The 214,562-nt window shown below is 43.9% G+C and overlaps 4 protein-coding genes and 1 pseudogene across 7 annotated transcripts; 3 read left to right on the top strand and 2 right to left on the bottom strand.

Moving 5' to 3' along the window:
- Positions 1-36,963: 36,963 nt before the first annotated feature.
- On the top strand, positions 36,964-37,899 carry LOC311144475 (forkhead box protein B2-like; the record flags this gene model as incomplete). The annotated part of the gene is made up of 1 exon (XM_084180499.1): positions 36,964-37,899. One exon carries the CDS (start codon positions 36,964-36,966, stop codon positions 37,897-37,899), a length of 936 nt encoding a protein of 311 aa, XP_084036625.1.
- Positions 37,900-55,284: 17,385 nt separating this feature from the next.
- On the top strand, positions 55,285-127,291 carry LOC311144983 (intermembrane lipid transfer protein VPS13A-like). 3 transcript variants are annotated; one of them, XM_084181183.1, is made up of 69 exons: positions 55,285-55,442; positions 64,445-64,488; positions 64,601-64,643; positions 64,794-64,889; positions 64,963-65,064; positions 65,231-65,340; positions 65,437-65,496; positions 65,699-65,758; positions 65,878-65,958; positions 66,079-66,133; positions 66,363-66,490; positions 66,894-67,000; positions 67,254-67,425; positions 68,153-68,215; positions 68,486-68,621; positions 77,012-77,106; positions 77,234-77,376; positions 77,758-77,959; positions 78,130-78,244; positions 78,528-78,664; positions 79,017-79,149; positions 79,358-79,475; positions 79,595-79,739; positions 79,880-79,964; positions 80,097-80,275; positions 80,423-80,579; positions 82,725-82,804; positions 82,921-82,980; positions 83,126-83,321; positions 83,646-83,762; positions 84,124-84,227; positions 84,590-84,757; positions 84,995-85,302; positions 85,552-85,699; positions 85,849-85,999; positions 86,147-86,271; positions 86,390-86,559; positions 87,079-87,320; positions 87,469-87,791; positions 87,994-88,356; positions 88,601-88,702; positions 88,827-88,979; positions 89,189-89,450; positions 89,764-89,924; positions 90,165-90,268; positions 90,364-90,658; positions 90,851-91,285; positions 91,446-91,550; positions 91,709-91,855; positions 92,115-92,246; positions 92,401-92,534; positions 95,808-95,934; positions 96,642-96,871; positions 97,012-97,165; positions 97,347-97,493; positions 97,688-97,769; positions 98,970-99,039; positions 100,646-100,760; positions 114,529-114,642; positions 114,885-115,030; positions 117,408-117,489; positions 117,718-117,831; positions 117,991-118,066; positions 118,242-118,405; positions 118,663-118,947; positions 122,166-122,251; positions 122,373-122,496; positions 125,013-125,087; positions 125,210-127,291. In XM_084181183.1, the coding sequence occupies exons 1-69, from the start codon at positions 55,343-55,345 to the stop codon at positions 125,258-125,260; spliced, it is 9,693 nt and encodes a 3,230-aa protein (XP_084037309.1). In that variant the 5' UTR covers positions 55,285-55,342; the 3' UTR covers positions 125,261-127,291. The 3 variants fall into 3 exon arrangements, with proteins under 3 accessions (XP_084037309.1, XP_084037307.1, XP_084037308.1); XM_084181181.1 differs by lacking the exons at positions 55,285-55,442; positions 64,445-64,488; positions 64,601-64,643; ... (7 more) ...; positions 66,363-66,490; positions 66,894-67,000 and adding an exon at positions 94,679-94,756 and having other exon boundaries at positions 67,259-67,425; positions 85,849-86,023; XM_084181182.1 differs by lacking the exons at positions 55,285-55,442; positions 64,445-64,488; positions 64,601-64,643; ... (7 more) ...; positions 66,363-66,490; positions 66,894-67,000 and having other exon boundaries at positions 67,259-67,425; positions 85,849-86,023.
- LOC311144984 (inositol polyphosphate multikinase-like) lies at positions 106,549-107,945 on the top strand (annotated as a pseudogene). The gene has a single exon. The product of its transcript is annotated as an inositol polyphosphate multikinase-like (transcript).
- Positions 127,292-127,414: 123 nt separating the features above from the next.
- Positions 127,415-143,382, bottom strand: LOC311144982 (guanine nucleotide-binding protein subunit alpha-14-like). The gene is made up of 7 exons (XM_084181180.1): positions 143,006-143,382; positions 131,387-131,571; positions 131,070-131,224; positions 130,037-130,165; positions 129,398-129,527; positions 129,025-129,178; positions 127,415-128,707 (listed from the first exon to the last, which is right to left on the bottom strand). The coding sequence occupies exons 1-7, from the start codon at positions 143,127-143,129 to the stop codon at positions 128,517-128,519; spliced, it is 1,068 nt and encodes a 355-aa protein (XP_084037306.1). The 5' UTR covers positions 143,130-143,382; the 3' UTR covers positions 127,415-128,516.
- A 14,924-nt stretch (positions 143,383-158,306) lies between these two features.
- On the bottom strand, positions 158,307-188,135 carry LOC311144981 (guanine nucleotide-binding protein G(q) subunit alpha; the record flags this gene model as incomplete). The annotated part of the gene is made up of 7 exons (XM_084181179.1): positions 158,307-158,497; positions 158,668-158,821; positions 171,704-171,833; positions 172,665-172,793; positions 172,896-173,050; positions 174,479-174,663; positions 188,000-188,135. The coding sequence occupies 7 exons, from the start codon at positions 188,133-188,135 to the stop codon at positions 158,307-158,309; spliced, it is 1,080 nt and encodes a 359-aa protein (XP_084037305.1).
- Between the last annotated feature and the right edge of the window lie 26,427 nt (positions 188,136-214,562).

Below are 214,562 nucleotides of genomic sequence, written 5' to 3'. Positions count from 1 at the left end.
GTTTGGACAGGTAGGGGTTTAAATGCAGAGCCCAGTGTGGTGCACCTGGCTGTGACACATGTATTTAGGCTCCTATTACCATAACATCTCAATGCAAAAGAACATATAGGGTCCCATAAAAATGCAAAAGTCTGTGTCATTAAAAGTTGTCATAAAAAGTTTAGGATTAAGTCAATGGGGGAAGAAATGCTGAAATGTTCTACCTGATACCAAATGAAAGTTTTGACTTCTTTCTTGTGTCATCAGTTCTATTTTAAAGCACTATATATAGCTACAACTCGTTTCTTCTGACTCCTTCGATTGGCCAGTCAAGTTGGATTAGAGCATTGTTTGCATTACATTTATTACACAATTTACTGTGAACCCAAAATAACTATATCAGTCTAACCAAAGGGGAAAATGAGTTGATTTTCCATTTCTAGTTTTGTTTTGCTAATGACCTTTGATCTTACCTCCAGATCTACTGGCACAGTGGTGAAAGACATTGTCAGCTCCTCATCAGAGAACTCCTTCAGCTCCTTCAGAAACATCTGCTCTATATCCATACCTGTCACACACACACACACACACACACACACAGACAAACACACACACACACACACACACACACACACACACATACACACACATACAAATAATGTATAGATTGCAGGGTTCGGGGTAAATTCCACAAATTCCAACAAACATCTGCTCCCTGTAATACCACTAATTTAATTTAATTCAATATTATCCTGCAATGAGGACACACACACACACACAATTCACCAATGGGAGTACACGTTTGGAAGAGGTAAATAGTAATTGAAGCCACCTAATATTAATTAGAACTATACTGTACGTGTAATGTCACTGTTTAAGCACAGGCAGTCCAGCTATAATATAGATACAATGGACTCTACATGGTGTTGAAAGCGTTCCACAGGGATGCTGGCCCATGTTGACTCCAATGCTTCCCACAGTTGTGTCAAGTTGGCTGGATGTCCTTTGGGTGGTGGACCATTCTTGATACACAGGGGAAACTGTTGAGCGTGTAAAACCCAGTAGCGTTGCAGTTCTTGACACACTCAAACCGGTGTGCCTGGCACCTACTACCATACCCTGTTTAACGGCACTTAAATATTTTGTCTTGCCAATTCACCCTCTGAATGGCACACATAAACAATCCATGACTCAAATGTCTCAAGGCTTAAAAATCCTTCTTTAAAATCAGTCTCCTCCCCTTCATCTACACTGATTGAAGTGGCTTTAACAAGGGACATCAATAAGGGATCATAGCTTGCACCTGGATTCACCTGGTCAGTCTATGTCATTGTCACGGATGCCGCCGAGGCTGCTCCTCCTCCTTGCTCGGGCAGGCTTCGGCGTTCGTCGTCCCCGGAGTACTAGCTACTGCCGCTCGATGTTTCGATGTTTGTCTTGTATTGTCTAGTTGGTACACCTGTTTCGTATTCTGTATTGATTATGTACCATATAAGTTCCCTTGTTTTATGTTTGCCTTTGTGTGTTATTGTCCGCGTCTCTTGTATGTATGTTCGGCATTGACCATCTTGTTTATTACGCACTCCGCGTACATTTCTCCTCTTGTGTTTGGAGGCTTTTGTTTTGTGCGTATTTTACTTTGGAAAGTAAAGTAGTCGTTACTGATCCTCTGTGTCCTGCGCCTGACTTCACCGCCGCATACACCTCAGCACTGACAGAATAACACACCACCCATGGAGTCAGTAGGAGCAGCGGCGGTGACCGAGTCACTGGAGGATCGGGTCAGCAGCCAGGACGCCATGATCCATAGACTCGGCTCCGCCATGCAAGACGTGATGGACACCCTGCGCCGATGGGATAGAGGAGGCTTGCCCACACCTCCTCCTACATTACCACCACCATCGGCCAGCCCCATCGTACCATCTCCGGAGTCCAGTGGGATTCGGCTCTCGCTCCCGAGGGCATATGATGGCACCGCAGCCGGGTGTCAGGGTTTCCTACTTCAAGTGGAACTCTACCTGGCAACCATACACCCGGCGCCCTCGGGATACGAGAGCGTTTCCGCCCTCATCTCCTGTCTATCCGGCAAGGCTTTGGAGTGGGCCAATGCCGAATGGAGGGGAATAGACGCCGCCACCATCAGCTACGCGGAGTTCTCCCGCCGCTTCAGGGCTGTTTTCGATCATCCCCCAGAGGGTAAAGCGGCGGGGGAGCGTCTGTTCCACCTCCGACAGGGGAAGAGGAGCGCACAAGAGTTCGCCCTGGACTTCCGGACTCTAGCGGCGGAGGCGGGGTGGAATGAGAGGGCCCTTATCGACCACTATCGGTGCAGCCTGCGAGAGGACGTTCGACGAGAGTTGGCCTGCAGGGACACCAATCTAAACTTCGATCAGTTGGTGGACATGTCGATCCGTCTGGATACCCTGCTGGCTACCCGCGGATGTCCGGAGTTGGGGCCGTCCATTCCATCCCCCAGCACCTCCGAGCCGAGCCCTATGGAGCTCGGGGGTGCTGGCGCTAGAGAGAGGAGGAGAGAGATCCGGAGGGAGGCCATCCTCTGCACCAACTGTGGTTCGGTGCTGGGGAGGGTCTCCAGGGGATCGAGGCAACAGGTCACGCACTGGGGAGTCATTCCAGGTGAGTATGCGCCCAACTCACCCAGAGCTCTCTGTTGTTCACCTGTGTATACAAGTAGTATTTCCCCAGGTTGCATCTCATTCCCAGCATAAGGCGCTAGTCGATTCAGGCGCAGCTGGGAATTTTATTGATCGTAATTTTTGTGTAAAGTTAGGGATTCCCCTCCTACCAGTAGATGTGCCCTTTCCTATTCATGCCCTAGATAGCCGTCCGTTGGGATCTGGGTTGATTAGGGAGGTCACAGCGCCACTAAAGATGAGGACGCAGTGGGGTCATGAGGAGATCATTCAGTTGTATCTGATCGACTCTCCTGCGTATCCCGTGGTGCTGGGACTTCCTTGGTTAATCTCCCATGACCCCACCATTTCGTGGCAACAGAGGGCTCTCAAGGAGTGGTCTGACCAGTGTGTCGGGCGGTGTCTAGGTGTTTCCGTAGGGGCGACCACGGTGGAAAGTCCGAACCAAATGCCCGCACTGCACATTCCTCCTGAGTATGATGATTTGGCACTCGTGTTCAGTAAGACGAGGGCGACGCGATTGCCACCTCATAGACAGGGGGATTGTGCGATAGACCTCCAGGCAGGTGCTGCACTTCCGCGTAGTCATGTGTATCCTCTGTCTCAAGAGGAGACGGCGGCTATGGAGACATACATAGCCGAGTCTTCGAGACAGGGATACATACGGCCCTCCACTTCTCCTGCGTCCTCGAGTTTCTTTTTTGTGAAGAAGAAGGATGGAGGGTTGCGCCCGTGTATTGATTACCGTAGTCTCAATCAGATCACTGTGAAATACAGTTATCCTCTCCCTCTGATTGTGAGTATGACAGAATCATTACACGGAGCGCGTTTCTTCACAAAACTGGATCTCAGGAGCGCCTACAACTTGGTGCGCATTAGGGAGGGAGATGAATGGAAGACAGCATTTAGTACCACCTCGGGTCACTATGAGTATCTCGTCATGCCATACGGGTTAATGAATGCTCCTTCAGTCTTCCAATCCTTTGTGGACGAGATCTTCCGGGATTTGCATGGGCAGGGTGTAGTGGTATATATTGACGACATTCTAGTTTACTCTTCTACACGAGCCGAGCATGTAGCCCTGGTGCGTCGAGTGTTGGGTAGGCTGTTGGAGCATGACTTGTATGTCAAGGCAGAGAAATGTCTGTTTTTCCAGGAGTCCATCTCCTTCCTGGGCCATCGGTTGTCCGCGTCAGGGGTGGAGATGGAGATTGACCGCGTTTCAGCCGTGCGTAATTGGCAGACTCCAACCACGGTTAAGGAGGTGCAGCGGTTTTTTGGTTTAGCCAATTACTACCGGAGGTTTATCCGGGGTTTTGGACAGGTAGCAGCTCCCATCACCTCCCTGCTGAAGGGGGGCCCGGTGCGTTTGCAGTGGTCGGCTGAGGTGGACAGGGCGTTTGGACAACTGAAGGACCTGTTCACCTCGGTTCCGGTGCTGGCGCATCCGGACCCCGCTTTAGCGTTCCAGGTGGAGGTGGACGCGTCAGAGGCCGGTATTGGGGCTGTACTGTCACAACGCTCAGGCACGCCTCCTAAACTCCGGCCCTGCGCTTTTTACTCGAAGAAGCTCAGCCCGGCGGAACGTAATTATGACGTGGGGGACAGGGAGCTGCTAGCCGTGGTTCAAGCCCTAAAGGTGTGGAGGCATTGGCTTGAGGGGGCTCAACACCCTTTTCTCATTCTGACTGACCATCGTAACCTGGAGTACATCCGGGCAGCTAGGAGACTGAACCCTCGTCAGGCTAGGTGGGCCATGTTTCTGGCCCGGTTTGTTTTTAAGCTCACTTACATCCCAGGGTCCCAGAATGTTAAGGCAGACGCCATGTCCCGGCGATATGACACAGAGGAGAGGTCCATTGAGCCCACTCCCATACTGCCGGAGTCTTGTCTGGTGGCACCGGTGGTGTGGGAGGTCGATGCGGAAATCGAGCGGGCGTTACGTACCGACCCTACTCCTCCAGAGTGTCCAGCGGGGCGGACGTACGTTCCGCTCGAGAGTCGTGATCGTCTCATTTATTGGGCTCATACGTCACCCTCCTCTGGACATCCTGGTATTGGCCGGACAGTGCACTGCCTTAGTGAAAAGTACTGGTGGCCAACATTGGCTAAGGACGTGAGGGTTTATGTCTCCTCCTGCTCGGTGTGCGCTCAGTGTAAGGCGCCTAGACACCTGCCCAGGGGGAAGTTACAACCCCTACCCGTTCCACAACGGCCGTGGTCTCACCTATCGGTAGACTTTGTCACGGACCTTCCCCCTTCCCAGGGGAATACCACTATTCTGGTCGTTGTGGATCGGTTCTCTAAGGCCTGTCGCCTCATCCCAATGCCGGGTCTCCCTACTGCCCTACAGACTGCTGAGGCTTTGTTTACCCACGTCTTCCGGCACTACGGGGTACCCGAGGATATAGTGTCTGATCGGGGTCCCCAATTCACCTCTAGAGTCTGGAGGGCGTTCATGGAACGCTTGGGGGTCTCGGTTAACCTTACCTCGGGTTTCCACCCTGAGAGTAATGGGCAGGTGGAGAGAGTGAACCAGGATGTGGGTAGGTTTCTGAGATCTTATTGCCAGGACCAGCAGGAGGAGTGGTCGGGGTATATCCCCTGGGCAGAGATCGCCCAGAACTCCCTTCGCCATTCCTCTACGAATCTGACCCCTTTCCAGTGTGTGTTGGGGTATCAGCCGGTTCTGGCACCATGGCATCAGAGCCAGATTGAGGCTCCTGCGGTGGATGAGTGGTTTCGGCGCTCGGAGGAGACATGGAACGCTGCGCATGTACATCTGCAGCGGGCTATCCGTAGGCAGAAGGCGAGCGCTGATCTCCACCGCATTGAGGGTCCTGTGTACGCACCTGGAGATCGAGTCTGGCTCTCGACTCGAAACCTGCCCCTTCGCCTGCCCTGCCGGAAGCTGGGTCGGCGGTTTGTGGGGCCATTTAAAGTCCTGAGGAGATTGAACGAGGTATGTTACAGGTTACAACTGCCTAATGATTATCACATTAACCCCTCGTTCCATGTGTCTCTCCTCAGGCCGGTGGTAGCTGGTCCACTCCAGGACAATGAGATACGGGAGACTCCTCCGCCCCCACTGGACATCGAGGGGGCTCCGGCGTACTCAGTCCGGTCCATCGTGGATTCGAGACGTCGGATGGGGGGTCTGCAGTATCTCGTGGAGTGGGAGGGGTACGGTCCGGAGGAACGGTGCTGGGTGCCTAGGAGGGACATTTTAGATCCTTCCCTCCTGACGGAGTTCCACCGGAGTCATCCCACGCGCCCTGCTCCGCGTCCTCCTGGCCGTCCCCGAGGCTGGGGTCGGCGCACGGCTGGAGCCGCGCGTCAAGGGGGGGGGGGTACTGTCACGGATGCCGCCGAGGCTGCTCCTCCTCCTTGCTCGGGCAGGCTTCGGCGTTCGTCGTCCCCGGAGTACTAGCTACTGCCGCTCAATGTTTCGATGTTTGTCTTGTATTGTCTAGTTGGTACACCTGTTTCGTATTCTGTATTGATTATGTACCATATAAGTTCCCTTGTTTTATGTTTGCCTTTGTGTGTTATTGTCCGCGTCTCTTGTATGTATGTTCGGCATTGACCATCTTGTTTATTACGCACTCCGCGTACTTTTCTCCTCTTGTGTTTGGAGGCTTTTGTTTTGTGCGTATTTTACTTTGGAAAGTAAAGTAGTCGTTACTGATCCTCTGTGTCCTGCACCTGACTTCAGCGCCGCATAAACCTCAGCATTGACAGTCATGGAAAGAGCAGGTGTTCCTAATGTTTAGTACACTCAGTGTATACAAAGTACATGTCATTGAATTCAAGTTTAATTCAATTCTGAATTCTAATTCAATTTCAACTAAATATTTTACAATTTCCCAAACAGCCTAATTCCAATTAAATTCTCCACTTCATGAGTTACATCGCCTCACACAGACAGACATACGGACGGACGGACGGACAGACAGACACACAGACAGACACATTACACTATGTAATGTAGATTACATTACACTACTCGAATAGCCACAATCCAGCCAGCTGTAAACACAAACCTTGAAGCTGGGCCTCGCCAGCGTTAGGACCGGTTGTGACATCATAGGGTGAGATGCTGCTCCTCTCTTCCAATGCCCTCAGCAGCTCCTCCAGGTCCACCGAGCGGTGGCCATCTTTGATCCACATCCTCTCTGACTGCAGCCGCAGGGCCTCTGAGAAAACAAAAACCGGCTACATCAAAAACAAACTGATATTCAGTCATTGGTGTAATATTAGACCATTCCATCCTATTATGTTTGTAAATGGCCCTGAAACGACCTGGAGGAAAAATGTACAGGCTGCAAATATCTCAGGGACACTGCATCAAGACCATCATATCATACAGAGGTACTCTCACAAAGTGATGTCAGTGACATCAGTTCAATTAATCACGCTCAGGAGCTGTTGGGTGGTACTGTGCTCCATAAACACAGCACCATTGACTGTATATGAATGGACAAAGCCATCGATGACGTCACACCATTCATTCCTATGTGAAGACTCAATGGCACATTTGAAGCACAGGAAGTCGGTTTTAGCTTGCTAAGATGGCGTCTCATGCGAGGGATTCTCAAGACATAACATGCGCAGTTTGAGCTACTCGGGGAAGTGACGTTGCAGACTAGCTCAGTACTGCCTCTTCTCATTGAGTATCTCAAGTTGAAGGCTGACCGGGATACTCCAGGCTGCCGGTAGCAACTAAATTATCCTAATAACTTATTCTGTGTGCGATTTTAAAAGAATCGGTTCAAGGACATACATTTTTATTTATTTAAACAAATATTGCCCTAGAAGAATGCCATTTTCCCATTCACTATAATTGGGGATCCTGCTTTCTGAAAACAACAGCCTGCAGTACCCCGTTCGGCCTTGAACTTCATGGCTTCAATGAGAAGGGGCAGTTGTTCTCCTCTCCACAGCACACATACACACACACACACACACACACACACACATACATACACACACTATCCGGTAAATCACAGCTAAGACATAGGGCCCTGCAATGCATATAAGCAGGATATGCAATGGAGAACAAAAATCGGTCATTAACCTCTCTAACAAGATTGCTTGCTTGGTTGCTTGTTTGACTGATTTATTGGCAGGGGGAATAACACACACACACACATGCACTTACACAGTCACATACACACCATGCACTCACGCATGCACGCACGCACACACCTGCCATGTCAGAGGTAGTGAATCATAAAGCTGTGTTTAAAGTGTCAAACACAAAAAACCCAGAGGGGACGGAAAAAACACACACACGGGCAGACGCACATTTACACATTCTGAAACTCTTTCTTCTATTCTCTTTCTGTCTAGATGTCATGACTTGTTACTCTTCAGTCCCATCCCTCCTCCATGCACACACACTCACACACCCTCTCTCCTGGTGGGTGTTAACCGAGTCATATCGGGGGTCTTTGTGTGTGTCCTGCATCGGCCCATTACCCCCAGGAGGGCGCCATCGGCCCTCACCTCCTAAGAGCTCCCCCAGCGGCGCACAGATCTGCTCCGCTGCCTCTTGAAGAATCTCCCTGGCGACCACCATCACCATGGACAACACCCCCTCTTCTCCTGCCCGTTGCTCGTGGTGATGGACCACTCGGAGGATGCTGGACTCCAGAGCTTCATAGTCGGAGCTGGATCAGACAGGGGGATGGGATCATTACACTACATCTGCACAAAGCCCTCAGGGCCTGTCTGAAACAATAAATACACACTTTCATAGTATACCATCTAAATACACACATCAGACAATACAGACACCCAAATGTACAAACACACGCAAAATATCAACCAAATGATTTATCCCATCAATTCTGTGTGTGTGCGCGTGTGTGTGTATGTGTGTGTGTATGTGCATTTGCGTGTACCTGTTGAGCACATCGTCCCTCATCAAAGTGAGGGAGAGTTTTCCTCTGTGGTGGAGCTGCAGTAGGTTGATGTCGTCTCTCCACAGCAGAGCAGACTCACACACCCTCACCCTCTTAAGGTACCGCACTGTCTCCCCCGGCAACCCCACATCACATCCCTGACCACACAGGACTGGGACACACACACAGTCTGATCGCTCCTTCTGAGAGACACACACACACACACACACACACACACACACACACACACACACACACACACACACACACACACACACACACACACACACACACACACACACACACACACACACACACACACAGAGAAAGTACAAATACAAGACACAAAGATACACTGTAGCTCAGCTGGTAGAGCACGGCGCTTGTAACGCCAAGGTAGTGGGTTCGATCCACGGGACCACCCATACACAAAAAAAATAATAATATGCACGCATGACTGTAAATCGCTTTGGATAAAAGCATCTGCTAACTGGCATATTATTATTATTACTTAAACTTAAACTCAACCTCAAACACATAAACAAGTACACAAAGACTACAATACACACACACGCAAAAACACACACAAATCACATACAGTTGAAGTCGGAAGTTTACATACACCTTAGCCAAATACATTTAAACTCAGTTTTTCACAATTCCTGACATTTAATGAAGTTTACATACACTCCATTATTATTTGGTAGCATTTCCTTTAAATTGTTTAACTTGGGTCAAATGTTTCGGGTAGCCTTCCACAAGCTTCCCACAATAAGTTGGGTGAATTTTTGCCCATTCCTCCTGACAGAGCTGGTGTAACTGAGTCAGGTTTGTAGGCCTCCTTGCTCACACACGCTTTTTCAGTTCTGCCCACACATTTTCTATAGGATTGAGGTCAGGGCTTTGTGATGGCAACTCCAATATCTTGACTTTGTTGTCCTTAAGCCATTTTGGCACAACTTTGGAAGTATGCTTGGGGTCATTGTCCATTTGGAAGACCCATTTGCGACCAAGCTTTAACTTCCTGACTGATGTCTTGAGATGTTGCTTCAATATATCCATATAATTTTCCTTCCTCATGATGCCATCTATTTTGTGAAGTACACCAGTCCCTCCTGCAGCAAAGCACCCCCACAGCATGATGCTACCACCCCCGTGCTTCACGGTTGGGATGGTGTTCTTCTGCTTGCAAGCTACCCCTTTTTCCCTCCAAACATAACAATGGTCATTATGGCCAAACAATTCTATTTTTGTTTCATCAGATCAGAGGACATTTCTCCAAAAAGTACAATCTTTGTCCCCATGTGCAGTTGCAAACCGTATTCTGGCTTTTTCATTGGCGGTTTTGGAGCAGTGGCTTCTTCCTTGCTGAGTGGCCTTTCAGGTTATGTTGATATAATCAAATCAAATCAAATTGGCTACATGCGCCGAATACAACAGGTGTAGACATTACAGTGAAATGCTTACTTACAGCCCTTAACCAACAATGCATTAATGTTTTTAATAAAAAAGTAAAATAAAACAACAACAACAAAAAAGTGTTGAGAAAAAAAGAGAAGAAGTAAAATAAAATAACAGTAGGGAGGCTATATATACAGGGGGGTACCGGTGCAGAGTCAATGTGCGGGGGCACCGGCTAGTTGAGGTAGTTGAGGTAATATGTACATGTGGGTAGAGTTAAAGTGACTATGCATAAATAATTAACAGAGTAGCAGCAGCGTAAAAAGATGGGGTGGGAGGGCAGTGCAAATAGTCCGGTTAGCCATGATTAGCTGTTCAGGAGTCTTGTGGCTTGGGGGTAGCATCTGTTGAGAAGTCTTTTGGACCTAGACTTGGCACTCCGATACCGCTTGCCGTGCGGTAGCAGAGAGAACAGTCTATGACTAGGGTGGCTGGAGTCTTTGACAATTTTGAGGGCCTTCCTCTGACACCGCCTGGTATAGACGTCTTGGATGGCAGGAAGCTTGGCCCCAGTGATGTACTGGGCCGTACGCACTACCCTCTGTAGTGCCTTGCGGTCGGAGGCCGAGCAGTTGCCATACCAGGCGGTGATGCAACCAGTCAGGATGCTCTCGCTGGTGCAGCTGTAGAATTTTTTGAGGATCTGAGGACCCATGCCAAATCTTTTCAGTCTCCTGAGGGGGAATAGGCTTTGTCGTGCCCTCTTCACGACTGTCTTGGTGTGTTTGGACCATGATAGTTTGTTGGTGATGTGGACACCAAGGAACTTGAAGCTCTCAACCTGTACCACTACAGCCCCGTCGATGGGAATGGGGGCGTGCTCAGTCCTCTTTTTTTCCTGTAGTCCACAATCATCTCCTTTGTCTTGGTCACGTTGAGGGAGAGGTTGTTATCCTGGCACCACACGGCCAGGTCTCTGACCTCCTCTCTATAGGCTGTCGCATCGTTGTCGGTGATCAGGCCTACCACTGTTGTGTCGTCGGCAAACTTAATGATGGTGTTGGAGTCGTGCTTGACCACGCAGTCGTGGGTGAACAGGGAGTACAGGAGGGGACTGAGCACGCACCCCTGAGGGGCCCCTGTGTTGAGGATCAGTGTGGCAGATGTGTTGTTACCTACCCTTAACACCTGGGGGCGGCCCATCAGGAAGTCCAGGATCCAGTTGCAGAGGGAGGTGTTTAGTCCCAGGATCCTTATCTTAGTGATGAGCTTTGAGGGCACTATGGTGTTGAATGCTGAGCTGTAGTCAATGAATCTCACGTAGGTGTTCCTCTTGTCCAGGTGGGAAAGGGCAGTGTGGAGTGCAATAGAGATTTCATCATCTGTGGATCTGTTGGGGCGGTATGCAAATTGGAGTGGGTCTAGGGTTTCTGAGATAATGGTGTTGATGTGAGCCATGACCAGCCTTTCAAAGCACTTCATGGCTACAGACATCAGTGCTACGGGTAGGTAGTCATTTAGGCAGGTTATCTTAGTGTCCTTGGGCACGGGGACTATGGTGGTCTGCTTGAAACATGTTGGTATTACAGACTCAGTCAGGGACATGTTGAAAATGTCAGTGAAGACACTTGCCAGTTGGTCAGCACATGCTCGGAGTACACGTCCTGGTAATCCGTCTGGCCCTGCGGCCTTGTGAATGTTGAACGGCTTAAAAGTCTTACTCACATTGGCTACGGAGAGCGTGATCACATAGTCATCCGGAACAGCTGGTGCTCTCATGCATGCTTCAGTGTTGCTTGCCTCGAAGCGAGCATAGAAGTGGTTTAGGTCGTCTGGAAGTCTTGTGTCACTGGGCAGCTCGCGGCTGTGCTTCCCTTTGTAGTCTGTAATAGTTTTCAAGCCCTGCCACATCCGACGAGCGTCACAACCGGTGTAGTACGATTCAATCTTAGTCCTGTATTGACTCTTTGCATGTTTGATGGTTCGTCTGAGGGCATAGCGGGATTTCTTATAAGCGTCCGGATTAGAGTCCCGCTCCTTGAAAGCTGCAGCTCTACACTTTAGCTCAGTGCGGATGTTGCCTGTAATCCATGGCTTCTGGTTGGGGTATGTACGTACGGTCACTGTGGGGACGACGTCATCGATGCACTTATTGATGAAGCCAGTGACTGATGTGGTGTACTCCTCAATGCTATCTGAAGAATCGCGGAACATGTTCCAGTCTACTTTTGTACCCGTTTCCTCCATCATCTTCACAAGGTCCTTTGCTGTTGTTTTGGGATTGATTTGCACTTTTCGCACCAAAGTACGTTAATCTCTAGGAGACAGAACGCGTCTCCTTCCTGAGCGGTATGACGGCTGCGTGGTCCCATGGTGTTTATACTTGCGTACTATTGTTTGTACAGATGAACGTGGTACCTTCAGGCTTTTGGAAATTGCTCCCAAGGATGAACCAGACTTGTGGAGGTCTACACATTTTTTTCTGAGGTCTTGGCTGATTTCTTTTGATTTTCCTATGATGTCAAGCAAAGAGGGACTGAGTTTGAAGTTAGGCCTTGAAATACATCCATAGGTACACCTCCAATTGACTCAAATGATGTCACTTAGCCTATCAGAAGCTTCTAATGCCATGACATCATTTTCTGGAATTTTCCAAGCTGTTTAAAGGCTCAGTCAACTTCTGTAAAGTATGTAAACTTCTGACTCACTGGAATTGTGATACAGTGAATTATAAGTGAAATAATTGTCTGTAAACAATTGTTGGAAAAATTACTTGTGTCATGCACAAAGTAGATGTCCTAACCGACTTGCCAAAACTATAGTTTGTTAACAAGAAATTAGTGGAGTGGTTGAAAAACTAGTTTTAATGACTCCAACCTAAGTGTATGTAAACTTCCAACTTCAACTGTACATAAATACCATGCACACGTGAACATGTCCCCACACATTACCTGGTTGAGGAAGTAGGCGTAACTCAGTGTTGAAGCCACAGAATCTACACCTGGGTCCACCCCTCCTAGAACAGCGTGGACTTTAGGATGGTCAGGTCCTGATGCCTGGAACAAACAAAAATACAAACAAACACTGACAACATTTACATTTCGGTTTGTTTTTCTATTCTGTGGATTAGCAAGCATTTTAAAGTAACTGTGCAGTGTTTCTATGAAATATGACCTATAATTAATTACAATATGAGTGAAATAGTTTTCCTTCCAAAAAGTGGTAATTAAGTATGTTAAAAATGTGCTTTTCTGAGTTGGAATGGTGTTGGCATATACACTTGTAGAAAAAAATGGTTATTTGAGGTTCTCTATTGAAACGTTTGGTTCTTTGGATGAGATTAAAAAACCCTTTCCTAAAAAAAAGTGTTATATATACTTTCAGAAAGTATTCATACCCCTTGACGTATTCCACATTTTGTTGTGTTACAGCCTGAATTCAAAAATGTATTAGCTAGATTTTTTGATCACCCATCTACACACAATACCCTGTAATGACAAAGTGAAATCATGTTTTAAACATTTTTGCAAATGTATTGCAAATAAAATACAGAAATATCTAATTTCAATGAGTATTCACACCACATGTTAGAATCACCTTTGGCAGTGATTACAGCTGTGAGTCTTTCTGGGTAAGTCTCTAAGAGCTTTGCACACCTGGATGTACAATATTTGCACATTATTCTTTTTTAAATTCTTCAAGCTCTGTCAAGTCGGTTGTTGATCATTGTTAGACAGCCATTTTCAAGTCTTGCCATATATTTTTAAGCCGATTTAAGTCAAAACTGTAACTAGGCCACTCAGGATTGTCGTCTTGGTAAGCAACTCCAGTGTATATTTGGCCTTGTGTTTTAGGTTATTGTCCTGCTGAAAGGTGAATTTGTCTCCCAGTGTGTCTGTTGGAAAGCAGACTGACCTAGGTTTTCCTCTAGGATTTTGCCTGTGCTTAGCTCTATTCCATTTATTTTTATACCCAAAAAAACTCACTAGTCCTTGCCGATGACAGGCATTCCCATAACATGATGCAGCCACCAACATGCTTGAAAATATGAAGAGTGGTACTTTGTGATGTGTTGTCTTGGATTTGCCCCAAACATTTTATTTAGCGCCTTATTGCAAACAGGATGTATGTTTTGGAATATTTTTATTCTGTACAGGCTTCCTTCTTTTCATTCTGTCATTTAGGTTAGTATTGTGGAGTAACTACAATGTTGTTGATCCATCCTCAGTTTTCTCATATCACAGCCATTCAACTCTGTAACTGTTTTAAAGTCACCATTGGCCTCATGGTGAAAACTCTGAGCGGTTTCCTTCCTCTCCGGCAACTGAGTTAGGGGGGAGGCCTGTATCTTTCTAGTGACTGGGTGTATTGATACACCACCCAAAGTGTAATTAATAACTTCACCATGCTCAAAATCATATTAAATGTCAGTTGTTGTTTTTTACCCATCTACCAATAGGTGCCATTCTTTGCGAGGCATTGGAAAACCTCCCTGGTCATTGTGGTTAAATCTGTTTGAAATTCACTGCTCGACTGAGGGACCTTACAGTTATGTTACCTACTAATGTGTGGGGTACAGAGATGAGGTAGTCATTAAAAAATCATGTTAAACACTATTATTGCACACAGAGTGAGTCCATTCAACTTATTATGGGACTTGTTAAGCACATTTTTACTCCTGAACTTATTTAGGATTGCCATAACAAAGGGGTTGAATACTTATTGACATATGACATTTCAGCTTTTCATTTTTAATAAAATATCTAAACATTTCTAAAAACATAGTTCTACTTTGACATTATGGGGTATTTTGTGTAGGCCAGTGACACAAAATCTCAATTTAATCAATTTTAATTCAGGCTGTAACACAACAAAATGTGGGAAAAGTCAAGGGGTGTGAAAACTTTCTGAAGGCACTGTATACCCAGTGAAGGAAAAATAACTTTGAGGGTTCTATCCCTACCCCAGAGTGTAATGGGGATTTTAGAAATCAACAGTTAACAAAAGCTAACCCAGTCACATCAAACTCTGAAATGACAGCTAACAATCCCTTTTAATTTGTTTTAGATGTTTTCCATTGTCATTTATATCCATATTAATGATGATGCTGCATGATTTCGAGAGGTCATAAAAATGGCTAGCTGACGTCCGACACCGTTAGCTCACTATGGCATGAGGAAGATCTAATTCATATTTTGAAACATTGTTTCCGAGGTCTGAGTGGCAAACCACAAGGTTCATACAAACTTGTGCTGTTGCAAACTAAATGCTATCTAGAAGCAAGAGGAAATAATGTGTTTAATAAAAGCATACACTCTTAGATAAAGAAGGGGTTCTATATGGACTTTTTTGGTCAATTCAAAATGTAACTGCCATTCTGATTCAAAAACCAACTGCCAATTCATTCCAGCATGACGACGCAATAGGATGGTGGTTGAACCAACTTGGAAGTAGCCTACAAATAAGCACGTTATTTTCAATAATTGATTATTTAATTCAAATATATGAAGCCAAAGTCATATGATATAAACTATAGGCTAGATAAATAAAGTTGAAACATTATTAGAATTTGAGCACATTTGTTAGCTAGCTACCTAGCTAACTTAGCTAGCTAAATAGAAAAAGTTAGGCTACTTTAATTCACCACTTTACAAGCTAGCCAGCTAACTCTTTCAAATAAACATTATTTTTTTATTATGGGATATGCCATTCAGAGGTTATCTCCTTCTTCATTCTGCCTTCTCCCCATGTTCCTCTGGTGCTTGGATACCCCTGGCTGAGAGAACACAATCCCACATTCGATTGGGTGACTGGCAAGGTAACTAGTTGGAGCATTGAATGTTCCCAGTCAGGTCATTGATTCTACCCCTCCAGATTTGTCCCTGGTTCCTGAAACATCTCACGATTTGGGGGAAGTGTTCAGTAAGCAGAAGGCTCTGTCACTTCCTCCCCACCGACCATATGATTGTGCCATTAACCTGTTCCCTGGAGCTGCCTATCCCAAGTGACGGTTATACAGTATCTCCCGACCTGAACATGAAGCTTTGGAGACCTACATAAAGGAGTCTCTAGCTGCTGGTCTCATTTGTCCCTCGTCATCACCCCTGGGGGCAGGATTCTTTTTTGTGAGTAAGAAGGATGGCGCTCTTCGACCTTGTATTGATTATCGGGGGTTGAATGATATTACAGTCGAGAACAAGTATCCCCTGCCCTTGATGAGCTCTGCTTTCGACTCCTTACAGGGTGCTACTGTGTTCACTAAGCTGGATCTACGCAATGCGTATCATCTGGTCCGGATCAGAGAGGGGGACGAGTGGTTGACTGGTTTCAATACACCGATGGGTCATTTCGAGTATCAGGTGATGCCGTTTGGACTGACCAATGCTCCAGCAGTGTTCCAGAGTATGGTGAATGACGTCCTGAGAGATATGATCAGTCTTTTTGTGTTTGTGTATCTGGATGACATTCTTATCTTCTCTAAGGAGCTTTCCAGCCACGTCCAGCATGTCAAGCAGGTTCTGCAGCGATTGTTGGAGAACCGCCTGTTTGTGAAGTCCGAGAAGTGTTAATTTCACGCCCACACTACATCCTTCCTCGGGTACATCATCTCCAGGGGAGAGATTAGGATGGATCAAGAGAAGGTTAGAGTGGTTCTGGATTGGGCCCAGCCCGGTACGAGATTGCAGCTCCAGAGGTTTCTAGGGTTTGCGAATTTCTATCGTAGATTTATCCGTGATTACAGCCGTGTGGCCGCTCCATTAACTGCCCTGACTTCTAGTACCAGAACCTTCAGTTGGAATCCTGAGGCAGACCGATCATTTCGATTCACCAACGCCCCGATTCTCTCTCAACCTGACGCTGCCCGTCAGTTTGTCATTGAAGTGGACGCGTCTGATGTGGGGGTTGGCGCCATCCTGTCCCAGCGAAGCTCCACTGACGGTAAACTCCATCCCTGCGCCTTCTACTGTCGTCGTCTTTCGTCTGCGGAGAGGAACTACGATGTGGGTAACCGGGAGCTTCTCGCGGTGAAACTTGCCTTGGAGGAGTTGTGCCAGAGTCGGTCCGTTCTGCTGTCCTCCAATGGTCCCACGCCAGCAAGATGGCTTGTCACCCTGGCGTGGCTCGGACGATGGCGTTACTACGCAGACGATTTTGGTGGCCTGCCATGGGAGAAGATACCCGGAGGTTTGTTGCTGCCTGTCCAGTTTGTGCGCAGAATAAGAGTGCCAATCGGCCCAGCTCTGGACTTCTTCACCCCCTACCTATTCCCCGGCGACCATGGTCGCATCTGGCCCTGGATTTTGTCACTGGGTTGCCCTCTTTTGAGGGGAACACGGTCATTCTGACTATTGTGGACAGATTCAGCAAGTTCGCCCACTTTGTGCCCATCTCCAAGCTTCCCCCTGCCTCTGAGACATCCGAGATCCTGGTTAGGGAGGTTTTCAGGGTCCACTTGTTGCCCAGTGACATAGTTTCCGACCGTGGTCCTCAGTTTACCTCTGCTGTCTGGAAATCCTTCTGTTTGGCCATTGGAGCTACAGTCAGTCTCACATCTGGATTTCACCCCCAATCTAATGGTCAGGCGGAGAGAGCCAACCAGAAGATGGAATCCACGCTGCGCTGCCTTGTCTCCTCCAACCCCACCTCTTGGGTCTCTCAGTTGCCATGGGTCGAGTATGCCCACAATACTCTCCCTACATCCCCCACTGGGATGTCTCCCTTCCAGTGCCTGTACGGCTACCAACCTCCCTCGTTTCCTTCTCAGGAGAAGGATCTCTCGGTTCCCCCTGTCCAGGCCCACATTCGTCGTTGCCACCGGACCTGGCATCGGGCCAGAAAGGCCCTCCTTAGAGTTTCTGACCGGTATCAGCTCCAGGCGAATCATCGCCGTATTCCAGCCCCCGCTTATGCCATCGGAGATAAGGTCTGGTAAGCTACACGGGATCTTCCTCTGCGGACTGAGTCGAAGAAACTGTCACCGAAGTTCATTGGTCCGTTTGTGGTGGAGAGAGTGATTAATCCTGTTTTGGTTCGACTCAAGTTGCCTAGAACGCTCAGAGTCCATCCCACCTTTCATGTCTCCTGCCTCAAGCCTGTTCTCCTCAGTCCTCTGTTGCCCCCTCCGCCTCCTCCTCCTCCTCCTCGGATGATCGGAGGTGGTCCTGTCTACACGGTGCGCCGCATCATGTATTCCAGACGGCGGGGTCGGGGTTTCCAGTATCTCGTGGACTGGGAGGGGTATGGTCCTGAGGAGAGGAGTTGGATTCCTCGGCGTCAGATCCTTGATGCTGACCTCCTTCGTGACTTCTACCGCCTCCATCCTGGCGCTCCGGGTAGTCCGCCCGGTGGTGTTCGTCGGAGGAGGGGTACTGTCATGAATCCTCTGCCTGTGTTGCCTGTTTTCTGTTCTGGAGTCTGTTTCCTGAGGTTCCTGAACGCACCCTGTCTGGTTGCCAGGCGACGAAGCTAGGCGGGAGATCTCTCTATTACCCGCACCTGCATCTCATCAGCTATCTGCACACCTGGTCCTGATCATCACCTCTCCACTTCATAAGCTCTGACCTGACATCCATTCCCTGCCGGATCGTTAGCCATGAACAGTATGTTGTGTCAGCGTATCAGCCTCAAGTTTACTAGAGTTAGTTTTGTTGTTCTGTACTTTTTGCTTGCCGTGTACTCACCTCCGTTTACTCTGTCTACAGTCATTCTCCCGGAACATTCACCCCACACCTGCCTGGTCGTCGGTGGCTTCTGTGACACCATTGGCTCTGCCTATTCACTCCCACCAACTCACATCCGCTGCCCGCTCCGTCTCCTGGATTATTCTGCTTCCACATTTGAGTCTGTAAATAAATACTCACCTTCGTTCTACTCACCTTGTCCTGGTCTGCTTCTGGGTTCTGCTTTAGAGAATCGTGACAGTTCATTGTAACTAATGGACAAAGTACAGTATAATGTAGTGTACTGTATTGTAAAGAAGTCAACCAGAGTTGATAGGGGCCATCATTCAAACACCAGTGCATATTTCCAAACTATGTTTGCATACAGTGCTGTGAAGTATTTGCCTCCTTTCTAATTTTCTCTACTTTTGCATATTTTTGATACTGAATATTATCGGATCTTCAACCAAAACCTAATATTAGATAAAGGGAACCTGAATGAACAAATAACAACAATTAAATACTTATTTCATAAACAAAGTTATGCAACACCCAATGCCCCTGTGTGAAAAAGTAATTGCCCCCTTACACTCAATAACTGGTTGTGCCACCATTAGCTGCAATGACTCGAAACCAAACGCAACCTGTAGTTGTTGATCAGTCTCTCACGTCACTGTGGAGGTATTTTGGCCCACTCTTCCATACAGAACTGCTTTAACTCAGGAACATTTGTGGGTTTTCAAGCATGAACTGCTCGTTTCAAGTACTGCCACAACATCTCAATTGGGATTAGGTCTGGACATTGACTAGGCCATTCCAAAACTTCACATTTGTTGCTTTTTGGACATTCTCATGTAAACTTGATTGTGTGTTTTGGATCATTGTCTTGCTGCATGACCCATCTGCGCTTCAGCTTCAGCTCACAGACGGATGGCCTGACATTCTCCTGTAGAATTGTCTGATACAGAGCAGAATTCATGGTTCCTTCTGTTAAGGCAAGTCGTCCATGTCCTGAGGCAGCAAAGCATCCCCAAACCATCACACTACCACGACCATGCTTGACCGTTGCTATAAGGTTCTTACTGTGGAATGCAGTGTTTGGTTTTCGCTAGGCATAATGGGACCCATGTCGTGTAATGTCAGTTTATGTGAGAAAACAAGCAATGTATAGTGTAGAGAATCATTGTACAATCTAAACCGCTGTGAAATAACTTTTCAATAACCAAAAATATTGTATTTTCAGCTTGTTTGAAGCTGGTGTACAAAACCGAAAGTGAAAGCAATAGGGTGCAACTGCAGCCTGCAATTCGGGGAGTTCCTGCATGTGGGCATTTCTGCATCTGCAGGTTGCCCCTCCCCCCCTCCCCCCGAGCACCCCATTGGCTCCTGCATGAATGCTTCCCCCCTCGAGGACGACATAAAATCAAATGCGACGAATACAACAGGTGTAGACCTAACTGTGAAATACTTACTTACAAGCCCTTAACCAACATTATAGATTTTTTTTAAGTAACTAAAGTAAGAAAAATAAGTAACACAATAAAATAACAATAACGAGGCTATATACAGGGGGTACCGGTACCGTATTTTCCATATTTCATGGGAAATATTTTATAATCAGGCCGATGTGGAGTCTGCTTACCTGACTTTTCTCACATCTTTCAATTCTGTATTTCACCACTGCTTTCCCTTAGTTAAATCACATAAGAGAGCAGCAGATGGGTTCTGGAAACCTTGGTTTACAACCGGTCTCAACAAATCCTCAGTAAAAAACAACAAGTTGTGGTCTCCCGAGTGGCACAGCGGTCACAGTGTTAGAGGCGTCACTACAGACCTGGGTTCGATCCCAGGCTGTGTCACAACCGGGAGTCCCATAGGGACAATTGGAAAATCATCAATCAACTGTTGAATAAGAAAAAGGCATCTACAACTATCTCAACTTATTGTTGGAAATAAGAACTATAGTGATCCTGATGTTATTATATGTGAATTTAATTACTTTTTTGTGTATGTGGGTTCCTCTCTGTCAAAGGAAATAGAGAAAACTGATGGAATCCCTTGGATTACATTAAGGGACATTTCCCTTCTCTGCTTCAGTTTGATCCTCCTGATGTAATGGAGGTGACGGAGGTAATTGGTAACTTAAAGATATCAGCAGCAGGCCATGATGAGATTGGTGCCTCTTTGGTGAAATCAGTGTCTTCCTCGATTCCTGAGCCTCTAACGTACACTACCGGTCGTAGGTTTTAGAACACCTACTCATTCAAGGGCTTTTCTTTATTTTTACTATTTTCTACATTGTAGAATAATAGTGAAGACATCGAAACTGTGAAATAACACATATATATATATATATATCATGTAGTAACCAAAAAGGTGTTAAACAAATCAAAATATATTTGAGATTTGAGATTCTTCAAATAGCCACCCTTTGCCTTGATGACAGCTTTGCACACGCTTGGCATTCTCTCAACCAGCTTCATGAGGTAGTCACCTGGAATGCATTTCATAGAACAGGTGTGCCTTCTTAAAAGTTAATTTGTGGAATTTATTTCCTTCTTAATGCATTTGAGCCAATCAGTTGTGTTGTGACAAGGTAGGGGTGGTATACAGAAGATAGCCCTATTTGGTAAAAGACCAAGTCCATTTTATGGCAAGAACAGCTCAAATAAGCAAAGAGAAACGACAGTCCATCATTACTTTAAGACATGAAGGTCAGTCAATACGGAACATTTCAAGAACTTTTAAAGTTTCTTCAAGTGCAGTCGCAAAAACCATCAAGCGCTATGATGAAACTGGCTCTCATGCGGACCGCCACACGAAAGGAAGACCCAGAGTTACCTCTGCTGCAGAGGATAAGTTCATTAGAGTTACCAGCCTCAGAAATTGCAGCCCAAATAAATGCTTCACAGAGTTCAAGTAACAGACACATCTCAACATCTACTGTTCAGAGGAGACTGTGTGAATCAGGCCTTCATGATTGAATTGCTGCGAAGAAACCACTACTAAAGGACACCAATAATAAGAAGAGACTTGCTTGGGCCAAGAAACACGAGCAATGGACATTAGACTGGTGGAAATTTGTCCTTTGGTCTGAAGTCCAAATTGGAGATTTTTGGTTCCAACCACTGTGTCTTTGTGAGACGCGGTGTGGGTGAACGGATGATCTCTGCATGTGTATTTCCCACCGTAAAGCATGGAGAAGGTGGTGTTATGGTGTGGGGGTGCTTTGCTGGTGACACCGTCTGTAATTTATTTAGAATTCAAGGCACACTTAACCAGCATGACTACCACAGCATTCTGTAGCGATACGCCATCCCATCTGGTTTGGGCTTAGTGGGACTATCATTTGCTTTTCAACAGTACAATGACTCAACACACCTCCAGGCTGTGTAAGGGCTATTTGACCAAGAAGGAGAGTGATGGAGTGCTGCATCAGATGACCTGGCCTCCACAATCCCCCGACCTCAACCAATTTCAGATGGTTTGGGATGAGTCGGACCGCAGAGTGAAGGAAAAGCAGCCAACAATTGCTCAGTGTACAGTATCTCACAAAAGTGAGTACACCCCTCACATTTTTGTAAATTTTGAGTATATATTTTCATGTGACCACACTGAAGAAATGACACTTTGCTACAATGTAAAGTAGTGAGTGTACAGCTTGTATAACAGTGTCAATTTGCTGTCCCCTCAAAATAACTCAACACACAGCCATTCATGTCTAAACCGCTGGTAACAAAAGTGAGTACACCCCTAAGTGAAAATGTCCAAATTGGGCCCAATTAGCCATTTTCCCTCCCCGGTGTCATGTGACTCGTTAGTGTTACAAGGTCTCAGGTGTGAATGGGGAGCAGGTGTGTTAAATTTGGTGTCATCGCTCTCACACTCCCTCATACTGGTCACTGGAAGTTCAACATGGCACCTCATGGCAAAGAACTCTCTGAGGATCTGAAAAAAATAATTGTTGCTCTACATAAAGATGGCCTGGGCTATAAGAAGATTGCCAAGACCCTGAAACTGAGCTGCAGCACGGTGGCCAAGACCATACAGCGGTTTAACAGGACAGGTTCCACTCAGAACAGGCCTCGCCATGGTCGACCAAAGAAGTTGAGTGCACGTGCTCAGCGTCATATCCAGAGGTTGTCTTTGGGAAATAGACGTATGAGTGCTGCTAGCATTGCTGCAGAGGTTGAAGGGGTGGGGGGGTCATCCTGTCAGTGCTCAGGCCATACGCAGCACACTGCATCAAATTGGTCTGCATGGCTGTTGTCCCAGAAGGAAGCCTCTTCTAAAGATGATGCACAAGAAAGCCCGCAAACAGTTTGCTGAAGACAAGCAGACTAAGGACATGGATTACTGGAACCATGTCATGTGGTCTGATGAGACCAAGATAAACGTATTTGGTTCAGATGGTGTCAAGCGTGTGTGGCGGCAACCAGGTGAGGAGTACAAAGACAAGTGTGTCTTGCCTACAGTCAAGCATGGTGGTGGGAGTGTCATGGTCTGGGGCTGCATGAGTGCTGCCGGCACTGGGGAGCTACAGTTCATTGAGGGAACCATGAATGCCAACATGTACTGTGACATACTGAAGCATAGCATGATCCCCTCCCTTCGGAGACTGGGCCGCAGGGCAGTATTCCAACATGATAACGACCCCAAACACACCTCCAAGACGACCACTGCCTTGCTAAAGAAGCTGAAGGTAAAGGTGATGGACTGGCCAAGCATGTCTCCAGACCTAAACCCTATTGAGCATCTGTGGGGCATCCTCAAACGGAAGGTGGAGGAGTGCAAGGTCTCTAACATCCACCAGCTCCGTGATGTCGTCATGGAGGAGTGGAAGAGGACTCCAGTGGCAACCTGTGAAGCTCTGGTGAACTCCATGCCCAAGAGGGTTAAGGCAGTGCTGGAAAATGATGGTGGCCACACAAAATATTGACACTTTGGCCCAATTTGGACATTTTCACTTAGGGGTGTACTCACTTTTGTTGCCAGCGGTTTAGACATTAATGGCTGTGTGTTGTGTTATTTTGAGGGGACAGCAAATTTACACTGTTATATAAGCTGTACACTCACTACTTTACATTGTAGCAAAGTGTCATTTCTTCAGTGTTGTCACATGAAAAGATATACTCAATATTTACAAAAATGTGAGGGGTGTACTCACTTTTGTGAGATACTGTATGTGGGAACTCCTTCAAGACTGTTGGAAAAGCATTCCAGGTGAAGCTGGTTGAGAGAATGCCAAGAGTGTGCAAAGCTGTCATCAAGGCAAAGGGTGGCTATTTGAATAATCTCAAATATAAAATATATTTTGATTTGTTTAACACTTTTTTGGTTACTTCATGATTCCATATGTGTTATTTCATAGTTTTGATGTCTTCACTATTATTCTACAATGTAGAAAATAGTAAAAAAAATTAAGAAAAAACCTTGAATCAGTAGGTTCTAAAACCTTTGACCGGTAGTGTATATCTTTACCAAATCAATGCAAACTGGTATTGTTACTAAAGATGTTAAATTTGCCAACGTTATCCCCCTCTATAAATCTGGGGATCCAAGATCTTTTACAAATTATCGCCCAATATCTGTACTACCATGTTTTATATCTGTACTACCATGTTTTATATCTGTACTACCATGGGGTTTTTTCATCCTAGAAAAATTGGTGCATAAGAGAATGTTGAAACATTTAAATCAACACTGTATTCTATATGAGCACCAATATGGTTTCAACACTGTATTCTATATGAGCACCAATATGGTTTCAACACTGTATTCTATATGAGCACCAATATGGTTTCAACACTGTATTCTATATGAGCACCAATATGGTTTCAACACTGTATTCTATATGAGCACCAATATGGTTTCAACACTGTATTCTATATGAGCACCAATATGGTTTTCATAAAAACTACAGCACAGATATGGCTCTTTTGCAACAATGAATCCGCTCTTGGCATCTTTTTAGATTTATCCAAAGCGTTTGACATGGTTGATCATGAAATATTACTTTCTAAATTGCATTATTACGGTTTTCATGATTATACATATAATTGGCTATATAGTTATGTTTATGATACAGAACAATTTGTTAATGCAAATGGTTGTGCATCTACCAGGGCCAAGATATCCTGTGGCGTGCCACAGGGTTCGATAATTGGACCTTTGTTATTCCTAATCTATATCAATGACCTTCCTGCTGTGTCTTCTACCATACTTCCCATTCTCTTTGCTGATGATATCAATTAGATTTTATCACACAAAAATGTTGATTCACTAATTAATGAAGCCAACTCAGGTATGGCCAAATTTTCAGAATTGTTCCAGATCATTTGTTTATCTTTAAATGTAAAAAAAATCCAACATTATTGTATTCGCTAGTAAGAATAAGAAATCATGTAAAAAATTAAAAATAAATAAAAAAGTCACATCCACTAGATTCCTCTGAGTTCAAATTAATGAAAAGTTATCCTGGAAAGATCATATTCAATTTGTCTGCAGCAAAGTGATGAAATCTGTTGGTATCATCAGAACGATTAGTGGTTTGGTTCATCAGGCTTGCTTCCTGACTCTATACTATAGCTTAATTTACCCATATCTAATTTACTGTAATATTGTCTCCTACCTACCCAAATTAGTCATCATACAAAATACATTTGCAAGACTAGCCACCTCCTCTAAATATTTTACGCCAATTATGCACTTTCATCTACAAATACTAATACCTCCCAGACACTTTACCTAAACCCTTCAATGGATTCTTCCAAGTTAATTCTGAAATCCATCTATATAACACAAGACACTGTGATAACCTTCACCCTCCCCACTGCCGCACCTCACATAGTCAATTATCTATCAGATATAGAGATACCATCCTCTGGAATTCTTATCTTCACATTGCCAAAACATTATCATCCCTCAATAACTTCAAGTGAAGACTGGGGGTCAGTCAGCCTGATGAACCAAACTATTCAGTAATCTCCTCCATATTGCCTAACTCTCACACACTCACACAATTTTTTTTCGTGATTACTGGTCAATTCATTTATACATTTGTAATTAGTAGGTTTTATTATCTGTTTTAACAAACCTTTTTTTTTTTTGTACTTATGTATTGTGTGTTGTGTTTTTGTGGTGTGGTTTTCATATAAGCCCTTGGGCTTTCAACCACACCTGCACACCGTTTTTTATTTTGTTATTTTTTATCTGTATTGTTGTCTATCACTTGTTTTCTTTGGTGCAAATGAATACATAAATAAAATAAATAAATAAAATGTATTCTTCTGTGTGGTTTATCGGCGGTTGGCATCCAACGTTATGGTGCATTACCACAATCTAATGTACTGGAGCGCCCCTGCCTCCCGCCTATGTACTGGAGTCATAGCTTAAAAATAGACCAATAGAAGTATAAAGAGGGGTTCCTGCAAATGCAGGAATGCCCACATGCAGGAACGCCCCGAATTGCGGGCTGCAGTTGCACCCTTCTCAGTAAAAGTTGCAAAAATGAAACTTAAGAACGGGAAGTATAGAAATAGTACACATAGAACAGATCTACACTTCTTAGACTTGCTTTCAATGAGAATGCCAGATCTATGTGAAGTTGGTCAGGTCGCCCAAAAAGTTACATACTGTAGCTTTAACTTCTTCTGCCACTGCAGCCTGTGAAATGAAAGAAAGATAAGCTGTGAGAAGTGTTGTAGGCAGAGCAGAAATAACTGATATCATCTCATCCCTAAAGCAGGTATGACTGTGCTGGAATGCGGTACTCAGAAAAATCCAGGCATAATGCAAAATATGATTTGTGGTGTGTGTGATCAGTGGTGTGTGTGTGTGTGTGTGTGTGTGTGTGTGTGTGTGTGTGTGTATCCTAGTCACTACTACCAGTACTAGTACTACACCAATGAGAATAACATGGGTGCCATCTGCTTGAATGAAGAGTACTACGTCATACACAGTTGTGACCGGATGGGATAGTAAGTATCTGGGGCGGTTGTTACATTGAGTTAGTCAGCATATTAAGGCAGTATTGGGTATACACGCCACCTGCAGCATACTGTGCCACACTGGCCTGCTGAAATCTCTCCTGGATACAACCATAGGTCAAGTAGGGAAATTTGCAATGAATACCCATCCATATCTCGGTCTCATATTACTGTGCATATCCATGATTAGAGCGGATGAGGAGGGGAACGGGGGGTGGGATGGGCAGTGGGCAGGGATATCTGTTTGAGATGCTAATATCTGGTCTCATGTTTCTTTAGGCGGATGGATGGGGGAGGTGGGAGAAGGGGGTGGAAGCGGGTCGGTCGATACTCTGATGGCTACGGGAGGAAGAGACGCATTAGTGGAGAAAGGAAAGGCCACTCACTGTCTATTCCACTGCAGCAGCAGCAGAGCACACAGACAACAAAACACACACCCGGTACCGCTCTCTCATCTCCATTTCACTGTGTGCTCCTTATCTAAAATTCCCCCCATTCATCTCAAGGAGGCTCGGGGTGGACGGACACAGTGCTGCTGCTGCTTTCTCTGCCTTCCTTAGCTGTCTTATTGCTTTCCCTCTATCTCTCTTACCCTCCATTATCTCTTTCATTCCGTCATCCCCTCTCTTTCACCACTGTCTTCTGTTATGAGTCCCTCGTACTCCCCCCTTCTCTATAGCTCAGTGGTAATATCGTGATTCCTTCTCCAGTGATGTGGTTAATTTAGCAGGGCTGCCTGCGCATAAAGCCTTCCGTACTAAACACTCAAAGGACTAACAGCTGACTGCTGCCTGAGCATCAGTGATTTACAGTGCGTCATGAATAAAAGGAAAGCTTTTTATACAAATGTATACACACACACGTACATGTCAAAACACAGACACACATATACACACACGTATTTCCTCATTTAAGAAACAACATAGTCTGTGTCAGTCCCATGCTGTTTGTTTCTGTCAGTCACACTCACTGTCCAAGTCAAAGACTGTCCAAGTCTAAATGTTTTAGGTCTACTATGGCAATATATCTCTATATCTGTATATATGTATCTCTGTATATGTCTCCAATCTCCACAAAGTGTGCAGACACTGGGCAGGGTTCTGCCATGGGGTGAAGGACAGGGTGATCTACTGCCCAAATCACCCTGCCAAAGCCTAGATCAATGTGTTCCTCAAAAACGTGTATGCACTGTGCATGCATGCGTGCGTATGTGCATGTGTGTGTCCACTAAGCACATTGCCTTAGTGTCATGCCAGAGAGCGAGCAAGAAAGAGAGAGAGTGAAAGAGAAAGAGCCATAGACAGAAAGAGAAAGGAAGATAGATCCAGTAAGCACTTATACAGGAAAGCCAATTAGAGGTATGGATGTTCTGGATGGTTGCCATGCAGGAGGAGAGAAAAAGGAGGAAGAGAGACCATTCACACACTGCAGTGTTAAAGGAAGGAAGGTGAAAATAGATGGAGAGAATGAGAGAGAGACAGAGGGGGGAACAGTCCTCAAGTCGATAAACATGTATCGTATTACACGTTATCTCCAACCTCCATGACACTCATCAGCTAGCATCCTTATCGTCCAATTGCACACACGAGCACGAGCCTTGGCTTGTGTGAGTCGGAACGCCTATCTCCTGTTTCTGTAGCGTGAGGCAGCTTGATGTACAAGTACACCCCCTGGACAGGACGCTATAGTCCATCGCAGGGCCTTAACCCCAATCTGTCTCCTTAATGTGCCAAGTGCCGAGGATCAAATTCCAACCTTCCAATCTCAGGGCGGACACTAACCACAAGGCCACTGAGTTGGGCCTTATCGTCCAATTACTCTTTCTCTTTCAGTTGGCCCAATTTATCCCAATCTCCATCTTGGATCCCATGCTCCCATGTGTACTTCCTGCTTTCTGTTATGACATCATCTTTGTCTTCTCCTTCTATGTCATCCTAGTAGGATCCCATGGGCTCATCACACAAAGGGAACTCTGTAGCCAATGGATGGACTAGCAAAAAAGCAACCATTACACACACTCCAACACAACTATCTACAACTATAGGCATACTGACACTATTAGGCTTACAACAGCCATGCATAAACTGTAATGCAGGGGTCTAGACATACACAGAAAACGACAGTCTTCACTGGGGTCTGTCTATTCAGGGAGATGAAGATACAACATAACTTTGTGGAGAATGACCAATCAAAATCAAGCAACTTCAGACCTCACCTGCATGTTTATTGTAGCTACAGGCCTACACTCATATATATTCTTGTGATGTAGCCTAAGCCTACCTAAAACGAACAGTTAGTATCCTTTCGCCTACCTGTCAAGTAAGTGAATAGTCATCATGAGGTGTTTACAACTTTTTACTGGAAACTACTTGCATGAGCGCTGCCGAGACAGTAGGCCTATGTGGCTATTTTTTTTAAATAAAATGCAAATAGTCTGCCTGATGACAGATTAGGCATAAGTAAAATGCAAATAGTCTGCTTGATGACAGATTAGGCGTTGTCTGCAGCACCGGCTTGTGCGTGCCTCTGATGAACTTGCTGTTGCCATGCATTCCCTGATAAAAAATTCATTAACAAAATGTGTGGCAGGAGAACCTTATGGTTTGGACCACTCGTTTTTATTCATCATTCTGGCCTTGCGCCGTAGCCTACTAAAGGTGCTGCTTGTGGGGTAAAGAAACGAGAGACTGTACAGTTTCAGCAACAGGAATACAGCCTGTAGCATGTCGTCATCATCCCAATCAGTAAAACCCTTATTAACCACGGGCTGTGTAGGCTAAAACTCACCAGTATGGTCTTGGCCCGCCACAAATAATCTTCCATGTTGGAGTCTGTCGTTGCGGGGGACGCTGCAGCCTCCATATACAAGTTTACAACGCTGGTTGTCTTTGCGCTGTTGCGCCGCCGAATCCCCCGCTGCGCTCACTGCAGCACTAGCTCAGCTAGCGGTCCTCCCTCTCCGGGCTGGCCCGATGTGAAGTAGGTGTGACGAGAAGCTATCCAGCGGGGGCGCGCTCGCTGAATTCAACGCGCACCCAGCGTTTGGGAATCCCCGCCAATGGCAAAAATGTATCCGGGTAGATTAAAGCAGTTTGTAACAGGAAAGCAACCATTGACAGAGCGCCCGGCCGCTTCAGAAATGCAGAATGCTGCAGCACCGAGGATACGGTTAGACGTGTTGGCAGTAGCCTACTGTTGAGACTGTCCGACCATGGAGGCCAAGGACTGTGTGTGTGTGTGTGTGTGTGTGTGTGTGTGTGTTTATGCGCGTGAGCGTTTCGTGCGTGTGCTCGCGTGCGCGTCCCGTTGGCGCACAAATTGACAATATGCACTGCATGACAAATGAAAGGCCAAAGACGTTGTTTTTCAAGAACCGACAATAAAATGTTGAATGCTCATACAATTGCCTTGGCACACATTTTATTTCCTTTTATAACTGTGAAATCCACCTCAATTGAATTCAAACGCAATGTGAAAATGTTATAGGATAACATCAAGAACACATCTTTGGCAAGATCTCTCCCCCGCTCTCTCTCTTTCACACACACGCACACACACATAAACACACAGACACCATGTTCTGGGAAACAGGCCAGTTCTGAAACGTTAATATTTATAATGGACAGAGCATTTATCATGAGGTCACTGTGCCATCAGATTGGGACCTCTCAGGTGACATTGCATTTTTAGGGGTGACTTGCAGCAACTTATGATTGAACATATGCAAAAGGCGTTTGGCGTTACTTACATTGTCCTCATGTCACATAGGCCTACCGAACAATTGCATAATACCAGTAGGCCATATGTAAAGTGGAGCAACACACACCTCAGCAGCCTGCCTCTCACCCCTCTTCAAGCTCACTCCTGTCCTCTGTAAATAGGAAGCCTACTAAATGGGGTCATGACTGTAACTGACTGGCTAGCACTTGGTAATAATCAATTGTTATTCCTCAACAAAATACAATTCTATAATTAAGCAATAAGGCCAGAGGAGGTGTGGTATATGGCCAATATACTATGGCTAAGGGCTGTTCTTACGCACAAAGAAACGCTGAGTGCCTGGACACAGCCCTTAGCCGTGGTATATTGGCAATATACCACAAACCCCAGAGGTGCCTTATTGCTATTATAAACTGGTTACCAACGTAATTAGAGCAGTAAAAATAAATGTTTTGTCATACCCGGGGTATACGTTCTGATATACCATGGCTGTCAGCCAATCAGCATTCAGTGCTTGAACCACCCAGTTTATAATTGTTATTATAATTGTTATTATAAACTGGGTGGTTTGAGCCCAGAATGCTGATTGGCTGACAGCCGTGGTATATCACAACATATACCCCAGGTATGACAAAACATTTATTTTTACTGCTCTAATTACATTGGTAAACAGTTTATAATAGCAATAAGGCACATATATGGCCAATACACCTTGGCTAAGGGCTGTGTCCAGGCACTCTGCGTTGCGTCGTGCTTAAGAACAGCCCTTAGCCTTGGTATATTGGCCAAACACCATACCCCTCGGGCCTTATTGCTTAACTATAATATAGTCAAAATTGTTGTTCCTTGTTTGAAACCAAAATTAACAATTTTCTGAAGCCTACTTTGTTGAAACCACACAGAAGTTGTGGTGGAACATCCAATATATGAGCAACAAATAGCTTACCAGCGATATGAGGTTTCAGCATGGACAGCGGCGAAACATGGGTCTCGTCCCGACTCCCGAGAACTGACCTTCAGCACCACACAACGGTGTACAGCGGCCGTTAGGTAGGCGGGACAACCCGTAGCCTAAATCTCACTGGCCACTAAGGAAAAAAACATTTAATGGAAGAGGCCTGCACAATAATCCTGAAAGGTAAAGCTCCCAGTGTTGTTGTTCAGCCATATTTCAAACGTTCAATTTTTACAATTGTAAATAATAGGGAATACATAACTGAATTAGACTTCTTCAGTGATTCAGATCCTAACCAGGCTAGTCAACTCCACAACCCTAATATTCTTGCAAATAAACTGGCCTTGCATGGCCAGGGCAGGTGCATAACCAATGGTGTGGCACGTGCAGAACATTATAGCTGAGAGGCGGGGAGGGGAGGTAGAAAGAGGGAAATGATGGAGAGAGCTGACCACTGCCGCCCAGTGTCCATTGCCCGGTAGAGCATCAACGGTCTTGCCCGCTTACCAGCCACTGCGCTACAACTGTCCCGTGCCAAATGATCTTCACCTTGTAATTTCTCTGAAAAACTGTTTCCGAGGTGAATGTGTAATTCAATTACTCGACATGGGCTGCGTTCACACAGGCACCCCAATTCTGATTTTATTTTCCACTAATTGGTCTTTTGACCAATCATATAAGATATTTTCCCATCAGATCTTTTCCAGTGCTGATCTGATTGGTCAAAAGACCAATTAGTGAAAAAAAAGATCAGAATTGGGTTGCCTGTGTAAATGCAGCCACGGAGACAAATTGGCTGAGTTCACACAGACAGCCCATTTCTGATCTTTTTCCACTAATTGGTCTTTTGACCAATCACATCAGATCATTTCACATAGATGTAGTCTCCTGAGTGGCGCAGTGGTCTAAGGCACTGCATCGCAGTGCTAACTGTGCCACTAGAGATCCAGGCTCTGTCGGAGCTGGCCGCGACCGGGAGACTCATGGGCGGCGCACAATTGGCCCAGCGTCGTCCAGGGTAGGGGAGGGAATGGCCGGCAGGGATGTAGCTCAGTTGATAGAGCATGGCGTTTGCAACGCCAGGGTTGTGGGTTCGATTCCCACGGGGGGCCAGTATAAAAAAATATGTATTCACTAACTGTAAGTCGCTCTGTATAAGAGCGTCTGCTAAATGACTAAAATGTAAAAATGTAGATCTTTTTCAGAGCTGATCTGATTGGTCAAAATACCAATGAGTGAAACAAATATAGGCCGGCCTTAATAACTAGCCCACTTAAATTACTAAATGAGGACCACATTTATGTTGTGATGGCACCAACCAAAAAGCCACTTTTTTGTTATGAAGCATATTATATAGGTTCGCCAGAACTTGACTGAGTTTCCAATAACTTTTAACGACAACAAGGAGACGCCATCACCACCACCCCACCCGCTGTTTTATGGGGAAATAGAGCAATCATGGAGCATTATGCGTCACCACTAAATCATTTCCCATTACTCCAACGGTAGGGCCTAAGCCTTACCACTCCCAAACCGGCTAATTTTCCCGTTGAAACAATAGGGCTAATTGATTTAAATGTCTCGCTCTGCCGCTATGGCCCTGATGACTTCGTGAGGGGTCTTTAAAGATTATTATCATAATTGCCATTATCCACATCTCTTCTAAAATGGGAGACAGAGGAATAACATCCTGCCCTAAGCTGAACAAATAATTATTAGACTCTCGAAACAAACAGACGACCCCTTTCCCCGCACCCCCAACACATGTGTGGGCCCCCTCCCTGCGCCTTCATCCCCTACCTCCTTCTTCAGCGGTGTGCCGCCTTAATTTATGCAAAATTAATTGATATATATTTTATAATTGATGTGCTGTAAAAAATTAATGAGTAATTTATGTAATTAGTCAATTAAGGATAATTTCAGCATATGTTCAGTATGCCCAGAAGGTGTGCTTTAGAAGTAGTTATTTGTCCAGGAGTTGGATGCTGCGAACACTACCTAATTAATTTTGTTATGCATATCAGCGCGATGTCTAGGCCTACTTAACGGCCCCCTTTGTGAAAACAGATTTAATATTTATCTTTCCCGCATGTTTAAAGAGGATGTATACACCCGCATTAGCCTCTGTGGGCCTCGAAGGGCACCAACACATTTTTAGGCACCGAAAACAATGCATTTTTAATGAAACATATAGGCCTAAATGAGTTTTTAAAAGTGCTTTATTTTAAAGGTGCTTATATGAGGACTCATAGGCTATGTATAAAATATGCTCTTCTTTGGCGCTGGTGACTCTGTAGTGCTTGAAGGCGGCAGACATAATGGGAGAGATTTGTTGGCTAATTAATTGACATGTTTTGCAGGGCCAGCCCTGGGCATAAACCACATAGGCATTTGCCTAGGGCCCCTGGACACGTTTCTTTATTTTTTACTCAGTCGGGGTCTCAACTTACTGTTGAGTGCTAGAATACACAAGGTGCAATTTCGAAATTTGGTTGTGCATCAGCTAACATTTTTTTGATTGGTAAATTAGTCTAGTGCTGGCTGCTGAGGGGAGGACGTCTCATAATAATGACTGGAATGGAGCAAATGGAATGGCATCAAACACATGGAAACCATGTTTTATGTATTTGATACCATTCCACCGATGCCGCTCCAGCCATTACCACGAGCCCGTCCACCCCAATTAAGGTGCCACCAACCTCCTGTGAAGCTGACATATGGAATTGTTTCATACAAAGGATCATTTAGCTATTTGATTTTGAATTTTAGGACCCCTTTAGATATCCCCAAAATAATTGATGAAACATTGAATTTGGCCTTACTGCTATTAGCCCATAAAAACGCATTGAAAAACAATAGATTCATACATGGAAAAACAGATAGTCAAAAAATTTAATTAAAAAAAAAAGTGTTTTAAAGTGTCAGAGCTATAAGAAAGATCTGGATTATTTGGATTATTTTTTTTACCCATATATATAAAGAAAGAAAATGGCACTAAACTACTTCCATATATACTTTCATAAATGTTTTAAACTGGTACCGGGCTACCTTCAGAAGAGGCTTGTGAGGCTTGTGGGTGTCCTAGAGCAAAAAACAACAACATCTAAGTGTTCGTGAGAGTCTCACCTTTCCATATTAGTGTGTGGCCCAAACTGTTCGGACACTACATACAGGAGTTGGCAGATTGGCGGTATCGACTTCAGACGAGTCCCGTGACGCTTGTATGGGTCGTAGAGCAAAACGGAGAACACCATCGCGAGAGTCTCATCTTTCGATAGAGTGGTAATTAGTTTGTAGGCCAAACCGTTCGGACGCTACAGTCGTTTTCGTGAGAAGACTGATTTTTGGGATGTCTCATGGTCTGACAAAAACCACTGTAGCTCAGTCTCCTTCCACCTCAGATGCAGAAGGCCGCCATTGGCGGATGTGGATTGAGACGCAGCACATGCAAAAAAAATAAAAAACATATCTCTAGCTTAAACAGACAGATTTCTATGGGGATTTTTGTATTATGCTGATTATATTTATGCGGGGACGTGGACATCGACTCTATGTTAACATGAATAAGGCTGTAAAACTGCACATTTCTTCTCTCCGCCCCATGCCAAAACAAGTAGAATTGCATGAAATTAGTGGCATGTGTGTCGAATTGCAGAAAACTTGCTTTAAAACTGCTATATTTTCTCTATCCCCATGGAAAAAAATTGTAGAATTGCAGGAACCTGATTTTAAAACATGGCCACCATGTTTTGCCCTCGAGGTGGGGGGCCCCCCAACCAAATATTGCCTAGGGCCCCCAAAAGGTTAGGGCCGGCCCTGCTGTTTTGAATATTCAAATCTAAAATAGCAAGCTCACGCTTAATTACATTGTTGGACCTCTCTCCAAGGAAGGTAAATCACAGAAGGCTTAATTATTGTAATGTATTCGGGTCCCTCTGGGGCGCACGAGAAGACGGGCGCCGTCGAGGGCCGAGCCTTGACACCTGGCCGTGCAAAATCAGTAGCAGCTTTTGTTATTTCGTTTATCGGAACTTAGAGGAGGGAGCAAGTTTGTTTACATCCTTGTAGTATACGCGGGAGGGTGTTTAAACAGACAGACAGCAGGTTGGCTGCAAGGAGTCCCCTCACCGCAATTAATCTCCAACAACATGAGTGTGTGTGTGCGTGTGTATGTGTGTGTGTGTGTGTGTGTGTGTGTTCATAGCTTACATGATTGATTGTTATCTTAAACTGCAGTTTCAACAATTTGAAAAATAATGGAATGAAAAGAGATCTTTCCCGATTTACACTCATAGGCTTACCATTGGCATATGTGATATCCTTCTGAACAGCGTGCATAAAGTTAAATTGCATAACGTTGTATTTTGAAGCATCAACATTTATGTGGTTAATAGCTTAGACTAGATTGGAATCGGTCATATTTCGTCACATAAACGAAGAATAAATTCAGGGTCCCCTGTAGCTCAGTTGGTAGAGCATGGCGCTTGCAACGCCAGGGTTGTGGGTTCGTTTCCCACAGGGGGCCAGTATGAAAAATGTATGCACTCACTAAACTGTAAGTCGCTCTGGATAAGAGCGACTGCTAAATGACTAAAATGTTAAATGTAAATTAAGATAGAAAACGAAGATAAATATAGCCATAACGAATTTTACAAGGAAATTGCTTCTTACAATGACAATCACACAAAAAGCTATTGAAGAAATGAAAAGCAACGTTAAGAATTCAGAGATCTGTAGTTCTATCCAAGAAGGCATTAAAAAGTCCCAGTGTTTCAACTTGACCTTATTAACATAACACGCAGACAAGTGGCTAATTTTCATGGACGATTTACGATAAGAAATCGGACTAAAATTAACAAAATTGGTGAAAGATAAATTACATTCAAACGTATTCGAATAAAGACCGTAAAAAAACTGTAAGAACATTTTGTTCTGTTTTAATTATCCCTTTATAGTTATCGTATTCTTCCCTTAACATTAGTATTATTAGACTAGGCTACTATTATGGGGTTGTATATGCCCCATCACTAATATTTACTGTTATGTCCACCCTTTATCCTCTTGGAGCGCGCGAGGGTCCTGATTGGCACCGGCTAAGGTCACGCGGATGATTTTAGATTTCCCCTTCCCCTCCTCTTTATTCCTCACCATCCATCCCTCCCCTTTCGCCCGACGTGTCCTTAAGTGCCTGGATGCCAGCCTTACAAAAACGGCGCGGGGTGGCCAGAAGAGCGCACTAAGAGCGCTCGGCCCCACGCGAGGAGCATCACCAACCCATCGCCCTGTGCAGTCGCAGAAACTGGCCTCGTATCTCCTCCTGTGTAGCGGGGAAAGAAACAGCAAGAGACGGACTTGTTATTTTACGCGCGAGATGAACTTCTGAATTTGTGTGCGCCGGTTGAGAAATGAGAAACATTTTTGGACTTTTTGTGATACACATCTTTGAGGAATTCATCTGGAGAAAGCATGACCAAAATGTGTGTCTGTGTTTCCCTGAATGACTCACACATGATCCTCCGTGTAGACCACTAAAATACGAGCACACAATGCCAGGAAATAAATGATTTTGGAGTCTCCAAACTTTGGAACACCTTGCGCAAAGTCACCGATACTGACCAAAGCCTTGCAACAACATTCAGGCGCCCTCACCAGAAAATAGACAGCATAGATAAATCATAAATAGGCGTAGTAAACAAAAGCATGCCTCGTCCGGGGAAGAACTCGTACAGTGACCAGAAGCCGCCTTACTCCTATATCTCTCTGACAGCCATGGCCATCCAGAACTCCACGGAGAAGATGCTCCCACTGAGCGACATCTATAAGTTCATTATGGACCGCTTCCCTTACTACCGGGAGAACACACAGCGGTGGCAGAACTCTCTGCGACACAACCTGTCCTTCAATGATTGCTTCATCAAAATCCCCCGGCGGCCCGACCAGCCGGGGAAGGGCAGCTTTTGGGCCCTGCACCCAGACTGTGGGGACATGTTCGAAAACGGCAGCTTTCTACGCAGACGGAAGCGCTTTAAACTGCTGCGCGATGAGCACATGGCCTGCAAGAGCTCCCCAATGATGCACTACTTCCACCACCAGGGCAAACTAAGTGGAGGGCATCATGAGCATCCAGGCCCCGCCGCGGCAGTGGGAAGGCTCCCCCACTTCCAGAGCTACGGCAGCATCAACTGCGGACAGTCCGGCGGCTTCAAGCACCCGTTTGCCATTGAGAACATCATAGGTCGGGACTACAAGGGCGTGATGACGAGCGGGCTGCCCATCACTTCGGTGATGCACCACCTGGGCTACCCTATGCCCGCGCAGATCAGCAGTGTGGTCAACTCAATGTGGCCGCACGTCGGCATGCTGTCAGATTCCATGAGCGCCATACCCGTCTCCTCAGAGTATGCACCCTTTGGCGTGTCCATGAAGAGTCTCTACCATCACGCCAGTGGACAGACGCTACCCGCCGTTCCCGTGCCCATCAAACCCACCCCGTCTATGGGTCCGATGCCCGGTCTTTCGGGCCTTCCGTCCGGCCCAGCGCAGCTCTGCTCCCCTTCATCCATGCTGGAGAAGAATGGTTCCGACCCTTTGGAGGGCAAGGGCAATGCGATACACCCGGCTCTCCTGCTGTCTTAACCGGGTTAAACGTCAACAACTCGATTCTGTATCGACGAGGGAGCGAGAGCAGTATCTAAAATGTTAATCATGTATAGTTGCCTAAATGTTGAGCAGGTATGGAGAGCTGTAAAGGAATTCAGACTGTATCTTTCTAGTGATGAGTTGTAGGCTACCACGCATTTCAACATTTCTTCTTTAATTCATTATTAGCATATTTCGTGAAGGTATTTATGACATTAAATGTGGCACTAAAATACAATGAGGAATTGACCCAAAGAGAGTTTTAATTTAATAATAATTTAGTCAATCAGAATAAAGACGAAACCTCAGTTTTTAAATGTTTGAGTGGATAATATAAATTATTTCAAAGTTTTTGTTCATTAGATTTAATTGAAGAATGGAATGTGTTGTCTAATAATAACACACTTTTATTACGGCCTGTTCTTATTAGCACGCTAAATTAATATAACATGTAAGATAAATGTTATGACTGTAAAATAACATTATTTATCTTAAGAGATTTATAAAGAACTTTAAACGAAATTCATCATCTGTCTGAGTTATTTTGTTAATTTTTTATTGGATTGTTTCGTTTTGAATTATCGAGATGTTGTTTCTGATGTTTGTTTGCTGGTTTTTCTCAATTGTGTGACACCTCGTCTGAAAGGCATGAGAGCAAGTCACACTATTTTGCACTTATTATACACGATATTTCAGGTGTCCATTTATGTGGTTAAATTCAAGATTAGAGAATCATTCACGCACTTGAACATGTTGTAATACAAATATGGTCTCATTGCCTATTGTAGGCCAATGTTTGCTTTAAGGGGTATCGTTATATTCACAGAGCTCGTCACCAAGCTAAAGAGTAGATGAGTTTATGCCTTTATGATTATTATGATTATTATGGTTAATATTATGTTTGAATCAAATTAACATAATCAGGCACATAGACGAGCGCAGTAAAGCGCCAAACTCTGGGAGAAAAACGGCCTGACGAGCGGGGCACCTGTTGCGCGTTATCCAATTGAGACAGTTTATTAACCAGGGATTTCACAGTTTTTGTATACAATAAAGCAGAAAACAAGCGTCCCACATATTTAACTATATTGAGATATATATCTGGTATTAAACTGTTAGGCTATGCTATAACAACATCAAATATACTTTTTCCAAAATTGTTGTAACATTTAGCTTATAGGCCTAATAGGTCATTAAAACTATGTCAATTAACTTCAGTTTTTGCAAGGACTCCAGAGGTAGCACTGAACCTTATATTACTGTGTGTGTGTGTGTGTGTGTGTCTAGGAGACCTGGCTGCTATGAGCGTGCACACTCAATGCATGAGTGTGAGTGTGCCACAAAAGATGGATTGAGGGGGGTGTATTATATGTCTCCATAACTTCAAAAGCGGGCATTAGATGAAGTTTTCTTTTGTTTCTCTCTTTCCAACATAATCCCACCTTTGAAGTCCAGGGAGCAGGTCCCCTCCAGAACACAAAGAGCTTGGTACTGCCCACTGACAGTGACTTACATTCAGGCTTCCTGTTTAGCATTCCAAAGGCAACCATAACCCATTCCATTGTCACACCAGCCTCTGAACAAATAATTGAGACATACAAGTGGAGGAAAGATGTGGGAGTTAGGATTGAAATGGGTCTGTGTCATTATTAAAGAGATATCTGTCACACACACACACATGCATACACAAACACACGCACTGTCGCTCAAATCCTTTTCTTTTTGTATAATTCCCCATGACTTTCTCTACATAACAGCCCAGTGGTGAACTGAAAAAGCATCTAAGAGGCCATTCTCTCTCTCTCTCTCTCTCTCTCTCTCTCTCTCTCTCTCTCTCTCTCTCTCTCTCTCTCTCTCTCTCTCTCTCTCTCTCTCTCGGTTAACCTACAGTATATCAGTTATACAGAGTGATATTGTTATGAGGAGGTAATACCCTAATCTGTGTTGTCTCTCTAATGATTCTCCCAGTGTTACTGTATAATTAAACACCTCTAATTACCAGCTAATAAGAGGCGTAATAATGTCTCAATTATCCTCACTGATCCACTGGCTTCAGAATATCACAGCTTCTGGAATCAGAATATCACATGACCATCTAACACGTGTATGTTTGCACATTCAATTTTCCTGGCTATTCTAAGTGGGTCCCTGTGTGTGTGTGTGTGTGTGTTTCTGTGTGTGTTTGTGTGTGTGTCCCATGATATAGCTACTTGGTACAATAGCACAGTAATAAACCTATCATATCCAGTTGTACCTAATCAAGAGACCACAGACAAAGAGGTAAAATGAATGTGAATGGGGCTGAAAGTGAGATGACAATATTTCGTTTGCGCAAGGCAAATACGTCATTATATCTTATAAAAACTGATACCATTAACTAAACTGTATGACATAAATATGAATCAAACTTTTGTTCTTTGAAAATCTGTTAATCACGAATAATATGACTGTTAAGATGAATAAAACATGAGGTCAGGGGGTTGTTGCTGCACGACCCTCCTAAGCATAACGCTCCAGCCTTGAATAGGCGATGAGACATTAACCATAATTACCCAGACTCCATCGGGGCCAGGGTGACAAATTCTACATGCGTTTTTTTAATGACCAACAAGAGCAGACCATCATAATGAGCAGCTTAATTCATTAATGCTCTCATTCATCGCCACACACACACACACACACACACACACACACACACACACACACACACACACACACACACACACACACACACACACACACACACACACACACACACACACACACACACACACATTAAGCAGAGCAGAGATTTAACATTCTCTGAAACGGCTAGTACATTTTATTATGTTGATACCATTGTATGAGAGAAATTGTGGTAATAGGTAAAAACATATAATTGCATTGATAGGTTCATCGTTTAATCCAGCAGCATTTAGGGTGAACAATTACATTTCTCTGTGCGAACCCTGCAGTTATCTATACTCGAGTTAAACCATCAGTGTGTACATAAACCTAGGTCTATCCATCCGCACAGGGTAAACGATAGAGAAAAGGGGTGTGTTTGGGATCGACTACATTGCAGTTGGCGTCTGCAGACTAGCTGATCTACAAATCACAACGAGCTGTCATTTAGGATGTGATGTGATTTGTAGATCATCAGTCAGTCTGCAGTTGTCAACAGCGATGTAGTCGATCTCAAGCACACATTCTTCTCCATCTCTGCACAAACTCGTGGCTTTACAAGACAGCAGACAGTAGAGAACAAGACCCCCACAAGGGCACAAGGACTTCACCATGTTGCAGCACTAATGAAATTATAATATTCTTAAGAGGTTTCTTTATCAACTAGAATTTCCAGTGCCAGGAAAAGTGTGACCTCAGAGGATATGCATCTTAGGACCTTGAGAGAGTAACTCCACTGTGCAACTGAGAAACTTTACACACTCGATCTGCAACACTAGAATATATCAAAATAGTGACATTTAACCATTGTAATTATATTATATGTCACCTGCTGACATAGTTACTGTATGTCACCTATGCTGACGTTTTACTTATATGTCACTCCTGACAAACTTCTGCAAGCCTTCGATTAGAGGGCTAGCACACTACCCCCTGTGCCATAAAGGTCCACACATCTCTTGGCAGAGGCCGTTAAAGTACACCCACACACAAGGAGGCGACTCTTTTGTTGATAAGGCAGTATTGCACTCCAACAGCCTACATCTGTACACAGCTGCCTTCAAAGCCAGCCTCGCAGATTGCCTGGATGAGTTACCCTCATCATGCTAACATGCTAACGTACAGTGAGGGAAAAAAGTATTTGATCCCCTGCTGATTTTGTACATTTGCCCACTGACAAACAAATGATCAGTCTATAATTTTAATGGTAGGTTTATTTGAACACTGAGGGACAGAATAACAACAAAAAAATCCAGAAAAACGCATGTCAAAAATGTTATAAATTGATTTGCATTTTAATGAGGGAAATAAGTATTTGACCCCCTCTCATTCAGAAAGATTTCTGGCTCCAAGGTGTCTTTTATACAGGTAACGAGCTGAGATTAGGAGCACACTCCTAAAGGGAGTGCTCCTAATCTCAGCTTGTTACCTGTATAAAAGACACCTGTCCACAGAAGCAATCAATCAATCAGATTCCAAACTCTCTACCATGGCCAAGACCAAAGAGCTCTCCAAGGATGTCAAGGACAAGATTGTAGACCTACACAAGGCTGGAATGGGCTACAAGACCATTGCCAAGCAGCTTGGTGAGAAGGTGACAACAGTTGGTGCGATTATTCGCAAATGGAAGAAACACAAAAGAACTGTCAATCTCCCTCGGCCTGGGGCTCCATGCAAGATCTCACCTCGTGGAGTTGCAATGATCATGAGAACGGCGAGGAATCAGCCCAGAACTACACTGGAGGATCTTGTCAATGATCTCAAGGCAGCTGGGACCATAGTCACCAAGAAAACAATTGGTAACACACTACGCCGAGAAGGACTGAAATCCTGCAGCGCCCGCATGGTCCCCCTGCTCAAGAAAGCACCTATACAGGCCCGTCTGAAGTTTGCCAATGAACATCTGAATGATTCAGAGGAGAACTGGGTGAAAGTGTTGTGGTCAGATGAGACCAAAATCAAGCTCTTTGGCATCAACTCAACTCGCCGTGTTTGGAGGAGGAGGAATGCTGCCTATGACCCCAAGAACACCATCCCCACCGTCAAACATGGAGGTGGAAACATTATGCTTTGGGGGTGTTTTTCTGCTAAGGGGACAGGACAACTTCACCGCATCAAAGGGACGATGGACGGGGCCATGTACCGTCAAATCTTGGGTGAGAACCTACTTCCCTCAGCCAGGGCATTGAAAATGGGTCGTGGATGGGTATTCCAGCATGACAATGACCCAAAACACACGGCCAAGGCAACAAAGGAGTGGCTCAAGAAGAAGCACATTAAGGTCCTGGAGTGGCCTAGCCAGTCTCCAGACCAGGGGTGTCAAACGTCCGGCCCGCGGGCCGGATCAGGCCCGCAAACGGGTTTAATCCGGCCCGCGAGATGATTTTGTTAAGTATAAAAATGAGCTGCAATTTTTCAATAAAATAAGCTGCTGTTCCAATTGTGTCCACTGGATGGCGCAATAGCAATTGTGTTAAGCAAGCAAACTGTTTATACCGGGGCATAGCAAATAGGTCAAGCAAGTGCAGCCAGTCCGGATGAGCTACTTTGTTTTGCCCGCGATATTTATTACGGCTTCTACTTTTAACATTATGTGCTTTGGCACCCTCATTGCCCCAATATGTCTCTGTCAAAAAAGAGAAAAGTGGACGCAGAGTGCTCCAAGAAAAATTGTCATCCTTCTATTTATTCACGGAATTGAATGGGAAAGCTGTATGTTTGGTGTGTTCACAGCATGTTGCAGTGCTGAAAGAATATAACCTTCGTCGCCACTATGTGAGTCTTCATGCCAACAAATATGACAACTTTCAAGGACAGCGGAGAAGAGAGAAGGTGAATGAACTGTTGGTGGGTCTGAAGAAACAGCAGTCTGTGTTTACTCACAGCCGAGACATCAGTGACGCTGCAGTGAAAGCTAGCTACCTCATTGCTAATGAAATCGCAGTGGCTTCAAAACCATTTAGTGAGGGTGAATTTGTAAAAACATGCATGATGAAGGCAGCAGAGATTGTGTGCCCTGAAAAGCACCAGGCTTTTGCAAATATCAGCCTGACAAGAAACACAGTTGCAGACAGGATTTCTGATCTTTCAGTGGATTTGGACAGCCAGTTGAAGCAAAAAGTAAAGTCAGTCATTTATTGCGTTTTCGGTTGCAATTGATGAAAGCATGGACATTACAGATGTTGCACAACTGGCCATTTTCATCCGCGGAGTTGATGACACATTGACCGTCACCGAGGAGTTTGTGGAGTTGGTGCCGATGACAGATACAACGACAGCAGCTGATATTTTCACTGCACTCGTCAGCGCGCTGGACAGGGTCGGAGTGGACTGGTCCCGCACTGTCAGCCTGGCTACAGATGGTGCGCCCTCAATGATCGGGAAAAAAGCAGGCGTTGTGACAAAGTTCAGAGAGAAAGTGCAATCTGCAAATGGAGGATGTGATTTTTGGACTTTTCACTGTATTTTGCACCAGGAGGCTTTGTGTTGCAAGTCATTAAAGATGGATAACGTCATGAAGGTGGTCATCCAAACTGTTAATTTCATCCGATCCAGAAGCCTGAATCACTGTCAGTTTGACAGCCTTCTCAGAGAGAAAGACCACATCTATGGCCTGCCATACCACACTGAGGTAAGATGGTTAAGCCGAGGTGCTGTGCTGAGGCGTTTCTTTGATTTACGAGAAGAAATTGAACAGTTCATGGAAGAAAAGGGCAAACCAGTGTTAGAATTTCATTCCGCAGAATGGATGCAGGACCTTGCATTTATGGTGGATGTTACAGAGCACCTGAATAACTTGAACAAACAGCTGGAAGGGCGCAACAAAGTTGCCACGCAGTATTATGACAGCATACGTTCTTTCAAGTTGAAGCTGTCATTGTGGGAGACGCAACTCGCCGGTGGTGATGCAGCTCACTTCCCCTGTCTGAAAAATGTGTGCGCGACCCAACATGTGGCAGACATGAAGCGGTTCAAAGATAAAATAACGGGACTGTTAAGGGAGTTTGAGCAACGCTTTCAGATTTTTGGTGAACTGGAGAAAGACTTCAAAGTTTTTTGTTCGCCATTCACCGTGAATCCCTCTGATCTGCCCGTCAGCATCCAACTTGAAATAATAGACTTGCAGTGTGACTCGGATTTGAAGGGCAAATTTGCCGCAGCTGGCTTGGACACATTTAATCAGAATCTCTTGCCAGGTTACCCCAACTTGACAGCCCTTGCTGCAAAACTGTTGTGCATGTTTGGAACCACATATCTTTGTGAGCAAGTTCTCTGTAATGAGCATACATAAAACAAAGCTGCGCTCAAGGCTCACGCACAAGCACTTTAATCACATCCTGAAGTTGGCTGCCACTCAGGATGTGACGCCTGATATTGATGCGCTGGTGAAAGCTAAAAGATGCCAGGTATCAGGAGTCAAATAAACTATGCAACCCCACTTAAAGTGCTGCATGAGACACCCTGATATAGTTATGTGATATACTTCTGTGAATCACTGAGGCATTGTGTGTTTGTGTGTTGTTTGTCCTCAGAATCTCAAATAACTTGAGGTGTTTTATGATTAATAGTGATGTTGTGCTTTTGGACACACTGTCCTCAGGCTCCAGCTTTATGTTTATATGTTTTTATGTTGATGTGCTATTGTTTTTAATTTATTTTATTTGTATATTTAACCTATTCTTGACTCTGTGGTTCTTGCACTTGTTTGGGGAACAGGATTTCATTATTTGTATCTACATTTCTGCCTGAGAAATGACACCCTGATATAGTTCTGTGATCTGTGAAACAGTTCTGTGAATCACTGAGGCATTGTGTGTTTGTGTTCTTTTTCTTTAGAATTTTCAAATAAACTTGAGGTGTTTTATGATTAATAGTGATGTTGTGCTTGTACTATTTTGGACACACTGTCCTCAGGCTCCAGCTTTATGTTTTATGTTGATAGTATTAAAACAAAGAAAACAATCTGAAGTTGTTGTTTTTAAGTTATATATACCATGATTTTACCGGTCCGGCCCACTTGGGAATAGATTTTCTTCCATGTGGCCCCTGAGCTAAAATGAGTTTGACACCCCTGCTCCAGACCTTAATCCCATAGAAAATCTGTGGAGGGACCTGAAGGTTCGAGTTGCCAAACATCAGCCTCGAAGCCTTAATGACTTGGAGAAGATCTGCAAAGAGGAGTGGGACAAAATCCCTCTTGAGATGTGTGCAAAACTGGTGGCCAACTACAAGAAACGTCTGACCTCTGTGATTGCCAACAAGGGTTTTGCCACCAAGTACTAAGTCATGTTTTGCAGAGGGGTCAAATACTTATTTCCCTCATTAAAATTCAAATCAATTTATAACATTTTTGACATGCGTTTTTCTGGATTTTTTTGTTGTTATTCTGTCTCTCACTGTTCAAATAAACCTACCATTAAAATTATAGACTGATCATGTCTTTGTCAGTGGGCAAACGTACAAAATCAGCAGGAGATCAAATACTTTTTTCCCTCAAGGTATATGATTCACTGCTAGCGGGCGCTGGCAGTACGGACCACAGCTGCTGCCACTCGGTAATGGCTGCCTCACCGTCTGTACCACGCCAGCCCATCGACGGTGGGGATAGTTGGCACATGACGTGTCTGCTGCCCGTCGAGCCAGTAAAGCCCGGCTAATGAAAAACTCACCTAGGCAGCATTAACCATCGGCCCCAGCGACAGAGAGAAGCTGTCAGCGCCGGCACTCTAAACGGCAGGTCGCCCAGAGAAGACCGCAGATGACAATAACTCTCTCTTTTCATTGTCGTTCACTTTTTGCACTGCCTCTTATCTTGCTTTCTCTTTCTCCAATCCTTTCTTTCTCTCTCTCCCTTACATCCCCCCTTTCCTCTCTCGAACCTCCTCTCCCTTATGTTCTCTCTCTCTCTCTCTCTCTCTCTCTCTGATTCAGGGTGATTCAGTGCTCAGAGGTGAGGGTCTAGATGCCCTCCTGGCTGAAGTAAGCAGTTTCTGGTTGTCCTTTGAACAAGGTCCTCTGACGCAACTCATCCAATCTCCATTCTGCTGTCTGCGTTAATGGTTCACATTATTCTACCTGATTAGACATTATTACACTTTATTATGGATTACAAAAAGGGGTCAGGGGGCATTCTTGTTGGCCTCCGTCCCATGCTTTCTCCTTTTTCAATCCTTTCTTCTCTTTCATCTCTCACTTTCTCACATGGGGACAGTCTAGTTGGAGAAGAGATCCATTTAGCCTCCCAAAAACATTCCAACCTTTTGAGGAGGGTAAGGGTAAGTGCTCATATTCTTATTCATGGCCTCAACAATAGAAATAGAGGGTAAAGTACTCAAAAAGTGCTGAAAAGAGAAAGTCAAACGTTTGGCTTTTCTCAGTACCCTAAGCATGAACAGTTACAAATAAAACAGTTACAAATAAATCTACTGCAGCCTACTAGACTTTCACACATGGGTCGTATACGTTAGACACCAAACGGAAAAAATCAGACTGAAACCGGGAGGGATAACCTGAACTTGAGGTCCTCTGTAGCTCAGCTGGTAGAGCACGGCGCTTGTAACGCCAAGGTAGTGGGTTCGATCCCCGGGACCACCCCTACACAAAAATGTATGCACGCATGACTGTAAGTCGCTTTGGATAAAAGCGTCTGCTAAATGGCATATTATTTATTATTATAACCTGTCCAATCAACAACAACAAAAAATGTATCGCTACGGTGTGTCCTAATGAATACATCCACGGCCTGATTAGGCTCTACACTCAGACCCATTCCAGCCATTTCCCTTCCCATCCCTGTCTCTTTACCCACCTCAGGGGACGTTAAGGATCTATAGGTGGATGTCTGACCGTCCGACTGCACCACAGCCTCTTTGTCCAGTAAGAGAGTACAGACAACAGGACCCTGCCCAAGGCCACAGGGATGGAGTTACCGGGCCTACAGGGAAGGAGGAAAGAGAGAAACAGAGAGAGGAACCAGTATGTGTATTTCTATGATGTCAGCTTTACATGTTTATATTATGTGTGTCTGTGCGATATGAGTGTGTGTGTATGTGCATGGGAGCATGTCTGTGTGTGTAGTTATTGGTTTGGGAGAGAAACGCAAAAAAGGGAAAGAGAGAGAAGGAGAATGTGAGTGTGTTAGTACTGTTTGGCAGCAAAGGGCCATTAGACCTGGGTATGAACTCTTAGATAAAACACACAGACAAAGGAATGGATAATTATGGGATAGCTTGAGCAGGTTTAATTCTGAAGCTCACATCAATCACATGAGCCCTGAGGGTGTGTGTGTGTGTGTGTTTGTGTGTGTGTGTGTGTGTGTGTGCTCGTATGTAATGTATGAGTGAATGTGTCTAAGAGCAGAGAGTGAGAGAAAGAGTGGAGGGAGGATATAGGTACTCAAGAGAGATAGGATCTCACATTACAGGTAGGTGTAGATTTCTTCATCACAAGGGTGACCATCTGTCTTCTGCAGTTTGACATTGACGTAGACATTAGGGTGCTTGCTTTCACATTATTCTGTAGGTACGCTTCCTATGCCACAGGGTCCGTAATCATAAAGTGTCTCAGAGTAGGAGTGCTGCAGATCTAGGATCAGTTTTTCCTTTTAGAATATAATCAATCGACAGGCGGGACCTGGTCCTAGATCAGCCCTCCTACTCTGAGATGGTTTATGAATACTGACCCAGACCTTGCAGTAGAGGCTACCGGTACGGTAGCTACACAAGAACGTTGGGGTCTAGCTACGACCCACTGTTCTAGTCTCTCGTTAGTGTTAATTGCGGCTGTGGCAGCGGTTAAAGGAAAGGTCCTCCACTGACTCCCGGATCATTTATCTCTCCATTAGAGGAAGCACTTGGGTTTTTATTGGCGCAATAAAGTATATCTTAACTCACCTGACCCCTGAGCGCGGTGGGGCCCCCGACTCCCTCTGCATATTCATCATCTCACTCGGAGCGTGAGGGGACACGGGCATGTTGTTCCTCCCAATCACTTAATTACAGTTATCTTTAATTAGGCAAACAAGGGGAACTGGATTAATAGCACAGACAAAGACCCCGGCGCGTAGTGTGTGTGTGTGTTTGTGTGTGTGTGTGTGTTTGAGCATGCATGTGTGTGTGTCAAGGCATGTTCTCTCTCTGTAACTGCACACGTTTGTGTCACTTTGTTATTCAATGTCTGACTTTTAATTTTACACAATGTTTCATTTTCATAATAAACAAATTGTTGCCGTGCTTAACTGGACCCATAATCAAAAACCATCCATTGAAAGACACTTAAGATACGAGATGCTGTGAATTTTTACTTTGATATCTATCCATTGAAAAAAAAGAAAAGTATTTGGCAAAATGTTCAAAACCCCAAAGATCTGCCCTATAGGAATAAACATCAATAGTAAAATCAACCTGGTTCTAGACATGTTGGCATTAAAGGTTCAATTCAGTCTGCTTGCACCCTCTAGTGGCCACTAGGGTTCATGTTTTCATGGACAAAATCCATCTCAAATGAAACATTGGTCCGATCACAAATCAACTTCTAAACCCTACCTACAGCCTATGCACTTGAGGAGATCTAAAGGGATTGTGTGGCGATGTGAAGTCTGCCGCACCATCCATCCCCACTTCCGTTCCTTTTCCACCGCGCCAAACACAAATAGAATTCTGACAGTCTGCAACTTTGTAGAGCTTGCTTATGAGTGCACACAGTTTGTGCTACAAGTTATATTGCAACATTTAATTTACAACCAGTGTGTGTGTTTGCCATCTCCAGTTGTGCCGCATAGTATAAAGGGTGCACGTACACAACACTTCGGTCTCGACCCCCTGCTCGGGAAGGGATTTCCACATAACACGATAATTTGGATAGCCACTCTAGCGTCGCCCTCATGTGGGGGCTAGAATGCTCCCGAGTGGCGCAGTGGTCTAAGGCACTGCATCACAGTGCTAGCTGTGCCACTAGAGATCCTGGTTCGAATCCAGGCTCTGTCGTAGCCGGCCGCGACAGGGAGACCCATGGGGCGGCGCGCAATTGGCCCAGCATCGTCCAGGGTAGGGGAGGGAATGGCCGGCAGGGATGTAGCTCAGTTGATAGAGCATGGTGTTTGCAACGCCAGGGTTGTGGGTTCGATTCCCACAGGGGGTATGAAAAAAATAATGTATGCACTAACTGTAAGTCGCTCTGGATAAGAGCGTCTGCTAAATGTAAAATGTAAATGCTAGCAAGTAGGCTAGGTATTAACAGGCAATCCAGTAGGGGCTGGAAACTATAGTTAGCTTCGATTGGTCACTAGCATTTGCATAAAGTTCAGCTTTACCCAACTTTGGTCCCGCTCTGTTCACGCTCCCTCGCCCATGTTGGCATTGTACAATGGTCCCCCCGCCCGCTTCACTTCCCTCCATTGAAAATGAATTGGGCTCCCTTGTTTAATCACACCCATAGTATTTTGTGGAAATGCAACGTCACAGAGCGTTCACACTATAAAAGCGGCACTCGCCTAGCCACGCTAGCCTCGCACTCATGTGGGTGTTAACAAGCTAGCAAGCAAGCAAGGTAGTGCTACATCTCAACCATAGAGAATGAAATAGGCATCTACTGGCAAAAAGGCTGTTTAAGCATGGTCAGCGCCATTGAGGGCTTCCACCATACTTTTTTTAAGTAGTCAAAATAGGTAACTGGGTGGGAATTCCTATGGGTTGTAGCCCCAATGGCGCTGCCCATGATGTCACAGACGCTAAAATGGTAGAGATATAAAGATGAGTCCTCTATCTATCTCTATGGTATTAACAGCCATTGTCAGCCAGTCCAGTAGGGGTTGGAAGCTATGGTGAGCTTCGGTTGGTCACTCTCGTAGCGATATCGCGGAGGATTTGTATCCCCAACATTAGTCCTGTCCTGTTCAGCTCCCTCGCCCATGCTCACATCGCTCAGCGGTCCCCCCGCCCACTCTGCTTCTCTCGCTTTCCTTCCATTGAAAGTAAATGGGTGTGTTCAAGCAGTAAGCCTAACGAAACCGACAGTAGACGAAGTCAGCAAATTAAGTCGGGGGAGGTGCATCTGCGACAGCCGAATGTCGTACACTGTATTGGTTTTCCAACAGCAAGGCTCAGATCAACATGGCAGTGTCAACATAGCTGCTATTGTTTATAAAAGTTTGTCTGTATAAATGTTGAAATAAACGTTTCTATACCCCCATATCACACACTCACAAACTGGAAACATAACATGTATACAACTCATTGGTTAGAGCAGGGGTGTCAAACTCATTCCACAGAGGGCGCCGTGTCTGCAGGGTTTCATTTTATCCTTTCAATTAAGACCTAGACAAACAGGTGAGGCGAATTCCTTACTCATCAATCAAGTACAAGGGCGAAAACCGGTAGACACTCGGCCCTCCGTGGAATGAGTTTGAGTTCATGCAGTCGACATGTAGTCGCAAGTCAGTCAATTTTTATAACCATATTGCAACAGACTTTGAAAGGCGGTGACCAACTATGGTCAACCACTTGACAAAAGTGATCCGCTCGAAGGCGCCCAATGACTTCTATGTTTCACTGCGTGATGTGGATGTATAGTGTGAACGCATGCATCAACCAATGGTAGCATGCCTAGTCATCGACTGTGCCGTCAGGCACCAGATTGCTATAACATGATGTGGTTAGCTGATTTTAAGTGCTTCTAAAATCCCCTATGGGAAAAATGAATGGTGGAAAAACTATTGGAACCATTTCCCTTTATGGGCATTATGACTCATACTGTGGTACTCTATTGCATTGGTTTATTTCGTTTGGGGTATATTTGATATGGTCAGTGATATAGTCAGTGACTGCAGTTATCATTAATTATGTTGTCTATAGTGTTTTGTGTCTATATGTTTTTGATATGCACATTTTGACCGGTCATGTAAAAACCTACCTGTTTGATTATGTGTGAATGGTTTAGCCCGTTTTGGGAGTGTCAAGTTCAGGTAGCCTTTATGCTTGATTGTTGTGGATAACTGGTTGTGAAACAACATGTGTTGTATCTCTCTTGTATGTTTTAGGCTATTTAGGTATTTTGCCCTGTGTCCAAGTTCGACTATCACTTTTGCACTGTTGTCATTGGACTGCACTGTAAATAAAACCTATATTTTCACCATATTTTTATTCTCAGGTTTACTCTGTGTGCTCAAACCCTCCTAATTAGACTGTTGGCTCCCACTATATTTTAACAGACTGGAAAGGTATAAGCAACATGGTACTTGATTCACCTTTGGATTCTGACGAATGTATGCTATTTTAGCTTAATGCTTATACCTAGGGATGTGGCGGTCATTACATTTAGTCATCAGGTGATTGTCATGCAAATAACTGCCAGTATCACGTAATTGACCGTTAATTAACATAAACATGTTTTGCATGTCCGGCTTCCACTGCATAGCCTACAAGCCACTGATGCAGACTTTTGGAACATCTACATTACTTTTTTTTTTAAATAAATCCATTTAATACATCCTACACCATCACAATAAATCCGTTATTTAGGTCTAAAGGAACATTATGAAGAAAATGTAGCCATTTTCAGAAGAACGGAATAGCATATTCTGAGTTGTCTTTATGTTAGGCCCTGATCTGGCTATGCCATATGGCTGTGGGCTACACTACTTCATTTAGAAGGCAATATTTGCTTATAATTTCCTTGGCATTATTTTGTATTATTTTATAGTAAGAACAATACAATTGAACATAGCTGAATGAAACAGAAATGATATTTTCCACAAAGGATTTCTGCGGGAGTGAGCACATGCGGCTATTATCTATTGACGCACCCGTGCGTCAATCTAAGTAACATAATAAACAAATCCCCATCAAATTCCGTCAGTTTAAGCCCACGTTAATTCTCCTAACCTGCCATGTTGATTCTCCTAACCTGCCATGTTAATTCTCCTAACCTGCCATGTTGATTCTCCTAACCTGCCACGTTAATTCTCCTAACCTGCCATGTTAATTCTCCTAACCTGCCACGTTAATTATCCTAACCTGCCACGTTAATTCTCCTAACCTGCCATGTTAATTCTCCTAACCTGACACGTTAATTCTCCTAACCTGCCATGTTAATTCTCCTAACCTGCCACGTTAATTCTCCTAACCTGCCATGTTAATTCTCCTAACCTGACACGTTAATTATCCTAACCTGACACGTTAATTCTCCTGTCCTGCTATGTTAGTTCTCCTAACCTGCCACGTTAATTTTCCTAATCTGCTAAATTAGTTCTCCTAACCTACCATGTTAATTATACTAACCAGCTACGTTTATTCTCCTAACCTGCCATGTTAATTATCTTAACCTGCCTAACCGGTTCAGCTAAAACGCTACAAGGAAGCAGGAAGCAGCCAAGCAAAACAGTCTTGAGTGGCAACCAATCTCCCCAATTAGCTGTTAGGTTTCGACTTTCGAGACACCCACTGGTGTTGATCCTCCCACTTGTTTCGCAACGCCCACTTTCAGACACACTCCACATACGCAGTTACCCCATAGAGAATGATGGAAGCCTCTAGTGGCCACCATGTTTCCACCATTTTAAAGTGGTCAAAGTATTCAACTGGTTCGGGATTCCTATGGGTTGTAGCCACTGAGGTAGAATAAGAACTGGAGACTGCATCCAAGATGTCCAACAGTTGTTTTTAAGGTTATCTATTCACGTTTGCAGACGCCGATTCATGGACCGTCTATGTCCGGGTTGCATCCGATTTATATGGACCAACATCACATGCGCACTAGCACTCATTGCGCACCGGGAGCAGTGCAAACAGCAATGACATCATCACGTCATCCAAAAACATGGTAGACGTTGGATGAATATAAATGGTATATCTTCGGCTGTGAGTGATGAAAAACAAAAATCGGCCTCAGCGACAATTATTTTAGTAATTCAATGGATGTTTTGTGCACAATGGTGATGACTAAAACGTCTTAGTAGGAATTTCTAGTCTGATTTCTCTATGTGGCCATCTATGGAAATTGTCTTTCTGGGCCGGGCGTCAGTTAAACTGCACTACCGAAGCAAACCTGTAGGATCAGTGGAAACCATGCTTCTAGACCGGAACCTTGGGCCCTTGGTTGTAGCCTCACGCCTCAATCACACAACGCAGAGCTACAGCGGTGCAGCACAGCACTGGTTACACATACATTGGATTTATCAAAAGTATGTGTCAAACTGTATGCGTAGACGGCTTGACAGAAATGGTAGCAGAAGGTGAATGTTGAACTTTTGTTGCACACATATCCTTCCAGATCCATATCCAGGCCTCCTGTAGCTCAGCTGGTAGAGCATGGCGCTTGCAATGCCAGTGTTGTGGGTTCGATTCCCACGGGTATGAAAAATGTATGCACTCACTAACTGTAAGTCGCTCTGGATAAGAGTGTCTGCTAAATTACTAAAATGTAAATGATGCTGCGTACCATTTTGCACAATAACACTGTAGGTGTGATCAAGGCATCAATGGCGCTGCTGATGCAGTCACAGACGTTATAATGGAACATATATAAAGATGAGACCTCTATCTTTCTCTATGAGTTACCCATACTTTAGTATTTTCAGGGTCATGGCTAGAAGGGATCCATCTTTTGTCCAATTATCTTCAAAAGTTTAAATGTTTTGCATTTTAGCTAACCCTAACCCTTTACCTTACCTAATTCTCCTAACCTGCTACGTTAATTCTCATAACCTGCTATGAACCGCCAACTCTTGACTCCTCAATCAATCCTACAACGTTTTTCTGCTAGGTATGCAGCGTCATCTGTATATGTGTGCAACAAAAGTTCAACATTCACCTTCTGCTACAGCTTGACAGAAATCGTAGCAGGTGAATGTTGAACCTTTGTTGCACACATGTCCAGATGATGCTGCCTGAGTACCATTTTGCACAAAGATGCTGTAGGTGTGACCTAGGTGTGACGTAAATTTTACAAAAGCTGGATCCTTTCAAGCCATGACCGCTTTTTTCAGCGTTTTTATAAATGTATACCTGTTCACCACTAATTAGGGTCAATGGCAAACATCTCTGAAGCTGGAGACTCTTATCTCCCTCACTAACTTTAAGCATTAGTTGTCAGAGCACCTTACCGATCACTGCACCTGCCCATCTGAAATTAGCCCACCCAACTACCTCATCCCCATATTGTTATTTATTTTGCTCATTTGCACCCCAGTATCTCTATTTGCACATCATCTCTTGCACATCTATCATTCCAGTGTTATTACTAATTGTAATTATTTTGCACTATAGCCTATTTATTGCCTTACCTCCATAACTTGCTACATTTGCACACACTGTATATATATTTTCTGTTGTATTTTTGACTTTATGTTTTGTTTTACCCCATATGTAACTCTGTGTTGTTGTTATCTTGGCCAGGTCTCAGTTGTAGCAGACAAAAAAAAAAAAAAAAAAAAAAAAATTGTAAATGAGAACTTGTTCTCAACTGGTTTACCTGGTTAAATAAAGGTGAAATAATCGTGGACCATAACTATGGTTCCTATTCTGTCATGGATAGTAACGTAAATCTACTATATTTGGCAAGAGGAAGAGGACAATTAATATGGGATCTCGAGAGCCTTGCATCAGCTACTCCAAAGAGAATAATCTACTGACGCAACCGCATGGCGTCAGGACCGTCCACGTGACCGGGCGCCGTTGGATATTTCAGGAAACTGGACCAGCCAGCTGTCATTATTAGCGACAGGCGAGCGAGTTCAAACTGATTGTAAACATGGTGACCAAGAGGTGAACGAGACAGCAACATGGTCTTCGAAAGCGTGGTAGTAGATGTCCTAAACAGGTTTTTAGGGGATTACGTTGTAAACCTTGACAGCTCACAACTCAAGCTCGGGATTTGGGGAGGTAACGATTCTGTGTTACGGTTAGCTTGCTTGCTAACCACCCTTTGCTAGTTAGCTTAATGTCAATTCAGAATCCTGCAGCTGTCATGATTGTCGTCTCGGATGATAGCGTAAGACAAGGCTGCTGTGCTTGTTTGCTGGGGGCAAGTTTACTAGCTAGCTAGCTACTACAGTACTTGCTTGTTTGTTAGCAAGGGTGTGTAGCCATCTGGCTAGCTAGCTACAGGATATTACAGTTTTTTCTAGCTAGCTATTAAATCGGCTAGCTAGCTAAATTGGCTAACGTTAGCTTGAATTTACCAGCTAATCTAGTTAGATAGCTACACTATATATACAGAAGTATGTGGACACCCCTTCAAATTAGTGGATTCGGCTATTTCAGCCACACTCGTTGCTGACAGGTGTATAAAATGAAGCACACAGCCATAGACAAACATTGGCATTAGAATGGCTTTACTGAAGAGCTCAGTGACGTTCAACGTGGCACCTTTATAGGATGTTACAGTTCGTCAAATTTCTGCCCTGCTAGAGCTGCCCCGGTCAACTGTAAGTGCTTTTATTGTGAAGTGGAAACGTCTAGGAGCAACAATGGCTCAGCCATAAAGTGGTAGGCCACACAAGCTCACAGAACGAGACCGCTGAAGCGAGTAAAAATCGTCTGTCCTCGGTTGCAACACTCATTGCAGAGTTCCAAACTGCCTCTGGAAGCAAATTCAGCACAATAACTGTTTGTCTGGAGCTTCATGAAATGGGTTTCCATGGCGGAGCAGCCGCACACAAGCTTAAGATCACCATGCTTAATGCCAAGCGTCAGCTGGAGTGGTGTAAAGCTCGCCACCATTGGACTCTGGAGCAGTGGAAACGCATTCTCTGGAGTGATGAATCACGCTTCACGATCTGGCAGTCCGACGGGTGAATCTGGGTTTGGCGGATGCCAGGAGAACACTACCTGCCCGACTGCATAGTGCCAACTGTAAAGTTTGGTGGAGGAGGAATAGTGGGCTGTTTTTCTGTGGTTCAGGCTAGGTCCCTTAGTACCAGTGGCGGTAGATCTTAACGCTACAGCATACAATTACATTCTATACGATTCTGTGCTTCCAACTTTGTGGCAATAGTTTAGGGAAGGCCCTTTCCTGTTTCAGCATGACAATGCCCCCGTGCACAAAGTGAGGTCCATACAGAAATGGTTTGTCGAGATTGGTGTGGAAGAACATGACTGACCTGCACAGAGCCCTGACCTCAACCCCATCGAACACCTTTGGGATGAATTGGAACGCCGACTGCGAGCCAGGCCTAATCGCGCAACATCAGTGCCCGACCTCACTAATTCTCTTGTGGCGGAATGGAAACAAGTCTCCGCAGCAATGTTCCAACATCCAGCCTTCCCTGAGGAGTGGAGGCTGAAATTGCAGCAAAGGGGGGACCAACTCCATATTAATGGCCATAATTTTGGAATGAGATGTTTGACCAGCAGGTGTCCACATACTTTTGGTCATGTAGTGTATCTTTCCAGGTTTGCTTTCAAGCCCAACCTAAAAAATAAAATGTCCAAAAGTCCCAGTGGTCACTCCCGTTTAGAGCTAAATTAGGCTAACGGTACATTAGCTCAGTGGTTCCCAAACTGTGAGCTGGGCGCGAGGTGTGTGTGTGTGTGTGTGTGTGTGTGTGTTTATATACATATTTATTTTACAGGAACTCAGTCCGGCTTTAAACGTACTCTTGAAAGTTGTAATAGTAGAATGAATCATCCGTTCCTCTTGTCATGTTAGTCATTGCATACCTTAGAGCGCTATTTATAACTTTATAACAGAACATCTAGCCCATGTCAGCTACATTTTTTTTATTTAGGTTTTTTAGCCCATAGATATTGTTGTAATTTGTCACTCAAATATCACATTAGACATGGCAAAATGTATAGAATTGCAAGAAAATTAGCTTTAAAACTGCTTAATGTTCTTTGCAACCATGACCTACATGGTCCCGTGTAGCTCAGTTGGTAGAGCATGGCGCTTGCAACACCAGGGTTGTGGGTTCGTTTCTCACGGGGGGCCAGTATGAATGTATGCACTCACTAACTGTAAGTCGCTCTGGATAAGAGCGTCTGCTAAATGACTAAAATGTTAATGACAAAATGTGTGGAATTTCAGGAAATAAGCTTTAAACCTGCAAAATTCTCTCCACCAACAAGAGGGGTGTGAACAGGCTTGTGAACATGAACAGTGCTTGTGCCCATAAAAATAGACGTGTTGCGCGCGGGATGTTAGCCAATGCTGGAATGGGGGCCCTGAGTGAAAAGGTTTGGGAACCCCTGCATTAGCTAATGTCAAGTGCTTAGACGACACACTGGCCTAGCTACTTTATTGACCTACTAGCTAGTACTACTAGCTGTATGACATATATATTCACACGTACACTATGGCTTAAATTGAAGATTATTCAGTGCCTTCTTGCTGATTACATGTCAATCTCTCATAGCATAGGCTATACCAGTGGTCACCAACCGTTTCTGAGTCAAGATCACTTTCACAGTCAAAGCAAGCCGAGATCTCAGCGCAGGGAGGGAGAGAGCAGCAGAGGGTCTGCCTCTCACGGTCCCTGCTCTCTCCTTCCTTTCCTCCGGTGAGACTGACCAGAGAGAGGGGACACAGTATTCCACCTGATGGCGAAACTCGAGTCGCTCCGCATCTGCCTCATGCACAATTTAATGTTGTTCCTATTACCAGAGAAAGTGAAATATTCCTCAATATTAAAATAGACACAATGAGCTGCTAATAATAATAAATACGCAGGGCTATCAATACACTTGGCTACTCATTCATTTCAGCTGCAGCGCGAGTGGAAGTTGGGAGAAGCGCGTTTTATGTTTTGTAATAGTGTTGAATAAAAACGACTAAAGTCCAGAGAGGACATATGAATAAATAAAATAGTTCCCTTGTTATGTCGATCACAACTTATTTCTCTCATGATCACAACATAACAAACGTTTTTTGTCGAGATCATGAGATAATCAAAAGTACCATGCATCATCCATTCATTTGTTCAGATGTGCAATGACCACTTCATCAAGGAGTCCTGTGGCTGCATTGATGGCGATGTGGGGCCTTTAAGCCCTGAACGATGCCTGAAAGGCAGCACTGTATCAAATCAAATTGTATTGTTCACATACATATTTAGCAGATGTTATTGCGGGTTTAGCCAAATGCTTGTGTTCCTAGCTCCAACAGTGCTGTAGTATCTAACAATTCTCAACAATAAACAATCTAAAATAATGGAATTAAGAAATATATAAATATTAGGAGGAGCAATGTCTGAGTGGCATTGACTAAAATACTGTAGAATACAGTATATGAATATGAAATGAGTAAAACAGTATGTAAACCTTATTAAAGTGACTAGTGTTCCATGTCTATGTACTTAGGGCAGCAGGTTCTAAAGGTGCAGGATTGAGTAACCGGGTGGTAGCCGGCTAGTGATGGGTATTTAACAGTCGGATGGCCTTGAGATAGAAGCTGTTTTTCAGTCTCTTGGTCCCAGCTTTGATGCACCTGTACTGACCTCGCCTTCTGGATGATAGCGGGGTGAACAGGCCGTGGCTTGGGTGGTTGATGTCCTTGATGATCTCAAATGTACATCTGTAAAAGTTTGTGAGGGTCTTATGGGCCAAGCCGAATTTCTTCAGCCTCCTGATGTTGAAGAGGTGCTGTTGCGCCTTCACCACACTCTCTGTGTGGGTGGACCATTTCAGATTGTCAGTGATCCTCAGGGATGTAGCTCAGTTGGTAGAGCATGGCGTTTGCAACGCCAGGGTTGTGGGTTCAATTCCCACGGGGGGCCAGTATGTAAAAAATAATAATAATGTATGCACTCACTAACTGTAAGTCGCTCTGGATAAGAGCGTCTGCTAAATGACAAAAAAAGAAAAAAGCTTTTCACCTTCTCCACTGCGGTCCCGTCAATGTGAATAGGGGCGTGCTCTCTCTGTTGTCTCCTGAAGTCCATAATCAGCTCCTTTGTTTTGTTGACGTTGAGGGAGAGTTTATTTTCCTGGCACCACTCCGCCATGGCCCTCACCTCCTCCCTGTAGGCTGTCTTGTCATTGTTGGTAATCGGGCCTACTACTGTTGTCGTCTGCAAACTTGATGATTTGAGATGGAGGCGTGCGTGGCCATGCAGTCATGGGTGAACAGGGAGTACAGGAGGGGCCTGAGCACACAACACCCCTGTGTTGAGGATCAGCGTAATGGAGGTGTTGTTCCCTACCTTCACCACCTGGGGGCGGCCCGTCCGGAAGTCCAGGACTCAGTTGCACAGGGCGGGGTTCAGACCCAGGGACCCAAGCTTAATGATTAGCTTGGAGGGTACTATGGTGTTGAAGGCTGAGCTATAGTCAATGAACAGCATTCTTACATAGGTATTCCTCTTGTCCAGATGGGATAGGGCAGTGTGCAGTGCAATGGTGATTGCATAATCTGTGGATCTATTGGGGTGGTTTGCAAATTGAAGTTGGTCTAGGGTGTCAGGTAAGGTAGAGGTGATATGATCCTTAACTAGCCTCTCAAAGCACTTCATGATGACAGAAGTGAGTGCTACAGGGCGATAGTCATTTAGTTCAGTTACCTTTTGCTTTCTTAGGTACAGGAACAATGGTGGACATCTTGAAGCAAGTTGGGACAGCAGACTAGGATAGGGAGAGATTGAATATGTCCGTAAACACTCCAGTCAGCTGGTCTGCGCATGCTCTGAGAATGCGGCTAGGGATGCCGTCTGGGCCGGCAGCCTTGCGAGGGTTAACATGCTTAAATGTCTTACTCACGTCGGCCACGGAGAACGAGAGCCCACAGTCCTTGGGAGCGGACCGCATCGGTGGCACTGTGTTATCCTCAAAGCGGGCGAAGAAGGTGTTTAGCTTGTCCGGGAGCAAGATGTCTGTGTCCACGACGTGGCTGGTTTTCCCTTTTGTAATCCGTGATTGTCTGTAGACCCTGCCAAAATTGCAACTACACTTTCTCTGTACTGACGTTTTGCCTGTTCTATTGCCTTACAGAGGGAATAATTACACTGTTTGTATTCAACCATATTCCCAGTCACCATGCCGTGGTTGAATGCGGAGCTTCGCACTTTCAGTTTTGCAAGAATGCTGCCATCTATCCACGGTTTTTGGTTTGGGTAGGTTTTAATAGGCACAGTGGGAACAACATCCCCTATACACTTCCTGATGAACTCAGTCACCGTGTCCGTGTATACCTCAATGTTATTCTGAGGCAACCTGGAACATATCCCAGTCCGCGTGATCAAAACAATATTGAAGCATGGATTCTGATTGGTCAGACCAGTGTTGAATAGACCTTAGCATGGGTACTTCCTGTTTGAGTTTCTGCCTATAGGAAGGGAGGAGCAGAATGGAGTCGTGATCTGATTTGCCGAAGGGAGTGCGGGGGAGGGCCTTGTAGCCATCCCGGAAGGGAGAGTAACAGTGGTCGAGAGTTTTTGTAGCGCGAGTACTACAAGGCAATGTGTTGATACAACTTCAGTAGCGTGTTCCTCAAATTTGCTTTGTAAAAATCCTCAGCTACAAAAAATGCGGCCTCAGGATATGTGGTTTCCAGGATGCTGCCTTGTAAGCTGTTTCATATGTACATCTCCTTGCAGACAGCCTACAAGGCAGCATCCTAACTTATCAGCCTCTGAGGCTTCTATTGAATCTCATCAGCATGCCAGGAATAGAGCAAACCCAGTCTTGATCATATACATAGTGCACTGACTGCTAATCTGCCTGCAGGGAGCTTTACCTATGAAACAGCCTACAAGGCAGAATCCTGACTTATCAGCCTCTGAGGCTGAAATTAAATCTGATCAGCCTGTTAGGAACGGAGGTCACACACTCTGTACATTTAAACATTACCCATAAATCATGAAGTGTCCCTTAAAATTATACACATATCAGTTATGCAAGCTAACAAACAGCATAGATAACAAGCTAGCTAGATAGCTAACAAGACTAGCTAGCTCGCTCACTCGCTCACTGACAAGACTAGCCAAGTTAGCTGCGTTGTTGCTTGCATGCGATTGTTTGTGGTCTTGGGAGTGACACAGCCTGGGAGACAGGGCTGCCTGTCAGGCATTGTTCAGGGCTTAAATGCCACACGAGGGCTTAGATGCCCCAGTGGGTCTTAGCTCAAGGTAGGGGACATTTAGCTTGCTAACATTCTAACTTAAACTGATAATGAGCTCCAAACACAAATGAAAGCATGATGTTAGCATGAAATGTACCATCCCTTAGTTTAGCAATCAATAAAAACATATGCGCCTATCCACGGTGGGCTCTGCCGCCTCAGCCATACTGTCAATCTATTACCAATACGTCCACTCCTATTTATAGAGTTTATCTCGTGATCTCGACAAAACAACTTTTGTTATGTCATGATCATTAGATAAATATATTGTGATCTTGACATAACGAGGGATTTTTTCATATGTCCTTTGGACTGCTGAATAAAACTTAAACATGAACTCACTCATAAAAACAGCAGCTCTTTGCTGTATTCTTTGACAGTCTCTCTCTGGTCATGATTTTAAAAGTTATGAAATCTAACGTAGGCTAGTATCAAACTTTGCTGTGGCCGGGGTCGTGGAAGCTGTAGGCACAGTGATTTTGAGCTATCCGATTGGCCATCGCAGTAGGCGCACTTGATTTAGTCACATATCTCCCGTTCCGCCGGGTAGGCGTAGTTTGTCTAATGGGAACACTTTGCTTACCTGGTGCTCAGGGCTTCTGAATCAACTACTCCTACCGCCAACAGCGCAACACAAAACAAATGTAAACACGAAAAGGAGCGCAGGCCTTTATCATTGGCTTTTGGTGATCAACTAGGAATGCCTTGAAGATCAACCGGTTGGTGACCACTGGTCTAAACAGTATCTAGGCATATTTCATTTTAGAAATATATGATCATTTATTCTAAGTCCAAGGCCTGACACCTTACCAACAGACAAAGCACAAAATTGTCTACTGAAATGCGGGCTCTGTGAAGAATATCTGGGCACCTGATAACATACGTTGCCGCTTGCCAATATATGCTTTGAATGAAAATGTACAGTGGAATTAGGCGAAGTGATTTGTCAGCTTAGGCTTGGCCGTATGCTTCTAACCTCATGGTACTATGCATTTATTAGTGATGTACACTGAGTGTACAAAACATTAAACACCTTCCTAATATTGAGTTGCACCCCCTCCCCTTTTTTCCCTCAGAACAGCCTCAATTCGTCGGGTCATGGACTCTACAAGGTGTCGAAAGCGTTCCACAGGGATGCTGGCCCATGTTGATTCCAATGCTTCCCACAGTTGTGTCAAGTCAGCTGGATGTCCTTTAGGTGGTGGACAATTCTTGATACACACGTGAAACTGTTGAGCGTAAATAAACACAGCAGCGTTGCAGTTCTTGACACAAATCGGTGCGCCTGGCACCTACTACCATACCCTGTTCAACGGCAATTAAATATTTTGTCTTGCCCATTCGCCCTCTGAATGGCACACATGCGCAATCCATATCTCAATTGTCTCGGGGCTTAAAAATCCTTCTTTAACCTGTCTCATTCCCTTCATGTACACTGATTTGAAGTGGATTTAACAAGTAACCTCAATAAGGGATCACCTGGCCAGTCTGTCATGGAAAGAGCAGGTGTTTATAATGTTTTGTACACTCAGTGTATATTCATGTGTCAGTGCTTATTGAATCATTTTAAAGGTCAACTGCCCCTTAGAACCAACTTATCTGGTTTTAAGCGGCCAATGTGGCATCGGTATGAGTCAGAAACATTAATTATAGTGTCAAAATTGACTACAAAGTGTAAATAGGATAATTTTGGTCAGTCAGTCACTTCCAAAACTGAGTTACTGGAGGGTTAGGTATGGATTACGATGATGCCAACGTGCCCAGTGCCCACTAACATGAGAGAAGCAGCTGTGCTGATTGCGCTCAATCAACTGTGCGTGCTCTATCCAATCGTACGAGTCAGAACCTCCAGACAGTGAGACAGATCTGACCATTATGCAGTGCCTCAGACTTGTTTCCATAAGACAACGCGTCGCCCATGTTAAAATAACACTTGGCCCTGAGCCCTTAATGGAGTGGCCACTTACTGATGTGTTTGATAGTGTCAGTCACTTTTTGGGGCAAAATTTGAATTGAGACGATCAGAGCGCACTTCTGTCCCAACTGCAACTACCTGTTTTGTAACATGATTCCCTATGAAACACTGCCAGACAGACGCGCACTCTGGTAATAGTGAGAAAGTTGTACAAAACAACACTGAAGTACACATGTCGCCACTCGCCAGTGACTTGATAAGCTGATTGTGGCCTGACTGCTCAATGTGCCTGCTAGCTACTACTTGCTAGCTTCATTGACAAACACCAAGTTGGAACTTACCTAGCTAGCAAGTGATTTGGGGCACTGATAAAGAACGTGTAGCTTGTGCTTTATTTACGATAGTTTGACAGCTTGCAGATGATGAAGTTGTAGACATGTTATTGTTCTCAGAAATCAGTCCTGAGCGTGCAGCCAGACTTTCCACACTCAATAGACTGTATGCAGTGCACTGACTAGTTTTTCTAGTTTTTCATGGAAATGTTTCAACTTGAGAATGACTGCACCAAGTACCTTACCTAGATGTAAAATTGCGCGACTAAGACGTCCTCGGCAAAAATGTCTAAATGTAATTACGTATTTCTTGATTTATCTTGACTATTTTAAAGAAGTTACTTTTTTGAGGAAGTGGCTGTTGTTGCTACGGTGACTAAGGAGGGGCAAACAACAGTACTTGCCAGGGTACGACATGCCAACATAACACACCTACATCAAACCACACCCCCAAGAGTAAGACAACTCTCATTTGGCTTCAGTCATGGCTGCTAGCATTTCTTAGTGAGTAATCTTCAAAACGAGGCCAAATAAGGAAGTGCAGTCGCCCTTTAAACAAATATGCTTGCTTTCTTTTTTCTAGGTGATGCCGTGCTCAGAAATCTTGAAATAAAAGAAAATGCCTTGGTATGTTTTACATGAATGGCTAGGCCTACGACTAAACGTATCAGTGGTTAAATGTTAATTATGTAGGTACATTCACATTGGATTGTGCTGAGTATTTTTGTTCTTGTTTCAGAGCCAACTTGACATTCCTTTTAAAGTAAGAGCAGGGCATATAGGTAAGATTTGTCCGATGACTCTCAACCCAACACCTCCTACCATTACCATACAACATTTACTGTTATCGTCCTTCTCTGTCTTTCTCACTCTTCAATCTTTTTCCTATTTGTTCTCTCTCTACTATGTGTGTGTGTGTGTGGTTCTGTCAGGACGCTTGGAGTTGAAGATTCCATGGAAGAATCTGTACACACAGTCAGTGGAAGCCACACTGGATGGAGTCTACCTACTCATCGTGCCCACAGCCAGTAAGAAACCTAGCTGTTGTGTGTGTGTGTGTGTGTGTGTGTGTGTGTGTGTCTTAATGTTTGCGTGTTTCAGGTATAAAGTATGATGCAGAGAAGGAGGAGAAACAGCTCCAGGAGGCTCGTCAGAGGGAGCTCCAGAGGATCGAAGAGACCAAACAGAAAGCAGCAGAACAAGGTCAGAGTTCATGTGTCTGTCTGTGAGTCACGCTTTCATTACATCTTCAAACCTCTCTTAAGTAAATGTCATAATTTCATTAAGTTGCAGGGCTAGCATTGGGCTGAAACAGACTCAGGACTGTGGCTTGAATGCGTGTACTGTAATATGTTAATTAATTCCACAGAAAACCCTGCACTTGAGAAGCAGGACACCTTTGTGGAGAAACTTGTGACGCAGGTGATCAAGAACCTTCAAGTGAAGATCTCCAACATCCACGTCCGCTATGAGGATGATGTGTGTATTCTGCCCAGTGTACTACAGTTGTACTACAACATTTAAATGTGTATATTATTACTGTATTTCATGACTGTACCTTTCTCTCACTCTCAGGTCACGAACCCCAATTGCCCATTTTCATTTGGAGTGTCACTGCAGAACCTCAGCCTTCAGGTAACGTGTGTATTCACCCCTCCTCGTGAAATCTGTCATTCATTGTAGATATACAAGCTCAATTACAGTGGTTCGATTTAGTTAACGTCTGGATGTGAGATATGAGATGTCTTGGTTGTGGTCAGGTTTATGGTCTATTTCTGATCTGACCCTGAAACCATATCACGTAACCTCTCAACCCCAAAACTATGTGACCCCACAGACTGCAGATGGGAACTGGATGCCTTGTCTCCTGGATGAGAAAGCCAAGCTGTTTTTCAAGGTAGTCAGTCCACAGCATTTGCTATACTGTACATGAGTTTTACATACATACATTATTACACTGTTATACTGTCAACAGCATTCTAAGCTGTTTTCTGTTATGCTTTTTCCTCTCCTCAGCTCGTCCAGTTGGACAATCTCTTTGCTTACTGGAACGTGAACTCGATGCTGTACTCCAATCACATGCCAGATGAGGCCCTGGTAAGTCACTGTGCCATCATTCAGTGGCGTCACGGAGCGGTGGGTCCCTTAAGTGAGAGTGATTATGTCTATCTGTGACGTCTAACGAAGCATCTCTTCCTGTCTGTCGCATTTCCACAGCGATGCCTCCAGGACAGCATCCCGGGGGGTTCCACCCCCATGAACCATGATTTCAGTAAGTGTCACCCAGTCGATATAGGGGTGTGACGACATTCACGTCTGGATCAGAGTCTTGATAGTCATGTTGTCACCCACCTGATACATGGAATTAAATCTCACTCAGTGTAGTCATTGGAGTTTTTATTGTAATTCAAGATATCTTCTCATTATGAAGGCCCACGGTGGAATTGTTGTTTAATTCGGTATCTTATTAATAACCTTATTTTCCTGTTCATTGCTGGCAGTTTTTCGTCCGATAACGGCTGATGCGAAGCTGCGCATGAACCCCCGGTCAGATGTGGACTTCTCCTCTCCCAAGGTGGACCTGGTGGTCAACCTAAGAGAGGTGGCTGTGGAGCTCAACAGACCACAGGTGATGGAGGGAGATATGAGAGCGAGAAAGATACAACATTTTAATCGAGCAAAAGAGCACCAATATGTACCATAAAAATCATTTAAATCTGCAGCCGGATTTAATTTGAAACATTTCTTCAACAATGTGCATAGTAAGGAGGGTGACTATTATTTAACTACAGTGAAGTAAACTGATGCATGCCATTCACACAATCGGAACTCGCATTGGATTATATACCATCCCGTCTATTTGAAATGTTACAGTACGCTCATTACAACGCTCATTTTTTTGCGTGATGGGCGTTGCCCAGAGTTAGAATTTCTACACATTTAAATTATTGTTTCCCTCTCTGTGCTTCTCTGTTGCCATCTTCGTTGTCCCTTCGTTGACCCCTGAACTCTCACCCCTTCCTTCTCTCCAGTACATCAGCATTCTGGAGCTCCTGGGCTCAGTGGATATGATGTCACGCAACCTGCCCTACAGGAAATACCGTCCGCATGTCCATGTACACACCAACGCCTATCTATGGTCAGAGCTCACACTTTTCTTTTATTTACTTTTCTTTCTTCTACAAAAAATTATTTTGTCACAATGACAAAAATGTTGTTTATTGTTGATGTTTAGATGGTGAATGAGTGAATGCATTTAATTGATCATTGTGTTATGTTTTATGCCATCCAGTATAAGATTACTAGATACATTTTCCCAATCAATTGAGTTACCTTGATGTACACATACTGGTTCCGTAGTGACTGTGTCACTGCTTGTGTATGTCATCCAGGTGGCAGTATGTGATCACAGGCATCATGGAGGTGGACGTGAAGCCGCGGCTGCACATGTGGTCGTGGCAGCACATCCGCTGCCACCGGCAGACAGTCAAGCATTACAGAGAGCTCTACAAGGCCAAGATCACCAGCAAGAAGCCCACTGAGAAGCAGCTCAGGGAACTGGAGGTGTGTAGAGATCAGGGTGATTATTCATTAGGCACCAAATGGACTGAAACAGGCAGGGACTACCTGGACTTGTCCAATAAGAAACACTCATTAACATTTTCCGTTTTTGAAACTTTTTCTGTGGCGTTCCCTAATGAGTGCGACCCAGACCTGAGTTCAAATAGTATTTGTTTTATTTTGAGCAGTGCTTGATTGAGCCTGCCTGTCTGTAATGGGACCAATGGCATAGTCCTCAAAGTGCAAACCCTGCCCATCTGGCACACCGGGCAAAGTATTTGAAAGAAAACAAAATGCTATTTGAACCCAGGTGTGGTGGAAATTGAGAAGGGCCTACTCCTCTCATGATCTGAGTTGCATCCCCAGTCTTTGTATCTACTCTGCTGCATTGATTGATGATGGACATTAAAGGTAGACTCAGCGATATGATGTAGATGCAGAAAGTAAACCGCATAGTGGGTCAATTTCCGTAACAACTAAGAGCGTTGAAGCGCGAAGCTCTTCTTCTCCACTGTTTTGGTCCTCTAGCTACCAAGCTGTAACATCGTGAAGCGAACCCGTGCACACAGATATTGTGTGTGACTGTGAGAGCGAAGTCTTGCATCGCTCTCATCTCAATATCTGCTGTGCTGTTCGTGGCAACGTCATTTTGCTGAGTCTACCTTTAAGTAATTGATGAAGTAATTGATGTATTTCCATAACGGTCCGGGAACTGTTTTAATGTGCCCAGGAGCCTGAGCGGACTCTGGATATTTTTAACATCACACTGGCCAGGCAGCAAGCTGAGATGGAGGTACGGATTGAGCAATCTGTTGAATTATCCCTAACAAACTATCCATCTTCTCTGTATGTACTGTACTCTGTTTTGTCTGTCTACCAACTAATTTGTTCAAAGTGGCAGAAAAGCATGACTGAAATGATCCTACTCAGTCACACTGCCATAGCGTAACCACCAGTGCATCACCTGGTCAGTGGTCACAGTCTAACTAACAGTGGTTCTAGCTAGTGGTTGTGGCTGAGGCGTTATGTGTAGACTGTGACTGGCACTGGTTGGTTGTTCCAGGCGAGCAAAGCGGGTCTGCGTATCTTCCGTCCGGGGGTGAAGGTGGAGGAGGAGGAATCTCAGGGCTGGTTGGGCTGGATGTGGTCCGGCTGGTCAGGAGATGGTGGCGCCGAGGCCAAGGAGGTCAAGACCGGAGGTGAGACCGCCCGCAAAGCCAATCACCATGCTCAATTTTGTACATACAGTGCCTTGAGAAAGTATTAACACCCCTTGACTTTTTCCACATTTTGTTACAGCCTGAATTTAAAATTGAATAAATGTAGATTTCTTTGGGTCACTGGCCTACACACACTACCTCATAATGTCAAAGTGGAATTATGTTTTAATTTTTTTTTACAAAATGAAAAGCTTGAATGTCTTGGGTCAATATGTATTCATCCACTTTGTTATGGCAAGCCTAAATAAGTTCAGGAGTAAAATTGTGCTTAACAAGTCACATAAGTTGCATGGCGACACTCTGTGTGCAACAATAGTGTTTAACATGATTTTTGAATGACTACCTCATCTCTGTACTCCACACATACAATTATCTGTAAGGTTCCTCAGTCGAGCAGTGAATTTCAAACACACATTCTACCACAAAGACCAGGGAGGTTTTCCAATGCCTCACAAAAAGGGCAAATATTGGTAGATGGGTAAAAAAAAAAAGCAGACTTTGAATATCCCTTTGAGCATGGTGAAGTTATTAATTACACTTTGGATGGTGTATCAATACACCCAGTCACTACAAAGATAGAGGCGTCCTTCCTAACTCAGTTGCCGGAGAGGAAGGAAACCGCTCAGGGATTTCACCATGAGGCCAATGGTAACTTTAAAACAGTTACAGAGTTGAATGGCTGTGATAGGAGAAAACTGAGGATGGATCAACAACATTGTTGGTACTCCACGATACTAACCTAATTGACAGAGTGAAAATAAGGAAGCCTGTACAGAATACAAATATTCCAAAACATGCATCCTGTTTGCAACAAGGCACTAAAGTAATACTGCAAAAAATGTGGCAAAGCAATTTACTTTTTGTCCTGAATACAAAGTGTTATGTTTGGGGCAAATCCAATGCAACATACTACTGAGTACCACTCTCCATATTTTCAAGCATAGTGGTGGTTGCATCATGTTATAGGTATGCTTGTAATTGTTAAGGACTGGGGAGTTTTTCAGGATAAAAAAGAAACTGAATGGGGCTAAGCACGGGCAAAATCCTAGAGAAAAACCTGGTTCAGTCTGCTTTCCATCAAACACTGGGAGATTAATTCACCTTTCAGCAGGACAATAACCTTAAACACAAGGCCAAATCTACACTGGAGTTGCTTACCAAGAAGACAGTGAATGTTCTGGAGTGGCCGAGTTACAGTTTTGACTTAAATCTACTTGAAAAGCTATGACATGACCTGAAAATGGTTGTCTAGCTAACATTTTGAAAATAATAATGGGCAAATGTTGCACAATCCAGGTGTGGAAAGCGCTTAGAGACTTACCCAGACAGACTCACAGCTGTAATCGCTGCTAAAGGTGCTTCTACAAAGTATTGACTCAGGGGTGTGAATACAGTACTTATGTAAATTAGGTATTTTTGTATTTCATGTTCATACAATATTCCAAAAGTATGTTTTCATTTTGTCATTATGGGGTATTGTGTGTAGTTGGGTGAGAGAAAACAAATCAATTGAATCCATTTTGAATTCAGGCTGAAACAAAACAATGTGGAATAAGTCAATGGGTATAAATACTTTTTGACGGCACTGTACCTTCATATTAAATTAGACATTACACATTTAATACAGGGTCACACTGTGACTAATCAAAAATATGCGAAATATCTATTATTGCCAGCATTCTGCCACAGCTGCAGTCTTTGTGGCTTGGCGCTTGCAAGCTTGAAGTAGGCCTTGGCTAGCTAAATGCCATTGTAGGCCTACCAAGTACAAACCTAGCTACAAAAGTAGTCAATGGCAAAACTAAGCTCTAGAAAAGACCCCATACTGATATTGAGGTGGGGAAGTCTCGAGGTTTATACTAAGGAAGTCTCGAGGTTTTGCTCGCCTGAGGTAGAGTATCTTATGATAAGCTGTAGACCACACTATTTACCAAGAGAGTTTTCATCTATATTTTTCATAGCTGTCTATTTACCACCACAAACCAATGCTGGCATTAAGATTGCACTGAATGTGTTGTACAAGGCCATTAATCAACAGGAAAACGCTCATCCAGATGCAGCGCTCCTAGTAGCCGGGGACTTTAATGCAGGGAAACTTAAATCCGTTCTACCTAATTTCTACCAGCATGTTAAATGTGCAACCAGAGGGGAAAAAACTCTAGACCACCTTTACTCCACACACAGAGACGCATACAAAGCTCTCCCTCGCCCTCCATTTGGCAAATCTGACCATAACTCTATCCTCCTGATTCCTGCTTATAAGCAAAAACTGAAGCAGGAAGCACCAGTGATTCGGTTAATAAAAAAGTGGTCAGATGACGCAGATGCTAAGCTACAGGACTGTTTTGCTAGCACAGACTGGAACATGTTCCGGGATTCTTCAGACAGCATTGAGGAGTACACCACATCAGTCACTGGCTTCATCAATAAGTGCATCGATGATGTCGTCCCCACAGTGACCGTACGTACATACCCCAACCAGAAGCCATGGATTACAGGAAACATCCGCACTGAGCTAAAGGGTAGAGCTGCCGCTTTCAAGGAACGGGACTCTAACCCGGACGCTTATAAGAAATCCCGCTATGACCTCCGACGAACCATCAAACAGGCAAAGAGTCAATACAGGTCTAAGATTGAATCATACTACACTGGCTCTGACGCTCGTCGGATGTGGCAGGGCTTGAAAACTATTACAGACTACAAAGGGAAGCACAGCCGCGAGCTGCCCAGTGACACAAGCCTACCAGACGAGCTAAACCACTTCTATGCTCGCTTCGAGGCAAGCAACACTGAAGCATGCATGAGAGCACCAGCTGCTCCGGACGACTATGTGATCACGCTCTCCGTAGCCGATGTGAGTAAGACTTTTAAGCAGGTCAACATTCACAAGGCCGCAGGGCCAGACGGATTACCAGGACGTGTACTCCGAGCATGTGCTGACCAACTGGCAAGTGTCTTCACTGACATTTTCAACATGTCCCTGACTGAGTCTGTAATACCAACATGTTTCAAGCAGACCACCATAGTCCCCGTGCCCAAGAACTCTAAGATAACCTGCCTAAATGACTACCGACCCGTAGCACTGACGTCTGTAGCCATGAAGTGCTTTGAAAGACTGGTCATGGCTCACATCAACAGCATAATCCCAGAAACCCTAGACCCACTCCAATTTGCATACCGCCCCAACAGATCCACAGATGATGCAATCTCTATCGCACTCCACACTGCCCTTTCCCACCTGGACAAGAGGAACACCTACGTGAGAATGCTATTCATTGACTACAGCTCAGCATTCAACACCATAGTGCCCTCTAAGCTCATCACTAAGCTAAGGATCCTAGGACTAAACACCTCCCTCTGCAACTGGATCCTGGACTTCCTGACGGGCCGCCCCCAGGTGGTAAGGGTAGGTAACAACACATCTGCCACACTGATCCTCAACACGGGGGCCCCTCAGGGGTGCGTGCTCAGTCCCCTCCTGTACTCTCTGTTCACCCATGACTGCATGGCCAGGCACGACTCCAACACCATCATTAAGTTTGCCGACGACACAACAGTGGTAGGCCTGATCACCGACAACGATGAGACAGCCTATAGGGAGGAGGTCAGAGATCTGGCCGTGTGGTGCCAGGACAACAACCTCTCCCTCAACGTGACCAAGACAAAGGAGATGATTGTGGACTACAGGAAAAAAAAGAGGACTGAGCACGCCCCCATTCTCATCGACGGGGCTGTAGTGGAACAGGTTGAGAGCTTCAAGTTCCTTGGTGTCCACATCACCAACGAACTATCATGGTCCAAACACACCAAGACAGTCGTGAAGAGGGCACGACAAAGCCTATTCCCCCTCAGGAGACTAAAAAGATTTGGCATGGGTCCTCAGATCCTCAAAAAATTCTACAGCTGCACCATCGAGAGCATCCTGACTGGTTGCATCACCGCCTGGTATGGCAACTGCTTGGCCTCTGACCGCAAGGCACTACAGAGGGTAGTGCGTACGGCCCAGTACATCACTGGGGCAAAGCTCCCTGCCATCCAGGACCTCTATACCAGGCGGTGTCAGAGGAAGGCCCTCAAAATTGTCAAAGACTCCAGCCACCCTAGTCATAGACTGTTCTCTCTGCTACCGCACGGCAAGCGGTACCGGAGTGCCAAGTCTAGGTCCAAAAGACTTCTCAACAGCTTCTACCCCCAAGCCATAAGACTCCTGAACAGCTAATCATGGCTACCCGGAATATTTGCACTGCCCCCCCACCCCATCCTTTTTACGCTGCTGCTACTCTGTTAAGTATTTATGCATAGTCACTTTAACTCTACCCACATGTACATATTACCTCAACTACCTCAACTAGCCGGTGCCCCCGCACATTGACTATGCAACGGTACCCCCCTGTATATATAGCCTCCCTACTGTCACTTTATTTTACTGTATATATAGCCTCCCTACTGTCACTTTATTTTACTTCTGCTCTTTTTTTTCTCAACACTTTTTTGTTGTTGTTTTATTCTTACTTTTTTTGTTTAAAATAAATGCACTGTTGGTTAAGGGCTGTAAGTAAGCATTTCACTGTAATGTCTGCACCTGTTGTATTCGGCGCATGTGACCAATACAATTTGATTTGATTTGATTTGAATTCCTGTAAATCTTCTGGGCTTAGACCTGGGCCTAGACCTTCAACGTCCATTGTCTAGGAGGCTGTCGCTCCTTACCGGGGAATCATCTGACACAGATGAAGCACGGTTGGAGTTTGGGCTGCATTAGCATATGCATTCTGAACCAACTGAACATTTATTTTTATTGGGAGAAATCCCCATGGGAGGAGAGTGTCAACAAATGAGATCAAACAAGTAGGCTACGAGGGCGTCAATGCTTAGTCATCTACAGCTCGCCTCTCTTTTTTTTTTTGCAATCTACACACAATATCCCAAAATTACAGTGAAAATAGTTTTTTTTAAGTTTTTGCAAATGTATTAAAAATTAAAAACAGAAATACCTTATTTACGTAAGTGTAAAATACCCTTTGCTAGGAGACTTGAAATTGAGCTCCGGTGCATCCTGTTTCCATTGATCGTCCTTGATGTTTCTACAACCTGATTGGAGTCCACCTGTGGTAAATTCAATTGATTGGACATGATCTGGGAAAGGACACACCTGTCTATATACAGTGAGGGAAAAAAGTATTTGATCCCCTGCTGATTTTGTACGTTTGCCAACTGACAAAGAAATGATCATTCTATAATTTTAATGGTAGGTTTATTTGAACAGTGAGAGAAAAAACGTATGTCAAAAATGTTATAAATTGATTTGCATTTTAATTAGGGAAGTAAGTATTTGACCCCCTCTCAATCAGAAAGATTTCTGGCTCCCAGGTGTCTTTTATACAGGTAACGAGCTGAGATTAGGAGCACAGTCTTAAAGGGAGTGCTCCTAATCTCAGTTTGTTTCCTGTATAAAAGACACCTGTCCACAGAAGCAATCAATCAATCAGATTCCAAACTCTCCACCATGGCCAAGACCAAAGAGCTCTCCAAGGATGTCAGGGACAAGATTGTAGACCTACACAAGGCTGGAATGGGCTACAAGACCATCGCCAAGCAGCTTGGTGAGAAGGTGACAACAGTTGGTGCGATTATTCGCAAATGGAAAAAACACAAAATAACTGTCAATCTCCTTCGGCCTGGGGCTCCATGCAAGATCTCATCTCGTGGAGTTGCAATGATCATTAGAACGGTGAGGAATCAGCCCAGAACTACACGGGAGGATCTTGTCAATGATCTCAAGGCAGCTGGGACCATAGTCACCAAGAAAACAATTGGTAACACACTACACCGTGAAGGACTGAAATCCTGCAGCGCCCGCAAGGTCCCCCTGCTCAAGAAAGCACATATACAGGCCCGTCTGAAGTTTGCCAATGAACATCTGAATGATTCAGAGGAGAACTGGGTGAAAGTGTTGTGGTCAGATGAGACCAAAATCGAGCTCTTTGGCATCAACTCAACTCGCCGTGTTTGGAGGAGGAGGAATGCTGCCTATGACCCCAAGAACACCATCCCCACTGTCAAACATGGAGGTGGAAACATTATGCTTTGGGGGGTTTTTTCTGCTAAGGGGACAAGACAACTTCACCGCGTCAAAGGGACGATGGACGGGGCCATGTACCGTCAAATCTTTGGTGAGAACCTCCTTCCCTCAGCCAGGGCATTGAAAATGGGTCGTGGGTGGGTATTCCAGCATGACAATGACCCAAAACACACAGCCAAGTCAACAAAGGAGTGTCTCAAGAAGAAGCACATTAAGGTCCTGGAGTGGCCTAGCCAGTCTCCAGACCTTAATCCCATAGACAATCTGTGGAGGGAGCTGAAGGTTCGAGTTGCCAAACGTCAGCCTCAACCTTAATGATCTGCAAAGAGGAGTGGGACAAAATCCCTCCTGAGATGTGTGCAAAACCCAACTACAAGAAACGTCTGACCTCTGTGATTGCCAACAAGGGTTTTGCCACCAAGTACTAAGTCATGTTTTGCAGAGGGGTCAAATACTTATTTCCCTCATTAAAATGCAAATCAATTTATAACATTTTTGACATGCGTTTTTCTGGATTTTTGTTGTTGTTATTCTGTCTCTCACTGTTCAAATAAACCTACCATTTAAAATTATAGACTGATCATGTCTTTGTCAGTGGGCAAACGTACAAAATCAGCAGGGGATCAAATACTTTTTTCCCTCACTGTAAGGTCCCACAGTTGACAGTGCATGTCAGCGCAAAAACCAAACCATGAGGTCAAAGGAATTGTCCGTAGAGCTCTGAGACAGGATTGTGTCGAGGCACAAATCTGGGGAAGGGTACCAAAACATTTATGCAGCATTGAAGGTCCCCAAGAACACAGTGGCCTCCATCATTCTTAAATGGCAGAAATTTGGAACCACCAAGACTCTTTCTAGAGCTGGCCACCCGGCCAAACTGAGCAATCGAGGGAGAAGGGCCGGAGCAAAGTACAGATGAACGGAGCAAAGCACAGAGAGATCCTTGATGAAAACCTACTCCAGAGCGCTCAGGACCTCAGACTGGGGCGACTGTTCACCTTACAACAGGACAACGACCCTAAGCACACAGCCAAGACAATGCAGGAGTGGCTTCGGAACATGTTTCTGAATGTCCTTGAGTGGCCCAGCCAGAGCCCGGACTTGAACCTGATTGAACATCTCTGGAGAGACCTGAAAATAGCTGTGCAGCGACGCTCCCCATCCAACCTGACAGAGCTTGAGAGGATCTGCAGAGAAGAATAGGAGAAACTCCCCAAATACAGGTGTGCCAAGCTTGTAGCGTCATACTCAAGGAGACTTGAGGTTGTAATCGCTGCCAAAGGTGCTTCAACAAAGTACTGAGTAAAGGGTCTGAATACTTATGTAAATGTGATATTTAAGTAAAGCAACATTTCTAAACCTGTTTTTGCTTTGTCATTATGGGGTATTGTGTGTAGATCGATGAGGAAATGTTTTATTTAATACATTTTAGAATAAGGCTGTAACGTAAGAAAATGTGGATAAAGTCAAGGGGTCTGAATACTTTTCGAATGCACTGTATACCCTCTATGATAATGCAAAGGCCACCGTGCCAATCATTCAGCTGGTTTACTGTGTGTCATGAGCATGCCAATGCGCCGCAGTTGACATGTTGATTGTTGGCTCTGCACTCTTACTATTTCGATGAACAGTGTTCTTCAATCCTGGTCCTGGGGAACCATGGGGTGTGTAACTAGGGCTGACACAATTACTGTGTAACCGACAGTTATGGATGAAGACCGTCATGAAAATAAAATAACCGTTAAACTAAATTAGTTGAGTCAATGGTGTTAATGCTGGGCTGGAGATAAAAACCTGCACACCCTGTGGGTCTCCAGGACCAGGATTAAAGAACACTGGACAAAATTATTTCCAAATGGGCATTAAACCTGTCCTGTCCCACCCTATGAATTATGAAGTATTGAATCATGTTGATGACAAGGTGCTCATGATGATGGTTTTAGACCAATGATGTTCATGTATATCTGTAGCGTTTCCACCGCCATTTCTCAAATAATGTATTTTACAGACACAAAAAGAACCCACCCACCATGTCGCACGAACAAATTATCTGTCGGCATTTATAAACTTGTACCGAAACGTCCTGTTTCCATCACAGCTGCCGTGATTTTTATTTTTTTTATACGGATTTAACTGTGCACTTGGAACTGCATTTTGCACTCTGTACTACCTTTTGTAAAGTTAATTTGAAATGATCTTGATAAGGTGCACCTGATGTTTTAATGTTATTGTTAATCATGTTGTAAAGCATAATGCCGTTTTTTTTTGGTCTTCTAATTCTCCTCAGCTTTTGACGAGTTTATGACTTCTGCTGAGAAGGCCAAACTCTACACTGCCATCGGCTACAGTGAGATTGCTGTCAATCATAATCTGCCAAAGAACGTGAGTTGCTACTGCATATTCCCACACACTGTAGTGCAGTACCACAGTCCCTGGCGTCTTCCAAACGAGATAAAGATAATCTAGGACACTGTTCAGTCTCCCTTTCTCTCTGATCTTGTTTGTGCAGTTTGAGGACATGAAGATTAATTTCCACATGGAGAGGATGTCTGTCTCAATGAAAGACAACAAGGACCAGAATGAAATCCTCAAACTAACAGTTGAAGATCTGAAATCCATGCTGACCCAGAGGCCTGGAGCACAAGCAATTAAGTAAGTACAATATGGGGTGTGTTCCCTAAGGTGAAACGTTCAGAACGTTGCAGATAGAAATGAATAGAACTGACATGATGCCCAATTCTACATGACAGAATATCATATCTGCCGTAGCGGTAAACCTGTACGCTTCCGAACAGACCCTGCATTTAAATACTTCCCCTTCCTTCCCTGCTCTGTTTTAGTGCTTTATCAATGGGATGCACTATAGTTGCCTTTTTTTTTTGTGCCACCATTTTGCGATTCTCGGTTTGCCAGTATCTCTTTTTCTTTCTCTCTCTCTGCTTTTCCCTCCTCTCTCTCTTCCTCTGCCTCCTCCACTCTCACCCCCCTTCTTTCTGCCCTTGGTTCTGATGCTCTTGTTGCTGCTGCTCTCAGGCTGTCGGCCCAGCTCAGTCTGTTTGAGGTGACAGGGCTGGCCAATAACCGCCCAGCACCCACGTTGCTGTCGTCAAGGAAGGCTGCCACGGTAACGGGGACCCCCCTGTTGGACATCCTGTTTGAGACCAACCCTCTAGACGAGAGCGCTGACCAGCGGCTCCGCGTCGAATCCCAGCCTCTGGAGATAATCTATGATGCTGTGAGTGTGTGTTTGTTTGTGCATTTTTGTGCGCGTGTGTCCTGTGTACATAATTGTATTCCAGTCGTTCCTCGGTTCAATCAGGCATGTAGTTGTTAGAACGAAAGTCCGCACCACCTGTTTTTGTGCGTGTGTGTAACAACATGGGTACCTGTCTCTCTCTCCGGCAGGTGACGGTGAACAGCATGAGTGCGTTCTTCTCGCCACCTGATGACCTCCAGCTAGACGATCTGACCAACGCCACTCTCATGAAGCTGGAGCAGTTCAGAGACCGCACCTCCACAGGTCAGAGCCCCGCCTCTAGCTCTGACTGACAGGCCACACTCACGTTCCTGGCTTTTCACAAGAAACACAGTACTGATAGATTTTTGACATGTGCTGCAGACCCAAACATCTATTCTAATTTACCTTCTATGGACATTTACTCTGATTCATCAGACAGGATACAAGCCGTTGACCTCAATCTCCACTCCATACTTCCTTCTGGCACACACACACACCTTCCCTTTCATATCCATATGGAAGAACATGTTGAAGTATAACAACCATTCTATGTTGTTGTCTGAAGGGCTGATGTACGTGATTGAGACCCAGAAGGTTCTGGATCTGAACATCAACCTCATGGCCTCCTACGTGATCGTGCCCCAAACCGGCTTCTACGACTCCACCCAGAACCTCATGCTATTGGACCTGGGTCACTTCAAGGTAAGTCACTTCAATGTGCGCAGCATGCGCGTTTGTGTAGAGAGAGAGGTCGGATCGGACTTGAGTGAGTGAGAGACGGAGGAAAGAGACGATATATGGAGTAGTTGATAATTATGATTGATCACACCACACTTGGCTGGGTTTTTGTTTTGAATCACTAAAGTCAAATGAAAAATGGAACAGTAGAGGTAACACATTAACAAAATTTGACTTGCCAAATAGGGCAACCACAGTGAAGGATCCACTTGCCTGACTGTTTTAATTTACTTGCCCCAGGCAACCGTTTAATGTAAATCCCTGCCTAATGAACAGGACCTCACCCAGGTGTTATGGCATCGTCTTGTGTTATCAGGTGTCTAGTCTGAGCAGAGAAGGGCTGCCACAGCTCTCTGTAGGGAGAAGTACTATAGAGGACATTATGTCCCGAGCCTACGACCGCTTTGACGTCCAGCTCAGCAGCCTACAGTTCCTCTACAGCAAACCAGGTACACACACAGATGGACGAAGGCACACACACGCAAACTCGCGTATGGAGACACACACACAATTATCTAAACGTTTATTGCCCAAAATGTCATGAGACGCAACTACGCAGGGAATACATTTTGTGTAGCTTATTGTGTTCTTGCGTTGCGTACTTAGGTAGACTATACATGAGGCTTAACCGTGCCAGTGGTTGTTGTGTTGTGTTAGACGGGGACTGGAAGAAAGCCCGTAAGCTGAGGCAGTCGGCCCTCCACATCCTGGAGCCTGTCGACGTCAAGGTGGTGTTCAGCCGAGCCATGGTGGTCACAGATTCACGCATGCCCAAGTAAGAGGGAAAAGGGGTGTGTGGGTTGGTGTGTGGGTGTGATGGACAGTCAGCCACTGTGTAATGATGTTTGTCAAATAGCTGGTCAGATGAATAAAGTGTGTGTGTGTGTGTGTCAGGTTTAAAATCTCCGGGGAGCTGCCTCTACTGTCTCTGAGGATCTCTGATGATAAGGTACGGGGTGTGCTGGAGCTGATCGACAGCATCCCGCTGCCGGAGAGCAGGCCGGCCCCGCGCAGCACCAACATGCACTCTACATCGAAGGTACTAACTCTACTGGACCTCTATCTCTGCCTGTCTGTAGGTTGACTCTGTCTGAAATGTCTGTTGTTTTTGTGTGTAGATAGACAACCCAACAGAAATCTATGTGCAGCGTGTAATCTCTGCTTGTGTTTATGGTGCAGGCTCCAAAGCAGTCATACACCCCTCAGCTAACCCCCAGGAAACCAACCATGGCTGAACTGCGCAACTCCCTGATATGGGAATCAGGTGAGACATGTACGCACACACATACAGCCCTGTGTACACATTACAAATGGACGTCTGTACTTTATTACGCATACACACGACCGTGATCATGACAGACGTTGGTGTGGCATTTACGTTTGTGTGTGTGTGCAGGCTCAGAGGAGGATCTGTTCTACGATGCTCCCAGCTCTCCTATAGGAGACCGTCCGTTCTTCCCCGACAACATGCCCAGCCCTCTGCAGCGCTCCGACTCGGTCAAGAGGAGAGGTCTGGTCAAGAAAGACCCCAAGAAGAACATGACAGAGTTCCTCATGACGTTTGAGATCAGCAAAGTATGCTTAATCTCATCTACGTCTGTGTGCGTGTGAGAGAGTACCTAAACACTTCATTTAGTTGCGTTCACTCTGATTGATAGTATAGGAGCGTGTGTGTGCATGCGTGAACTTGAACCCCATATCCCTTCTTTTTCTGCTGTCTAGCTGTCTGTTCAGCTGTGTCGTCTGTCTGGAGGCCAGGAGGTCACAGTGTTACACCTGGACATCGAGGGGCTGGGCACCGAGCTGAAGCTACGTACCTTCGACATGACATCCTACACATTCCTACGAGAGATCTGCCTAGAGTGCCCCGAGTACATGGGTAAGTGAGGAAATGGCTGTTAGAGCTGTCAACTGAGGCAGAAATTCACAATCGAAAGTATTTAAATCTAATTTGTATACATTTACATAATGTCGAAATGAGTGATATGCACCTTCACTACAGCCGTAGATATCCACACCAGCTCTGACATTAGGGGAGATGCCAGAAAAGGTAGCCAAACTTGAATGTGTCTGTTTTATGAAGATGTTCTTATATGCCATTGAAACCAGCATTTCTCTCCTGTTCTATTGGTTTTCAAATGAACTTTATTTCGTTGTCCACTGCATTCAAAGGCACTATTCTAGTAATGTTTGTTAGCAAACCATTGTAGTTGTTGCATCTTTAGATCACCCCTCTTTCTACGCTTTTACCATATATTTTCATCTCTTTCACCTGAAATCACTCTCATCTAGTTTGCTTTCAGAACTGTTTTTCCTGCGATTGCATTTTCTGAGTACTAGCAGAACGGCAGTGTGCGCCTTGCTGCGCTTGGACTGTGAAGACATTTGTGTATATACAGTGAGGGAAAAAAGTATTTGATCCCCTGCTGATTTTGTACGTTTTCCCACTGACAAAGAAATGATCAGTCTATAATTTTAATGGTAGGTTTATTTGAACAGTGAGATACAGAATAACAACAACAAAATCCAGAAAAACGCATGTCAAAAATGTTATAAATTGATTTGCATTTTAATGAGGGAAATAAGTATTTGACCCCCTCTCAATCAGAAAGATTTCTGGCTCCCAGGTGTCTTTTATACAGGTAACGAGCTGAGATTAGGAGCACACTCCTTAAAGGGAGTGCTCCTAATCTCAGCTTGTTACCTGTATAAAAGACACCTGTCCACAGAAGCAATCAATCAATCAGATTCCAAACTCTCCACCATGGCCAAGACCAAAGAGCTCTCCAAGGATGTCAGGGACAAGATTGTAGACCTACACAAGGCTGGAATGGGCTACAAGACCATCGCCAAGCAGCTTGGTGAGAAGGTGACAACAGTTGGTGCGATTATTCGCAAATGGAAGAAACACAAAATAACTGTCAATCTCCCTCGGCCTGGGGCTCCATGCAAGATCTCACCTCGTGGAGTTGCAATGATCATGAGAACGGTGAGGAATCAGCCCAGAACTACATGGGAGGATCTTGTCAATGATCTCAAGGCAGCTGGGACCATAGTCACCAAGAAAACAATTGGTAACACACTATGCCGTGAAGGACTGAAATCCTGCAGCGCCCGCAAGGTCCCCCTGCTCAAGAAAGCACATATACAGGCCCGTCTGAAGTTTGCCAATGAACATCTGAATGATTCAGCCTATGACCCCAAGAACACCATCCCCACCGTCAAACATGGAGGTGGAAACATTATGCTTTGGGGGTGTTTTTCTGCTAAGGGGACAGGACAACTTCACCGCATCAAAGGGACGATGGACGAGGCCATGTACCGTAAAATCTTGGGTGAGAACCTCCTTCCCTCAACCAGGGCATTGAAAATGGGTCGTGGATGGGTATTCCAGCATGACAATGACCCAAAACACACGGCCAAGGCAACAAAGGAGTGGCTCAAGAAGAAGCACATTAAGGTCTGGAGTGGCCTAGCCAGTCTCCAGACCTTAATCCCATAGACAATCTGTGGAGGGAGCTGAAGGTTCGAGTTGCCAAACGTCAGCCTCGAAACCTTAATGACTTGGAGAAGATCTGCAAAGAGGAGTGGGACAAAATCCCTCCTGAGATGTGTGCAAACCTGGTGGCCAACTATAAGAAACGTCTGACCTCTGTGATTGCCAACAAGGGTTTTGCCACCAAGTACTAAGTCATGTTTTGCAGAGGGGTCAAGTACTTATTTCCCTCATTAAAATGCAAATCAATTTATAACATTTTTGACATGCGTTTTTCTGGATTTCTTTGTTGTTATTCTGTCTCTCACTGTTCAAATAAACCTACCATTAAAATTATAGACTGATCATGTCTTTGTTAGTGGGCAAACGTACAAAATCAGCAGGGGATCAAATACTTTTTTCCCTCACTGTATATCATAAGATAAATGTTGTTATATGTTGCATGGTTGTAGGTAGTTGTATGTGTGTGGCATGTCTGCAGACGTGTGTATGTGTGATATGATTTTCTGGTTTTGTATACTTGTCCAGATTCAGAGGAGAAGAAAGTGCACCTGATCACCACACTAGACAACACAGAGGATGATCTCCTCACATTGGAGTACACTAAGGTACACGCACACACACACACAGTGAACACTTCAACAGTCAACACTGTCTTCTTGCATTCTTCATCCAATGTAGATTAACAGTAGAGCAGGTCTAATAGCGCCAATGTCTCTTTCAGGCTGATAAGAATGGGCCAGAATTCAAGTCTGAGTACAAGAACACTGAACAATCAGTTAAGGTAATGTCTTGCAATACAGTACAATACAACTGTGTTAACCCACAGTTGGACCTTCAACATGATGTTGATTTGAGCTCACTACTCTGCTTAGGTGTATTAGTGTGTGTTCATAGTGGAAGTGGTATGTTTGTGTGTGATGTCTCAGGTGAACTTCTCGTCTCTGGACATACACCTGCACACGGAGGCCCTGCTCAATGCCATGAACTTCCTGATTAGTCTCCTCCCCCCGACCAAGGAGGCGGCGCCCAGCCAGGAGGAGCTGCCCACCATCCCCGAGGAGGACGAGGGAGAGGGGGAGGAAGGCGAGAAGAAGGAGGAATCGGCCGTGGCAAAAAAAACATGTAACTATCCGTTTCATGGAATCAATTCTGCTTACTGGAACTAAGACTTTTCCAATGTTGATATTGATTTACAATTTCATGATTCAAGGTAGTCGAAAGTGGAAGAGACATTGGTTAGGTAATATACCTTCTGTATATTTGTTGCATGTGGAGATATTTAGTAGACACGTATTCTCCTAATACGTAGTACATTTCCATGCCATTGTATGGACCACTTGATGTATTATGATGCACGAACAAAGTCATCTTCACATCAAAGGTTCTTTTAAGTTTTGACGACAGAACAACTCTTTCATAAATGTCTCTCTGCTCCCTTCTCCTTAGCTTCTAAGAAGTCAAAGTTTGAGGACGTGGTGAATTTGCACATCAGAGCCGATCTCAACTGTCTGAAGGTTTTCATCCGAGGCCAGAGCCACAGGATAGCAGAGATCAGCATCGAGGGTAAGGGCCGCCTCACAGAAGACAATTCCCCACCTGCAACACACGTCCACAACAGAAGTCAACAGCTGCATGCATGAGTTATGATGACATTGCATCAAATATCAACATTTGGTGTGTTTGTGTGATGTGTTGACAGGACACTCCCACACCCATGAGCGCGCGCGCACACACACACACACACACACACACGATAATGATCCTAGTGCCACCTTGTGGTACACATAATGAAGCAGATAGGCCACTGATGATCATGTCCAATTGGCTCTGGTACTGAAACACACCCGTCTATTTTCTAGAATTGTTCTACCCCTCCTCCTTCTGATATTCTACCTGTTCTCTCTACCTCTGTTCTACGTTCCAGGCCTGGTGTCGGAGGTGCTGATGAGGAAAAAGGCGGTGGAGGTTCTGGCCAACCTGAAGAACATAGTCATCCTGGACTGTGATAAGGAGGCTTTGTACAAGCAGGTAGCCTCCAATACAGGGCGCTTACACACACCAAGACAGGGTCATGTTCATTAGGCAATAAATGGTGAAAAACAACACTAACAAACAGGGAGGGACTACCTGGACTTTTTCATGTTCGGTTTGAAATTGTTTAAAATCATTTTCCATTGCGTGCCCTCATGAATATCCAGCTGTCATTGACTAGCCATACCTGGGAAATACAAATCCAATATATCCTTAGATTTATTGTCTTTTTATTATTACTTTTTTTGTTATTTTCCCAGTCGAGGGACAACATTCCCGAGAAGTTACGATTGTTGTTCCTTTTCGCTTTCTGCTGGTGTGCTTCTAATGTGTATTTCTGTATGGATTCTGCGTTCTAGTGTGTGTCCATAGCCGATAAGGAGGTGTTTGCTTTCCGCATGGTGAACCACACGGAAGCCACGGAGGGCGACGCCTATCTAGACATGCGTAAAGTGGACACCAGCATCACCCTGACGGTGGGCTGCATCCAGGTCATCTTCCTCAACAAGTTTGTCTCCTCCATCCTGGTAAGAGACACGCTGCCATCTTTCTTAACTCCACCTATCTATCTTTCACCTATACTCTCCTGTGTTTCAAAAAATGAAGTTTTCCAGGGTATCGAGAACCAGTGCCTTTACTAATAACGGTACCAAAAATGCCCCAGAACCTACTGATCAGGATTGTCTTAAGTGCTATGACGATCCATGAGCACTTTGTAATATGACCTGACCACTCTCCTCCTCTTCCCCCTCCTCCTCCCCCAGGCCTTCATCAACAACTTCCAGGTGGCCAAGGAGGCCCTGGCTGAGGTGACTGTGCAGGCAGCGGAGAAGGCGGCCACGGGGGTGATGGAGCTGGCTGAGCGCAGCACGCGCATCTCTCTGGACGTGGACTTCAACGCTCCTGTTGTCTTCCTGCCGCAGTCCTCCTCCTCCACCAACGTCATTGTGGCCGACCTTGGTATGGTCACGGTCAACAACCGCTTCGCCATGGTCCCCTCCCAGATGCATGTCAAGATCCCTCCCATCATCGACACCATGACTGTGGGCCTCAGCGAACTCAAGATGTACAGGTGAGAGACAGTACAGCGTCGCTAGTAAGATACACTGGTAGTCAGGCCATTCTGTAGATGTACAAGGATGGGAATTAAACGTCATAGATGCAGTTGTTTAAAATGAAAGGACTACTTCATTTGTGCACAGGGATGGGACAATTGACATGTCTCTGTGTATTTCAGTTACTTTTGCATATTTGGTCCATCCCCGGATGTGCAGCAAATCAGAACCTGTAAAGCTGTGTTTGTTTGTGTTTGATTGTCCAGAACCACCTTTGAGGAGGGGAGGTTTCAGGGGGAGATCCAGCTTCTGAAGCCGGTCAACCTGGACCTGTCCATCCAAAGGAACCTGTCAGCCTCCTGGTACCACAGCATTCCCGACATAGAGATCACTGCTCACCTCAAACCAATGAACGTGAGTGTTTGTTTCGGAGTTTTTGTGTCGGAGTATCTGTGTTAGTTAAAGCCAACTCTCAATTAACAAATGTTAGTCTGTGAAATTAAATGTTAGAATGAAATGTTGGTTGTTGATGCATCAGTGTAACGGTGTGTGTGTCTTACCAGCTGATCCTGAGTCAGGATGATATGACGGTGGTGTTGCGGACTCTGAGTGAGAACCTGTCAGAGACGTCAGACGCTGCTTCCCCCCCTCCTCCTCCACGTGTAGTGGACCGCTCCGACACGGCCTCTACCAAAGGCTCACAGGCGTCAGGAGGTACTGGTACTAACCCCACTAGCGGTGAGGACAGCAGTGTGTGTCAGTCTGGGTTGAATGTGTGTGTGTGTGTGTGTGTGTGTTGTGGTCGTGCGCGTGTTGTTGTGATTGTGATATTATTATAATTGTGTTGAACCCTGTCTGTAGGCAACACGGTGGTAACTGCTGCAGTGGTGGAGACCCAGAAGAGCACTAAGCTGAAGAGCACACTCAAACTTGACTTCAAGTTTGACTCCATGACCCTGGTCCTGTACAGCCCCAATTGGACTGAGGTGACTTCTGCACTACTACAGGCCTTCACAAACACTGTCATTGACCACATAAAACGCCATTCACTTGGATATTCTTACGCCCACAGACAGAGACTTTTTGGTGTGTGTGTGTGTCCAGGTGCAGGTGTTGGACTCGAGGGATGAGCAGCTGAAGCTGGCTGAGTTCACCTTGGGGACCATCTCTACATCTGTCCACATGTTCTCAGACGGATCTATGAAGGCCTCCGTCAAACTCACAGACTGCCTGCTAGACGACAAGAGATGCAGAGTCAAGAAGATCACTGCCAGGTAGAACACACACTCAGTTACCTCGGTACTGAGCCTACTTACACATTCACAAAAACTGGGAGAGATACCAGAGTTGTTTGTGTGTGTACTGTGAACATATGAGCGTGTGCCTCGGTGCTGGCGTTGATGTACGAGGCTCAGTATGTGTTCTTCAGCGTGGCATCATGTTCATCACGTCTTCACCATCTGCCTACTCACATAGGACTGTCACACAGCTAAGATGAATGGCTTTGGTTAGCAGCCCCATTATAGTCAAAGCAACTAAGTTCATCTCTCACTCCCAGTTCATCAAAACCCATGAGTATTGCCATCTGGGTAAGGATAAAGTATATGTCAATTGTTTTGAGAGAATGGAATCTTTAATCTGTAGAGTAGAACAGAAAGTTAGTCTCACTCTTCAATGTAACATCATTTGACAAACAAATTACAAGGTATTTAGTGCACTTATGTTAGGGTTTGTTATTAGTGCCCTTGCTGTAGGGTTCATGTCCACCTGCCCCTCTGGCTCCTGTCTGTCAGGATGATGGCGATGCGTCCGGGTGCTGAGAGGAACGTGATGGTGGAGGTGAACTACAAGCAGGGGCGCGAGGGCACCTCTTTGGACACGGTGGTGCAGGATGTGTACCTCTGTGCCAGCATGGAGTTCCTGCTCACTGTGGCCGACATCTTCCTCAAAGCCAGCCAGCAGGGATTCTCCTCTGCCGCCCCCAAGAACAGCAGTAGCACTAAACCCACTGCTGCCGCAGCCTCCAAGGAGCCTGGTATGACACATTCACAATATTCACCACAAATGTCATGTTCTTACAACGTGAAATTTTGGATTGGAGGAGTTCAGGTAGTTTCTGACGCTTTTCTACCATTTGATACCTAATGAACACGCCCCTGCTTTCCTCTGTGTCTGTAACATAGCTCCAGTGGGGGGGGTGGCCAAGTCAGAGATTAATGTTCTGGTGAAGAACCCCCAGATTGTGTTTGTGGCCGACCTGACACGTGCCGACGCCCCGGCCCTTGTCATGACCACGGAGTGCGAGCTGGTGATGAAGAGCGATCCGGACGGTCAGCTGATGACAGCGGTGGTCAAGGACCTGAAGGTGGTGGCCTGCCCCTTCCTGAAGGAGAAAAGGAACAAAGAGACCACTGTGCTGCAGCCCTGCCAGGTGTTCTTCAAGAGCACACAGTCCTCCACCTCCCCGCAGGCTATGGAGGTCTGCATCAACGCACTCACGCTCAAGGTAGGCCACGGCCAAAAACAAAACTTTTAAGACAGGAAGCAGCGTCTCACTAATAAAATACCTGTTAGGAGCATATCAGTTTGGTCGTAGACCTTATTGTCACTTTTTCCTATGTTTTTTTATTTCTAGCCCAGCTACCAAAACCAGAGTGATGTGCCTGACGTTCAATTCTTCTCTGTGCCCCCCCCCCCCCCCTCCCCAGGTGTCGCCCATCATTATCAACACAGTGATTACCATTCAGTCTGTGCTGAGCCCGGCCGGGGCCGAGACACCCCAGTCTGAGCTGGAGAGCCCCGTGCCCCCAGATCTGTGGGAGCGCCGGTCCTGGCGGGACCTCAAGCTGTGGTTCCTGGAGGAGGAGGGTAAAGATGAGGATGCCCAGTCCCTGGTCCCGTTGATTCCCCAGGGCGAGTCCCTGCAGGTGGCCATCAACTCCATCTGCCTGACCCTGGAGGCTGGGGTGGGCCACCGCACCATCCCCATGCTGCTGGCCAAGTCTTCCTTGCACGGTGACGTCAAGAACTGGAGCACCCTCATCAACCTGCACAGCCAGCTCAACCTGGAGGTCAGACACTGCACATCTCTATACAATATCTGCACAACCACTACACATCCCTTTACACAACCCTCTACACAACATCTACATGACCTTTACAGAACCCTTTACACAACATCTACATGACCTTTACACAACCTTTACACAACATCTACACAGCCTTTACACAACAACTACAAAACCTCAATTCAACCAAAACATGGGTTTAGTCAGACTGCATTTAGTGTACGGTAACATAGTGTTGTGTGTTTAGGTTCACTACTTCAACGAGGTGATGGGGGTGTGGGAGCCTTTGCTGGAGCCCCTAGAAGACGAGACCCGAGACGGCTTCAGACCCTGGACCCTGGGATTAAAGGTGACCCTTATAAAATATCTTATACACACACTGTCCCATGTTCCACAGACATCCCTCATACATATAGTGTAAATACACTAACCACCACACACACGTAACGGCTATGCGTTCCCCTGAACTACAGATGAAGAAGAAGCCAGTGAAGTACACAGGTATATCAGAAGAAGTGGACTACAGCATCCCTGACTACAAGACCGTCATCAGCATCAGCAGCAAGGACCAGCTTAACATCACCCTCTCCAAGTGTGGACTGGGCATGCTCAGTAACCTGGGCACGGTAAGTCAATGACGTCACACACCAGCACTCTTGTACATGCTGTTCTATTGTCTAGCTGAAAAGATGGCTACCTTTTTATTTAAGTGGGTTGTTTTGAATAATGTGAAGGAATAGCTTGCCTTGTTGTATTGAAAAGCGCTCTATAAAAGGCCTTTTTGGGGGGGGAACGTGTGTGTGTGTTTTTGTGTCTGTGTTTGTGTGTGTGACAGGCCTTTGCAGAGGCGGCCAAGCAGGCATCGGATAGTTTCCAGAAGGACGAGGCTCCGTTCGTGGTGAAGAACCGTCTGGGTCTGACGGTGTCGGTGGTGCACAGTGAGCTGTTCTGCCCCCTGGGTCGCGAGGCCACAGAGCGCCGGGTAGAGCTGCAGAATGGAGAGAGCCTCAACATGGACTACCTCCGCACCACCACCCACTCAGACCAGTTCTCTGCCATGACCTCACTGGTCGCCAAGGACTACTACATACAACCCAGTAAGCAACACAGTTCCAACCGTTACACCAGTGCAGACCAGCGTCTGTATTCATTGGACTGCTGATCTAGTTTTGCTTTTCATATCCTAATGAATAAGATGATATGGACAGGATGGATCTGAACCTCGATCAGCACTCCTGCTCGGAGACGCTTCATACATACGACGTCAGATATCAAACCCTAGGTCCAAGACCGTGTTAGGGTTCTGACCTAATACCCAGGCGTTAGTTTGGGGAGCTAACAGAAGTCAGTAGTCGTGGCTCGGGTTACTTTAGTCATTGATCGCTCAGTTTTCTATGTTCTTGTCCTCAGCTCCGGTCGGCCACACTTCAACAGGCGTGATTCCGTTGATCAAAGTGGGGCGTGGCATGTACAGTGTCATGCACAAAGACTCTGGGGTCACCCGTTTCCTGGTCTGTCAGATCTACTCTGTGGAGGGAAGCAAGTACATCAAGATCCGCTCTCCCTTCCAGGCAAGTTAGTCACCCACCCACCTCTACTCCAACTCACACCCAAGAAGGCTGACTGTTCTCAGACTGACTAAAACAGATGTCACCCAAATACTCATTTACTCCCGTCATTCATCTCTATCTCCATTCTCTCTCCACCTTTACTTTCTCTTGTCTGTACTTAACTTGACCCCAGAATGTGTTAAATTATCTGACCAGAGAATGTATTTTCTATCTGAAGAATTTCTCATGTCTCCCCTACAGATCATAAACCACTTCTCCATCCCGTTCAGAGTGATGGAGGGCACCACATGTCTGGGGATCTCACTGCCTACAGAGGAGTTCTGTGTGCCTCTGGACTCTTACAGGTGACATGCACACAAACGGACACGTGCGTGCACACACACACACACACCCACAGATACAGACACTGACTGTGCTGAACCCCCCCCCCCCCCCGTAGGTCAGAGCTAAGACTGCAGCCGGTAACCGAGGGAGACGATCAGTACGACTGCTCCGAGGGTTTCAGCTACGAGTTGGTGAGCCAGCAGCCCGGTGCACGTGTGCAGCAGACCTGTCATTGCCATGGCGACAGCACTGGCGTGCTCATGGTCAACATAGTCCCTCTGAAAGACACGGTGACATCACAACACACGGGAGTGGCCGGGGAGCACTTTGACGAGCCCTACATCCTGCACCTGTGGCCCTCCGTCCTGCTCCGGAACCTTCTGCCTTACCCCATCACCTATCGACTACAGGTACACACACACACACACACACACACACACACACACAGAGATCAGTGGCTATTACACACATTACTCCATCCCTACGCACCAGCATAGAAATGGACCTACAGCTCATCTATTATATTTCCTCAGAACTTCCCCATCACATGACATGCCTATTATTGATCACTGATTTGGTATTGTGTGTTGATTGGCTGACAGGACAGTGAAGATCCCTCCCCCATCACCCTGATGGACGGCCACTCGGCCCAGCTGCACACCGCCATCATGGACCGGTCCAGCCTGGAACTCCGCCTCCTCGACTACCTGGGGCAGGATTGGCAGGCCCACTACGGTCTTCGTGGCGACCTGGACGAGATCACTTTCATTGTGTTCAGCTCCCTACGCGATGAAGAGGAGGCGGTCAGGTTAGGAGAGGGGGGAGAAGGGAAGAGAGCAGAGCTGGACATTGCGGTGCATGTGAAGTACGACGCGGGCCAGACTGAGGTGGCCATCCATTCTCCCTACTGGATGGTGAACAAGACGGGCCGCCTGCTGCAATACAAGGCCGACGACATCCACCGCAAACACGCCATGGACTACGACATGCCCCTGCTCTTCTCCTTCAAGCCACACAACTTTCTGCAGAACAACAAGGTAGTGGGGTGGGGATCAACTTTGGTCCAAGCTCAAACCAAGTAGCGGGGCTGCTATTTTGTTTGGAGGGTTTAAAAAAAGGAGTGGGCTTTTAAGTGATAACTCCTAACCCCTACTGTTTGTCTCCCTGTCATCTGACCTTATTCTCTCCCCGGGTCAGGTGCGGCTGATGATCTCGGACAGCGAGCTGTCGGATGATTTCTCCCTGGACACCGTGGGTAGTTATGGTGAAGTGAAGTGTAAAGGGAGGCTCAAAGATTACGTGGTGAGTGGTGGATCAAACACTCCTGCAGAATAATACTGTCAGTTGATGTTTACCTTTCAGATTGGTCATTGAGTGTCATTTGCTGGACATTGAATAGTCAATAGATAGATGGGTGGATTGATTCAGGTTGATTGTGGCTTTCTATGGTTTGATTGAAGATCGGCGTGAAGATCGACGCCAGCAGTTTCAGCCTGACCCGTATCGTAAGCTTTGTGCCGTACTACCTGTTAGTGAACAGGACCAAACATGTGATCTGGGTGGGAGAGGAGGGCCAGGACGACTGGACCGAGGCCAGACCACAACAGGTACCACAACTAGAGCTACTTACAACCCCCAGTGCAATTCAGTCCATTCAGGAAGTGCAATGAAAAGTGCTGATAGTAAAAATGTGTTAAAATCATGGATTGAATATCGGTTAATTTACTGATTTGACTGAATTTTGAAATGGGAATAATGGAGCCCTACCCTGCATAGAGTAGCACATGCATGTAGTGAAACTGACCCCTCTCTGTCTTTGTCTGTCTGTCTCTCTTCTTCTCCTCTCTCCTTTTCTGTGCTACTCAGGCAGCCATCCCGTTTTGGCCCGAGAGGGACTCCAAGAAGCTCAAAGTCAAAGTAGAAGGCAGTCGGTCAACCCCTCAAACCATGGACTTCACCAAACCGGAAAACTGCCTGCTGCTGCACCTGGACAACACTGTGAGTAGTTTACAGACATACGTGAGTACCGCCTGAGTTTGCAATACTACTGTATAAGCTGATGCTTTGTGGTGATAAATCAATTTCTCACATTGGGTTCAATAAAGTACTAGTACTTCTGTTTTTCATTTGGCTTTACTCTTGTATATTCCAGCTGGGCGGGGTCATTGTGGATGTGAACCTATCAGACCACTCGATTGTCATCCGTTTTTCTGACTACCACGACGGGGCCGCCCCCTTCCTCATCATCAACCACACCCAGGAGCAGACGGTGGAGTTCTACCAGAGGTAAAGGAGAGATGGGAGGAGGGGAAGGATGGGGAGGGAGAAAGGTAATGGGGCAATAAGCAGAAAAGTGTTTTAATTATATAGGTCACATTTTACTATTCTCAAAACAGGCGCAATGCTATAAAATAAAACCTGTATTCGTCGCGTCTTAAATTTGGGATGTCTCAAATCTTTCCTTTTAGAAATGTCCATGAGATGGTGGCAATTCTTTATGGGGATATAAGGAAACAGTACAAAATTAGTGTTACACGCTGTACTATTCCACATTAGTTTTTGAATGAAACCTGCATGTTATACACTGCTCCAAAAAATAAAGGGAACACTTAAACAACACAATGTAACTCCAAGTCAATCACACTTCTGTGAAATCAAACTGTCCACTTAGGAAGCAACACTGATTGACAATACATTTCACATGCTGTTGTGCAAATGGAATAGACAACAGGTGGAAATTATAGGCAATTAGCAAGACACCCCCAATAAAGAAGTGGTTCTGCAGGTGGTGACCACAGACCACTTCTCAGTTCCTATGCTTCCTGGCTGATGTTTTGGTCACTTTTGAAAATCTGGCGGTGCTTTCACTCTAGTGGTAGCATGAGACGGAGTCTACAACCCACACAAGTGGCTCAGGTAGTGCAGCTCATCCAGGATGGCACATCAATGCGAGCTGTGGCAAGAAGGTTTGCTGTGTCTGTCAGCGTAGTGTCCAGAGCATGGAGGCGCTACCAGGAGACAGGCCAGTACATCAGGAGACGTGGAGGAGGCCGTAGGAGGGCAACAACCCAGCAGCAGGACCGCTACGCCTTTGTGCAAGGAGGAGCAGGAGGAGCACTGCCAGAGCCCTGCAAAATGACCTCCAGCAAGCCACAAATGTGCATGTGTCTGCTCAAACGGTCAGAAACAGACTCCATGAGGGTGGTATGAGGGCCCGACGTCCACAGGTGGGGGTTGTGCTTACAGCCCAACACCGTGCAGGACGTTTGGCATTTGCAAATTCGCCACTGGCGCCCTGTGCTCTTCACAGATGAAAGCAGGTTCACACTGAGCACATGTGACAGACGTGACAGAGTCTGGAGACGCCGTGGAGAACGTTCTGCTGCCTGCAACATCCTCCAGCATGACCGGTTTGGCGGTGGGTCAGTCATGGTGTGGGGTGGCATTTCTTTGGGGGGCCGCACAGCCCTCCATGTGCTCGCCAGAGGTAGCCTGACTGCCATTAGGTACCGAGATGAGATCCTCAGACCCCTTGTGAGACCATATGCTGCTGCGGTTGGCCCTGGGTTCCTCCTAATGCAAGACAATGCTAGACCTCATGTGGCTGGAATGTGTCAGCAGTTCCTGCAAGAGGAAGGCATTGATGCTATGGACTGGCCCGTCCGTTCCCCAGACCTGAATCCAATTGAGCACATCTGGGACATCATGTCTCGCTCCATCCACCAATGCCACGTTGCACCACAGACTGTCCAGGAGTTGGCGGATGCTTTATTCCAGGTCTGGGAGGAGATCCCTCAGGAGACCATCCGCCACCTCATCAGGAGCATGCCCAGGCGTTGTAGGGAGGTCATACAGGCACATGGAGGCCACACACACTACTGAGCCTCATTTTGACTTGTTTTAAGGACATTACATCAGAGTTGGATCAGCCTGTAGTGTGGTTTTCCACTTTAATTTTGAGGGTGACTCCAAATCCAGACCTCCATGGGTTGATAAATTTGATTTCCATTGATAATTCTTGTGTGATTTTGTTGTCAGAACATTCAACTATGTAAAGAAAAAAGTATTTAATAAGATTATTTAATTCATTCAGATCTAGGATGTGTTGTTTAAGTGTTCCCTTTATTTTTTTGAGCATTGTATATTAATTTTTTTGCAAACTTCCCAGGATGTGCTGCATGTATTTGTTTTGATACAGGGTATTCGTATTCTTGGCTTTTATGTTGATGTAGGTTTGTCTGTGTTTGCCCACTTTGCATGGATTAATTTCCTTTTGTTTGTGACTTGTTGTGATGGACACTTCTTTTTTTCGATTTGTTTTTCAGTCAGAATTTTTTGTTAGTGACATGTTTTTTCTCTGACAGTTTGTGTTGGTTTGTTTAGATTTTTGTTTGGTTGAATATTTTCCCCCACACCTCTTGGCCGGGCAGATTTCGGAGAGATTCATCAGAATGGGTGGCAGACGAGCTGCTCGACCTCTCCTTCTCAGTAGAGGAGACCCAGCGCAGGTAGCAGGACCTGGCCCCACGAGGGCTCTTGCTCTCACCCACTCTGACCCTGACACAGAAAGGGTGGACATATTGGGGAACTTCAAATGCCTTCCCTAGCATACAATCACAATGACTAATGCAAAAGGCATGGTCCGTAGATCTCTATTTAAACATGCACACCTTCAGTGGTGTTTGGTCTCTGTGTTCCCGTTTCATAGTTCAGTTGTGGTCAGAGTGTGGTCAGAGCTGGACCCCCAGGTAACAAAGGTGTAGGGGAAGAGCTTTTTTTCCATTTTGGTGTTGGAGACGGATCTGCTCCTTACATGCCATTCCACAAGGAAATGGATAATGTGCGTTTTATAAAAGCAGAAAAATATTGCATTACATTAATATCACTGTATACTTCAACAACCACGAGTCATCTGATTGATATTGACCAAACTACAGAAAGTAGCGTGATCAAGGAGGATCTCCGGCTTCAGTGTCATGACCGTTTGCCCTTTGACCTCCCCCTTAATTCCAGGTTGATTTGCTTTATAGTGGGAGTTAGTTTTGGCTGCTGCTGTTTGGATGGGACTCTGCCAATGGGATCTGACCTCTGCTTCCATATGCCTTCCATTTTCCCCATGCCTCCATTTCCATCGCACCCCATTCCCCCCCACCCCAACAGTCCTGCCAATCATTCTTCGTCTTCCTTTTTCCCTGTGTCTTCTGAAATAATGATGATTTTAATAATTCTTTATTTCTCTTTGATCGGGGGGGGGTTGATTTTATTTTGTTGGAGGAAGAACGACAACATGATCTCATGGGATAGTAGCCTCGACATCTCCATTAATGGGTCAGATTTCTTCTCTCCATTGTGTTGATTTGCAAATAGGCTCTTGGGTATCCGCGTTTCTTTCCATGGTGCCTGGGCTGTGTAACGGGGCTACGTTGTCATGACCATGGCTTTCTTTCTGACCGTCATCTATCTTGCTCTTGGTGGGGTTCTCGGGGTCTTGTGTGTGCGCTTTCTAACTCTGTGTGTGTGTGTGTGTGTGTGTGTGTGTGTGTGTGTGTGTGTGAGTAGTAGTCAGAAGGAGAAGGACAAGCTAAATCCCGGGATGGCAATGTACTACACCTGGGCTGAGCCCACTGGGTCACGCTGCCTGGCCTGGCAGTGTGGCAGCTACAGCGGCGAGCTGAAGAGCGAAGAGGTACTGTACCACAGCTTTCTATTTACTCCCACGCACCATTTCCACCACCGCTAGAGCAATGTTACATTCTCAAACATTTTGATTGATACTATGGATAAGTCTTTTTTATACCAGTGTTTCTTATTAGTTTGATGCACACTTGTATCGAGTACTTTAGACCAATATGACACACAGGTGTCAGGCTCAACCATAGTATCTCCTCAGACTAATATGTAGGCTTATATTTAGACGTAGTTTACATCAGACTAATATGAAACACTGGTGTCAGACTTAACCATAGATTAGGATCTTCTGCTTAGTGTTTTAACAGAGCTGCTTAATATGGCTTAGTCCATCATTAAACACACACAAAGCTTTAATAAGATCATTATTAAGGCTCCGATCCTCCAAAGTCCGCCAGTGTATTTTCTTCCCCTTTATACTGGCTTGATGACCTGAGCAGTTAAAATATTAGAAGACTGGGTGCTTTGGCATGTTAGCCACAGTGGTGAGACAAAACACAAACAGTAGGATAACCAGAGATGTATATATTGTTGAAATCAAATAAACTGTGAAATGATAGCAACTGTTGTTGCCTGGACTCATTAGTTACCAAAAATCTAAATTAAAAGCTGATATGGTATATCATTTTGGTGTTGCAAAAGAGCAACTTAAAAGTGAAACGCTCCTTACTTCGCATCTCATGTGCACTTGATCCGTGTGTTTAGGACCTGCGGTTGGACGTGAACGAGGAGGGTAAGCTGTACCTCATCTCGTTCTACGAGGGCCTCCAGCGGGTGGCGCTGTTCACTGAGGACAGACGCATATACAAGCTGCTGTGTGAGAGTGAGAAGGCCGAGCTGGCCGAACAGGAGATCATCCTCTCCCTGCAAGACGTGGGCGTCTCCCTGGTCAACAACAGCAGCCGCCAGGAGGTGTCCTTCATCGGCATTACCAGGTATATACACACATACCAACACAGTATATACAGTCACTCAAAATGGTATGATTGTGCTACAGTTGACTGTACTTTGAGTGGGAACATGCTTTTCAAATTCAGTGCAGCATGTTCAGTGTGCTTTCCTCCTGTGTGTGTAGTTCAGATGTGGTGTGGGAGTCCAAGCCAAAGAAGAAGTCTCGCTGGAAACCCCTGAGTGGGAAAGATGCCGAGCTGCTGGAGACCCACTTCAAAGAGTACACAGAGAGTGGACCAGTGGACAACGCCATCTTAGACCTGGAGAACAACTTCCAGGTCAGACAGCAACTGGATATGCCTCTGTATGGTACCATGTATACCATACCACCCTCTTGATTACCAACCCCTTGAAAGCTGTACAAATTGTAGAGGTAGATGTTGTTCCCAGTTTTGCACAGCTCCAGTACAACCATTGTGTGTGTGTGCGCGTGTGTGCTAAGTCTAACTGTGTTATCAGGTGTCTCTGACGCCAAATGGGCAAGACATGAGGATGATACAGCCATATGACGCCCCAATCAGGAGGAGCTTCCTGCCAGGGGTGAAGGTGGAGTACAGCGTATCGGCCCGCCAGAGTGCCTACCGTGTCCAGATCAACCGCATACAGGTGGGTCCCAGAGAGTTGGAAGGTGTGCATTCTATCCAACTCTATGGTGGGTCCCCACCCGACCACCAACCATACGACATATTTTTACATTGACTGTTTAGTCATTTTGCCAACCATTCAATTAAAATGATTTCATGCTGACCTATTGGAGACATGGTTGGAATGAATTATTTGAGTCCTTTGTTTTTCCACAGATCCAGAATCAGCTACCTGGAGCAATCTTCCCATATGTCTTCTACCCTATAAAACTACCCAAGTCTGTTACCATGGACTCAGGTCAGTCCCAAACTCTGTCCAAGTCTCTCTGTGTTGTGCATTTACACTTGGGGTTTGAAATTATTGACACCCTTGATAAAGATGAGCAAAAATAAAATAATAATAATTCAAATACTTAACTATATTGTATGAGCCCAAACACTACTACAATTGCTCAGTTGACCTTAACAAAGGCCCCAGGACCAGTAGAAGCAAAACAGCCCCATAACATCAAAGATCCACCCCCATATCTTACCGTAGGTATTGGGTTCTTAACTGCTTATGCATCCACTGGTGTGCATGGCTAAAGAGTGCTATTTTCATGTCATCCATCAAATTTAAATGTCTGGAGTTTGCTAAACGGCATTGGCACCTGGATTGAAACCGGAGCTATGGTCAGATTACATGAAAATAGAGCTCTTTGGCCGTTCACACCAGTAGGGAGTTTAGCGTCTATAAGAATGCATAAAAATAAAATAACCCCATAACTACTGTAAAATATGGTGGTGGATCTTTGATGTTATGGGGCTATTTTGCTTCCACTGGTCCTGGGGCACATGTTAAGGTCAACGGCAGTATGAACTTTACCCAGTACCAGGACATTTTAGCCAAAAACCTGGTGTCCTCTGCCAGGAAGCTGAAACTTGGCCGCAAGTGGATCTTCCAGCAAGACGATAACCCCAAACACAAAATCCACAAAGAAATGGTTAATTGACCACAAAGTCAACATTTTGCAACAGCCAGCTCAGTCTCCGGACTTGAATCCCATTGAGAAACTGTGGTTTGAATTAAAGAGGGCAGTCCAGAAGCGCAGATGAAGGATATCAAGGATCTGGAAAGATTCTGTAAAACATTTTAGGCTCAGTGCCATTAACCTCGCAAGGTGAGGTATTGAAAACAGGCTGTCAATCATTTTGACCCATATCTTTTTAGTATTTTTTTTTTTTGTATTACTTGTTAAACAAAATCTATTTCTCTGAGCAATTGTATTAGTATAAAATAATATACTTTTTTTTTGGAGCATACAATACATGCTCAGCATTTGAATTATTTTAGTCATTTTTGCTCATCTTTATCAAGGGTGTCAATAATTTCAGACCCCACTGTATATAGCTACATAGGCAAAAGGGGCAATTTGGGACGCACCCATAGGCATTGTTAGACTGGAGTACTCTGGATTAACATATCGTGACGGGTATTCTGCTCCTCTCTCTCCTGTAGAGCCCAAACCTCTGACCGACATCAGCGTTGTTACCAGGGCAGCCGGGCACTCTGATATCTCACGCATCAAGTGAGTCCATCGCTATAGTTCACGTTCTTTCCATATCTCTCTCTCTCACACACACATACACTACCGGTCAAAGTTTTAGAACACCTACTCATTCAAAGGTGTTTCTTTTATTTTTTACTATTTTCTACATTGTAGAATAATAGTGAAGACATCAAAACTACGAAATAACACATATGGAATCATGTAGTAACCAAAAAAGTGTTAAACAAATCAAAATATATTTTATATTTGAGATTCTTCAAATAGCCACCCTTTGCCTTGATGACCGCTTTGCACACTCTTGGCATTCTCTCAACCAGCTTCACCTGGAATGCTTTTCCAACAGTCTTGAAGGAGTTCCCACATATGCTGAGCACTTGTTGGCTGCTTTTCCTTCACTCTGCGGTCCGACTCATCTCAAACCATCTCAATTTGGTTGAGGTCGGGAGATTGTGGAGTCCAGGTCATCTGATGCAGCACTCCATCACTCTCCTTCTTGGTAAAGTAGCCCTTACACAGCCTGGAGGTGTGTTGGGTCATTGTCCTGTTGAAAAACAAATGATAGTCCCGCTAAGCCCAAACCAGATGGGATGGCGTATCGCTGCAGAATGCTGTGGTAACCATGCTGGTTAAGTGTGCCTTGAATTCTAAATAAATCAGAGTGTCACCAGTGAAGCAGCCCCACACCATAACACCTCCTCCTCAATGCTTTACGGTGGGAGATACAAATGCAGAGATCATCTGTTCACCCACAACGCGTCTCACAAAGACACGGTTGGAACCAAAAATCTCAAATTTGGACTCCAGAACAACGGGCAAATTTCCACTGGTCTAATGTCCATTGCTCGCGTTTCTTGGCCCAAGCAGGTCTCTTTTTAGTAGTGGTTTCTTTGCAGCAATTCGACCATGAAGGCCTGATTCACACAGTCTCCTCTGAACAGTTGATGTTGAGATGTGTCTGTTACTTGAACTCTGAAGCATTTATTTGGGCTGCAATTTCTGAGGCTGGTAAGTCTAATGAACTTATCCTCTGCAGCAGAGGTAACTCTGGGTCTTCCATTCCTGTGGCGGTCCTCATGAGAGCTAGTTTCATCATAGTGCTTGATGGTTTTTGCGACTGCACTTGAAGAAACTTTCAAAGTTCTTGAAATGTTCTGTATTGACTGACCTTCATGTCTTAAAGTAATGATGGACTGTCGTTTCTCTTTGCTTTCTTCTGTATACCCCCCCCCCCCGCCTTGTCACAACACAACTGATTGGCTCAAACGCATTAAGAAGGAAAGACATTCCACAATTTAACTTTTATGAAGGCACACCTGTTAATTGAAATGGATTCCAGGTGACTACCTCATGAAGCTGGTTGAGAGAATGCCAAGAGTGTGCAAAGCTGTCAAGGCAAAGGGTGGCTATTTAAAGAATCTCAAATATAAAATATATTTTGATTTGTTTAACACATTTTTGGTTACTACATGATTCCATATGTGTTATTTCATAGTTTTGATGTCTTCACTATTATTCTACAATGTAGAAAATAGTAAAAATTAAGAAAAACCCTTGAATGAGTAGGTGTTCTAAAACTTTTGGTCGGTAGTGTACAAACATCCCTTTCTTGGCGTGTTGTGGTCAGGTATTTCAAGGTGCTAATCCAGGAGATGGATCTGAAGTTGGACCTGGGCTTCCTCTATGCCATCTTGGATTTGTTCACTCCGGAGAACGCCAGCGTGATGACATCAGAGCAGCAGGTTTTTATTTGTTTTATTTATTCAGGGGAAAAACCCATTGAGATCAGGGTCTCATTCTCAAGGGTTCCCTGATCACAGTAATGCAACAATCAAATACAATGTAAAATAAAACGGCACAACACAAAATGTAAGAAAAACGGTTCCATTCCTCAGCTACTAGGTCCTCAGTTAACACTTTAAATTGCCTCAGCGGCACCAGAACATCCAATTGTAATGAGTTTTGTAAATTGTTCCAGTAGTGAGGTGCATTAAAACTAAAATATTTACCTGATTCGGTGGAGACCCGAGGAACCTCGAGTTAACCAACCCTGTGAACGGGTTTGGTGACTCATGTTTTTATACTTCAACAACAAAGTTAGGTAAATTGGAAGCTTGTGTAGTAGAGCTTTGTAAAAAAAACTGTCACCTGTGATTAGAGCTGTCCCCGACAAAAAAAAATATTGGTCGTCCGAAAGTCGTCTGTTCTTTCGACCAATCGGTTGCTCGAGATTTTTAAACGTATCTTTCCATTTATATACACACCGTATGTGTTTTCATAAAATCAACTATGTGCATTGAGCTTGTCTGATGCTTTAAACTTACTGTTTGATGCCTCGAGGGCGCCAGAGATCCAGATAACCAGAAGAAAAAAAACTTAACCTGACCCAACTACAGTATATTCTCTTCCCGCTGCTGCTTGCTTTCGCAGATTCTGCCATTACTCTCCTGAAGTTGCCGGTAACAGGCTACACGAGGAGTCGGCAACCTTTCTCAAGTGGAATGCCAATTTATATTACAATTTCTACCGATCTGCGTGCCAGTTAGGGTTTTCATATGCACATATTCGTGAAATAGTTTAATTTAATTTATAATTACGTCTTCATATCTCAATCATTGTCATGTGGTTATTCATATCTAAATGAAAATAATACAAACCTAAAAGTAACTTCTATTGCCAACAATGTAAAAATAGCCTACATAAAGCCAACAAATAAAAACATTTCAACCTGCAGGTAGAAAATATCCTGATAAATATCCTATAAATCACAATGGCTACACATGGCCTGTCTGCAACAAATTTGAAACATTGCATTAACTTGGGTCCGGCCCGAAGCTTGTGCTAGCGAACTTGCAACATTGTGTAAAATATTCTGGGTCATCAGAGTTTCCTGCACCAGTGAGCTCGGGACAGACACAGCTGTAGGCTATTTGCGCAAGGGATAAGAAGCCGTGATGACTTGGGCAGGAGTTCACCGGAGCCGAGTACCGGCACCTCAAATGTTCTACTGCTTGAGCTCCTGTTCCTCTTATAGAATATTAGCTCAAAGGTATTGTGGAGCTCCTGCACCTAAATAGAAACAGTACCAGCACCCACATTGAGTACAGGAACCTATTTCAGTCCAAGTCAAGCACTGATAAGAAGCCTATGTTATGACATTTCTACTGGATCAGAGAGTGACATTTTTCCCTTTCACGCAGAGTGGTTAACGAAAGGGAGAGAGCTGGAAAGATTTTTCAAATACATTGAAGAACTATTGTAATTCTCAATGGATTTAATAACCAACTTTGTTTGCTTGCTGTTTGAGGTGAAGACAACATTACTTTGAGAAGCTCCACAGGTCATTAGTGGTGGTGCATTAAAGCCAATCAGATCCCCTAATGGGCATATTTATATGCCTACATTTGCGCGCAGGCCAGGTAGCCTATAGGCCTACTTCTATGCGTGCGCGTCCTTACTCAACATTCACAGGAGCGCCCCAAACAAAAGACAATGACTAAATTGACAGAACTCGTAAATGGAATTAAATAATCCTAAACTTATTTCTCACAAGTGAAGCATAGGTTGTGCACTCTGAAAACAAAGTGTCCAGTCCGACAATGAGAACAGGAAAACTGGAATAATAATATTGAATGCATTAAAAGAAATGACCGTAACCAAAGTAACCAACATTGTAGATTAAAAAATTATAGGAATTAACGGTAAATGTACTACTGGTGATATATGTAATTGGGAATTGATATACACTAACAATCAGATTCAAACAATTCGCTCAATAAAGTTATGAAACAATGAATTGGCGCAAATTGGCGGGAGAACGCATTCTGGAGAGAGAAGTGCATTGTGCATCTGGGCACATGGTCAATCTGACGTCTGCATTGGCCATGCAGCATTTACAGTGAAATGGCCTCAGCAGAAGTCAGGACATTCATACTTCTTGTGCTTCGCGGAGCAGTGCAGAGCTGTTGTCAAGGGAGTGAGTTTGTGTTTATACAGGATGTACCGCCCCCACCTACCGTCAACCAATCATGTCAATGCGGAGCTATACAGAGCCCTCCGCATTGTTTAACATTTTTGGAGGTGCATTGCGATGCGGTACAGAGCTCGATTTGGCCTCTGCATGCCTCTGGAGGCTCCGCAATTGCATCACACCGTCCATATGGAGCCTCCGACCACATTTTCGAATCAAGCATAAATTGCCTTTGTCTAGGCCTCCGCAATGGATTAGTTCACTGAGATGGCTCTGTCGTAGCCGGCCGCGACCGGGAGACCCATGGGGCGGCGCACAATTGGCCCAGCGTCGTCCAGGGTATGGGAGGGAATGGCCGGCAGGGATGTAGCTCAGTTGGTAGAGCATGGCGTTTGCAACGCCAGGGTTGTGGGTTCGATTCCCAAGGGGGGCCAGTATGAAAATTTTTTATAAACAAAATAATGTATGCACTCACTAACTGTAAGTCGCTCTGGATAAGAGCGTCTGCTAAATGACTAAAATGTAAATGTAAAAAATGAGATGGGCGCATATATACAGTGCCTTCGGAAAGTATTCAGACCTCTTGACTTTTTCCACATTTTGTTACGTTACAGCCTTAGTCTAAAATTGATTAAATAAAATAACAAATCCTCAGCAATCTACACACAATACCCCATAATGACAAAAGGAAAACAGGTTTTTAGAAATGTTTGCTAATTTATTAGAAATTAAAAGCAAAAATACCTTATTTGCATAAGTATTCAGACCCTTTGCTATGAGACTCGAAATTGAGCTCAGTTGCATCCTGTTTCCATTGATCATCCTTGAGATGTTTCGACGACTTGATTGGAGTCCAGTTGTGGTAAATTTAAATTGATTGGACATGATTTGGAAAGGCACACACCTGTCTATATAATGTCCCACAGTTGACAGTGCATGTCAGAGCAAAAACCAAGCAATGAGGTCGAAGGAATTGTCCGTAGAGCGTCAAGACAGGATTTTGTCGAGGCACAGATCTGGGGAATGGTACCAAAAAATGTCTGCAGCATTGAAGGTCCCAAAGGACACAGTGGCCTCCATCATTCTTAAATGGAAGAAGTTTTGAACCACGAAGACTCTTCCTAGAGCTGGCCGCCCAGCCAAACTGAGCAATCGGGGGAGAAGGGCCTTGGTCAGGGAGGTGACCAAGAACCCGATGGTCACTCTGCCAGAGCTCCAGAGTTCTTCTGTGGAGATGGGAGAACCTTCCAGAAGGACAACCATCTCTGCAACACTCCACCATTCAGGCCTTTATGGTAGAGTGGCCAGATGGAAGCCACTCTTCAGTAAAAGGCACATGACAGCCCGTTTGGAGTTTGCCAAAAGACTCTCAGACCATGAGAAACAAGATTCTCTGGTTTGATGAAACCAAGATTTAACTCTTTGGCCTGAATGCCAAGCGTCACATCTGGAGGAAACCTGGCACCATCCCTACGGTGAAGCATGGTGGTGGCGGAATCATGCTTTGGGGATGTTTTTCAGCGGCAGCGACTGGGAGACTAGTCAGGATTGAGGCAAAGATGAACAGAGCAAAGTACAGAGAGATCCTTGATGAAAACCTGAACCAGAGCTCTCAGGACCTCAGACTGGGGCGAAGGTTCACCTTCCATCAGGACAACGACCCTAAGCACACAGCCAAGACAACGCAGGAGTGGCTTCGGGAAAAGTCTCTGAATGTCCCTGAGTGGCCCAGCCAGCGCCCAGACTTAAACCTGATCGAACATCTCTGGAGAGACCTGAAAATAGCTGTGCAGCAACGCTCCCCATCCAACCTGACAGAGCTTGAGAGGATCTGTAGAGAAGAATAGGAGAAACTCCCCAAAAAGAGGTGTGCCAAGCTTGTAGCGTCATACGCAAGAAGAATCAAGGCTGTAGACTTATGTAAATGTAATATTTCAGTTTTTTGTTCTTAATAAATTAGCAAACATTTCTGAAAACCTGTTTTTGCTTTGTCATTATGGTGTATTGCGTGTAGATTGATGAGGGGAAAAAAAAACAATTTAATCCATTTTAGAATAAGGCTGTAACCTAACAAAAATTGGAAAAGGTCAAGGGGTTTGAATACTTTTCGAAGGCACTGTGTGTGTGTGTGTGTGTATATATATATATATATATATATACACACACACACTCATTCAAGGTTTGTTCTTCATTTTTACTATTTTCTACATTGTGGTATAATAGTGAAGACATCAAAACTATGAAATGACACATATGGAATCATGTAGTAACCAAAAAAGTGTTAAAGAAATCAAAATATATTCATATTTGAGATTCTTCAAAGTAGTCACCCTTTGCCTTGATGACAGCTTTGCACACTCTTGGGATTCTCTCAACCAGCTTCACCTGGAATGCTTTTCCAACAGTCTTGAAGGAGTTCCCACATGCTGAGCACTTGTTGGCTGCTTTTCCTTCACTCTGCCGTCCGACTCATCCCAAACCATCCCAATTGGGTTGAGGTCGGGGGATTGTGGAAGCCAGGTCATCTGGTGCAGCACTCCATCACTCTCCTTTTTGGTCAAATAGCCCTTACACAGCCTGCAGGTGTGTTGGGTCATTGTCCTGTTGAAAAACAAATGATAGTCCCACTAAGCCCAAACCAGATGGGATGGCGTATCGCTGTAGAATGCTGTGGTAGCCATGCTGGTTAATTGTGCCTTGAATTCTAAATAAATCACAGATAGTGTCACCAGCAAAGCACCATAACACCACCATCTCTATGCTTTACGGTGGGAACTACACATGCAGAGATCATCCGTTCACCCACACTGCATCTCACGAAGACGCGGCAGTTGGAACCAGAAATCTCAAATTTAGACTCCAGACCAAAGGACACATTTCTACCGGTCTAATGTCCATTGCTCGTGTTTCTTAGCCCAAGCAGGTCTCTTCTTTTTATTGGTGTCCTTTAGTAGTGGTTTCTTTGCAGCAATTCGACCATGAAGTGTAGGTAGGTAACGTTAGCTAGCAAGATGAGATGGGATAGCCGCACAGCCACACACATTGGATAATGTTTGAATGTGAAGATCCTTGCAATTCTTCAAAAGACATCGATAGCGTGTCCGACATTATATTGTTTCCCGTGCTTATTTTTTTATTGATAAACAATTTCGCGTCAAGGAGCCTGTACGTCAGATATGATGTCACGGTTAGCAGCCTGTCTTTTACCATTGCGGGACGTGTAATGTAAGCAGCAAACAACAGGGCTTGTTTGTAATGTATGTGTTTTCCAAATAGCAAACAAAACGGGTTGCGCTATAAGTAGTTTAGAAGAAACTCTTCACTTTTCGACATTGCACGCAAATATTGGTCTTGTGTCGTCAGAACAGTTCCTTGAGGAAGTGGAATGTGGCCAGACTGTATTAATGTTGCCGACCAAGATATTAAACTCATTGTAGCGGTGCTTTTGGAGCCTTGCTACATTGTAAATACTAGGTTAGACTTGGTGCTGAACGCGCACCCATTTGACAAATTCGATGAAATTGTGCGGGGGTTGCGCTGATTACCTAACTAATATCAACATGTGAATTATAGATTGCGTATTTCATTTTATTGAAAGCCATTGAATTGCGAATGTCGACTCAACATCAGATAATGGACTCCTCTTTAGCTTTGGGAAGACTGGAAATCAATAGACCCATGGTGAACCTGGGGACTTGTCTCTCCGGCTCTGTGAAGGAGAAGAACGCCCAGGGAGGATCGCAGGCGGTCCACCTGAACAGATGTGTGCCGCTCTCCCATCAGGTGGCCGGTCATAAGTATGGCGTTGATAAAGTAGGCATATTGCAACATCCTGATGGCACAGTACTCAAACAGCTCCAGCCCCCTCCCCGAGGTCCTAGAGATGCAGTTCTACAGCAAGGTCTACGCTGAGGACTGCGGCGACCCGTGTCTGTTGGACCTCCAGCATCACCGCCCTAAATACTTTGGCACCTGGTCCTCGCCTGAATATCCTAACGAGCTGTACCTGAAACTGGAGGACGTGACTCGGCGGTTCCAGAAGCCTTGTATTATGGATGTGAAGATCGGCCAGAAGAGCTACAACCCCTATGTCTCCCACGAGAAGCGGGACCAGCAGATCAAGAAGTACCCTCTCATGGAGGAAGTTGGCTTCCTGCTTCTTGGAATGAGGGTGTACAAGGTCAACTCTGACGAATATCACTCGTATGATCAACATTATGGGCGAGGCCTTCTCAAGGACACCATCAAAGATGGTTTATCCAAATTCTTCTCTAATGGGAGGAGTCTGAGAAAAGATGCCATCGCTACCAGTATCCTGAAGGTCCAGAACATCCTGCGATGGTTCGAGGGCCAGAGCCAGTTAACCTTCTACGCTAGCTCTCTGTTGTTTGTATATGAGGGCCTGCCCCCTCCCAGCCCTGAGGGCCATGTCTTCAGGGGCCCCCCAGAGAAGACTACGTCTGCCGCTGACGCCTGCTGCGAGCCCAATGAAGAAGTACTGGAATACAACAACAACATCCGGGTTGCCGTGCCGCTCGTCTACAGCCTGTACACCATGTACAAGAAGGGCTGCACCCGGGGTCACCATGGCAAAGTCACCGCCACCGGCGACACCACGACAGGCCCAAACCCCCAGGAGGACAACAGCACGTGGAAGTGCCCAGGTCTGGTGCCAGCAGAGCAACCCAACGGCAACGGTATCAAAGCCCAACTGGAAGAAGAGTCTGGGGTGGGGGAGGGAGGCCGTGGGGAGCCACATCCAGAGCAGAGGGCCAGCGAAGTGGAGGTGAGGATGATTGACTTTGCCCATTTCTTCCCCAGCGAGAGCCAGGACCAAGGCTACATCTATGGCCTGAAACATTTGCTGGAGGTGCTGCAGCAGATCCTCCACCAATAACCTTCTCTCTCCAGTGGTTTGTCTCTGCCTGTCCATTGGTCAAGTCAAGTGTACCCATCTGTGTTTTACTGTGTGACTGGAGGAGTTGTAGCGCCCCCAGTCCCTCATCCCCCTCTCCTTGTAATTCTCTGCACTATGATGAAGTCAGTTCTCCATAACTCTTTGTCCGATGTATTGTCGTAGAAATATTTGACTCAAAAGTAGTCAACTCAAATATATCTCTCAAGAGACTGGAGCTTGTGAATCCAAAAATTAGACTTTATTATTTGCATAATAAAGCCGAGCTTGCTCCATGGAGCAACTGTCTCTCTTTGGCTCAGAGATCTTTTATACACACACAAATGCACAGTCATGTTTACATAGCATACAAAGCTACTCCCCTTAAGATAACTGATTAACATCTTTAACTGTCACGCCACTATTATCTTTCAAAGTCCAATAACACATGTTGTTTACTCTAAAAGGCCATGGGCGCTTATCCATATGAGGCCTCTTTTCCTTATCTCATTATATTGGTGGCGTGGCTCCAGACACTTTTAAAATAATATACAAACATTAATTAAAGCATGTTTACACACTGTATTGGCTATATTCCTTATTTAGACATGCATCTGGATTATAAAATGTCAATCATGTTTACTGTATTTTACCTTTGACATTTCCCAACATTTTCCTTAATGATACATAATATATTACCGTATAATCCCCCCTCTGGACATTCCAACAATTTCCCAATAATACAAAGATTTACTTTAAAATGAATGTAAGCCTGTGCATTTACTTATTCTTAGCCTTGCCATATGTGGTTACTTTTTATATACATATATTTAAACCAATATATATTCCTCATTGTTTGACCCATCCTGATGAGGACCCAGAGCCCAGTCAGGTATTGGTTACAAGTCTGGAAGGTTTTCCTCTAAATTAACCTCCAAATTGTTCTATTAGGCTTTGTAACCATGGCAGGCCCATCCACCCCCAGGAACAACTTAATACAAACATTCAGAATTCCCAAATGGACAGTACCTTGGTCCTCCTTTAACATTTACAAAATGTCCCATATTCATTTACATATTGTCCTGGAGCTCCCTGATCTGAATGTATTTATTTGTAAACATTGCTCCCCACTTTTGTTTAGTTATAGCATTTCCCATATATGTGTTAGTATCCTATAAAATATTCAACTTTGTCTTAACAATAATATCTAGGACATGTTAAGAATGGTGTCAATATCTTTAGCTTACATAACCTTTTTCACCCATATCACAAGTATTATAACAATCAAAATAATCAATATCGATATCTAATCCATTAATTGCAATGTCAACATCACTAGGCATTAATATTAATAACTTACTCAGATCAATCAGCCCACTTATAATTTATAATCATAATCAAATTAATTACCCAAAACAACTTTAGGATGACAATTCTTAGTTAGTCACCTTGGTTCCATCATTCAAAATTAAAACTCTCACCCTGGCACATATTGACACTGGCAGAATGCATATTTACATTATAATAATTCTAGCATTAACTTCCTCATAACGAGAATTACAACAGATCAGTATCTTAATTCATTCCTAGTCATTCCTAGCAGTGTATAATACCTCCTCAATCAACATATTACCTCAACTAACACTCCCCTCCTCTACCGGCACTCAAACTTCTGGCGTCTTCATTATGTTCTTCAGATAGCTTCATAGTTCATCTTGGATTGCCCATGGCAATGTCCCAATTCCAATGTCACACCTGAACCACCTCACCTCTACCCCCATTCTGTTTTGTCCATTTGCCAACCAGTATACCAGCACCATCAGAGATGTTATATTTGAATAAATCTCCATTCATGCCGACTCCAAATGGACTCCTGTCACACTCTTGAGAGAAAAGGCACAAAAGAGAAGGCAATTGATAGCTTTGATTTGATGCTGGATTCAGGTCTCCTGGCAGAGGTGGTGTCGGACAGGAATGTCTTCACCTCCTTTGTTGTTCCTCTTCAGCCGGGTAGAGAGTTTTTGGTTTTTATTGAGGTTTACACCATTCTGGACTGAATTATCTCTGCTATGCATTACGACACCATCCGTAGTAACATCTTGAATGTCTGGACTCTCTCTGTGGTCTGGATGGTCTTGAAAGTCTCGGTGGTCTCCTAGTCATCAGTTCCCTCACTCTGGTACAATGGTTTAGATGATACCCGATCGCGCTCCCCTCTATCCGTACCACTGTTGGTGTAACCTGGACGACGATGTATGGTCACTTTAGCTGTTAACCTTCTTCCGTCACTAGGGTCTCCGGATCAGCCAGAGTCCCTCTCAATCTATCAACATCGGTCTGCGAAGAGTGTCCTTCTATCAGCCTACCCATAGGGAAGCTCGGAGTTACTGCTGCAAAGACACAAGCACAGACAAACACAAAAGACAACAATACTACCCAATGGCTGAGGTTGGAACACTCCTATAGTGGGAAACATGGATCTAAGTATCTGTCTCCACCACTTTTACCATCATTGAGGTAGCCAACAACACCTGGGACGGGCCCCTCCACATAGGGTCTTTCCAGCTCTTTCTTCTGTAATCTTTTGCCATCACATAGTCTCCAGGGCACAGAAAATACTCAGATTCTCCCACTCAGTTGGGCACAGTTATCTTCACCCATGAAAATAAAATCTTAAGAACATTGTTAGGTGAGACACGGTATGCTACTTATGTCCTCTCATCCGTCAAGAGAAGCCTTGAGATTATGAAGCACACGCTCTTCCAGCTTGTTGTAGTCCACGTATTTCATAGACAGACCCCCTCTACACCATGCCTCCTATCACAAAAACAAAAAAGATTTAACCTAACACATTATTACTACTGCTCATATCCTTAATACACCTTGCATATTTCCCCACAAAACCATTATAAAACATTAAAACCTCTGTAAGCCCAACTTCCCCCCTTGGACACATGCATCACATTGTGATTCATGTGTTCAAAAAAACAAAACAACAACAATGTTGCCTATCAAACCAAAAATAATAACTAAACTTAAAATGACAACCCTTGAGCTTATCTTTACTTAACTGTATCCCATAACACTATTCAAGGAATACCTCTCCTTCAGGACTAACTCTCTCACTTCATCCTTGTCCTGTTTGGACTAATATATATATATATATATATATATATATATATATATATATATATATATATATATATATATAGGATTTTTTCCAAATTATAAACTTCTTCACAATTATCCTTATTATATCTAACCCCCTAATTCAGCATGCCTCTAGAATTTACAGTGCGGGTGATCAGGTCACACTATAAAGCCAGGACAGATTTCAGAGGTCATTGAAATCATTCATTATTATTATATTATTATATTCAATTAATTGTTTCATCCAATAGTATACTCATTAACAACCATCAAGACATTTCATAAATGTTGTATCCCGAGTGTACAGTAAGTCCTTAGTACATCTCTTTTCAAAATAAATCACACATATTTACTTATCCCTCAGTAAATAAAAACCCAAATTACATGTGTATGCCCCTTTAAGATATTTCACTTCCATCCTGTCAAAAAACCCAAAATAGAAATAAAAATCCTATACAGCTAACATTTCATACTAAGTAGTTTGTTTGTGGTTATTCGAACACCATATAGTAAAACAATAAACAAACAGTAGTCTCAGAAAATATTTAAAAGAAAAGAGAATCAGTTAGGTAGTCAGTTAGGTGTCAACCACTCAGGTGTTTTTCCCTAGCCTGGCGTACAGTACAGTATGAAAAATGTATGCACTCACTAACTGTAAGTCGCTCTGGATAAGAGCGTCTGCTAAATGACTAAAATGTCAAAAAAAAAAAAAAATGACTCCCCCCTTTTTCCTGGAAGAAAAAGTACACATTTAGTTAGTTTCCATTTTGATACCTCTTAATCAGTCCACACAATCTAAATGTGAAATTCTCACTCTCTTGCCACATCTCCTGATCCCTCCTTTCAGACAACCCTCAAAAACATCACTTGTGACTACTCCCTTCTCCGGTGAATTCTACAATTCAGCGCACATAAAACGAAATAAAATCCCATAAGACTTAAACCCCGAGGCTTTTCCGTAACCACAAATACAGTCAATTTCTCTGTGTAAGGAATCAGTATTTGATCCCAAGTATCTATTAAAATATTGTTTGAGACGTGGGTCTCCTACATCTCCTTCATCATTCATTCTGTAGGGTATTTCCATCAATCCCAGAAAAGACTCCCAACCAAGACACATCAGACATTTATCATGTTTCATTAAGTGGAATATACACCTATAACATAACAAACCCATAACCACTTTCCGGTAATCTAATAATTTCAACCTGTTGCATTATTCTTAGTAAAAATATAAATTGTTGTGTAACCAATCCAGAACCCACAATAAGTTAGTGCTGTCCCCTGTCCCCTAGTCCAAAATAAATGCTTCTCTAGCTATCCTGTTTTGGTCCTTCCCACAAGTTCTAAGACTGCTGCCATTCATCTTAGCTGGTGCCATTTCTTTGCCAATTTTCCTGTTGTGGTTGCCTAGGCAGCCATGGGTTGGTAGGACAATCCCTTCTCATATGTACTAATTGATTGCACCCCCAGCAGACACCTGGTCTTCTTGGTCCACCACTCTGGTGTGCTTGATGCTGTGGTTGGTACCATTGATTCTTGGGTCCATTTTCATTATTCTTGTTTTGCCACAGCCCAGGGGAGTGGTGTGTATACACATTCACTACTGGTAAGGTAGTAGATCTTTGGCATTGCTGCTGAAGCGGTATCTGTTGACTTTCTTGGAGAACAGGTGTAGTTTGTTTTCTTTTTGTCTTTTCTTGTCAGCTCTTCCAGCTGCAACTGTCCCAGTTTTCTCAGAATCTCACTCCACTGCTTCGCCAATTTCCGTTCATCCCTCCTGTATTTCTCCGTTGCGTGGATAATATGGTTACAATACAATTCCTTGCGTGATTCTGACGTTAGTCCCTCTGTCTCACTCTGTCCTTGATTAGAGTCAGCATACTGTCTAAATTCTTCACCTTCCTCATCATTTGTATTCCCCCCCTCTTTGCCCATCAAAATATTGCCATAGTATGTGCTTCTTGATTTTTAACCACTGTTAACCGGTATCTAACTCAGGTAAACTACTGTAATCAATACTCACAGGATTATCTCTAAAGAGTACCGTTGTGTTGTTGGCTTGCTGTTCATATGTTGTAAGTTTTATATCATTTTGTCTTTTCAGATTTCACATCCTTTTGTCCTAAATGTAGACAGAATGATTTTATTTTTATCCAGGTTATTATACTCATACAGTGCAGGTTAAGTCATTTTAGAATTGTTGTTCTCGATTTCTTTTGCTGCCAAATTGTCTTCTTAAAACCTGTGTCCTTGCAGTGTTACTTGTACATGGGGCGGCAGGTAGCTTAGTGGTTAAGAGCGTTGTGCCAGTAACCGAAAGGTCGCTGGTTCTAATCCCCGAGCCGACTAGGTGAAAAACCGGTCGATGTGCCCTTGAGCAAGGCACTTAACCCTAATTGCTCCTGTAAGTCGCTCTGGATAAGAGCGTCTGCTAAATTACTAAAATGTTAATGTAAAATGAAGGCCTGATTCACACAGTCTCCTCTGAACAGTTGATGTTGAGATGTGTCTGTGACTTGAACTCTGAAGCATTTATTTGGGCTGCAATTTCTGAGGCTGATAACTCTAATGAACTTATCCTCTGCAGCAGAGGTAACTCTGGGTCTTCCATTCCTGTGGCGGTCCTCATGAGAGCCAGTTTCATCATAGCGCTTGATGGTTTTTGCGACTGCACTTGAAGAAACTTTCAAAGTTCTTAATGTTCCGTATTGACTGACCTTCATGTCTTAAAGTAATGATGGACTGTCGTTTTTCTTTGCTTATTTGAGCTTTTACCAAATAGGGCTATCTTCGGTATTACAAAAAACCCTTGAATGAGTGGGTGTGTCCAAACTTTTGACTGATAGTGTATATTTAGTCTTACCCCACATTTAAGTACAAGTTTTAAACCAACCAGGACTTTTTGTAAGGCAACAAAGTCAGATTGCAGCTCTAACAATGCCTGGTCTACGGTTGGGGAAATGGCATACATAACAGTATTGTCTGCATACAGATTCATATTTACAAGTTTTAACAGACTAAAATTATTTATATAAATAGTAAAGAGAACCGGTCCCAATATCGACCCCTGCGGTACACCTTTCGAAATACCCAAGAAACTAAACTGAATACCATCAGAAATCACGCATTGTGTCCTGTCTGACAGATCATTCTCAAACCACTTGCAAGAAGCCTGGTCCAGGCCTAATTCAGGTAACCTTTCGAATGAGAATGTGATGGTCAACCGTGTCTAAGGCCTTGGAAAGGTCTAAATAAGGCAGCACAATGTTGAGTGAGACCCCCATCTCTTTTCCCCACATTACTCCCACTACCTACCTCAATTACAGTAGCCTCAGTAATCTCTAGTGGTGCTCTTTGCATATGCTAGTTGAATTAACTTCTGAGTTCGTAACGAACCAGAAAGCTAAATTGAACTAGCATGTGCAAAGAGCCAATCAGGATTAAAACTCCATTGTATCTCTCTCTCTCCTCTGTCTCTGTGTGTGGTGTTCAGGTGGAGTTGTTTGAGAAGGACATAGAGTATCTGAAGACAGAGCTCAACCACGTCTCGGCCACTGACACATCCCCTATCAGTCTCTATGAGTACTTCCACATCTCTCCTATCAAGGTAAGCTTCGGTGTCACCACAGTGCATTTACTGTGTGTTATATTGCGTTAGGACGCCATGGTCTGACCATTAAAATCTCTAGGCCCTTTAGTCATGAAGTGTTATTGACCAGTTATGTACCATAGCAAGGGCTTCTGACCAGTAAAAACGTATGGGCTTGGACTTTTTCCTGGTCACATCATAGGGTCAGTAAATCTGCCCTAGGGATGATCTATCTATAAAAATGCATGTTTGTTTGGCAGCTGCACCTGAGTTTCTCTCTAAGTTCTGGAGGAGAGGATGGTAACAAGGAGAAGAGGGAGACCGAGATCATCCCTGTCCAGTCCCTCAATCTGCTGCTGAAAAGCATTGGCGCAACCCTCACTGACGTGCAGGATGTCGTCTTCAAGTATGTACACATACAATTGTATTTTATTTAACCTGTTATCAGGGAGTCATACTGAGACCAAGGGCTATTTTACAGATGAGCCCTGAATTACAGAAAATACACACATCAATATTAATACAAAATGCAAGCAGAAAGAACAACACGGTCATAAAAAATAAATAAAACATTAATCAGTAATAAGGTCCTCAATCAGCTTTATGAATTGCCCTAGAGGCACCAAAACATCACATTTTAAGAAAATTTAGAAAATTGTTCCACAAATAAGGTGCAAGAAAACTAAAAGCTGATTTACCGAACTCAGTAGAGACCAAAGGAATTTCCAGAGTTAACCGTCCCTGACACCGGGTGTGGTAACTCGTATGTCTAAAGTTTAGTAAAGATGTTAGGTACAGTGGGACTTTTTGTAAAAGGACTTTATAAATGAAAACATAGCAATGTATCAACCTACTGTACGTGACATCAAAGAGAGCCAACATTTTCGCCCGTAATAAAGCGCAGTGTGCGATGATAAACTGCATCTAACGGCTGTAATGAAATGGCATCTGCGTTCATATAGATGATGTCGCCATAGTCTAGGACTGATAGGAACGTCGACTGAATAATCAGATTTCTACTATTTAGCGAGAGGCAGGACCTATTTCTATAGAAGAAGCCCATTTGTATTCTCAGCTTCTTAACTAACTCATCAATATGCTTTTTAAAGGACAGCTTTTCATCTATCCAGATGCCCAGATATTTGTAATAAGGGACATGATCAATGTAGACACCATCCAGAGTACATATGCTTAAATCATCAGTTATTTTTGTGCTCTAGAAAACAATGTATACTTAGTTTTACCTGCATTCAATACTAATTTCAGGTCAGTCAAGTTTTAATGTAATAGAATGAAGGCAGACTGTAGTTCAGATGGAGCCTGGTCAACCGCGGGGGCAATAGCATACAAAACAGTATCATTGGCATACAAGTGCAGGTTAAAAATTGATATTGTTAGTGTAAAAAGTACAGGACCCAGAATTTACCCCTTCTGGACACCTTTCGTAATATCCTGGAAACCTGATTTAACACCATTGAGTTCTATCTGTCAAGTAATTTTAAAGCAGTTACATGTATCCTGGTCTAGGCCAATTTGAGGAAAGCCTTTAAATTAGCAGTGAGTGATCAACAGTATCGAAAGCCTTTGACAGGTCAGCACATTGTTGCCTTTTTTCCATCCAGTTAACCACATAATTTACAACTACGGATGCAGCAGAGGTAGTGCTATGGTCTAAAACCCCACTGATGTACATTTTAGAATACATTTCAAAGATAAGAAAGATCTTAGCTGAAAATTAATTAAGGATTCTAATATTTTAGCTAGGCAAGGAAGTTTGGAAATAGGGCGATTTTAATTATTTAGGACACAAGGGTCATCACCTTTGTGAAGGAGGAGTACATGGGCTGCCTTCCATACCTTGGGGATAGTACCAGATATAATTGTCAGGTTAGAAATATGGGTTAATGATTCAACAATAAGGGGGGCAGACAGCTGCGGCAAAAATGGATCTTAACAATCTTAAGTAAGTCACCTAGCACATCACAGATAGTAAATTGTTGAAATGAAAACAGATTCACTAGAAGTTGAATCAGCTAGAGGCTGGCCGAGGGAAGAGCAGTCGATTGACCGACCAGGGTCAATTAAACCACAGTTTCTTACAAATAAAAAGCCTGCCATGATGATGATGATGAAGAAGAATAAAAGCATGACTTATTCCATTCTTCTCAGTGATGCCAGAGTCAGACAAAACTTGCTTAGGCAGGGAAGAAGAGGAATTTGTACGCTTCCGTGCATTTATTGTTTTCCAACATTTTTAAGAATCACCAGCAGAGTCAGAGAGAGAGCTTAAAAAGTAGCTTGATTTAGCTTTCTTAATCGAGATTGTCAGTCCAATACAGAGTCAGTTTTCCTTGCTTTGGCCCCGGCCTGATACCTCATCTGAATGAGCTCAGATAGCCCCGAAGATCTAACCCTTGGTTTTCTATCTTTGACTCTGAATTGTTTAAAGGGGTGTGTTTATCTGCCAGAGGAATAAATATGGAGGATATATTTTCTAGAGCCAACTCAGGGTCAACTCAGAGTTGGGAATATAGGAGATAGTGGCTTAACCGGAGTAGAACATATCATGTAAAATGATAATGGCTCGCTCGCTCTCTCACACACACACACACACACACACACACACACACACACACACACACACACACACACCATACAGAGACTGTACAAAACCACTTAATGCTATTTATTTGCTTATGGCAAGGCTTTATTCGACCATGTCCTTGTTTTGTATACATTTACACTAGTGTCTGACCCAAAGTCATTTTCTGTAACTTCCTTAGATTGGCCTTCTTCGAGCTGACCTTCCAGTTTCGCACTCGCCAGCAACTACAATGGGAGGTCATCAGACACTACTCGAAACAGGTAACATCTCACACACATTCCACTCCAAGTGGGCACTAATGGCCAAATCCTAATTGGAAATGTGCACATCCAACGCAAATGTTCCCACAAGTCTCCCATTTACTTCAATTAATGATTTATGCGAAAAATTGAGTTCAATACAGGTTCCTCATGTTAGGATTCCCCTTTCTAACAAGTAATTTAGTTACTATGATACACAACTGAGCCATGTTCTCATCTGTGTCCCAGGCGATAAAGCAGATGTATGTGCTGGTGTTGGGCTTGGACGTGCTGGGAAACCCCTTTGGACTGATCCGAGGTCTGTCGGAGGGAGTGGAGGCTTTCTTCTACGAGCCCTATCAGGTGAGACTACAGTACAACCAATATGAACCACACCAGGTAGGAGCTAAATCACTTGTAGCACTGAACACTGCCAGTATGGATGTGTAATACTTGACACAGTGCGGTAGTTATCTGTATAGGTGGTATGTATCTGAGTAATTCTGTTTTGGGGTTCCTCAGGGAGCTATCCAGGGGCCAGAGGAGTTTGTGGAGGGTATGGCGCTGGGGGTGAAAGCGCTGGTTGGAGGAGCAGTAGGTAAGTAATGCTCTCGCTCATCTCTTTTCTTCTAACCTTGATTCTCTTTAGTTCCCTCTGCCATCCCTCCACTTCTGACTTAACTGTATTTCCCCCCTGACATATCTCTCTCTCCTCTCTACTTGGTCCCTCTCTCTTCTTCTCCACTGTGTGTTCACTCTGTCCCCTCTCCCAGGTGGCATTGCGGGCGCTGCCTCCAGGATCACAGGCGCCATGGCGAAGGGTGTGGCTGCCATGACGATGGACGAGGAGTACCAGCAGAAGAGACGGGAGGCCATGAACAAGCAGCCTAGCGGCCTGAGAGAGGGCCTGACCCGCGGAGGCAAAGGACTGGTGTCTGTGAGTCTGACCCACTATAGTACACTAATCCCAATACAGCCTAACTGGTGTCTGATAATCTAACCCAGCAACACCAGCACAACCGGGACCTGTTCAGTAGGACCCAATGTAGCAAAACATTTTGCAGGGGTAATTGAAGATAAGCATTGTTGTCAATTGAACACAACCAGTATAGCTGAGCAGTAGAAACAGTTTCTTAGACCGGTTCTCTCTCAGACCTGCTGCTGTCTGTAACACTCTCCCTTTCTCCATCTCAGGGCTTTGTCAGTGGGATCACAGGGATCGTCACCAAGCCCATTAAAGGTGCTCAGAAGGAGGGCGCGGCGGGCTTCTTTAAGGGTGTGGGCAAGGGGCTAGTGGGTGCTGTGGCCAGACCCACTGGAGGCATCATCGACATGGCCAGCAGCACCTTCCAGGGCATCAAGAGGGCAGCTGAGACGTCCCAGGATGTGGAGAGTCTGCGTCCGCCTCGCTTCATCCACGAGGACGGGGTCATCCGACCATACAAGGAAAGAGAGGGCATCGGCAGCCAGATGCTACAGGTAACAGGAATTCTCGGGAAAACGAAACTAACCCTTATTTCCTCTGTAAACAGATGGCTCCCCTGACCTGGGTGGTGTTCATTAGGCACCAAATTGAAGAAAACAAACTGACATTGGGAAGGGACTACATGAACCTGTCCAATATGAAATGCTCATCTTCGTTTTCTGTTGCAAAACTTGTTTAAACATTTTCCCTCTCGTGTCCTAATGAACACGACCCTGAGGTATTCCTCATCACAAGGTCAAGGTTCATGTTAACATAGAAACATCCCCTTTCTCTCCATCTCTCACTCCACTTCTCAACCCCTTATTACATCTCAGTCCAGATAGATTTTCATCGTCATTATCTCTTTCATCCTCACCTCCGATAATGTGCGTTCACCCACCTGCTCTAAAGTTCTCCTATAGAGCATGGCTGTTGTAGCTCTCTGTGTGTGTAGTCCGACTTAGTGATGGAAGTGGCAGAGGTCAAGTTCCTGCCCGACTAGATGCTCATGCGTTGCATTGCATCAACCAATGGTTGCATTCCACGTCATGGACTGTGCAGTCGGGCATCAGATTGCTGTATCATATGATGTGGTTAGCTAATATGTTAAATACCTATCCAGGCGTTGTAAAATCTGGCATGCGTCTGCAATGTAGTCGAGCAGGAACATGACCAGAGTTGGGGCCGATTCCATTTCAATTCAGTCAATTCAATTTGACTCTGAATTGAAATGGAATTGACCCAACCCTCGTCAGTGGCCTGTAGGGCTGTAGTGGAATGGGACCGTCATGAGCAGAAGCTGTAGTGAGCCAAGGCATTGATGTGTTGGCTGTAATTTTGTTTTGTGTAGTTGTGGTGTCACTATACTTGTGGTTTCTAGCTGTAGCTTGTGTACAAACAGTTTATCTTGAAGCTGTACTGTACTTCTGTATTGATGTTTCATTGAGAATGCTGAAGTGTTGTGATCATTTTATTCAAAAACAAGATTTCCATAGAGCTAGAGATTAATAGTAGCGTCAGAGACTGCCTGCCTGTCTGCCTGCCTGTATGTCTGCCTGTATGTCTGCCTGTATGTCTGCCTGTATGTCTGTATGTATGTCTGTCTGTCTGCCTGTATGTCTGCCTGTATGTCTGCCTGCCTGTATGTCTGCCTGTATGTCTGCCTGTATGTCTGCCTGTATGTCTGCCTGTATGTCTGCCTGTATGTCTGCCTGTATGTCTGTCTGTATGTCTGTCTGTCCTGACGTTGGCTTTGTCTTCTCTTGTCATGTCCACAGAATACCGTGGTCTCCACTGAATGGAGTAGAACTGTCAGTGATGATGATGCTGATGATGACGAAAAAGCACTGTATACATCAAATGTGTTATTGTTACTATTATTGATGTGGATGATAAGTAGAATGGAATTGATAAGCACTGGTTAATGCTTTGGTCTTTCATAGTTTATCTTGAAGCTGCACTGTACCACTGTACTGGCGTTTTGAGTCGTGAAATGTGATCATTTACTTCAATGGAAACGAGATGGTTTTGTAGAGCTAAAGATTATTAGAGACGGGCTTGTCTGTTCTGACTTTGGCTTTGCCTTCTCTCTTGTCATGTCCACAGAAAAGGGTGGCCTTCACTGAATGGAGTAGGACTGGCAATGATGATGATGATGATGATGATGATGACAGCTAGAATGGAATTGCTAAGTCCTAGTTGATGCTTTGGTCTTCCATAGCTTTTAATGTGTCCTGTCTGTTTGTGTCGGTCAATGTGGAGTAGCCTGCTCCAGCAGGATATTTTAACATTCAATGCCTCCTGAATAACACGAATAACCAGCTGCCAGCCCATTTGTCATTCTCGGCTGTTCTTATTTTTTGGTAACTCTAGATATGCACTGTATTTGAATTGTTTTAATAAAACACCCATGTATTCTCAGGATTCTGCTGCTGCAGGACCCCTTGCAATTTGTCATGTAAAACCATAATTCTACTTATTTTAACAGTCATCTGTCATTTAACCTTCTACCCTATCATGTAAGGGGGAGGAGTCAGAAAACCAAGAGACTCGTCAATGATAATATTTGATCAGAAAATAATTCATAATATTCTATCTTAGAGCAAGGGGAACATTTTAGTTTATATTATTCATATTAAAGCTGGAATCCTTAATGGGATTTTTGTATCTACTTCCCCAGAGTCTGATGAACTAATGGATACTATTTTTATGTCTCTGTGTCCAGTATGAAGGAAGTTAGAGGTAGTTTTGCATGCCAATGCTAACTACCGTTAGCACAATGACTGGAAGTCTATGGGTATCTGCTAGCATGCTCACCTCTGACCACAAAACAAAAACAATAACAAATGTGCTGGGGGCGGACAGTGGTGCTGTTTCCCCTAATGCAGATTCCATCTTAAGTTAATATGAAATATATTGTATTGGTCTGGACAGGAGTTATGTAATAGTCAGTCAGCAGTCCTCCCTCTTGGCATTTTGGTCCCTCCCTCTTTCATAAGAGTCCTTGCTATGCGCTCAGTCATTTACTCATAGCCAGCACCACTTCCCTTCCTCCTGAATAAAGTGCATTTTGAAACATCTATTTCATGTCTTCTCATCCCTACCTTTTCCTATCACTTCATCAACACTCATTACCATGCTGTTATGAAGAGATTATAAACGGTCTATAACAGGTATGCATTGGACTCAATGAAGGATCAGTGTACCGCAGTGGAACATTTAGATGTTGTTTGACATATCTCCAGTCAAAGATGAAAGATGATGGCCCTGTTTTGAATACATTAAAAGCAACCTTCCTTCCCTTGAAGTTATCACTGGTCTTACGCAAATTGATGTGTAAGCACTGTTGTAGCACAGCTTTCTCCAAGCCAGCCATGTCAGATCAGGAATTCCTTCAAAGAGGGGAGAAAGGAAGGATGCATTCATCAAGTAATCAAACAGGGCCTAGGAAGTGTCCAGTATACAAGTTATTGTCAGATCAGTAGGGAAAGTCGATGTAGGTCAGTAACAATACTCGTCAGATCATCTGCCAGAGCCAGTGAAATGGTGACCATTCCGAAGCCATTTTAATCTAACTTTGAAAAAGGTACCATATTACTCATTTATGTATCATATCAACAGTAGACTTAGTATATAGCATAGCATGTGTTTACATACCCAATTTGAAAAATGTGTGCATATTTTCTAGAAAATGTGTTTAAACAAACCTGATAAGTTAATTTTTCTCTTTTAGAAAATTGAAAATGGAAGGTTCGCCAAGTACAGATACTTTGCGCACGCCAAAGTGAACGAGTCCGATTTCCTGATGATCACCAAAAGGTAGGAGGCTGGCTCGGGTTTGTTTTAAGTGGACTGCAGTGGCCTACAGAGTGCTGTTGTTTCAGTTCCTGTGTCACTGTCTTGAATGTTCTGAGGCTCTCTCTCTCTTGCGTTTCGCCAGGGGAATCTTTTTCGTGACCAAAGGTACATTTGGGCAGCTGACCTGCGAGTGGCAGTATCTGTTTGACGAGTTCACCAAGGAGCCCATGATCGTGGAGGGGAGGAGGCTTCGGATCGAGGCCAAGGTATCCTCATCTGCTCATTGTGATCCATACACACTAATAACTACCACATGAAACTCTTTTACTAAACTGCTTATCATATCCATCTGAATAAACCGCTCCCGTTTCCAACCTGCATGATACTCACCAAAGAAGTAGCTTTCACTAGCTGGAAATGCCTGCATAAGAAATACCCCTTCACTCATTTGCATCCAAACTGTTTGTTCCTCTGTATTAACACTAGAACCACTGGGCCTCGAGGGAAACCCCTTCAAGCTAATGAGCAGTCATTCTGACTGCAACTTTCTAACATTGTAATTAATACATGTCATATATGCTATTGGTAAAATAATAATTTGGTTGTGTTCATGAAGGTGGTAAGTAACATAATAATAAAATAGCATTTATTAGTTTGTTACTGTAGGCTATATGTAAAAACACAAACACAAATTCAACTGTTCAATCATTTTTATTCATGGTATTTTGTTACAACAATGAAACAGAAACCATGTGTTGGAACAGATTTTTTTATTTATTACAAAATACCCCAACCACACAGACGCATTGGTCAGCCTAACGCGCGGTCAAATTATTAAAAGAGTAGCCTAAACATAATTATAAGCGCCAAGTGTGCTTGATAATTAGTGAAAATCTGCACAAAAGCAATTATAATGAATGTGTTGATATGATAGCAGTCAATTGTCAATTATTTTCAGCTGGTGCTTACATGGTGTGCATTTTCACACAATGGCATCAGTTGGATTTCATTTAGCGCTTATCCCTTTTCTTAAATCTTCGCCACTTTCACTTGATTGACACACTTCCCACAAACACGTCACTTGCAGGTGATACAGGTGTCTAGGGTCCTGGGAGCTGTGCGCAATTTGGCTCGTGGGGAATCTTTGCTGCTGCCTTGGCCCTCATATGTCTCTCACGTAGCCCGTATGCCAGACTCATGATGATTCTCTCTTGGGCATGGTGTTGTCGATGCACTGCTTGAACAACACTTGTGCGTTGATGGCAGCCAAGTCACGCTTGTTGTAGAACACAGCAACAGGCCAGCGGTGGGTGCCTCCTTTCAGAGTACAGCCGTGCCTTCTAATCCAAAACAGCCACACCAACCTATGGAACAGAATTGAGTAGAAAACATTAGCATTATTTTCCCATAGGAAAAACAACACGTGTTATACAGAAGAGCATAATGCATTGCATAAGTTTGTCTATATATGGCAATGGATATTATGTAATATTGACATGCCTTTGCTTGGTTGTAGTGCGTAATAGTATCCGTTTTTCTCTTATTGTGTCCCTGTCGATGGCAACTGTCTGATGCATGGTGCTCATGACAGAAATGGTATTTCTTGCCTTGCATTAGTAAAGTGTGAGTTGTCTTGTCATTCTTCAGCACCAACGCCTGTGCAGGTGCCTTATTTTGCACAGAGGGAGGGAGCTCCCGTCTCGCTTTGTTCATGGTGCCGACTAGGCTTGTTTTATTTGCAAGCAACTTGTTCGCCAATGACAGTGAAGTGAATAAATTGTCCTTCCCAATGTAAGGTTCCACAAGCCTCATCACCACATTCTCCGACACTCACTGATCTGCTGCCCGATGTGAATCTTTTCCCAAACGGTGCCGTCCCTTTCTCGCTCCTGTCTCACGGTTTCATTTGGTGGTGGCGCAGGCACCTGCTCAGTGCGTACCGTTCTGGCTTTTTTGCGCTTAGGCCTCGGAGGTGTAGGTTCAGGCTGAGGCTCAGAATCAGAAGAATAATCATCAGATGTCATGATTCATTTCTTCCCCACCATCTGAGTCGTTTTCATTCAGATCTTGTAGCAGTGCTAACGCAGCATGAAGCATGTAAATTGCGCACGCTTTCACTGTGTACTCCAAGTAGACCTTAGTAGACTGATAAGACTGCTTGGATTTGGTGCTGATATAGGGTACATAACATTTTGAGATTATAATTAGAATATACCAATAGAATGGCCCGCCCTGTTCTTCATTCACAATTGGTGATTTACATAATTATGCATTGTTTGCTTCCCCTCCCTCATCAACTTACCCATTCTCCCTCTTTTTCCCCCATCCTATTTTACTTCAGTTATTTCATCTGTTATATGTAAAATTAGTTTTGGTATATTTTAGGCTCCGTTTCGAGGCAATTATTGGGGTGATTATCAACTGGGCACTACACATTCTAATGTCGGGAGAAGGAGCAGAGCAGGCCCTACTGTCAGGAGGAGGGAGGGGGCAACGGGGGAAAACCCATTCAATAATGCCCTCTTAAAACTGGTTATAACTTCAGTTCTGTTTGTGATATTAAGATTCTAACACTGATAGTGTGTTCTATAGACTTATTTAGGGAAAGTCAAGGACAGAGGTGGACATGACTTTTAAAAAATATAGTAATAAAATAAATACATTCATAACCAGTCAAAATGACTGCTTTAGCAGTTCTAGTGCTAACAGTATCTCACAGTACATCCCCCTATTTCTCAGAACTCGTGTGGAACTAAAAACCTCTTTCCTGTATGTGTTTCAGGAGAGAGTAAAGTCTGTGTTTCATGCCAAAGAGTTTGGGAAGATTATAAACTTCAGAAGTCCAGAAATAGCCAAGGTGGGTTAACACAAAACTCACACAATAGTTTATTTAGGATGTGGTTCAAGTTGTAATGTGACTTTTGATGGTGAAGTTCTATGGTGTAGTATTGAAATGTGTGTGGTTTTGTTCATCTGCAGTGGGTTCTTACCAAGCTTGAAGACGCCAGGGAGAGTCTACACAAATACTGATTGGCCATTCCAATAGGGCCACCAACCAGCACTGAGACATGACAAAAGTACAACGTTAGTGTGTGTGCGCACATGTGTGCATGCATGCTAGGCGAGTAGGGTGTGCCTACAGCAGTATACTACTAACTCTCAGGTTAGACTTGCTCTTTCATTCACACACACACAAGGACTGTCTGGACATCTTGCAGACACAACACACACAGACTCCACTATCACAAACACTATCACTGTTTCGGTTGTACACAGCCATATGGCAGGAATATCGCCTAACTCCTTGCACTTCCGTAAGCCAGCTTGGTCTGCATGAGGTTGTATCTGAAGAGGGCGCGATGGGAGTATTCGAAGGCGGCAAACCTCTTGCGGATGTTCTCTGTCGGTGTCACAGGTGAAGTGGGAGTAGATGGTATTTTCTCAGTCTGGGTTCTGCTTCTAGTACATCTTCAGGATGAATTCCCTGGCTGCTTTAGGGTCATTCTGCAGCCCTGGAAACAAGAGCTTTAGTTATGGCATATGTGCGAGCGAGAATGGAGTGTGCCACTCTCTATATCAGCTTGCAGTCTGTGTTTGTCTGTAAAACAATGTGTTGTGAATGTCGAACACAAAATCCTACACTGTCACCGCTCTGATTGTACACAACTATGTGATAGAAATGTCATTTTCCCAAATAAATGTTTGTTTTTATATTTTCTTTGAAAAGGTAGGGTACCTGAATGACTTTCCAAACTGCCACTGTTGACGTAGCCCTGTCCATCACATTTCAATCCGTTTAACAGTTACTGAGTGACGGGCTTGAAAAAATATTGTGGCCAAATTGAAGTATTATTGTGGGACTCTGAGCACTGTTTAACTGCCTTGATGTGGATATGTTACACACAATGTTATTTTACTGGTTGATGTAGGATGGGGAAAAAAACTTTATTATACTGTTTATCTGCTTGTAAGCAGAGTCAAGTCCAAGATGCAAATTATTCTGTCCCAATATTCCCCCTACTCCCCCATGTTTTTCTAGACATTTCTGCAAGCTTTGACTTTGCACGTGATCGAAAAAAGCATGCTATTTTTATACGGTACTTGTCAATCTGCTTTACAATGATTTCAATAGAGTGTCCTGTGTGTATATACAGGTAACTTCCAAAATAAAGGCAACCCCAACATAGTGTCTTTAATAGGGCATTGGGCCAGCAGAACAGCTTCAATGCACCTTGGAATAGATTCTACAAGGGTCTGGAACTCTATTGGAGGGATGCCACACCATTCTTCCACAAGAAATGTAATTGTTTTGTTGATGGTGATGGAAAATGCTTGGGATCTGGTGACTGAGACACCCACACCATCCTTTAAAGCCCCTATGCTTCTTTGAGACCCTTCATGGGCAACTTGGCATTTTTATAGATGACCCTAAGCACGATGGGATGTTATATGGTCAGGAACCACACCTGTGTGGAAGCACCTGACTTCAATATACTTTGTATCCCTCGTTTACTCAAGTGTTTCCTTTATTTTGGCAGTTACGTGTGTATATAGATATATATCTGACACAGGCGGCTGGTGGCACCTTAATTGGGGAGGACAGGCTCAAAGTAATGGCTGGAATGGAATAAATGGAATGGTATCAAACTCATGGAAACAATGTGTTTGTGTTTGATACCAATCCATTCACTCCATTCCAGCCATTGTTATGAGCCGTCCTCCCCTCAGCAGCCTCCTGTGATTTAAGATCATCTATAGAGGGGTTGCATCTCATCATTGCTGATTTTCATGTTTTTATACAGCAGGTATGCAATGCCATTAACGACGAAGAGTTATGCAATGGAGAGACATATATTTAAAAGAACTGATAAATTGTCAGCTGCTACATTCATACTTAAATGTTTTAAAGGTTTCTTTTGGTTTGGGGTCACTAATTAATGTAACTAAAGAATTTCTCTCTTTTGCCTTTGTCAGCAAGTGCTCTCATTGTGAGGCAGTATAAAATCACTGGTGCAGATAATTATTCTGCTGTTAAAAAAATAAATAAAAGGGTCAATTTAATTTGTTTGGTATTGGGTCTTTCTGTCCTGATAGGATCTACAAAGACATACAATCAGCACATATTTCTCCCAGTTCTGCTTGACATTTTTTTAACTGAGACGCACCAATAGAAATTGTACATTTGACTACTAACAATTTATTGAAATGTAACATATCTTAATTATTTTTTAAAGAAACAATGTAGAAATTACTTGATGCACATATTGAATAAGTAAACAGTCACAATCTATGAATGGAGAATTCTTTCATGACCAGAAATCGGTTGTTTGGAATACGTATTCATATTTATGCACTTAGGGGTGAATCCTAACTCCCACTTCAAGTTGAATTTTCACTTAGTTTCCCATTGACACCAACTGAAAATTTGAATCAAGTGGAAGTAAGGATTTGCTCCTAAATGAAGGTCTCAGGTAAATGTCCCTATAGTTCACTGGAATTATTCTGTTATTCCTCTCTCAAACAAGGCACTTTAGACTGATTACTTGGCTAAAATATGCATGTCTTCACTGTTTAGATATAAGGTGGAGTATATAAATACAGTATCTGTATGAAAACAAATTGCATTTTTACGGCCAAGTGTTGCTCACATTTAAACAACAAGTAAAAGACTTGGACAAGAACTCAATTTCACTTGCACTCATCACTATCACACTACTGCTCACTAAGGAAAGATATCATGAGGAGTGTTGTACATAATTGCTAGATAGATCATAGTTTTACAAAGGTTATTTTTAAATAAATCAAAAGGTGCTATACTTTAACTCCTTCCTCTGTACTAACTCCACAAGATAAATAAATTTAAGTCGTCCATTTCAAAGAAAAAACATTTGTTTTGGTACGACGACCATACAATAAAAATATATTTTACTTAAAAAAACGTAACTTTGGCATCCCGGTCACTATACAAATGAGTAGAATTTTCATTCTTTTTTTTGAAAAGTTATGTAGAGGAGCTTTTCTCTTGGTATAGATGCTTAACCTAAAAAGCACCTTGGACAGAAAAGCAGCACTATAAATCTGGCAGTCAGAGAAATATTCTTCTAGCACATCAATCTGACCTTCCAACCTAACCCTCTACATCTACTCTCAAAGTCTCCTAGCCAGATCCCAGATCTGTATGTGCTTTAACCAACTCATGTCAACGATAGTCAGAGGAGTTGGCTGAAGCACATCATCTCGGACCAGTCTAGATGTCTCCTAAACCTGCAGGAGCCCTAGCTCTCCTCTAAACCAGGTTGAACTCCTTCAGGTTGTGTCTGAGGATGGTGTCTTTAACAGCAACAAAGACGAAGCGGATGTTCTCTGTGTCCGTGGCACAGGTGAAGTGGGAGTAGACAGTCTTCTCTCTGTCTGGGTTCTGCTCCTGGTACATCTTCAGGATGAACTCCCTGGCTGCTTTAGGGTCATTCTGTGGCCCTGGAAACAAGAGCTTTAGTTATGGCGTGTGTGCCTAGCGGAGGTTGTTATGGGAACTACACTCGTGATGAGTAACCTTGCCTGAGACCTGAAAATGTGTGAGCTTCAAGAATGAATGCCTAGGCTTTAGCTCAGTGGGCTAATGTGTTCTTGAGTCATATGGCAGCATGGGCTTGATACCAGGTTGGTCACGTGTGAGTGCGTGTATGTAAAGTAATGTGTTCACTTACTAAACACAAGAATAGCGGTCACACACACACACACACAACCTCCTACACTCACATATTGAATGCAACACAAACACTACTAGAGTTTACCGATGTATTCTGGGAAGTAGTTGACAAGGTGGGAGTGTGTGATCTTCTCCTCTAGGATGTCAGTTTTGTTGAGGAAAAGGATGACAGAAGATCGCTGGAACCAGGGGTATGTGATGATGGTCTTGAAGAGGGCTTTGCTCTCTTCCATACGGTTCTAGGGGAAGTGAACGCACGTACAGTAAGTGGATATGATAGCCCATTCTCATCTAATTTGTGAGATACATCTAACTTATACATTTTAATGTGTGATACATTTGACTTAATAGCTTATTTTACTAATCAATTTTACACAACAGCTTGTTAGCTCAACAAATGCGGCCTGCAAGTGTATCAGTAAAAGGTCCAGTGACTGCTCTGACTGACGGGAGCTCACCTCGTTGTCACACTCAGCCAGCACCTGGTCGTACTCACTAAGCGCCACCAAGAAGATGATGGATGTGACGTTCTCAAAGCAGTGGATCCACTTTCTCCTCTCTGACCTCTGACCCCCCACGTCCACCATCCTATCACAACAAGCCAATGTTAGGTGCGCTGCTTATTGCATACCAATAGACATTTTTGGTTTACAAGCAAACGTCTCGTTCGAGTGATCCGCGCGCATCCTCACAACAAAAAGCTCTGTAGCAGGATAGCTAACACTGATGTCGGGATCTTGCTAAACTTAACAGTGAATGAGTGATGACCATGAAACTGCACAAGACTGATTGCTATAGCTATGTTCAACAATTACATTATTCTTCTGGCTTCATCTAGCTCTATTTGTGATATTTCTACCTTGCCTAGCTGGCTTGCTAACTTGCTAGGTTATCAATCTTCCTTGCACAAGCTGCATTTGAAGTCGGAGGATTCTGTATCCACTCATGTAAACAAACCCCTTTCTGATTTGGAACCGCGCACCAAACTTTTCATGACGCGGACAGGAAATGGGTCTATAGTGTTTCTCTTACATAGGACTTGCGCTCAGTGGAGATTGGAGAAGGTACATCATTGGCAGAACCAAAGTGTCCCTCACCTGAAGATGACGTTTTCCATGTCGAAGGGGTACTCGATGATGCCCGTTGTGGGTACTCGGACCCTCAGGATGTCCTGCTGGGTGGGCAGGTAGGAGGGCTCTGCGATCCTGTCCAGGTCACTCAGATAACTGAAAACCCATGAAGAAAAAGTTGAAGGGAATAATGTGTGCTCACCCAGAGAAAATAACAACAGAAACACTTTACATTGGTATATGCTGATGAAAACCCAGTTAGTTCAAATATTGTCCATGTAATTAAACAGGCCATGTTGGCAGCATATTCACATTCCAGTGTGAATATTGATCTCTTCTAGGGCATACTGTGCACCTGTCTGGTCAAGGTTGTCACACACACACACACACACACAGTCGACACAGCTAAACGCCACTATGCGTATCATTACTGGCACACTACGATCCACCCGCTTCCCTGGCTCCCTGTCCTGGCAAACATCACCCCCCCCCCCCCACACACACACATCTGGAGACTCGAAACTACAGACAAAATTATTTAAATAGTCTGCAATGCCCCACACCTGACGTGCCAATTTGTAAAGACCCACCCACTGATGAATTCAACACAAATCTCACCTGGACACAAGAATGGGAGTCACTGGACCTGACAAATAAGCACCTCATCACTAGTGGTCCACCTTCAATAGGTTAAAGACTGGCCATGGCCCGTGCCTCGCCAACTTCCACAAATAGGGCATAAAAGCAAGCCCCCTATGTGCCTGTGGGGTGGAGCAAACCATGCACTATATTCTTGAAGTCTGTCCAATCCACAAACTCAGTGGAGGCTCAGTGGAGGCCTAACCCTCAACCCAGCAGGACTGGAAGCAACTGCTTGGCTCAGGGACTTTGCATTAGCAAAATAACATTTTACGGCTTTGCAGTCTTACGTTATAGTGTCATTACTTTTTGTCAATAGATATGTCGTCTTTGTCTAAGGCCTAGTTACCTGACCTGTGGTTTATCCTGATCATGACCAGTTCAAGAAAAACTCCTGGCCCTATGACTTAAGTCTACTCACTATTTGGCGGAGTCAGATAGCTGGTACTCCCTGCGGCGGTCGTAGCACTCCTGCACTCCACTGTCCATCCACAGGCTCCTGATGGCGTCCACATGGCCTCTCTCCAGATCATTCACCATGTCCACCTCCACCTCAATCAACATGCTGCCATAGCCCTGGGAGGGAGGGAGCAAACAACAACATGGTTGGGGTGTGTTCCATAGGGCACGCAACGGAAAATGCTTTAAAACACTTCACAAAGGAAAACGAAAGTCCTTGGCTCCGTGATCAGCCAGTGCTGAGGTAGGGCTGAAGTGTAATGTTGCTGGGATTCTTGCCTTATTCTGGGCCTCAGAGAAGGGGATGTTGAGGGTCTCCATGGCGCGGATCATGGACTGCATGGCAGTGAAGATGTTCTGGTACACCAGCTTGGTGAAGCCGCGCTTGTCCTCCTCTGAGTAGCCGGCGCCATGGATGATTCTCATCTGTTTAATGAAGGTGCTCTTCCCACTCTCTCCAGTACCTGACAGAGCGGAGGGAGGAAAGAGACAGGGTTGATCACAATACAGCCCCTTACATGTGGTGTTCCCCAAGGCACTCTATTTGGCCCAGCCCTACTCTTTGCCCTGCACAAGAGGCTGCAAACCCTGTGTGGAAATATGTCAGTGACTTGAAACAAGGAATCTGCAGCAGCCATCATCAATGCAGAGGCAACTAAATACGCTCAGCATCTGGTCCACCAACAACAACATGCTCCTTAATGAGAAGACGTGTGGTGACGCAACCACTTCCAGCGCCATCTTTCTCCATCAACAATGTCCCCTGTCAATGATATCAAAAGCCAAAGTACTCTATCTCATTATCCAGCAGGACCTGCACTAGAGCAGTGCAGAGCCCGTGGTCTAGCAGAAACACTCCCAGCTCTAGATAGTGTATACCTCTCCCCACCGGAGACAGGGGTTTGATCTGTGTCCCCCCTTCCCAATGGCCTGTCTCCCTTTCTTATTCATTCATCATAACTGTCTCAAAGTCTACAAAATATGTAAGAATTCCAGGTCTGCTGAAGTCACAGGGTAACACTTAATGTGGTCTTCAGTTTATGACTGTGAGTTGCCAATAAATGCTACTACTGTGGCAGAGGGAATGAGTAGGGCCCAGGGAAGAGGAGAGAGCCAGGAGAGCAATGAGTGTCCAGCAGATGGAGAAGCAGAGTCTGTGACAGTATAACCCCACCTCCACTGCTCTATGAATCACCCATGGTTCACTCTGTCACGAACAACCACACCAGGATGTAAACTAACAAGACCCACACTGAAAAACCATCCATCCACCCTGCTACTGTAAGAACAATGAGTGTTTGTTTGACAAGTAGACCTTAGGGCCTGTCCTTTTTATGTATCCCAGCAGTAGTGCTCCAGAGGCACGGCAGCCTTCACTCCCAGCTGTGTTTTTGTTTCTGTGTCTCTGAAAATATTAATCTGGACACATTATATCAGCACTATAGCAGGATTAGGTTGAGCCTCATCCCCCAATCACAGCTCTGACACACACACACACACACACATATTATCAAACGAGTCAGGCAACACAAATTGTGTGAACCACTCCGAGGCCTTAAATGATTGACAGATTCATTGATGAATAGATTAGTGATGTTGATAAAAAATATATTATGTGAAGACACTCACAGACCCGCTCTCCCTCTCTTGAAGTAGTTGAGAAATGGACGGAAGTGACACCGGATTGTTAGCTTAGAGGAATTCACCTGGATAGGCAGAGGTGAAAAAGAGAGGAGGAAAGGAAAGAGAGGAGAGAAAGGGGGATGGGGAGAGGAGAGAAGCTGCTCTTGAGAAGTGTGCTGTTTAAAGAGGGGGCCAGCTGGGTAACAGTCTTCTCTCGTTCTGTAAACTGTTTAGCGTTGTTTCTGAGAGGAAGTCAAAGATGGGCTCATTCCTGGACACCATTTAGTCACAGTTCCTGGAGCCCCTCAGGATTAAAACATGTCAGCATAGGAATAAATGCTGCCAACACACACCAGACACCAACAGATTCAGAACACAAGTTCACTGCTGCTGGGTCTCCTCTGTCTTTAGTTTCTTGTGAATCCAATGCACCTCACTCAAACACAATCCCTCCTTCCAGCCAAACATTAAGCTACTCTTGGAGGACAATGGAAGTGGACTTCAAAAATGCTTCTTCGAGTTAATCGTACAGTGTGTTTGTATGTGTGAGAGTTGAGACTAAAACCAAATAAGTAAGTTGTTGCTAAGGAAACTGTATTTGCAGACATCTGTACATAGGCTTTGACAAATTTGAATGAATTTGACTTTCAAAAATTAGCCTGTCAATATTCTAATGAGAACAACATGAAAACATGTCCTCAATAAGCCACCACATCCATCCATCAATCAGACATAATGGGCAGGGACTTGTGCCTGACCATGACCAATCAAAGAAGTCACAGGCACTTGTGAATATTAAGTTGACCAATCAAAGCATGTACAACTGTCCAAAGCAGTCAGAGGGGGAGCTGGTATTTGCACCCTCATGACCTATTAAACCATAGAGATACAATATAAATGTTCAATTTAATTATCTTTTAAACACTACTGGAGAGGGTTGATCCATCCTTTTGCCATTGAGATTAGAATGTTACGGCAGTTTTCCAAATTAATACAATGAGTTATATTAATTTGTTGTAATATACCAACTTAATTCCATCCATTAGGACCTTCACACAGAGAATAGAATATGATTTAGCTATAGGCCTATACACCTAGCATTTGATGCTTACAGTAATTATGCATTCTTTCAGACCCATACATTCTTTCAGACACCGCCCACAAAGAACTTTATGATTTCAATTTGTTTTTATTATAGATTTCTGTTCGGGGGGTTTTCTTGTCCTTGCTCTCCCCGTCCTGAAAACTCCCCTAGTTCCCCTCATGACAGTTACCCACCCTCTCCTACACTTATACTGAACAAAATATAAATGTAACATGTAAAGTCTTGGTCCCATGTTTCATGAGCTGATTTGTGCACACATTTGTTTACATTCCTGTTAGTGAGCATTTCTCCTTTGTCAAAATAATCCATCCACCTGACAGGTGTGGCATATCAAGAAGCTGATTAAACAGCATGATCATTACACAGGTGCACCTTGTGCTGGGGACAATAAAAGACCACTCTAAAATGTACAGTTTTGTCACACAACAAAATTCCACAGATGTCTCAAGTTTCGAGGGAGCGTGCAATTGGCATGGTGACTGCAGGCATGTCCACCAGAGCTGTTGCCAGAGAATGTAATGTTCATTTCTCTACCATAAGCCGCCTCCAACGTCATTTTAAAGAATTTGGCAGTACATCCAACCGGCCTCACAACCGCAGACCACGTGTAACCACGCCAGCCCAGGACCTCCACATCGAGACCAGCCACCCGGACAGCTGATAAAACTGTGGGTTTGCACAACCGAAGAAACCATCTCAGGAAAGCTCATCTGCGTGCTCGTCGTCCTCACCAGAGTCTTGACCTGACTGCAGTTTGGCATCGTAACAGACTTCACTGGTCAAATGCTCATCTTCAATGGCCACTGGCACGCTGGAGAAGTGTGCTCTTCACAGATTAATCCCGGTTTCAACTGTACCGGGCAGATGGCAGACAGGGATGGCGTCGTGTGTGCGAGCAGTTGGCTGATGTCAACGTTGTGAACGGAGTGCCCCATGGTGGCGGTGGGGTTATGGTATGGGCAGGCATAAGCTACGGACAACGAACACAATTGCATTTTATCGATGGTAATTTGAATGCACAGAGATACCATGATGAGATCCTGAGGCCCATTGTCGTGCCATTCATCCGCCACCATCACCTCATGTTTTAGCATGATAATGCACAGCCCCATGTCGCAAGGATCTGTATACAATTCCTGGAAGCTGAAAAATGTCCCAGTTCTTCCATGGCCTGCATACTCACCAGACATGTCACCCATTGAGCATGTTTGGGATCCTCTGGATCGACGTGTACGACAGTGTGTTCCAGTTCCCGCCAATATCCAGCAACTTCGCACAGTCATTGAAGAGGAGTGGGGCAACATTCCACAGGCCACAATCAACAGCCTGATCAACCTTTATGTAAAGAAGATGTGTCGTGCTGCATGAGGCAAATGGTGGTCTCACCAGATACTGACTGGTTTTCTGATCCACAACCTACCTGTGACCAACAGATGCATGTCTGTATTCCCAGTCATGTGAAATACATAGAACAAATCAAATTTTATTTGCCACATGCGCCGAATACAACAGGTGTAGACCTTACAGTGAAATGCTTACTTACAAGCCCTTAACCAACAACGCAGTTTTAAGAAGAAAAAAAAATACATAAGTAACAAATAAAAAATAGCAAATAATTAAAGACCAGCAGTAAAATTAAATAGTGGTAGGGAGGCTATATACAGGTGGTACCGGTACAGAATAATGTGCGGGGGCACCGGTTAATCGAGGTAATTGCGGTAATATGTACATGTAGGTAGAGTTAAAGTGACTCTTTACCAGTAGGGCCTAATTAATTTATTTCAATTGACTGATTTCCTGTAACTCAGTAATATCTTAGAAATTGTTGCATGTTGCATTTATATTTTTGCTCGGTGTACATTCCAGTGGAGGCTCCTCAGAGGAGGAAGGGGAGGACCATCCTCCTCAGGGAATTTCTTAAAAAGTAACATTTAAAAACATTTTTAAAAAGTTCTAATTTTGAGATAAAACTATACCAAATAATTTGTTAAAACACACTATTTCACTAAGTCTACAGTAGCCTCAACAGCACTCTGTAGGGTAGCACCATGGTGTAGCCGGAGGACAGCTAGCTTCCGTCCTCCTCTGAGTACATTGACTTTTAAAAAAACCTAGGAGGCTCTTGGTTCTCACCCCCTTCCATATACTTACACAGTAATTATGACAACTTCCGGAGGACATCCTCCAACCTATCAGAGCTCTTGCAGCATGAACTGACATGTTGTCCACCCAATCAAAGGATCAGATAATTAATCTAGTACTGAAAGCATAAGCTACAGCTAGCTAGCGGTGCAGTGCATAAAATGTGGTGAGTAGTTGACTCAAAGAGAGAGAAAGAAAATAGTTGAATAGTTTTGAACAAATTAATTTCTTCCTAAATGAAGGAGAAGCAAGAGAGAAATAGAGAGATTTCGTAATTGTTTTCACTTTCAGTTTCTCTTACTTAGCTAGCAAATGCATCTAGCTAGTTTAGCCTACATTAGTTCTATTAGCTATGCTGACTATGACGTTACTTTAGCTAATATGGTGACAACGATGTAGACTGTGTGTAGCCGTTTGGCTTGGAAAGGTTTTTTCGGCTAGTCACATACAGCTGATGTGTTGTGCATTGAAGTCCACAAGTGAAGGGAAGAGGTGAAAGGAGGAGAGCGCATAACGTAGATGCGAGAAGGAATACAACGTAGCTGCTATGAAACTGTGAACTGTGTTTACGCGTGATCAGGGGTGTATTCATTCCACCGATTCTGTTGAAAAACGTTTCTTAAACAGAAGCAAACAGAACAAAATGGGGATAAACATAACTGAATTTGTCCAATAGAAACTCTCGTTTGCAACTGTTGGACTAATGATTACACCCACTATCAGCTAATTGCAGGCAAGAGTGTGCAAGGTGGTATTGAATGTCACTGTCTGTCACATCAGATTTGTCTCTCGACCTGTGTGCACCTACGTTGTAAACTTTCATTCATAGGCTAGGTTGTAGCAACCTTATGATGGGTATAGAGAACATTCTAGTATCATGTAGTAGCCTAAACCTAACGCTGTTACATTGAGCTGGGTGAATGGAATATGAATGACAGTCATACAGTATGCTGTAATAGAAATAAAGCCATACTCATGAAAAGAAATGTGTCCTCCCTCATCTGAAACGGTACTGACCGACACTGGAACATACAGCATCCCATCCATGCAGAAAACCCTTGATTTGACCATTTCTATTGGCCATTGCCTTCAACAATATACAGTAGATGATTGTTGATGATGAATTATACTCTGGAAACCGTTCAGTCTCAATGATTCCTGATCTTCTGTCTAAATAATAAACACCAGGAAGATAAAGTTCGTAATTATTTGGCTACCCACCCATAGGTCACCCAGCATCACTAAAGGGCAAAGTGTGTTAAAACTGATCATTGTATTTAAAGAAAAACTAACATTGTTGGACCTGCAGTTAAAAAGGGCTGACTACCCATCCCCGTCACTCTAGCCAAACGCCACACCCACTAGCCTTTCTTATGGAGTGATTGATAAAGCAGCGGAATAAAATTCAGAATGAGTCGTCAGGGGGGAAAAAAGGCTGCATAAGACCCTACATTTGTGTGTGTGCATGTGTGTTACTAATGGCCAATCTGTTGGGCAAAGAGAAGTGTGTGTGGTGTGAGGGTGAGGGAGGGTGATGCTCTGTAGACTGTCAGAGGTTCTGTCTGTGGTTGTTTGGACATGTTTATCGGCTCTCTCAGCTCCTCTCTGCAGACACCATCACACACTCTCGCTGCTAGCATTCCTCTCCGACTCCTACTGCAAGAACACCACGTCCTCACACACTAGCTGGTTAAACAAATATGTCGGAAAGTATTCAGACCCCTTCCCTTTTTCCACATTTTGTTACGTTACAGCTTCATTCTAAAATGGATTAAATTAATTGTTTTCCTCATCAATCTACACAAAATACCACATAATGACAAAGCAAAAACAGGTTAAGAAATTTTAGCAAATGTATTAAAAATAAAACAAATACCTTATTTACATAAGTATTCAGACCCTTTGCTATGAGACTCAAAATTGAGCTCAGGTGCATCCTGTTTTCATTGATCATCCTTGAGATGTTTCTACAACTTGATTGGAGTCCACCTGTGGTAAATTCAATTGTTGGACATTATTTGGAAAGGCACACACCTGCCTATATAAGGTCCCACAGTTGACAGTGCATGTCAGAGCAAAACCAAGCCATGAGGTCGAAGGAATTGTCGTCTGAAGAGCTCCGAGACTGGATTGTGTCGAGGCACAGATCTGGGGAAGGGTACCAATACATTTCTGCAGCATTGAAGGTCCCCAAGAACACAGTGGCCTCCATCATTCTTAAATGGAAGACGTTTGGAACCACCAAGACTCTTCCTAGAGCTGGCCGCCCGGCCAAACTGAGTAATCGGGGGAGAAGGGCCTTGGTCATCTCCAGAGTTCCTCTGTGGAGATGGGAGAACCTTCCAGAAAGACAACCATCTCTGCAGCACTCCACCAATCAGGCCTTTATGATAGAGTGGCCAGACGGAAGCCACTCCTCAGTAAAAGGCACATGACAGCCCGTTTTGAGTTTGCCAAAAGGCACCTAAAGGACTCTCAGACCATGAGAAACAAGATTCTCTGGTCTGATGAAACCAAGATTGAACTCTTTGGCCTGAATGCCAAGCGTCACGTCTGGAGGAAACCTGGCACCATCCCTACGGTGAAGCATGGTGGTGGCAGCATCATGCTGTGGGGATATTTTTCAGCGGCAGGGACTGGGAGACCAGTCAGGATCGAGGGAAAGAGGAACGGCGCAAAGTACAGAGAGATCTTTGATGAAAACCTGCTCCAGAGCGCTCAGGACCTCAGACTGGGGCAAAAGTTCACCTTCCAACAGGACAACGACCCTAAGCACCCAGCCAAGACAACGCAGGAGTGGCTTCGGGACAAGTCTCTGAATGTCCATAAGTGGCCCAGCCAGAGCCCGGACTTGAACCCGATCTAACATCTCTGGAGAGACCTGAAAATAGCTGTGCAGCAACGCTCCCCATCCAATCTGACAGAGCTTGAGAGGATCTGCAGAGAAGAATGGGAGAAACTCCCCAAATACAGATGTGCCAAGCTTGTAGCGCCATACCCAAGAAGACTTGCGGCTGTAATCGCTGCCAAAGATTCTTCAACAAAGTACTGAGTAAAGGGTCTGAATACTTATGTAAAAATCATATTTCCATTTTTTTTGCAAACATTTCTAAAAACCTGTTTTTGCTTTGTCATTATGGGGTATTGTGTGTAGATTCATGAGGGGGGAAAACAAACAATTTAATCAATTTTAGAATAAGGCTGTGATGTAACAAAATGTGGAAAAAGTAAAGGGGTCTGAATACTTTCCGAATGCACTGTATGTTTGAGCACATCACTGTAACATTTTCTCTGACTGAACCTCTAATATAGCATTTGAAGGCATGGTGCTGAATATGATTCCATCTGCCAGGCAGTCTCAACACAGAGACAATGGTCAAAAGTTAAGAGTTCATTGCAATGTTTGGAGAAGCAGGCCGGAGATTTAAGGGCACTGTCCAGAAACAACTCCTAACCCCTACCCCCTAGACTTGCCGAGATCTGAGAGGATGTGATAGGTTTAAGCGATATGATAGTAGCTCCAACTTGCCCTCTAATAGGCTACTAGAAATGTTGTTTTATTGCTTACACCTGTCCAATCCTCTCAGATATGTGTAGAATTTGGGACATCTATTCTGTAACTTTACAATGCAATTTTAAAAGTTGCCTGTGTGTTTGCATGATAGTTCAAATCATCTGAAAGTATCTACATTTGATTGTGAAGCTCAACAAAGTCACTTATAGATGATTTGAACATGCTAATATCGGTACCATGACTTGAATGGAATTTGTGCCACAAATGCTAAAACGTTAGCATTTGGAACCCGTGCCAGGGAAACTAAACCAAAGCATGGATTTCTGTCCTACCTTGTCCATAGGCTGCTTACAGGGTAAGGAAACCAATATGTCATTTTGTAAAAAAGTTGACGTCAGGCTCAAAGAATGATGAATTATTTTGAAAATATATACAAAGGTAAATTATCATTTCTACAGTTTCTATCTGGTTTAAGTTAAACTTTTAGTAGTTTGTTTTAACCAAAACCAAAACCATTCTAAAAGAGATTCAGCCTATTATTTTCTTACTAAGACGACCATGGCGGATTGAATTGGATTTCAGGCCTCATCTGGAGCGCAGGGCCGTATGTTGTGCACCCTTGGTTTACACGGTGATGTAATAGTGAAATAGGGTTATTACCATACGAGCAGTACCACTGTGGTTACCACCACCAGTCCGCTTCCCTGTCCGTCTGTCTGTCTGCCCAGCTGGCCCCTCCCCCACTCAGAGGAGCATTCAGCTGTGGGCATTACTGGCATTAGCTTTAACCATAACCACCTAGCCTGCCACCCTGACCACAGGAACATACACCTCAACTTCCTCATTTGTGGGAGCTAAGGTGTGAGGACAGTAGCCTACACAAAGCCCTGCTGCAGAATCTGTATAATCTCTTACTGAAGCACGAGGAGGCAGATGCTGACATCATTGACGCTGGTGTAAAACAGAGGTGGTTCGTTGAACCACACTCACATGAAAAGTAAGTTACCTTGCCTGCGGTGATGACTGATGCTATCTGTTCACCAATACTAACAAACAATAGTTCAAAGTGTTACACAATACACATGGTGATCATATGTAGGTCTGGACCAGAAACCCTGCAGTATCGACCTTTTCATCATGTGCTGAATCTCTCCCATGAGTTTTACTGTGGCCAGTCACTGGTCTAATGATACCGTCAGGGACATGTAGTGGCTCACACACTTCACTGCCTCTCACACACACACACTGGACAGAAGAGCACCGTATAAGGTCTTTCCTTATAGCACAACTAGGCCTATGTTTGTCTGCTATATGGCAAACCAAGATATTCAAGTTGTAGACATGTCTATGATACATTCTGATGTATTCTTAATATAAGATATTTTATAACAGTTGTGTGGTGTTTAACAGGTGAAGGTCTATTAGAAACATAAGATATCCAGTGTTTATGACATTTCAATAAATGTTGTTTTATATGCGAATGTGCGTTACAAGCCCTTCTTTTTTCGAACTAGCCACTTCAACTACCTCAACTAGCCGGTGCCCCCGCACATTGACTCTGCACCGGTACCCCCCTGTATATATAGCCTCCCTACTGTTATTTTATTTTACTTCTGCTCTTTTTTTCTCAACACTTTTTTTGTTGTTGTTTTATTTTTACTTTTTTATTAAAAATAAATGCACTGTTGGTTAAGGGCTGTAAGTAAGCATTTCACTGTAATGTCTGCACCTGTTGTATTTGGCGCATGTGGCCAATAAAATTTTATTTTATTTTATTTTATTTGTGTGTGTGTTTAGAGCACACTTTCCAGGAGCATTGATCAGGCAAAACTGATATGATACACACGGCTGTATTTGCATGACTTTGCAAGAGAGAATAACCGTGGTACACCAGCTATCTGCGTCTACAAACACATCGGTGGCCAACGCCCCAAGGCAAGCCACCAACATTTCATAATTGAAAGCTTCGCAGTTAGTTAGTATTAGTTAGTAGGCTATTCTATTTGTTGACAATGACAGTGAAGTCATCACATTTTTTCAACAATACAATTTCATTCACCTCTCTCGACTGGGTGCAAGGTAGCCCAAGAATGTACTGTTAAGGAGTGTATGGCCATGTCGGAACCCTAACCCTTTAAAGGTGTGTAGTAATTAAAAATGTAGTTTTTTTTTTATTATTTCTCGTCGATATGAAAGTTCAGTTCCAAATGTTTCCAAAACCGTATTGCAAGTGAGGTGTATTGACATTTAGACAGAGCTTCTGGGCAGCGTCGGTGCATTTGCCCCGGACGGCAGACAGGTTCGTTAATAGATGGTATATGTTTAACATTACCGTCTATGATTGGGCTAGGTGCAAACGCGCCTTCCATCTGAGCAGCAAAACTGTTTAGTAAGCCTTGGTAATATTTTTTTTTACAGTTATGCTAATAGCCTAGAAAAAAGTGCAAGTGCCTAGGCTATGTTGAGAAGTTGTACAGTGCTGACATTATGGAACAATGTGGAACAACTGTGCCAAGCTCTGAACGGTGCCAGAGCGCACCACAACCACATCCGGAGAGGGAGGGTGAAGGAAATGAAATTAAAAGGAGATTAAAAAACAAATGCGCTCCTATGTTTGCACAGCATGGACACATTATAGGCCTATTACTTAAAATATTAAATGTGTTATAGTCTAACAATTATCTGAATTTATTAGCATGTCTACATCACTGTGATAGCCTAGCTTACTGATCCTTTCCTCACCTGACTTGACACCTATGGCCAGGTGTGGTCCACGCTTTGCCTAGTAGCCAATTTCTAAACTTGGTTGTGCATCAGCAGTTTTCCTGTTGTTATATCTCACTCACTGACAGTCACTCAATTAACCCATGTCAGTAAAACAATTTTAAGGTAAATTAGTCTATTTAGTCTAACTAAACCAGCTATCTAAACTTGTAGTTATCATGGCCGAATTACCAACTGGGCAGGCAGGGCACGTACTCAGGGGCCCTGACCTCCAGGGGACCCCTCTGTCATAAATCATGGCACAATGTGTAGAATTGCAGAAAACGTGCTTTACAACTGCAAAAATGTCTCCCCACCCCACGGCAAAATGTGTAGAATTGCAGGAAATCTGCTATAAAACTGCAACAATAAAAAATATATTATGTAAAGCAAACCTATTTGTTTACCATTTTGTTAATAAAATACTTTCTGCTCTGTACATATTCAATTATAGTTTTTAATCCCGGTGCTGAGTTCATGTGAGTTCATGTGTAGCAGCTATAGCTAATAGGCTATGTGTTTGTAGATCGACTGAGGTGAATGATGCTGCAGCAACCAATGTGATTGATAATAGCTGGGCTCATTTTTGCTTGTTTTTGCTGTTCTCCAAATAGCATTTTTATAACGTTTTTAAATTGTATAGAAATTAAGTAAATGAGCTTCAACTTTCTTAAAATGTATTGGACCCTGGCTACAGCCGTGGCTATGCACTAAGCAGTATGCACCTATTGACAGATGTGACAGCTCTCACCTAATAGCAGCAGTTTGAGTTCCCTGCGAGAGTCTTTCTTGTCCCGCCGCAGCTGCCTTTCAATCTCCTGATTGATTCTCTGATTCTCCTTCTCCTCCGCCGACATACAACATCCAGCCATCATTGACGCAGTCACTGTCCAATGCCCCCTCTGTTTGCACTTACAGCACTGGAGACGATGGAGCAGCAGACACGGGAGTCCAAATCAAAGGCCAACCTGTCTGTCCAATTAGTTCCTCCCAGTCGGAATGCGCATAGCAAATAAATTGTTATTTTCGTTTTCTCGTTTGATCTTTCTGTCTGAAGTTCCGGAATTGTCTCCTTCCCAGTTGTCGCAGTAGAAATTGTAACCTACAGGTAACAGCTACAAGCTGTTGGTGAACATTGGACTGGCAGTGCGCGTATGTTTCATGGCACTTGGTCACATCCTGAACTTTATCCATGGCGGTAGGAGGACACATCTCCACGGGGGCGGGGAAAGGCTCGCCTACAGTAGATCCCTGACTAATATAGTTACTTACAAGGATAGTGCAAAAAGCAGGGCCGGCTCTAGCCTTTTGGGGGCCCTAAGCGAGGTTTAGGGCTAGAATTGCAGGAAATTTGCTGTAAAACTGCAAGATGTTTCTCTCTGCCCCATGGAACATTTTGTAGAAATGCAGAAAACATGCTTTAAAACTGCCACATTTTCTTTACGCCCCATGGCAAAATGTGTAGAATTGCAGCGTCAACAGGGGAGCCCCTAAAATATTTTGCAATAAGGTGGGGGGCCCCCCAACCAAACCTTGCTTAGGGGGGCCCCCACCTTGCAGCAAAATATTTTAGCGGCTCCCCTGTTGAAGGTGCAATTCCATATATATACACTGCCAGTCAAAAGTTTGAACACACCTACTCATTCAAGGGTTTTTCTTTATTTTTACTACTTTTTACATTGTAGAATAATAGTGAAGACATCAAAACTATGAAATAACACATATGGAATCATGTAGTAAACAAAAAGGGTTAAACAAATCAAAATATATTTTATATTTGAGATTCATCAAATAGCCACCCTTTGCCTTGATAACAGCTTTGCACACTCTTGGCATTCTCTCTACCAGCTTCATGAGGAATGTTTTTCCAACACTCTTGAAGGAGTTCCCACAAATGCTGAGCACTTGTTGGTTGCTTATCCTTCACTCTGCGGTCCGACTCATCCCAAACCATCTCAAGTGGGTTGAGGTCGGGGGATTGTGGAGGCCAGGTCATCTGATGCAGCACTCAATCAATCTCCTTCTTGGTAAAATAGCCCTTACACAGCCTGGAGGTGTGTTGGGTCATTGTCCTGTTAAAAAACAAATGATAGTCCCACTAAGCCTAAACCAGATGGGATGGCGTATCGCTGTAGAATGCTGTGGTAGCCATGCTGGTTAAGTGTGCCTTGAATTCTAAATAAATCACAGACAGTGTCACCAGCAAAGCACCCCCACACCATAACACCTCCTCCTACATGCTTTACGGTGGGAAATACACATGCAGAGATCATCCGTTCACCCACACCGCGTCTCACAAAGACACGGCGGGTGGAACCAAAAATCGCCTATTTGGACTCCAGACCAAATGACACATTTCCACCGATCTAATGTCCATTGCTCGTGTTTCTTGGCCCAAGCAGGTCTCTTCTTCTTATTGGTGTCCTTTAGTAGTGGTTTCTTTGCAGCAATTCGACCATGAAGGCCTGATTCATCCCGAGTGGCGCAGTGGTCTAAGGCACTGCATCGCAGTGCTAGCTGTGCCACTAGAAATCCTGGTTCGAATTCAGGCTCTGTCGTAGCCGGCCGCGACCGGGAGACCCATGCGGCGGTGCACAATTGGCCCAGGGTAGGGGAGGAAATGGCCGGCAGGGATGTAGCTCAGTTGGTAGAGCATGGTGTTTGCAACGGCAGGGTTGTGGGTTCGATTCCCACGGGGGGCCAGTATGAAAAATAAAATAAAAAGACAAAAAGACAAAAAAATAAATAATAATAATTATAATGTATGCACTCACTAACTGTACGTCGCTCTGGATAAGAGCATCTGCTAAATGACTAAAATGTAAATGTAATTCACACAGTCTCCTCTGAACAGTTGATGTTGAGATGTGTCTGTTACTTGAACACTGTGAAGCATTTATTTGAGCTGCAATTTCTGAGGCTGGTAACTCTAATGAACTTATCCGATTTAGTTATCCTCACCCCTCATTCCTTCAGTGATCGAGTCAATGCATGGGGCACGCTTCTTCACCAAATTATATCTCCGGAGTGCGTACAACCTGGTGCGTATCCGAGAGGGGGATGAGTGGAAGACAGCATTCAGCACAACCACGGGGCATTATGAATACCTGGTGATTTGATGAATGCTCCATCCGTCTTCCAGTCCTTTGTGAATGAGGTGTTTCGGGACATGGTTGGTTGCGATGTAGTGGTCTACATCGATGACATTCTGGTGTATTCCATTACGTGCGCTGAGCATGTGTCCCTGGATCGCAAAGTGCTAGCCCACTGTTGGAAAATGACCTTTATGCAAAGGCAGAAAAGTGTCTGTTTTTCCAGCAGTCCGTCTCCTTCCTCGGATACCGCATTACCACCTCAGGTGTGGAGATCGCGTTTCAGCTGTGCGTAATAGGCCGACTCCAACCACGGTAAAGGAGGTGCAGCGCTTTATTGGCTTTGCCAACGAATATCGGAGGTTTATCCCGGGCTTTGGCAAGGTTGCAGCTCCCATTACATCTCTGTTGAAGGGTGGGCCGTCCCGGCTCCGCTGGTCTGCTGAGGCTGACAGGGCCTTCAGTAACCTGAGAGGTCTGTTCAACTCAGCCCCAGTACTGGCCCACCCTGATCCATCACTACCGTTCGTAGTGGAGGTGGATGCGTCCGAGCTAGGGATAGGCGCTGTCCTATCTCAACGCTCGGGCACGCCACCCAAGCTCTGCCCCTGTGACTTCTTCTCCAAGAAACTCAGCCCGGCGGAGCAGAACTACGACGTTGGTGATCGGGAGCTGTTGGCTGTTGTCCGAGCCCTGACCGTGTGGAGGCACTGGCTCGAAGGGGCGAAACACCCTTTCCTCGTCTGGACGCACCACCGTAACCTGGAGTACATCCAGGCAGCGAGGAGGCTGAATCCTCGCCAGGCCAGGTGGGCCCTATTCTTCACCCGGTTTGATTTCACTCTATCATACATCCTGGGAACAAAGAACGTGAAGGCAGACGCATTGTCACGGCTGTACGACACAGAGGAGAGGCCCAGAGACAACACCCCCATACTCCCGGCCTCCTACATTGTGGCGCCGGTAGTATGGGCGATGGACGCGGATATAGAGCAGGCGTTACGCACAGAGCCATCTCCACCTCAGTGTCCAGCTGGGCTGCAGTACATGCCTGCTCTTATCCATGACCGTCTGATCTACTGGGCACACACGTCACCCTCCTCTGGTCACCCAGGTATCGGTCGTACAGTGCGCTGCCTGACCGGAAAGTACTGGTGGGCTACCTTGGATAAGGACGTGAGGGTGTATGTCTCCTCCTGCTCGGTGTGCGCCCAGAGTAAGGCACCTAGGCACCTCCCAGCGGGTAAGTTACAGCCTTTACCAGTTCCACAACGACCATGGTCTCACCTGAGTATTGATTTCCTTACCGATCTTCCCCTCTCTCAAGGTAACACCAACATCCTGGTCGTTGTGGATCGCTTTTCTAAAGCCTGCCGCCTCCTTCCTCTGCCCAGTCTCCCCACGGCCCTGCAGACTGCGGAGGCCCTGTTTACACACGTCTTCTGGCACTACGGGGTACCAGAGGATATAGTGTCTGACCGGGGTCCCCAGTTCACATCCAAGGTCTGGAAGGCGTTCATGGAACATCTGGGGGTCTCGGTCAGCCTGACCTCTGGCTTCCACCCCGAGTCTAATGGGCAGGTGGAATGGGTAAATCAGGATGTGGGTAGGTTCCTGCTGTCCTACTGCCAGGACCGGCCGGGGGAGTGGTCAGTGTTCTTGCCATGGGACGAATATGCCCAGAACTCTCTCCGTCACTCCTCCACTAACCTAACGCCATTCCAATGTGTTTTAGGTTACCAACCGGTACTGGCACCGTGGCACCAGAGCCAGACCGAGGCTCCTGCGGTGGATGACTGGTTTCGGCGCGCAGAGGAGACATGGGACGCTGCTCACGTCCACCTCCAACGCGCCATGCGTCGTCAGAAGGCCAACGCTGACCGCCACCGCAGTGAGGCCCCGGTCTTCGTACCGGGTGTTGATCACGACTTCCTCCGAAGCTGCCTCCTCTCCTTGTTCGGGCAGGCTTCGGCGTTCGTCATCACCGGCCTTCTAGCCACTAATCCTTCAAATCACCTCTCACATGAAGAAACGTTCAAAGTTCTTGAAATGTTCCGTATTGACTGACCTTCATGTCTTAAAGTAATGATGGACTGTCGTTTCTCTTTGCTTATTTGAGCTGTTCTTGCCATAATGTGGACTTGGTCTTTTACCGAATAGGGCTATCATCTGTATACCCCCCTACCTTGTCACAACACAACAGATTGGCTCAAACACATTAAGAAATTCCACAAATTAACTTTTAAGAAGGCACAAATGTTAATTGAAATGCATTCCAGGTGACTACCTCATGAAGCTGGTTGAGAGAATGCCAAGAGTGTGCAAAGCTGTCATCAAGACAAAGGGTGGCTACTTTGAAGAATCTCAAATATAAAATATATTTTGATTTGTTTATCACTTTTTTGGTTACTACATGATCCCATGTGTTTTTTCATAGTTTTGATGTCTTCACTATTATTCTTCAATGTAAAAAAAAATGTTAAAATAAAGAAAAACCCTTGAATGAGTAGCTGTGTCCAAACTTTTGACTGGTACTGTATTTATGTATTTTTGGTCAGGGGCCCCCTAGCTGTCGGGGGCCCTAAGCAACCCCTTATGTCACTCATGCCTGGAACCGGCCCTGGCAGGAAGGCTGTAACGTAACAATATTTGACCTGGCCAATTGGATACCTAGGCTCATATGACTAAAGGATAACAGGAACACTACATCAAGACTTCCAATTTAGAGTCTTCCTACTTTAGAAATAGATTAGTTTAATACTTTGTTTGGGCTAATTATATAAAGTATAACGTTTTAATCAACTGTAACATAAATATGAGTCCTCTTGAACTCATTTACATTTACATTCACATCATTTAGCAGACGCTCTTATCCAGAGCGACTTACAAATTGGTGCATTCAATTTATGATAGCAAGAGGGACAGGATTTACCTGTCTCTGTCGTACCTAAGCCAGTGACCTCACAAGGTAAATAACCGGCAAGCGACTCCAGGATAGGAGTTCATTATGGCCTCTTTATCTACACTGTCTCTCTCTGTGTGTGTGTGTGTGTTGCAAAAATACTTTGCTGTATTCACTTTATTTTCTGTCTTCCCTGGAAAACATTTTAGCTGGCTTCCCAGCCTTCTGGTCTGTGTGAATACTGAAACATGTTCATAGAGGAGTCAAACTCATTCAGAGAGAGGTAACATATGATGAAGTGTTCCTTGATTAAATGAGAGCAGGAGGCACAGCTCACACAATAAGACAACATGTACATGTGAACTTTTTCTATCACTTTTATGTAGTTCATAAACAAATCTGTACATTCTGATGATTGGCCATCAAAACAAAAGCAAAAGCTTTTATTAATGTACTATCCATTAATATATCCATTCAAACAAATGTGTGTTCCTAGCGTATTGTGAGCGTTGTGCACATGCTTTTGTGGCAAGTGCCACATTTGGTCCCCGACCTGCATTCTAACCCATCACCCACCCCGGTAATCAAGTGCCCCCACGTTCCATCCACTAGCCCCCTACCCCTTCAGTGTTATAGATCTGAACGCACTGGGTCGTGTTCATTAGGTGTAACCGGCGTCAGTGTGCTAGCTTAGAATATAGCGCTGCCTCCCTGAACTTGCCTCTGACTACTCTTGAACCAGTGTCCTCTACCTAGCCAACACACGTGACCGCCCGCTTGACAACGTGTGAACCATTTGAGCTATACAAAAAGGTACCAATTGGATAGCTCCATTGGCGACATTTTAAGATAGCTGTGGAGTGAGTTTACAATACAGTCTTAACTCCGTTACATAGGCACCAAACGTAAAACAACGATAGAAACCTGGTTTTGTCCAATAAGAAAAAGTATACTTTTCTTGTTCTGTTGCAAAATGTTAAAAAAACGTTTTTGTTGCGTGCCTAATTAACACGACCTAGGATAAATTCAAGCATGTAGGGACTAGGGGTGGTTCTAATCTAGAGGTGGTTTTCATGGACACTCAACAGCAAAAATACCCTGGAAGGTGTTTTTGAGAGGCGAATGGCTTGTTCTTACTGGGCATTGGAAGTGTCCCGGTCACAGCTCAGTCTTAAATGTGAATATAAGAAACCTCAGGGGGTGCAGCATTACGTTAAATGGCCCCTGAACAATTAGCCCCAACAGAACGCAGTAGTCCCAATTTGGGGATGACTAGGGGGAATGGGGAAACTGCAGAGCGCTCTCTCCAAAGCCCTGTTTGAATACTTTCATGCATCCTTCCTTCCTCCCTTCCTTTAAGTAATGACTGATTTGACATGTCTGGAATTGGGAAAGCTATGAAGTGAGATGCTTGCTTTAACCTATCCAATCATGCTAGATCTGTGATTACTCCAATGAGGAAAGGAAGGAATGAAGCATTTGAACAGTTTGCAAACAGGGCCCTCGTCAAGTAATACTTATATATTAGCTAGCAAATGTAGTCAAATAAAGAAAGGAGTGGGAGAATGAGTGATGAGGTCATTCCTACATGACAAGTGCTTTTTCCTGAAGCCAGTATTTAGGTTTAAACCAATGGAATTAGCCCTGTAATTTGAGTCTGCAATTTTTTATACAAAGGTCAATTAGCAAAAGCGATTACAGCTTCTGTCATATCGTTCAGTTAGATCATATTGATTGCCCGTTAAGCAGTTCTGAAAATGCGCTTCATTTCTTGTTGAGAAATGAACTGGCAAAAAATAAATACATTCTTCACTTAAAAACAAACAAACGAATTTGCCATACATTAGACATACAATACAATTACATAGATACATTTTTTCAATACCGCACATTCAATCTGCAAAAAAAGTAATGATTACAAAGCCAACATGGATGCTGTCATACATACACATACATATATATATATATACACATTCATATATATATATACACATACACATATATATATACATACACATACATATATACACACATATACATATACACACATACATACATGCATACATACATACATACATACATACATATACATATATATATATATATACACATACACATATATATATATATACACATACATATATATATATACACATACATATATATATATACACATACATATATATATATATATACAGTGGGGAAAAAAATTATTTAGTCAGCCACCAATTGTGCAAGTTCTCCCACTTAAAAAGATGAGAGAGGCCTGTAATACACGTCAACTATGACAGACAAAATGAGATTTTCTTTCTCCAGAAAATCACATTGTAGGATTTTTTATGAATTTATTTGCAAATTATGGTGGAAAATAAGTATTTGGTCAATAACAAAAGTTTCTCAATACTTTGTTATATACCCTTTGTTGGCAATGACACGGGTCAAACGTTTTCTGTAAGTCTTCACAAGGTTTTCACACACTGTTGCTGGTATTTTGGCCCATTCCTCCATGCAGATCTCCTCTAGAGCAGTGATGTTTTGGGGCTGTCGCTGGGCAACACGGACTTTCAACTCCCTCCAAAGATTTTCTATGGGGTTGAGATCTGGAGACTGGCTAGGCCACTCCAGGACCTTGAAATGCTTCTTACGAAGCCACTCCTTCGTTGCCCGGGCGGTGTGTTTGGGATCATTGTCATGCTGAAAGACCCAGCCACGTTTCATCTTCAATGCCCTTGCTGATGGAAGGAGGTTTTCACTCAAAATCTCACGATACATGGCCCCATTAATTATTTCCTTTACACGGATCAGTCGTCCTGGTACCTTTGCAGAAAAACAGCCCCAAAGCATGATGTTTCCACCCCCATGCTTCACAGTAGGTATGGTGTTCTTTGGATGCAACTCAGCATTCTTTGTCCTCCAAACACGACGAGTTGAGTTTTTACCAAAAAGTTCTATTTTGGTTTCATCTGACCATATGACATTCTCCCAATCCTCTTCTGGATCATCCAAATGCACTCTAGAAAACTTCAGACGGGCCTGGACATGTATTGGCTTAAGGAGGGGGACACGTCTGGCACTGCAGGATTTGAGTCCCTGGCGGCGTAGTGTGTTACTGATGGTAGGCTTTGTTACTTTGGTCCCAGCTCTCTGCAGGTCATTCACTAGGTCCCCCCGTGTGGTTCTGGGATTTTTGCTCACCGTTCTTGTGATCATTTTGACCCCACGTGGTGAGATCTTGCGTGGAGCCCCAGATCGAGGGAGATTATCAGTATGTCTTCCATTTCCTAATAATTGCTCCCACAGTTGATTTCAAACCAAGCTGCTTACCTATTGCAGATTCAGTCTTCCCAGCCTGGTGCAGGTCTACAATTTTGTTTCTGGTGTCCTTTGACAGCTCTTTGGTCTTGGCCATAGTGGAGTTTGGAGTGTGACTGTTTGAGGTTGTGGACAGGTGTCTTTTATACTGATAACAAGTTCAAACAGGTGCCATTAATACAGGTAACGAGTGGAGGACAGAGGAGCCTCTTAAAGAAGAAGTTACAGGTCTGTGAGAGCCAGAAATCTTGCTTGTTTGTAGGTGACCAAATACTTATTTTCCACCATAATTTGAAAATAAAATCATAAAAAACCCTACAATGTGATTTTCTGGATTTTTTTTCTCATTTTGTCTGTCATAGTTGACGTGTACCTATGATGAAAATTACAGGCCTCTCTCATCTTTTTAAGTGGGAGAACTTGCACAATTGGTGGCTGACTAAATACTTTTTTCCCCCACTGTATATATACACACACACACACACACACATACATATATATATATATATATATATATATATATATATATATATATATATACATACATATATATACATACAGTGCTATTAAAAAGTATTTGCCCCCTTTCTAATTTTCTCTACTTTTGCATATTTGTGATAATAATAATAATAATAATACTGCATGTTATCAGATCTTCAACCAAAACCTAATATTAGATAAAGGGAACATAAGTGAACAAATAACACAACAATTACATATTTATTTCATAAACAAAGTTATGCAACACCCAATTCCCCTGTGTGAGAAAGTAATTGCCCCCTTACACTCAATAACTGGTTGTGCCACCTTTAGCTGCAATGACTCCAACCAAATGCTTCCTGTAGTTGTTGATCAGTCTCTCACGTCGCTGTGGAGGAATTTTGGCCCACTCTTCCATGCAGAACTGCTTTAACTCAGTGACGTGTGGGTTTTCAAGCATGAACTGCTCGTTTCAAGTCCTGCCACAACATCTCAATTGGGATTAGGTCTGGACTTTGACTAGGCCATTCCAAAACTTCCAATTTGTTGCTTTTTAGCAATTTTCATGTAGACTTGATTGTGTGTTTTGGATCATTGTCTTGCTGCATGACCCAGCTGTGCTTCAGCTTCAGCTCACAGACGGATGGTCTGACATTCTCCTGTAGAATTCTCTGATACAGAGCAGAATTCACGGTTCCTTCTATTAAGGCAAGTCGTCCAGGTCCTGAGGCAGCAAAGCATCCCCAAAGACAATGATCCAAAACACACAATCAAGTCTACATGAAAATTGCTAAAAAGCAACAAATTAGAAGTTTTGGAATGGCCTAGTCAAAGTCCAGACCTAATCCCAATTGAGATGTTGTGGCAGGACTTGAAACGAGCAGTTCATGCTTGAAAACCCACACGTCACTGAGTTAAAGCAGTTCTGCATGGAAGAGTGGGCCAAAATTCCTCCACAGCGACGTGAGAGACTGATCAACAACTACAGGAAGCATTTGGTTGGAGTCATTGCAGCTAAAGGTGGCACAACCAGTTATTGAGTGTAAGGGGGCAATTACTTTTTCACACAGGGGAATTGGGTGTTGCATAACTTAGTTTATGAAATAAATATGTAATTGTTGTGTTATTTGTTCACTTATGTTCCCTTTATCTAATATTAGGTTTTGGTTGAAGATCTGATAACATTCAGTATCACAAATATGCAAAAGTTAAGAAAATTAGAAAGGGGGCAAATACTTTTTCATAGCACTGTACATACATATATATATATACATACATACATACATACATACAGTGGGGAGAACAAGTATATGATACACTGACGATTTTGCAGGTTTTCCTACTTACAAAGCATGTAGAGGTCTGTAATTTTTATCATAGGTACACTTCAACTGTGAGAGACGGAATCTAAAACAAAAATCCAGAAAATCACATTGTATGATTTTTAAGTAATTAATTTGCATTTTATTGCATGACATAAGTATTTGATCACTTACCAACCAGTAAGAATTCCGGCTCTCACAGACCTGTTAGTTTTTCTTTAAGAAGCCCTCCTGTTCTCCACTCATTACCTGTATTAACTGCACCTGTTTGAACTCGTTACCTGTATAAAAAGACACCTGTCCACACACTCAATCAAACAGACTCCAACCTCTCCACAATGGCCAAGACCAGAGACCTGTGTAAGGACATCAGGGATACAATTGTAGACCTGCACAAGGCTGGGATGGGCTACAGGACAATAGGCAAGCAGCTTGGTGAGAAGGCAACAACTGTTGGCGCAATTATTAGAAAATGGAAGAAGTTCAAGATGACGGTCAATCACCCTCGGTCTGGGGCTCCATGCAAGATCTCACCTCGTGGGGCATCAATGATCATGAGGAAGGTGAGGGATCAGCCCAGAACTACACGGCAGGACCTGGTCAATGACCTGAAGAGAGCTGGGACCACAGTCTCAAAGAAAACCATTAGTAACACACTACGCCGTCATGGATTAAAATCCTGCAGCGCACGCAAGGTCCCCCTGCTCAAGCCAGCGCATGTCCAGGCCCATCTGAAGTTTGCCAATGACCATCTGGATGATCCAGAGGAGGAATGGGAGAAGGTCATGTGGTCTGATGAGACAAAAATAGAGCTTTTTGGTCTAAACTCCACTCGCCGTGTTTGGAGGAACAAGAAGGATGAGTACAACCCCAAGAACACCATCCCACCCTGAAGCATGGAGGTGGAAACATCATTCTTTGGGGATGCTTTTCTGCAAAGGGGACAGGACGACTGCACCGTATTGAGGGGAGGATGGATGGGGCCATGTATCGCGAGATCTTGGCCAACAACCTCCTTCCCTCAGTAAGAGCATTGAAGATGGGTCGTGGCTGGGTCTTCCAGCATGACAACGACCTGAAACACACAGCCAGGGCAACTAAGGAGTGGCTCCGTAAGAAGCATCTCAAGGTCCTGGAGTGGCCTAGCCAGTCTCCAGACCTGAACCCAATAGGAAATCTTTGGAGGGAGCTGAAAGTCCGTATTGCCCAGCGACAGCCCCGAAACCTGAAGGATCTGGAGAAGGTCTGTATGGAGGAGTGGGCCAAAATCCCTGCTGCAGTGTGTGCAAACCTGGTCAAGACCTACAGGAAACGTATGATCTCTGTAATTGCAAACAAAGGTTTCTGTACCAAATATTAAGTTCTGCTTTTCTGATGTATCAAATACTTATGTCATGCAATAAAATTCAAATTAATTACTTAAAAATCATACAATGTGATTTTCTGGATTTAGATTCCGTCTCTCACAGTTGAAGTGTACCTATGATAAAAATTACAGACCTCTACATGCTTTGTACGTAGGAAAACCTGCAAAATCGGCAGTGTATCAAATACTTGTTCTCCCCACTGTACATATATATATATACATACATATATATATATACATACAGTATCTCACAAAAGTGATTACACCCCTCACATTTTTGTAAATTTTGAGTATATCTTTTCATGTGACAACACTGAAGAAATGACACTTTGCTACAATGTAAAGTAGTGATTGTGCAGCTTGTATAACAGTGTAAATTTGCTGTCCCCTCAAAATAACTCAACACACAGCCATTAATGTCTAAACTGCTGGCAACAAAAGTGAGTACACCCCTAAGTGAAAATGTCCAAATTGGGCCCAATTAGCCATTTTCCCTCCCCGGTGTCATGTGACTCGTTAGTTTTACAAGGTCTCAGGTGTGAATGGGGAGCAGGTGTGTTAAATTTGGTGTCATCGCTCTCACACTCCCTCATACTGGTCACTGGAAGTTCAACATGGCACCTCATGGCAAAGAACTCTCTGAGGATCTGAAAAAAATAATTGTTGCTCTACATAAAGATGGCCTGGGCTATAAGAAGATTGCCAAGACCCTGAAACTGAGCTGCAGCACGGTGGCCAAGACCATACAGCGGTTTAACAGGACAGGTTCCACTCAGAACAGGCCTCGCCATGGTTGACCAAAGAAGTTGAGTGCACGTGCGCAGCGTCATATCCAGAGGTTGTCTTTGGGAAATAGACGTATGAGTGCTGCCAGCATTGCTGCAGAGGTTGAAGGGGTGGGGGGTCAGCCTGTTAGTGCTCAGACCATACGCCGCACACTGCATCAAATTGGTCTGCATGGCTGTCGTCCCAGAAGGAAGCCTCTTCTAAAGATGATGCACAAGAAAGCCCGCAAACAGTTTGCTGAAGACAAGCAGACTAAGGACATGGATTACTGGAACCATGTCCTGTGGTCTGTGGTCCAAGATAAATTTATTTGGTTCAGATGGTGTCAAGCGTGTGTGGCGGCAACCAGGTGAGGAGTACAAAGACAAGTGTGTCTTGCCTACAGTCAAGCATGGTGGTGGAGTGTCATGGTCTGGGGCTGCATGAGTGCTGCAGGCACTGGGGAGATACAGTTCAGTGAGGGAACCATGAATGCCAACATGTACTTTGACATACTGAAGCAGAGCATGATCCCCTCCCTTCGGAGACTGGGCCGCAGGGCAGTATTCCAACATGATAACGACCCCAAACACACCTCCAAGACGACCACTGCCTTGCTAAAGAAGCTGAGGGTAAAGGTGATGGACTGGCCAAGCATGTCTCCAGACCTAAACCCTATTGAGCATCTGTGGGGCATCCTCAAACGGAAGGTGGAGGAGTGCAAGGTCTCTAACATCCACCAGCTCCGTGATGTCGTCATGGAGGAATGGAAGAGGACTCCAGTGGCAACCTGTGAAGCTCTGGTGAACTCCATGCCCAAGACGGTTAAGGCAGTGCTGGAAAATGATGGTGGCCACACAAAATATTGACACTTTGGGCCCAATTTGGACATTTTCACTTAGGGGTGTACTCACTTGTGTTGCCAGCGGTTTAGACATTAATGGCTGTGTGTTGAGTTATTTTGAGGGGACAGCAAATGTACACTGTTATACAAGCTGTACACTCACTACTTTACATTGTAGCAAAGTGTCATTTCTTCAGTGTTGTCACATGAAAAGATATACTCATATTTACAGAAATGTGAGGGGTGTACTCACTTTTGTGAGATACTGTGTGTATATATATATATATATATATATATATATATATATGAGAGAGAGATGTATGTAAAATGATTATAGCATTCATAATTGCACTATACCTCAATAAAATGTAAATTACAGGGTTATGTTTGGGGAATTGTTACAAAACACATATATACTCAGAGAAATAACTGGGGGTCAGAGCCACTGGAGCCAATCAATCAGAAGTGAGGGCTTACTTTGGTACATTGCTCAATGCTCTGCCTCTTTTAACGTGGGAAACAGCTAATCATCTCCACTGCTAACAAACTAAAACAGTTGGACAGCTGGACTGTGATTGGACAATCAAAAGGACAGAGCTGCATTGTGATTGCTCAGTCTATGTGAGACATTGGCACTGTGATTGGCTGCCACAGCTGCCTTTGCGGTGGTCTAGCTCAGTCCAGACAGTGAGAGAAGACTAGCTGCCCCTCTACGAGAGAAGAGCCCTTGTCAAAGGCATATTCTCACAACTGAATCTGTGTGACCCATCAGTAATAGAGCAAGGTCCTCCATCCCCCTGGTCCCTGCTTACGTCTGGTCAAAAGAAAATAACCATTTCATACTGTGTGAGGTGTACCAAACCCAAGACTTGGATAAAAAGGGCCTATGGAATAAAACCAACCATATAATCACAACTGATCACCAGAGGGGTTCAGCTGCTACTGTCAATAGTATTATAATTTCCACACAATGACCACAAAATTATTGGCCACTCAATTTGGCATTAACAACACAACAACCCTATGGACTCCAGTGAATTTTGTCAGGCTTGGCATACTGACTCAAACAGGTGGTTTTGGCATTCAACAATGAATACGAGATGGGGGAGAAAAGTATAACCAAAAACGGGGAAAACAGTTTAAAATGGTCACGTGTGCAATGTTAACTCTTGGTTCCTTCAAAAGGCTGTGTTCCGTCTTGCCTCCAATACTCTTTCTAGTTAACTGCGCGAAGGGGAGCCTCGAGTTAACCTTACTGTACGTCCTTTTGGCATCGGCAACAAATAGGACCTTAAAAAGTGAGCGTGGCACAGCGTGACTTCAACACTCATCAATAACCTCTCCTGACCCTGGGGCCTGTGATGGACAATGAGTATCATGGTGCTCACTCCATAGCCCAGTTACACGGCTGACCTCCTGCCCTGCTGTGTGGCTCAAACGACTCCCACGTCAAATGGTACCAAATAATTTGATGCAATAATCCAAAACAATAATTTTAAAAAATCACAGTATCAACCCTTTTCACCCTTTCTGAGGAAAATAAGTGTTAGGAAGAAAAAAGGACGCTACACTGGCGATGGAATGGACCGACTGGGTCGGATCAGAAAAGCAAAAGGCAGGAGCACCTTGGAATCAAGATCAGAGGTATTGGACAGAACCCAGACACCACATTGAGTGTCTTAAAAACAAAACGTCACAACGCTTAGCCTAAAACAATTGGAGGAACTGTGCTGTACATATCCAACAGCGACATTTCAACCCCCTAAACCCTCAATCATGTTTTTCTTTTAAATAGAAAAAAGAAAGGAAGGGTCAACAATGGCAATAAATTAGTATCACGCAATCATTAGATGTTTGTTTTGACAGTCAGTTTGACATTCAGTCAGTCAATGTTGGAGAAGGGTCTCGGCCCCAGTCGCACTCCGCTCATGCCGAAGAAGTCCCTTCTAGGATTCTAACTCTATGGCTTTCACACCAGGTTATACTCCTTCAGGTTGAGCTGCAGGATGGTGTCTTTGACGGCGGCAAAGACGAAGCGGATGTTCTCTGTGTCCGTGGCGCAGGTGAAATGGGAGTAGATGATCTTGTCGCTGTCCGGGTTCAGGTCCACAAACATCTTTAGGATGAACTCGCGGCCTGCCTGGGCGTCTCTCTGGGGACCTGTGTTTGAGACAAACATATTACAAGCCTTGTTATAACACATTATAAAAGGCTCATGCATGCTTTTAACAAGTCATAAAGCATTACACCTAGAGGATAGTAAAGCTTTAGGGAACTTTATTTTTCCTGAGGGAATTGAATTTGTGGTCGGGCCCCTGACGGCCACTCACCGTCATACTCCGGAAAGTAGTCAACCAGGTGGGAGTAATTGATCTTCTCCTCCAATAGATCCTTTTTGTTGAGGAAGAGGATGACAGAGGAGTTCTGGAACCAGGGATATGTGATGATGGTCCTAAACAAGGCTTTACTCTCCTCCATTCGGTTCTTTGGGAGAAACGAGGGGAGAAGAAAACAGTCTTAAGTCCAGCTGCTATCATTAAAGGGATAGTTCAGTTCAGCTACACTATCCCATTAAGTACAGGTTTTAATCAACTTTTTACAGAGAGAGAGAGAGAGAGAGAGAGAGAGAGAGAGAGAGACAGACAGAGACAGAGACAGAGAGAGAGAGAGAGAGAGAGAGAGAGAGAGAGAGAGAGAGAGACAGACAGACAGAGACAGAGACACAGAGAGAGAGAGAGGCCTCCAGATGCTTTTTCAGTTCACCACACAAAGTATGTTCTATGGTGTCATAACAATTTATACAAAGAGTATTGTCACATCTCTCACGTTTCAAGCTAACTACCATCATTCCTGTTCCCAAAAACTCTAAAGCATCCTGCCACAATGACTAACACCCTGTAGCACTCACATCTGGTAGTTAGTAAGTTTACTATATGTTATCATATTTATGTTGTATATCCTATTTATGTTTTCAATAAATAGATGCTATTGTGTATTTGTAATTGTATGAAAAATTGTATGGAAAAAAGTATGAAAATGTATGCACTCACTAACTGTAAGTCGCTCTGGATAAGAGCGTCTGCTAAATGACTAAAATGTAAATGTAAAAAATTTAACAATGAAGTGCTTTGAAAGGCTGGTCATGGCACACATCAATTCCAGCATCCCAGACCCAGACACCCTGGACCCACTCCAATTTGCATACCGCCCCAACAGATCCACAGATGACTTAATCTCAACTGCACTCCACACTGCCCTCTCCCACTTAGAAAGGAGGAATACCTATGTGAGGATGCTGTTCATCGACTACAGCTCAGTGTTCAACACCATAGTGCCCTCCAAGCTCGTCACCAAGCTTAGGAGCCTGGGACTGAACACCTCCCTCTGTAACTGGATCCTATACTTCCTGACGGGCTGACCCCAGGTGGTAAGAGTAGGTAACAACACCTCTGCCAGGCTGGCCCTCAACAAGGTGGCCCCCCAGGGGTGTGTCCTTTGCCCCCTCCTGTCCTCCCTGTTCACCCACAACTGTGTGGCCATGCACGACTCCTACTCCAACTCCATCATCAGGTTTGCTGACGACACAACGGTAGTAGGCCTAATCACCAACAGCGATGAGACAGCCTAGAGGGAGGAGGTCAGAGACCTGGCCGTGTGGTGCCAGGATAATAACCTCTCCCTCAACATCAGCAAGACCAAGGAGCTGATCATGGACTACAGGAAACATGGGCGGGTGCACACCCACATCGACGGGGCTGCAGTGGAGAGGGTCAAGAGCTTCAAGTTCCTCGGTGTCCACATCACTGAGGATTTAACATGGTCCTCTCACACCAGAACAGTCATGAAGAAGGCACGGCATTGCCTCTTCTCCCTCAGGATGTTGAAACGATTTGGCATGGCCCCTCAGATCCTTAGGAACTTTTACACCTGTACCATCGAGAGCATCCTGACTGGTTGTATCACCATCTGGCATGGCAATTGCACCACCCTCGACTGGAAGGCCCCCACAGAGGGTGGCATGGAAGGCCCAGCGCATCACTGGGGGTGAGTTCCCAGCCTTCCAGGATGTACATGCCAGGCGGTCTCTGAGAAAGGCCCAAAAAATTGCCAAAGACTCCAGCCACCCGAGACATGGACTATTCTCCATGCTCCCGTCCGGCAGGCGGTACCGGTGCATCAAGGCTCAGACCAACAGACTCCTAAAGAGCTTCTATCCCATGGTAAATGGCTAACAACTACACTTGATCTTAGCCAAAAGGCAAAGAAGCTATCAGCTATTGCTCCCCTTACACCTACACTTCTGCTAAAATGATTATTAATAAGATGTATTACTACCCCTACACTGCTGTTCATTGATTATTGATTGCAATTAACATTAATATCTATCCTGCTACTGGTCACTAATACTCCTTTTTACATGTATATATTACCATTAGTTTATTACCATAAGTATTTACTGGTATATATATTCCTGCTACCAGTCTCTTTTCAGCCCTGTTTACATTTCCGCCTATCAGGCCTACACTGACACTCTTGCACACACCCACAAGCTTCCACTTACTTACATACACACACTTACCACCATATACACTCCCACCCACCACAAATTCCAGAAAATCACATTGTAGGATTTTTAATGAATGTATTTGCAAATTATGGTGGAAAATAAGTATTTGGTCAATAACAAAAGTTTCTCAATACTTTGTTATATACCCTTTGTTGGCAATGACACAGGTCAAACGTTTTCTGTAAGTCTTCACAAGGTTTTCACACACTGTTGCTGGTATTTTGGCCCATTCCTCCATGCAGATCTTCTCTAGAGCAGTGATGTTTTGGGGCTGTCACTGGGCAACACAGACTTTCAACTCCCTCCAAAGATGTTCTATGGGGTTGAGATCTGGAGACTGGCTAGGCCACTCCAGGACCTTGAAATGCTTCTTACGAAGCCACTCCTTCGTTGCCCGGGCGGTGTGTTTGGGATCATTGTCATGCTGAAAGACCCAGCCACGTTTCATCTTCAATGCCCTTGCTGATGGAAGGAGGTTTTCACTCAAAATCTCACGATACATGGCCCCATTCATTCTTTCCTTTACACGGATCAGTCGTCCTGGTCCCTTTGCAGAAAAACAGCCCCAAAGCATGATGTTTCCACCCCCATGCTTCACAGTAGGTATGGTGTTCTTTGGATGCAACTCAGCATTCTTTGTCCTCCAAACACGACGAGTTGAGTTTTTACCAAAAAGTTATATTTTGGTTTCATCTGACCATATGACATTCTCCCAATCCTCTTCTGGATCATCCAAATGCACTCTAGCAAACTTCAGACGGGCCTGGACATGTACTGGCTTAAGCAGGGGGACACGTCTGGCACTGCAGGATTTGAGTCCCTGGCGGCGTAGTGTGTTACTGATGGTAGGCTTTGTTACTTTGGTCCCAGCTCTCTGCAGGTCAGTCACTAGGTCCCCCCGTGTGGTTCTGGGATTTTTGCTCATCGTTCTTGTGATCATTTTGACCCCACGGGGTGAGATCTTGCGTGGAGCCCCAGATCGAGGGAGATTATCAGTGGTCTTGTATGTCTTCCATTTCCTAATAATTGCTCCCACAGTTGATTTCTTCAAACCAAGCTGCTTACCTATTGCAGATTCAGTCTTCCCAGCCTGGTGCAGGTCTACAATTTTGTTTCTGGTGTCCTTTGACAGCTCTTTGGTCTTGGCCATAGTGGAGTTTGGAGTGTGACTGTTTGAGGTTGTGGACAGGTGTCTTTTATACTGATAACAAGTTCAAACAGGTGCCATTAATACAGGTAACGAGTGGAGGACAGAGGAGCCTCTTAAAGAAGAAGTTACAGGTCTGTGAGAGCCAGAAATCTTGCTTGTTTGTAGGTGACCAAATACTTATTTTCCACCATAATTTGCAAATAAATTCATAAAAAATCCTACAATGTGATTTTCAGGATTTTTTTCTCTCAATTTGTCTGTCATAGTTGACGTGTACCTATGATGAAAATTACAGGCCTCTCTCATCTTTTTAAGTGGGAGAACTTGCACAATTGGTGGCTGACTAAATACTTTTTTCCCCCACTGTACATATCTACGTCAAATACTCGAGTACCTCTGCACATTGTAAATGTAGTACTGGCACTGACCCTGTATATATCTTCCTCTCTTATTTCTCTTGTTTTTTTGTGTGTTTTTTAAATTAGTTATACTATTTTGATATTGAATACTGCACTGTTGGGTAGGGCTTACAAGTTAAGCATTTTACTGTACTTGTGCATGTGAAAAAAAACATTTGTGTATGGTGCTTCACAAGCATTACAAGCAACCTTTTAGGTCTTCCAATCCTCTGATTTGCATGAAGGTTTAAACTGCAGTTTTGAAGTACAGGGGGAAAATGGTGGCTTTACATCCAACCAACTGGTCTTATCTTATTTATATTGTTTCGTCACTGTAAACATGAATTGCCTGATTACAGATGTTTTAATGGTCTCTCTCTCTGGTTTTATCCTATGGACACAGGTTTCCACTGACACAGTGGAAAGGTCAAGAGCATGCCGGGAAATGCTGGGAACACACAGATGGTGTGCCTTCTCTCGAATAAGTTCTGTCGCCCGTAGGCTGTATTCAAAACAGCTGCAGGAGTAATTTACAACTGCTTTCCAAGTGAAAGGGAGGTCTAGCTGGAAAAAGCCAGGAAAAAGCAGTGTCTTATTTCCATTATTTTTAATAAGGACAAGCCTGTCTCCTTCAGAAGCACAGAGAGGTGTGCCTTGTGTGTACTATACAACATAGTTAATTGAGAAGACCATAGCCACATATATATTCACATTATTTTGCCCATGGGAATAATGTAATTTGAGTAGAAAGACAATTGTACAATGGTTCAGAGACCTGTAATTAACTTACTTTGTTAGAGATTATTTGGAGTCCTATTGTCAAATGATGTAACTTCATGCAAAGTGCTGTTGTTATCTAAATAGTAAAATAGGTGTACTTTTTGCGTGTGTGTGTTAGATAAACATACTGCAGGGCTCGACATTAACGCTTGTCCGGGACAAATTTAAACAAATTGTCGGACAAGAAGAAGAATCACAATATCAAACAATTACTCCGATCAGAATTGGATCAGAGAGGCCAGCACTGGAATAATACAGTGGGGAAAAAAAGTATTTAGTCAGCCACCAATTGTGCAAGTTCTCCCACTTAAAAAGATGAGAGAGGTCTGTAATTTTCATCATAGGTACACGTCAACTATGACAGACAAAATGAGGAAAAAAAATCCAGAAAATCACATTGTAGGATTTTTTAATTAATTTATTTGCAAATTATGGTGGAAAATAAGTATTTGGTCAATAACAAAAGTTACTCAATACTTTGTTATATACCCTTTGTTGGCAATGACACAGGTCAAACGTTTTCTGTAAGTCTTCACAAGGTTTTCACACACTGTTGCTGGTATTTTGGCCCATTCCTCCATGCAGATCTCCTCTAGAGCAGTGATGTTTTGGGGCTGTCGCTGGGCAACACGGACTTTCAACTCCCTCCAAAGATTTTCTATGGGGTTGAGATCTGGAGACTGGCTAGGCCACTCCAGGACCTTGAAATGCTTCTTACGAAGCCACTCCTTTATTGCCCGGGCAGTGTGTTTGGGATCATTGTCATGCTGAAAGACCCAGCCACGTTTCATCTTCAATGCCCTTGCTGATGGAAGGAGGTTTTCACTCAAAATCTCACGATACATGGCCCCATTCATTCTTTCCTTTACACGGATCAGTCGTCCTGGTCCCTTTGCAGAAAAACAGCCCCAAAGCATGATGTTTCCACCCCCATGCTTCACAGTAGGTATGGTGTTCTTTGGATGCAACTCAGCATTCTTTGTCCTCCAAACACGACGAGTTGAGTTTTTACCAAAAGGTTCTATTTTGGTTTCATCTGACCATATGACATTCTCCCAATCCTCTTCTGGATCATCCAAATGCACTCTAGCAATCTTCAGACGGGCCTGGACATGTACTGGCTTAAGCAGGGGGACACGTCTGGCACTGCAGGATTTGAGTCCCTGGCGGCGTAGTGTGTTACTGATGGTAGGCTTTGTTACTTTGGTCCCAGCTCTCTGCAGGTCATTCACTAGATCCCCCCGTGTGGTTCTGGGATTTTTGCTCACCGTTCTTGTGATCATTTTGACCCCACGGGGTGAGATCTTGCGTGGAGCCCCAGATCGAGGGAGATTATCAGTGGTCTTGTATGTCTTCCATTTCCTAGTAATTGCTCCCACAGTTGATTTCTTCAAACCAAGCTGCTTACCTATTGCAGATTCAGTCTTCCCAGCCTGGTGCAGGTCTACAATTTTGTTTCTGGTGTCCTTTGACAGCTCTTTGGTCTTGGCCATAGTGGAGTTTGGAGTGTGACTGTTTTAGGTTGTGGATAGGTGTCTTTTATACTGATAACAAGTTCAAACAGGTGCCATTAATACAGGTAACGAGTGGAGGACAGAGGAGCCTCTTAAAGAAGAAGTCACAGGTCTGTGAGAGCCAGAAATCTTGCTTGTTTGTAGGTGACCAAATACTTATTTTCCACCATAATTTGCAAATAAATTCATTAAAAATCCTACAATGTGATTTTCTGGATTTTTTTTCCTCAATTTGTCAGTCATAGTTGACGTGTACCTATGATGAAAATTACAGGCCTCTCTCATCTTTTTAAGTGGGAGAACTTGCACAATTGGTGGCTGACTAAATACTTTTTCCCCCCACTGTATTCAAATAAATGTTTCAAGTCCATAAATAAAAAAGCATACATGTCAAAGTGTAGGTGATATGGTCAAACAGATGCTGACATGAGGGAGGCACCAGAAAATGTAGCCAAACTTCAATGAGACTTTAAACTACATAAATATAGGCTAAACGCCAGTCATGTCATAATGAAGGATCATTAACATTAACATCTAAAGGTTTGATTCTGTCGACATAGGCCTACTCAAAGCACGGTTCGTTCAGATCAAATGGTCACAAGACCGGAGAGTGAAGAACACATCACCCACCTGAGCGGAGGCTGGTCAGCATTTTGAAATTACTTAACCATAAACTTAATTGGTTAAAACCTGGATGTTTTATGTATTTTATGAAGCATGTCGTACCTTGTTTCAAAGTAGCCTAGGCTAGCCAAAATACGACCATATAAATGTTGAGGGAATTATTTTATAAACAATGAATATGCCATTGAAACCAGCATTTTTCTCATTTTCTATTGGTTTTCAAATCAACTTTCTTTTATTGTCCAGCAGCCAAAGGCATAATCCTAGTCATACCAGTAACCCACACTCTCAGAAAAAAATGATTATTTGGGGTTCTATATAGAACCTTTTGGTTCTTTGGACAAGATTAAAGAACCCTTTACTAAAAAAGGCTTCAGAAAGCATTCACACCCCTTGACTTTTTCCACATTTTGTTGTGTTACAGCCTGAATTTAAAATGGATTAAATTGAGATTTTGTCACTGGCCTACACACAATACCCCATAATGTCAAAGTGGAATTATGGTTTTCGAAATGTTTACAAATTAATTAAAATACAAAAGTTGAAATGTCATGAGTCAATAAGTATTCTAACCCTTTGTTATGGCAAGCCTAAATAAGTTAAAGAGTAAAAATGTGCTTAACAAGTCACATAATAAGTTGCATGGACTCACTCTTTGTGCAATAATAGTGTTTAACATGACTTTTTAATGACTTACTCATCTCTGTACCCCACACATACAATTATCTGTAAGGTCCCTTAGTCAAGCAGTGAATTTCAAACACAGATTAAACCACAAAGACCAGGGAGGTTTTCTAATGCCTTGCAAAGAAGGGCACCTATTAGTAGATGGGTAAAAATAAACAGACATTGAATATCCCTTTGAGCATGGTGAAGTTATTAATTACACTTTGGATGGTGTATCAATACACCCAGTCACTACAAAAGATAGAGGCAACCTTCCTAACTCAGTTGCCAGAGAGGAAAGAAACCGCTCAGGGATTTCACCATGAGGCCAATGGTGACTTTAAAACAGTTACAGAGTTTAATGGCTGTGTTAAGAGAAAACTGAGGATGGATCAACAACATTGTAGTTATTCCACAATAGTAACCTAATTGACAGAGTGAAAAGAAGGAAGCCTGTACAGAATAAAAATATTCCAAAACATGCATCCTGTTTGCAACAAGGCACTAAAAGTAATACTGCAAAAAATATTGTCCTGACTACAAAGTGTTATGTTTGGGGAAAATCCAATACCACACATTACTGAGTACCACTCTCCATATTTACAAGCAATGTGGTGGCTGTATCATGTTATGGGTATGCTTGTAATTGTTAAGGACTGGGGAGATTTTCAGGATAAATTAGAAACCGAATGGAGATAAGCACAGGCAAAATCCTAAAGGAAAACCAGGTTCAGTCTGCTTTCTACGAGACACTGGGAGATGAATTCACCTTTCAGTAGGACAATAACAAGGCCAAATCTACACTGGAGTTTCTTACCAAGAAGACAGTGAATGTTCCTGAGTGGCCGAGTTACAGTTTTGACTTAAATCTGCTTCAAAATCTATGGCAAGACCTGAAAATGGTTGTCTAGCAATGATCAATAAACAATCTGACAGAGATTTAATAATAGACAGATGTTGCACAATCCAAGTGTGGAAAGCTCTTAGAGACGTACCCAGAAAGACTCACAGCTGTAATTGCTGCCAAAGGTGATTCTAACATGTATTGACTCAGGGTGATGAATAATTATCTAATCAAGATATATTAGTGTTTCATTTTTCATAAATGTTTTACAAATGGTAAAAATCTTCTTCCATTTTGACATTAGAGTATTTTGTGTAGATCGTTGACAAAAAAAATGACAATTAAATCCATTTTAATCCCACTGGGTTCTATCCCTACCCCAGAGTGTAATTGGTATTTTAGAAAAAAACTGCTAACAAAAGCTAACCCAGTCACATAAAACTCTGAAATGACAGCTAATATTCCCTTATCAATTATTTCAGCTGTTTTGCATTGACATTTATAACCATATTAATGATAGCTACATGATTTCGCATGGTCCGACACCGTTAGCTCTCTATGGCAGGGGGAAGATCGATTTCATATTTTGAAACATTGTTGCCGAGTTCTGAGTGGCAAACAGCAAGGTTCATACAAACCTGTGCTGTTGCAAACTAAATGCTAGTTAGAAGCAAGAGGAAATAATGTGTTTAATGAAAGCATACAGTCTTAGATTAAAAAAGGGGTTCTATATAGAACCTTTTGGTCAATAAAAAATGTAACTGCCATTCTGATTCAAAAACCAACTGCCATTCCAGCATGACCACGCAAGAGGATGGTGATTGAAATAACTTGCACCTTGCACGTAACCTACCAATAAGCACGTTATTTTTCAATGTATTATGGTAAGCAAAGTTGATTATTTAATTCAAACAGTGGATGCTCCTCAGAGGAGGACCCTCCTCCTCTGTGAATTTCATAAATATTTAAATTGTAAAACATTAAAAAAGTTATACTTTTTAGATAAAACTACACTAAATATAATCAAATGTCATCAAATAACTGATTAAAACACACTATTTTGCAAAGGAGGTATACAGTAGCCTCAACAGCGCTCTGTAGGGTAGCACCATGTGTAGCCGGAGGACAGCTAGCTTCCGTCCTCGTCTGGGTACATTGACTTCAATACAAAACCTAGGAGGCTCATGGTTCTCACCCACTTCCATAGACTTACACAGTAATTATGACAATTTCCGGAGGACGTCCTCCAGCCTATCAGAGCTCTTGCAGCATGAATTGACATGTTGTCCACCCAATCAAAGGATCAGAGAATTAATCTAGTACTGAAAGCATAAGCTACAGCTAGCTAGCACTGCAGTGTCTCAAATGTGGTGAGTAGTTGACTCAAAGAGAGAGATAGACAATAGTTGAACAGTTTTTAACAAATTAATTTATTCCAAAATGAAGGAGAAGCAAGAGAGAAATAGAGAGAGTGATTGTCATTTTTTTTCTCACTTTCAGTTTCACTTAGCTAGCAAATGCAGCTATCTAGTTTAGCCTACTGAAACACCCTGCTCAAACAAAGGGATGCTATGTTTGCTAGCTGGCTATGACTTTTCAACACAACACTTGAACTGGAACTCTTCCAAGTCAAGGTAAGCTTTTGGTATTACTAATTTATTGCCACCGGGGCCCGCTGGTATAACTGCCAACACTAACATTACTGCATGTAGCCACACCCGTCGCTATGGCCCGCCCCCAAAAATGCTTGTGCCCCCCACTTGAGGGAATTTATTATTAAATATACGTACTGTAGGCTAATAATAATTGTGCCCTGCCCTCCCATGCATTTCATATGCCACCCTTAAGACTGAGGTCTGGCGACAGGTCTGCATGTAGCTGGTTTACTAACTCGTTAGTTCAATTAGCTATGCTGACTATGACGTTACTTTAGCTAATATGGTGACAACGATATAGGCTGTGTGTAGCGGTTTGGCTTGGAAAGGTTTTTTCGACTGGTCACATACAGCTGATGTGTTGTGCATTTAAGTCCACAAGCAAAGGGAATAGAAGGAATACAACGTGGCTGTTGTTTACGTGTGATCAGCCGATTCTGTTGAAAAACGTTTCTTAAACGGAAGCAAATGGAACAAAACGGGGTTAAACATAGCTGCATTTGTCCAATAGAAACTCTCGTTTGCAACTGTTGGACTAATGATTACACTATATATAAGCTAGATGCAGGCAAGAGTGTGCAAGGCAATGTCACTGTCTGTCACCTCAAATGTATATCTCGACCTGTGTGCACCTACGTTGTAAACTTCCATTCATAGGCTAGGTTGTAGCAACCTCATGAAGGGTATAGCGAAGATTCGAGTATCATGTAGTAGCCTAAACCTATCGCTGTTACATTGAACTGGGTGAATGGAATATGAATGAGTCATCCAATATGCTATAATAGAAATAAGGCCATGCTCATGAAAAAACATTGTTGTCCCTCATCTTCAACGGCACTGACCGCCACTGAATTGAAATATATGAAGCCAAAGTCATATGATAAATTAGAGGTTAGATAAATAAAGTTTAAAGAATTTGAGCATGTTTGTAACCTAGCTAGCTAACTTAGCTAACTAAACAGAAAAAGCTAAGCTACCTGAATTCGCCACTTTACAAGCTTGCCAGCTAACTCTTTCAAAAAAACATGTTTTATTATGTGATATGCCAAATAGAGCTACAGACCCAGGCTGACATTGGCAATTAGCAAATTGTTAAATTTTATTTCAGTGTGGAGTCAATTGAGGAGACTATGTTTCATGAAGCCATTAGAATACTTTTGCTGACAGGGGAGGTATGTATAAATTATTTATAATAAGTCTTGGTGATTTAATAGCCTAGTTAATCATTACATGACTTTTAAACACACTGTCTACGTTTTGCTCAGTCTGGCAGTAACCCAGAACTAACAGAGCCAGAGGATCTCTCTTTTGGCTGCTGCTGACAACAACTGCATGTAAGTTGTTCTTCTACATCATAGTAATTATATGTCTGCATAGCATTTTGTTTTCATTGTGGCAGAATAACTAATGCTTAGTTCTGAAGATTATCTCATGTTTTTTCTCCTTTTTTCTTCTTCTCTGGAACCAGTCAGGCAACAACCCATACTGTACTGACTGTAGATAGCCCAGTTGCTAAGGAGTTGGACCTGTGGCAGGAGTTTTACCTGTGGACGAAAGGTGGCCATTTGGATAAAACGGGCAAAATGTATCTGATAACTAGAGGGCTGCTGGGTTCACATCCTCAAAACATTCCCCTACCATTGGGCCCTTGAGTAAGGCCCTTAACCCCACAAAATGCTCTCCATCCAGGTGCGCTGCACTGCAGCTTGAACCTGTGACCGTCTCAACTGTGTATGTGAGGCCTGCTGATTGGGGGGGTTGAGAACTGAGAAGAAGACACATTTTTGTTGTTCACTGTAAGTAATGGACAAAGTTGTACTGTATTGTAAAGAAGTCAGCCTGTGATGCGTGTGATAGAAGGAGTCAGGTGCAGGAGAGTAATACGCATCCAAAGAGTTTATTCCGTCGATAAACAGTTGCGCAAGCATGCGACAACAAAACTCAGGCACAGGGGAAATATCTACCCTGGCAACAACAAGGTAAGGGTAGCTCAACCGAGCTACACACAGCTCACTACAAACAATCACCCACACAGACAAGGAAGCAGAGGGAACACTTATACAATGACTAATTGGGGATAAGGACCAGGTGTGTGTGATTAATAGACAAGACAAGTGGAGTGATGATAAATGGATAGGCAGCAGCTAGTAAGCCGGTGACGACGAACGCCGAAACCTGCCCGAACAAGGAGGGGAGGCAGCCTCGGCGGAAGTCGTGACACAGCCAGAGTTGACATGGACCATCATTCAAACAGATGCCTCCCTGGCCACCAGTGCATATTTCCAATCTGTTTGCATTTAATGGCAATACATTCTAAAAAACGATGCTGGTATTCTTTTGTCCATTATTTAATTGTTTATTAAATGCCATTCTTAGCAAAAAATATTACTATTTAATAGTAGTAGCCATCATTTATAAATGGCACCATGCAGGGTTCTATATGGAACCATTTTGGTTCGGTGAAGAAGAACCTCTAAGGTTCTGATCAATATAGAACTTTTAGTGGTTCCATATATGAAGCAAGTGATAGAACCCTTTTTGGTTCTATAAGGAACCTTTTTTTTCTAAGAGTGCATGCTAGTTGATGCATCTTTATATCTCCCCTTAATTTCTAACAGATATTTTAATCTCTGTCACATGAAACCGCTTGTGCGTGCGGTGCGCTTTTGAGAACAGTGTTTTCCCGCTAATTGCATTTTGGAACATTCACGAATAGCTTACAGCCATGTGCGCATCGTTGAGCTTATAATATGAAGAAATAAAACGTTATTTTGGATATATGAATTTTGGATCTGTCGTCCCAGATCTGTCCCAGAGTCTGTTTTGAACAGTAGACATATACAAAAGTACAAAAGTATTTAGTTGTAATTGTAATGTTGCAATATTTTATAGGCTACCAAGGGTGGCCAGCCATCCTCCAGCAGAGCCTTAAAGGGGCAGTGTTGTATTTTGAGACAGGCTTGAATATGCAAAAGAAGCCAATAGGCAGAGTATAGCCTACAATTTTGTCTGATTCTCTAGGTAAAAAAGATAGTAATGCATTTTATTTTGTAAAGTGGTTCCTTGCATCATACAATGATGAATGATGACTTGAGCTTTTGGACAAATAAAAAAAAAAAGTGAAAGTCAAGCCCTGCATACTGTACGGTTGTTAACAACAAAGCTCACCTCATTATCGGATTCTACGAGCACCTGGTCATACTCGCTGAGTGCCACCAGAAACATGATGGATGTGACGTTCTCAAAGCAGTGGATCCACTTCCTCCTCTCTGACCTCTGACCTCCCACATCCACCATCCTGTCATTGGAATAGAGTAACAACATCAAGCACAGATGAGTAGAGTACAACTACAGTTGGCATTGGAATATAGTGTAGGTCTTATTCGTGTTTGCTAGATGATCATTGTTTCATTTAAAATGTGGCATTTTGGTGTAAAAAAACTGCTAGCATTTTTATAGCAAAAAGACATGCTTGAGACTCATTTTAAAGCAACTGTACACGAGAGGATGTGTTAAACTACTTTTTTATCACAGCTGTGCTGCGGTCGTAGGTACTTTTGAAAAGTGTATTTAAGTGTCACTCCACAATGATACAATAATAGAAAATACAGATTTTTTTTTAACCACATTGTGGACCACTCAAATTGCTTTTTGAGCTACTAAGAAACAAACATAGTCAAACATGGTACAGGCGTCATCAAAAAACAAAATACCATCCATATTATTTACATGATTGTTACCTGATAAATTTCACACAATTTATCATTTTTATCCACCGTTAAAATAATTATTTGGTCTGGACAGGTCACGAAAAAGATCACCCCTAACGTTGTTGTATAACCCACAGTAAAGCAAGGCATGAGCTACTGTTTCAATGGAACCATTGTTACACATGTTTATCTAAGAATGAGCTATAGTGAACTTGCAAGCCTGTACTGTAGATACCCTAAGAATATAACATCAATTGATAGAGCGCCACCCTCTGGTGTGTTCTCCCCACTACATCAGTATGGAAGTTGAAGGCTACATATAAGCAGTGCCTAGTGTGAAAACAGAGACAAACCTCACTCTCAGTGTGTCAGTTATAGAATAGAATAGAATAGCTCAGTGAGATTGAGGGTTGGCATACCTGAAGATGACACTCTGGAGGTCGAAGGGGTACTCGATGATGCCTGTAGTGGGGACCCTAACCCTCAGCACATCCTGCTGAGTGGGCAGGTAAGAGGTCTCTGCGATCCGGTCCAGCGCATTCATGTAACTATGGAGACAAAAAAAAGATTGTGTATATTGTGAGTGCCCACTGCCTAGGAGGAGGGGAAATGTGATGTAGTAGTAGTAGAGTTAGATCTCATTTACTCACTATTTGGTAGAGTCCGATAGCTGGTACTCCCGTCTCCTGTCGTAAGCCTCCTGGATGCCCGGGTCATTCCATAAACATTTGATGGCGTCTATGTAGGGGTTCACAAACGTGTTGACTTTCTCCACGTCCACCTCTCGTACCACGTTAGCGTTGCCCTGAGGGAGGGAAGAAAAAACAGATTGAGACACTCCTCCAGGTCAGACTTTTAGTTGACAGAAACAAATATATAAATTCAATGGCATCAATTCAAGGTTCTGTGAGTCTGAAATGGGACTAAAGCATAACCCAGGCACAGGCAGGCAATCCTGTCGGTGAGTATGGCCACGTTCCGTATGAAAAATGTATGCACTCGCTAACTGTAAGTCGCTCTGGATAAGAGCATCTGCTAAATTAATAAAATGTAAATGTAAAATGTTCTGGGTGGTCTATTTTACAGTCGTAATGCGCAGATGATCAGATCTCACGACACTTGGATAGGTGTTTAATTAACGTCACAGGAAGCAATTTAATATGATATAGTAATATTCTGAGATGCACAGCGAATGCAACTGCAAAAAAAGAACACAGCCTATTTTTTTCACTATATGCCGCTCCACAGAGGACTCTAAGGGCCTAATATGAAGTTATCACATAGCCCACCTAGCTCAACTCCAGCAGTATTTAGTTATACTGTTATTTAGAAAATGTTAAATGATGGATTTTGAATGCCCCACAAGTCACATGACTGGCTTCACTTCATTATCTGGCCTCAACTCATTACTTATCTCTACAGTAGCCTGTACACCAAAACCCCAAAAGGTAGTGATTGTTTTTGCCTGGTGACAACCTGGGAATGACATGCTACTGCCCCCTGTTGAATGTATCCAATCATTAAGCCAACATAACACACCAGGAAAATACAACAGGCTTCATATACAATACAGGCCACTTAAAACTTGTGATGACTATACGAACACTAAAGAACAACATATTTACAAAGTAACATACATAAGGGAACAACCCTATCCTCTAATAACAACCTGAGACTGCATGGTCAGATGTCACACGAGATTGTGATTCATATAAGAATGATGTGATTCATATAAGACATGGCCAGTCAATAACTGATAGGTCTCAGTACCTCGATTGGACAGTCATGTGGAATTACCTGCAGTTCTAGACTTTACTTTTGAGACCTCTTTTTTCTCTGTAACCAAAATAATAGGCAGAATTAGACTAAGGATAAGGGGCACCAGTCTTAACCAAAGAAGAGGAATTCATATGAGCAGTTTCAGTCTACGCAGACAACTGAAACCGAGAAATATGACCTCAGTACACCAGATGACTATTTTTCTCTCTCTCACACACACACACACACACACACAAACAGGCAGGATGACATGGATGGGGTTGAGAGTGACAGGAAGACACAGGAAGTACCAAAACAGACAGGATGTGATTGTGGAAGGCTGTTCCATGACTATGAATGATAGTGAGCATAAGAAGGAGATGACTCTAACACATCTCTCTCTCGCACATGCACTCACACAGGTTTCGTTCCCACTCTTTCCCACAACTTCAGTTCTTTCCCTCTCCCTCCTTACCTTGTTGTGCTCATATTTGTAAGGGATCATGAGGGTCTCTGTGGCGCGGATCATAGACTGCATGGCAGTGAAGATGTTCTGGTACACCAGCTTGGTGAAGCCACGCTTGTCCTCCTCTGAGTAGCCTGTGCCATGGATGATTCTCATCTGTTTAATGAAGGTGCTCTTCCCACTCTCTCCAGTACCTGGGAAAGGGGGAGATGGGTGAGAGGTGAGGAGGGGGAAGGAAGGAATACGTGGGTCATTGAAGAATTCTGAGGCATTATATCCCGATACTGAGTTTTTAATATATATTTTTTGAAATATGTGTGAAAAATTGAAAATTGGCCAAAGAATATATATACAAATAAATAAATGTATTCAATACATTTTAAATACATTCCAACATATATTACATAATGTATTTAAAATGTATATATAAATATATGTAAAATGTATATCACAATATATGTTAAATGCATCAGAACATTTATTTAATGTATTTCAAAATACATTCTGAAATATATGTATTCATCAATATATTAGGTAAATACATTTTTAAATGTATTTGGTAATGTTTTGTGAAATATTCGAAAATGCATTTACATTTATTTGTAAGAAATATATATTTTAATTAAAATGTATGGCAAAATTTAAATATTTTGTCAAAATGCATTTTTATTGTACCTAACACGTGCCAAAGGCACTAAAATGCATTTAAATTACTACAAAAATGACTACAAACATGATACATTATCGGTCAAGTAGTGAGTCCATGTTTTTGTGTAAACAAACTTGACGAGAGCATTGCAACCAATGTCCAACGGGCAGAATTTAACGTGTACTGGGTCGTTCCACAAAATGATTGCCTTTTGCGTCCGTTTGATATGTTAAGTAGAAGTTGTGCACCAATATTACATTTTAAAAGCCTGTTATATTAAAGGAAGTGCCCTTTAATATAGACCACATGGAGAATTCAATAAATCTGATTTTGAATCTGAATAAAGACTTGCTCTATGTGATATAATGTATTTCCCTCTGTGCACCCTCTGTGACTTTAACCCACTAACTCCCAAATGTCTCCAAGTTTTCACTATCATTGTAAAGCCCTAGTTATTCCGTTGCTTCGACAAAGTTAATTCTGAAGATTATAACATCTAATAGTCAAATCATAGTGTTAAAGGTGCGCTATGCAGAAATCACTCTGCCATTTCCTGGTTGGTAAAATTGTAATATTTAGCCTAATTTCAGTTTATGTGACAAAATTGACATTTTAATCATTTAGCAGACGCTCTTATCCAGAGCGACTTACAGGAGCAATTAGGGTTAAGTGCCTTGCTCAAGGGCACATCGACAGATTTTTCACCTAGTCGGCTCGGGGATTAGAACCAGCGACCTTTCGGTTACTGGCACAACACTAACACTAAGCTACGTGCCGCCCCAAAACAAGCGTAGAGAATCATTGTACCATCTAAACCGCTGTGAAATCTCTTTTCAATAACCAAAAAAAAAGATTTAAATAAAAATAAAAATATATTGTTAAAAGCTGTTTGAAGCTGGTGTACAAAACTGAAAGTAAAAGACACAAAAACAAAACTTTAGAACGGGAAGTATAGAAATAGTGCACATAACAGTTATAGATCTGTCATTCTTATTGAAAGCAAGTATAAGAAGCGGTAGATCTGTTCTATGTGCGCTATTTCTATGCTTCCCGTTCGTAAGTTTCGTTTTTGCATTTCTGCATAACCAGTTCCCATGCTTTTAAAATAACGGTTCTGTTCCGGAACAGTATAGATCACTTTCGTTCCCGGTTCTGATTCCGCTCCTCGAAAATTTTTGTTATTTTCTGGTTTTCGGTTCTGTTCCCTGAACCTCTTTCAACCCCTGTGTAGAATACAGTGGACTGGACCATATTTGTGTGAGACTTACTTAATTTGTACAGCACAGGCTCAAATACATCTGAAAAATCCGTTTTTTTCTATAATTTTTTTTAGCATCAAATAAAAAATATATAAATTATTAATGTCAATGAATAAGGCGTTTTACCCTTTGAATCCCCTCCATTTGTTTTCAAACAGAGGGTTCATTTAGTCTTATACTGTTCAAATGCATTATGAAGTTATGAGTAGCCTAATTGTAAAAAATTATCTAAATGCTCCAATTCTGTTTTAGAAGTTCCATGATATTCACTGTGGTGTTGGCCCCCTGTGTCGGACACAGACAAACAATAAAGCAATTGATCCAGGACGACGTGGAGCTTTGTTTGGTTTAGCCTGTGTCAAAATCAGACAAACACTCGCATATTTATTGAAAATCTACTTATTGGAGAAAAAAAGTTTTCTGAATCCCCCTGCTAAAGATGAAGCGAACGATTCATTATATATACAAAAGTATGTGGACACCCCTTCAAATTAGTGGATTCTGCTATTTCAGCCACACCCGTTGCTGACAGGTGTATAAAATCGAGCACACAGCCATACAATCTCCATAGACAAACATTGGCAGTAGAATTATTGAAGAGCTCAGTGACTTTCAACGTGGCACCGTCATATGATGCCACCTTTCCAAAAAGTCAGTTTGTCAAATTTCTGCCCTGCTAGAGCTGCTGTCAACTGTAAGTGATGTTATTGTGAAGTGGAAACGTCTAGAAGCAACAACGGCTCAGCTGTGAAGTGGTAGGCCACACAAGCTCACTGAATGGGACCGCCTAGTGCTGAAGCGTGTCGTGAGTAAAAATAGTCTGTCCTCAGTTGCAACACTCACTACCGAGTTCCAAACTGCCTCTGGAAGCAACATCAGCACAATAACTGTTCATCAGGAGTTTCATGGAATGGGTTTCCATAGCCGGGCAGCCGCACACAAACCTAAGACCACCATGCGCAATGCCAAGCATTGGATGGAGTGGTGTAAAGCTCGCTGCCATTGGACTCTGGAGCAGTGGAAACACATTCTCTGGAGTGATGAATCACGATTCACCATCTCACAGACGAATCTGGGTTTGGCGGATACCAGGAGAACGCTACCTGCCCCAATGCATAGTGCCAACTGTAAAATTTGGTGGAAGAGGAATAATGGTCTGGGGCTGTTTATCATGGTTCGGGCTCGGCCCCTTAGTTCCAGTGAAGGGAAATCTTAACGCTACAGCATACAATGACATTCTAGACGATTCTGTGCTTCCACTTTGTGGCAACAGTTTGGGGAAGGCCCTTTCCTGTTTCAGCATGACAATGCCCCTGTGCACAAAGCGAGGTCCATACAGACATGGTTTGTTGAGATCAGTGTGGAAGAACTTGACTGGCCTGCACAGAGCCCTGACCTCATCCCCATCGAACACCTTTGGGATGAATTGCAACGCCGACTGCGAGGCAGGCCTAATCGCTCAACATCAGTGCCCTACCTCACTAATGCTCGTCGCTGAATGGAAGCAAGTCCCTGCAGCAATGTTCCAACATCTAGTGGAAAGCATGGGCTGTGCCGGACTGACGACGCGCACCACAGGCTTGGTGCGGGGAGCAGGGACGGGCCGGACCGGGCTGACGACGCGCACCATTGGCTTGGTGTGGGGAGCTGGGACGGTCCGAACCGGGCTGACGAAGCGCACCACTGGCTTGATGCGGAGAGCAGGAACAGGCCGGACCGGGCTGACGACGCGCACCATTGGCTTGGTGCGGGGAGCAGGGACGGGCCGAACCGGGCTGACGAAGCGCACCACTGGCCTGGTGTGGGGAGCAGGAACAGGCCGGACCGGGCTGACGACGCGCACCACAGGCTTGGTGCGGGGAGCAGGGACGGGCCGAACCGGGCTGACGAAGCGCACCACTGGCTTGGTGCGGGGAGCAGGAACGGACCAAAACGGGCTGACGACGCGCAACACTGGCTTGGTGCGGGGAGCAGGAACGGACCAAAACGGGCTGACGACGCGCACCACTGGCTTGGTGCGGGAAGCAGGAACGGGCCGGACCGGGCTGGCGACGCGCACCACTGGCTTGGTGCGAGGGGCAGGAACAGGCCGGACCGGGCTGGCGACGCGCACCACAGGCTTGGTGCGAGGGGCAGGAACATGCCGGACCGGGCTGGCAACGCGCACCACAGGCTCAGTGCGAGGGACAGGAACAAGCCAGACCGTACTGGGGACACACACCACTGGCCCTACGCGGGGATCAGGAACGGGCCGGACCGGACTGGCAACACACCCCAGTACCTCTCGCCGTGCCTCTACATTCTCCTTCCCCCTGGTGACCAGTGACTCCCGTAACCTGGCGGCCTCCTTTGCCAACCCGCTGAACCACTCTATCCCGGCCTCCTGCTGCCCCGTCGTCCACGGCGTGAGCCCCCCCTAAAAAATTTCTGGCCGTCTCTCCTCCCCGTGGGCCAGGCCTCCATGGCTCTCGCCAGACTCTCGCTCCTCTGCTCACAAGTCCAGCCTCTCTCCTCCTCACGCTGCTTGACCCAGTCGAGGTGGTATCTTCTGTCACGATCGTCTTGAGAAGATGCGGGCCAAGGCGCAGCGTGATATGCGTACATAATATTTATTGAATGTACAACACAACGAACAAAACAACAAACGATACGAAACGTGAAGTCCTACGGTTACACAAACCAAACGGAACAAGATACCACACCAAAACAATGCCAAACGGCTACCTAAGTATGGCTCCCAATCAGAGACAACGAGCTACAGCCGTCTCTGATTGGGAACCACCCTGGCCAACATAGAAATACCAAACTAGAACACAAAACAATGAAAACTCACACCCTGGCTCAACATACAAGAGTCCCCAGAGCCAGGGCGTGACAGTACTGTACTGTACCTGGCGCATTAGCAAGTGCTGGGAGGCCACATGGCCGTCAACAAAACTAAAGAGTGCATCATGAGTAAATTCTACTGGCCCCATATTACAAATGAAAGAAAAGTACTGTAAGTCATGCGACCAGTGCCAAAAGACAACCCCCAAAGTCAATCACAGAAACCTGCTCATCCCACCATCGAAACGCCCTTTGAGCGGATAGCAATGGATCTGGTGGGTCCTATTCCCAAATCAGTAGAGGGCACAAATATATACTGTTGGTAATTGAATACGTAACACACTACCCGGAAGCCATACACCTGCGTAATATGTTCGCTAAAGGGATTGCAAAGGAGCTGTTCCAGATTTTCTCCAGAGGTGGCCTACCCTCCTCTATTTTGTCGGACCAATTTATGTCCCTCATTATAAAAGACTTGCGCACCTTTTACAATATGAGACAAATACTCACAAGTGTATATCATCCCCAGAACGATGATTTATGTGAACGCCTGATTAAAACTGTTAAGTCTATGCTGAAGAAGGCGATAGAACGAGACGGGATGAACTGAGACATGTCATTACCTCACTTGTTGTTTGCTCTTAGGAAGGTGCCCCAGTCGTCAACGGGCTTCTCTCCGTTCTAGCTGTTATACGGGAGGCAGTGCAGAGGGATCCAGGACCTCGCCAAGGAGGTGTGGGAAGCCCAGCCGTGTCCCCACAGAACACCATACGAGGTAATGGTAAGAGTATCCCCTATAAACTACAGAGTGAATCAGCCAGGTAGAAGGAAACCTGAACAGTTATACCACATCAACCTTATGATGGAGTACCATGAGAAAAATTGAGATGTTCTGCTCTCTTCCCCCAGCCCAACAAGACGCTGCTAAAGGTACTGCTGGGGAAGTCGCTGACTTGTGAGCAAGAGCAGACCTACGGCCCCTAGTTGACCGACACCGGGAGGTATTTTCCTCCCTCCCAGGGAATACAGACCTCATCCAGCATCATATATACACAGAGCCAGGCAAGAGAGTAAACTTAAGGCCTTACAGAATCCCTGCCACGTGACGATAAATCATCAGGGACGGCGTGAGAGAGGTGGCATTTCTTGCATTATTAGCCCAGAACGTTTTTTGTGTTACTACAAACAGCCGGAAATAACTTTTGGATATCAGAAAGCATTCCGACCAGAAATATTGGATCCTTTGCTCGTACCCCCAAGGCAATTGAATTTATCCCAGAGGCTGGTCCAAGATACTGCCGGCGGAGAAGAGGTATTCAGAGTGGACTTCTAGTCCTACTCAGGAGGCGTGCACACCATCCACCGCTTCCGAGTATATTACTCGCTAATGTCCAGTCCCAGGATAATAAAGTAGACGAGCTCAGGGCGAGGATCTCCTTCCAGAGAGACATCACGGACTGTAACATACTCTGTTTCACAGAATCATGGCTCTCTCAGGATATACTGTCCCCGTCCACACAGCCAGCTGGGTTCTCAGTACATCGTGCAGACAGGAATAAAGAACTCTCCGGGAATAAGAAAAAGCGATGGTGTCCGTTTCATAAATAACTACCCAGGGTGTGATTGCTATAACGTACAGGAACTTAAGTCCTTTTGTTCACCCGACGTAGAATACCTCACAATCATATGCCGACCGTATTACCTCCCAAGAGAATTCTCTTCGGGTTATAGTCACAGCCGTGTATATTCCCATCAAGCCGATCCCATGACGGCCCTCAAGGAACTACACTGGACTTTGTGCAAACTGGAAACCACATATCCTGAGGCCACATTTATTGTAGCTGGGGACTTTAACAAAGCAAATATGAGGAAAACGCTAACAACATTCTATCAACACATTGATAATACATTTTGATTAGATTTTTAGTTATTGAGGCGTTCCACAGCGCATGATCCAGTCCGATAGTTCTCGTTCCGAAGCCAGACGGAATGATGAGATTCTGTAAGGACTTCTGAGGACTGAATGACATCTCCAAATTAACGCATACCCAATGCAGAGGGTAGATGAGCTGATAGAGCGGTTGGGAGAGGCGAGCTACATAACTAACCTAGATCTCACTATAAAGGCTATTGGCAGGTGCCTCTGGCCCCAGAAGACAGGGAAAAGACAGTGTTCTCTACACCAGACAGCCTTTTACATTACGTGAAATTACCACGACGTTCCAGCGGTTAATGGACTAGCTACTCAGCCGCTACCAAGCTTACGCTGCGGCTTAAATCGACGACGTGGTGATCCACAGCGAAGACTGGGAGATGCACCTACAACGGCTACGGGCCGTGCTGGGGAGCCTAAGGAGCGCTAGATTGACAGCAAACGCCAAGAAATGCAGGCTCGGGTTAAGTGAGGCAAAAATATCTGGGGTACACGATTGAGAGTGGTCACATACGTCCCCAGACGAAGAAAGTGGAGGCTATCCGGGAGTGGCCAAGGCCGGTGCGTAAAAAGCATGTGCGATCCTTCCTAGGGCTCACAAGTTACTACCAGTGCTTTATACCCAACTATGCATCTATAGTCGCTCCACTGTCCGACCTGACAAAGAAAGACCTTCCCACCCAGGTAAGTGGACTCAAGCAGCCAAAATAACTTTCCAAAAGTTGAAGGAAGTCCTGTGCGCAAAACCGGCGCTAAGCGCACCAAACTTGGACCGGGACTTCATTGTGCAAACAGAGGCCTCTGATGTCGGCATAGAAGCAGTTCTCTCCAAGGGGGTGGGAGAGGACGAACACCCCATAGCCTACATCGGCTGTAAACTCTCAGAGAAAAAGGAAATATGCCAAGGTTGAAAGAGAGGGGCTGGCGATATTATCTGTTACGAAGAAAATTCACTATTGACTGATCACGCACCACTCACCTGCATGGCGAGAAACAAAGAGAATAACAGTAGGGTAACTAAAGATTCAGGGTCCATCACGGAAATGCAGACGCACTATCCCATCGCGGCACTCTCGTCGTGGCTGGCACTCGACCTGCTGGGTAAATTCTGAGGATGGCGGTGTGTGAGCCATCCAGAGGTGTGGCGGTCAATGGGAGTCAGAGGGGCGGGGGAATGCAGGGAATCCCCTACGATGTCACAGGACTCCCCAAGCACACCCCTTATTACCGGCGGGGAAGGCACGGGGCCAATTACGCACGGTTAAAAGAGAACAATGGAGAGGCACGCATGGACAAAGAAACAAGGAGAAATATAGAACAAAGAAACAAGAAAAGGAAAGAAGAGGACATTGAGACAAAGAAAAATAATGGATTAGAAGACGAAGAATGTGCGTGAGTGATTCCCGTAGCCAAGAGCCAAAGCCAAGCCTAGCCAGAAAAGAGACTATTTAATTTGTTGATTTTCGAAATACTCTTTGTTTTATAAGTGAAGTGCTCTGACCAAGCTAGGTTTTTATTTCCCCTTTCTTGAACCTGCCGAGTACCATGCTATGAACATTAAATATACCATTTTGATTTTTGCACCATCATTTTTGCACCAAAACATGACTTAGTACTTGGTGGCAAAACCCTTGTTGGCAATCAGAGGTCAGATGTTTCTGGTAGTTGGCCACCAGGTTTGCACACATTTCAGGAGGGATTTTGTCCCACTCCTCTTTGCAGATCTTCTCCAAGTCATTAAGGTTTCGAGCCTGACGTTTGGCAACTCGAACCTTCAGCTCCCTCCACAGATTTTCTATGGGATTAAGGTCTGGAGACTGGCTAGGCCACTCCCGAACCTTAATGTGCCCTTTCTTGAGCCACTCTTTTGTTGCCTTGGCCGTGTATTTTGGATCATTGTCATGCTGGAATACCCATCCACAACCCATGTTCAATGCCCTGGCTGAGGGAAGGAGGTTCTCACCCAAGATTTGACGGTACATGGCCCCGTCCATCGTCCCTTTGATGCGGGGAAGATGTCCTGTCCCCTAAGCAGAAAAACACCCCCAAAGCATAATGTTTCCACCTCCATGTTTGACAGTGGGGATGGTGTTCTTGGGGTCATAGGCAGCATTCCTCCTCCTCCAAACACAGCGAGTTGAGTTGATGCCAAAGAGCTCGATTTTGGTCCCATCTGAACACAACACTTTCACCCAGTTCTCCTCTGAATCATTCAGATGTTCATTGGCAAACTTCAGACGGGCCTGTATATGTGCTTTCTTGAGCAGGGGGACCTTGCGGGCGCTGCAGGATTTCAGTCCTTCACGGCGTAGTGTGTTACCAATTGTTTTCTTGGTGACTATGGTCCCAGCTGCCTTGAGATCATTGACAAGATCCTCCCGTGTAGTTCTGGGCTGATTCCTCACCGTTCTCATGATCATTGCAACTACACGAGGTGAGATCTTGCATGGAGCCCCAGGCCGAGGGAGATTGACAGTTATTTTGTGTTTTTTCCATTTGCGAAGAATCGCACCAACTGTTGTCACCTTCTCACCAAGCTGCTTGGCGATGGTCTTGTAGCCCATTCCAGCCTTGTGTAGGTCTACAATCTTGTCCCTGACATCCTTGGAGAGCTCTTTGGTCTTGGCCATGGTGGAGAGTTTGGAATCTGATTGATTGATTGCTTCTGTGGACAGGTGTCTTTTATACAGGTAACATGCTGAGATTAGGAGCACTCCCTTTAAGAGTGTGCTCCTAATTTCAGCTCGTTACCTGTATAAGAGACACCTGGGAGCCAGAAATCTTTCTGATTGAGAGGGGGTCAAATACTTATTTCCCTCATTAAAATGCAAATCAATTTATAAAGTTTTTGACATGCGTTTTTCTGGATTTCTTTGTTGTTATTCTGTCTCTCACTGTTCAAATAAACCTACCATTAAAATTATAGACTGATCATTTCTTTGTCAGTGGGCAAACGTACAACATCAGCAGGGGATCAAATACTTTTTTCCCTCCCTTTTGCTAGTGCTTTTCATTCTAATGTTGATGTTCTTATATTATGCATCTGAGGTCTACTATACACTTGCACCAGATGGTCCAATGGGACATGATAACATACATGTTACCCATGATCCCACCTGAATTCACAAACAGACAGCTCTAGGGGAGATCTTGTTCCCATCAGGATAATTTATGTATAAGATAATCCCCATGACACCTCCGGTTCAAAAGTAAAGAGAGAGGGAGGAAGCAAGCAAGGGTCACCACCACCCTCTCCTCCTTATGTTCCAGGCCAACTCTATTGCAGTCTTTGCATTGCATCAACCAATGGATGTGTGCCATGCCATCGACTGCACAGTTGGGCATCAGATTGCTATGTCATATTATGCGGTTAGCTGATATGTTAAACAACTATCCAGGTGTTGTGAGATATGGCAGGCGTCTGTAAAGTAGTCAGGCTAGAACACGGCCTCAGTTTTCACAGAACAGAAGGAGGCTGTGGAATAAACTTCTTCCAGCGTAATGACAAAGAGCCAATGAGCAGAAAGAGGTTCCACCTGTTTGCATTCAGAGGGGACAGTCAGAAATCTATAGGGTGTGCCTGGTTCTAGAGAGCCTCTGTATTCTGAGTGGTGTTTAAGGGGTTGCATTCGAGTCAGGAAACTGTTCACACATGGCCAGTGCTCTAGTGTAATAATAATAATATAATATGCCATTTAGCAGACGCTTTTATCCAAAGCGACTTACAGTCATGCGTGCATAAATTTTTGTGTATGGGTGGTCCCGGGGATCTAACCCACTACCTTGGCGTTACAAGCACCATGCTCTACCAGCTGAGCTACAGAGGACCCCAGTATAGTGTTAAAAAAATGGCAACAATGCTTAAGTTCACTATATCTGGGCGGCAGGTAGCCTAGCGGTTAAGAGTGTTGGGTCAGTAACCGAAAGGTCAATGGTTCGAATCACCAAGCCGACTAGGTGAACAATCGGCCGATGTGCCCTTGAGCAAGTCACTGAACCCTAATTGCTCCTGTAAGTCGCTCTGGATAAGAGCGTCTGCTAAATGACTAAAATGTAAATGTAAAATGTATCTGCAGTCCCCAAACTGACACATGGATGACCGAGCTGCCTAACAATGGTTGGACTTCCTTGATACACCCATAAAACTAAAGTGAACGGTCAATGTTAGTGTTAGTAATGACCTCCCACATGAGTGTTTTTTCGGTGAATTACCCATACTGCAGTTCAAGGAATTGTTGAGTCGCTGCTGCCGTGCAGCAAATGTGAGGAAAATCCAGCTTACTGACCCATGTCCGTAGGCCTATGAGAGCAGGCTTTCAGTTCAGGCAGCTAGGAGTTGATTTGATTACATCTGCCCCTTTTTAACCCAGTCCATTTACAAGCCAAAGACCTAAAACCCCCAGTCTTTTTACGTAAGTAACATTAATCATACAGTAGGCCATATATCAAACATTGATCAAATAGACTACATTTTGTCATTAATAGTAACTTAGTAATAGACAGTCCATTAAAGCTACATTATAGGATTAGATAAGCAATCAAACATCAAGCAATCAAACATCAAGCAATCAAACATCAATCAATCAAACATCAAGCAATCAAACAATCAAACATAAAAAATCCACATGATAGCTCTAAACATATTTTAAAGCTATTATTCTTGCTTACGGTCTTCTTGCTTGTAAACACTAATAAAACCTTATATTTTGTGGGTATGATAGAAAAGGACAGTTGTGCTAACATTAGGCATCTTCTTCAAGAGTCAATGGGTAGGCTTGCCTGATAATCAGACTGTGATACCTCTGGTTCACAGTCTGAGATTAATGCCATACATTTGTTTGGAAAATTTCCTCTCACAAGTTCTACAAGCCAGAATGTTGAATCAAATTATATTTTAACTTACTTTACTGGTTGACCATGCAGTTGGTCCTTTTGCAGGTAGGAATGTGAGACAGTATATCCACAGGAAAGTATAATTACATCAACTTTTCTAAGCACTGGTAGTGCGTTCAGATTTCTATTACCTGAAGCATTTAAAAAACAGCTGTCTATTTCAGAGATGTGGGCGAGTGGCGTGCACAGATTGTTGGGCCAAACGTTCGGACTCAAAACATGCAGTAAAGTCGACATGCTTAATAGTGTAGGCCAACAGGTAAACACCACTGTAAAAATGCTTTTAGTTCTAGACCCTGTAATTGCTACCAATAAAACGGCTAGACTTTGGCCTCATCAGTAAACAGACGGAAACTACCTGGAATGATTTAGGGACCACAACTATCATCCTAAACTATCACTGAAATGACTTATTGGATGGTGCGAGTGATTTGAAAAAATGGTAGCTAAATACACTGAACAAAAATATAAACTCAACATGTAAAGTGTTGGTCCCATGTTTCATGAGCTGAAATAATAATAATAATAATAATAATAATATGCCATTTAGCAGACACTTTTATCCAAAGCGACTTACAGTCATGTGTGCATACATTTTTATGTATGGGTGGTCCCGGGGATCGAACCCACTACCCTGGCGTTACAAGCGCCATGCTCTACCAATTGAGCTACAGAGGAAATAAAAGATCCCAGAAATGTTCCATACGCACAAAAAGCGTATTTCTCTCAAATTTGGTGCACGAATTTGTTTACATCCCTGTTAGTGTGCATTTATCCTTTGCCAAGATAATCCATCCACCTGACAGGTGTGGCATATCAAGAAGTTGATTAAACAGCATGATCATTACACAGGTGCACCTTTTGCTGGGGACAATAAAAGGCCACTTAAAAATGTGCAGTTTTGTCACAAAACACAATGCCACAGATGTCTCAAGTTTTGAGGGAGCGTGCAATTGGCATGCTGACTGCAGGATTGTCCACCAGAGCTGTTGCCAGATAATTTAATGTTATTTCTCTACCGTAAACTGCCTCCAACGTCGTCGTTTTAGAGAATTTGGCAGTACGTCCAACCGGCCTCACAACCGCAGACCACGAGTATGGTGTTGTGTGGGCGAGAGGTTTGCTGATGTCAACGTTGTGAACAGTGCCCAATGGTGGCGGTGGGGTTATGGTATGGGCAGGCATAAGCTACGGACAACGAACACAATTGCATTTTATCAATGGCAATTTGAATGCACAGAGATACCGTGACGAGATCCTAAGGCCCATTGTCGTACCATTCATCCGCCGACATCACCTCATGTTTCAGCATGATAATGCACAGACCCATGTCACAAGGATCTGTACACAATTCCTGGAAGCTGAAAATGTCCCTGTTCTTCCATGGCCTGCATACTCACCAGACATGTCACCCATTGAGCATGTTTGGGATGCTCTGGATCGACCTGTACGACAGCGTGTTCCAATTTCCGCCAATATCCAGCAACTTCACACAGCCATTGAAGAGGAGTGGGACAACATTCCACAGGCCACAATTAACAGCCTGATCAACTCTATGCAAATTAGATATGTCACGTTGCATGAGGGAAATGGTGGTCACACCAGATACTAACTGGTTTTCTGATCCACCCCCTACATTTTTAAAAAGGTATCTGGGACCAACATATGCATATCTGTATTCCCAATCATTTGAAATCCATTGATTAGGGCCAAATGAATTTATTTAAATTAACTGATTTCCTTATATGAACTGAAACTCAGTAATATTTTTGAAATTGTTGCATGTTGCGTTTATATTTTTGTTCAGTATATATTCAAATAAGCTGGCTTTGCAACACTTAAGATTGAAAACTGCAATTCGGCATGTCTGGCTACAAAGTTAACAGGCTGATTCTCAGGCATGGCTCGTGCATCACTAACCAAATTGAATTTTGGCCTTTACTTGCATCTCATCATCACAACTAGCTTACCGAGAAGCAACAGCTTCAATTCCCGCCGAGCATCCCTCTTATCCCGGCGGAGCTGCCTTTCGATCTCGTCGTTGATCCGCCTGGCTTCTTTCGCCTCCTCGCTGAGGCAACACGCCATTATGGAGTCCAGGGTCATTCTTTTAAAATCACTTTTCCTGCTTCTTTATGCAGATTCCAGTTGCAATAAATTATAAAAGTTAACGAATATCATATCACGCCCTCACAGCTGCAGAAAAAACATGGACGCGTTTAATATAAATAGAACATAGCCTAGATGTGGGGAAAGGAAAATGTATATTTGTGTTGCCCTCCCCCGTTTCGTGTCCTTTCCGACCGTCTGTCAGTCAGAAGACAGTGGCTCGGGGAGTTAACTAAATGTTAGTAAAATTCTAATTGGGTAATGGGAGGTGTGATTTTCCTTCTAAAGATGATCAACAGATCCGTCCGTAGTATTTATGTGATAAGTATTGTCATTCTTTCCCAGTCATCCTTTTTACATATTTTATTAAAAGGCATGTCTTCATATCCTACGTCCAATATAGTCCTATCATATCATCCGTTTGATGAAAAAACACATGAATAAACGTGTCCGCTTTATTTCCAATCGCTCGACTCCCGGGCGTGGTAAAGCAGAATATGGCGGACATTCATTCCAATCCTCTAGGCATGAATACAGCTATCTCTCTCTGACTAAAATAACAAGAAAAAAACACGAAAACACCAATCGCATGTATACTTAACAAAACGGAAGAACGCGTCATCCATGTGCCTTCATAAATAGGACAACTTCGATAATTCCGCTACACGTTTGCCTATAATACACATTGAAAAAACGATCGTGTTTCGTCCAGCCCTGAGCCTTTCCCTTTCATCAATTCCATGTATTTTTACAGAGACCATTCACTCCTGGTCGGTGACGTCCGACAGTGGTAGGGAGTGTCTTCAGAAGAAAAGCGACTCGAAAGTAGGCCTAGTCCCAAAACCTATGGAATAGACAAGCGGTTGATGTTACCTGCTCTACCCAAAAGCTATTGACAGAATAATACATACTACATTTGCATGATGGTAGTAGCTGCATGTGCAAAAAGTAATTCAGAGAGAATGGCATTCTTTATTTAGCAGACGCTCTTATCCAGAGCGACTTACAGGAGCAATTAGGGTTAAGTGCCTTGCTCAGGGGCACATCGACAGATTTTTCACCTAGTCGGCTCGGGGATTAGAACCAGCGACCTTTCGGTTAATGGCACAACGCTCTTAACCACTAAGATACCTGCCGCCCGCATTATTGCATAGCAGAAGGAAAACCCAAGGTAAGCAGACTAAAGCAGTATATCTACAAGCTATAGGCTAGTCTAGCATGCCATTATCCGAGAAACACTACCTGCCAAATATGTTATCAGTAGTGAATTGGTCTGTGTTGCACAACTTGACCTTTAATCAACAACAACAAAAAAGGCCCTACAATTATGGCCCTACAAGTATGAAAAAAACAACAACAAAAAACATGTATGCACTCACTAACTGTAAGTCGCTCTGGATAAGAGCGTCTGCTAAATGACTAAAATGTAAATGTAAAATGTAAGTATCTGAGTTGCTGTTTATTTTCAAGTCACAGTTTGATCCAAGGAATATGTGCAATTTATGATTTGAAGCCCACACAACCTCATAGAATCTGAGGTGTAAAATCCCTGAACTCCTGCACTGCAAACTCACAGGATTTAAAAACATGACTGCAAGAAAAGGAAAATAAATGTTGTTGAGTGAGTGGAACACAAACCCATTCAAGGCCTGTAGACCTATTGCAGCGCTATCATAGGGCTATAGGCTAATGTACCTGAACTACCATTTTGAACAAGGCGATATTGTGCTTCTTCACTCACTGTGTTTACTCAAATAATAGGGCACTGCTGTGCATCCTGTCTATGGGGTAATGGACAGGATACTGCACTTCTCAAATTTCCTTGAGTACTTCTATTATGCACATTTTAATTAAATGAGCAGCGAAAGGCATTTTATCTGTTTAATTGGTCATCTTAAAAGAGCCTCACTGGTCCATGCTTCGGGTCTAGCACCCCTTCCTTAATACAGTACAGGTTGGGCTTCTGTATCAGCACTGAAAAAACACATGGACAAATGATTTCTGCATGATGGATCATTACCTTGGTCATGGAATGAATATAGCTACAGTGATTGAAAGTTAATGGAACTAGTTCTCGGTGACCTGGTTGATGTTTCCTTTGTTTTTAATCATGTTTGTTACGGGGTTGGAGGGTGTCAAAATAGAGTAGGCCTACAGAGCAAATAATTATATGTAACACCTTTTATTTAAAAAATTATAATATGTACAACTCATTATACTATGTAAAACATTATCATTGAGCCATGGAACTAGACTTTTGTTTATTTAAGACCTGTGGCTCCTCTCATTGCCAGTCCTGGATGCTCTATTTGCATACTAATTAACAGTTACAATTGAGTTTATCTCACTGAGGAATTGAGTGTTGGTAATTTAAACAACCCATTTAAGCCATGAAATGGTGTCATAAAAATGAATGAGGAGCATTTAGGGATATGTGCCTTGTCCCAGATCTGCTGTCAGGGGACACAAGTCAACCTGTGTCTGAAATGAAGGGCAACCCTCACAGGTAAACATTAGCCAAAGTGTTGCTGCCAGTCTGCTATGGTATGTAAACCACTATACTAAGAAGAAAGAAAGAAGAAAACAAATCCACAACATCTTTATTACAGGAAAGCAATTACATAGGTAATACAAAACGTACAATAGCTATGTTTCCATTAACTTGTCCAGTGATTTTTATGTCGACACACAAAAAATCACATAGATAGACGCGACAATTGCCTGCCACGGTGTGTTTCCATTAAACTGTCGTGTCGATAAAAACAGCTGGACGTAATGACGTCACACCAAAGAAAATAAAATAAAGATCTGCAAAAACCTGTCGAATAGAAATGTGGTTGAAGTGTAATCATTATCCTATTAGACAAATTGTGCATTAATAAAGTGGCGACAGCCTGCAAGCCCAGCCCACCTATCTTTAATTTCTCAGGTAGACCGCAAAAGCCAGGATGCATCTAATACAAGAATGTACTAATATTTGCCATATTCTTATCATTCTCCTGTGCCTACTTATCGCCACGGTCCGTGCCATGATGTAACTTGCAGTCACGCAGGCCTAGATGATCTGAAACAATTTGATGGTGAAATTGCAATGTGAAGCAACTCAGGCATTCTTGAAAGTCAATACAATCCTTATCCCGCAAATAAACATGATTTTTATTGTTGAATAAATTGATTTTGTGAGCAGTAGACATTAGAATTAAATGTGGAGTGGAGCTTTATAGTTCATAAAATCACGTGCCGCAAACCTTAAAAATTATCAGTAGCTCCTGTATGTTTCCATTAACTTGTCCAGTGCTTTTTTGTAAAAATGTAGAAAGTTCGCATAGAAAATAGATGCGTCAATTGCCTACTACGGTGCGCTTCCATTTAACTATCTTGTGTCGGTAAAAACGGCTGGACGTAATGACGTAATGACACCTGGGTCAATGGATACCTACCTAATGACTGCATCTGGCCTACATCACATTTAGCCTTTTGGCAGACATCCAGAGTGACTGAATAAAGACTAATAAAATAAATTAAATGTTGAAAGCAGTTAGAAATAACATCAACTAACTAACAATGCTTTCTCCTACTGAAATCATGCTACTGGCAGGAAGCACAATCTTGACTAACAGGACATTTTCACACAGATGAATGGGAAACCTGTGCCACAGTGATCATTTGACCAGCCCACTGAGGTGCGCAGATGGATGCAAGCGTTGCGGTCCACATCAAGGTGTGTGTACCAGTTTTCGTAGTAGAATCCTACACGGTCGATCCACAGCCACCTGTCCTGGAGATAGAATCCACCAATCCACGCGCTGGGCTGGTTGGCCATTGTCGTTAACTGCTGCAGGAAGCGATACTGCCTGGGGTTTTGAACGGAGGCCAGGTTTGCATGCAGAGTGTTGCAGTGTTCCTCTGCATTGTGCCACGACAAGTATGAGTTCACAAAGAGGAAACAGCGTGACTGATGTAGGTACCAACCGTCAGGGCAGTGCAAAAACCTTATCGCTGGTGCTTGGACCAGCTCAAGAGCATCAGCCTCAGCTTCCCCTTCTTCGGGTAGAGCAAGCTCTACTGGAGTGTCACCCAGCGGCTTCAGTGGCCCTGTCTCTTCTTCAGCCTCCCCTAGAACTGGAACAATGCTCAGTTGTTCCACTGCCACAGCCTGCTGCTGCCCTGCTGCTTCCCTCAGAGTTAAGGCCACACAGAGTAACACAGAGATGATCAGGACCTTCATGGTGATTTTGCTGGTTATCTGTAGCCGTCGGTAAATCACAGGTAGTCTTTTCTCAGGTAGGCCAGTGATGGAGTGATGAGTGTAGTAGAGGTTGCTCTGCTCTTTATAAACTGTCCCGTCCTGCATGCTTTCACCAAGGAACGTTACGTGACATAGGGCAATGATAAGTGGAATTTATGTGGTAGCTATGAACAAAGCTGTAAATTGTGATTGGCATTGTAAATTCATTTCCTGAAAACATGTTGGCCTTTGACCGTGAGGTGTTCCAGTAAATGATCGTAATAAGGGTGGGTTACACTGAAAATAAACCCAGGTGACTATCTATCAGGTGTACACTACTGTTCAAAAGTTTGGGGTCAGTTAGACATTTCCTTGTTTTCGAAAGAAAAGCAATTTTTTTTGGGAAATACAGTGTAGACATTGTTAATGTTGTAAATTACTATTGTAGCTGGAATATCTACATAGGCGTACAGAGGCCCATTATCAGCAACCATCAGTCCTGTGTTCCAATGGCACGTTGTATTTTCTAATCCAAGTTTATCATTTTAAAAGGCTAATTGATAATTATTAAACCCTTTTGCAATTATGTTAGCACAGCTGAAAACTGTTGTGCTGATTCAAGAAGCAATAAAACTGGCCTTCTTGAGACTAGTTGACTATCTGGAGCATCAGAAATGGTGGTTTCGATTACAGGCTCAAAATGGCCAGAAACAAATCACTTTCTTCTGAAACTCGTCAGTCTATTCTTGTTCTGAGAAATGAAGGCTATTCCATGCGTGAAATTGCCAAGAAACTGAGGATCTCGTACAACACTGTGTACTACTCCCTTCACAGAACAGAGCAAACTGTCTCTAACCAGAATAGAAAGAGGAGTGGGAGGCCCCGGTGCACAACTGAGCAAGAGGACAAATACATTAGAGTGTCTAGTTTGAGAAACAGACGCCTCACAGGTCCTCAACTGGCAGCTTCATTAACTATACTTCACTTTTTGTTACTGGCTGAGGTCCTCTTGGTCAAAGGTTAGGGGACACATTCAGTCTCTCATTGACCCTCTTTCATTGACTGTCTTGTACTGTTGTCACGGTTTCGGCCGAGGCTGCCTCTCTCCCTTGTTCGGGCAGGCTTCGGCGTTCGTTGTCTCCGGAATACTAGCTGCCACCGTTGTATGTTTCATGTTCGTTTGCTTTTGTCTGAGTGTTGTCACACCTGTTTTCAGTTAGTGTCATTAGTGTCCTATTTAGTTCCCGTTGTGTTTGTCAGGTGTTGTGTATTATTGATTGTGTCAGACGTGTTTTCGCTCGGTTGAGCTTCTCTCCACTGCGCTGGAGTTTACGCACCTGTTTGTGCGCTGTTTTGTTTCTTTTTCGCCTTCGTGCGTATTTCGCCTTCGGGCAAGTGTTGTCCGTTTGCCGTGTTTCGGCTTAATACAAGTCTGTTGGATTATCCGTCTGCGTCCTGCGTTTGATTCCGCCACTGCACCTACAGCACGCCTTGACAACTGTGCTCTATTGTACTGTACTGTGCTGTCCAAACGTGTGAAACATAGATGTCTATGATTGGTTCAGATTTGGTCTGGGCCGGACCAAATTTGAACCAATCATAGACATCTATGTTTCGGACCAAATCTGAACCAATCATAGATGTCTATGTTTCGGCCACATATAGGCCAGTCTGGACCGGACGTCTTTGGATGTTGAAATCAAGGCCGAACCAAATCAGAACCAAACATAGACTAGCTAGCTACTTTTGAAGTGAACCTAGCTAGCAGCTAAAAGAGGCTATAAGAAACTTTTGTCACTGGGTTCTCTTGAGCCAAAAGGGGTCCCCCATTGGACAGAAATATTGTCCAGAAAGTATCTAATTGGACAGAAAGCTGCACTTCTGACCTCCCTACACTCATGGCATGAGCAAAAGCATTATGTTTGCCTAAAACTAAAGATTTATGTAGTTTCATGAGATACAATTTATTAATATTAGCTATATGATATCATATAAATACAATTCAAGCAAACAATTTGAAGCAGACAAGTTCCTAAAACCTCCATATTGCATCCTTAAATGTATGTTGTTTTTTCTGCCACAAGATTGGAAATGTTAGACACTTTTCAAATTCAGTTCAGAGGTGCCCAGGACTTCAAGGCTTATTATGATTACGTGTGCGCTATGTAGGACTCAGTCCCGTTGCCAGCAGTCAAGGCAAACCTGAGTCAAGGGATGCTTGACTTTAACAGGGTTCGGCTCAAACGGACAAATCTTTGACCATCAATTAACAGCTCCACCATGTCGCGGTCAGCAGCTGGTACCAAAACAGTCTCGGTGTCGGAGAGCCAGGTAAGAATCAAGTAGGCTAAACAACTTGAAACGTTAAGTAGGAACCCTTGCTTCATAACCTGTCCTTATTCCTTGTGCGATCTCTGACTGGAAAATGAATTACTACCTTCATCTTTCTACCCATCTCAGAAAGGTACGGGTTGGACTTTAGGAAGAAGATTCCAGCCATCCGCTCCAAGGAGATGACATTCAAACTGTGTATGACACTCCGAGAGTGTCTGACAGCTTCACCAAACCTCAATACCCTCCAACTCCATGGTCTTCCATTGAGAGAGAGCGAGACTTTATCACTCTCACCAAGGTAGCAAGTTGCAGAGGCACATTAACCTAAACCAACCTAAGGTTCCGCAGTGCACTGACTAACTAGTTTGTTGTTACTCACCAGGGTTTAGCCAAAAGTGTCTCTTTGGAAAATATCTCCTTGGCTCACCGTGTGCATGTTAAGGCTACATCAACATGTTTACATTATCTGCTTGTGTTTTCTCTAATTTGTGTTTTCTAATGTTCAGCTATCTACCAGAGCTCTGTTTCCCTCTAATGGTGATGGTGAGTATGACATACTCAGAGAAGATCTGGATTGAAATCATTACACATTCAACAATTGCATGGGCAGAATCATGCATCCTTATTGTGTGGTGTTTGGGGTTGTGTGTGAGCTCCCGTTGACTGACCTCTCCCCTGCACTGCAGCATCAAGCTATGCGTAGGCACAGTGCAGCCTAGGCCGCGTCTTGGAGGTACAGAAGGCCTGAATTTAGGGCATGGGAGGCCTCCGCTGGGTCACTCTCAACTGAAACACCCTGGTGTGAGACAAAGGGGCGGTTGCCCTCGCACAGGAGCTGGCTGAGGTCCTCTTGGTCAAAGGTTAGGGGACACATTCAGTCTCTCATTGACCCTCTTTCAAGTCAGTTATTCAGGGTCTTTCCTTGAGCTTGAATCCATGGTCTTGTTCATTAGGGCACACCGTATCAAAACATATTTATTATTGGTGGTATTGACTGTAGTTGTTTTCCTAGCCGTGGATCTGCAGAAGTGTGATTTGTCCAACGAGGGGGCATGGTCTCTGCTGGAGGCTCTGAAGTCCAACTCCACTCTCTATGTCCTTGACATCAGGTGGAACCGCTTAGTGGGTAAGTTCCAACTTCAACTGCTCTGAGTGGATGGGATTGTTTCACTCACGGCATCAGTCAAAAGCGTATCTTCTGGTAGTAGACATATCAGAATGATTATATCTAACAGGCTTGCTGTAATGTCCTTTGATAGTTTGTTTTAGGCCTAATACGAGGCATTCTTCCTCCTCTCCTCACGCAGACAACGACCTGGTGAAGATTGTGATCGAAAAAGAGTTCTCATGAACACAAACGGTCAATCCTCTCAGGTAGGGATGTGTCTGCTCCTGGCCTTTCTGCCTATTAAAGGAAACATTGGGAGCTGTGTGTCCATGATCAGCGCAAGGTGGTACACACCGTATTATACGGGGGTGGGGGGGCTGATGATTGTAGTTTCTCAGTCGTATATGCTCCGTGTTTTATTTTGAAGTACTCCTGGATCAAGCCCCCGTCCCTCAACGACCCATAGAAACCTCAAGGCCTTAAGAGAAGAACACTGGGAAATACAGATAGAGGAAAAGCAACATTTAGGATAGGTACTTTTCATAGTTTACTCTCTCTTAAACTGTACATCTTATTCATAAGACACTGTTGATCGACGCCATGTAAGTCAATGTGAACAGATGCCCTTGAGCTGCATTCCATATGCTGCATTTAATTCCAAGGCATTTGCTCTTTGACCTCCAGGCCCTCGCAGGTTGTCGCCAGCAGGTAGGTGGAGTCCAGGTGTTTCTCAGCAGCCACTCCCCAGCGCCAGCAGGTGTATCCCATGGCGCACTGCAGAACGCGCTGGACGACAGAGGTGAGGGCAGTCGTCGAGGAGGAGCAGAAAAAGGATCCCATTGAATTAATGGAAATGTCATGTCTTCCTACAGGATGAAACGTGTTTATCTTTATGTCAATAATAAAGAATAAAGACTTAAGTCAACTTCCATTGTCCTCCATGAGTGGCTGAATATTCTCAAGTTTAGTGTTTTATTAGGAGTATGTACAGGATACACATGGTATACACTGTCCAACAAAATGCTTACTTGCAGTTTCCTTCTCGACAATGCAACAACTATAAGAAATAATAAAAGATAAGAATACAAACATAAAGTAATCCTTACTTAGTTATCTTCTCTTCATCTTGACAGAGGGCTTCCTCCAGTGGCAGAGCAGAGCTTTGTGGTAAGCAATTAATTTCTCTAACACATTATTAGAGATTAATTCTGACACATTGCACATACTTACAGTGTGGCGTTTTAAAACGGGACTACTTCAAACTGCAATGAATCCCACCGGGCATGTTTGCTCTCCCACAGAAAAAAAGGTTTGTGCTCCATTTTGTATTTTTTTTATTACATAAATAAATTGTTTGGCATTAATACGTGTCACGTATCAGGTTGCAAACAATGTACAAAAATTAATAATAATAATTGAGTTAATAAAGCTGCATACAAACATGGTCTCTTTTTTGCTTTCTTGAGTAAGGCAGCTCCAAAATGCAGGTGTTTCAGCCTAGCTCAGTGCTTTCTGTGGTGGTGGGGCAGCTAGCGGAAAATACGGAGAGTAGGGGTTGGTAATGTTCTCTATTTGTGCCGTGATTGGCTCAGTGTTCTGTCACTAATGGGGATACTACGTCACCGCAAAATCTACGGGGAGAGTTTGAAAATTAAAGCCTAATGGGTGCTGCCATATAATTACATTAGAAATGCCCATCCAAGAAGGCTGAAGGTCATTGGCCACAGATAAAATGACGTCTAATCACGTTATATATACCGTAGCTTTGATTGGACTGATCATGTCAACATCATACTTTCAAAATCTTAGCTAGCAAGCTAGCAGTCATCATCATGAATCAAGTCGACAATCTACTGGCAAATCCTTTTCAATCCTTGTCATGTGAAGATAAATAATGAAGAGAATTATAGATCAAACGTATCGGTGCTCATCGGCCATTAACATTACACAACAAGTTGGAAATTGCAAATTCAACAATGAGTGGTTTGGAAGGAATCAGTGGCTAAATGCAAGCATTGCAAAGCAATCACTAGCCTGCTATTTAGTGGTGTGTGTGTTCCAAGTCTGGGTTTAAGGGTCTCTTTTCCAAGCCTAAAAGGATAAACATTCAACATTGGCCATGCTTTCAATCCAGCATGACTTCTGCCGCGTTCGAAACCACTGGAAGCTCGGAACTGGGAAACTGGGAAATCTCAAACTTCAGTGAGTTGAAGACAACTGGGAACTCTGAAAAAAAATAAACGAGCTCCGACTGGGAAAATACGTTTTGAACGGTCATCCAACTCGGAATTCCAAGTCGGGAACTCGGGCCTCTTTCTAGAGATCCGACCTGAAGATCACTGAGGTCATGATTCAACCTTGTTTTTTTCTGAGTTCCCAGTCGTCTTTGAAAGCACCAAAAATCCAGAGAATGCCAGACTTTAATGCCAAAGGACCGCTGCGCCACCTTCCTGTTCAAGTGAGCACAGCACACGGTGAGTCCAAAAATGTCTTGCATGCTGCTGCATAAATGATGTAATATGCCAGGGAGATATGTATACTGTAGCTAAGTAAGTCATACTAAGTGTATGTTGTGTAGTAAGCTGTTAGTAGCCCATGTGCCTCACCCTAATAACTTGCTCCCTTTTCCCCTAACTACTTAGCCTACTGTTCTGACTTGGTGGTGCACATTTACAATATAGCCTGTTTTAGAGAAATGCCATCATCTAATATTGTTAGACCTTTCATTGTCTGCTTAAATGCCCCCTTTATTTATCCTACGGTTCTGACTTGGTGTACAGGGAGAATACTGTAAGAACGGCCCATGTTCTGAATTCTGTCGCTGTACATTTAAAAAGTGCTGAACAAATAGTTATATTGACTACGTTCGTCCTCGCTCGCTCATTAATGTCTTAATCGAAATTACTGATTGCTTATCCGCTCGTCGTCCCCTTATGCCATAGTTTGTACATCTCAATTGTCAGTAGAAACCACATTTGTTTAAGCAAGTCAGCCATATCAGCTAAGTTAGCAGTAAATGAGGCTGAATGAACTTTTTCGCTGCCAGACAAGGCTCAGCTGATATCCAGGTGTAGCAGTGGTAAGGTGTTGGGACTGCTGTTGGGACTGCGGTTGGGACAGCTTTATGTAGGCCCTAACAGTTTGTGGGCACCATTTGTCACCATTATAGTGCAATTAATGTATTGGTTAGTGTTGTGTTGTGTAGTGGCTTTGCTGGCATGCATCAAAAAACTTTTTCTTGAGTTTGCCCCACCAAGATTGACATGCTAAAATCGCCACTGACTGACTGTCATCCCAACCTCTGTACTATAAGAAAATAAATTGGTGGGTAAATCGGTGACAAAAGTAACGCTCCCTATACTTTCAATGCATTTTTCTGCAAAAGGTGGGTAAACTGTTAGGCAAAAAAAAAAAAGTGGGTAAACTGCGTTTACTTGCATTTACCCTCCACTACACCACTAATTAAAACTAAAATGCATAGTACACAATATTCTACACAGTTTATGTGAAAATATTATATGTTTGGCATCTATGCCGCTTTTTCGTTCTTGTATATGTGTGTGTTAATTGTCTATCAACTGCTATGTCTGTTCAGTATGAGTGATGCCTCGCTTCCATCGTGACATATTTCATTACACCGTATGTAGGGCTGTGGCGGTCATGAAACTTCGTCAGCCGGTCATTTGGAACATCTACATTTGAAAAAATTGAATAAATCCATGTAATATAGACTACACCATAACAATAAATCTGTTATTTATTTTATACAGGTCTAAAGAAACATGATATGAAGAAATGTAGTCTATTTCAGAAGAACAGACTAGCATACTCTGAGTTGTCCTCATGTTAGGCCCTGATCTGGCTATGCCATATGGCTGTGGGCTACACTAGTTCATTTAGCAGACACGATTAGCTTAGAATTCTGTGGCATTATTTTATAAACTCAGGAAAAAAAGAAACGTCCTTTTTCAGGACCCTGTCTTTCAAAGATAATTCGTAAAAATCCAAATAACTTCACAGATCTTCATTGTAAAGGGTTTAAACACTGTTTCCCATGCTTGTTCAATGAACCATAAACAATTAATGAACATGCACCTGTGGAACGGTTGTTAAGACACTAACAGCTTACAGACGGTAGGCAATTAAGGTCACAGTTATGAAAACTTAGGACACTAAAGAGGCCTTTCTACTGACTCTGAAAAACACCAAAAGAAAGATGCCTCAGTGTTCCTGCACATCTGTGTGAATGTGCCTTAGGCATGCTGCAAGGAGGCATGAGGACTGCAGATGTGGCCAGGGCAATAAATTGCAATGTCCGTGCTGTGAGACGCCTAAGACAGCGCTACAGGGAGACAGGATGGACAGCTATATCATCCTCGCAGTGGCAGACCACGTGTAACAACACCTGCACAGGATCGGTACATCCGAACATCACACCTGCGAGACAGGTACAGGATGGCAACAACAACTGCCCGAGTTACACCAGGAATGCACAATCCCTCCATCAGTGCTCAGACTGTCCGCAATAGGCTGAGAGAGGCTGGACTGAGGGCTTGTAGGCCTGTTTTAAGGCAGGTCCTCACCAGACATCACTGGCAACAACGTCGCCTATGGGCACAAACCCACCATCGCTGGACCAGACAGGACTGGCAAAAAGTGCTCTTCACTGACGATTCGCGGTTTTGTCTCACCAGGGGTGATGGTCGGATTGGCGTTTATCGTCGAAGGAATGAGCGTTACACCGAGGCCTGTACTCTGGAGCGGGATCAATTTGGAGGTGGAGGGTCCGTCATGGTCTGGGGTGGTGTGTCACAGCATCATCGGACTGACCTTGTTGTCATTGCAGGCAATCTCAACGCTGTGCGTTACAGGGAAGACATCCTCCTCCCTCATGTGGTACCCTTCCTGCAGGCTCATCCTGACATGACCCTCCAGCATGACAATGCCACCAGCCATACTGCTCATTCTGTGTGTGATTTCCTGCAAGTGAAGAGCCCGGATCTCAATCCCATTGAGCACGTCTGGGACCTGTTGGATCGGAGGGTGAGCGCTAGGGCCATTCCCCCCAGAAATGTCTGGGAACTTGCAGGTGCCTTGGTGGAAGAGTGGGGTAACATCTCACAGCAAGAACTGGCAAATCTGGTGCAGTCCATGAGGAGGAGATGCACTGCAGTACTTAATGCAGCTGGTGGCCACACCAGATACTGACAATTACTTTTGATTTTGACCCCCCCCCCCTTTGTTCAGGGACACATTATTCAATTTCTGTTAGTCACATGTCTGTGGAACTTGTTCAGTTTATGTCTCAGTTGTTGAATGTTGTTATGTTCATACAAATATTTACACATGTTAAGTTTGCTGAAAATAAACGCAGTTGACAGTGAGAGGACGTTTTCTTTTTTTGCTGAGTTTAGTATGAAGAATACAATTGAACATAGCTGAATAAAATAGAAAGGATATTTTCTCCAAATTATTTGAGGGAGTGGGAACATGCGGCTATTCTGTGTTGAGCGGTTAACAAAGAAACAGGTACTCCTATATGCGTAATTAAGAGCTATTTATGTAACTGTTGTTGTGATACAAACGTTGGGCTATATGTTTTGACTTTTAATACATTCTAAGGCTGCATGATGCAACTAATGATTTGAAAAAAGTTGCATGAAAGGTTTGAGCACTGCTTTGTTTTTTGCTCAGGCTGCACACACTTCATCAGTCTCTCATTCACAATTTGACAAGCACTTGATAATGCCTCGAATTTCCCGGCGGCATCCCCTTGATGTGGCCTTAATGCCCCCTTAAAAAATCCATGCTTTTTGCAGCCAGTGGCTGTTGTGCCCTTGGACTGAATATAATAATTATAATTCCTTTCTCCCAACTGCGTGCTCAAAGCACCTCTCACTCACATGGCTCTCAGTCATGTGATCAGGTCTTTCTCACAGGCTACAAGTGAAGACAGACACATCGGGGACGCAACTGCCTGCGTCTTTATCCAATTCAGAGGCGCATGTTGAAGATATTGGAAGAACTGTCCACATTTACTTTTCGTCAGCCAACGAGATGAGTAGACCTAACGAACAGCAAAAGCACTAGCCTATGTCAATTTATTATCCCCCATAGTACAAAAGTTGACCTATTCTGTGCGAGAAATAAATATTCCAAACATAGTCTGGGACAGTTGTAGGATGCGATAGATTCCAAATAAATACAACCACTAGCATCCCCCAAAAAAATTCGCGCAATGAGGCTGACGCAACAGATCAGAACATTTAGCTTAAAATGTTGATAAACTATTAGGCTATTTCTTCACATTATAAGAGCAGCAATGCGCACACAGCAGTAGGCTATAAGCGCGAATTATCCATTAGCGGGAAAACACCATTCTTGTAATTATTTTATAATAAAGGTGCATTTCTATGGTAAAAATGATCTTCCCCAAACTTGAAGCTCATGCGCAGTTAGGCTCTACACCCGTTGTACAGCGGATTAATGTGCTTAATGTTAAGAAGTTATTTGGCCACTTTAGTTGTTTTTTGTGTGTTTTTTTTAGTTGTCATACAAACTGTATCAAAACATATAGGCCTGTGGGCTAGACTACATCAGGTGTGTGATTTGAAAAAGTTGAAAAAAAAAGTACGTGTTTCTTCCTTTACTGCAGACAAGCTGGGCATAATTCACAAGTGATAATATATAATTCACAAGTGACAGGCTAATATTGTCACCCATCAGACTATTAATGATTTAATCTTGTCTTTACAAATACTAAATAATATATGTGTGAAATTTGTTTTGATTTAGAATGGACCATTATCATGCACCTGTTTCTAAACAGGGGCACAGGGGAAAAAATACATATAATCTATGCACTTACACTGTAAATAGCGAATGGAGGATGCTTTTCCCTTGGTTCATTTTCATGCGAGCCAGGTAGGCTATACTCATGTTGTAAAGAGAAGCAATGTGCTTGATATTAGGAAAGTTGAGAAATAAATATATTAGGCCTAGCCTAGTGTCATGACTCTCCCTGGGTGAGGATCAAAGGCCTTACATCAGCTTGGCAAATGACCGACAACAACCAGACCCTTTTACCCACAGGGGGGCTGTGCCGGTCTTGACACGTTAATACTGCCATAGATTCTCCTCCTCTCTAATTTATTTCTGGCATTCTAGTATGGTGAAAGGAATGCCCTTGTTTCAGAGACGTTTTGCCGCCCCAAAACTTCAACATCCAACAATGAACATTCGGACAATATATTTCAACATCCAAACGTTGGGAATGATGAGAAATGGAATATGGAAAATTAATGTCTATTTTGTGATGGTATAAAGGCGTTATAAGGAAAACATTGTGACTTGAAGAGCTTTTACACTGTGTATATCAGGTTTACATTCTTTACCTTGTGTAGAAAATATCAAGGAGGAAGACAATGTTTTCGTGAAGATAGGAATGTGATTTTAGCTTTCTAACGAAATCATAGTGATGATAATACATTTGCATCGTTACTAGCCACGCCCGAGGGAGCTCGGAGAGCGTGTCAGTATGACGGAAACGCCCCTCTTTACCAGAGTGCATAAAAGATTGAGATAAGAATGATCAGATCAGACTAGACGGACCTCAAGCTGCAGCTTTTGTCCAGCCTCCACTAACAATCAATGTTACGGCTGAGTAGCTGTTCTAAGTACTGTATCTAAGAAGGTGAATTTAAGTGGGACCATCCTGTTACTCTCTTCAAGCAATCGTCTACTACACTGCTCTCATCACCCCACAGGGGATCATTGACACGGCTGACTAGCCGTCCTCAGTAGACCACTTCCAGAGCGAGTGAAAGTAAACAGACAACTAAGAAGAAGGACATTGTGACCTCTTGTGGACAATCTGAGCCTTACATCTAAAAGGCCATCTGAAAGAGAAGGCCCAATCGACCCCTTCCCACGAAGGCCTGGGTCCAACAGAGATACAGGACGAAGACCTCCAACACGTAAACACATGCATTGCTTTTCTTCCCAAACGGGCGGCAGTTTGGGGCAAAGTGTTAGGATTACTGTGAGCATAGGTCCATGTGTATCCAAGTGTTTTCTCTCTCTCTCTCTCTCTCTTTAATTCGCCATCTTTTGTAACGAGTGTCATATTGTGTTAGTCCTCTAGGGACCCGTTTTCATTGTATTAAGTTTCTAATCCCTACGTATACCGTGTACGTGTTTGTATCTTGTGTTATCATTTTTAATTAGTTAGTAAATAAATAATTAAATCAATTTGTGTGGTACGGAATGATCAGTAAGACCCGGGTTCGTGCAGACTTAAAGAGCCTACGACTTTCAGAATGAGACTGATATGAGGTAAATGATTAATAAATGACTGTTAAATTATCAGAGATATCTAGATATCTTTAGAGTTAATTCGGGAAACGGTAACTCTTTAAACAACTTTTCCCGTGGTGCCCCAAATTCCTAATGAGTTAATTGTTACATGATTAATTTAATCTAGTAACAATTAAACATAATAGGTAATTATTCAATAAATAATAGTCATCTCAATAATGAAAGTCACGTCACAACACTATATAAAGCTGATGGGATCCACCTCTTTTTAATAGAGGCCATCACTCTGTTTTCTCACGCAATTGCATAGCCTATAGAACTGTTGCGCAACATGAGCACTTCACAGAGTAGGCGTTCCCTAACGGAAAGAGGGCCAGCCCAACGGATTCACCCCAGAGCTTCAGCCACTCTCAGGGGGTGATTTCAGCCTTTTGTTTGTTACTTTTGTGTCTTTTTAGCTATATTTAAAAACTGTGAATCATGTCTTTTATAATGTTCGTACATTTATTTATTTTCTACAATAAAACAAATGTTTCTATATCTTGATTGTAGGGCACAATACTTTGTTTACACACTATTCATCTGTGAGTACTTCTGTCAGTTTACACTAGAAAAGGTTATGGGAAAAAATTAGTTTTGATCATTCTACAGGGCTATTCAGTTTTTATTTTATTTCTATTGGTGCATGTATATTACTCCCATTTGTCGTGACGTGACTTACTTTAATGTATGACTGTTATTTATTGAATCACCTAACTAAATTCAGCAAAAAAAGAAACGTCCTCTCACTGTCAACTGTGTTTGCGTTTAGTTTCAGCAAACTTAACATGTGTAAGTATTTGTATGAACATAACAACATTCAACAACTGAGACATAAACTGAACAAGTTCCACAGACATGTGACTAACAGAAATTGAATAATGTGTCCCTGAACAAAGGGGGGGGGGGGGGGGGGGGTCAATATCAAAAGTAAAAGTCAGTATCTGGTGTGTCCACCAGCTGCATTAAGTACTGCAGTGCATCTCCTCCTCATGGACTGCACCAGATTTACCAGTTCTTGCTGTGAGATGTTACCCCACTCTTCCAAAAAGGCACCTGCAAGTTCCCAGACATGGTAGAGCACGGCGCTTGTAACGCCAAGGTAGTGGGTTCGATCCCCGGGACCACCCATACACAAAAATGTATGCACGCATGACTGTAAGTCGCTTTGGATAAAAGCATCTGCTAAATGGCATATTATTATTATTATTATTATTCTGAATGTCGCATAATCCTTGAACCTGCAAAACCCCTAACCTTATTGATGAATCAGCATTACACAAATTGTCTTAATTATTTATTTACTAACCAACTAAATAATAACACAATACAAACACACATAGGTTATTGATTACTAACGTAATACAATGAAAACAGGTCCCTAGTGGACTGGACTAACAATCGCATGACTGCTTGGGTAGAAGGAGGGTCAGAGTGGAAGGGAGAGACAGAGATTCAAACTATCATGGTTACTTTGGAAACTATGCTCACAGTAATCATAATACTTATGCACCATAATAACGCTCATTCGGATTAGAAATGCAACATGCATTTAGGTGTAGCTGTCCTCGATAGTTGAGTTGATGATGTAGGACTCTGGTTTGCCCACCAGAGATCTCAATGTCCTTGGTAGAGTTTCTGGTCGTAGTGGTGGTTAAAATGGATACTTTAGATGTACCAGCGGTTGTTGGAGAGGGATTGTCCTTTCCAACTTGTGTCTTTAGTGAAAGTTCTCTAGACGACTATACATGCCAGCTGCAGAGTGAAATGATAAGGTCTAGTGCATTGTCTTCTTCTTCACCTCGTGTAGAGGTTGAGAGATTCTCCATTTCAAACATGTGGATTAACGTCTCATGTTTTCTGGTCTTTCTAGTCTAACCATTTTGTAACGTGTAACTTCAGCTTCACGCTTCTTGGTCTTGTACAGTGTCAACCATTTTAAGCCGTGGGGCTTACTGGTCTGGTAGAAATTCAACCATTTGCAACGTTTGGGTCACGCTTCATGTCTGCTGGTCTGTAGAGTTTCAACCATTTTAAGCCGTTGGGCTTGCTAGTCTTCCTTTGGTAATGGAGTTGTAGTTTTAAACCATTTTGTAGCGTTTTGCTCACGCTTCACGTCTGCTGGTCTAAAGGTTGATTTGTTTTTCAAGGCTTTTTATGCACTCGGGGTAAAAGGGGCGTTCCATCATGTTTACACGATCTCTGATGTCACTCGGGGCGTGGCTAGTCACTGTGCATAGTTTATATGAAAAACTATTATCTCATTAGAAGACTGAAATCACATTCCTATCTTCACCAAAATACTCTCATACTTAATCATATATTTTATACAACATTTTGATGTAAATTTGATAGATAGAATATGTACACTTTCCGAGTTACAGTTATTACTTTATACCATTACATTTACATTTTTACATTTTAGCAGACGCTCTTATCCAGAGCGACTTACAGTTAGTGAATACATTTTTTTTTATACTGGCCCCCCGTGGGAATCGAACCCACAACCCTGGCGTTGCAAACGCCATGCTCTATCAACTGAGCTACATCCCTGCCGGCCATTCCCTCCCCATACCCTGGACGACGCTGGGCCAATTGTGCGCCGCCCCATGGGTCTCCCGGTCGCGGCCGGCTGCGACAGAGCCTGGATTCGAACCAGGATCTCTAGTGGCACAGTTAGCACTGCGATGCAGCGCCTTAGACCACATGACATCATAAAATAATAAACAATATGACATGATTATTCTTTAGATCCCCACTGACCATTTCCCACATTCTTTTAAGTAGGAATATTGTTTCATTATCCACTTTTGGATGTTGGAGTCTTGGCGGGAAGACTTCCTTTGTCTCACAGGGAAATGATTTATTCCCATACTAGAGACCAAAAGGAGTCCTTTTCTGCAAACTATTTATGACCGGCTGTTAAGTCATAAAACTGGCCCCCAGGAAAGGGGGTGTTCAAACCTTTGCCTAGCAGGAATGTTTGATCCTCAAGCTCTAGGAAGTGTCTTGGTGGTTCCAAACTTCTTCCATTTAAGAATGATGGAGGCCACTGTGTTCTTGGGGACCTTCAATGCTGCAGACATTTTTTGGTACCCTTCCCCAGATCTGTGCCTCGACACAATCCTGTCTCGGAGCTCTACGGACAATTCCTTCGAACTCATGGCTTGGTTTTTGCTCTGACATGCACTGTCAACTGTGGGACCTTATATAGACAGGTGTGTGCCTTTCCAAATCATGCCCAATCAATTGAATTTACCACAGGTGGACTCCAATCAAGTTGTAGAAACATCTCAAGGATGATCAATGGAAACAGGATGCACCTAAGCTCAATTTCGAGTCTCATAGCGAAGGGTCTGAATACTTAAGTAAATAAAGTATTTCATTTTTTTTTTTTTTTATATACATTTGTTAAAATGTCCAAAAACCTGTTTTTGCTTTGTCATTATGGGGTATTGTGTGTAGATTGCTGAAAAAATCAGTTGTCTGTATGATTTTTAGATATAGGCCTATTGTAAATGTGTATTATTGTTGCGTCGCCATTTTAATTGCAAAAATAAATACAAACATAACTTTAAGCTTCATATTATTTTGACAGAGGTAATAAACTGTACATTGATCAGAACAGCAATTGATAAAACAGGACCATGTTTGAAACACAAGTGGTTCTGAGCTTAATTCAATATTACACAGGTAAGCTAACAGTTACAGAAATCAGGAATGCAGACAGGCTCTATCTATCTGAGCTACTGTGTCAAACATTCCACCACCTGTTATGTTGGGCACCTACTGACCAAAAAAGGATGTTATTATGATTAATCTTTTCAATAACATGTTTTACTAAAAAAGGTTTAAGGAAATACAGGCATGCACCACATTACTACAAGACAAAACAGCTCAATCAAGCCTGATGGTCTTGTAGGTATAAAATCAAAGCTTGCATTCATTTAATTAAAAAAAAGCATGAAAAGGTAGTGTAATGGGATAATGTCTTACTGTGGTGTGTGAAGAATCCAATACTTTACCTTGTATGCAGTACAAATCACATTATTGTGGAAGCACATCCTCTAAGAGTATGAGTTAGGCTGTTTAAGGAAGGCTTGAATCCTAAGCAACCTGCCTACACATACTGTAGTTTGAAGTACAATAGACCAACATAGCTACTGTAGTAGGTCAAAGCTGTGTGCTGGAAAGTCTTGGTAGAGCATGGGTGGAATAGGCATTGTGGTGCTCGTGAATTTCCTTACTTTTTTGGATTCAGACCAATGCCTATTCTCACTTAAAATGTAGTTTTTGGTTTTTAATATGTATTACTACATATAGGCTTATAAAGAACCAAAACTATTCGTTGTGCCGATGTAAAAGTGGGCTGGGGAATAAGTACTCAGCAGGGTCTGTAGAATCTATATATGGTGTCAATTCATGGGGCTCTGAATACAATGGAGTGTTGCTGGACTTTTACAGTGGTCAAACAGCTTAAAATGGGGTGCCTGGACATTATATGATACAAATATAGCACTGTACAGGAAGAATTATCGATTTTCGAGTCCCTAGAAAACAAAACAGGTGAGTTTGAACAAAAAGTTAGGTCACAGGAAGCTTTATGTTGACATTTGAACGGTGAGACACATTAGCACCATGGACAGTTACCCTTTTAGAATGTTATGTTGTCAGCCTATCTCCAAATATTTGGCAAATATGTGGCCCAAAAGCATATTAATGTGATTTCATATTTTAGTTATTGCAAGACCACACACTGGTAAAGAGAAAACATTACTACCTGTATCAAATAAACTGGAATGGAAAATACTCAGTTGGGGTTCTACTAACCAAATATGTTCAGTTTTTCAGGGGGGCTGTGTCGAACAGCCTGCTGGGCGGAGTAAAAGTCCAGCAACACTCCGTATTATTCAGAGCCCCATAAAATGACACCATATATGGATTCTACAGATCCTACTGAGTATTCCCTACAATACCTTTACTGCGGCACCTACTATAATTTTTGCTCTATAAGCCAATATGTATTCCATATACAGTGCCTTCAGAAAGTATTCACACCCCTTGAATTTTCCCACATTTTGTTGTGTTACAGCCTGAATAAAAAAATGTGTCGCACTGATCTACACACAACACCCCACAATGTCAAAGTGTAACATTTAAAAATACGTTCAGTAGTAAAAATGTGCTTAACAAGTCATAATAAGTTCAGTGGACTCACTCTATAAGGACTGTTCAACGCTGGTCTGACCAATCGGAATCCATGCTTCAAGATTGTTTTGATCACGCGAATGTTCCGGGTTGCCTCTGCTCTGAGAATAACATTGATGTAAATACTGACATGGTCAAAACAACTGGGAACTCGGAAAAATACGAGGTCAAATCATGACATCAGTGATCTTCAGGTCGGAAAGTCGGAGCTCTAGAAAGAAGCCAGAGTTCCCGAGTTGGATGACCGTTCAATTTGATTTTTCTCAAACTAAGCTTGTTCTTTTCCGAGTTCCCAGTTGTTTTGTATGCACTGAAGTCGGAAGTCGGAGATTTCCCAGTTCCCAGTTCCCAATTGTTTTGAACAAGGCAAAAGTTCCTCAGGAAGTGTATAGGGGATGTTGTTCCCACCGTGACAATTAAAATCTATCCAAACCAAAAACCGTGGATAGATGGCAGCATTCGCGCAAAACTGAAAGCGCAAACCACCGCATTTAACCACGGCAAGGTGACTAGGAATACGGTTGAGTACAAACTGTCCAGTTATGCCCTCCATAAGGAAATCAGACAGGCAAAAACGTCAGAACAGAGACAAAGTGGAGTAGGAATTCGCAATTCAATGGCTCCGACACGAGACGTATGTGGCAGGGACTCCAGACAATCACAGATCATAAAGGGAAAACCAGCCATGTCCCGTACACCGACGTCTTGCTACCGGACAAGCTAAACACATTCTTCACCCGCTTCGAGGAAAACACAGTGCCGCCGACGCGGGCCACAGCCGCTCCCGAGGACTGTGAGCTCTCGTTCAATCTCCCTATCCCAGTCTGCTGTCCCCACTTGCTTCAAGATGTCCACCATTGTTCCTGTACCTAAAGATAGCGAAGGTAACTGAACTAAATGACTATCGCCCCGTAGCACTCACTTCTGTCATCATGAAGTGCTTTGAGAGGCTAGTTAAGGATCATATCACCTCCACCTTACCCGACACCCTAAACCCACTGCAATTTGCATACTGCCCCAATAGATCCCACCGATGACGCAATCGCCATCGCACTGCCCTATCCCATCTGGACAAGAGGAATACCTATGTAAGAATGCTGTTCATTGACTACAGCTCAGCCTTCAACATCATAGTACCGTCCAAGCTCATCATTAAGCTCAGGGCCCTGGGTCTGAACCCCGCCCTGTACAACTGGGTCCTGGACTTCCTGACAGGCCGTCTCCAGGTGCTGAAGGTAGGCAACAACACCTCCACTACGCTGATCCTCAACACATGGGCCCCACAAGGGTGCGTGCTCAGCCCCCTCCTGTATTCCCTGTTCACCCATGACTGCGTGGCCACGCATGTATCCAACTCAAAAATCAAGTTTGCAGACGACAACAGTAGAAGGCCTGATTACCAACAATGACAAGACAGCCTACAGGGAGAAGGTGAGAGCCCTGGAGGAGTGGTGACAGGAAAATAACCTCTCCCTCAACGTCAACATAACGAAGGAGCTGATTGTGGACTTCAGCAGACAGCAGAAGGAGCACACCCCCATCCACATCGACAGGGCCGCAGTGGAGGTTAAAAGCTTCAAGTTCCTCGGCGTATACATCACTGGCAATCTGAAATGGTCCACCCACACAGACAGTGTTGTGATGAAGGCGCAACAGCGTCTCTTCAACTTCAAGAGGCTGAAGAAATGTGGCTTGGCCCCTAAGACACTCGTAAACTTTTACAGATGCACTATTGAGAGCATCCTGTATCACCGCCTGGTACAGCAACTGCAGAGGGTGGTGCGGTCTGCCCAGCGCATCACTGGGGGCACACTGCCTGCCCTACAGGACACCTGATGTCTCAGGAAAGCCAACACATTTATCCAGAGCGACTTACAGTTAGTGAGTGCATACATTTTCATACTGGCCCCCCGTTGGAAACGAACCCACAACCCTGGCGTTGCAAGCGCCATGCTCTATCAGCTGAGCTACAGGGGACAACACCTGATGTCTCAGGAATGCCAAGAAGATCATCAAGGACCCTAGCCATCCGAGCCAAGGCCTGTTTAACCCGTTACCATCCAGAAGGCGAGGTCAGTACAGGTGCATCAAAGCTGGGACCGAGACACTGAAAAACAGCTTCTATCTCAAGGCCATCACTGTTACATTTTTGTCACCACTAGTCGGCCTCCGCCCAGTACCCTGCCCTGAACTTTAGTCACTGTCACTAGCCGGCTACCACCCGGTTACTCAACCTTGCACCTTAGAGGCTGCTGCCCTATGTACATAGACATGGAACACTGGTCACTTTAATAATGTTTACATACTGTTTTACCCACTTCATATGTATATACTGTATTTCTTAATTCCATTCTTTTACTTTTTTGATTTGTGTGTATTGTTGTGTATTCTTAGATATTACTGCACAGTTAGAGCTAGGAACACAAGCATTTCGATACTCCCACAACATAATCTGCTAGATATGTGTATGCGACCAATAACATTTGATTTGATTTTGTGTGTAAAATAGTGATTAACCCATCTCTGTACCCCACACATACAATTATCTGTAAGGTCCCTCAGTCAAGTAGTGAATGTCAAGCACAGATTCAACCACAGAGACCAGGGAGGTTTTTCAGTGCCTCGCAAAGAAGGACACCTATTGGTAGATAGGTTTTTAAAAAAGCAGACACTGAATATTCCTTTGAGCATTGTAATGTTATTAATTACGCTTTGGATGGTGTATCAATACACCCAGGGCCAGATTAAGAAATCATAGTATATTTGGCGCACATGCCGCCCAAATTGTAGCCTTCCCAACTGTAGGCATAAGGGCGGCAGGTAGCCTAGCGGTTAAGAGCGTTGGGCCATTAACCGAAAGGTCAATGATTCAAATGACTGAGCAGACTAGGTGAAAAATCTGTGCCCTTGAGCAAGGCGCTTAACCCTAATTGCTCCTGTAAATCGCTACAAAGTATATGATACAAAGTCGGATACAAAGTACAGTGCTATGAAAAAGGATTTGCCCCCTTTCTAATTTTCTCTACTTTTGCATATTTGTGATACTGAATGTTATCAGATCTTCAACCAAAACCTAATATTAGATAAAGGGAACATAAGTGAACAAATAACACCACAATTACATATTTATTTCATTTATTTCATAAACAAAGTTATGCAACACCCAATTCCCCTGTGTGAAAAAGTAATTGCCCCCTTACACTCAATAACTGGTTGTGCCACCTTTAGCTGCAATGACTCCAACCAAATGCTTCCTGTAGTTGTTGATCAGTCTCTCACGTAGCTGTGGAGGAATTTTGGCCCACTCTTCCATGCAGAACTGCTTTAACTCAGTGACGTGTGGGTTTTCAAGCAGGAACTGCTCGTTTCAAGTCCTGCCACAACATCTCAATTGGGATTAGGTCTGGACTTTGACTAGGCCATTCCAAAACTTCCAATTTGTTGCTTTTTAGCAATTTTCATGTAGACTTTATTGTGTGTTTTGGATCATTGTCTTGCTGCATGACCCAGCTACGCTTCAGCTTCAGCTCACAGACGGATGGTCTGACATTCTCCTGTAGAATTATCTGATACAGAGCAGAATTCATGGTTCCTTCTATTAAGGCAAGTCGTCCAGGTCCTGAGGCAGCAAAGCATCCCCAAACCATCACACCACCACCACCATGCTTGACCTTTGGTATGATGTTCTTACTGTGGAATGCAGTGTTTGGTTTTCGCCAGGCATAATGGGACCCATCTCGTCCAAAAAGTTGACTCAAGTTTGCCAAAAAGCACCTGGATGATCATCAAGACTCTTGGAAGAACGTTCTATGGACAGATGATTCAAAAGTATAACTTTTTGGACGACATGGTTCCAGTGATTTTCGTAGGATGTGACCTATCCAACTCTACTTACTTCTTATTTGGAGTTCAATGGTAACATTGAAGTTCCAGGCACAAGGGATGATGCCAAATGCCGGGATAACAGGTAGCCATTTGCTTAAATGTTGCTTTGCTTAGTTGTTGGCAGTTAAGTTGAAATACTGTCAGTTAATCATTCCACTTAAACTGTCTGGTTAATTGGCGAACAAACATACTGTGCAGATATATCTACAAATTAATCTGGCTAATTGATAGTTTGAGGAGGAGCGACATGATGATGTGCTGTTACATGTGTAAATGACCTGGTATAACAGCTAAATGAGCTAAATGGAAAAATCTGCTAACTCCTTTAATCATTGCATTATTGCAAATGCTCAGGCAGCTTGCAACTCCTTTAATCATTGCATTATTGCAAATGCTCAGGCAGCTGCCATTTCCGTTGGGAAAGAAAGATTGCCCTGCATTTACCAGAAAAGGAATCTCCCACAACGAAGGGGGTAAGAAATAATTTAAACATCACATACACTGCTCAATAAAATAAAGGGAACACTTAAACAACACAATGTAACTCCAAGTCAATCACACTTCTGTGAAATCAAACTGTCCACTTAGGAAGCAACACTGATTGACAATAAATTTCACATGCTGTTGTGCAAATGGAAGAGACAACAGGTGGAAATTATAGGCAATTAGCAAGACACCCCCAATAAAGGACTGGTTTTGCAGGTGGTGACCACAGACCACTTCTCAGTTCCTATGCTTCCTGGCTGATGTTTTGGTCACTTTTGAATGCTGGCGGTGCTTTCACTCTAGTGGTAGCATGAGACGGAGTCTACAACCCACACAAGTGGCTCAGGTAGTGCAGCTCATCCAGGATGGCACATCAATGCGAGCTGTGGCAAGAAGGTTTGCTGTGTCTGTCAGCGTAGTGTCCAGAGCATGGAGGCGCTACCAGGAGACAGGCCAGTACATCAGGAGACGTGGAGGAGGCCGTAGGAGGGCAACAACCCAGCAGCAGGACTGCTACCTCCGCCTTTGTGCAAGGAGGAGCAGGAGGAGCACTGCCAGAGCCCTGCAAAATGACCTCCAGCAGGCCACAAATGTGCATGTGTCTGCTCAAACGGTCAGAAACAGACTCCATGAGGGTGGTATGAGGGCCCGACATCCACAGGTGGGGGTTGTGCTTACAGCCCAACACCGTGCAGGACGTTTGGCATTTACCAGAGAACACCAAGATTGGCAAATTCGCCACTGGCGCCCTGTGCTCTTCACAGATGAAAGTAGGTTCACACTGAGCACGTGACAGAGTCTGGAGACGCCGTGGAGAACG

This window comes from Coregonus lavaretus, assembly GCF_964263955.1.
Source record: "Coregonus lavaretus genome assembly, chromosome: 17".
Taxonomy (NCBI): Eukaryota; Metazoa; Chordata; class Actinopteri; order Salmoniformes; family Salmonidae; genus Coregonus; species Coregonus lavaretus.
This window is presented reverse-complemented; position numbering and strand designations above follow the sequence as displayed.

Coding starts and splice junctions, on each gene's coding strand:
- LOC311144983 (XM_084181183.1), top strand. CDS start 55,343: ATGGTCTTCGAAAGCGTGGTAGTAGATGTCCTAAACAGGTTTTTAGGG. Junction 68,216..68,485: donor GGCAGCAAGCTGAGATGGAG/GTACGGATTGAG, acceptor TGGTTGTTCCAG/GCGAGCAAAGCGGGTCTGCG. Junction 88,703..88,826: donor CCTGGACCCTGGGATTAAAG/GTGACCCTTATA, acceptor CCTGAACTACAG/ATGAAGAAGAAGCCAGTGAA.
- LOC311144982 (XM_084181180.1), bottom strand. CDS start 143,129: ATGATGGCTGGATGTTGTATGTCGGCGGAGGAGAAGGAGAATCAGAGA. Junction 130,166..131,069: donor CTATCTGACTCCGCCAAATA/GTGAGTAGACTT, acceptor ATGGGTTTTCAG/TTATCTGAGTGACCTGGACA. Junction 129,179..129,397: donor TGGCTGAGTGTGACAACGAG/GTGAGCTCCCGT, acceptor CACTTCCCCTAG/AACCGTATGGAAGAGAGCAA.